Source organism: Phacochoerus africanus, chromosome 1, assembly GCF_016906955.1.
Source record: "Phacochoerus africanus isolate WHEZ1 chromosome 1, ROS_Pafr_v1, whole genome shotgun sequence".
In the NCBI taxonomy this organism is placed as follows: domain Eukaryota; kingdom Metazoa; phylum Chordata; class Mammalia; order Artiodactyla; family Suidae; genus Phacochoerus; species Phacochoerus africanus.
Genome location: NC_062544.1, coordinates 202,108,230 through 202,385,302, shown reverse-complemented (window position 1 = coordinate 202,385,302; position 277,073 = coordinate 202,108,230). Strand labels below are relative to the sequence as shown.

General features: G+C 44.1%; 5 protein-coding genes and 2 pseudogenes across 13 annotated transcripts; 4 read left to right on the top strand and 3 right to left on the bottom strand.

The window, feature by feature from the left end:
• Positions 1-19,403: 19,403 nt before the first annotated feature.
• LOC125110958 (5-hydroxytryptamine receptor 3C-like) lies at positions 19,404-27,749 on the bottom strand (annotated as a pseudogene).
• A 9,563-nt stretch (positions 27,750-37,312) lies between these two features.
• Positions 37,313-43,182, bottom strand: HTR3C (5-hydroxytryptamine receptor 3C). Its single transcript, XM_047755362.1, has 9 exons — positions 43,116-43,182; positions 41,698-41,864; positions 41,241-41,285; positions 40,666-40,775; positions 40,221-40,390; positions 38,924-39,084; positions 38,288-38,492; positions 37,873-38,091; positions 37,313-37,743 (listed from the first exon to the last, which is right to left on the bottom strand). Exons 1-9 carry the CDS (start codon positions 43,180-43,182, stop codon positions 37,514-37,516), a joined length of 1,374 nt encoding a protein of 457 aa, XP_047611318.1. The 3' UTR covers positions 37,313-37,513.
• A 13,303-nt stretch (positions 43,183-56,485) lies between these two features.
• LOC125112881 (5-hydroxytryptamine receptor 3D-like) lies at positions 56,486-62,388 on the bottom strand. The gene is given in 10 exon segments (XM_047755349.1): positions 56,486-57,000; positions 57,130-57,367; positions 57,539-57,748; positions 58,854-58,945; positions 58,948-59,014; positions 59,509-59,650; positions 59,652-59,687; positions 59,943-60,029; positions 60,504-60,570; positions 62,331-62,388. Coding segments are annotated over 10 exon segments (1,227 nt in total). The 3' UTR covers positions 56,486-56,770.
• A 12,032-nt stretch (positions 62,389-74,420) lies between these two features.
• Positions 74,421-162,731, top strand: ABCC5 (ATP binding cassette subfamily C member 5). Of its 9 annotated transcripts, none has more exons than XM_047787619.1 (30): positions 74,421-74,537; positions 77,899-78,082; positions 99,271-99,428; positions 99,884-100,039; positions 100,691-100,838; positions 105,647-105,880; positions 106,020-106,193; positions 107,368-107,515; positions 109,875-110,023; positions 110,695-110,802; positions 114,390-114,746; positions 119,521-119,592; positions 122,551-122,675; positions 122,794-122,866; positions 124,702-124,905; positions 125,774-125,917; positions 128,444-128,546; positions 132,056-132,240; positions 133,083-133,229; positions 133,525-133,654; positions 135,804-135,957; positions 136,049-136,177; positions 137,994-138,180; positions 141,235-141,324; positions 144,340-144,529; positions 148,895-149,054; positions 156,461-156,539; positions 158,208-158,321; positions 159,500-159,664; positions 161,285-162,731. In XM_047787619.1, exons 2-30 carry the CDS (start codon positions 77,954-77,956, stop codon positions 161,384-161,386), a joined length of 4,314 nt encoding a protein of 1,437 aa, XP_047643575.1. In that variant the 5' UTR covers positions 74,421-74,537; positions 77,899-77,953; the 3' UTR covers positions 161,387-162,731. The 9 variants fall into 9 exon arrangements, with proteins under 9 accessions (XP_047643575.1, XP_047643637.1, XP_047643566.1 ...); XM_047787610.1 differs by lacking the exon at positions 74,421-74,537 and adding an exon at positions 74,585-74,764; XM_047787636.1 differs by lacking the exon at positions 74,421-74,537 and adding an exon at positions 76,654-76,676.
• Positions 162,732-183,871: 21,140 nt separating this feature from the next.
• On the top strand, positions 183,872-195,494 carry LOC125110953 (cytochrome P450 2J5-like; annotated as a pseudogene).
• Positions 195,495-213,387: 17,893 nt separating this feature from the next.
• Positions 213,388-265,367, top strand: PARL (presenilin associated rhomboid like). The gene is made up of 10 exons (XM_047787601.1): positions 213,388-213,566; positions 224,043-224,238; positions 224,638-224,778; positions 228,082-228,130; positions 254,501-254,596; positions 255,172-255,321; positions 256,308-256,378; positions 260,016-260,117; positions 260,256-260,353; positions 265,043-265,367. The coding sequence occupies exons 1-10, from the start codon at positions 213,442-213,444 to the stop codon at positions 265,152-265,154; spliced, it is 1,140 nt and encodes a 379-aa protein (XP_047643557.1). The 5' UTR covers positions 213,388-213,441; the 3' UTR covers positions 265,155-265,367.
• A 3,266-nt stretch (positions 265,368-268,633) lies between these two features.
• Positions 268,634-275,866, top strand: MAP6D1 (MAP6 domain containing 1). Its single transcript, XM_047787588.1, has 3 exons — positions 268,634-269,043; positions 273,688-273,805; positions 274,359-275,866. Exons 1-3 carry the CDS (start codon positions 268,664-268,666, stop codon positions 274,437-274,439), a joined length of 579 nt encoding a protein of 192 aa, XP_047643544.1. The 5' UTR covers positions 268,634-268,663; the 3' UTR covers positions 274,440-275,866.
• The last annotated feature ends 1,207 nt before the right edge of the window (positions 275,867-277,073 follow it).

The following is a 277,073-nucleotide window of genomic DNA, read 5'->3' as shown; positions in this document are numbered from 1 at the left end:
CTCTTTTTTTTCTTTCTTTCTTTTCTTTCTTCAATCTTTCTTTCCTTTCTTTCTTCTTTTCTGTCTTTTTCTTTTCTTTCTTTCTTTCGCTTTGGGGGAGTCGGGGCGGGGGCGGCGGGGCGTGAGGCGGACACCTATGCCTGATTCCGCCGGCGGCGGACAAAGGCCGGCGGCCCGTCCGGCCGTGCTCAGGGATAAACACCATATATCCACGGCTATCCGGCCTGCCGGCCGGCCCGGCCCGGCGGCGGTAAGAGCCTCCTGGGGGATCCCGTTCTTCCTTTGCCCTTTCTCTGCTTCCTTTCTTTCTTTCTTTCTTCTTCTTTCTCTTTCTCCTTTCTTCCCTTTCTTCCTTTCTTCTTTCTTCTCTTTCTTCCTTTCTTCTTTCCTTTCTTTCCTTTCTTTCCTTCCTTCCTCCTCTTCCTTCCCCCCCTGCCCTTTTCTAGGGCCACTCCCGGGGCATGTGGGGGAGGTCCCAGACAGGGCTAATCAGAGCGGTAGCCACCAGCCTACGCCACAGCCACAGCAATGCGGGATCCTTAACACACTGAGCAAGGCCAGGGATCAAACCCACAACCTCATGGTTCCCAGTTGGATTCGTTAACCACTGAGCTGCGATGGGAATTCCTGTTTGGTGGTTTCCTATGATATTTTCTTCAGTTTCTTCTTTTTTATATTTTGTGTCTCTGCTCAATATTTATGTTTTGCAGTTACTTTGAGGCTTGTATAAAATGTCTCATAGGGAAAATAGTCCTTTTTCTGATCATAGTATCTTACCTTCATTTGTCTATACAGGTCTACCCCTTTCCTCTTCTTTTTTTTTTTTTTTTTTTTGGTCTTTTTAGCACCATACCTACAGCATATGAAAGGTTCCAGGCTAGGGGTCAAATTGAAGCTGTAGCTGCTGGCCTATGCCACAGGCACAGCAACTCAGTGTCCCAAGCCACATCTGCAACCTATACCATAGCTCACAGCAGCGCCAGATCCTTAACCCACCGAGAGAGGCCAGGTATCAAACCCATGTGTTCATGGATACTAGTTAGATTCATTACCACTGAGCCTCAATGGGAACGCCATTCCTCTTCCCTTTTTATGCTGCTGTTGTCTCCAGTTATCTCTTTTCTCTATGATGTTGTTAAGTTGTGTGTACCAAAATTGAAATAGCAGCTAGTTATGTATTTTAGAACACACTGCTCCCTTTTCTGGTTTTGCCCGTTTGAGCCTGTCGAACCTCGACACCAATCATTGCAACCACCCCCACCTCTCACAGCCATCCATAACGGTCACTCTAGACTCCATACCAGGGTAAAGCACCATTCGGATGATAGGTGGCACTTGTCTAATGATCTCACCTTGTACGCGACTCACAACCTCTTAATTGGAGTGGGCTTATAACAATGTCACACTCTATGGCCCGGAACTTGTTGGGATGCAGCTAATGAGACAGTTCATGAAGGTGGTACTTTCGCACTCAAATCCTGATTCAGCCACTTTTGATACGTCCTATGATCAGGTCTCTAAAGGTTCTGGGACATCTTTAATGTTGAGATCAGGCCACTCCCTCCTCGGAGAGTTTTGGCGGGTGAATGCGGAACGGTAAGGATACTTGTAAGTCTTTGCTTGTAAGCACCTTATTACCGTCCCCCCTCCCCCACCACCACGAGGCTGGAGAACGCTTCTGTCAGTGAGGGGGCGTCAAATTCTAGCAATGTGACTCAATTAAGAGCGGGTGACATTGTGTCACAGCTAATAAATGATGAACGCGAGTGCACAGACTGTGGATCCAGTGCTTTCCATAGTGTGGAAGGGCTCACTAAAAGGTAGCTCGGTCGGTAAGAACCGTCGCCCGGGGGCCCCTCCTCCGTCGGACTCGAACCGCAGGAGTTGCCGGTCCTAAGAAGAGTCAAAGCGTTGAAAGGTTCCGCAATTCAAAAACAGGATTCACGACTGGCCGCGGCCAGTGAGTCCAAGTTCAGGCGAGAGGGATCGCGAGCGCCATATGCCGCGGCCGTGGTGGGCGATATCCATTGGCCGTGTAATCAAAGAGAAGAAAAATAACATCAGTGCCGCGCGGGGATTCGGGCAGCCGCCAAAGTGCTATGGGGGGCGGGTTTGGGCATGCCGCACAGGGACTGGATTGCCGGCGGGTAATGGGATAGGCTGAGCGCAAGAAACGACCTTCTGCGGAATATTGTCGGGGGGGGGGGGGGGGGGGGAGGTTGGGTGGTTTTGGTGGTGGGGGGGGGGCTCAGGGAGGGCACCAGAAGCTGTGAGGGAAGGGGCGGGGGTCAGTGATGATGATATCCTGGTGACTTTGAAGTCGATGTCTGAAGAAATGTCATTCATGTGGGTATAGTGTTAACGTTGCTTCTATCAGTATGCGAATTATTCTCTGCGGTCATTGTGAGTAGTGGGCAGGCAAAGTTAGAGGCCCTTCTTTTTTTCCAGTAGGTGGTGTGATAGCACAAGTTTTTGGTTTCTCTTACCTGGGCTGCCTCTGGTTTTATTTGAGAGTCAGCATTTTCCACTCTGCCATCTCTCTAAGAGGTGTGGATCTGTGCCTTAGTTATAGTTTCTTGTGCCTCTGGAGTCATTGCTGCCTTGCTTCTGCCAGTGCCACTGTCATTGCCTCCTGTGGGCTCTTCCCTTGCTACTAGGACCCCCTGAGTCACAGGATCCACCTCTGTGGGGGAAGGTTTAGGGTGGGTAGGTGGGTGAGCCTGGATCACGTAGTTGCCTCTCCCTGTCTGGTGTTCTAAGGACATGGCCCTGCCACTGTGAGTCGGAGGGCAGGGGCAGGGATCATGGATACTTCTGGCTGGAGGGATGGGGTCCAAGGCTTCACTGCTTCTGCTACCCAGTTACCTGTGGTTTTTGGGGCAGCTAAAGTCATGTGTCACCTCTCCTTCTGCTAGCAGGTTTTCTGGGGCTGTGAGCTCAGCTGCCATGGCGGGGGACCAGGATTGCAGACAATAACTCTGCTCTTCCCCTAGTTCTTCCTCCTGTATGTGTCTCAGTCCACCTAGCCTTAGATGTACAGGTGTTTGGAATTCTCTGGTATCCAGATGTGTCGGTCAGAGGCACCTTTGTTGAACTGTCATTGTTTTACCGGCTGTAGATTGAAGGGGAGAAACAAGGGGAGCTTTTGACTCTATCATGTTACTGACATCACTCAATCAATTCTTTAATATGTATTCATTTTTATATCATTGTAAGAGGGTCATGATCTTGCTTTTTCTGGAAATTGTCTTTAAACAGTATAATCCCTAGAGCTTATTCACATTTCACCAGTTTTATACACATACACATTCATTTGTATGTGAACAAGCCAATTTCTGGAGGTTCCAGTGAGAGGCAAGGAGGAAATCCTGAGAGCTTTGGAAAGTCCAAAGGTTAACGGTGGCCATAGTGAAAATTGACACCCTCAGATTAATAGTTATCAAACAAAGCAAAATAGGTTAAGAGCTTTGGTGGGACTCATTCTGGGTTCAGAGTCTAATGCTTAGTTTTTCATGTTCAAGAATTACTCTTTCTGTATTCCTTGGCCATGACTTAGAGGTGTTAAAACAAAAGATTAAAAGTTAGACAAAATTGGATTCAAAATGGTTATGCCACCTAATTCTTATATGATCCTAGGGAAGGATCTTACTCTCTTTCTACCTAGATGTCTTTATTTGTAAACTAAGAATCATGCTAATATCTGTCTGGATGATCTGTCCATTGCTGTAAGTGGAATGTTAAAGTCCCCCGCTATTATTGTGTTTTTGTTGATTTCTTCTTTTAAGGTTGTTAGCAGTTGCCTTATATATTGTGGTGATCCTGTGTTGGGTGCATATCTTCTTGGATTGATCATTTGATCATTATGTAGTGTCCTTCCTTGTCTCTTAAAATACTCTTCATTTTAAGGTCTATTTTGTCTGATATGAGTATTGCTACTCCAGCTTTCTTTTGATCCCATTTGCATGGAATATTTTCTTCCATCCTCTCACTTTCAATCTGTATGCATCCCTAGAATTGAAGTGGGTCTCTTGAGGACAGCATATATATATGAGTCTTGTTTTTGTATCCCTTCAGCAAGTCTATTTCTTTTGGTTGGGGCATTTAGTCCATTAACATTTAAGGTAATTTGTGTGTGTGTGTGTGAGTGTGTGTGTGTGTGTGTGTGTTGTGGTCTTTTGCCTTTTCTAGGGCTGCTCCCATGGCTTATGGAAGTTCCCAGGCTAGGGGTCTAATTGGAGCTGTAGCCACCAGCCTACGCCAGAGCCACAGCAATGCAGCATCTGAACCACAGCTAACAGCAACGCCGGATCCTTAACCCACTGAGCAAGGCCAGGGATCGAACCACAACCTTATGGTTCCTAGTCAGATTCATAACCAGGAGCACATGGGGAACTCCCAAGGTAATTATAATGCATGTTCTTATTGCCATTTATTACTGTTTTGGTATTTGTTTTGCTCTTTTTCTCCCTTCTTCCTTTCTCCGTTCTCTCTTGTGATTGATGACATCTTTTTTTTTTTTTCTTTGCCTTTTGTACTCTTCTTATTCTTGGGCCACTCCACAGCATATGAGATTCGGGGCTAGGGGTCTAATCGGAGCCTTGGCCACTGGCCTACACCAGAGTCACAGCAACACGGGATCCCAGCCGCGTCTGTAATCTACACCACAGCTCACAGCAACGCTGGATCCCCAACCCACTGAGCAAGGCCAGGGATTGAACCTACAACCTCATGGTTCCTAGTTGGATTCGTTAACCACTGTGCCACGACCGGAACTCCTGATGACTATCTTTAGTGTTGTATTTGAGTTGATTTTTCTTATTTGTTTGTGTATATATATATATACAAGATTGTTTTAAGTTGTTGATCTCTTAATTGCAAGTACATCTCCAGGGTCCTGCATTTGTACCCTTCTCTTCTCACAATTTCTTTCTTTCTTTTTCTTTTTTTGTCTTTTTGCCATTTCTTGGGCCGCTCCCTCGGAATATGGAGGTTCCCAGGCTAGGGGTCTAATCGGAGCTGTAGCTGCCACCTACACCAGAGCCACAAGCGTGGATTCGAGCCGCATCTGCGACCTACACCAGCTCACACAATCGGGATCCCCAACCCACTGACAAGCAGGACCGAACCGCAACCTCATGGTTCCTAGTCGGATTCGTTAACCACTGCGCCACGACGGGAACTCCTCTTCTCACAATTTCTGATTTTGGTAGCATAATTGTGCATGGATGATTTTGTATCTTTACTGTATATATATGCCTTTACTGGTAAGCCTTGTCATTTGTGGTATTTTTGTTTCTGGTTGCGGCCTTTTCTTTTCTGCCCAGAGAAGTTCCTTTAGTATTTGTCATAAAGCTGGTTTATTGGTGTTGAATTCTGTTAGTTTTTGCTTGTCTGTAAAGCTTTTGATTTCTCCTTCAAATCTGAATGAGAGCCTTGCTGGGTAAAGTAACCTTGGTTGGAGGTTTTTTCCTTTTATCACGTTAAGTATATCATGCCACTCCCCTCTGGCCTGCAGAGTTTCTGCTGAAAAAAATCTGCCAATAACCTTATCAGGGTTCCCTTGTATGTTATTTGTTTCTTTCCCTAGCTGCTTTCAGTATTTTCTCTTTGTCTTTAATTTTGGTCAGTTTGATTAATATGTGTCTCAGGGTGTTCCTTCTTGGGTTTATTTTATATCATACTCATTGTGCTTCCTGGATTTGAGTGAGTGGTTCCTTTCCCATGTTAGGGAAGTTTTCAGCTATTATCTCTTCTAATATTTTTTCTGTCCCTTTCTCTCTCTCTTCTCCTTCTGGCACCCCTATAATCGATGTTGTGGTGTTTAACATTGTCTCAGTGTTCTCTTGAGCTGTTCATTTCTTTTCAGTCTTTTTTTCTCTTTTGTTCCACATCCATGATTTCCACTAGTCTGTCCTCCACCTTTCTTTCTGTTCGTTCTTCTGCCCCTGTATTCTGCTGTTGGTTGCTTCTATTAATTTTTTATTTCAGTTATTGTATTTTGCATCTCTTCTTGCTTAAGTTTTATATCTTGTATTTCTTTGCTCAGTGTTTCCTGTATATTATCAATCTTTGCCTCCAGTTTATTTCTAATGTCTTGCGTCATCTTCAGTATCAATAGTCTAAAGTCTTTTTCCTGGGAGTTCCCATTGTGGCTCAGTGGTTAACGATTCTGACTAGGAACCATGAGGTTGCAAGTTCGATCCCTGGCCTTTCTCAGTGGGTTAAGGATCTGGCATTGCTGTGAGCTGTGGTGTAGGTTGCAGACACGGCTCGGATCCTGTGTTGCTGTGGGAACAGCCCAAGAAATGGACAAAAAAGACAAAAAAAAAAAAGTATTTTTCCTGGAGGCTGATAATCTCCTAATAACTTAGCTGTTTTTCTGGGTTTTTTCTTTCTCCCTTATCGGAGTTTATGTTCTGTCTTTTCTTTTTATAGGTTTTTGGTGTGGTGACCTTTTTACAGACAATAAAGTTGTAGCCTCTCTTACTTCTGGTGTCTGCCCCCCTTGTGGCTAAATTTGGTACAAGGGGAGTTCCCGTCATGGCGCAGTGGTTAACGAATCCGACTAGGAACCATGAGGTTGGGGGTTCGGTCCCTGCCCTTGCTCAGTGGGTTAACGATCCGGCGTTGCCGTAGGCTTGGTGTAGGTTGCAGACGCGGCTCGGATCCCGCGTTGCTGTGGCTCTGGTGTAGGCCGGTGGGTTACAGCTCCAATTAGACCTCTAGCCTGGGACCTCCATATGCCGCAGGGGCGGCCCAAGAAATAGCAAAAAGACAAAAATAATAAATAATAATAATTTGGTACAAGGCTTTCGTTACTGGCTTCCTGATGGGAGGGACTGGTGCCTGCCCACTAGTAGGTGGGGCTGATTCCTGTCCCTCTGGTGGGTGCAGTTTTGTCTCTGGGCGAGATTAGAGGCACTATGTGCCTGGGGGGCTCCTAGCAGCGTGTTTACTGACAGTGCTGTGATCCCCCCTGGATTGTTGTTCGCCGGGGCTTCTCAGCACTGATGGGAGGGGCCAGATTTTCCCAAAATGGCATCCTCCAGAGAAACACACACAGTGTTAATATTCCCAAGAGCTTTGCCTCTAATGCCCTTCCCCCACAACAAACCACAGTCACCTCCTGTTTTCCCAGGATATCCTCCAAGAACTGCAGTCAGGTCTGACTCAGATCCTAGGGAGCCTGCTTTGCCCTCGGACCTAGTGCATGGCACCTTTCAAGAATGGGGTCTCTATTTCCCCCAGTCCCATGGGACTCCTGTGCACAAGCTTCACTGGCCTGTAATGCCAAATGCTCCGGGGGCTCTTTCTTTCAGTGCCAGATCCCCACACGTGGGAGTTTGATGTGGGGCTCAGAACTCTTGACTCCTGTAGGTGAATCTCTGTAATACGGTTACTTTCCAGTCTGTGGGGTTTCCCACCTGGGAGGTATGGGTTGCCTTATTTGTGTAATCGCCCCTCCTACCTCTTGATGTGGCCTCCTCTTTGTCTTCTGGAGTAGGATATCTTTTTGAAAGTTTCCAGTCCTTTTGGTTGAAGGTTGCTCAGCATTTGTTGTAATTTTGTAGTTTTTATGAGAGAACTTGAGCTCCATCCTTCTATTCTGCCATCTTAATCCTATCAACCAGCCCAGAATCATGCTAATATCTACTCATAGAATTGTTGTGAGGCCAAATGAGATAAATGACTAATGGGTTTGGCACATAGAATTACAGTTGACTTTTGAACAGTGCAGGAATTATGGGCACACACCCTCTGTGCAGTTGAAAATCTGCTTATAACTTATAGTCAGCCCTCCATATCTATGGTTCTTCTGTATCTGTGGTTCCACCTCTGTGGATTCAGTGAACCCTGATTTAACCAACCTTGGATCATGTAGTACTGCAGAATTTACTGTTGAAAAAAAAAAATTTGTGTATAAGTGGACCTGCTCGTTCAAATGCATTTTGTTCAGGGAGTTCCTGTTGTGGTGCAGCAGAAACGAATCCGACTAGGAACCATGAGGTTGTGGGTTCAATCCTGGTCTTGCTCAGTGGGTTAAGGATCCGGTGTTGCCATGAGCTGTGGTGTGGTCGAAGACTCGCTCGGATCTGGTGATGTGTGGCTGTGGTGAAGGCCCAGCCACAGCTCAATTAGACCCCTAGCTAGGAACCTTCATATACCATGGGTGTGGCCCTAAAAAAAAAAAAAAAGACAAATGCATTTTGTTCAAGGGTCAGCTGTACTCAGTGAATGATGGTTATTATTAAAACAACTTCTATATGTCCAAGCTAAGGAAAGACCTAAACTAACAACCGTTCATGAAAACTACAGAAGCCACCATGTCTCTATTTTACTTTACTGTCATACTCAGCAGAGCTCTTGCTAACAAGGACATATGAAATAATAGTTTATCACCCACCAACTTCAACAGTAGGTCAATGATGAAAATCACCAGTGCATATTAGTTGATAACCTGTTCTTTGTTTTCTCTGCAACTTTTATATTTCTTTTCATGTAACTTTAACTCTTAATAAAGGCAATTCACTGAGTCTATGAATGTACTTTTATTTGATATTTATAAGGCTGTTCATATAATTATTTTACAAATCAGAAAAAAATATACAATGTGTCCAAATCCAGTCAGGAAAATATGAGTAATGTAGGTTTCTGTGAGTAGTGCTCTTTGTGATGTATCCTCAGGTCACTAGTGATCTCGGAAAGGTCTGAGTAGGGTCTCCCCCTAGAGGGCGTGGGAGGACTCCTAAGGGCTGACAAATCCATGTCCTTTTCTGCAGGTCTTCCTTTCAGCTTCAGTTATATATCACCAAGGACCTGCTAATTATGGCTAAATGAGGCATTTTACAAATGTGCCTAAAATTTGCACATACTCTGGTATCCTCAGGATTCAAATTTGGCTACTACTAAGATCCTGAATTCTCTGGGAAAGTTAAAAACCTCCTGCCTGCAAGCAGATATGGGACTGTTGGTATTCTTTCTGTTTCTAGAGATTGTTTATCTAGTGCACTAGCAGCATTGACTTGAATGTGGCTGAGCTGCTGTTATTGCCTTTTATAATGAATGGTTAGTTTGTTTCATTACTGTGTCTTCATTGTCATGTGGATTGTTTGATTTCCCCCTTCAGGGTGTTGCAATGCATATTGGTGTCAAATTAGTTTTGCTTTAAAAAAAGTAGTTTTTGTGGTTCAGTGGATTAAGGATCCAGCATTATCACTGCTATGTTTTGGGTGGCTGCTGTGGAGTGTCTGTTATTCCTGGCCTTCGAACTTTCACATGCTACAGCATGGCCAAAAAAATGAAAGCAGATTTAAAAAGTAGTTTTGCTTTGTTGTTCATGAATCTATACCTTATTGTTGAAATAGATTGTATACAAATTCTCCCAAATCTGCTTAGTGACACTACCTTGGTGATATACTTTCTCAGAGAGTAATATTTTAATATAATATCAAGCTGAGTAGGGTAAAAATATTGCCTATTTTAAAATTTATAGGCATTGTTTTCTAATTAAAAAGGACGCCAACTCATTCTCTTATATAGTATATAGTAAGCAAATCCATTATAAACTATAGCAATGTTGGCTGCAACTTTTAATTTTGTTCCTTTTCAACTCTATATTGTTATTAGTGCTTTTTGGGGTTTTTTTTTTTTGGCTGCACCTGAAACTCCTGGGCCAGGAATCAAACCCAAGCTCAGCAGAGACAATGCCAATCCTTAACGCACTGAACCACCAGGGGACTCCCTCCCCAGTTCTTTTTTTTTTTCCTCGTTTGGCCGCCTTGTGGCATATGGAGTCTCAGGCCAGGGATCAGATCCAAGCACCTTTTGCGACCTATGCCGCAGTTGCAGCAGCAATGCTAGATCCTTAACCCACTGTGCAGGGCTGGGAATTGACACCTGTGTCCCATTGTTCCACAGATGCCACTGACCCCATTTGCCACAACAGGTACTCCACCAGTTTTTTTCTTTTTTTTTTGAGTGAGGCATTATGCATGGATGAGCAGAATAGATGCGTGTGATCAAAACCATATCAGGGGAGTTCCCTGGTGGTCTAGTGGTTAGGACTTGGTGCTTTCATAGCTGTGGTCCAGGTTCAATCCCTGTTCTTGGAACTGAGATCCCACATCAAGCTTCTGCATGTTTTGTCCAAAAAAAAAAAAAAAAAAGATACTGCTCTCAAATTCTTTGAGTGGATTACAAATGTTTACCCTCACAATCCTTAACATTTCACAATAGCAGCAAAATAACTAACTTGGGACTCTCCCTCCAGTTTCTCACCTTGTCGGCCAAAGATCCTGGCTACCTTGATCTGCTGCCATAAATGTAGAGCCTGTCTATATGCTTCGTCCTAACCTCTCCTCATGAATACATCAAGATGTATTCCAGACACACCTCATCATTATCTCATTATGTCCGCTGGCACAAATGTCATTTTCTCAGGGCAGCCTCCCTGGAACATTCTGTTAATTTATGTGTCATTCTCTGTCCTATTACCCTGCTTATTTTCATTAGAACATTTTATCGGTATGTGAATCATCTTAGTTACTTTAGAAAATCAATCTCCTCCTATCTGTCCAATCTTGCCACATCCCCAGCACTAAAATAAGTAAGCACTTAGTAAAGATTGGATGAATAATGAATGAGTGCTTTATTCATTCATTCATTCCTTGTTGCTCTTCTGGGGATCAGATGACTGGATGGTCCATAGAGGCAGAAGCTTTCTTTTGTGTGTGTGTGTGTGGTATGTGTGTGTGTGTGTGTGTTGTGTGTCTTTTCTAGGGCCGCACCCGTGGCATGTGGAGGTTCCCAGGCTAGGGGTCTAATCAGAGCTGTAGCCACCACCTATGCCGAGCCCCAGCTATGTGGGATCCGAGCCGTGTCTGCAATCTATACCACAGCTCTTGGCAATGCCGGATCCTTAACCACTGAGCAAGGCCAGGGATCGAACATTGTGGCTCAGTGGTTAACGATTCTGACTAGGAACCATGAGGTTGCAAGTTCGATCCCTGGCCTTTCTCAGTGGGTTAAGGATCCTGGCATTGCTGTGAGCTGTGGTGTAGGTTGCAGACACGGCTCGGATCCTGTGTTGCTGTGGGAACAGCCCAAGAAATGGCAAAAAGACAAAAAAAAAAAAAAGTCTTTTTCCTGGAGGCTGATAATCTCCTAATAACTTAGCTGTTTTTCTGGGGTTTTTTCTTTCTCCCTTATCTGAGTTATAGTTCTGTCTTTTCTTTTTATAGGTTTTTGGTGTGGTGACCTTTTTACAGACAATAAAGTTGTAGCCTCTCTTACTTCTGGTGTCTGCCCCCCTTGTGGCTAAATTTGGTACAAGGGGAGTTCCCGTCATGGCGCAGTGGTTAACGAATCCGACTAGGAACCATGAGGTTGGGGGTTCGGTCCCTGCCCTTGCTCAGTGGGTTAACGATCCGGCGTTGCCGTGAGCTGTGGTGTAGGTTGCAGACGCGGCTCGGATCCCTGCGTTGCTGTGGCTCTGGTGTAGGCCGGTGGCTTACAGCTCCAATTAGACCTCTAGCCTGGGAACCTCCATATGCCGCAGGGGCGGCCCAAGAAATAGCAAAAAGACAAAAATAAATAAATAAATAAATAAATTTGGTACAAGGGCTTTCTGTAGGCTTCCTGATGGGAGGGACTGGTGCCTGCCCACTAGTAGGTGGGGCTGATTCCTGTCCCTCTGGTGGGTGCAGTTTTGTCTCTGGGCGAGATTAGAGGCACTATGTGCCTGGGGGGTCCTTAGGCAGCCTGTTTACTGACAGTGGGGCTGTGATCCCCCCTGGATTGTTGTTCGGCCTGGGGCTTCTCAGCACTGATGGGAGGGGCCAGATTTTCCCAAAATGGCATCCTCCAGAGAAACACACAGTGTTGAATATTCCCAAGAGCTTTGCCTCTAATGCCCTTCCCCCACAACAAACCACAGTCACCTCCTGTTTTCCCAGGATATCCTCCAAGAACTGCAGTCAGGTCTGACTCAGATTCCTATGGAGCCTTTGCTTTGCCCTCGGACCTAGTGCATGTGCACCTTTCAAGAATGGGGTCTCTATTTCCCCCAGTCCCAGTGGAGCTCCTGTGCACAAGCTTCACTGGCCTGTAATGCCAAATGCTCCGGGGGCTCTTTCTTTCAGTGCCAGATCCCCACATGTGGGAGTTTGATGTGGGGCTCAGAACTCTTGACTCCTGTAGGTGAATCTCTGTAATACGGTTACTTTCCAGTCTGTGGGGTTTCCCACCTGGGAGGTATGGGGTTGCCTATATTGTGTAATCGCCCCTCCTACCTCTTGATGTGGCCTCCTCTTTGTCTTCTGGAGTAGGATATCTTTTTGAAAGTTTCCAGTCCTTTTGGTTGAAGGTTGCTCAGCATTTGGTTGTAATTTTGTAGTTTTTATGAGAGAACTTGAGCTCCAGTCCTTCTATTCTGCCATCTTAATCCTATCAACCTAGCCCAGAATCATGCTAATATCTACCTCATAGAATTGTTGTGAGGCTCAAATGAGATAAATGACTAATGGGTTTGGCACATAGAAAGTACAGTTGACTTTTGAACAGTGCAGGAATTATGGGCACACACCCTCTGTGCAGTTGAAAATCTGCTTATAATTTATAGTCAGCCCTCCATATCTATGGTTCTTCTGTATCTGTGGTTCCACCTCTGTGGATTCAGTGAACCCTGATTTAACCAACCTTGGATCATGTAGTACTGCAGAATTTACTGTTGAAAAAAAAAATTTGTGTATAAGTGGACCTGCTCGGTTCAAATGCATTTTGTTCAGGGAGTTCCTGTTGTGGTGCAGCAGAAACGAATCCGACTAGGAACCATGAGGTTGTGGGTTCAATTCCTGGTCTTGCTCAGTGGGTTAAGGATCCGGTGTTGCCATGAGCTGTGGTGTAGGTCGAAGACTCGGCTCGGATCTGGTGATGTTGTGGCTGTGGTGAAGGCCGGCAGCCACAGCTCCAATTAGACCCCTAGCCTAGGAACCTTCATATACCATGGGTGTGGCCCTAAAAAAAAAAAAAAAAAGACAAATGCATTTTGTTCAAGGGTCAGCTGTACTCAGTGAATGATGGTTATTATTATTAAAACAACTTCTATATGTCCAAGCTAAGGAAAGACCTAAACTAACAACCGTTCATGAAAACTACAGAAGCCACCATGTCTCTATTTTACTTCATACTCAAGCAGAGCTCTTGCTAACAAGGACAATGGAATAATAGTTTATCAACTCACCAACTTCAACAGTAGGTCAATGATGAAAATCACCAGTGCATATTAGTTGATAACCTGTTCTTTGTTTTCTCTGCAACTTTTATATTTCTTTTCATGTAACTTTAACTCTTAATAAAGGCAATTCACTGAGTCTATGAATGTACTTTTATTTGTAGATTTTATAAGGCTGTTCATATAATTATTTTACAAATCAGAAAAAAATATAACAATGTGTCCAAATGCCAGTCAGGAAAATATGAGTAATGTAGGTTTCTGTGAGTAGTGTGCTCTTTTGATGTATCCTCAGGTCACTAGTGATCTCGGAAAGGTCTGAGTAGGGTCTACCCTAGAGGGCGGTGGAGGACTCCTGAAGGGCTGACAAATCCATGTCCTTTTCTGCAGGTCTTCCTTTCAGCTTTATATATCGCCAAGGACCTGCTAATTATGGCTAAAATGAGGCATTTTACAAATGTGCCTAAAATTTGCACATTACTCTGGTATCCTCAGGATTCAAATTTGGCTTTCTACTAAGATCCTGAATTCTCTGGGAAAGTTAAAAACCTCCTGCCTGCAAGCAGATATGGGACTGTTGGTATTCTTTCTGTTTCTAGAGATTTTGTTATCTAGTGCACTAGCAGCATTGACTTGAAATGGCTGAGCTGCTGTTATTGCCTTTTAATAATGAATGGTTAGGTTTGTTTCATTACTGTGTCTTCAGTGTCATGTGGATTGTTTGATTTCCCCCTTCAGGGTGTTGCAATGCATATTGGTGTCAAATTAGTTTTGCTTTAAAAAAAGTAGTTTTGTGGTTCAGTGGATTAAGGATCCAGCATTATCACTGCTATGTTTTGGGTGGCTGCTGTGGAGTGTGTCTGATTCCTGGCCTTCGAACTTTCACATGCTACAGGCATGGCCAAAAAAATGAAAGCAGATTTAAAAAGTAGTTTTGCTTTGTTGTTCATGAATCTATACCTTATTGTTGAAATAGATGTATACAAATTCCTCCCAAATCTGCTTAGTGACACTACCTTGGTGATATACTTTCTCAGAGAGTATAAGTTATAATATAATATCAAGCTGAGTATGGTAAAAATATTGCCTATTTTAAAATTTATAGGCATTGTTTTCTAATTAAAAAGGCACATGCCAACTCATTCTCTTATATAGTATATAGTAAGCAAATCCATATATAACTATAGCAATGTTGGCTGCAACTTTTAATTTTGTTCCTTTTCAACTCTATATTGTTATTAGTGCTTTTTGGGGTTTTTTTTTTTGGCTGCACCTGAAACTCCTGGGCCAGGAATCAAATCCAAGCTGCAGCAGAGACAATGCCAGATCCTTAACGCACTGAACCACCAGGGGACTCCCTCACCAGTTCTTTTTTTTTTCCTCGTTTGGCCGCCTTGTGGCATATGGAGTTCTCAGGCCAGGGATCAGATCCAAGACACTTTTGCGACCTATGCCGCAGTTGCAGCAATGCTAGATCCTTAACCCACTGTGCAGGGCTGGGAATTGAACCTGTGTCCCAGTGTTCCACAGATGCCACTGACCCCATTGTGCCACAACAGGTACTCCACCAGTTTTTTCTTTTTTTTTTGAGTGAGGCATTATGCATGGATGAGCAGAATAGATGCTGTGATCAAAACCATATCAGGGGAGTTCCCTGGTGGTCTAGTGGTTAGGACTTGGTGCTTTCATAGCTGTGGTCCAGGTTCAATCCCTGTTCTTGGAACTGAGATCCCACATCAAGCTTCTGCATGTTTTGGCCAAAAAAAAAAAAAAAAGATACTGCTCTAAATTCTTTGAGTGGATTACAAATGTTTACCCTCACAATCCTTAAACATTTCACAATAGCAGCAAAATAACTAACTTGGGACTCTCCCTCCAGTTTCTCACCTTGTCGGCCAAAGATCCTGGCTACCTTGATCTGCTGCCATAAATGTAGAGCCTGTCTATAATGCTTCGTCCTAACCTCTCCTCATGAATACATCAAGATGGTATTCCAGGACACACCTCATCATTATCTCATTATGTCTCGACTGGCACAAATGTCATTTTCTCAGGGCAGCCTCCCTGGAACATTCTGTTAATTTATGTGTCATTCTCTGTCCTATTACCCTGCTTATTTTCATTAGAACAGTTATCGGTATGTGAATCATCTTAGTTACTTTAGAAAATCAATCTCCTCCTATCTGTCCAATTCATTGCCACATCCCCAGCACTTAAAATAAGTAAGCACTTAGTAAAGATTGGATGAATAATGAATGAGTGCTTTATTCATTCATTCATTCCTTGTTGCTCTTCTGGGGATCAGATGACTGGATGGTCCATAGAGGCAGAAGCTTTCTTTGTGTGTGTGTGTGTGTATGTGTGTGTGTGTGTGTGTGTGTGTGTGTCTTTTCTAGGGCCGCACCCGTGGCATGTGGAGGTTCCCAGGCTAGGGGTCTAATCAGAGCTGTAGCCACCAGCCTATGCCAGAGCCACAGCTATGTGGGATCCGAGCCGTGTCTGCAATCTATACCACAGCTCATGGCAATGCCGGATCCTTAACCGACTGAGCAAGGCCAGGGATCGAACCCACAAGCCTCATGGTCCCTAGTTGGATTCGTTAACCACTGAGCCATGACGGAAACTCCAGAAGCTTTCAATTAAGCTTTATGTTGCATGTACTAGGAGGTCCACCTGCCAGCTGACCAGTGGGAATTATCAGCTACCCCGGCCCTGTTGTTTCTTCCTTAATTGCAGAAAGTGAAGCAGGGCTGCTGTTCTTCATTGCATTCCCCAACCTCCTCCATCCCCATGGGAAATAGTGCAAGGCTTTGGGAACTCATCTTAGATGTAAAGTCTGAATCTCCATCTTTTATCAAGGAGCCCTGAGCTGGTCTTGCTGTGAGGGTTTCATATTATTAGAAACGGTGGAAACTGTGTGTGGGCTGAAGCTGTAGGTGATGTCAACATCAAGGAAGCAGATAGAGCTGACAGGTGAGGGGGAGCTGAGGTCCCTGGGCCCCCAGTGAGTCATTCGAAGGTGGAGGAGGGTCAGGGACAGATTTTGATGAAAGTTGAATACATGGATCTGAGAATCAGAGAGTCAGGGAGATGGCAGTGGGGAGCAGTAGAGTGAATAAGCAGGAAGTGGTGGGCAGAGAGAATTTTGTGGTGGGGTTATTTATTTATTTATTTATTTATTGTCTTTTTGCTATTTCTTTGGGCCGCTCCCGCGGCATATGGAGGTTCCCAGGCTAGGGGTCAAATCGGAACTGTAGCCACTGGCCTAAGCCAGGGCCACAGCAATGCGGGATCCGAGCCGCGTCTGCAACCTACACCACAGCTCACGGCAACGCCGGATCATTAACCCACTGAGCAAGGGCAGGGACCGAACCCCCAACCTCATGGTTCCTAGTCGGATTCGTTAACCACTGCGCCATGACAGGAACTCCCTATTTTGTGGTTTAATGCCTTTATTGAGATATAATTCACATACCATAAAATTTGCCCATTTGAAGCACACAGTTCAGTGGTTTTTAGTATATTTGCAGTTATGCAATTATCACCACAGTCTAATTTTAGAAGCTTAAAAAAAATCATCCTCTGAAGAAATCCTGTACCCATTAACAGCCATTCTTCATTCATCCCCCCCTTTCCCCACCATGTCTTAGGCAACCACTAATCTATTTTCTGCCTCTATGAATTGCGTATTCTGGGCATTTCGTATAAGTAGGATTATATAATATAATATATAGTCTTTTTTTTTTTTTTTTAAGGGCTGCATGTGTGGCATTTGGAGGTTCCCAGGCCAGGGGTTGAATTGGAGCTGCAGCTGCTGGCCTACACCACAGCCATAGCCACACAGGATCTGAGCCTTCTCTGTGACCTACATCACAGCTCACAGCAACGCTGTGGATCCTTAACCCACTAAGTGAGGCCAGGGATTGAACCACATCCACATGGATCCTAGTCAGCTTCGTTAACTGCTGAGCCATGAAGGGAACTCCCAATATGTGGTCTTTTGTGACAGGTTTTTCTCTTACTTAGCATGTTTTAAAGGTTCATCTATGTCATAACCTATATCAGTGCTTCATTTCTTTCTTTCTTTTTTTTTTTTTTCTGTCTTTTAGGGCCACACCTGTGGCATATGGAGGTTCCTGGGCTAGGGGTTGAATTGGAGCTACAGCTGCCGGCCTACGCCACAGCCACAATGCTCCATTTCTTTTTAATGGCCAAATAATAGTCCATTGTATGGATATATAACATTTATCCACTCACCAGTTGATAGATGTTTGGGTTGTTTCCACTTTTTAGCTATTGTGATAATGTTGCCACGAACATTTGAGCACAAGCTTTTGTGTGAACATATGTTTTCATTTCTGCTGGGTATATATCTAGGAATGGAATTGCTAGCTCATAGAATAATTCTATGTTCAGCACTTTGAGGCGCTGCCAATGCACAATTTTGCATTTATGGGGGACTACTTCTGGAAGATAGTTTTATAAGTTTGTTCTGGACACTTGAGCTGCCTGAGTACCACGAGAATGAGTGTGTTGGGATTCTGCCTGGATCCTACAATTAACTACTGCTGCACAAGCCCTTGGATCCCATGAGGCCCATTTGCTATGATTTTTGCCTAAAGGTATCCCCAGAAGTGTATTGTGACCAGTCAGTCCCCTCAGATTTCATGCCCCTCCATCTGTTCATACATTCTGTTCACTGCCTCCTCCACATGAAGCTCTCCACACCTCTAGCTCAGTAGTTTCAACTCGAGTTGCACATAGAATCTCATGGAGAGCTTTCAAACACACCAAAGCCAGGGTCCATGCCAAAGGTTCTGATTTAATTGGTCTGGGGGTGAAGCCAGGGTATTAGGATTATTTGAAAATCTCCTCAGATGATTCTCATATGCAGTCAGGATTGAGAATCATTGCTCCAGCTAGAAGAATCCTCTCTCCCCTGAACTCTCTTTAATGGCACTCAACAAAACTTTGAAAAACACGTTCTACATTTCATTGACATTCTTTAACATATGTATTTTATTTCTCCAGCTGTGCTACAAGCTCTTTGGGGACAGATGTTGTGTTCGATTCCCCATCTCCAGCAGGTTTACCCAAGAACCTTTGTTTATATCCTCATCTGGGCTCAGTAAACATTCATTAATCACATACCTGGAGCCTCTCCCTGAAAAAGGAACTGAAAATAGCAAGAATTGCAAGGCCTTAGGCAAATTACAACCTCTGAGCCTTTCGTGAATGACAGGGTTACAACAGTCTCCAGCTGGCATTATTGTGGAGTAATGCACAGGGACCAGCCCAACAGGAAGTTATCATGAGGCCTCCCTTATCCACCCTCCTAAACTTGCAGCCCCCTCCCCACATTTCCCATTCTGCCTTCCCTGATTGGCTTTTCTCCGTGGTGCTTAGCGCATAGTCTGTGTTTTACTTACCTTAGCCTTCTTTTCTGTCAGTCTCCACCCACTTCCAACATAAGCTCTTGTGGATGGAGATTTTGCCAGTTTGGTTCACTGTTGTTTCCTCAAAATTCAGAATAGTGCCTAGCATATTGGTGCTCAAGAAATATTTGTTCCAATAATAAATTAATATTTTAGCCTATTTTATTGTTTATATATTTGGCCTCACTCACAGCATATGGAAGTTCCCAGATCAGGGATCATATCCAAGCCCCAGCTGTGACCTATGTCACAATTGCGGCAATGCCGGATCCGTAACCTACTGTGCCTGGCTGGGGGTTGAACCCATGCCTCAGTAGTGACCAGACCACTTACAGAGACAACTCTGGGCCCTTAACCTGCTGTGCCCCAGCGGGAACTCCATATTTTAGCCTATTTTTAAAAAGAGGTTTAATCACTGTCCTCTAGTCCAGTAACATGAGTTACTTTTTTGGTAAATATTTGTAGTCTTTATTATAAAGCCTTCCTTTTCCAGTAAAAATGGTCTTTCTAACATAAACATGTATATTCTGAATTCATTTGTGTTTTGGAAATATAATGTCATTTCTGGGAGAATCGGTGGTGGTTCTGTTTAAGCCCAGGGAGGGGTGGAGCAGGAATCATGAGCATACTTGGGACTATTCTATGTGGATGGAAGCAAAGGAACAGGGTCTGGGATGGTCAGTCGAAGCCAAGGAAATCTGAACACTCAGTGTTCCTGCACCGTTAGAACTCTACTCCTAGGTGTTCCAGAGGATGATGACCGTGGTGACGGAGGTGCCAAGAAGAGCAGGTAGAGGCGGAAGTGCAGGGAGTCCATCATGTGGTTGCACTGCACCCATAGGTCCACTAGCTGGGCCTTTGTCAGTCCTGAATCCCTATTCAGCTCTTCTCTGGGTCCCAGCTCCTTTCCTCCCAACTCCCCTGGCTCCTTCTGTCCTGTGTAGAGGACAGATAATCAACTGTGAAGTGGGAAGGAGACAGGACTTGAGAAATGGGGGCCTGGGAGGTTGGGCCCAGTGCAGAGGGTGTGGGCAGTGCAGGCTTCCCTCACCAGGCAGGTGGGCGGGTACGAGGCACAGATCCAAGTCCCCCCCCCCTTTTTTGTCTTTTTTCTTTTTAGGGCCGCACCCACAGAATATGGAGGTTCCCAGGCTAGGGGTCTAATCGAAGCTGTAGCTGACGGCGTACACCACAGCCATAGCAATGCCAGATCCAAGCCGCGTCTGCGACTTGCACCACAGCTCACGGCAATGCCAGATCCTTAACCCACTGAGCAAGGCCAGGGATCGAACCCGCAACCTCATGGTTCCTAGTCGGATTTGTTTCCGCTGCTCCAAGATGGGAACTCCCCGAGTTTCCCCTTTGGGGCGCAACCGTAGGGCAGCATTTCCTTGGGCTGGTGCGGTGCAGAAGCAGGGAATGGAGCCAGCGGGGCAGGGGTGGGGGCTGGGTGGCGGCCAGGTGCAGCAGGTAGGTGATGAAGATGGTCTCCAGCAGGCTGACCACCATCAGTGACAGACACAGGGCGAAGTAGACACCTGGGTGGAAGGAGCACACCTGAGGGAGTCAGGTTCAGAGGACCCTCCAAGCCTCCCTTCTTCTGTCTCACACAGCGGGCCCTTTCCAAGATGACCGCTTTCTCCCTCTGTCTTAGCTGCCTCTGCAGATCTAGCCAGTTCAGCCCCCTGCCCTGCCTCCTCCCCCCTCTTCCAACAGTGGGGTGGGGGCCATACTGATGAGGGGGGTGCCACTGATGGGGAGTAGGTCGTTCATCATGAGCAGGAAGACGTTGTAGCCCAGGAGGAGTGTTATCTTGAATGGGGCACGGTTCTCGCTTTCTGCCGGCAGGTAGAAGCTGAGGGCATCGATGGCCACCAGAAAGCTACTGGGCACCAGAAGGTTTATGACATAGAGGGTGGGTCTGCGCCTGATGGCTACATGGGGGCTAGGAGTGAGCAGAGAACCAGGTGAATTTAGGAGGGAAGGGAGATCAGGGGATGCTTCTAGCCCCTTCCTTCCTTGATATCCTCACCGCAACAGGGGCTTTTTCTGGGGCTGGATGAGGAGCAGCTTTCATATGACTAATAAGACTCCCCCATACCCACAAAAGAAAACCTAGAACAGAGCTAACAGGTTCAGAGAGGGAGGCTGCTTTGGGGGACTTGGGAGAGCGGAAGGCTGTGAGGGTCATGGTGCCCAGGGGCTTTTTAGTCTTAGGGCAAGAAGTGAAAGGCTCTGGGGCTTAGAAGAGTCTGATGAGAAAGATATAGGAGATGGACAGCCATGCCAGACTCTCTGGCCTTACATAGAACATGATTTGGTCAAAAAGACTGGAGCCCACAGCCATCTTTGGGGTGGTCTTGCTGATGCCCAGGATCTCTCACTCCCCTTGTGTGCAGCTAATGTCACGGGAGCTGTCCATTATCTCTCACACTTCCTTGTCCGTGCCCAGCAAAATGTTTTCCAGCAGGGGATACAGACTCTCACTCAACACGTATCTGTTCAGCACCTACTCTGTGCAGGGCTCAGAGAGATGATTCGACAATTGCTTTAGATACCTTTTTCAGATTGCTCTGTGACATGACTTCCTTGCTACCTAATTGCCTCCTTTCAGTTCTGGGCTTTCTCAGGAAGGCTTGTCCCCTTTTAAGTTCAACTCCCCTCCCCCCCCCCCAATTAGCAAATACTCCACTGTCCCTTTTTATGCATTTAGCAAAATGATTTTGTTTCTTTGTGCTTTTTTGTCACTGGTTGCTCTCATCTTACCCGATGCCAGAACCCCACTGCAACTCATCTGTGTAGAGGAAAGAGCTAAAGGTGAGGGTACAGTTCTGCTGGTCGAAGGGGAAGTAGAAGATGTCCAGGCTACAGATACTGGTCACCCACATTGGTGTGTTATATACAACACAACTGTCATTAGTCACACATAAAGAGAGGCCATCTGGGGTCTGATCCACATCTGTGCTATGTGGCAGAGGGGGAGGGAGGCAAATACTCTGAGGGTCACATCACTTTAAGTGTTGCTCTTAAGGCAGGGCTTCCCAATGCTTCCACTCTGCCATCTTTTCTGCCTACTACTTTCTCATCTAGGGGAGAAGTTGATGCTGCAATTGTGCTCCTGAGTTTTCAGTGGCCCTGCTGCATGGGCTTGCCCTGCACTTCCCTGGCCTGCTCCTTGCAGAAGGGTCTTTCTCCAGCTTCTCCAGCCCTGATACCCATGATTTCATGATGATGATGTGTGGGAGCCACAGGTTCTCAGCTGTCATGGTTATTTATTGATGTCACCACATTCTTTTGGGTCTCAGCTGATGAATGGGTGACTCCATCTAGAGAACATTCCACAGAGAGATGGTTATGGCTGAAACCCAGAGCTAGTTTATGTCAGTATCTCCTGCCCTTCCAGTCCCTTAAAAAACATGTACATATGTCTGTATTTTTTCTAAATATATGTACTATGGGCATATGATAAACTTCTACCATTCCAGGAGTTCCCTGCTGGTACAGCAGGTTAGGGATCTGGTGTTGTCACTGCAGTGGCTTGGGTCTCGGCTATGGCACAGTTTCCATCCCTGGTCTGGGGACTATCACATGACATGGGTGCAGCCAAAAAAAAAAAAAAACAAAAAACTTCAACCATTCTAGAAAGGTGTACTATAAAAAGGAATTTCCTTCCTCCTCAATTTACTCCAACTCAGTTTGTATCCCTAACTCAGTCCCATTATTAGCATTTTCTTGTATATTAATCTAGGAAAAAATACATATTCCAGCATTCATTTTTATTTATGCGAATAGAATCATACTGTGCGTTGTTATGTATGTTGCTTTTTACTTTTTTAAACCACATTTCCTTTATTTTAATAAATGAATTTTATTACATTTATAGGTGTACAAGAATCACCATACCAAATTTTATAGCATTTCCATCCCAAACCCTCAGTGTATCCCTCCACCACCCCCCAACCTGTCTCATTTGGAAACCATAAGTTTTTCAAAGTCTGTGAGTCAGTATCTGTTCTGCAAAGGAGTTCATTGTGTCCTTTTTTCAGTTTCCACATGTAAGTGATAGCATTTGATGTTGGTGTCTCATTGAGTGACTTCACTTAGCAGATAATTTCTAGGTCCATCCATGTTGCAAATGCTGTTTCTTTCCTTTTAATGGCTGAGTAATATTCCATTGTGTATATGTACCACATCTTCTTGATCCACGCCTCTGTCGATGGACATTTAGGTTGTTTCCATGTCTTGGCTATTGTATAGAGTGCTGCAATGAACATTGGAGTACTTGTGTCTTTTCAAGTCATGTTTGTCTCTGGATAGGAATGGGATTGCTGGATCAAGTGGTAGTTCTATGTTTAGTTTTCTGAGGAATCTCCACACTGTTTTCCGCAGTGCTTGCACCAATTTGCATTCCCACCAACAGTGTAATAGGGTTCCTTTTTCTCCACACCTCTCCAGCATTTATTGTTTTTAGACTTTTTGATGATGGCCATTCTGGCTGGTGTAAGGTGGTACCTCCTAGTGGTTTTGATTTGCATTTCTCTAATGATGAGTGATGTTGAACATCTTTTCATGTGTTGTTTTTCACCATCTCTATGTCTTCTTTGGAGAATTGTCTGTTTAGATCTTATGCCCATTTTTTGATGGAGTTGTTTGTTTTTTTGGCATTGAGCTGCAGAAGATGTTTATAAATTTTGGAGATGAATCCCTTGTCTGTCACTTCATTTGCAAATATTTTCTCCCATTCTGTGGGTCGTTTTTTTGTTTTGTTTAGGGTTTCCTTTGCTGTGCAGAAACTTTTAAGTTTAATTAAGTCCCATTTGTTTATTTTGTTTTTACTGTCATTATTCTAAGAGGTGGATCTGAGAAAATGTTGCTGTGGTTTATGTTGGAGAGTGTTTGGCCTGTGTTTTCCTCTAAGAGTTTTGTAGTATCTGCTCTTATATCTAGGTCTTAAATCCATTTTGAGTTTATTTTTGTGTAAGGTGTTAGGAAGTGTTCTAATTTCATTCTTTTCCATGTGGCTGTCCAGTTTTCCCAGCACCACGTAATGAAGGGGCTGTCTTTTCTCCATTGTATATTCTTGCCTCCTTTGTCACGGATGAGTTGGCTGTAGGTGTGTGGGTTTAATTCTGGGCTTTCTACCTTGTTCTACTGATCTATATTTCTGCCTAAACCACATTTCCTTTTAAACTCTGATTCCTCTTCTCTTTTTGGTGCTAATGTTCCTCTTCTCTAGCTAACAAAGTCTTGTTGGCCTTTCACTTCCTGTTCAAGGGAAATCTTTTTTAGGGCTGTACCTGTGGCATGTGGAAGTTCCTGGGCTGGGGGCAAGGGAAATCTTAAGCTGGGTGCTGGGTATGTTTGGGTCTTGAAGCTTACTTAGGGGTTTCCAACTGTACTGCCTTCCTTCTTCCTGTTTTCCATCTGTCTTTCAGAATTGATGGGCAGCCCAGAAAGCTGTCACCAGCACTGGCCCTGTTCTGGTTGGGTTTGTGTATTCCCTTGGGCACTGTCCATTTCAACAAATGTGATTTTTGCAAACAAAGCCAGAAAAATCAGTCAAAGAGAGAGAATAAGAAAGCTGAGCTTACATACCAAATTTAACCACAGAAACGACATCAGCAGCTGAAGTTGTACATTGTGACCAAAAAAAAAAAAAAAAAAAAAATCCCCATCCAGGATCATTAATGCCATGAAATAAGGTCCTACTCTACCTACTGTCTTTCTTTCCTAAGTGGTCCCATGTGACAGTTCAGCCTCTCAATGATAAGTCCCCAAAGAAAGGTAGTTCAGAAAAAAATGCCAGTTGCATGGGAAATGTAAGGGGAAAAGCAGCATGGGGCCCACTGGCAATGTTTTTAAATAGAACATTCCCATAAGAGCAGGACAGAAGGACAAATGTTCCTTGCAGAAATGTCACTGCAACATTCCCTTCCATGTCTCTCTGCCCCATAGGGTAAACATCTAACTTGTACAAAGTCACTCAGGGGACTCATTGCTCACCACTGAACAGGGGCGATGTTGGATTGACAGGGTGAAGAGTTCTTGTTTCCTGTTAGCAGCCTATGGAAAGAATGTAGCAGTCAAAACTCACCACTTCTGAGATGGCAGACAGGGTGAAGGAGATGTTGACATGAGTGGGGATGCTGTAGTTGATGAGTGGACAGAAGGCCTTCTGGTTTAATATAGCCTGGAAGACAGCAGGGTCTACCCTATGCTGATCAAAGCCTGAGCAATTGATGGTGAAGTGTCTGCCCTTCCTGTAGAAAGCAGAGACCCTGTGAGATGGGAATAGGGATTTTTGGGCCCTAAGTTAGAGGAGAGTGAGGGCTGGGGCTGAGAGCCTCTCTGCAAAGAAAGAAAATGTGGACATGGAGTGGGCATATGAACCCCTGCTTTTTTTTTTTTTTTGCTTTTTAGGGCCATGCCCTCAGCATATGGAAGTTCCCAAGTTAGGGGTCAAATCAGAGCCATAGCTGCCGGCCTACACCACAGCCACAGCAACACTGGATCTAAGCTGCATCTGCGACTTATACCATAGCTCACAGCAATGCCGGAACCTTAACCTACTGAGTGAGGCTAGGGATGGAACCCACATCCTCATGGATACTCATCAGATTTGTTTCCACTGCACCACAACAGGAACTCCCTAAACACCTCCTTATGGGCCCAAACTCCCAAAGGCCAAGTCCTTCCTGCCAGGCTTGGGGAGGATGAGCTGGTCTGGTAGGCAAATGGTGGAAGGTGATGTGGTGAGCTGAGACATGGATTAACCCTTTCTTCCTGTGTTTTGCTTCCATATAAAGCCTACCCAAATCTCTATATGCAAACAGCCTCTCAGGGGAGGCCTGTTCCTTCCATAGTCATAACTCTAAAGTGTTGGCCTTTGTCTGACCATACTTTTTTCTCTCCAGCTCTTATGCTTCTTCCTCAGAGACACTGAACAAAATTCCCCTAAAATTTTGTTTCTCAACATTCCCCTCCCACATTCATGTTTTCTCATTTCCTGAAAGGAAAGGTTTGAAGAAAAGTAAACGTGAGTGTGATATAAAACACGGGGGGGGGGGGAACCTAAGGAATGTGGTATTCAATGTTAATTTATTGACTACTTACTATATTCTGTACTCTATGCCCTTCTTAAATCCAATGACTTCCTCTATTGGACCTGTGGGAGGCATTTTCATCATTACCATCTTGACAAGATCTCATTGATGATCCACCATGTAATTGGTGGAGATATACAATGAAAAAAAAAAAGCCCTTCTGCCTACTTCACCTGCACCCCAACCCCAGATGTCTCTGTGGTTATTATACCTATAATAACCTATAGTTATTCTAAGTCTACTAAGTTTGCTATAGTCTACTAAGTTCTTTTCCATGCCTCTTCTACTATCTCACCACACCAGTTAACTCATAAACATTTCCAAACTAGGGAGAAACATACCCCCTGGGGAAGCAAACATTGTCCCTGTCCTTCACATCCCTTCCTCTACAAGATCTTCCCAAGTGAGGGAGTTCCTACTGTGGCTCAGTGGGTTGAGAACCCAACTAGTGTCCATGAGGATTTGGCTTCAATCCCTGGCCTCACTCAGTGCGTTAAGCATCTGGCATTGCTGCAGCTTGAGGCTCAGATCCAGTGTTGCTGTGGCTGTGGTGTAGACCAGCAGCCGTGGCTCCAATTGGCCCCCTAGCTTGGGAACTTCCATATGCCTTGGGTACAGCCCTAAAAAAAAAAAAAAAAAAAAAAAGAAAGAAAAAGAAAAAAAAAAGACCTTTTCCAGTGAGGTGGGGAAAGGAGTTATGTTATTGTCAACAGGACCCAAGCTGCCTGTTCGTATTTACTAATCTTGGTAGAAAGGAAAATTTGAACATTACGCAAGGGTGGAGTCAGAGAAGTGGTAAGATGGAAGGACAGTTTGGTAGTTGTCTATGCAGGCAGATGAGACAGGGGCTGTGTGTACTGATAAGTGAAATGGGTTTTTCATCTGTTCTCAAAGGAACAAAACATAGATACTACAAAGAAGAGGAATGTTTAACCCAGCTATTTTAGATGCTTTCTAGGTCTGGGGAATGAGAGAGTTTCTAGAACTTTCCTAGAATAGCTTTTCCATCCCATCTTTCCCTGTTCTTGCCCCATCTTACCCCGAAGCAGAAGGCTGACTGTTAAGCAGAGAGGGAATCCCACTCCCCCACCCCCCCCACACCGAGGGCCATCCCCCTTCCATCCTCCTCTTCTGGATTCTTCTCTGGGTCTCACAAGGAGCCCCCAAACCAGAGAACTTAAAGGAGCCTGGACCACAACTTGGTTCCTGGTTTTGAATACTGCTCACGACAGGTGACCACACCCTGGTGAGAGGCTGTGGCCAGGGAGGTCACAGCAGAGTGTCCTGCTCTGTCCCTGTCTAAGGATGCCTTCTGGGCTTCAGGCCAGGAGGAAGTTGAGCCAAGACTAAGGGAGAAGTATCCTGTTTAGCAGCCTTGGCTAGATAAGTGGCTTTAAAAAAGTAAATCTTTCAGCAACTTTTTAGGGAAAATGGGGGACATAGGAGATGGGGCAGGTGAGGCCATTGATAAAGGTCTCGACTGGTCCTTCAGAACAAGCTGTGCCTCAGAGAAAGTGCATGGATCACCAGAAGAGGGATGGGTGTGCTGTCTTGTGGCCGGAACACTTGCTGATTTCACAAGGCAAGAACATGTAATGATATTGTTGCAGGCCTAGAAATATATCCTTTATCCAAGAGTGGACATTAGGGATTACTGTCAATACTGAGTTAAGAAGCTTGCTTGAGAAGTTAAGCTCCTTTTCTGTGACATAAACCTAACAGAACTCTGTTCCAGCAGCCAGCACCCCTGCACAGGCCTGCGCCATCCTTTGTTTGTGCTATTGGAGTAGCTTCTTCATGAGGTTTCCTCTATCTAGTTTCCCCCAACCTAATTCTTTATTTTGCCTTCCTCCTAAAACAGAACTCTCCCACTTACCCTTCCTTATCTAATGTCTCTACATCCCTGGTGCCACTAGGTAATGTGAGTAGAAAAATTATTTGATGAGCTTTTTGAAAACACCTGTCCTCTGAATTGCCCATGGTGTCTGTGTGTGTGTGTGTGTGTGTGTGTGTGTGTGTGTGTGTGTGTATGAAAATTCCCCAGATGGTTCTGATTCACATTTCATTGAAAACCTTTAGGATGGGCTGTATTGAGAAACCACAATTAGGATATTGAAATTGATACACTCAAGATACAAAACATTAACACCAGGATCTTTCATGTCATGCTTTTATAGTTACAACCACCTTCCTCCCCATTCCCCCACCACTTGGCAACCATTAATTTGTTCTCCATAATTTTTTTTTTTTTTTAGGGCTGCATCTGTGGCATGTGGAAATTCTCAGGCTAGAGTCGAATCAGAACTGCAGCAGCCAGCCCATGGCACAGCCACAGCAATGTGGGATCTGAGCCACATCTGTGACCTACACTGCAGCTCACAGCAATACTCGATCCTTTAACCCACTGAGCAAGGCCAGGGATTGAACCCTCAACCTTATGGATATTAGTCAGGTTCTTAACCTGAGGAGCCACAACGGGAACTCCCTGGTTCTCCATAATTTTGTTATTTCAAGAATGTTATATAGATTAAGTCATGCATATTTAACTTTGGGGATTGGCTTTTTTCTTTTCTCTTTCTTTCTTTCTTCTTTTTTTTTGTCTTTTTAAGGCCTAATCTGCGGCATGTGGAGTATCCTTGGCTAGGGGTCAAATCGGAGCTGTAGCCACTAGCCTATGCCACAGCCACAGCAATGTGGGATCTGAGCCACCTCTGTGACCTACACCACATCTCATAGCAATGCCGTATCCTTAACCTGCTGAGTGAGGCCAGGGATTGAATCTGCGTCCTCATGGATACACGTCAGATTTGTTTCTGCTGAGCCGTGACAGGAATTCCTGGGATTGGCTTTTTTCATGCAACAAAGTTCTCTGGAGATCCATGTTGCATGTATCAGTACCCATCCCCTTTTCATTGCTGAGTAATATTCCATGGTATGGATGTACCACAGTTTGTTTATCTATTACCTGTTGAAGGACTTCTGAGTTTTAAGGGAAAACACTTTTTTCCTCTATTTTACTTACAACACTTTGCACATGAAATATGTTTTTTTTTTCCCTCACACCAAGTAATTCTGACATTAACTATCCTAAGTTAGTGTAGACCCAGAGATAAAAGTCTCATTCCCACAAGACTGCCCCCTACTTCAGATACCTGTCATAAGCCCAGTCTCCCATAGTTCTGAACAACTAACTATAAATCAGGGGTTTCCACAATCCCATACTCAGGTTTGACAATTTGCCATAATGGCTCACTGAACTCATGGAAACATTTGTGTTTACTGGTTTATTATAAAGTATATAATAAAGGGTACAGATAACAGTCAGATGAAAAGATCTACAGGGCGAGGTCTGGAGGGGTCCTGAGTACAGGAGCTTCTGTTGATGTGAAATTGGGCTGTGCCACCCTCCTGGCGCATGGATGTGTTTGCCAGTCCAGATGCCCTCTGAACTCTATAATTCAGGGATTTCTTATGAAGGCTAATCAGATTCGTTAACCGCTGAGCTACGATGGCTCCAAAGGCGCAATTGATTTTTAGCTCAATCTCCAGTCCCTCTCCTCTCTGCAGAGGTTGGGGATTGGAGCTGAAAGTTCCAAGCTTCTAATCACGGCTTGGTCTTTCTAGTGACTGGTTTTTGTTCTGAAGCTGCCCGGGAGTCTACCAAGAGTCCCCTTATTAGAACAAAAGGTGCTCCTACCATCCAGAAAGTTCCAAGGGATTTAGGAGGTCTGTGTCAGGAACCAGAATCAAAGACCAAATATTAGAACAAAAGATGTTCTAATACCCTTATCACTCAGAAAATTACAAGGTTTTAGGAACCCTGTGTCAGGAACTGAGAGCAGAGACCAAATGTATTTTTATTCAGAGTTATTTACAGGTTTTGTTTATTATGCATAAAAGCTGCCGAATCCAGCTGCAGGGCAACGGGGAATCCTGGAAGAGGGACAGTGCGGCATAACAAAACGTTTACAAAGTGGGGGACCAGGAGGCACTCTGTTCCACAGAACAAAGGTGCCTAAGCTTAGCCCACATGACTTTTATTAAGGAAGGTAATGAGATTATTATTAGTGGGATTAAGGAAGGTGACAAGATTAGTGGGCAGGAACAGGCATAGGCAATAACGAGGTTACCTTCTTAGTGATATCAAAGGAGGTATCCTTAGGACATAGTGCAGCTGTTTATAGAATAACATGGTGAATGCATAAGTCCTTTATCTTGTCTTTGAAAGAGACTCTGTACTTTAGAACTCCGCGTCCATAGATATTTGCCTTCTGCAGAGTTCAGCTCTCCCGTGGTCTCCAACAAAAAGCTGCTAGAAACATTTGTGTTCTGGTTTTTGTGTGAATATGTCTTCTGAAATAAATATTGGATTGTATGGTATTTGCACTTACAGTTTTTAAAGAAACTGCAGTATTCTTTTCCAGAGTGGCAGTACCATTCCACATTATCAGTAGTTTTTCTGCCTTTTTAGAAGCTTCACATTTTGTTTTTTGTTTTTTGCTTTTTAGGGCCGCACCTGAAGCATATGCAAGTTCCTAGGCTAGGAGTCGAATTGTAACTTCAGGTGCTGGCCTACACCACAGCCACAGCAATGTGGGATCTGAGCTGTGTCTTCAAACTACTCCACAATTCATGGCAACACTGGATCCTTAACTCACTGAGCGAGGCCAGGGATCAAACCGGCGCCCTCATGGATACTAGTCAGGTTTGTTATTGCTGAGCCATGATGGGAACGCTGAAGTTTCATATTTTGGGTAAGCAAGGATTTCATAACATAGGACCCTAAATTAATAAATTCAGCAATGTAAAAATTTAAAACTTCTGTTCATTAAAGGACACTAAATATGAAAAAAAGTCAAGTCACAAACTAGGAAAATATGTTTGCAACACCTATAACTGACAAGATAATAACAAAAAAAGCCTATAAATGAATAATAACCCCCCAATTTATTAGATACATATGCTGAATATATGTACTGAATTGGCCTTTTACAGAAGAGGAAGTGCAATCAATAAACAATAAAAAGATACTCAATCTCGTTTGCAATTATGGAAAGCAAATTAACTTAAAACCATAAGATACAATTTCACATCCAACAGTTGGCAAACATTTAAGTCTGATACTAGAAGGCTTGGTGAGGTTGTAGAGTTACAGAAACCCCTAAGTACTGAGGTTGGGGGTAAAAACACTTTGGAAAGCAATTTTGCTATGCTTTCCTAAAATAGAAGATGTGCATATCATAAGAATCAGCAGTTATACTCCTAGGTATATACTCTAGCAGTTCAATATGTAGCTACTAGTCACATGTAGCTATTAAAATTTAAGTTAACTAAACTTTGAAATTCAGTTTCCCAGTCATAATAGTCACATTTCATGTTCTCAATAGCCACATGTGGTTAGTGGCTACAGTATTAGTGCAAATAATTATGTAATGGAATACTATGCAGCAAAGCGCTGAGTTAACCTCACTTTATCTATCAGTATGGTTAAATCTCAAAAGTATAATGTTGAATGAGAAAAACAAGTTGCAAAACATATATGGTACAATATTATGTAACATGTGCATATTCTAAAATACACACAAACAACAGGTTGTTTAAAATATACTTAGGCAATTAAAACTAAAACAAAAAGTGAGAGAATAATAAATTCAAAATTTAGCACAGTTATTACCTCGTTAGAGGAGAGGGAGATGGATATACTTGGGAAGGCCCTAGTGGAAGACTTCAAAACATTAGTAGCTATAGGTGGGGAATGCAGAAGGATTTTTTAACCTGTCACTTTACACCCTTATTTACTGTTTAAGTTTTTTTCCCCTATAGGCACATTTATAAAAATACATTTTTTTGTCTTTTTAGGGCTGCCCCCTTGGCATATGGAAGTTCCCAGGCTAGGGGTCAAATCAGAGCTGGAGCCGCCAGCCTACACCACTGCCATAGCAGCACCAGATCCAAGCCTCATCTGCAACATACACCACAGCTCATGGCAACGCTGGATCCTCAACCCACTGAGTGACACCAGGGATCGAATCTGCATCCTCATGGACACTAGTTGGGTTTGTTACCACTGAGCCACAAGGAGAATTCCTAAAATTGTTTTTATTGAGGTATAATTGGCATAAAATGAACCGTTTGAAGACTCCTCTTTGACAAGCTTTGACATATGTATGCACCTGTGAAACCATCATCACAACTAAGATAATGAACATACCCATTGGCCTCCAAATTTGCTTTGTATCCCTTTGTAACCCCGCCCTCCTACCTTCCTCAACCCATTCTGACCCCAGGTAACCATAAATCTGTTCCTACACATTACCTTCACATTTCCTAGAATTATGGCATTCTTTCTTCTTTACTTAAATGTTTACAAAGTAACATGTTTCTTTTGAAATATTGATCTCCCTCAAGTTTTGTTATGTACCAGTTTCTATTCCAAGGATTTAAAAAAATCAACTATTTTTTTTGGACCCATCATTTATTAGAAATGTACTTTTTAGGAATTCCTGTCATGGCTCAGTGGTTAACCAATACCACTAGTATCCATGAGGATGTGGGTTCAATCCTTGGCCTCGCTCAATGGGTTAAGGACCCAGTGTTGCCATGAGCTGTGGTGTAGGTCACAGATGCGGCTCGGATCTGGTGTTGCTGTGGCTGTGGCCTAGGCTGGTGTCTACAGCTCCAATTCGACCCCTAGCCTGGGAACCTCCATATGCTGTGGGTGTGGCCCTTAAAAAATAAAAAAGAATATTATTTTTTCACTAATGTGTTGTCATTTTGAGATGTGTTAAAATCTCCCATATAATGATAGAACTGTCACTTTCTCTTTGTAATTCTTTCCACTTTTGCTTTACATATATTTGAGGCTATTTTATTAGATGTATTCAAGTTTATAATGTTTATATCCTCCAAGTGATTAAATATTTTATCATTATGTAGAGATTCTATTTATTCTGAATAATTGTTTTTGTCTTAAAAACAATTTTGTCTAATGTTGGTAAAACCATTCCAGCTTACTTTTTTTTTTTTGGCCGTACCCATGGAATCCAAGTGTAAGAAGCCTGAGAAGAGTGAAAGGAAAGTATTTTGGGAACTCAAGATCCCTGAGACTAGGAATCTAAGCAGATCTTCCTCAGAAAGTGCGAGGAAATAGGCAAGAGTTGTGGTCTTAACTTTTTTCAGAGGCAGGAACTAGGCAAGCTGACAAAATTGCTGCTCTTTGGTGTCTAGTGAGTATTATGCTAGAACAGTGTGGAGCAGGTAGTAAGAATAAGAGAGACGGGCACGGAAAATATTGGCTTTGCATAACTTGGCAGAGTCACTGACTTTACCTTGAAAGGAATCTTAAAGAATGACTTATTTCATAATTGCATTTACTTCTGTCTGCTAAATTATTGTGCCTTTATAAACCCTTGTGCTCGCTTAGTAAGAGGCTCCAAACCTTTTCCTTAAGACAGATGGCCACACATGTTATAGAACATCCTCATGGTGTAATTATCAAGGGCTACTTATTTTGCATAGATTCCTGCAACTATGCTTTATATGCAGACTAATCAATATCAGGGGTATCACCTCTGAATTACTAAGGATGATAATATAAATTAATTGTCCTCAATATCAGATATGGATGGGAGGTTTTCAGAAGAATGAGTAAAAAGATAAAAGAGAAGAGTGAAAGATGTTGGTATAAGAGAAAATATGAGTAGTTACAGAGGAAGGAAAGAGAAAATGGTGTTGAAAGAGAAAACAGATGAGCTTGGTTTTCAGAAGCAGAAAAATGAGAGAAGAGAGGAGCTAAGTAGGAAACATGGTAGTGTGTGTAGATATACTGGATTTCCAGAAGGTGGAAAGAATCAAAGACATTGATAAGACAAAACACACAATAAGACAAAATACACAGATATATGGGGTGCCAAAAGAATAAGTAGGGGGAAATTTTTCTTAGAATCATTGAAAGAATAAGAAAAGAAGCCCTGAGTTTCAAAAAGTTTGTGAGGATACACCTGGATATTGCTAATGAAAGGAGAGAGAGGGAACTTAGAAATGGCAACCTAAGAAGTAGAAACATAAACATTTGAAGAAAGTATTATATCCAGGGCCAAGGAGTTCATAAATTTTCAATGTATACTATTTTTCTTTTTTGGCCATGCCTGAGTCATGCAGAAGTTCCCAGGCCAGTGATTGAACCCTTGCCCACAGCTGTAACCAGAGCCACAGCAGTGACAATGCAGGAACATTAACCCACTGAGCCGCCAGGTAACTCCTCCAATGTATACTCTTAACAGAAGTTTACAATAGAACATGAAGGGAAAGGAAATAAAGTTATCATAGGGGATATATATAAACATATATATATGTATATACACACATGTATACTCTGAAACGATCAGCACAATCAAGCTAATTAACATATCCATTATCTCATATAGTTACCACTTTCTTTTTTCTTTTTTGGAGTGAGAACACTTTTTTTTAGCCTAGCCCACAGCATGTGGAAGTTCTTGGGCTGGGGATGGAACGTTTGAAGCAGCAGCAACCCACACTTCTGCTGTGACAATGCCAGATCCTTAACTCACTGCGTCACAAGAACTCGTGTGTGTGTGTATGTGTGTGTGTGTGTGTGTGTGTGTGTTTAAATGGGAGAAGGACATTGTAAGTCAGATCTACCACCTGAAATTGTGAAATAGCCCTAACATTCCTGGTGACACATCTAGGCTAGAACTAGCTTACATTTTGCTTCATTGTTAGGTCATGTTTTAAACCACAAGGCTCACCTCAACCTTAACATATGAACAGGATGTTGTTTTGCAGAGGATATTGTCAGTTATAATGGCCTTGGCGTATAAAACCTCAAGTCACATACATATGAGGTGGAAAAAAAATCGCAAGGTGACATCTAGTGAAATACAAATGTGGAGATGGGAAAGGAAAAAGAAATGATAAAAAGTCAGTCTTAAGGAATTTAAAATTCCTCAAAGATGTGGTAAGCACTCCTCATTTTATGTTATTGGCAAAAGCCAAGGACCAGTTTCTGAAGGAGATGTAAGAGAATGTGCAAGCAGAAATGCCTTTGCCAGTGTACAAGGAATGTCTCTAAGAATGCAAAGATAGAGAGTTTCTGTGGTGGCTCAGAGGTAGCGATCGCAGCTAGTATCCATGAGGGATATAGGATCTGGTGTTGCCGAGAACTGTGGTGGCTAGGTCGCAGATAGAGCTCGGATCTGATGCTGCTGTGGCTGTGGCATAGGCTGGCAGCTGCAGCTCCAATTCAATCCCTAGCCAGGAAACTTCCATATGCTGCAGTCATGGCCCTAAAAAGCTAAAAAAAAAAAAAAAAAAAAAAAAAGCAAAGTTCCCTGGGGGCTCAGTGGGTTAAAGATCTGGTGTTGTATTGCCGTGGCATAGGTTCCATCCCCAACTCTGGTACTTTTTCATGCCTCACATGTGGCCAAAAAATAAAACAACAACAACAAAAAATGGGCTGCTAATTTTCCACATAAGTTATGGAAAAATAACATATAATATGCAAGACAAGTAAAGGGGCTACACCTAGAGGTAGTGAATACTCACTCTTGGCTGGCTGACTTTCATTCATACATTTAATCATTCAACAAGTCTATCAAGCACCTATGATGTGTCAGGCAAGGTACCATGTGGTGAGCTGTAGAAATGGATGAGATATCGTACCTGACCTGTAGGAAAGCACACTATCTAAGGGGAAGCAGAAATGCAAATAAATCCCTGAAATTTATTTATCTAGTTGAAATAGAGTCAGATATTGGTCTTTGGTATTCTTTCAGTTTCTCTCTCTCCTCCAGTCTTTGCTCCCAGCGAGCTGTTAGAATCCTCCTCAGGATGATATCTGCTGGTGATGGTGTGAAGTACTATTAATATGGAACTCTTTTAAAATAAAAAGTTGTGTTTTTTTTGTTTTTGTTTTTTGTTTTGTCTTTTTAGGGCCACACCTGTGGCATATGGAGGTTCCCAGGCTAGGGGTTGAGTCAGCGCTGCCTCTGTGACCTACACCACAGCTCACGGCAATTCCAGATCCTTAACCCACTGAGCAAGGCTAGGAGTTTAACACACGTCCTCATGGATAGTAGTTGGGTTTGTTACTACTGAGCCACAACGGGAACTCCAAGGGGGTTTTGATGGTAAAAATAATGCAGGCTCACTGAAAACACAGACAAGGATATAAAAGAAAATAGTGGAGTTCCCGTTGTGGCTCAGTGGTTAACGAATCCAACTAGGAACTATGAGGTTTCAGGTTTGATCCCTGGCCTTGCTCAGTGGGTTGAAGATCTGGCGTTGCCGTGAGCTGTGGTATAGGTCAAAGACATGGCTTGGATCTGGAATTGCTGTGGCTCTGGCGTAGGCTGGCGACTGTAGCTCCGATTAGACCCCTAGCCTGGGACCCTCCATGTGCCATTGGTGTGGCCCTAGAAAAGACAAAAAAGACCAAAAAAAAAAGGCAAAAAAAAAAGAAAATAGTAATCACTCATAATCCCATTATCCAGGACAAAGTTTGCTCTTTTTATTTGTTTATTTTTGGTGTCTAGCTCTCCTTATCTTTTCCTCTGCATTTCTGTTTAGCACTCTATTTTTTAAAACAGAAATTTTGTGTATATACTGTTTTGTAACTTGTTTTCTCTACTTTATATGTGGACCGGTCTCCATTGTTTTAACATAGATCTACATGTGGCTACAAAGCATTCCATTATGTGGCTGTATGACTATTTAACCTGAACCTTTTTTTTTCCCTTTTGGGGCCGCACCTGTAGCATATGGAGGTTCCCAGGCTAGGTATCGAATCAGAGCTGCAGCTGCCAGCCTACACCATAGCCACAGCAACGAAGGATCCAAGCCATATCTGCAACCTAGACCACAGCTCATTGCAACACTAGATCCTTAACCCACTGAGCGAAGTCAGGGATCGAACCTGCAAGCTCATGGTTCCTAGTTGGATTTGTTTCCACTACACCATGAAGGGAACTCCTAACCTGAACCTTTTAATTGAGGCCCTTAACTAGTCTTCCTGTGCCCCCTCCAAGCATGAATATTCAGAAAGCCTTCTCTGTTTGAATTTGTGAAATCAGAAATGCTATCAGAATGAAATAATGACACAATGTATTGCTTATTTCAAAGAGCAGTTTCAGGAATGAGAGAGAGGAGGAAGGAAAGTGAAATGGAAATGGTTGGTAAAAGGAACATTTTGCAAGTTGCAAATATTTTATAATAATTTCTTGCAAATGAGACTTGACCTTTTCATTCCTTTAAAACTCTTGAAAGTATCTCAGAGACTTAAAATCAAGTCAGTTTATACATGTTTTGGGTGAAGTATCAAAGCTTCTGCAAGAGGGCTCTTCACCCCACTGTTTGTGGAGCTACAATAAATGTCCTGAGGAAATAATGCTTCCTAGAAAGTCGTTTATTGAAACAAACAATCAAGGAGAGACTCCACTGACCCAGACCTTCTGTGGTAAGGGAGTCAGAAGTTAGATGTGACTAAGGGACACTGAGAGTGTGTGGGAATGAAGACTGTGGCATATGAGAAGTCAGAAGACTGTCTAGGGCAGTTCTAAACTTGCTCAGCAGGGCTCTGTTGGAGTCTGGGGAATATAGAAGGGACATGGTAGTCACTGGGGATGAGCGGCTAAGATTAGGAAAGGGCCTGGGTCTGGCTGGCCCTAAGACCATGAGGAACTTCAACCTGTGGCTTACAAGGAGTGGTGGATGTGGGCATCTCCCTAGGTGTTCCAGAGGACGATGACCGTGGTAATGGAGGTGGCCAAGAAGAGCAGGTAGAGGCGGAAGAGCAGGGAGTCCATCATGTGGCTGCACTGCACCCACAGGCTGACCAGGTGCTGCTTCTGAGCCTCATCTTCTGGCTGGGTGCTTGCTGACCCAGGGCACCCACTTAGTTCTGCCTCTCTGGGACCCGGCCCCTTCCCCACCAGCTCCACGGGCTCCTTTGTGCCTGCAGAGACAGAGACTCAGCTGTGGGCGGCCAAGGTCAGCTGGGGAGGTGTGGGGGCAGGGACGGAGGCGGGGGCAGGGAATTGGAGGGGACGGAGGAGGGAGTGTGGGCCGTGCAGGCTTCCCTCACCAGGCAAGTGGGCGGGACCGAGGCTCTGACCCGAGTTTCCCCTTTGGGGTGCAACCACGGGGCAGCATTTCCTTGGGCTGGTGCGGTGCAGAAGCAGGGAATGGAGCCAGCGGGGCAGGGGTGGGGGCTGGGTGGCGGCCAGGTGCAGCAGGTAGGTGATGAAGATGGTCTCCAGCAGGCTGACCACCATCAGTGACAGACACAGGGCAAGGTAGACACCTGAGGGCAAAGCAAATTATAAATAAATGAGGGCAGATTCCTCTCTACACTTGTTAAAGCCTCTTTCCCCCAAATCCAAACTTTCCTTGGGACCCATTCCCACCCTAAGGGGAGAGACAGGAGTTCTCATGCTACCCTCCTCCCACCATGTCCCCTGCTGCCTTTGCTTCCCCTGAGAGTGGGGTGGGGGCCATACTGATGAGGGGGGTGCCACTGGCAGGGAGTAGGTCTTTCATCATGAGCAGGAAGACGTTGTAGCCCAGGAGGAGTGTTATCTTGAATGGGGCACGGTTCTCGCTTTCTGCCGGCAGGTAGAAGCTGAGGGCATCGATGGCCACCAGAAAGCTACTGGGCACCAGAAGGTTTATGATGTAGAAGGTGGGCCTGCGCCTGATGGCCACCTGGTTGGGTGGAGAGAGTGTGGTGAGTAACCAGTGCCAGAGGGCTCGACTGTTTCTTTAGGCATCCAATCCCTGCCGACGTGCAGTTAGGCTGGCCATGGGTAGATCTCTTTGGGTAATAGATACGCCCAGTTTGGTTGTCTAATTTCCAACCTGCTGGGAGCACAACGACTGTAGACTTTTAGGGGCAAGTAGGGTCCTTTGGACCATCAGACAGGTGGCCTCCTCATTCTTACAACAGCCCAGCTGCTCCTCCTCTCTGCAGGGCAGAGCCTTGGGGATCCCTCTTCCGGGCAATTAGGGCAGAGGGTAGAGTGAAGAGCAGGTGCTTAAGCCCCTGGAACTATTTTTACATCCCTAAGGGCTTTAGATCTAGAGGAAAATCATAGAGCAACTGGACTCAGAAATCAAACAGGGGCCCCTGGACTTACATAGAACATGATCTGGTCATATAGGTTGCTGCCCATCTGCATCTTTGGGGTGGCCTTGTTGATATCCAGGAGCTCCCACTCCCCCTGGGTCTGAACGACGTTACGAGATGTGTTTGTAATCATCCCCAATTCCTTGTCCATGCCCAGGATCATGCTGTCCACTGCAAGGGGGGGCCGGGGCAACTCAGTGCAGAAGTGCCCTTCAGGCTCCTGCCCCCAAGATTTGATTCCTCCCCTGCTGAGTTGGTTTAACAGACTCTCCTCTCTGTCCTTTTAAGGCAGAGCATCCAGGTTTTCTCAGAAGCGGGTCACAGGACCAGCCATTCATATATGTGCAGGCTGCAGCATTGGTGTTTTCTGGTTGTTGTTGTTCTAAGTTGTTATGGGAAGATTGGCTATGACTCAAACATGAGTCAAGAACTTTTGGAGTCGTTCCTATATTTCTTCTCAATTCCCCAATTCTCTGATGTCGTTTTAGTGGAATCAGTCTTGAACAGCTCAGTGTTTTTATAATGACATGCATGCTCATTATAATGATTCATTTATCCAAGTCTGCCACAGGATGCCTGGTGGCATGCAGCTACCTCAATTACTGGGTTAAGGGTGTTAGCTATCAATTTTTAAAATTTTGTGCTAAAATTACAGAAATGTAGCAGCTCAGGCTCAGGTAGGCCTCCTTTGGTGCAAGGGCCATCTAAGATCTAAAGCACTGGTTTGTTGTGTTTTTTAAAAAAACATTATTGAGGAATATAAGCAGTAGTCCTTAACTCTGACTGCACAGTAACGTCACCTGGGGAGCTATAGAAAAATCACAGTGGAGTTCCTGTTGTGGCACAGTAGAAATGAATCTGACTAGGAAACCACAGGTTTCGGGTTTGATCCCAGGCCTCGCTCAATGGGTTAAGGATCCTGCATTGCCATGACTTGTGGTGTAGGTTGCAGATGTGGCTTGGATCCTTCGTTGCTGTGGCTGTGGTGTAGGTCAGCAGCTGTAACTCCTATTCAACCACGAGCCCGGGAACCTCCATATACCGAGGGTGCGGCCCTAAAAAGCAAAAATAAAATAAAATAAAATAAAAATAAATAATTAAAATTAAAAAAATTACAGTACCTAGTTCCACCTGGAATAAATAAATTGGAATTTGTGGTGTAATGCATAGTTATTGGCAGTTTTAAAAAGTTTCTGTGGGCAGCCAGAGTTGAGAAACACTCATATAAAACCTTCCTGAATAATACCTCCATCATTTAAATATCTTCCCTCGAATCTAAAATAGCTAGCAAAACATTTCTCACTCACCTGTATAGAGGAAGGAACTGAAGGTGAGTGTGCAGTTCTGTTGGTCAAAAGGGAAGTAGAAGATGTCCAGGTTACAGATGCTGGTCACCTTCATTGGCCTGTCGTACTGTATTCGACCTTCACTGCTGACATATGCGTTGAGACCTGGAGGTGCCCGATCCACATCCACGCTGCTCTCAAGAGACAGGGAGAGGTGGGTGCTGTGGGAGGCTTCACTGGCTTTTGACTCTCTTCCATCCCAGGTCTTCCCCTACTCTGCTCACCTTTTGGGCTCTTTCTCTAATGTCACTCTAACGTGTCTCTTCTGCTCATAGTGTTTTGTTGGAGTCAACTAATTGAGACTGTGCCCTAGTCTGAGTCTGTTGGTGTCCCCGTGCCCTGCACTGACCCTCAGCTGTTCTTTGCTCATGGGCTTCATGCTGGCTTTCCCCACCCAGATACTCACGATTCCATGACGAGGATGTCTGGGAGCCACAGGTTCTCAACCAATACACTGAGTTTATTGCTGCTGATGCACTCTTCTGGGTTCCAGCTGATGAAAGGATTGTCCCACATCTGCAGCCGGAATGGTGGGAAGCAGAGGTGAGTGATGGCAGAGCTTGTTCTCGTCAGCCCCTCCTGCCCTTCCCTTTCTTCTTAAAACTCTGATCCTTTTGCTCTTATTGGTGTTCCTAAGGGCTGTAGCCTATCTCCGCTACTTTATTAGCTGGGGTCATTGGCAAAGTACTCCTTAATGGCAGTTTTTTTCTAATCAGACAGACCTTAAATGTAGCCTAAAACCACTTGGACCCAGGGACACATCACTACATTGGCCTACAATCATTTGGCTGTTTTCTTCGGTCACCACTTCTACCTTCCTAAACTGCCCAGGGGGATTTATGTCCCTGGGACCAGTCCAGTTCTAGATGGACTTATTTGGTTCCATTTATACTTTGGGTAGAGGTCCGGAAAACCTTTAAGTCACTCCTTAAACTTAAACTTATAATTGGAAGTGGGAAGGGGAGAGTAGATCTGCCTTACCATGGTAACCCACAGAAGTGATGTCAGAAGCTGGAGTTGTGCATCCTGGAAAAGAAATTCCTGTCCAGTATTATTAGTGCAAAAAGACTTGGCCTACATCCACCACATATTCTTATAAATATTTTCTAATTTATTGGACTAGGCATAGCTCTAGATGTGAAATTTTTGCTACTGTATTCCCTTGTATTTAGGGGCAGTTCAGGTTTTAATTGACATTAGAATGAATGTCACTTCTTTCTGGAGCATTCAAGAATGATCAGGACTCAAGGATAAATCCTACCAGAAAAAATATCACTGTAGCATTCTTCTCTGTGACTCCTCATCCCATAGGAAAACCCTCTATTTGGCACAAAATCCATTCAGAGCACCTATTGTTCACCAGTATAATGTTGGATTAACAGGGTAGAGCATCCTTATTCCCCATTATAAACGATGGAAAGTGGGGACCAGGTCTCACCACTTCCAGGATGGCAGACAGAATGAAGGAGACGTTGACATGAGTGGGGACGCTGAAGTTGGTGACTGGACGGAAAGCCTTTCTGTCAAACACTGCTTGGAAGGCAGCAGGATCCACCCCATGCTGGTCAAAGCCTGAGCAGTTGATGGTGAAAGCGTCGCCTCTTCCTGTAGAGAGCAGAGACTGTGAGACAGGGCCTCTATTGCCAGGGCTAGAGCCTTCCTATAGAGAGAGAAAGTGGGGGCACACTGGGAGGAGCAGCTGAGCCCTCCTTCCTGGGCCAAGACTGCCCAAAACCAAAGCCCTTCCTGCCAGGGCTGGAGAGGATGGGCTGGTCTGGTAGGCAAATGGTGGAAGTCGGTGTGGTGAGCTGAGTCAGTACCCTATTCTCATTCACATCATCCATCTTCATGCAAAACCTGCCCAACTCTGTAAGCAAACTCATCCTTGGTGCAGTGGTGGCGACTTCAAGGGGGCCTATGGCATACCCGTCATAAGCCTCTTGGGTCCACTTAGTAGCACCACTCAGCACTGCCCTAGAACTTATAGTCAGGTCCCTTAGAAATCTGCTCTAATGATGTCATTTTCACTTCATTTTCAGGAACTTCTGTTTACCTAAGATAAGTGTTGATTTATCAGGAAGGTAAGAGAAGTAAACAGCTGTGCTTGCTAGATAGATATGGTCAACATGTAGTAATTATTCCGAGTGCCTGCTTAATTCGGTGTTATGTGTTTATTTCGCCCTTCCCTGATTTAGTGACCTCCAATACCTTGGGGTTTATTTCCAGCCCTGGGATCATTAGATGATATCAGTGCCAATGGCACAGTGATCCCTGTGTGGGTGCTTTCTCTTGGCCATGGCCAGGGAGCCATCTGGGTAGTACCTGGGCATTTGTCCCATTTGCCCCATTTCCATTTTTGTGTGATCACTTTCTCTGTCTGCTCCTCTATATCTCCATCTCTTTCCATAACATTTAAGGTCTGTACCCAGGCTGGGAACACATATCCCTCATGGAGGCAAAGTATCCACTTTCTTCTACCTCAGACTGATTCCCACCCTCTCTTGGTAATTTACTTACTCCTTCAGGGATTACCCTTTTCTTAAACACCATTTCAGGGGGAAAAAGAGGCAGGGAGGGTGGGATGAGGGTATGGTGGAAGGGGCACTGGAGGTCAATGAAAAGGTGGGATTGGGGGGGGGGGAACTGGGACAGCTGTGCAGGCAGGGAGAGAGGAGGGCTGTGTGTCCTGAGCAGTGGACTGTCTTTCTACCTGTCACCAAAAGGGGATCAAAACACTTCCACTATGGAAGAAATACTTAACATGTTAATTCTGAATGTCCTTCAAGTTGTAGAAGGACGTTCCTAGATATCCTTCAGAACATCACCCTGGTCTTCCCTGTTGTTGCCCCATCTTACCTTGAAGCAGAAGGCTGATAGTGAAGCAGAGGAGGAAACCCCCCCTAAAGGGCCACCCCCCTTCCATCCTTCTCTCTGGACTCTCCTCTGGGTCTCACCAGGAGCCCCCAAGCCCTGGAACTTAAAGGAGCCTGGACCACACCTTGGTTCCTGGTTTTGAATACCGCTCATGACAGGTGACCACACCCTGTGAGAGGCTGTGGCCAGAGAGGTCACAGCAGAGTGTCCTGCTCTGCCCCTGTCTAGGCCTGCCTTCCGGGCTCCAGGCTGGGAGGAAGTTGGGCCAAGACTAAGGGAAAAGCATCCTGTTTGACGGCTCTGTGCTGAAATCAATAGCAAAAATAACTCGCCTTAATGAGAGAATGTGGGCTGGGGAAATAAGAACCATTATTTTCCAAGGCCAGGGAATCTTCAGATGTGGGAAGATGATAATATTTAGTGATTTGGTTACGTATTCATTCAGGGTAATTGCAAATATCAGCTTACAAATCTTGATTCATTGCTTCATCATCTATTTATATTTTTCAGCAATCCCTAGCTAGACTTCCTCTTTGCAGTCTTTCTCCTTCCCTGATTCCCTCTCCCCCAAACCAATGTTCTCTCCGTATTTTTTACTCTATGCATTGATGACACGATAAAAGAAGTCACAAAATTAAGATAGCATATCTGTTTTTAATGTCTTTGTGTTGTCAGTAGTATTCTACACTGTCACAAGCTAGTAACCTCATCTCACATTAGTATTAATGGCCTATGTCAATGTTATGTCTTATGTCACATCTCTAATTAAAAAATGCAGTCAGACCAAATGAGTGAATTGGAGCATTGTTTTATATGAAGTTTCTTAGTTGCATTTCCAGAAAGACTTGAAAATTTTTTTCTTGAAGAAAGGGTGAAGAATCAGACCTGGAATACAAAAGAAACTTTGTTCAGAATGGAAGATCATGACAGTCCAAAATAGAAACTGCTAAGGAAGGCGGGAATGACCTAGGGGCCCAGAGTGGGAAAGTACAGGACAGAGGGCTGCAGTATCTTCTGTTTGACGTTTGAAATGTATGCAGTCCTTCAGCCCCACCAGTTCTGTAAGGCACTTCTTTCCTTCTTTGGAAACTTGACCAAAGAATGGGGCCATCATGCCATGTAGGACCAGAGACCAAAGAACTACTGTGTCTCTATCCATGTAGATCCACTCCTGGGGCACGGGACTTCTGGACTGGCTAAGAGTGAGGAGCTTGAGTTCCACAGGTAGGCTAGGCTCCCAGACCTTGGGTCTAGGAAAGGAGGGCTAACTCCCAGCCCTGCCGAAAGTGGTTGATGACAGTTGGTGTTTATCTTGTTCTTATCAAGGCTGGCTGAAAAATGGAACCTAAGTCCCCACTAGACTCAGAAATAGATTTAGCTGCCAGGAGATGGAGGTGATAGTGGCAGGGGAAATAAAGCAGAAGGCACAGGGTCCCCTCCTGCCTGGGGAGTCTGAGTCTCAACTCTGGGATCTGGAAATCTCAGGACTGTTGCTCCTGCTGCTCTTGCAGCAAGTGATAACTCACATGTGAGTACTGTATGCCAGGCATTGTGATGTGTCTTCCTCGCCTACCTCATTGTATGTAATCTTCCCAACAATCCTACAATGCAGATGTTGGGTAGAGAATGTGGAAAAAAGAAATGGAGGAATTCCCGTCATAGTGCAGTGGAAACGAATCCGACCTGGAATCATGAGGTTGTGGGTTGTGAGGTTGTGTGCCTCACTCAGTGCATCAAGGATCTGGCGCTGTGGTGCTGTGAGCTGTGGTGTAGGTTGCAGATGCGGCCCAGATCTGGTGTTGCTGTGGCTGTGGTGTAGGCCAGCAGCTGTAGCTCCAATTAGACCCCTAGCCTGGGAACCTCCACATGCTGAGGGTATGACCCTAAAAAGCAAAAAAAAAAAAAAAAAAAAGGAGCCAAGTAAATAGAGCATTTTATATTTTCTTTCTTTCTTTTCTTTTCTTTTTCTCTTTTTTCTTTTGAGGCCCACACCTGCAGCACATGGAGGTTCCCAGGCTAGGGGTTGAATGGGAGCTGTAGTTGCCAGCCACAGCCACAGCTACAGCCACAGCAATGTGAGATCCAAGCCGCATCTTCGACCTACACCACAGCTCACGGCAATGCGGGATCCTTAACCCACTGAGTGAGGCCAGGGATCGAACCTGCGTCCTCATGGATTCTAGTCAGATTCGTTTCCACTGGGCCATCATGGGAACTCCTTTTTTTTTTTTTTTTTTGGACCTATATTTTCTGACCGTATTTTGGAACACAGTACATTGGAGGAAAATGAAAATTTTGTCATTAGCTACAAGAATCACACACCCACAATCTATTGATCATGTTTTCTAAAAACACTTAAGATGATGAACTAGAGACCATTTTCAAATAATGCAATAAAAATGATAGTACTTAAAATAACCAGGGGTGCAGATTTTTCCAGTACCTATGGCTTACAACAAGCCACATAAATATTACACAGTTTTTCAGCATGGACAGTGGGTCTCTTTCACCTTCAGAATTCTTTATGTGCTCATGGTACTTTTCACATTGACCACAGTATTTTCACATTCTCAGACAAATAATTAAGCACTTGGAATCTTGTCTGGGAGGCCTACTAGTTTAGGCTAGCTCTCACTGCGAGTTCATCCCAGGATGGAGTTCCCTGTTACGCATGTGATTTGGATATCCCTCTTGGGTATGCCTGCCTCCTCCTTCTCTACTCTGCACAAAAGGGGAAGCTCACCATATTTAGACAGAGGCTCAGTAGCTGGATTATGATTTTCTAAAGCCATTAAGAATAGCTGTCCCCATGGAGTTCTGTCGTGGCTCAGTGGTTAACAAACCCGACTAGGACCCATGAGGGCACAGGTTTAATCCCTGGCCTCGCTCAGTGGATTAAGGATCCAGCATTGCCGTGAGCTGTGGTGTAGGTCGCAGACATGGCTCAGATCCCGAGTTGCTCTGGCTGTGGTGTAGGCCAGCAGCTACATCTCCATTTTGACCCCCAGCCTGGGAACCTCCATATGCTGTAGGTGCAGCCCTAAAAAGACAAAAAAAAAAAAAAAGAGGAAGAAGAGTTGTCCCCTACATTCTCTGGAATACTCTGGGGAGCCTCTAAGATTCCCATTTTGGCTCCAGATACATGTCTTTCCTAAGCCAAGCTGGGCTTTCATGGTAACTCAGGACTAGGAGATGTTTCAAAACTCTGAGCTGATTCAGGGGTCACTGTGGAAGAGTCAGGGACTTCCTCTACTTTCAGTTTTCTCTGGGCATCTTTAGACCCCCATCTTGGGTTCATATATCTTTAGTTTCTGTACTCTGGGGAGTCAGGACTAGGCAGTATGAACACTAGATTCCCTAAGCCTTCGGATACGAAGGCCAGAGGCACAGACACTGGGTTTAGTTGCCCAGGTGAGAAACAGTGTCCGAGGCTCAGAGGCAGGGATTGAGCGCCCAGGGCAGCCAGCACAGTCTGTATGGGTAGCCTTGAGAGTCTGCTCTCCTCCAAGATGAGGGCAGGTGTCACCTTCAACCCGTTTCTCAAGCCCTGTGCAAACACTAGATGGGTATTATCCTTGAGCACACAAGTTTTGGCTGGTGGCTCCCTAGGGTAGCTGAGAATCAGGGAATTTTGGAAGAGCCAGAGCCTGGGCATGGAGCAGTGGGGCCTTCAGAGGCTAAGGTTTGAGTCAGTGCAAAGACATGCCTGGGTTTTCGAGCTCTTCATGTTTGGGGACAGTTCTGGAATGGTTGGAAGGTACTGTCAGCTTAAGGCATTGATGTTTCTGGAAATCTTTGTGTTCCCCTTGGGGTTTCCTAAACTTTAGCTGCAGCTTAGCAGTGGGCATCCTCACCTGCAAAGTCAGCTTTGTCATCCTCTAGCTGCCTCTTGTTTTGGAGGATGGCCTCATGCAGCACAAGCCAGCCTTCCCAGGAGGGTAGAAAGCCAATGCAAAGGATTTCTCTGGAAACTGTATAGTACCATTAAAGCCCCAGGCTTCATACTGGTCACTTCCTTAGTGGTCTCACTCCTAGACTGGATTTTTCTAAATTATCCTCTGTTGTGTAGGCTGTGCAGTTTGAAATGCAGACCTGACTATATCCTTCTTATCCTTGAATTTTGTTTCCTTTTTTCTTTCTTTTTTGGCTGCTCCACAGGCTATGGAGTTCCCGGGCCAGGGATCAGATTGGAGCCACAGTTGCAAAAAAATTTTTCAGTGGCTCCCCTTGTCTACCACAGTTACGTTAAGATTGCTAGGACTGAGTTTTTCTTTTTGTCTTTTTTTTTTTTTTTTTTTTTTTTAAGGACTGCACTCATGGGGAGTTCCCATCGTGGCTCAGTGGTTAACGAATCTGATTAGGAACCATGAGGTTGCGGGTTCGATCCCTGGCCTTGCTCAGTGGGTTGAGGATCTGGCGTTGTCGTGAGCTGTGGTGTAGGTCGCCGACGAGGCTCAGATCCCGTGTTGCTGTGGCTCTGGTGCAGGCTGGCGGCTACAGCTCCGATTCAACCCCTAGCTGGGAATGTCCATGTGCCGCAGAAGCGGCCCTAGAAATGGAAAAAAAAAAAAAAAAAAAAAAGACTGCACTCATGGCATATGGAGGCTCCCAGTCTAGGGGTTGAATCAGAGCTGCAGCTGCCAGCCTACACCACCAACACAGCAACGCAAATCTGAGATGCATCTGTGACCTGCACCACAGCTCATGGCATTGCTGGATCCTTAACCTACTGAGTGAGGCCAGGGATCCTCATGGATACTAGTCAGGTTCTTAACCCACTGAGCCAGTATGAGAACTCCAAGAATTTGTATTTCCAACGAGTTTCTCAGGTGTTGCTGCAGCTAGTCATCCTGGACCACACTTAGAGAACCACTGGCCCGTATGGATGAATCTCACTCCTTAGCATGATGTAAAGGGCTCCCTGACTGAAGGCTTACCTATCTCTCCACCCTTTTTTGCCTTGGAGTTTATGTTATAAAAGAATTGTTCTTCAGAAATAGATTCAAAGACATAGAAAACAAAGTATGGTTACCAAAGGGGAAAGGGGGGAAAGGGATAAATTAGGTGTATGGGATTAGCAAATACACACTACTATATATAAAATAAATAACAAGGAAACCTACTGTGTAGCACAGTCTTTTAATAATAACCTATAATGTCTTTTAATAACCTATAAAGGAAAATAATTTGAAGAAGAATATATATACATCACTGTGCTGCACACCTGAAACTACTGACATTGTAAATCAACTATTTTTCAATAAAAAATAAAGAGTTGTTCTTATCTTTAATATATATCAGTATTACCTAATGGGCCTTACCCTTACAACTCTGGTCCTAAATCAGAATCTTAGCCCCAAATCAGAACTGCAGAACTGCAGAACTACTTAGGAATTTACTATTGTTGTTTTCGTTGTTTTTAGGGCCACACCTGCAGCACGTGGAATTTCCTGGGATAGGGGTGGAATCAGAGCTGCAGCCAGCCTACACCACAGCCACAGCCACTCCAGATCCGAGCCATGTCTGAAACCTACACCACAGTTTATGGCAACACCAGATCCTTTAACCCACTGAGCAAGGCCAGGGATTGAACCTGCATCCTCATGGATACTAGTTGCGTTCTTTAGCCAGTGGGAACTCCTAGGAATTTACATTTTAAACTAGACCCACAGCTGATTCTAACGAAAGGCTCTTGGACTACACAGGGAGAAACATTAGGTACTAAATAGCACCCTGACATTCAATATGTGATCCCAGCACTCGATATGTGGTTTTACTTCTCCACATTCCCTCCACCTAATACACCTTCTACCACTGATCTCTTGTCCTACTGATAAATTCTTAAAGATTCAGCTCAACTCAAAGTATCCCATTTTCTGTGATGTCTTCCTCAATCTCTCTACCTTTCTCTTTCTCCCTCCTTCCCTCCCTCTCCCCTCCGCACCACACACCTGAATGCTGTTGTGATCTTTAAACTGGAAATATCTCTTTGCATATGTGCATGTGTGCCCTCCCTCCTGCTCTGTAACCTCATGGAGAGCAGGAAGCATATTTTTTTTTGCTTCCCTCTTCCACCACCCCAGTGTGTGGCATATAGCAGCAAGTAGTCAATAAATGCTTTTTACATCGAAATGTAGTTGATTTACAATATTATATTAGTTTCAGGTGTACAACATCGTAATTCAATATTTTGATAGATTATACTCTATTTTAAATTATTGTAAAATATTGGCTATGTTCCCTGTGCTGTACAATATGTCCTCACAGCCTATTTATTTTGTATATAGTAGTTTGTAGCTCTTAATCCCCTGTCCCCATCTTACCTGCCCCTTCTCCCTTTCCTCTCCCCACTGGTAACCACTAGTTTTTTCTCCATATCTGTGAGTCTGTTTGTTTTGTTATAGTCATTCATTTGTTTTCTTTTTAAGATTTCACATGTAAATGATATCATACAGTATTTGTCTTTTTCTGACTTATTTTACTAAGTGTAATACCCCTAGGTCCCTCCATGTTATTGCAAATGACAAAATTTCATTCTTTTTTGTGGCTGAGTAGTTTTCCATTTTATATATATATATATATACAAAAACACACATATATATATACTTTTTATTATATAATATTATAGCAGTATTTTTTAAAGTCAGCAATATTATTTTTAATTCAGCTGTGGTACAGAACGTTTCATTATAGCAGGACAGAGATTCTGGTTAAATAAAATTAAAAACCATTATTTCCCCAAATATAAAGTTATTAATGTCTGAAAAGAAAATATAACATGATGAAGGCTTTAAGTCACACCATTATTCACCGGAGGATTCATGATTTACCAGTGACATAGTCCACCATTTTAGCAAAAGGATGAAAATTTTAAAACAGTTTATAAATCTAACATAGCAAGGACAGTCCATTTCTCCACGTTGCATATATATACTATATACATATAATATCTTCTTTATCTCTTATCTGTTGATGAATACTAGGTTTTCCCCATATCTTGGCTATTGTAAATAATGCTGATGTGAACATTAATATGCAGTTATCATTTTAAATTAGTGTTTTCATTTTCTTCAGCTATATACCCAGGGGTGGAATTGCTGGATCACGTGGTAGTTCTACTCTTAATTTTTTGAGGAATCTCCATAGTATCTTCCATAGTGACTGCACCAATTTACATTCCTACCAGCCGTGTGCTAGGGTTCCCTTTTCTCCATATCCTCACGAACATTGGTTATTTACAGACTTCTTGTGTGGTTTTAATCTGCATTTCTCTGACGATTAGTGAAAAGAGTTTAATATCCAAACTATATAGACAATTCATATGATTCAGTATCAAAAAAAAAAAAAAAAAAAAAAGAAAACCCAAACAAGCTGATTTAAAAATGGGCAGAAAATCTGAATAGACATTTTCCCAAAGAAAATATACAGATGGCCAAGAGGCATGAAAAGATGCTCAATAAAGTTTAGTTCAATATCTGGCCCATCAGTTCACTATGCATGGGGAGAGACACAGGCCCCTTTGGCAGATATAAGAAAGGTGATTAGGTGGGAGTCAAGAGGCCATATCAGAGACATTCCCTGCTATTCCCATGGTGTGGCTGAGGTGGCTTCCGCCCTGGGTGCAGTTTGGAGGAGCTGGGGGTTGGCAGAAGCACAGAAGCCTGTAGCTGGCAGACTCCAGAGGGCTGGATCCAGGACCTAGCCTTCTATTTCTTAATGCCCGCTAAGTTTCTAATAAAGGCTAGCTCCAAATGGCCTACCCAGAGCTCCCATTTGTTGTACTGTGTGTCCTTTACTTACAGTATTCATATCCTCCTAACTGCTTTGAGAGGCCAGAACTATCACTCCCATTTATGGATTCGAAAACTGAGGTGCAAAGTGGTCAAAAAATTTTACTCAGTGTCCACCCAGTTGGGAGTTGGTAGAATCCAGATTCAAACCCAGGTCAGTCTAGTTCCGTTGTTCTTTTTTTGTTCTTTTTATTACTCCACAACTGGGAAGTCTTGTGGACTACATTATTAGGCTCCTAATTTTCCACAAATGAAATTCCTTGGTCTAGATAACATTTGACCCAAAGGTAAACAGGACAGGAGCTGTAGTTTTGCAAGTCAGATACCAAGACCTTTTCGCCTTAGCTTATTCCAAGGGGGATCACGCTGCATGGCCCTCTGTGGCCCCTTTATTTGTGACCCTGAGGGGTCAGATTTGGGAATATAGCTGTAACCTGGCAAAAGCAGAATTATCTGGTGGGTGGAGGGGAAGTAAGGACCATTGTTTTGGAGCCCTGATAGATGCAATCACATACAGAGGCCATTGGCCAGGGTTAGGGATCCAGGAGCATGGAGGCAGCCAAAACATCTAACCTGCAGGTGAGTCACTACCTGAAGTCAGGTTGGCTGTGACGCCTGGAGCAGAAAGAGAGAGCATCCTAGGACTCCTCAGAGGCACCTGGGAAGAGGGCCCAGGACAACCGCCCACCTGTGGCTGCCACTTTGACAAGCCTGGATTCTTTTGAATAGTGACAACCCCATACTTATCACTTCACTTCTCTCCACTTCATTTTTCTCATCTGAAAAATGAGGGGGTTGTGCTAGAAAGTCTGTAATTCTTTATGTCTAGTGCCTCCCACCCAGAAGTCGATTTTGCCCTTTAGGTGCCAGGCTGCATGGTAAAAAGATGCTGTCTAGTGTGTCCCATTGGGCTTTCTAGTTTTTGCAAGCCTATAAGGGTTTTTTTAAATTCATATTTTAAAAATAATTTAATCTGTGTTGTTGGGTCTATGTCATAAATGAAGACATTTAAACTTGTAAGGTTAAGCCACTTGGATAAGGTTATCCAGCCAGCAAGTAATGGAGTCAAATTAGAACTCAGCTGCCAGGTCCCAGAGTCTCTATACCATATATACTATTTTTTTTCTCTACTATATAGAAGAACCAGTGCCAGCAAATGATCAAATAAGAATTTATCTAAGGGAGAATCACAAATTGGAGAGGAGGAAAAGGATAGACTTGCAGCCTGTGACTTCACACCCTAGAATGAGTCTGCAGGAAAAGGAGACAGAGGCAAAGGCGGTAACAGTGTAATACGTTTTAATGTCGGGTTAATATGGAACCCCAAAATCATGTCGAAAACATGGAGAAATAACTGCTTATAAAGGCTTGGAGAAAAAGAAAGTGAACAAAAATGTGTGCAAGAACCACTGGGTTCCCGTCATGGGCCAACTAGCATCCATGAGGAATTAGGTTCGATCCCTGGCCTTGCTTAGTGGGTTAAGGATCCAGTGTTGTCATGATCTGTGGTGTAGGTCGAAGATGTGGCTTGGATCCCACATTGCTGTGGCTGTGGTATAGGCTGGTGGCTACAGCTCCGATTAGACCCCTAGCCTGAGAACCTCCATATGCCGCGGCTGTGGCCCTAGAAAAGGCAAAAAAGACCAAAAAAAAAAAAAAAAAGTTCTGGATGATTATCCATTGTGTGTTAAGATCACATGTTCAGATTTTGACTTTGAAAATAAAATCACTATAATTACATCATGCCTTCTCTTGCTGAAAGGCAATAGAGCATCTTAATCCATATGTCAAAAAATATAAAGTGCAGGGAGTTCCGGCTTAGTGGTAATGAACCCGACTAGTATCCATGAGGACAAATGTGGGATCCCTGTCTTCGCTCAGTGGGTTAAGGATCTGGCATTGTCATAAGCTTTGGTATCAGTCACAGACATGGCTCAGATCCCACGTTGCTGTGGCTATGGTATAGTCCAACAGCTGCAGCTCTGATTTTACCCCTAGCCTGAGAACTTCCATATGCCTCAGGTGTGGCCCTAAAAAAAAAAAAAAAAAAAAGATAAAGTGCATATTTTCTATTTAAATAAAACATAAAGCTATGTAATGGAAAAAAATGTAAAGAGAATAAGCAGAGAAATATGTATCATGAAGATGGATGGAAAAAAACAGAATGATGCAGATGGATCTCATAATTTCAGAGCCTCTCAAAATCTGGCTAAGTGAGCTACTCAGCTACGTCAAGGATGAGTTCCCCCATGAAGTGACGGTCTCAGGAGAGGGCACAGGCATGGAACATCCAGAAGTATCTGGCAATAAAATATCAGCTGCAAAAAGCTAAATCCCTAGAGAATACAAAGGTAAGAGAATACAAATTGCCCAGTTCAGATCTGGGGAAATATATACTCCAAAAGCAGTGGAGGAAGTGCAGTTAGTGAACTTGGGGGTTATGACTTAGAATGAGGGCGGAGGGAGGGAGTGAGGGGTAGAAAAGACTGAGGGATGGAGTAGAAGGAAATGGACAAGAAAGTTTGTCTCAGGGACTCTTCCTGTATCAATTCTCCTACAGTGTTCACTGATGAAAACTTGCAGCGGCTTTTTGTCTCAACATGGGACTCATGGAGAACCTGTCTGGTTTCATCCCCCGTCTCAGGGGCCATGTGGCAGAGGCTCAGTGCCATGTCTAGAGTCAGCTGACTCATGTCTAGAGTCAGTTCAAACCTCAGCTTTGTCACCTAACTAACTGTGGAAACTTGGGAGACAGCTCAGTGGCTGTCACTGCACGTTTCTGTGCTTCATTTCCTCATTTATTTGAATATATAAAATGAGGATAGTAATACAAAACCATAGTTCTAGAACCTAAAGGGCTTTGAAAACCAAATGATTTTTTGTAAGTTATTCGGTGGCAAACCTGCCCTGAGTTGATGTGAGACTATTCGTAATTTCATTTTTGCTACCTGGTGTGAATATTCGTAGGTTTTTTCCGCAGAAATATTGTGTTTGAGTAGAGGGTGCTACTCCATACTCAGCTTGGGGTATTAGTAATATATAGTACATGCATGATTGTTATCTTAAAATTTTTTTATTTAAAAAAATTTTTAATTTTTTTGCTTTTTTTAGAGCCATACCCATGGCGTATGGAAGTTCCTGGGCAAGGGGTTGAATTGGAGCTACAGCTGCTGGCCTACACCACAGCCACAGCAAGGCCAGATCTGAGCCATGTCTGTAACCTACACCATAACTCATGGCAATGCTGGATCCTTAATCCACTAAGCAAGGCCAGGGATCAAACCTGCGTCCTCATGGATACTAGTTGGATTCATTTCCACTGAGCCAAAGGGGAACTCCTGTTACCTTTTTAAAATCTGAAAAATTCTGCATTTGGCTCCAAGGTATTTGTGGATCTCTAGATCCTACGTCATAGGGTTACTGTAAGGATTAAATGTGCGTATTTATATAAAGCACTTAGAAAAGTGCCTGCCATATATTAATAATCAATGTTGGTTGTTATTATTACTATACTGTGTTCTTTCTAAAGGCCCATTTTGTAGAAGCTGTGAGTTGAGGAACTGCCAAAATAATAACAGATGCCCTAAATAATAACGACACGCTAATTTAGATGACTATCAGGGCTCCTGTTTTAAGCCTAGATTGTGTATATACTAGATCTTGGACATGCCTGGAGGGCTGGTGATGCCGAGAGGAGTGCTTGACAAGCTTCTAGAAACTGAAGAGCCAAAGACTTTCCTGAAATGTAAAAAAAGAAAATTGGGAGTTCCTGTTGTGGCTCAGTGGGTTAAAAATCCGATATAGTGTCCATGAGGATGTAGGTTCAATCCCTGGCCTCACTCAGTGGGTTAAGGATCACATGTTGCTGTGGCTGTGACGTAGGCTGACAGCTGCAGCTCCAATTTGACCCCTGGCCTGGGAACTTCCACAGGCTGCGGCTGTAAAAAGAAAAAAAAAAAAAAAAAAAAAAGGCAGAGCAAAATAAAAGGAGAATTAAGGGACATAAGTTTCGTTGGAAGACTTGAGTGAAAGGAGCCATTCAGAGTAGAGCAGGGTATTTCTGCTTCGGTATGCCCAGATTCCTGTGGACTTCGGACTGCATGGAAAGAGCAAATGACATCTGGTCCTGGTGACTCAGCCCCGACCTGGGAACATGTGTACTGAGAGTTCAGCCCTCCAGAGGCTTGGGCTCTGAGGGGGCAGAAGCTCTGCAATGAATATCGGGGTAGGACCTCAGGCCCGCACCACCAGCAGCCATACTTCTAGTGGACATTGGTAGCCTTGCAACCCTTGGAGCATCTACAGTGACCAGAGGAAGCCAAAGACATTTGAGGAAGAGCAGTGGAGAAGAGGAACCCAGAAAAGAGAGTTTAGTAAACAATATTATGACTCTCTTTTTTTCCCACTACCCTGTTATGACCTGGGAAATTTAGGCTTCAGATAGAAAGTAGTAAAGTAAAGAAAGGAAAAGAAACGGTTGTGAAAAATGAAAGATTGTGGGAACTTCCCTGATGGTCTTGTGGTTAGGAATTGGCGCTTTCACTGCTGCGGCCCAGGTTCCATCCCTGGTCTGGGCACTGAGATCCCACAAAGATTGTGTTCAAGTTGTAATTGAGTTGATCTTGAGTCTGTGCTTTTCTGAACCTGTGTCCAGCAAATCATACCACAGGTCTCATGCGATACAGTGAGGCCTTCACCTCCCCCCAGGAAGCTATTGGAAATGATGGGCCAATAGATACAGACTTTCAAATGATGAGGCAGTTGATAAGGAGAGGAATTCTCCAGTTTACGTGGGGGCATTTGTATTACTCCCAAATAAAGCAGGTGCCATTTTCAAATGTGCTTTCCTTGGCCCAGGGTTCTTTTCTTAGTATGATTAAGGATGGATCATAATGTGAGAAAAAAGAATGTGTACATGTGTGTGTAACTGGGTCACCTTGCTGTGCAGTAGAAAAAAAAATAATGTATTGGAGAAATAAAAAAAACATTAAAAAAGATTTTATTACCTATATGGGAAAAGAATCTGAAAAAGGATAGATATATGGATATGTAATTGCTGTCATACACCTGAAATCAACACATTATAAATTAATTATACTCCAATATACATTTAAAAACATTTTTTAAAAGCTTAAAAAAATAAAAAAAGGATGGATCAACTCTAATTGCAGCACAGACAGCAGAATTTAGAATTATGTTAACACTTTAAGTACTTAATGATGAATGAGTCATATGTCAGGCTGAGACAAAATGCTTCACTCTTTAAACAAGAGATGCCTGTTTCTGGCATATTATTAATTGCTGAAGCTTAAATCCAGGATAATTTGTGATAATTTAGGTGAATCCCTATTTTATTGTAATTCCTTGTAATAGATTTTGCCCCCTTCTCTCTCCTCTCCCCACTTTCTCATATTGTTTAATAGATTTAAAAAACAAGAAAATCCTTCTTACTTTGGTAATGTAAAGTTTCTGCAAACTTTCTGCAAAGTTTCTCAACCTCAAGGTTTTTGGTACTATAATATAATGCAGGGATGAACCAATGCCTTCTGCAAAGGGGTTTATTGGAGGAGATTCAATCACGGAAGTATTCCAGGAACCTGAATCCTGAGGAGCCAGGCAGGCAGGACGGTTGGGAGGGCTGAGGGGAGTAGATGGCATGCAGGAGCAAGGACTTCACTCATGAGGGCACAGGAACCCATCAGGTCTTGTCTGAAACTGCACAGGAAGACCAGGTTGAAAGCAAGGCGTTGTCAAGTCTGTAAGACAGGATTTGGGTAGGTGTGAGGGCCTGGCTGTTTCCTGGAGAAAAGAGAAGCTCTTGCCTGGAGCTCTCAGGTGGGCATCTCCCTAGGTGTTCCAGAGGACGATGACCGTGGTAATGGAGGTGGCCAAGAAGAGCAGGTAGAGGCGGAAGAGCAGGGAGTCCATCATGTGGCTGCACTGCACCCACAGGCTGACCAGGTGCTGCTTCTGAGCCTCATCTTCTGGCTGGGTGCTTGCTGACCCAGGGCACCCACTTAGTTCTGCCTCTCTGGGACCCGGCCCCTTCCCCACCAGCTCCACGGGCTCCTTTGTGCCTGCAGAGACAGAGACTCAGCTGTGGGCGGCCAAGGTCAGCTGGGGAGGTGTGGGGGCAGGGACGGAGGCGGGGGCAGGGAATTGGAGGGGACGGAGGAGGGAGTGTGGGCCGTGCAGGCTTCCCTCACCAGGCAAGTGGGCGGGACCGAGGCTCTGACCCGAGTTTCCCCTTTGGGGTGCAACCACGGGGCAGCATTTCCTTGGGCTGGTGCGGTGCAGAAGCAGGGAATGGAGCCAGCGGGGCAGGGGTGGGGGCTGGGTGGTGGCCAGGTGCAGCAGGTAGGTGATGAAGATGGTCTCCAGCAGGCTGACCACCATCAGTGACAGACACAGGGCGAAGTAGACACCTGGGTGGAAGGAGCACACCTGAGGGAGTCAGGTTCAGAGGACCCTCCAAGCCTCCCTTCTTCTGTCTCACACAGCGAGCCCTTTCCAAGATGACCGCTTTCTCCCTCTGTCTTAGCTGCCTCTGCAGATCTAGCCAGTTCAGCCCCCTGCCCTGCCTCCTCCCCCCTCTTCCAACAGTGGGGTGGGGGCCATACTGATGAGGGGGGTGCCACTGATGGGGAGTAGGTCGTTCATCATGAGCAGGAAGACGTTGTAGCCCAGGAGGAGTGTTATCTTGAATGGGGCACGGTTCTCGCTTTCTGCCGGCAGGTAGAAGCTGAGGGCATCGATGGCCACCAGAAAGCTACTGGGCACCAGAAGGTTTATGACATAGAGGGTGGGTCTGCGTCTTATGGCCACCTTGTGGGGAGAGGAGGAGAAGTGAGAAGTAGGCTGGGAGGCTGCCAAGCCAGTTAAGAGCAAGAGTTGAGATTTGTCCCAGAGCACACATTCTGGAAGGAAACATTATCTCAGGGGCCTTTCACTGCCCTCCCTCTCCAGCAAAGCCATCCTAGTCACCACTCTGCCTTTGCAGGGTTGATTCTACTATGCTGCTTACGACTGAAATGGATCTCATTCCTTCTTGGTCGAAAGTGTCAACTTTCTCTACCTAAATATTTATTCCTACCGATGTGCTCTTAGCAGAATTGAGGAACCAGATTCCTGATATCATGTGTTATATTTCTGCTGCTTTCCTCATCAAGGTCTAATCTCTAGTGATTTTGCTGGTGGACATTCAAAACCAGTAGCAGGGAGGAAACAAGACAGAGCAGATATTTTGAGGTCACCAGGATTTGGAATCATAATATCCTTAAGACAGCGTTTTATAACTTTTCCACCACCTCATTTTAAATTTCATTTCTTTTTCTTTCTTCTTCTTCTTTTTTTTTTTTTTTAGGACCGCAACTGTGGCACATGGAAATTCCTGCTAGAGGTCAAATTGGAACTACAACTGCCGGCCTACGCCACAGCCACAGCAATGCCAGATCCGATCCACACTTGTGACCTACACCACAGATCACTGCAACACTAGATCCTTAACCCACTGAGCAGAGCCAGGGATCGAACCCACATTGTCATGGGTACTAGTCGGGTTTGTTACCACTGAGCCACAATAGGAACTCCCTCATTTTTAATTTAATTTTTTCCACCACCTCTTTTTAAAAATAAATATAAAAATTCCTGCCCCCCAGACAGTTCTGATAGACCTGGGGATGGAGGGTAGCGGGGAGTTTCATGCTTATTATAAATCACTGCTATGGGAGCTTTGTTTCCTCTTCAGAGAGGATCCACTATGTACTGAGAGCCAGGTACTGTTCTAGGTACTGCAGATTTATCAGTGAAAAAAGTGATGACAATCCCTGCCCCCATGGAGCTTATTTTCTAGTGAGAGAGCTTACATTCCAGTGGAGGACATATGCCACACATCTTAGGAAAACGTCCCAATCCGGGCCCCTGAGCTCACATAGAAGACGATTTGGTTGTACTCGTTGGTGCCAACAGTCATCATCTTCATCCTTTGATGGATACCCTGAAGTACCCACTCCCCTTTGCTCCAAACGACATTCTGCGATGTTTTTGAAATCTCCCGCACGTCCTTCTCCATGCCCAGGACCATGTTCTCCACTGCAAAGGAGATCCATACAACTCAGCCGCTCCCAGTGCTTCCAGCCCCTTTGCTCAGACTGCGGGATTCCTTACCACTCACCTTCTACCACCCCTTTCAGTGAGACTCCCATCCTGTTCCCAGCTTTCTGTCCTCCTCTCTCAAAACCCTGTCTCTGGAGTTCCCGTTGTGGCTCAGTGGTTAACAAATCCAACTAGGAACCATGAGGTCGCGGGTTTGATTCTTGGCCTTGCTCAGTGGGTTAAGGATCTGTGAGCTGTGGTGTAAGTTGCAGACATGGCTCGGATCCTGCATTGCTGTGGCTCTGGCGTAGGCTGGCAGCTACAGCTCTGATTAGACCCCTAGCCTGGGAACCTCCATATGCTGCAGGAGCAGCCTTAGAAAAGGCAAAAAGACAATAAATAAATAAATAAATAAATAAATAAATAAATAAATAAATAAATAAATAAATAAAAAAAAACAAACCCCTGTCTCTGCCTGCCAATGTATGAACTTCACTCACCTGTGTAGATGAAAGAGCCGAAGGTGAGCGTGCAGTTCTGTTCATCAAAGGGGAAGTAGAAGATGTCCAGTTTGCAGATGCTGACCATGCGCATTGGCTTACTGTATTTGATGTGGCCATCACTGTTGACATAAGCCATGAGACCTGGAGGTGTCTGATCCATGTCCATGCTGTATGTGAGGAGGACAGGGAGGTGGGTGTTGTGGGATCCCCATCAGACTTGGCCTTCTTTCTCTCTCAGGTCACCGCATTCCTATGCTCCAGCCCCACTCTTGTGACTCCCCTCTTCCACCTGTCACCACGTTCTAGGGGTTTCAGATGCTGCTTCTTTCTAAGTTGAGTCTTGGTGTGGCCCCTTCTGGTTACATCACGCCCTTGCCTGGAGATATGGCTTCCTTTTTGCTTTTTTCAGCGCTAATACTCACAACTCTTCGATGAAGATATCTGGGAGCCATAGGTTCTCAGTTGCTATGCTGAGCTTCTTGATGCCCCCACATTCCTCTGGGTTCCACCTGATGAATGGGTTGTACCAGACCTAGAGGAGACCGTGGTGTGGGACAAACAGCGGATGGGAACTAGTTGTAGGGTTCCTCTGTCTCCTGCACTTTACATCCCTTTTTTGCTCATGTCTTTACTTTCCCACTCCCTCTTTGGCGACAGCTGTCACAATGTCACTAACAAAGTTTTCCTCGCTTCCATTTCTCCCTCCATGCTCTCAAGGGAGACCTTGAGCTTGGACTTGGATTCCCTGGGATGGAGCGCCTTAAGTATGGGCTTCCATAATCTTCATTTATGCCACCTGCTCTTGAGCCCCATCTCTGCCCTCCTAAAGTGGCAGAATGATCGGGGGGGGGGGTATGTTTTCATTGTTGGTCTGACTCTGTTTGAACTTGTCTAATTTGTGGGTATCCTTAGGCTTATCCATTTTAATCTGCAAAGTTAGACCCTGGAGTGGAATAAGGGAGGTTCCAGAGCAAAGGGGAAACTGAGTCTGCCGTACCATATTTAGCCACAGGAATGATGTCATCAGTTGAAGCTGTGCATCCTGGAGAAACAATTTTTTAAGTGATTTTTATTTTTTTCATTATAATTGGTTTACAGTGTTCTGTCAGCTTTCTACCGTACAGCAAATAAGCAATGGAAAAACAATTTTTATCCAGGGTCATTTACTTTGAGAAGTCAGGTCCAATGCCACCACCCACCTCGTACTCATTTCCAAGGCTGTTCTGTGTAGCAATTATGATTTTTAATCATAAGCTCCTGAAAAATGTAGGTCAAATAATCCAGGGTACATGGGAAATGTAAGTGAAAGCACCAGTATGAGGGTCCATTGGGATTCAGTGTATTGTGGAGTAGTCACAAAAAAGGACAGCTTTTACCTGGAGTGATGTCACTGTAGCATTCCCTGACATGCCTCCCCACCCCATAGACTGAGCTCTTAATTTTACAAAATCCAGTTAGGGGACTCACTTCTCACCATTAGACCATTACAGAGTTGGATCAGGACTCACCACTTCCAGGATGGCAGACAAGGTGAAGGAGATGTTGACATGAGTGGGGATGCTGAAGTTGGTGACTGGACGGAAAGCCTTTCTGTCAAATACTGCTTGGAAGGCAGCAGGATCCACCCCATGCTGGTCAAAGCCTGAGCAATTGATGGGGAATGTGCCTCCTCTTCCTGTGGAGAGCAGAGACTGTGAGAAGAGTGCCAGGGCTGGGGCCTGGGGAGTATTTCTGCACAGAGATGGCAGGGGGCTTGGGAGAAGCATGTGGATTCCTCCTTCCTGGCCTGGGAGCTTGAGGTGCGGTGGTAGGCAAATGGTGGGAGTGGCTATTGTGAACTGAGTCCGGGCTCCATCCTCAATTCCATTGTCTTTCTCTGCATGCAAAGCTTGTCCAAATCTGTATGCAAACTCAGCTCTGACCACCACTTTTTAGTGTCCTGCTATATTCTTAATAATCTCACCACACGCTTCTGTCCTTGGGCCATTCGGGTGAATGTCAGTGACAGAGTTTGCAATCACAGTTTCTTCCTCACTCTATGAACAGGGCATAGATGATCATGAATTAATGACGAGAGAAATAATCATGCAGGTAGTGAAAAATACGTGGGAAAGAACTCAGTTTCTCAATTGAATGCTGTGTGTCTGCTATGTGCTGTGATTTTTCTCTTCTAAAATTCAGGGGTCATCACCACTGAGAAGATCTTAGAAAGAGTCCCTTGATACCCATCTTATATCCAACTCTTTTCTTACCATACTTTGTGGAGCAGAAACAGAAAATGTATGTGGTAACATCTTCTGTTAGAGTCTCTTTTTATTTGTCTCTGATGTTGTCCTAACCCTCATTGCTTACTCTCAGTAGTGAAGAAGAAAGTACTCTAGATTGGAAAAATTGTCCTGATAGTTTCCCTCTTTCATGGTAGATCTTCTCCTCCACCTCCTTCCCCTTAGCATCTTCCCTGCTGCGTTTCCTTTGCTTAAAAGAACTGAGAAAGATTTTTCTTCTCAACATCAGTTAATACTAAAAAACCATGAAGTAGGTTATATGCCTGGAGAGAGAATAACATGGGGAAAGAGAAGCGGCCCATAGCAGCAGGGAGGGTGGAGAAATAGCTAAAGAGAAGAGTCAACGAAGGGTTAGGAGTCTAGAAAGAGCTACAAAGCTGTCTGCATCATGAGTTTCCATTTTTACCGAAATGAATACCTAGTCATTGACTGTCTAGAAATCACAAAAATTAGCTTGGTTTCCCTGTTTCTCAGAAGTTATATGTATGCTGTGCTCCTGCTCTCATCCCATCTTACCTTGATGCAGCAGGTGGAGAATGAGGCAGAGGAAGAATCCTTCCCCATGGAGCCAGCCTCTTTCCATCTCCCTCTCCTTGGCTCTTCTCTGGGGACTTAGTGATGCTGTGGACCTTAAAAGACCACAGGCCACACCTCAAGCCCTGGCTTTGAATAATTCATGTGTCAGGTGGCATCAGCCATCTCTCTAGCAGGCGCCCCTGGTGACAACAGAATATCATGGAGGACTGCTCCATCCCATGTCCTAACTAGACCTGAATCTGATCTCCAAAAGTATTTGGACAAATCAGTTTTGAGAAGAGGAATAAAAAAATATCAAGTTACTGGAGCAGTGTTAATGGCCTCCTCATACTGTTTATATCCCTCTGGCATATAGCATGCCACAGAAAAGGCAGAAAATGACTGCCATTGCCTTTAGGTGGCACATGCACTTATTTTAACCCTACTGCTATCTTTCAAAAAAAAAAAATTGAAGGGGGCCTCCTTTTTTGTAACCAACTTCATATTCTGAAATTTTATTTATTTATTTATTTATTTATTTATTTATTTATTTTTAGGGCTATAGCCTCGGCATATGGAGGTTCCCAGGCTAGGGGCTGAATCAGACCTATAGCTGCTGTGATGTACCACAGCCACAGCAATGCAAGATCTGAGCCTTGTCTGTGACCTACACCACAGCTTATAGCAAAGCTAGATCCTTAACCCACTGAGCAAGGCCAGGGATTAAACCCAGAATCCTCTTGGATGCTAGTCAAATTCATTTACACTGAACCACAATGGGAACTACTATTTTTAATTTTTAAATTGAAGTATAGTTCATTTACAATGTTGTGTTAGTTTCTGGTGTCCAGCAAAGTGATTCAGTTTTATACATAAATATATTACTTTTTATTTTCTTTTCCATTATGGTTTATCACAGGATATTGAATATAGTTCCCTGTGCTATACAGAAGGACCTTGCTTATCCATTCTTTCTATAATAGGCTGCTAATCCCAAACTACTAATCCAGCCCTGCCCCACCCCCTTCCTCTTGGCAATCACAAGTCTGTTCTCCATGTCTGTGAGAGAGATAAGTTCTGTTTCTGTTTCATAGATAAATTCATTTGTGTCATATTTTAGATTCCAAATATAAGTGATATCATATGGTAGTTGTCTTTCTGATTTATTTTGCTTAGTATGATAATCTCTAGGTCCATCCATATCACTGCAAATGGCATTATTTCATTCTTTTTTATGGCTGAGTAATAGTCCATTGTGTATATGTACCACATCTTCTTTATACATTCATCTGTTGATGAACATTTAGGTTGTGTCCATGTCTTGGTTATTGTAAATAGTGCTGCTATGGGCATTGGAGTGCAAGTATCTTTTCAAATTATATGTTTTAGATTCTGAGGTTTTAAATATGACTTCTACACTAGCAAGTCTTAACCTCTGATTTTTTTGAGTGTGTCAGAAGCAATTTGGACCCAGGTCTATTGGATGGAGGGAATGGGGTGGAGGGGAAGTTGCAGGGCTTTCAGTAGAGCCTTACTTATGAGGTCATGAGTGATCAGCCTGCAGATCCTAGTGTTTTTGTTTGTTCGTTTGTCTTGTTTTTTGTTTTTGGCCCTGCTAGTGCTTTTAAGAAATTAGTTAGTTGTCAACACTTTTAAAACTGGGAGATTTCACATAAAAACTGTTTCTGGTTTCACTTGAAAAATTAGATCAAGTAATACTGGCCTCACATTTCTGCTTGACAACAATGCTTTCTCCCAAATCTAAGACGTAGGTAAGCCCTTTGGATGGATCATATTCTTTCTAGACCATCATAGTTTTTCTCATCAATTATTGCGTTATTCCTCCCAACTCCCCATATCACCTGCTTGACCTCTGTAGGTGTTTAACTTTGCTTTTGAATGTTAAGATTAATTTTCTCATTTGATTCTTAAAGAGCCTTAGGCAGTAATTTCAAAATGTCTAGGTGATTGTGGGTCTTGTCAGATTTAGAATGTGCGAATATTTGGTTCCTGGTAAAACCAGACATATGATGGGTAAGCGGCCAAAGTCATCAGCAGTTTAACCTGTTTTCTTCTAGAATGACTTTTATCAGGGAGGGCTCCGGGAAGTGTCATCAGTGGCTGTGAGACCCAAGGGAGAGATGTTGCTTCGATGAAGAAGCTTTTCAGATTGTTCTATGAGACAGTAAGAAAGGTCTAAGACCAAATCATTTTTTCTGCTAGAATCATGTCACCCTCTCTCAGCCCCAGTTTCCTCCTCTCCAAGATTGAGAGGATGAAACGTATCTTACAAGAGTTTTATGTGGTTAGAGATAATGTTTGTAGATTGCTTATCCCATCCTAAGCAACTAGTGAATTGAAGCAGCAATAACAGTAAGAAATGGCAGAAAGAGTAGTTGTTACTGTCGTCTCCAATGTCTCAGAATTGCTCAGGTTACTTCAGGCTGAATAGAATCTTCCGGACCTGGAGTTCCTGTCGTGGCTCAGTGGTTAACAAAGGACTAATGAGTGAACATGGACTAGCATCCATGAGGATGTGCGTTCGATCCCTGGCTTCCCTGGTCACAGACATGGCTCAGATCTCAAGTTGCTGTGATTGTGGCGTGGACCGGCGGCTACAGCTCTAACTTGACCCCTAGCCTGGGAACCTCCGTGTGCCTCCCGTGTGGCCCTAAAAAGACAAAAGACAAAAAGTAAAAAAAGAATCTTCCAGACTTAAAATATCTGGGTTGACTGAATCACCAGTTCGCATGAGCACAAGTGTTTTCTTTCAGCCTCACTCAGCTGCATACTGACAGAGACCATCCCTCCACCCCCTTCAGCATCATTCCTCACCTTTTGAGAAAGGCTTAGGATGGGATAAGCAACCTTCAAGAAGTCCCCCCCCCTGCCCTTTTTAAAGATGACTTTGAATTAGCATTTCCCAAAGCATTTTCTGTGGAATACCAGTTCTACAGGGTGTTAAATGCTTTTCTGAAAATTACTTTTTTTTTAAGCTCGAAAAAGTCTGAGAAATGCTGAATTAAACAAGGAGATATAGATTTTATTGCTGTAGAATTTCTCAGTATATTTAGCTAGATACACTGGAAATTAACTTTTCTCAGAATATTTTGCAGAACTAGTACTCTGTGGATATTTTTGGGAAACACTGCCTTAGGTAAATAGAGTAAATCTAGAAGGAAGAAAACTTAAAAAATTTGTCTTAGACTTGCAACAGATAGAACATAGAATGCAGGCAGCATGTATATAAATAAATCAAGAAACTTTAAAAATAAATGAGATAAGCCTTTTTTAGATAAGTATTTTATTTATTTTTAATTTTTAAAAATTTTTTGGGCTGCACCCACAGCATGCTGAAGTTCTTGGGTCAGGGATGGAACCTAAGCCACAGCAGTGACAATGCTGGACCCTTAACCCACTCGGCCACCAGGGAATTCCTAGATAAGTATTTTAAAACCTGAAGTTTCATTGGAACTGTAAGAACCTACAAATAAATAGAAGGTAAAGCAGATACCAATTTCCACCTGTTTCTGAAACCCTGAACAATATAAACTTAGACTGCCTCAAGGAGGAATTTTTTTTTCTTTCTTTTCCTCTAGATCAGTGGCTTATCAGCTGCAGGACACATGTCATCTACCTAGATCTAATTTTAGGATGAGAATTTTAAAACATACTTTAGTATTGTTACCTCAAAAATATACTCAGGCAGCAACATTTTAGTAGCTGAAGAGCGATGCTGATTTTTTTTCATTGGTGGTCTTGGAATCAATAACATATATAATTTGAGTTTTAAGAGTACATATTTTTTTCTTTATGGAATTCAATAAGTGTCTAATCGGAGCTGTAGCCACCGGCCTACGCCAGGGCCAGAGCAACTCGGGATCCGAGTCGAGTCTGCAACCTACACCACAGCTCATGGCAACGCTGGATCCTTAACCCACTGAGCGAGGCAAGGGATGGAACCTGCAACCTCATGGTTCCTAGTTAGATTCATTTCCACTGCGCCACGAAGGGAACTCCAATAAGTGGATTATTTTTAATGAAAAATAAACACAGCCTACATCAGTTTTTAATTTTCCTGAACTGACATTCATGCCAGAGAGGTTATCGCCAATGTAGAACAAAATCATTTCTCTCTTTTTCTAATCAAAAGCCCCTATTTATAAAGCAACACACATACCTGAGAAGCTTTGGGGACTGACTGGGAGTGACCACTCTTCCGCTAGACCTGGTCTAGTGAGAAAGCTCCATCTTGGCTGCACTATTGGTTCTGGCTTCTCCGGCTTAGTGGGACCCTGTCACTTCTGATTTGGGACCTGACAGGTGCCCAGTCCATACTTCACAATGTGGGAGAATTTCTCATGTACATTTTACCATTAGAGATATTACACACTGCATCCTTTTATTTGCTTCAGTAAGTCATCCTTCACTGTCTTTCTAGGAGAAGTAAAATCCCAAAGTCTGTCTATAAACTGTGATGCTTGTTATTTTAGCTGAGTAGATTTAGATGGTTGTTCTGGGTAAAGGAACATGGAAATTACAGTATTGTCAGAACCTCAGATTTGAGTAGGAGAGTGACAGGAAATGAAGTTGTGGTACTATGTGGGGCCAGATCACAGAAGTTCTTGCAAAACAAGCTAAAGTTTGGTTCAACTTTATAGCCCAGTGTTTCCCAAACTTGAATAAGGTTTAGACCTCTTTTAAGGGAAACAATTCTCCTAAACCTCTCTTGGTGACTTAAATTATTTATATTACAGAATTACTTGAATATGTATATTCATAAAAGCATATTTCAAGTCCTTATGCTTATAGTTCTTTTTTTTTTTTTTGGTCTTTTTGTCTTTTTAGGACTGCACCTGCAGCACATGGAAGTTCCCAGGCTAGGGGTTGGTCAAATCAGAGCTACAGCTGCTGACCTATGCCACAGCCACAGCAACGAAGAAGAGCCGAGTCTGTGACCTGCAGCTGTGACCCACAGCTCACAGCAATGCCGGATCCTTAACCCCCTGAGCGATGCCAGGGATTGAATTTACGTCATCTTGATTATTAGTCAGATTCGTTTCCCCTGAGCCACAACAGGAACTCCCTTATAATTCTTAGAACACTATAAAATTAAAATAAACCTACAAAATTTTATATTCTTTACATTCTGTCTTCTTCTAGATCGACACAACACTAATATAATGTGGTGGATAATATTGTTTTATTAAAATTAGATTATTGCTGACATTTTCCCCTCTTTATAATAAAGAACTAATTTTTGAAACACCTATTACTTTGCTGAGCCAGTCTGATAGAGCATCTCAGTATAATAGTTCTTAAAAGTTTTTTAAAAGCAATTCTTCATTTCATTCAAATTAAGTACCCCTACTGCTGATGAACTTGGAGGGTTATCATTACAAAAGTGGGGAGTGTGTAATACTTTCCTTCATAAAGTGAATATGTGATATGACTTATCATAACACACCTATACTACTGGGTTCTGTGTGAACACTTCTCCCCCACAGTTCTCTATGAAAAATACTGTGAAAACTTTGTCTCTATACCATGCTATGATGTCATTTAGCTTTCCTTTGGCGTTGTTTACACCTTAAATCCTCTCTTCTTTTCTAATTTGCCTGAGACCAATAAAGAGGCACATTATTCTATGGCACTGTGTTGTTTCCATGATGTCAAATAAAAGATTGTTTATTGGAGTTCCCATTGTGGCTGAGCGATAAACCCGATGAGTATCCACAAGGGCTAAGGTTCACTCCCTGGCCTTCATGGCATTGCCGAGAGCTGTGGTGTAGGTTGCAGATGTGGCTTGGATCTGGCATTGCTGTGACCATGGCACAGGCTGGTGGCTGTGGCTCCAATCTGACCCCGGGCCTAGGAACTTCCATATGCTTCAGGTGTGACCATAAAAAAAAAAAAAAAAAGATTCTGTTTATTAACTAACTTGAAAAAGTCCAGAGATCCCTTTGTGGCTCAGTGGTTAACAAACCCGAATAGTATCCATGAAGACTCTGGTTCAATCCCTGGCCTCGCTCAGTGGGTTAAGGATCCGGTGTTGCCATGAGCTGTGGTGTGGGTTGCAGATGCGGCTTGGATCCTGTGTTGCTGTGGCTGTGGCCGGCAGCTGTTGCTCCAATTCAGCCCCTAGCCTGGGAATCTTCATATACCTTGGGTGTGGCCCTAAAAAGACAAAAGACAAAAAAAAAGTCTTATTCCATGAAAATGACTTTCATTGTAAAATTAATCTGCAAAAGAGAAATTTTGTTTATATAACTGGCAGAAGGATTCACCATGGTGCCACAGCACATGTGGGATGATGACGTTATTAGCTCTTGGCACGTTGGGTGGAGGAGGGTGTCAGGGGGCTACTGCAGTAGAGCATTTCTTATGTCTTTGCATGACCACCATCCATCCAGTCCTGTGATCAGAAACTAAGGTGTTACCCATGACATCTTTTTTTCACATCTTAACACACTTAACTCACCAACAAGGTTTGTGGATGTTACCTCCTAAATTTCTCGAGTCTGCCCACTTCCCTCCATCTTTGCCACCACAGTTCTAGCCCGAGCCTCTATCCTGAATGACACCAGTCACTCCCAGCTAGGCTCTTCTTTTCCATTTTAGCTGCCTCTAATTCTTTCTCCAGTCTGCCAGCCTCAGGGAAGTTTTCAAAATGGAAATTTAATCTCTCAACCCTTAACCCATTCACCTTTTAAAACCTTGCAGTGGTTGCGTTTGGCTCTTCCTCTAAAAACCTATGACATGGTCTTTTCCTTCCCTTCCTGACTGACCCACCACCTGACCTTCGTTGTCCCCTCTGCTTGGAGTGCTCCTTCCTCTGCCTACTTCCACCATCTTTACCTCACTACCTCCTACTCTCTTTTGGATGTAACATTTACCATTCTTTCCTGGTATACATCACAGTTATAGTTTAAATGTGGATTAGAGTTTATCCAGGACTCAACCCTTGTCTATTTTAGCTCCAGGAGTTCACATTATGGCTCAGTGGTTAGCACACCCAGCTAGTAACCATGAAGTTTCGGGTTCGATCCCTGGCCTTGCTCAGTGTGTTAAGGATCTGGCGTTGCTGTGAGCTGTGGTGTAGGCAGGCAGCTACATCTCCGATTCAACCCTTAGCCTGGGACCCTCCATATGCTGAAGGTGCAGCCCTAAAAAGAAAAGAAAAACAAAATTTAGCTCCATTGTATCTCCATCAAATATTGAATAAATGAGTCTGTTTAGTACATTACACATATACCACACAAATAGATTTAAAAATGCATATAGTTCTGCATTGCAACTCATATTCTCTAGCCCTTCCCTAAAGGTTGGAGAATATCACCCCCAAAACACTTGAAAACACAAATAACAACAAAAGTAGACTTCAAGGAGGGGATGCTTTGGAATCAATACGATGTAAATAAGTTAATGCTTTGGCCCAGGTGGCTATCCTCAGACAGGCCAAGATGGTACCATAGTGTATTGAAGCCTTGAACCAGGGTCATATAGTGCACAGCCATTAAAAAACCCAAAAACCTATTATCAATATATGTGAAATATTTCAGGGGGAGTTTTGAAGATTTTTATTTTTTTGTCTTTTTTTGTTGTTGTTGTTGTTGCTATTTCTTGGGCCGCTCCCGCAGCATATGGAGGTTCCCAGGCTAGGGGTCGAATCGGAGCTGTAGCCACCGGCCTACGCCAGAGCCACAGCAACGCGGGATCCGAGCCGCGTCTGCGGCCTACACCACAGCTCACGGCAACGCCAGATCGTTAACCCACTGAGCAAGGTCAGGGACCGAACCCGCAACCTCATGGTTCCTAGTTGGATTCGTTAACCACTGCGCCACGACGGGAACTCCTGAAGATTTTTATTTTATATGAAGGTATCAGATATGCAGCGTTTGAGCACTACAATGTTTGAAGCATGGTTGGAATTACCAATATGCCTTGGAGCAGAGGCTTGAGATGTGCTGAGAAAGTTTATCTTATCTCACTGGATGGCCAGAGGTGCTTAAGGAATTCTCAGTAGATTTGTATTTATACATTTATACCCGTATCTATATCTATAAAGATCTGGTATGGAGTTCCTGTCGTGGAGCAGTGGAGACGAATCTGACTAGGAACCACGAGGTGGCAGGTCTGATCCCTGGCCTCGCTCAGTGGGTTAAGGATCTGGCATTGCCGTGAGCTGTGGTGTAGGGCGCAGACGTGGCTTGGATCTGCTGTTGCAGTGGTTGCGGTGTAGGCCAGCAGCTGTAGCTCCGTTTGGACCCCTAGCCTGGGAACCTCCCTATGCGGAGAGTGCGGCCCTAAAAAGCAAAAAAAAAAAAAAAAAAAACTTGAAGATTTTTCTGTTAAATCGAACATATCCCCATTGAGAGGAAAATGGTTTGTTACTATGATTCTAAAACTTTTTTTTTTTAATCATGGAATACTTAAAGGCTACCAAAAAGTACAGCTAATAATATTACAAGCACCTGTATACTTTGTTAAATTTTAACATTTATAAATCATTTCTTTCTTTTTTTTTTCTTTTGCTTTTTAGTGCCGCACCTGTGGCACATGGAGGTTCCCAGACTAGGGGTCAAATCAGAGCTGCTGCCGGCCTCCGCCAGAGCCACAGCAACGCCAGATCCAAGCCACGTCTGTGACTCATACCACAGCTCAGGGCAACGCTGGCTCCTTAACCCACTGATCAAGGCCAGGGATTGAACCTGCAACCTCATGGTTCCTAGTTGGATTCATTTCTGCTGCACCACAATGGGAACTCCTATAAATTGTTTCTTAATGAGATAAAATATTACAGAAAGTACATATGTGTATGTCCATTAACAACATATTTTTACATTTACAAATTAATACAAATTAATTTAATTAACTAATACAAATGAGGTTGTACAATTTTAAGTCAATTTTTTTTTTTAATGGCCACATGTGTGGCATATGGAAACTCCCTGGCCAGGGATTAAATCCAAGCAGGTGAAGCTAAGATTCCTAACCCACTGCACCACAGCGGGAAATCCCAACTTAAGTCTTCTTGTAATTTATTTTTGCTCAACACTGTTTTTGAGATTCATACATATTGACATAGTATAACCCTTGTTCTTTAACTGCTATATAGTATCCCATTATACAAATACCATAATCTTGTTATCTTGTTAATAAAATCTAGATTCTTCCCACTATTACAGACAATGCATAACAAACATATCTCATTGTGCACATGTGTGAGAGACCCTTTAGGGCAGCTTTTCTCAGCTAGTGGCATTAAGCCCTAACTCTCAAAGGTATTCATTGTGGATAAAGAATTAATTTTTCCTTTGGGCATCTGGAATGATACTAGCTATGTATTATCCTGGAGAGAACCGAGAAAATAGTCACTCAAATAATTTTGTATAGGGCTTAATTCACTTTCAGAAGCCTTGATTGAGAATGGCTACTATAGAGCATATATGTAGAAGTGGCTGGGTTCAACAATAAACGTATGTGGTAGAACATTAGCTCTCAGCAAAATCTGTTCTTTCCTTCTTCCACTGTAACAAAGCCACCTTGTAGATGGCTTGTAGCTGCCCAGTTGAGGACTGCATTTTCCAGCTTCCTTCTCAGATCTGATCATATGACTACGTTGTCACCGATAGAACGTGAGTGGAAATGATGCATTCTACTTTCTGGCTGCTGCCTTAAGGCCAAGTCACACATCCTCCACAGTCTTTTTTTCTTTCCTTCCACCTGTGTATCTGGTGATAGTGGTGAGTAGAACAAGTTTGGAAGCCATAAAGTGAACCTGACAGAGCCACTCTGGGTCTCCTGACTGCTGAGAGCAGAACTACACTGCTAATCCTGTATACTCACCTGAGACTTTTATGCAGGAGGGGAAATAAACTTCTTGACTTCAGGACACTGAATTTAAGGGTTTTGGAGGTGTCTAACAATACAGCCCATTTCCAACCTACTAAATTTGACCAGCCTTAGTGTGGTTCTATCAATTGCTACTCACTCTACCAGCAATGTAGGAAATATCCTATCTCTCTAGAGCCTTCACAACACTTAACATTGTCACATTTTTACTTTTTTTTTTCCCTACCAAGTGGGCATGAAATTGTATTTCATTGTTATTTTAATTTCCATTTCTCTGATTATTAGTGAGATTGGGTGTCTTTTCATATTAAGCGGCTGCTTGAGTTTCCTTTTCTGTGAACTGTCCACATCAGTTGTCAAAGTTCCTATTTGGTTATTTACCACTTTTATTGAGTTGTAGAAATTATTTGTATATTCTGCAGTAAAATATTTTTCAGTTATAGTTTCTAGTTTATCTTTATACTTTATGGCATCTTATATATATTTTAATATACTACAAATTTATCAAACTTTCCTTTGTTATTTCTGTATCTTTTTTTTTAGGGCCGCACCTGTGGCATATGGAGGTTCCCAGGCTAGGGGTCAAATTGGAGCTGCAATCCACCGGCCTACACCACAGCCACAGCAACATCAGATCCCAGCTGCATCTTCAACCTACACCCCAGCTCACAGCAACACCAGATCCTTAACCCACTGAGCGAGGCCAGGGATCGAACCTGCCTCCTAATGGATGCTAGTCAGGTTCTTTTCTGCAGAGCCACGGTGGGAACTCCTTTTATTTCTGTATCTTATTTAAGAAGTTCTCTACTCGCAAGTTCATAAAGATATTTCACATTTTCTTCTAAATGTTTGAAAGGTTTTTGTTTGTTTTGTCTTTTGTCTTTTTAGGGCTGCACCTGCAGCATATGGAGGTTCTCAGGCTAGGGGTCTAATCGGAGGTGTAGCCGTCAGCCTACGCCACGGCCACAGCAACCCGGGATCCGAGCTGAGTCTGCGACCTACACCACAGTTCATGGCAACGCCAGATCTTTAACCCACTGGGCAAGGCCAGGGATGGAATCCGCAACCTAATGGTTCCTAGTCGGATTTGTTAACCACTGAGCCGTGACGGGAACTCCTGAAAGTTTTCCCTTTCACAATTAGGCCTTTGATCTACATGAAATTGACTTTTCTGTGTGGTTTGAAATACTAATCCCTGAGTTTTAAAAATATGGATAACCAATTGTTCCAACACTATTTGTAGAATCTTCTTCCCTTCTTTTCTGATTTATAATGTTTTTTCTGTTACAGATGAAGTTTACATAAATGCATGAGTGTTTCTGGGTAGGCTCTTTATTCTATTGCATTGGTATCTTAATCCATCTTTGTGGAAGAATACGGTATTAATTACTTCAGCTTTATGGTATGTTGGTGTTTCATACTAGCTAGTTGTATAAAGGTGGACAAGTCACTTTACCTTTTTTTTTTTTTTTTAAATCTCCTAAATGGATAATCATAATAATACCTACACATAGGGTTGATTTGGAAATTAAACAACAACAAAGAACAGTAAGTGTGTAAAGCACCAAATCAGAATAGGCAGGCACTCAACACAGTGGTTATGCTATGATCATGCTGAAAGTACAGATGAAATACAAAGAAAAATAAAGCGATCTCTTTGGAAACCTGTTTCATTTACAAAAAGAAAGGGATGAATTGGCATGCCTTTCTAAGGCTCTTGCAGCTCCAAAAATTGTGATCCTGGCATTTATTTTCTAGAAACCAGACAGCACAACATTATGTGAGGGACAGTGGGATTAAAGAGAGAAAGGTGACAGCTCATAGTTGTGAGCAAGCACTGATATAACGTTAAGGGCCACACAGATAAGATCAAGATCCGGGGCTGGCCGGTGGCGAGGACATAGAGGCTACGACGACCTTCACAGTGTTTTCTGGTGCATAAGTGGCCACGCACTGCTGTGACCGCCGTGCCTACAAACACTGGGCTCCCCACCCACACAGGGCTACTGTCAACTCTCCCGGCCACCCACTGGAACACAGGGCCTCAGAGAAGATTCCAGATACGATAGCAGAAACTCTGGGAAGGATGGTGCAGAGCCTAGAGCGCGGTAGAGGGAGGAGCAGGCGGCACCTCCTTCGGGGCTTTTAGGGTGCTTCTGGGAAATATAGTCCTTTACCGCGAATCAAGCCTCGGGCTCCTAGAAGAGGGACTACAATTCCCTTCAGCCTTGGGAATTCTTTGTGCAGCACGCCTGCGCAGTCTGACGGCCAATGCCGCTATAAAGGCTTGTTTTGCTCCGGGGCTGATGCTCGGGAGCGTGGTCGAGTGGCCGGCGCGGCCGACCTGCAGCTGGGGCACAGGTATGTAGCGGCGACCATCACACCCCTTCCTTCTCCTCGGGTTGTCACCGGAACCATCCCCCGTGTTTCGTCCGGGGTTGGAGGGACAACGATCGGGGATGCGAGCAGTTCAGGGGAAGCCGGAGATCTAAGACAGGGGGCTTGGTTTCCCTGAAGTCTCCCACCGAGCCCCTCCTCATGACGCGACCCCTGAGGACTAGTGGTGAGGTCCTGGCGTCGGAAAGCAGGTAGGGTGGGATGAGTGGTCAGAGGTGTCTGCTATATTCCCGGATGATGCCACCAGGGGGTGCTGCGCCTTCGGCCGGTGGGTGTGGGTAGCTATCGCCTTTCCAGGCCGAACTGGCCTTGGGAACGCCCTACTGAACGAGGGCATCCCAGGAGAAGCTCATCTGAGAGAAGCCCCCTTCCCCTGACCCCCCCATGGTTAAGGTTGTAGGGATGCGGCTTAGGGCACTTCCGCTCAAACTGCACAGTGGAGGCTGAGCCTCCAGCGACCTTAAGTGGTCCTCGTTTTGGCGAATGGGTAGATGGAGGTTCGTGACAGAAGCGCGTAAAGCAAACCCTTGGCAGGGTCAGGAAAGGAATTCAGATCTCTTGACTGTCATCAGCGCCCTTTCCATTTGCACCTCACAAAGCTGCATGGTGCTCTGTATTTGTCACACAGGGGTCATTTGGTTTCTGCACAGACTTGGGGAGACTGGAGGCAGATGGGCACAAGGAAGGACTGGCGAAGTTTCAGGAGGTTTTGAAGGAGAAGATGGCTAGGTTATGCTGGGGTCTCCAGCGTGAGTAAGTGAAAGGTGCAGAAGGCGGAGCACAAGTGGATTAGAGGGGGGTGGTCAGTACATATCCTATAGCTTCAGGTCTTTTGTGTAGCTTCCGGGCCTGGAACCAGATTCCTGAAGTGCTGGAAAGGCTAAGGAATGCTGTAATAAAGGCAATTTGGAAACACCAGTCTTGCTACTTACCGTCCCTGTAATCTTGTGCACCCCCTCCCCCCATGCAGTTTCATCTGCATCATCTCACAGAAGAATGCCTACACTTTTATCACTGAAGGAGAGTATTGGTTAAAAAAAAAAAAAAAAAAAGCGACCAAGTGGCCTCCCCGCTGGTGATTTTGAGTCTGGGCACCTCTTTGGGGTTCTTCCACTTTGATTATTCTGCTAGTGCCATCATACAGCTCTGGCTCAAAAATAAATAAAAGCTCCTTCCCCTTTCCCTCTCTTAATAACAAGTTAGCATTTTAAAAAAGACTTAAGCACTTTTAATGGAGAACAGAAAAAAAGAGGGAAAATATAAATAGTATCCCCAAAAAGTCTAGTGCAGTGGTTCTTCCTTAATTGTTTTTCTCAGATTTGGGGCTTGTTTGTTTCCCAGACCTATTTAACTTCCTAGCTATTGGCTGGCCTCCATGTGGGGTGCCCTGTCTTATTATATTCCTGATACACAGAAGATAGAATCCTCCTTCTGCTCAAGGCCAAGAGATAGTAGCTTTGTCCCTGCACAATGCCTGCCTACTTTCATAGCTGTGCTTCTTTTTCCGGGAAATTAAAGAGGCAGGAGTGTTTGAGGGATTGGGAAACTGCTCCTCACACCCTTCCTACATGGAATAACTTGAAAAAAAGTGATAGAAAGAAACTAAGGGTATGTGAGTTCTTAGACAATTGAGATGATCTTTATGTTCTTCCAGACATGGCATTTGGTATTGTGAGTGAGTTAACTTTGGTTTCCTATCTTTCAAACTCCAGATCTCCTCTTGCTTTTTTTCCAAAGTAGAACTAATCTTTTCTGCTTCCAGATAATCAGTTAGGCTAATCTTTGGAGGGGGAAGGTTGGACTTCAGTGATCTCTGTAACAAGAAGGGTTACTCTGACCTGCATCCCCACACTGGGGACACTGGCAGATGCCAGGTCTGTTTATAGTTTAGACTTAATGAGGTCTCAGTGACGTGACTGCTGTGCTGTTGGTTGTAGGCTGGTGTTCTTTATGGTGCAATTTGTCATTGGACAAGGTGACTTTTTTCTTTGAAGATAAGTAACTTAGCAGTTTCAACTCAGGGGACTTGAGCCAGTCAAGCTTTCTTGGTGCTGGAAATACACCTCTGTGAAGGAGATTTAGTCCTTTTTATTTAGAGGATTTGTAAGTGTCCCCTCACCCACCCCTTTTTTTTCTGCTACCTTAAGAAATGAATTGTAGCCATCAGAATTTTGTCTGCAAAGTTGTACTTTTAAGTCTCGGTACAAGCTAGGAATTTATGGAACTCAAAAGGCAACACAGCTACACTTCTTTAATTTCTTTTATTTATTTATTTATTTATTTTGCCATTTCTTGGGCCGCTCCCGCGGCATATGGAGGTTCCCAGGCCAGGGGTTGAATTGGCGCTGCAGCCGCCGGCCTACACCAGAGCCACAGCAACGCAGGATCTGAGCCGCGTCTGCGACCTACACCACAGCTCATGGCAACGCCGGATCCTTAACCCACTGAGCAAGGCCAGGGATTGAACCCGCAACCTCGTGGTTCCTAGTCGGATTTCGTTAACCACTGCGCCACGACAGGAACTCCCACTTTAATTTCTAGTGAGGCTGATATGAAATGTGTTTTCCCAGCCTCTATCCGGAAAACTTCGAACCATCTTAAGAGTGGGGGGAAGTGTTTTAGAGAGGTATGTATGTGGTTTATTTTTTCAAGAGTAACCATGGTTGATACTGGATATTGATGAGAGTTAGCCAGGCTAGCAGGGGTTTAGAACAGAGTTTCAGGTAGATACTAGGTAAGACTTAGTGGGACAGTGTGGGGAATTTGTTTTTGTTATTGTTTTTTAGTAACAGCTTTGTTGAGATATACCATGAAGTTTACCCCTTTAAAGTGTATAACTTGGAGTTTGGTTAGTATTAACACAATTGTGCAGTCATCACCACTCTCTAATTTTAGAACACTTTCAGTACTCCAAGCGGAATTTGCTTTTAAAAAAGTTAAGGTATAGGAGTTCCCGTCGTGGCTTACCGCTAATGAACCCAACTAGCATCCATGAGGACTAGGGTTTGATTCCTGACCTCGCTCAGTGGGTTAAGGATACAGTGTAGCTGTGAGCTGTGGTGTAGGTTGCAGCCCTGGCTTGGATTCTGTGTTGCTGTGGCTGTGACTTAGGTTGGTGGCTACAGCTCCGATTCGACCCCTAGCCTGGGAACCTCCATATGCCGTGGGAGTGACCCTAGAAATGGCAATAAGACAAAAAAAAAATTCATTTTTATAGATGTAATGACAGAAAACGTTAATGTTCTTGTCCCTATTTCAAAGCATTTTCGCTTATGATTAAGCACCGTTTAGGAAATATATGTCCTTGATGAATTTTTCATTGCAGAAATTCTCAAGTGAAACCAAGAGTCTGTAAGCCCTGGCACCTCTTCCCAGAGAAGATGAAGGATATTGACATAGGAAAAGAATATATCATCCCCAGCCCTGGTTACAGAAACGTCCGGGAGAGAACCAGCAATTCGGGGCAACAGAGGGACCGAGAGGACTCCAAGTACAAGAGAACTCAACTGGTCAGTATAGCCTTGCCCGAGTCCTTCTTATCTGCTTGTGGAGATGATGTATAATTTAAAAGACATTTCTTCTTTTTACTGGCTTTAAGTCCCTGTTAAGAACTTATAGTTATTTATGAAAGAGGAGAGGCTGCCGCTCAGCCTCTCACCACTTCTCCCCCTTTGGGTTCTCCTCTGCTAAGGCTTTGCTTGAGGGAAGACAACTTATCGGGGGAGGGAGAAGGGGATGGGGGTGGAGGGGGAAGGGGGGGAGGGGAAGGGCTGGACAGGGAGCAGAGGGAATAAGAACCTTACCCTCCTGTACTTAAAATTGCTTTTTTTCCCCCTCTGGCTTGGTTGTCTGTGTTTGACATGTGACCCCTTTGGAGATTTTCACTCAGATTTCAGGGCATACTTGGAACAATTCTGGATTGCTATAGGAGGATCAGACAAAATTTTCAAGTAAACCCATGAGTGTAAAGGAGCCTTTAGCTAATAATAATCTAGTTCCCTCCAAGGGAATAATGAATAGGCATTTTAAATTGGAGGAAGTATCTTTCTTCTGGGGAAAAGATCATATCTTTTCTAGAATTACAGAAGTAACTAATAAGGAAAAATAGAGATTGCTGGGTAAGAAGCTGAAGTTCATGTTCATGTATCTGGTCTGTGAAATTAGGAGAAATACACGGCTCTGCAGCTGACACTGGAGTTTCATTAGCCTGACACTGTCTCTTTTTGCTCTGTGAAAGCTGCTGCCTTATTAATCCACTTTTTGTCACTAATGGGTTTTTTTGTGTCCCCACGGTGTTTTATACAATATTTTCTCCTTCAGGCTTAATTTTGGAGAAACATAGATTCAATGTAATCAGTGTCAAATCCTTAAAGTACCAGTTTTGCAACTTCTCTCTGTTCTTTGGTCCAGACCTTATGTTAATTAAACATTTACTGAATATCTTTTGAGTGCTAGACACTGTGAGTAGAGCCCTTAAACTGAAGAAAGTCACAAAGGTAACACTGGAGCAGGTCTTTGAAGAATGATTAGGTAGGTAGGGATGCTTCCAAGCTACTTAAGTCATCTGTGCCTTAGTGGTTCATGAAAAAAATAGTGTCAACTATAGAACCTAACTCATGGGATCCTTAAGGATTAAATGAGCTAATATATATAAAATGCTTAGAATGGTGCCTGACACAGAGCCTGTGCTCAAAAAAATATTAGCTCTTAGGAGTTCCCTGGTGGCACAGAGGGTTAAGGATCTGGCGTTGCACTGCTGTGGCTTGGGTGGCTTCTATGGCATGGGTTTGATCCCTGGCCTGGGAACTTCTGCATGCTGCAGGGGCAGTCAAAAAAAAATGTTAATGTAGGATATGTATGGAAAAGTTGTGCATGCCATGACAAAGAATCTTTTACTATGAACCTTGGGGAATTATTGGAAATTATTGAGGAAGGTTTTCTTTCTTTTTTTTTTTTTTTGTCTTTTTGCCATTTCTTGGGCCACTCTCATGGCATATGGAGGTTCTCAGGCTAGGGGTCTAATCAGAGCTGTAGCCGCCGGCCTGCGCCAGAGCCACAGCAACTCAGGATCCAAGCTGTGTCTGCGACCTACACCACAGCTCACGGCAACGCCAGACCCCTAACCCACTGAGCAAGGCCAGGGACCGAACCCACAACCTCATGGTTCCTATTCGGATTTGTTAACCACTGCGCCACGACGGGAACTCCTGTAATTTTATCATTTTAAGAAAGCTATGCAGGAGTTCCTATCATGGCTCAGTGGTTAATGAACCTGACTAGTATCCATGAGGATGCGGATTCAATCCCTGGCCACGCTCAGGGGGTTAAGGATCCCGGCATTGCCATTAGCTGTGGTGTAGGTCGCAGACATGGCTCGAATCTGGCATTGCTGTGGCTGTGGTTTGGCTGGCAGCTGCAGCTCCGATTCGACCCCTAGCTTGGGAACCTCTATATGCCGTGGGTGCAGCCCTAAAAAGACAAAAAGACAAAAAAAAAAATGCTACAAACACTGCACAAATGGAATCATATAGTATGTCACCTTTGACATTGGCTTTTTTCACTCAGCATAAATTCCTTGAGATCCACCTAATTTGTTGTATCAATAGTTCTTTCCTTTTAATTGTAATTTTCCATGTTATAGATAGACCACAGTTTATTTAACTGTTCATGTGTTGAAGGTCATTTGGGTAATTTCTAGTCTGTTGCTCTTACAAATAAAGCTGCTTGGAACATTTATCGGATTTTGTGTGAATAAACTTTCCATTTCTCTGGGTAAATTCCCAGGAATGTAATTGCTGCATCATATGGTAAGAGCATGTTTAGTTTCATCAGAAACTTCTATACTCTTTTCAGAATGGCTGTACAGTTTTGCATTCCTACCAGCAGTGTATGAGTGGTCTAGTTTCTCTACATTCTTGCCTATGCTTAGTGTTATCATTAACTTTATTTTAGCTATTGTGATAGCTATGTGTGATATCTCACGGTAGTTTTACTTTGCATTACCTAATGGCTAATGCAGTTGAGCTGAGATTTTTAAGGCTTGATTTTTATCTGAGGGAAGATTAGTTTTGAGGTAGCGTAGGAAAAAACCTGTATGAGAGAAGAGAGAAAATAGAGGGGAGCAATCTGGAGGCGTCTGTGTCAGTCCATGTGAGAGAGGCCAGGGGCCTGGGTCCAAGCATAGGAGTGAGGATGGATGGGAGAGGAGAGATTGAGGGGCATCTCTGGAAGGGGAAGGAAGCACTGGGGGGGCCTGGGATTGGTGGTAAGAATTTAAAACTATTGATGGCCATGTGGGAGGAGAAGAAGGAAGCAAGAATGAGTTTGTTTTTGAACCTGTGCAATTTGAAGTGCATCCAGATAAGATGATTGGTAGATAGTTAGAGCATAGGCAAGAAGTAGAGCATGGAAAAGTTTTGGGAGTCATTAGTGCATCCATGTACATAAGCCTCAGGAATGGGCAAGCTTGCCCACGGATGGCTTGTGAAGCAGAAAGAGGTAGAACCTGGAAAGGTAGTGTCTGGTCCTGTGAAATTTCTGAGGACAGGGACCCAGTTCAGTCGGTTAGAGTAGAACTGACATTAGGATATGCAGTGGCAGCAGCAAACTTCTTTCTTGAATGGAGAAGATCTGGAAAGAGATCTTTGTGCCTTTTGTCCCCTAAATTATTAAGTCGGGCACCAGAGAGCAGTCTTCCTTCATGTGACTGAACGTCATCTTGAAGAAACAGGAAGTCTAATGCCAACCATTTTTATAAAATCTCAGGAGTCCACATAAATTTCACTTTCATTATCCTTTGATGTTTCCTAAACTTTTAAATTTGAGTACTGTTTTCCTGTTTTTCACCATATCCTGTACCCTCTGAACTTTTTCTTTCTTTCTTTCTTTTTTTTTTTTGCTTTTTAGGGCTGCTCCTGCAGCATTTGGAGATTCCCAGGTTAGGGGTCTAATCAGAGCTACAGCTGCTGGCCTACCCAACAGCCATAGCAACTGAGCTGCATCTGTGACCTACACCACAGCTCACGGCAGCGACAGATCCTTAACCCACTGGGTGAGGCCAGGGATTGAACCCACAACCTCATGGTTCCTAGTCAGATTCATTTTTGCTGTGCCACGATGGGAACTCCTGAACTTTTTTTTTTACTTAAACTATTTCTTTTAATCTACTGTTTTTTTTCCTTTCTGCTTAGTCTTGACCTAAGCAATTGTAAGTTGATGCAACCTATTTTTTTTTTTTTTGGCTGCGCCCATGGTATGTGGAAGTTCCCAGGCCAGGGATTGAACCCGTGCCACAGCAGCAACCCAAGCCATTGCACTGACAATGCTGGACACTTAACCTGCTGAGCCACATGGGAACTCCTGCAACCTAATTTTTATACACATTAAAATGAATGCATAACTATCAAGTGTTTTTGAAAGTTCACGTACTGCCTAGAATCTTCTTGCAAATTACCTGTCAAAACCCCAAATTTCTTAGATATATTTATCTTGAACTTGTCTCATAACTTAACAGTTTGCTAATAGAGGGGATCAGCAAGATGACAAATTTCTGGTTTGGCGATGGTATAAAAATGGACAGTTTAGGAGTTTCCATCGTGGCATAGTGGTTAACAAATCCAACTAGGAACCATGAGGTTGCGGGTTCGATCCCTGGCCTTGCTCAGTGGGTTAATGATCCAGCATTGCTGTGGGCTGTGGTGTAGGTCGCAGTTGCAGCTCAGATTCTGCGTTGCTGTGGCTTGGGTGTAGGCCGGTGGCTGCAGCTCCGATTAGACCCCTAGCCTGGGAACTCCATGTGCCACAGGAGCAGCCCTAGAAAAGGCAAAAAGATTAAAAAAAATAATAATAATAAAGGACAGTATAAGTTTTTGGGAAGAAGAATGGCTATATAAGCATACAGTTTTTAAGAATATAAGTAGGTAATTGGGTAGAGATTACCGTTTTGTGTCTCATGATCATAACCATTGTTTCTATATTAGTTATTAGAGATGAAATCTGGGGCAGGACCTCCCAGGTGCCAGGTATGCCTGCTATCCATCAGAAGTAAAATATAGTATCTCCAGAGTAACCAAAGATAAGGACACACCTGTGGCTTTTAATTGGAAAGCAAGGCTTTATTCACCACCATTAGCCTTTGATCAGTCCAGTTAACATGGGCACATGAAACTGTCAAACACAATCAGAAGCAAAGCACCAAGGGATGAATTCTCATTTTAAACAGGATTGTGATTTTTTTTCTCTCAAGCTGTAAGCAAAGTTGCAGAATATGCAGTGCCCATTTCTTAATATTGTGTTCCAAATCTTTTGGAATATTCTTTGGGAAAATTGCTCTAATTATTCATGTCTTTGGATATTTGTAGCCCATCTGCTTTGCTAATTAAGGTAAAAATTATGCATTTTCACACCTACCCTTTGTGCAGGACTATTGCGTTCAAGCTTGTGGCCACACACGGTTTGATGACTTGCAGACATCCTTTTATCCTTAAGTGCTAATAGGGCTGCCTTCTGCTGCTGTTAGTTCTTTGAGCCTAAGTACTAATCTTGGCTGGCATTGAACTGGCATTATTTCAGCTAACATGAAGATTTATGTCCAGATCACCCCTTAACACTGTTCCTGTGTCTGAGGCATGACTCTCCAAGCACACTCCTTTTCTTATCATTGAATTTAGATAGGCACAGGTCGATCACAGAGCTCTGTGAGCTCTGGTTGGTTTGAGATGTGATGTTTATTCATTTTTTTAAATTCAACAAACATTTGAGCACTCTCCAAGATGCACGCACAGCCCTGAAGTATTCTGGTGCAGAGGAAGATGAATTGATGCTGGGCCTGTCGGCCCTCCAGTAGAAGCTTAAACTCATAGACATGGACATAGAGTACTGTAATTTAGGTGCTATGGGAATTAACAAGAATGAGTCAGGCTTCAGTCTCTTCAGACTTGAGACGGAGGTAGTGTTTGGCTGGAGACTTGAGGAATAGGTAGAGTTTGGAGAAATAATGTGCCTGGCAGAAGAAAGTGCTGTGGGGAGGACCAACTAGGTGCCCTTGGCTTTGAGCATCAAGTGCAAAGTCATAGATGGAGAGGGATAGGTCAGTGAGTTTCAGATGATGTGTGTTCTTGAATAAAGGCCAATGGGTTTGGATTTTAGTTGCTTTAAATTAAAATAGAAACAAAAGCAAGACAAAGCCGTTTGAGGCTTTTATAAGCTCTTTTTATTGTGGTGGTTGTTTGTTTTCTCACTGTGCTCAGGCCAAAGTCAAGAGTGACTTGTTTTTCCCTAGCCTGTCTAATCTAGCAAAGGAGGAAATATGGAAAATAAGCAGAAGTTCATGGGCTATTATTACTGCTTACTTTGTTTTCCCCTTCCCTCAAATACCACTGGTGGAATTTGCCTTCTTTTAAAAATTTATTTATTTATTTTTAATTAAAATGTAGTTGACTTACAGTGTTGTGAATTTGCTTTCTACCAAGTTAGAATAGTCTACCTCTAGGCAAGGTAACAAAGCAACTGTTCACAAAGTCCAGTGACCTTTATTTAGTGTCTCCTTTAGTCCCATGTTAGGCTGATGCTTTAACCTTGGTTGAAGTGTTCATAATTAGTGAGTTGAAATATCTGGGTGAACTAAAGTTAGATGCTAGAGATCAAGGATTTGGGTGTAATCTCTTACCAAGAAATAGGATTCTAAGATATATGATCATGAAAGAATTATGGTCTCATTACCAAAAAATGTGCAAATTATAGAAGATTATAGGAAAAAAAAAAATCACCCTTAACCCCCCTACCCAGAGACAACAATTGTTACCATAGTACATGACACTTTTAGAGAATTTGACTCTAAAATCTTTTTCTTTATGGACTAAGGGTATGTGAATTTGTCTATGCCTTTGTGTTTTCCAAGTAAAAATATTACCTGTGAATCTCCTTGCTGTTAGGAAGGCGAGCAGGGGGGAGGAGATTAGTGTTTGCAGTCTCTGCATTATTTTTCTCTTGATTGGTACTCAGTGACTCAGCACATTTTCTGGACAGTCAGTGATAGGTTGAGTAAGAACACCTGCCCTTTTTTTCTTTTCCCTGAAGGCATCCATAAAGCTTTATAAAGCTTAGCACGGTATGATAGGGTATCTGGCCTGGTGCCAGATGTTGGTCTCCAATAGCAGCCCAGAGCTCTCTGCTGGAGATGACAACAGCACTGCCATTGGTGCAGAGCCCAGGTGGCTTTCCTGCATGGTGACTGAATCCACAGCTCCGTGGGTCTCCTGAGGTTGGCCCGCTGCCTCGATCATGAGCTCTTTTACGCCATCTGCAGCAGGGCTGCTGCTGCTGCTTTCCTGAGAAATGCTGCTTAAGGGAAATAAATATAGCTTGTTGGCATGAGTTAAAGGAGCCTTCTATCAAAAGAACTAGCTTCCTGTTTTTAAAGCAGTTTTAAATACCCAAGCCTTTATTTTGTTAAGATGTATAACTTGGAAGTTACAAATGATTAACGAAAACTTTTTCAATGAACCTTGGGTTTTGCTTTGAGGTAGCCTTTTGCTAATGCTTTTTTGAATATCTCACCATTCTGTCTCTCCCTCTCTCGATCAGAAATAAAAAGGTCAATGCCAACAACAGGAAACAGGGCCTCCGGAAGTCTTTGCAGCCCTTGAACCTGTCAATATCAAAATTACAGACTAATGTGAAGTTAATTTGGTGCTCCGAAGTCCACTAATTAGTAGAATTAAGCTTGTTAAGTCTGTTCCTTCCCTCTTTTTAGGGAGTTAACCATTTAGATAATTAGATGTTATATTATGTCTTAATTACTTAAGATTATTTTCTGAGTTAGCTGTTCAAAGAATCAACTGAACTCTGTTATTAGATATCAGATGAAAACTTCTGTAAACTAAAGTGGATATTGTGTTAAGCCATCAGTTTCCTCAAATGTTGTAATTCTCACAGTGGGGAAAAAAGCCAGACTGCCCAAATCTTCACCTTTGCTCCTGCTTGTCACCACCATCAGCATTTCTTGCCTGCTCTGCAGTGCCAAGGTCACAGGATGGACCCACTAATGTCTTATACTAAGCATTTGATGTGGGCACACACATGGTACTGGGCACTGAAGGGAGTTTAATTTATAAATTACATTTTGGCTCTTTTTTTTTTTAAGCTAAAGCTTAAAAATCTTAAAGAGGTTTTGTCAAATGCAAAAGACCAATATCCTGCTGTCTACATCAGTGGTTCTCAGTCCAGCTCTGAATTACAATCTCTTGAAAAACATTAAAACAAACAAACAAACAAAAAAACCAAAACAGCTGTATTCCAGACCAAATAAAGCAGTCTCTGGGGGTAAGACTCAGGCATCAATGTTGTTTTAAAGCTGCCCTGGTGATCCTAATGTGTCACCAACTGCTGAGAACCTCTGCCCTGGATCTCATGGAATAAAGACCCTTCTAACCCCTCAACCAGTGGGGCTCCAAGTGTTCCCCATGTCTTTTTATCCTCCCTGTGATTTATTTTCAGCTTAATCCTTTGAAACCTTATCATTGTAATAGCAAAGTTAATCTCACGCCCCAAAGTAATAAGAACTTTGAAAAAGTCCATTGGTACTTAGCTTATAAAACAACTGAAAGCTCTCAAATTCCTCCTGATTCCAGGGTAATGCTAGATCATGAACTGTGAAAAAAAAAAATACCTGTTTTACCGTGATGGTTGTAGCCGTCGGTTCTATGTATTTTCACTTGCGAGTTGTATTAGTAGCTGATCCTCAGCATGAGGGTGATACAGCCTGGTTACAGATGAGTGAGCTGGGGTACTAGTTAATTCATAGCTGCTGAGCACTAGGGCTGAATTAGCAGGTTCCCCGACTTTAAGTAGTGAGCCCTTTCTCCTATATTCTGCTTCCTTCCCATAGAGGTTATGTTCTAGAATTTTGCTGTCCCTCTCTACTGAAGTGGCCACTCTTTGGAAGGTCTTTAGGGAAGAGCTTGAGACAGTCAGGATCAGGTTTATAACCCACTGGAATAAGTGCTGAGAACTGGAAGAGGAAATGCCCTTCCGAGTGTTCTTTAACTTGTTGGGGACAGGGAGGCTGGGAAAGCCTCAAGTCATCTCTTCAGGGCGGGTGTCAGCATTTTCATCTCTCTCTATTTTTTTTTTTTAATTTAAAAGAAAACTTAACTTTCTTTTTCATTTAATTTCGTGTCTCTTGAAACCTGTATGTGACTGTATAACAGTTACCCTTCAAGGTCTGTCTTTCTAGATGTTTGTCATAGAGGCAGCTGCAGAGCTGGGACACCTACAGAAAAGCTTTTACTTGGGCCAGAAGGGTTTATAAGAAGAGGCTCCTCATTGTGTGTTTGTGTTAAGATCTTGTGGGTTAGGGAGAGGAAAGGAAGAAGGTGCTGTAGGATCTGAGGCCTGGCCCCGGTCCTGCTTTCTTTGTGGGACGTACCGGACAGGAGTATTGCAGCCTCTGATCCCCTTGGAAGCGGAGAGGTGCCTGCATTGCTGGGCATTGCTGCCATCTCCATACCCTGAAACAGCCTGGTTGATTCCTCAGCCCCCAGGCTTAGGAAGCCTACCCTGCTGTTGGGAAAGTGTTGTTCCGCCTGGGGAATGATTTCTGGGCCCTGATATCTTGTCCCAGGGAAACCTCCATGCAGGGGGGAAAGCCTGTGGTTGCCCTGTCAGCAGGCATTCCGTTCTGGCAGCCTGTTAAGATGAGACGGGACAAACTGGATGAGTGGAAGCCATGCGGAGCGGCAGTGAACCAGTTATCACAGTCAAGCGGATGGTCTTAGCTGCAGGAGGAGGGAGGTCTCCTGTGCAAGCATCTCTGTTTGCTTATGGATGGGAAGTTCCTTGTTTCTCTCACCAGACAGGCATGTAAATGACTGTCTTGCCCTGACCTTTGTTTGAACCATGGCTGAAGCTAAGTTTTATTGGCCCTTTTTATTTCCCCACTCTCCCCACCCTATTCCATTTCTATAACTTTGGGAGGGGGAAATAAAAAAGCTTAGTGTCCCCTGGCCAGAGACCTCAGGAGGATACAATTGGCACCACTATTTCCTTGTTTAATGTTTTCTCAACTCCTGGATTGAGCCGCATTTCTTTTGCCTTTGGAACGAACCAACTGCTGTGGACGCCTCTCTGCGGCCATGTCATCTGGCCCTGGAGAGCCCTTCGGTCTGCAGTGCCCCTCAAGAGGGATACAGAAATGAGTGCCCTCATTCCCTCTCAGGGAGGCTTTAAAAAGTTACTTCTGGGTAGGCTGGCAGCTGCAGCTCTGATTCAACCCCTAGCCTGGGAACTTCCATAATATGCTGTGGGTGCAGCCATTAAAAAAAAAAAAATTAAAAAAAGGAAAAAAAGAAAGCTAAAATAGTAAATATTTGCATATTTCTCATAAAGGAATATAGCATTTTTAGATATCTACTACAATCCCAGTTTCCACACTTAAGGCACATGCCTGGGCAATTTACTTAATCTTCCCGTTTCCACATAGGTAGAATGGACGTAATGTGTTGCAGGACTAACTGAGATAGTACCTCTGAGCCCTTGGAGTGGTACACAACACTTAGTGCTTAGTAACTGTTAGCTCATTCGATGGTGTGCTGGAACCAACTCAGATGGGCTTGTGATTGCTTGGCTTTTAGGAATTTTGAAAGACCATCATTAGACACGGCCATTATTAAATACTCCTCATAGTGGGACTGTTTACACCGTAGAAATTGGCAAACACGACTAATCAAGGACTTTTATTCAGAGAGCAGTTGTTACACATTCACCAGCATACTACTGACTGTCACTATTGATACATGTATTACCTTGCCTCATTATAAGCAAATGGTAGTTTTCAAAGTCACAAGTACAGATTAGAACACTAATTACATATTTGAAAGATAATACTTGTATATATTGGGTTAAAATATATAATTGTAATTAATTTCATTTCTTTTTGCCTTTTTAATGTGGCTACTAGAAAAATCTGAATTACAATCGTGACTTGTATTTTATTTCTATTAGATAGCACTATGCTGGTATATTGATCTACTGTAGTTTATCCATTAATTTTGTATTAGACATTTAGCTCCCAGTAAACCTTTGGGTTTAAACTATTTTTTTCCTTTGGAGCATTTTCCTTCCTAAAGTAATATTGTGGAAACAAAGTGTATGTAAAGTGTTACATATGACCACTTTGCTCCCCTGAGTACCTGCCAGTGACATACTACAAATCAGATTCCCTGGTGGCCTGGCAGTTAAGGATTTGTCATTGTCACTGTTGTGGGGCAGGTTTGATCCCTGACCCTGGAACTTCTGCATGACATGATGCAGCAAAAAACAAACAAACAAACAAACAAAAAAAGGTGGGGGGGATCAGTGTTCAGATGATGTGTGTTTGTCTTACATTTCCTTTTTTCTTGGGTTGGATTTTATCTCCAATTTTTTTAAGGTGTTACATCTTAAAATTTAATTTTTATTTCTTGATTGGTAATATTGAATTTCGAGGCTGAGAGGAGATTTTGAACCAGTGTAGTAGATTATTCTGGGCTTTGACCTTTTATAAATACTAGAATGTAACCTGCATGAAGGCAGTGATTTTGAGATACAGGTCTGGCTTCTTCCTCCTATAACGGCAGCTCCTAGAGCATTGCCTGGCATGTGACGGTCCCCTCAATAAATACGTGTTGAATGAATGGATTAAAAAATATGTTTTTCAGTAAAATCTGGCTGTTCAAAATATATTAATATTATAATTTTATTGCCTGGTCACTTTCTTTAGTTGTATTCGCCTTCTCCCTTAATGCTAATTTCATTATGCAAAGAGTTTTCCTTTTTGTATTTAAACCATCCTTCTTGCCTTTGATAAGATTCTGGCTTTGGGGGAAAATGGATACTGTTCCCCTTCCAGGGGTGTGCTGAGTATGGTATTTAATTCTCTCCTATTTATTTTATTTCATCATTTTAATGGAACTTTTGGAATTAATCCCAGATGGATTAAAGTATGGCATAAAACCTGGATCTCAATTAATTCATCTCCATTCTGCTTTTTATTTGAACAACAATTTACTGTTTCTCTATCTCCTTATATTATTTACATGTTCGTATAGTACGCCCATGTAACTTGAACACAGGCCTTTTTTCTTGATTCACTTCCATTTTCAATTCACTCAGTCTTTGAATGTTGATAACTCACTTTACAGAATGTTAATGTGGTAGGGTACCTTGAACAGACATTTTTCTTTTTTTTTTCCTGGCGTGCTCTTCCAGGTAAGCTTTTCCAGGAAATCTAGAAAGAAAGAGAAGTTCGACATTTAACCACTCAGTTACAAGGATGAGACATAATGTAGTTACTGACAGGGTAGTATATAAAGATGCTTTTATTTTATTTTTAAGTCTCAGTCTATCATATATTCATCTTTTAGCATCTGCCCTTCTTTGGTTGAAAAACAACCTGGAAATTAATTAATTTTTGCAATTAAGTAAAATAGTTTATTTACATGTTAGTGTTCTAATCTGTACTTGTGACTTTGAAAACTACCATTTGCTTATAATGAGGTTAGTTAGGAGAGTCAGAGAGTCATAGTTGATTTTAATCTGAGACTCTGGGGAAGAGAAAGCTAGCTGGCTGTTTATAAAGGCACACCCGAGGTCATCTCGTTCAGTGATGATTTATTTCTTTGTTTTTTCTTTTGAAAGTCACATAGCATAGAGATTAAGAGCCACAACTCAGAAGCCTGAATTCAATCTCTGCTTTTCAAAGTTCTCTTCAAATCTCTGCTGCTACTTCACAGTTTCCTCAGCTGTAAAATGGGGGAAATAATAGTACCTGCCTATTAGCCTAGTCATGAGAATTATGAGTCTGTATCTGTAAAACATTTAAAACAATGCCCGGCACATACTATATGCTGCGTTACGTTTGTTATAAGTTCATTTGCCCAAGATTTCCCATCACCTTCAAGTGAGCACTTTGCCTTTACAGATGCATGCTAGTCATGAGATCTGGCTGTAAACAAGGAAGATTACCCTAACTTCTTCTATTTCTGGCTAATGTCTCAGAGTAGGTGGAATAGAGGTAGCCTCAGGTCAACAAAATAGAACTGAGGAGTTCCCGTCGTGGCGCAGTGGTTAACGAATCCGACTAGGAACCATGAGGTTGTGGGTTCGGTCCCTGCCCTTGCTCAGTGGGTTAACATCCGGCGTTGCCGTGAGCTGTGGTGTAGGTTGCAGATGCGGCTCGGATCCCGAGTTGCTGTGGCTCTGGCGTAGGCCGGTGGCTACAGCTCCGATTCAACTCCTAGCCTGGGACCCTCCATATGCCGCGGGAGCGGCCCAAGAAATAGCAACAACAACAACAACAACAAAAAGACAAAAGACAAAAAAAAAAAAATAGAACTGAAAGTACTAAAACAAATAGCAGTTCTCTTTTGCAGTAACGCCAGAGTGCATATACTATAATAAGACTAATTAAGCAAACTGGATACATATGGAAGTTCCTGGGCCAGGGATTGAATCCAAGCCGAGGCTGCGACCTACACCCCAGCTGCGGCGACACTGTGTGGGGATCCAACCAGCATCTCTGTAGGGACCCAAGCCACTGCAGTCGGGTCCTTAACCCACTGTACCACAGCAGGAACTCTGGAGCTACACTCTTTTAGGCTTGTAATCCCACGGATGCAATTTAGCCTAAATAATCCAGTAAGAGAAAAATCAATTCTAATCATTTATTATGCTATTAATAATAAGCAAAACAGAGAAACCAAGCAGAAGTGGATTAGTTAAGAAGATTTTTAATGCTATATATATCATGTAGCTTTAAATTATAATAATGCAGATTGTGGGACAACATGGAGATATTCTAGTTGACAATTGAATAATAGGTTGCTGAACTCTATACTGTGCTTGGGACCAGGGATGCAAACATATACAAGACAGCCTGCCCTCTGGGAGCCCAGAAGCATCTCACTGCAGTGGTCCAGTGCAGAGAAAACATAGGAGGGAGGAAATAAATTCCCTGCTCTTAAAAGACTCAGAGGAAGATAAAGGAAAGAGGAAATAGTTCAATTAGGCCGTAAGATTTATCAGATGGATAAATTGGTATGTAGTTAATACATGTTGACTGTTTGTTATATACTCAGTACTTTGCTAAGCACCTTTTGTTATCCCATTAGTTCCTCTCAGCACTTTGTGGTAGGTGCATGTACCATTGTAAAAATGAGAAAACTGAAGCTTAAAGTGAGTAGGTGACAGACAGCTGAAAGTTGGTGGCAGAATCAGCCTGTAAGCCCATGTCTGTGTTCTAAAATCCATGTTCAAAATCACTGTCCTTCACTGTGGCCTCCAACTATAGGAAAATTCTGCCTATGGAGTATTAACACTTTAAGACCAAAGAGAACATAGTGTTATTGCAGTAAGGGTTTTCTCTTGATTTTCTTTTTTTTTTTTTTTGTCTTTTTGCTATTTCTTGGGCCACTCCTGCGGCATATGGAGGTTCCCAGGCTAGGGGTCGAATCGGAGCTGTAGCCACCGGCCTACGCCAGAGCCACAGCAACACTGGATCCGAGCCGCGTCTGCAACCTACACCACAGCTCACGGCAACGCCGGATGTTAACCCACTAAGCAAGGGCAGGGACCGAACCCACAACCTCATGGTTCCTAGTCGGATTCGTTAACCACTGCGCCACGACGGGAACTCCGGATCTTAGTTTTTTCTTAATGCTACTATGCCATTCTTATGAAGAATACTAGTGGATGGCATATCAGATTTTCCTTGAATGATGCCGTAGTGTCAAAAGATATTTATAATACCATCCAAACTCTTGAACTTTCCGGGAAAGGAGCAACAACCTAGAATAGCCTAACCAGGTTTGTAAAGGAAGAATACAAATTGGAGCTATCACACTGTGCTATTTTAAGACTTACTATATGGCTACAATAATCATGTTAGTTTAGGTATCAGTGAAGAGATTGACAAATAGGTCAATGGAATAGAGTCCTAAAATTGATCAACTTCTTTTTATACAAATGCAAACGCAATTTAATGGAGAGATGATCCTTCAACAAATGATGTAACAGTTGGACATCTGTAGGCAAAAAACCGAGCCTTTGCCCAAATCTTATACCTAATACAAGGATTAATCAAGGTGGATCATAGATGTAAATTTAAAACTATAAAACTGAAAAAACATAGAGAATATTCATAACAGGGTTAGATCTAAGAGTTCTTAGACATGACACTAAATGCACAATCCTTAAAGGAAAAAAAAATTAAATTTGATCAAAATTTAAAACTTTTGCTCTGTGAATGACCCTATTAAGAAAGAAAATGCTTGAGTTCCCATCCTGGCACAGCGGAAATGAGTCCGACTGGGAGCCATGAGGTTTTGGGTTTGATCCCTGGCCTTGCTCAGTGGGTTAGCAATCCGGCCTTGCAGTGAGCTGTGGTGTAGTTCACAGACACGGCTTGAATCTGGTGTTGCTGTGGTTGTGGTGTAGGCCAGCAGCTAAAGCTCCGATTGGACCCCTAGCCTGGGAACCTCTGGAGGTCGTGGGAGCAGCCCTAAAAAAAAAAGAAAAGAAAATGCTTTCTTTTTAAATTTTTAAAAAAAGTTTCAATTAGAGTATAGTTGATTTACAGTGTTCCATCAGTTTCTGCTATACAGCAAAGTGACCTAGTCATACATACATACATGTATATACATATATATTCTTTTTCACATATTATTTTCTATCGTGTTTTATCACAAGTGATTGTATATAGTTCCCTGTGCTATACAGCAGAACCTCATTGCTTATCCATTCTAAATGTAATAGTTAACATCTACCAACCCCAAACTCTCAGTCCATTCCACTCCCTCCCCCTCCCCCCTGGCAACCATGGTCTGTTCTCTGTGTCTGTGAGTCTGTTTCTGTTCTGCGGATAGGTTCATTTGTGCCATATTTTAGATTCCACAAATGATATCATATGGTCTTGGTCTTTCTCAGAAAATACTTTCAAATCATTTGACAAAGGACTTGCATCCATAGTAGGTAAGGAACTCTCTAAATGCAACACTAAGAAAACCATCCACTTGAGAAATGGGCAAAAGACTTAAACAGACACTTCACCCAAAAGGATGGGTGGCAAGTAAGCACAGAAGATGTTAAACATCATTAACTGTTAGGGTAGTGCAAATTAAAATCATGATGAAACACTAAACCTCGCCTATTCAAGTGGCTAATAGAAAAAAAATAATGACAATACCAGGTAGCAGTGAGGATGTGGAGAAATTAAATCCAGATTGCTTCTGGGAACATGAAATGACACTGTGACAAGGTAATTTCAGTGGCGATTTATGTCTGAATCCTAAGTAAAGTCAAGCTGCTTTATAAACGTCTCCTGCTATCAAAAGTTAAAATAAGAAGTGAGATATCCCATTACCTTACGATTTGTAGTTGTTATATTTCCTGAGCTTAAATTACAGTTCTAGCAGTGTTTCAGAAACTCAGTGAAGTAAAAGGAAATTTCCATATTTCAAGATCCATTCATTTAATTTAATGTTTAAATTTTTTAAAAAATGAGGCATAGTTGATTTACAGTATTTGTTTCAGGTGTACAACAGAGTGATGCAAAATTTTTATAGATTATACTCCATTTATAGTTATTATTGAATATTGGCTATATTCCCTGTGCTGTACAATGTATCCCTATAGCTTATTTATTTTATACATAGTAGTTTGTACCTCTTAATCCCCTATCTGTATCTTGCCTGTCTCCCCATTTCCTCTCCCCACTAGAGAACTGATTTGTTCTCTAGATCTATGAGTTTCTTTCTTTTTGTTATACTCACTAGTTTTATTTTTTAGATACCACATGTAAGTGATAACATACAGTATTGTCTTTCTCTGGTAAATTTCACTAAGCATAATACCCTCCAGGTCCATCCATGTTGTTGCAAATGGCAAAATTTCATTCTTTTTTATGACTAAGTAGTATTCCATTGCGTATGCATATATATATGTGTGTGTGTGTATACCACATCTTCTTCATTCATTTATCTGTTGATGAACACTTAGGTTGCTTTGGTATTTGGCAATCATAAAGCTACTATGAACATTGAGGTGCATGTATCTTTTTGAATTTGAGTTTTTAATTTCTTTGGATATATACCCAGGAGTGGAATTTCTGGATCATATGGTAGTTTTGTTTTTAGTTTTTTGGGGAACCTCCATACTGTTTTCCAGTGGCTGTAGCAGTTTAGATTACCATCGACATTGTACAGGGGTTCTCTTTTCTCCACATCCTTGCATCGTATGTTATTTGTCATTTTGATGATAGTCATTCTGACAGGTGTGAGGTTATAACTCATTATGGTTTTCATTTGTGCTTCTCTGATAATTGGAAATGTTGAACATCTTTTCACGTGCCTGGTGGCATATGTCTTCTTAATTTTTTAATTTTTTATTTTTTTTGTCTTTTAGGGCCGCACCGGCAGCATATGGAGGTTCCCAGGCTAGGAGTTGAATTGGAGATGTAGCCACCGGCCTATGCCACGGCCATAGCAATTCGGGATCTGAGCCATGTCTGCGACCTACACCACAGCTCACGGCAATGCCAGATCCTTAGCCCACTGAGCAAGGCCAGGGATCAAACCTGCATCCTAATGGATGCTGGTCGGGGTTGTTAACCACTGAGCCACGACGGGAACTCTGGCATGTGTCTTCTTTAGAAAAATGTCTGTTTAGGGCTTCTGTGCATCTTTTAATCAGATTGCTTTATGATGTTGAGTTGTATGAGCTGTTTATATATTTTGGATATTAACCCCTAGTAAGTAAAGTCATATCACTTGCAAATATTTCTCCCATTCAGTAGGTTTTCTTTTTGTTTTGTCAGTGGTTTCCTTTGCTGTGCAAAAGCTTTTAAGTTTAATTAGGTCCCATTTGTTTATTTTTATTTTTGTTTCCTTTGCCTTAGGAAACAGATGCAAAAAAAATTACTGTGATTTACGTCAAGAGTGTTCTGCCTATGTTTTCTTTTGGGAATTTTATGGTTTCTGGTCTTTAATCCATTTTTGAGTTTATTTTTGTTTATTTATTTATTTATTTTGTCTTTTTTAGGGCCACACCCATGCATATGGAAGTTCCCAGCCTAGGTGTTGAATTAGAGCCATAGCTGCTGGCCTGTACCACAGCCACAGCAACACGGTATCTGAGCCGAGTCTGCCACCTATACCACAGCTTGAGGCAAGACCAGATCTTTAATCCACTGAGAAAGGCCAGGGATCCAACCTGCATCCTCATGGATACTAGTCAGATTCGTTACTGCTGAGCCACAATAGGAACTCCTTGAGTTTATTTTGTATGTGGTATGAGAAAATGTCCTAATTTTATTCTTTCATATGTATGTGCCCAACAGCACTTATTGTATATTCTTGTCTCCTTTGTGGTAAATTAATTGAAAAGATCCAGTCATTTTGTTTCATTTTATTTTATTTTATTTTTGTCTTTTTAGGGCTGTACCATGGCATATGGTGGTTCCCAGGCCAGGGGTCTAATCGGAGCTGTAGCTGCCGGCCTACACCATAGCCACAGCAATGCAGGATCCAAGCTGTGTCTGCGACCTACACCACAGCTCACAGCAACATCGGATCATGAACCCACTGAGGAAGGCCAGGGATTGAACCCAAAACCTCATGGTTCCTAGTCGGATTCATTTCCACTGCGCTACAACGGGATCTCCAGGTCCAGTCATTTTAGAAATAGATAGTGATGATGGTTGCACAACATTGTGAATATAAGTAACGCCTCTGAATGGTACACTTAAAAATGGTAAAAAGGATTTCATGTCGTGGTACAGCAGAAATGAATCCGACCAGAAATCATGAGATCGCCGGTTCGATCCCTGGCCACGCTCAGTGGGTTAAGGATCTGGCGTTGCTGTGAGCTGCAGTGTAGGTCGCAGATGCAGCTCGGATCTGGTGTTGCTGTGGCTGTGGCGTAGGCCAGCAGCTACAGCTCCAATTAGACCCCTAGCCCGGGAACTGCCATGTGCCGTGGGTACAACTCTCAAAAGACAGAAAGACAAAAAAAAAAGGTAAAAATAGCAGTTTTTATGTTGTGCATTTTGCTGCAATTTAAAAAAATCCATTTAATTGTGCCATTCAATAGCTTCCTCCTGACTATCTCAATTGGAAGTAACTACTCTACCATATAGTGACATGATAAAGGCAAATGTCAAGACAAAACTCTGATAGAATTCTGTGATGCCTTCTACGAGATGAGTACATGTAACTAAAATCATATACTCATGGATTGACTTTCAGTATTTGGCAGTACCTATCTGTGTGTGAAGAGAGTTTCAAAGATGAAATTATAAAATCTCATTACAAATCAGCCTTAACAGATGAAGATTTGCGATTGATTTTCATGAAAGAGAAAACTATTTTAAACCCCAATTAAGTGAAATGTTTCCCCATAAAAGAATTTCATGGGGAATTCTACTAATTCTCATTAGTAGGCTTGTATCACAAAAAAATTGTGCTCAATTATTATTACTATGTTTTGAATATTGGCAATAAACTTTTTGTAGAAACTTGTTTTCTTCTGTAACCTAAGTACCTACATAGTATCCTCTCTTTCGTCTTTTCACTTGCAAAGCCTGAAATATTTATTGTCTGAACTTTCACAGAAAATTTTGCCAACCCTTCCCTAGAGCATTGATGTTTGATTCTTTCTGATAAATGTGTTGAAAGTCTTCACAGTTTCTCTCTGTGCTCCACTTTGGCTGCACCCCACAAATTTTGATGTGTTATAATTTCTTATCATTTAGGTCAGAATATGTACACTAATTTCCACTTGATGTCTTCTTTAACCGTATTATTTAGAAGCACATTGCAATTTCTAGATATTGGGAGATTTTCATGTTACCTTTGTTACTGAATTCTCATTGAATTCCCAGGTGGCCAGAGTACATATTCCATGATGTCAGTCTTTTGAAATGTGTTGAGGTTTGTTTTATGGCCTAGCATAGTTCTTTTTGGCAGATGTCCAGTGTGTACTCAAGGTGGTATTATTTTGACTTTCTGTCATCTTCTGAAGCTTCAGACTTCAAATAAGCCTAGTCCTTTTCACCTTGTGTACTTACTCTGTATGTATGCTCAGTTTCTGCTTCCTCATAGTGGGTATGTTTGTGTTTTTGTGTATGTTTCTCCTTTCTCAACCCAGTGGTTTTTCTTTTCCTCCCCCGGTTATAGGCAGCTTAAAGGTTAAATAAATCTTAAATAAACAAAAAATAAAAAGTAAACTTTGTTGTGTACTTGAAATCTCAGTAGCTATAAGTGGATTTTTTGGAGCCGTAATCCCCAGCTGCTAAATAAATGTTTACCTTGTACCTAAGGACTTTATGTGAGTTCACTCTTTTCTTGTCATGTTGTGTTTTTATTTTCTTGAAATGGGTCTACCTCGCCTTTGACAAATGGGAAAGAAATGTGCTTCCTAGTTGCTGTGTACTTTCTTGATATTGAGCAGTACCTTATCTTATCTGAAGGTATATAACTAAGCTGTGGGCTAAAGCTATTATATTGAAGAGAGAGCCACCTCAGCATCCCGGCCACCCCCACGCACGAATCCTTAATCTTTGAGTTGCCTCCGTTCTGTGTGGGAAAGAGGTAGTGTGTCAGAAGAGTGAGGCACAGTGCGTTGTGGCACTTCACTTCTTGATTTGGGATTTCTTCTTTCTTCCTGGTTCACAGTGATTGCTGGAAATGTTTGTGAGAATATGAGAAAAGGATAAGGTCGCTATAATCCCACTTGAGGAAAAGAACGCTTCTGCAACAGTAACTGCAAAAGTAACTGAGTTAACTTTTAGAGTAAACGGGGGTGAATGTGTCCAGAGTTTTTGGCCCACCCACTTCTGCCACAGTTGGATTTTGAGTTACATCCTTTTTTGTTCCTATGATTAATTGGTGTTTGTAAGCTTTGTAGTAAATACGTGCAACTTTGTATTCCCTCTTCTGAGACCCTCTGCTTCGTGCTGCAGAGATCTGAGTACTGGAGCTCTTTAGCTGTGCAGCCCGGGTGAGAGCCCCTGTTGTACCCTCCCTGTTGCTGATGAGAGAGAGAGGAGCCCTGTGTCCATCCTGACTTTTTCTGCATGACAGCGCTGTTTAACTGGGGGTGATTGGGAAGTTTTTGTCATAGAAAATGGGCAGTAGAATTTGCAGTTAGTAGTGAGGTAATGGACTCTCAGTCCACGTTGGGAAATGAAAGATAAAGCCTTTTGGTGATAAAAAAAATATAAATTTTAAGATGTATAACACGACGAGTGACTCCTAATACAAACCGTGGACTTTAGTTAGTGATCACCTATCAGTTTTGGATTGTCAGTTGAGTCAAATGTTGCGCACTTATGCAAGTTGTTAATAATGGAGCAAACAGATCGGGGGAGGCGGGAGGTGAGGAGGTAGATGGGAACTCTCTGTGTTTCCTGCTCAAATTTTCTGAACCTGAAAGTGCTCCAGAAAATGAAGTCTACTAGTTGGGACATTTTGAGTATCTGGTTTAACGTTCCTTAGTGAGTTCATATCACACAAGGTAGCGCTGAACTGCCTGACCCTTGGGATTTCTTGGGTAAGATGAATCTGGTTTGCAGTTTGCTCTGGTAAGTCAGATGGATTTGCTCCTCTCTGTTTTTCTCATGTTCATCAACTGTGCTTTGGCCTTCTCTCCCTGTCTGTTGAAACAGCTGGATTGCCAGGATGCCTTGGAAACAGCAGCCCGAGCTGAGGGGCTTTCACTGGATGCCTCCATGCATTCCCAGCTCAGAATCTTGGATGAGGAACATCCCAAGGGAAAATACCATCATAGCTTAAGCGCTCTGAAGCCCATCCGGACCACTTCCAAGTAAGAGGCTCTGCTGGGTAATGGTTGCTCGGTGAAGCACCAAAAACATTTTTGGAAATTTGGCTAAGGAGTTCCTACTATGGCTCAGTGAATTAAGAACCCGACAGATATCCATGAAGACGTGGGTTCGATCTCTGGCTCAGTGGGTTAAGGATCCGGCATTGCCGCAAGCTTCGGCATAGGTCACAGATGCAGCGTGGATTCAGTGTTGCTGTGGTGTAGGCCAGCAGCCGCAGCTCCGATTCGACCCTTAGCCCTGGGAACTTCTGTATGCTGCAGGTGTGGCTGTAAAAAGAAAAAAAACTAAAAGGGGCTAAGATTAGACCATTTGGGGATGGAGTGTTTGGGGAGACCTGTGTTTAGCCAGGAGCTATGTGTGCTGGCAGTGCATCATAGGTGTTGTCCAGCCTCTCCCTGGGTGTTGACCATCCTGTGCCTTGGGTCTCTCTCCTCAGACACCAGCACCCAGTGGACAATGCTGGGCTCTTCTCGTGTATGACGTTTTCTTGGCTTTCTCCTCTGGCTCGCATAGCCCACAGGAAGGGGGAGCTCTTAATGGAGGATGTGTGGTCTCTGTCCAAGCATGAGTCTTCCGAGGTGAACTGCAGAAGGTAGGCGTCTCTGGTCCGTCCTGGTCTCCCACGTGCCGGAGGCATAGGGCCTGAGCTAGGCATGTGGGTCCGGCAGTGTGAACTCCAGAGCTCTGCGTCCTTTTAGGAGCAGAGCTGGCCTGCGGAGGGAGGGCAGCCTGGGGATGACTTTCTCTTTGCTCTTTTGCTTTCTCTCCTCTTTCACCTTTAATCCTGTTTTAACCACGGGCTTTCTCTCTCTCTCTCAGCCCGGCATCTCTTCCCGAGTCTGCAGGGGGATTATGTTGCTGCCTTGTGACAGAATACATTTTTGTGGTAGCCGATTATCATGATTAAAATCTAGTTTACCACGTTACATTTTACCACAGGATCCTTCAGAAAGGGTTGGGGACCCTTGAGAAAGGAAGTTCTTATCCACAGACAAATTCTATTCAGGGATAATTTTTCTGGGTGGAAGGAAGGACTTTCGTTCTCATCATTTTCTGAATCCTGAGAGGCTCCCTCTATGGGGTAAATATATAGTTACCCAGGAAGGGTCTTTTTTCCCCAAGAAGGTGCAGACTGGGTACATAATTTCCAAGGAGAGACTGGTGCGAGTGGCGGCAGGGGGGAGGCTGGGGTGTGCGTGTTCCCTGGGGAGACGTGTAACAGAGGACATGTGCCCTTGTCAAGACTAGAGAGGCTGTGGCAAGAGGAGCTGAATGAAGTCGGGCCAGACGCTGCTTCCCTCCGGAGGGTTGTGTGGACCTTCTGCCGTACCAGGCTCATCCTCTCCATCGTGTGCCTGATGATCACGCAGCTGGCTGGCTTCAGTGGACCAGTAAGTCCTAACCATCCTTTCTGACAGTCTCCAGGGACCCGGCCATGGCCAGCTCTAACCTTCTTGTTCTGTTGCAGGGGTTGCGCTCACCTTTGGGCTAGTTAGCGGCCTTAGAGATGCCTCCAGGTCTGTTGAAAGGGAACAGTTGTTGTTGGGGTGAATGGTGGTTTCTCAGAAGTGGAAGGACGAGGGGGCTATGTCGCCAGAGAAGAAGTGGAACGAGCCTGCCCTCCTGGGGTTGGGGGTGAAGCTGAACGAGGCCGGCTCTGCACAGGGCCGTGCTGTTCTGCTGCTTGTTGACATGTATTGATGGTCCTGGTTTGGGAAATGGGTCTCGTGGCACCAGGAGTGGGCGAGAGCAGTGTTTTGTGGCGTAGGCTGTTGAGTTGGTACTGGTGACACACTGAACGTCTGGGACCAGAGTTGTCACGTGTTTGATGGCTCTTCTGGCACATGAGTCCTCAAGAAACTGGAGGCGTGTTGAGGTTTCTAGAGTCTAACCTAAAATCCGTTTTAAGTTTCGGTTTATAGTGTAAACCTGTGTGGCAGGTGTTGGGTGGCAGCCCTGGTTTTCCTGGTGTTGCCAAAGCAGAATAGGGGACAAGAGCAACATTCACACTGGGTTCTGGACACCTTTTTCTTACACCTGCTGTGCTGCCTTACACTTGAGACTTTGATTAAATCTATTCTCTACATATTTGCCTTGAGGCATCGGAGCAGTAGTACTCTGTTTTCTGTGCATTTTCCCTCTGTGGGTAAGCTGGAGGTTCATGGTTTTGGTAAGTATGGGCGTAAGATGCATGGTAATTAGGTAAAACTAATTTGCAGTTTTTCTGTGGTGGTTTTTTTTTTTTCCAATTTGTTTGTTTGTCTGTCTTTGTTTTTAAGTGTTTGATGCCTTTTAAAAGTTTTGATCTCTTTTCTGAAGCAGAGAGCACTACTTGGGTTCCTTGTTAATTGACCAACTAACACACTTTTGTATAAGTTTTCGATGAGGGACTTTGTAACTGAGTATCATGTCACTGACCAAAATGGCCAAACGTTTTCGTAGGACCAGCTTCCCCCAAGAAGAGCTTCTGTCATTGTTTCACTACAGGGCTGGTGGCTGCTCTGATCTTGTGAAGAATTCTTTCAGCTGGGTAGCACAGTATACAGGCTTCTTGATTCCATTTGGCCAGTGCAAGAATTTCATTGGCTCCTCCCCCCCTCCCCCCCTCCCCCCCCCCAAATTCCATGTAGTGCTGGGATTTTCATTTTTGACCTGGGGAGGAAAGTTACTTACGCTTGTTCAGCTTGGGGACCTTACAGTCACTCCCTTGAGCATCCACATAGCCCTTCATCTCTTAAGGCACAGCGCACTGGAATACTAATCTCTAATAGACTTTTCTAGGTGCCAGGGAAAGCTGAGAGTCTTCCTTTAAGAGGAAAACAGTGCACGCTTTTCCTTCTTTCTACCCTCTTGGGGAAGGGCACCTTAAGGCCTGTGTTATTTCAGGAGTTTTCCCCCAAGAACATCAAGAAAGCAGTGGTCCCATCCGTGATGTCTCCGAAGAACAAAAAAAGATTTCAAACTGTAGGCAATGCAAACTTCTTGTTTTGGAGCTCCAATTCTAACAAACGTCTTTTTGATTGGAAATTGAAGAATCAGGCCACGTTTGAGATTGGTGCTAGCAATGGGCATAACTTCCATCTATGGATTTAAATCCTTTGGAGGAACATCCATTTTAGATTTTTGCAGATGTCCTCATGTGGCAGGGCTTTCCAAGTGGCTTGGTCTGTTCTTCCAGAAATCTGCGTAAGAACTGATTCCCCATATATCATATTTTTTTTAATCTCCCCAGGCCTCCCGAAACCTTGGTAGCCAAATGAAACACAATCAAGTGACTGTGTTTTGTTTCGTTTTTTTTTAACTGCTGGCCCTCTGAGGCTGGACATTTCTGCACCAGATAATCGAAGGTTTCAGTGATGCCAGTGGATGAGCACTCTGTGCTCGGAGTCCAAGGATCCCCATAGTGTTAATGGAATCTCTAAGGGTGTGGTCCTGACCTATGAGTGGCCAAATTGTTAACCCTGGAGAGATGATTTGTGGCCTTCTTGAAATAAAACAGTTTGAAAAGACCAGGCCTGACCTCTGATCTGTGTGTAAAGAATTAGCATCCGCCCTGTAGATCTGCAAGAGAAGGCTCCCTCCTGCAGTGCTATCTCTTGGTGAATGCTAACTCTGCTCACGGGCCTTTTGGGGAAAGGACAGTGAAAAGCCTCTAGAGAGGTAAGTTTCCCACCCTTCCAACCTCTCTCCAGCTGCAGCTTGCTTGGTGCTGTCAGAATCTGGATTTGGGGGGAGTGTCTCTGTAGTGGAACCAGTGACAGAAGCTGTTCTTTAGAATTTTCAGGATGGCTGTATTCTGCGGTCAGAATGAGAGAGTCAAGCTGGGCAGAATCTCTCGCCAAGAGTTCAGGTAAGGTAAAGTTTATTCACTGGGAATGCTTTCCACAGCCAGACAGCTATGCTGACAATCTCGAGTTTTTTCCCAGTTTGTTTAAATTTAAATGATGCATTTGTAACCTTTTAAAACTCAATTTGGGTTGGATTTTTCATGAAAACCTTTTTTTTTAAATCCCCCTGTATCCCATACAAAATGGCTTGAAATGTAATTGTTTTTTTAAAAACCCTGTGTGTTGGAAATTCTTTAATCTGCTGTTTCCTCTCCCCCCGCCCTGAAAATTTTGCACAGTGTAAAGCATTCGTTCTGTCTTTTACCTTCCCCCGCTCCTCCCCCCTGGGAGGTTCTAATGCTATTACCCGGTGCTGAAAAATGGCACAATAAAGGTTATGGGAAGGAAGGAACCCCAAACTACAACGTGCTGTCCTTTCACGCCTTCCTTTGGAGACTGCTCCGTCAGTGCCGAGGTGTGTGAGAAAAGGCTTTACTGCGCCACCATCTTTCTGAGTTGCTTCACGGGAGGAAAATGGGGTTTTGACCCTGCCATTCAGTGACTCAGTTCCACATTTTGGATTGCTTCCTGGAAAAGAAGCCAATCTTCTTGCTAGGAAACCAACAACCCGGCCGTATGCAGTGGTGACCCAAACAGTGGATATAAAACCTAAAAGTCTGAGGGAGGGGAGAGATTGGGATACAGTAGTTCCTGGAGTCTGAAGTCTCCTAGTTATTTGATCAGGTTATTTACTGAGATTTGACCTAAATCTGATTGGGGGAGCGGGATCTCTTAGGATCTAGTCAACATCTGGTATTAATTTCCTCTCAGGAAAAACAAGAAATACTGATTCACCCGGGGACCATCTGGGTTCTGGAATTCAGCGTTAGTTGCTTCAGGACAATTGCTTCTGGCCCCCATTTTTGTCTGTCACTCAAGTGCTGGTTTCCAGCTACAGTCCCCTTTGCTATAAAGGATCGAAGTAGATGGGTGGATGGGTTCCTCCTTAATTTTATTTTCTTCCTTCTGGGAGGGGGATTGGCTTGGCTTTCTTTTGTGGTGGTTTGTTTTGTTTCATTTTTGGCAAAATCAACGTTAGCTGCAAGGACTCAAAAAGACTCTGAAGGATGCCACCGGTTTTCCCTTGAGGCCTAGATTTTTGTCTTCCATCCGGAGCAGATGTCACTCCTGACAGCCTAGTGAACGAATAGCGCCAGTGATTTTAAGCAGAGCCACCTCTTTGGGGAGTGTTTCATTTTTTTTTTTTTAAATTCTCTTTCCTTAGCAGCAAGGTCTTTATTCCTGGAGAATTTCCTCTATTGCAGACTCACTGCAACCTCAGGAGCCCTAACCGATTAAGTGCTGTCAGCTTGATGCGCCACTCCGGACTCTGGAAACAGATACTGGTTCTATGCTGTATTTCCACTGTGTGTAGTTAAAACGACGGTCGAGGCCAGACGACCTGTTAGCTGGCTAGTCCTGTATAACTCGACTCTGTATGTTCCCATGTATGTTATCGCAATGCTCCTCCTGTTGTACAGTGTCTGTGAGATGCTCTTTGAAGATGGTACTTTTTTTTTTTTTTCGTTTTCAATAAAAGTACATTACCTCCCACTTCCTGGTATTTAATCCTGTTGCTGAATGTGCCTTGTGTGAGTGTGTGCTCCGGCGTTGCAGGACCTCAGAGCTGGAGGTGGCACTCGGTGGTTCTTGGGGGCTGGCTGCCTTCCCGCCCTGCAGGTGGTGGTAGACATGTGCCTGAGGTAACATGTTTTTGTTTTTGGGAGGGAGCGGGGCATGGGGGAGGGCCCGAGGGAGGGTCTCTGGATTGTGGATAGGCTGCTTTGTTTGCTCTCTTCTGTACTATTAAACTGCTGATGTTTATTTTCAGGAATGTTTTGCAAATGCACTTCTCACTCTTCCCCAGTCCAACTGTAGGTACACTGTTCCTTTTTATCAAATAAGCACGTTTGAAACGATCCAAAAAAAAAAAAAGGTCTTAATTTCATGTAAAGAAATGTATCATTGTGTGGAGATACTGGAATAAGGTCACCTAGATACTTTTTAATGACTGTGTGTTGAGAATGAATTTCAGCTCATGAACAGGTTTATGTTACATTAGAAAGAGTAATGGTGTTGGTGGTGTCCAGAAGGAAGCAAGTTTCCAATTAGACCTCCCTCTTGTAAAATACCCTGCGTAAATTGCCGCAGGCGGGCCGTCCGCAATATTTGGTCCTCCGAGAAGATCTTTCTCCACTTAGGCACTTGTCATTGTACAGTGGAGCGGCCTCCTCTTTCTAACTTAACATAAAACTGGCGTGGTGTGTGGGTGCTGTGGAGAGGCTGACGGCGGTGTGTGTTTCTCCCTATAGGCCTTCGTGGTGAAACACCTCCTGGAGTACACCCAGGACACAGAGTCTAACCTCCAGTACAGTTTGCTATTAGTCCTGGGCCTCCTGCTGACAGAAATCGTGCGTTCTTGGTCACTTGCACTGACTTGGGCGTTGAATTACCGAACCGGGGTCCGCTTGCGGGGGGCTATCCTGACCATGGCGTTTAAGAAGATCCTTAAGCTGAAGAACATTAAGGAGAAGTCCGTGGGTGAGGTGAGTGAGCCGTGTTTGCTTCGGGGCAGAGAGGAAGCTCCTGGCTTGATCTCTTTCCTCCCTTGGATCCTTTCTCTGTCCTTCATCTTCCTCCTGAGACCGTGGCCTGCATCCTTTCACTGCTCTTTGTGTCTCATAGCTCATCAACCTGTGCTCCAATGATGGGCAGAGGATGTTCGAGGCAGCCGCCGTTGGCAGCTTGTTGGCTGGAGGACCCGTTATTGCCATCCTGGGCATGGTTTATAATGTAATTATTCTGGGACCAACAGGCTTCCTGGGATCAGCTGTTTTTATCCTCTTTTATCCTGCAATGGTGAGTAAGCCTCCTTATCCTAGGTTGGCAGCTTCTCCTCAGATGAGTTCCCTCCATTAGATTGTGTATAATAAGCACCGCTGAGGTATCACATCTTTGGAAATTTCCTGTAAGCAGGCAGTTGGTTTGGAAATGTCTGGAAAGAACTAGACAGGGAGTTCCTGTCATGGTGCAGTGGAAATGAATCCATCTAGGAACCATGAAGTTGTGGGTTCGATCCCTGGCCTTGTGCAGTGGATTAAGGATCTGGTGTTGCCGTGAACTGCGGTGCAGGTCGCAGACGCAGCTCGGATCTGGCGTGCTGTGGCTGTGGTGTAGTCTGGCAGCTGCAGCTCCGATTAGACCCCTAACCTGGGAACCTCCATATGCCGCAGGTGTGGCCCTAAAAAGACCAAAAAAAAAAAAAAAAGCTAGACAGTGTTGAGTGCATACAGGCAGAATTTTGACTTCAGAGAAAAGTCAGATGAGACTTGAATAAAGGCAGTAGCTCTTCAATGAGATTAAAAAAGGAGTGTGGGAGTTCCCATTGTGGCTCAGAGGAAATGAAACTGACTAGTATCCATGAGGACATGGGTTTGATCTCTGGTCTTGCTCAGTGGGTTAAGGATCTGGCATTGCTGTGAGGTGTGGTTTAGGTCGGAGATGTGGTTGGGATCTGGCATGGCTGTGGCTGTGGCTGTGGCTGGCAACTGCAGCTCTGATTAGACCCCTAGCCTGGGAACGTCCATATGCACAGGTGAGGTCCTAAAAGGCAAAAAAAAAAAAAAAAAGGGCGGGGCGGTGGGAGGGTGGTGTGGGTGAAGGAGAAGGTCAGCAGGTCACATAGGAGTGTGCACGTCACTCCACCTCAAGTTGATGCTGACTGATAGGCTCTCCCCTCCCCTTGGTAGCATAGATAGCTGTGGTTTCTCTGAGGATAAGTGCTTATTTGTCTTTACTCTCTTACAAAGAGATAAGTATTAAATACTACTTGATGGTCATTTAATAGACCATTAATAGATCACCTAATAGACTTTAATAGATCATCTAATAGACTTTTATTAAAAAGAAGTACAACTACGAGATTCTCACTTTATTTATCGTAATCTTAAGGGGATTTATTTCCCACAAAGACTCAGAGAGCTCTTAAATCCAAATAAGCTCTGACTTGGCATGACATCCTTTTTCCTTTTAGATGTTTGTGTCACGGATCACTGCATATTTCAGGAGAAAATGTGTGACCATCACAGATGACCGTGTCCAAAAGATGAATGAAGTCCTTACCTACATTAAATTTATTAAAATGTATGCCTGGGTCAAAGCATTCTCTCAGAGTGTGCAAAGTAAGTTTAAAGACTTTGTATGTGTATATGGTAGAAAGACTTCCTGGGCTTCTTTGCTTCCTGAGCACATTAGCTACCGAAAATCCTCATGACACAGGATCGTAATGTCTTAGGTTCTTATACTATCTTATGAGCTTTATGTTGATAAGGATCTTGGAGACTGGCACCCACAACCTCATCGTACAAAGAGGAAATTGAGACCTAAGAAAATTGGGATTTTTTTTCCCCCAAGATAACTCAGCTGGGCATGAGTAATTCATTCATTTTCAGTGGTTCCCCCCCACCCCGTACTCTCATCCAGCTTGTAATTTTCTGGTCTGGCCATGACGACATCACAGAAAACAGTATCAGGTAGCTGCTGAGAGCCCTGCCCCTGCTCCCTCCACGGTGGGAGCACGTACACCACAGGAGGGTGGGTACAGGATCCTGAGGACAGTGCCAGGGGGAAGTCAAGACAGCTGGACTCTGGGCCCTGCCCTGCCATTTATGCACAGAGCTTTCTTAATTTTTTTTTTCCAAATAATTGATTTGTATCTAGTCACAGGGTTCTCAGTGCCTGGCCCTGTCCTGATCTGTAAATTCGTTGCAGACATAAGCATGTTGTGTGTACATGTCACAAAGCTTGGAGGAATAATTACCCCAGGCTGGGCATTTAAGAAGATGTCAACAAAAAGTTGAAATCTTGAGCCTTAAAAAAGGTGAAATTTCAAAGGAACACATTTAAAGGCACTTTAGAGTTCTAATAAGTAGATATAGTTCCATTTAAACTTAATTTAAATGTAAAAGATAGGGGCTGTAGAGTTCCCATTGTGGTTCAGCGGGTTAAAGACCTGACATTGTCTTCATGAGGATGTGGGTTTGAGTCCTAGCCTTGCTCAGTGGATTAAGATCCGGTGTTGCCTCAAGCTGTGACGTAGGTCACCCATGAGGCATAGGTCATAGATGTGGCTCAGATCTGGCATTGCTGTGGCTGTGGCGAAGGCCGGCAGCTGCATCTCCGATTAGACCCCTAGCCTGGGAACTTCCATATGCTGCAAGTAAGGCTGTAAAAAAGGAGAAAAAAAAAAATATATATATATCATCTGTGAGCTAACTTGAATACATCCCAGTTTAAAAATTTGTGCAATTTGGAGTTGAACAGAAATGCAGTTATTCAGATCAAAGAAGCTGTTTTATTTCCAATGCTTGGTTTGAGTAAACTTTCAGGAACATTGTGTCCACTTCATAAAATTTATCAATTATGAGTCGTCATCCAGAGGAAGGTGATCACTCAGACATGTCCAACAGTCTGTTAGGCTCCCTCATCTAGTAGTGGGTTTATTGATAATAGCATGGAGCAATTGGGTGCTGCTAACAGGACATCTGCCAAGCGTGCTGTTGGCAGGGTCACCGCTGATGGTCCCTTCTGGCTCTCAGATCCTAATTTTCTGTTTCATAATCTTCTTTCTGAGATTCCAGTCATCTTTCATCCCCTGGCTTTGGTCTCTTTACCTATGTATATTAGCTTGAAAAGAGCATTCTTGCTCATTATAGACTTGGGCAAGGCATATGATAAATGTTAAAGCAATGAGTTGAATTTTTTAAAAAGTATGACTTAAAAAAGAGCTGACTCTAAAGGCAGTTCCCAGTGTTTGAGGCAGTGGTGATACTTTTAAGGTCAGTGCATAGCCACATAGAAGAATTGGTTTTATGTTTAGAAATTTGTTTGAGAACACCTCACTGCTTTGTTGTTGTACTTTCTGTGTCATGGTCTTTAGTACTCCCTGATTGCTCTGTTAATAAGATTGTCAATTTTGCAAGTAGAAAAAAAGTCCTGCTTACAAAAATTATATTTCACTCATTTTCTTCCATTTATCCTTACTGTTTTTTGGATGAAAGGCTTTATCCTTGCACCAACACACAGTAGGCACCCAAGTAAGTCTTACTCCCTTTTTAATTCTCTACTAGTGTTGTATAGTCTTTCCTATAAGTACCTAAGCCAGAAATAAATAACCCAGGCAAGCAAACAAAACTGCTAGTGGCAGATACCATCAATGTATGTGTCCTTACATAAGAAATCTGCAAACAGAATCAAATGACGGCAGAAGATGATCTTTGTACTGATATGCAGTGACTGTTTTCTGTTCGATTCATTCCTGTGACTCGATTCATTTCAGACCTCAGGCTTGCATGCCAGCTTTTATGATCGTAGTTGATGGTCATATTGATCTAGTGTTTTTTTGCATCATAGCTGTTACAGGGTCATTTTAAAACCTATAGTGGCTGAAGATCTACCAGCTATTCTTTGGTGACAAAGGAGCAATACCCCAAGGTTCCTTTCAACTTGCTTTTTAGAAAGTGGCTTGCTTTTTATTCTTAGAAATCCGAGAGGAGGAACGTCGGATGTTGGAAAAGGCTGGGTACTTTCAGAGCATCACGGTCGGCGTGGCTCCCATTGTCATGGTGATTGCCAGCGTGGTGACCTTCTCTGTTCACATGACCCTTGGCTTTGATCTGACAGCAGCACAGGTCAGTGAACCCTTGGGGCTTGGGGACCGTTTAGAAGTGTCACATATAGAGAGAGCCGCTCTGTTACTGGATTTGGATTTTTTCATTTACACAGTTCATCCGAGAAGTAGAAGGGTGGGGATTTAGCCCTCGTGCACAAAGAGTGTGCAGGTTGTTTTTAGCCAACCCGACTTTGGGTTTAATTCTGAAAATACAGATCATCATTTGGTTCAGATTCACTGAGAACATTAATTGGCGTTCTTATAAAAACTCGACCTTTGGAGTTCCCATCATGGTTCAGCAGAAACAAATCTAATATCCATGAGGACACAGGTTCGATCCCTGGCCTTGCTCAGTGGGTTAAGGATCCGGCGTTGCCGTGAGCTATGGTGTAGGTCACAGACAAGGCTCAGGTCTGGCTTTGCTGAGGCTTTGGCCTAGGCCGGCGGCTACAGCTCCAATTGGACCCCTAGCCTGGGAACCTCCATATGCCGCGGGTGCAGCCATAAAGAGACAAAAAAATTAAAAAATAAAACAAATAACTGGACCTTTAGAAAGACACATCTGACTGGTACCAACACTTGGCAGTCAAGTTGCAGCCCTCTGTAAATCTGAAAGGCAGTTGATGATGTCATATTATTTTAGTTGCATACCCTCATCAGGCTCAGTGTCTTCTCTTTTCCTGTTTTCAGGCTTTCACAGTGGTGACTGTCTTCAATTCCATGACTTTTGCTTTGAAAGTTACACCGTTCTCAGTAAAGTCCCTCTCAGAAGCATCCGTTGCCGTCGACAGATTTAAGGTAAGTGGCTCCCTTCCTGCCTCTGTGTTAGGAGCCGTCTGTGGCCAAACCTACAGCTGCCTTTATTCCCACGGGCCACATGGGCTGGCCGCGCTTGGCTTTTTTCACCTTTAGCTTTTTGGCAAGTTGGTAAGAAAGGGGGCAGTGGAGGAGACTCAACTAAAGGACCTTTTCAAAGAAACAAGAATTTTTACCTTTCATAGACTGCCTAGTTCTGGGCTCCCAAAATTTCAGTTGCCCTTCAGAGCTAGTCCTTTCTCCTTGGACCTAACATGGTTATGTGTTAAAACTCACTGGGCCTTCCAGTTAAACCTAGGCTCCCTTAGAATAGAGTCGAGCTGTCAGGTGACTATTAGCTTTTTCTCACCTTCATTTATATCTACCTCTACCAAAATGCTGTCAGTCACAGGCTCTTTTTGATTTTTTTCCCTGCCCTTTGGTTGCCACTCATGATACAGGGAATGCAGTGACACAGGAATAGTCCTAAAACTAGTTCATTTTGAGAAGTGCAGTTAAGTACGTATCAGGGTTTTTTTCCCTGCAGATGGTTAGTTGATTATGCCTTGACTGTTCTTTGTGCCTTCAGAATAATACAAAGAGGTGATACAAGAGATATATTTGGGAGGGTAGAGAGAGGTAGATATTTGAAAGTGGCTAATATTAAAAAAAAAAAAAAAAAAAGGAACAGCACCTATGTGGCTGGACTCTGTTGACAAAGCCATTGTGCAGAGGAGCTCCGCTAATCCTTGGCTGGTGAGACCAAGGCAGGTGCCTTGAAGGCTCGAGGCTCAGGTGTGGGAGGGATTGATAGCATCACCTTAGATGTTCAGGAGAAAACAAACTGGGTTTTCCTCTTGAAGAGAATGGAGACTAGCTTCCCAAGATTTATATGTTACTTGTTCACAATTAACCAGGTGAATTTTGTTTGGTCAAGAAAGCTAGTCCTCAGAGTTCTCGTCGTGGCTCAGTGGCTAACGAATCCAACTAGGAACCATGAGGTTTCGGGTTCGATCCCTGGCCTTGCTCAGTGGGTTAAGGATCCGGTGTTGCCGTGAGCTTTGGTGTAGGTCACAGACACGGCTCGGGTCTGGTGTTGCTGTGGCTCTGGCGTAGGCCGGTGGCTACAGCTCCGATTGGTCCCCTAGCCTGGGAACCTCCATACATATGCCGCGGGTGTGACTCTAGAAAAGACAAAAAAAAAAAATGCTAGTCCTCAAGAATGTACCCCTAGCCCCTAGCCCTCCTCACCCCATCATGACTGCTAGAAGACAAGACTTAAAACCACGTGAGGAGAAATGGTCTAATTATAATCAGAGATTTATTTTGTAGAACCCACAATATATAGTTTTGAAGAAGACAGGTGTTTTGACTGTGAATTTGTCCCCCTATCTGTGTCTGTCCTTTTCAGTGAATGGCTTTGGTGGCATTTTGGTTGAAGGAATAGGAATTTATAGTACAGATTTGTTTCTCCCCTTGTTTCTCTAGAGTTCTGGTCACTTACTAGTGAGACCTTGTACTGGCAAATGGCTTTGCACATTATAGATCCTTCCTCTCTTCAGGAAGCTTCAGAGTTAATACTTGAAGCAAAATTGCCCACAGCTCTATCTTACGTCCCATGAGAATGAGTCACCTTCTAGCTAATTCCTGGCAGTCTCCTCCTCTCCCACCTCCACTTCTAGGAGGATGATAATTCTGATAAGATGGCCACCAGTATGTGCCAGGTTTAGCAAATAAAAACACAGGATACTGAGTTAATAATTACCTGGGACATACTTACATACAAAAAGATTACTCATTGTTTATCTAGAATCAGCACTTAACTAGGCATCTTATATTTTATCTGGTGAACCGATGTGTAGTTCCCTCTTCCACCCAATGAATACACCCTGAGTTGGTTGTTCCATGAATGAGAGTAGGGTTTGGATGGTCAGTGTCCTGTGGTCAAGTTGAGGTTTGTGGTTTAGGTCCCTCTAAGGCTCTATTGTCCTGGCAGGAGCAAATCCAAGTAGGTATAAGATCAAGTGTTGCGAGGCCCCTGTGTGGCTCAGCATGTTTGGGCAGAGTGGCCTGAAGCTGTGGTCCTTGAAACTGCGGTCCTCCTGGAGGAGTGTGGGGCTGCAGGGGCCTGTGGGAAGGGAAAGCTGGGATGAGCGGGCAAACTAGAGGCACTAGCATAGTTTCAATGGTCCACGAGGCCTAAAGGATGCTTTTAGTAACTCTTTAGGAGAGAGAAATGATAGGAATTCTGTTGGCATGTGGTTTCAGGCTGTGAGGGTGGGCAGACTCTTTGGCTCGTTGTTCTTAGCCATGTCTTTCAGGAAGGTTCTGAACACACAAAATCAATGGCTCTTTTCAGAAAACTAAACTTGAAAAAAAACCTAAATTTTTTAAAATGATTGCCCCAAAGGGAAGATTATCTAGGAAATTTAGAGACATGACACTTCTGGGAAGATGGGGGATTAGGAATGGATGGGAGATATGGCAGTTTAGGGATGAAAAGTGCAAGTTTAGGGACGTTTAGGAGTTAGGAGAAGGGTCTTGCTCTCAGGGAAAGGGATTATCTATTACATTCAACAGCACCTGCCAACTTGAGTGAGGGGTTCTCGGTAGCTAAGCAAAGAGGCTTGCATGAAAAGTCATCTTTTCTAATGTTTAAAAAGGATTGTTTTTTTTTAATCATATTGGGAATCCAATTGGCATAGCACCCTGTAGAGATGATCATTGGGTTCAGGGAAGTGTCAGAAGTGGGTTCAAAGTCGTGGGCACATGTAGGTCCTGGGCTAAGGTTTATTATGGTCAGTGTTTCCGATCTCATTGCAGAGACTCTTAGCTTTTGAAACATTGCATTTGTCCTCCCCTGACATAGCTCAGTGGGGTTCGGGGGAGGAGTGGGAGGAAAGAGCCCTGCTTTCTCCCCAAGGATGTGTCTGAGGGCGATTCCCTTCCCTTCCATGCTAGCCCTTTGAATTCTCACAAGTTCCAAGGCTGGACTTGGAAGACGTGAGAACGTGTTGGCGGGAAGATGTACTCTGCTGTTGATAAAACCTTAGATGTTCCTTTCTAACCGCAGTCAGCTAGGCCTGGTCGCAATTGCACGTATGCCATGTTGTGCGTGAGGGAAGGGCCCAGGCTTGGGGGTTCTGCAGGAGTGGTTCGGAAGGCACACGGAGTGACGAGGGTCTCTGCAGGAGAGCAGCGTGCCCTTGGGTTTTCCTGCTTGCCTTTTACTACCTGCTCCTCAGCAACTCATGAGTGAGAACAAGGGGCAGCATACTGGCCAATTAAATTAAATTTCCTCTGGTCCACATTAGACTGGTGCAGAAGGGAAGAGTAGTTTAGCATGTGACCTGTAGCATAGAGTGCTGGGCCAGTTGAGGAGCCCCCCATCCCTCCTGAGGGTGCCCCCACATGCCACACCCTCTCCGTGGGCCTGAGGCTGGGCTACACTAATGAGCTACCTTTTGCCCTTCAGCTTCCTTCCACTGTATAGCCTGATGTGTTTTGCTACGTGAGTGTACGCCCTAGGCTTGTCTCCCTGGTCTTGATCCAGTGTCTCATCTTTGCACCTCTCTCACAACTCCTATCAGAGTTTGTTTCTAATGGAAGAGGTTCACATGATAAAGAAAAAACCAGCCAGCCCTCACATCACGATAGAGATGAAAAATGCCACCTTGGCATGGGACTCCTCCCACGCCAGTATCCAGAACTCACCCAAGCTGACCCCTAAAACGAAAAAAGACAAGAGGGCTGCCAGGGGCAAGAAAGAGAAGGTGAGGCAGCTGCAGCGCACTGAGCATCAGGCGGTGCTGGCAGAGCAGAAGGGCCACCTCCTTCTGGACAGTGACGAGCGGCCTAGTCCTGAGGAGGAAGAAGGCAAGCACATCCACCTGGGGAACCTGCGCCTGCAGAGGACGCTGTACAACATCGACTTGGAAATCGAAGAGGTAACTGCCTCCTGGGTGTCGGTTCTGGCGGGAACAGGCAGCCGCCGTTCCTTTTCGCCAAGGCCTTTGTGGCTGGGCATAATTCTGAACCAAAGGGTAGATCTGGCCAGCCCCGCTTCTAGAAGGGACATTAACACTGGAAATGAGTAACAGCCGTTCTCATGAGATGCTCATATTACAAGCAAGGAAATGAAGCATTCAAGTGGATTTTCCATGGTTTTGCCCAGAATGGATTGGGTTATTCCAGTTGTATGTGAGGTGCACTGATTATGTCTAGTTATTATAACTCTGTGTGAGCTTCTCATTAGCACTGGGCTGTGCATAGCACAGAAGCTGGCATACAATGGGTGCTCTCCGTGAAGCTGTCATCGCCAGTTCTATAGTAACTATTTAAATTTTTTTTTGTCTTTTGTCTTTTTTTGTTGTTGTTGTTGTTGCTATTTCTTGGGCCACTCCCGAGGCATATGGAGGTTCCCAGGCTAGGGGTTGAATCGGAGCTGTAGCCACCGGCCTATACCAGAGCCACAGCAACGTGGGATCCGAGCCGCGTCTGCAACCTACACCACACAGCTCACGGCAACGCCGGATCGTTAACCCACTGAGCAAGGGCAGGGACTGAACCCGAAACCTCATGGTTCCTAGTCGGATTCATCAACCACTGCGCCACGACGGGAACTCCATTTTTTTTTTGTCTTTTGTCTTTTTGTTGTTGTTGTTGTTGTTGTTGTTGTAATTTTAATATAAGTAAAGGATCAGTAGGGTATATGATGTCATGGCCCAGGTAGCACAGGACTAGTGTCTCCAAGTTCCTTCTGGAGAGAGTGGCTGTCTGAGACACTCCAGTTTCAAGGTGTTTATAATACAGAACATGATGGGAGCCAGCACCATGTGGAGAGCTGTGTCATCCAGAGGGTCCCACATGTATATGTAGCCACACATTCAACAGCCTTTTCTGAGTGCCAGCTCTAGGCCAGGCACTGTTGTAGGGCTGGGAATGGAGCAGCAAAAAAGCCAAATAGACAAAAACCCCTGCCTTTCCAGAATTTATATTCTGTGGGCAAAGATCAACAGCAAATAAGTAAAAGGTATTGTATGTCATATGCTTCTCAGGACCGTGAAGAAAAGGGGGTAGAGTGCTTGCATACAGGTGTGGTTGCAATTTAAATAGGCTGCCCAAGGAAAGTCCTCACTAAAAAGTAGTAACAGGCGGAGTTCCTGTCGTGGCTCAGTGGTTAACGAATCCGACTAGGAACCACAAGGTTGTGGGTTTGATCCCTGGCCTTGCTCAGCGGGTTAAGGATCTGGCATTGCCGTGAGCTATGGTGTAGGTTGCAGACGTGGCTCCGATCCCATGTTGCTGTGGCCTTGGTGTAGGCTGGCAGCTACAGGCTCCGATTCGACCCCTAGCCTGGGAACCTGCATGTGCCGCGAGAGTGGCCCAAGAAATGCCAAAAAGACAAAAAAAAAAAAAAGTAATAACAGGCATAGTGCCTTTTTTTTTTTTTTTTTTAATGGCTGTACCTACAGCATATGGAAATTCCCGGGCCAGGGACTGAATCCGAGCCCTGGCTGCAACCTACACTAGAGCTATGGCAATGCCAGATCCTTTAACCCACTGCACTGGGCTGGGGATGCCTCTGCAGTGATCTGAGCCGCTGCAGTCAGGTTCTTAATGCACATGCGCTACAGCGATAACTCCCCATAGTACAGTTTTTACAAATGGAAGGCTTCTGGCAACCCTGTGTCAAGCAAACCTGTAGGTGTTTTTCTAACTGCATTTGCTTACTTCACGTCTCTGTCTAATTTTGGTAATTCTTGAAATATTTTAAATCCTCAAGCAGCAAAGACTACAGTTCACTGAAGATTCAGATGACAGTTAGCATTTTTAGCAATAAAGTGTTTTTAAATTAAGATGTGTACATTTTTTTGACATAATGTTATTGCACACTTCATAAACTATAGTGTTAACACAACTTTTATATGCATGGGGAAGCCGGGACATTCATGTGACTCACTCTATTGTGATATTTGCTTTACTGCGGTGGCCTGGAACCAGACATGTTGGAGTTGGCCTGTATTTGAGCAAAGCCTTGCAGTGAGCCATGTGGATGTTGGTAGGGGAAGAAGGGTGTTCAGGCAGAGGGAACAGAAGCACAAAGGCCCTGGGTGTGCAGCATGCCTCTCACAGGAGCAGACTGAGCTTGGGAGAGAGGAGTGGGTGCAGAGGGCAGAGAGCGTTGGGGTGCCAGAGCCTCCTGCCATGACTTTGGCTTTACTCTCAATGGAGAGTAGAACCCATTGGAGGGTCTGGAGGAGAAGAGTGATGCACTCTGACTTCTGTATGCAGAGAATCATTCTAACTTCTGGATTCAGAAGACTGTGTAGGGAAACAAAGAAGGAAATGAGGACAATCAGGGAAAAACATAAGGTTTTCTGGGTCAAGGATGGTGGTGATGGTGATGAGGTGGTAAGAAATATGCCTCTTCACGGTTGGAAGTGGGCTCGGGGTCCTAATGCTGTGTGAGGCATGTTTCACAGATCCAGAGCTGGACTAGAGGGAAAACAAAAAGCTCCCAGCTCTTGGAAGCTGTAGACAAGATGGGGACATGGTCCTCAATGAGTCCACCTGAAACCACTAGCCGGGTCATCAGCGGAAGGTGCTCAAGTCAGCTTTTTTTTTTTTTTTTTTGTCTTTTTGCCATTTCTTGGGCCGCTCCCACGGCATATGGAGGTTCCCAGGCTAGGGGTCAAATCGGAGCTGTAGCCACCGGCCTACGCCACAACCACAGCAACGCGGGATCCGAGCCGCGTCTGCAACCTACACCACAGCTCACGGCAACGCCGGATCGTTAACCCACTGAGCAAGGGGAGGGATCAAACCCGCAACCTCATGGTTCCTAGTCGGATTCGTTAACCACTGCGCCACAACGGGAACTCCTCAAATCAGCTTTTGACCTCAGTTAACCTTTACCAGCAGGCTTCTCATTTAATAATGATTATCTTGATTGAGATAACTCTATTACCTTGTGAAACAGCTGCATTAGAGGTTTATTCCTTGTAATCAGCTGAAATTTACTCTTCTCCTTTCTATTTGTTGATCCCCCTTCTGCCCTTTGCATGACAGACCTTTAGCTATTTGAAGAGATACCACGATTCCCCCCAGCTCCCCTCCTTAGGGACGGGGAGGGAAGTTAATATCTGCCTGATGTCTTCTGAGTCCCCAGGCACTTACTTCATTGTTGACATCTTTAGTTACCACTGAGTCATGGCACAGAGTTTTCTCGATTAACCTGCAGGACCTGAGCAGCCTCTGAGCCTGTGACTTGGTCCCCTCACCACTGGGCTGTAATCTTTCAACCTCCAGACCATGTCAAAAACTTTGTCCAGCTTTTTTCTTCTCTTTTTTTTTCTTTTTTGTCTTTTTAGGGCTGTACCTGCAGCATATGGAGGTTTCCAGGCTAGGGGTTGAATCAGAGCTATAGCCAATGGCCTACACCACAGCCACAGCAACGCCAGATCTGAACCATGTCTGTAACCTACACCACAGATCAGGGCAACAAAGGAGCCTTAACCCACTGAACAAGGCCAAGGATCAAACCTGCATCCTCATGGATCCTAGTCAGATTCGTTTCTGCTGAGCCATGGTGGGAACTCCTGTCCAGCATATTTTTGCTAAGCATCAGACACTGTGCTTGGTCTTACTAGGACAACTCTTTCCCTCGAGTTGCTCAAGGCCCAGTTAGAGAGACTGTTCATTTAAGTAATGAGACTAAGTTCCCCCCATTGTCAAGTGCTGGTGGAGCTGGGATTCAAATCAAGACCCATCTGCCTCCAGAAGCCATGCTCTCTCCACACCCCTTCCCTCCATCCCTTCCTTGCTGTGAGACTTGAGGCCCTAGAGGGTTGCTGAACAAGTGGCCTTGTTAAAATCGTCTGTCTGTTCTTGAAAACTTTTAACACTGCCCATGGAGAACTCATTATTTTGCATGAGGCTATTCAGTACACGACAGACTTGGTTTTCAGTTTCCCACTTGCATGTGGGATTGATAGTAAAAATACGCCCTCAGATTCTTGGAAATGTTTTGTAGAAAAATGGAAAGAACAGTGCACATAGTTTTTATTGAAAGTGATTTATAGACTCTGGAGGAAAAAAACCCACATAAAGTGAAAATAAAATAATTTTCAAGAGTCCTATCCTCTCTTCCAAAAACAACAATAAAAATAAGCAAATTATCAGAGTTCCCGTTGTGGTGCAGTGGAAACGAATCAGATGGAACCATGAGGTTTCGGGTTCAATCCCTGGCCTTCCTCAGTGGGTTAAGAACTTGGCATTGCTGTGGCTGTAGTGTAGGCCGGCAGCTATAGCTCCGATTGGACCCCTCGCCTGGGAGCCTCCATATGCCATGGGTGTGGCCCTAAAAAGGAAAAAATAATAATAATAAAAATAAATAAATTCTCAAAAAGCTTAGGTTACCAACGAAGTAGGAAAGGGGCTGGGACTTTTTAAAAGTGATACGGGATACCTTAATGTGCATGGCATTTAATTTTTCCAAAAGGCTTGCACATCTGTTGCCCTAGTGCATCCCCATGGAAACCTTATGATGTGGGTGAATGACAAGGCATAGAAGTGGTATGTGACTCTCTGGGTCATCAGGACAACAGTTCCCATAGTGAAGGACTGTCATTAACTTTTTTTCTCAAAGAAATCAGATGTCCCAGAGCTGAGTGGTCAGTAGTCCTTTAATGACCTTTCTCTCTCATATGCTTTGTCCAGGGTAAGCTGGTTGGAATCTGTGGCAGTGTGGGAAGTGGAAAAACTTCTCTCATTTCATCTGTTTTAGGCCAGGTAAGATATCGTTACTATCTATGGCACTTTCTGCTTCTTGCTGTGGATTCTGCTTCGCAAGCGTCTCAGGAAAAATGAACTTAGTTCCTGAAGACAGTCAGGAAAGGTAGAAACAGAATGACCCTTGGTCTGTATCACGCCCTCCCACCCCTTGCCCCCCACGTTCCTACTCCTTAATGACAGCCTTGTAACTGGAAGGGGGCTCGGTGGACACCTGGTGAATGACCGACAGATCCCCACCTGGAGTCACTTGTTTCTTATGTCTTCTTTTGCTCGGTGCCATAGGTATGTCAGGGGGGTGTTGGGAAATGTCCCTAGGAAAGGGATGGACACACTGTAGACGGCCTGCAGATGGAAGATGTGGAGCTGACCAGCCTCACCAGCCTCCCTGTCACAGAGAGAGAGTGCCTTTGGATTTGATCTAGAAGCAAAGACCCACTCCGTTTTCAACCTACCCATTGAGACGACTGTGCCCTCAGGGAATCCATGGTCTAGTACGGGAGCGAGGCCTTTTAGACACATAAGCACAGCACAAGACAGTGAGTGAATAGCGCTCAGAGGACCCAGCAGAGAGCTGTCAGCATTTTGAGTGGGGTTTGTCCAGCTAAGACAAATTCTTTTACTATGTTTTAGAACCAAATAATCAGAAAAATAAAGCACATCCTCCCCAAACCTCCAGGTAACTGGATTTAAACTTGGATTAAACCAGCTTTATTTATTTATTTAATTTATTGGCTTTTTAGGGCCATACTTGCGGCATAGGGAGGTTCCCAGGCTAGGGGTTGAATCGGTGCTGCAGCTGCCGGCCTACACCACAGTTCACGGCAACGCTGGATTCTTAACCCACTGAGTGAGGCCAGGGATCGAACCCGCAACCTCATGGTTCCTAGTCGGATTCATTTCTGCTGTGCCATGACGGGAACTCCTAAACCAGCTTGATTTATATGGTTGAAACGATGATAAACTTCAGATTATTCCTCCTGATGGATGAGGTCTCTGATTCGTTTATCTAGTTACTAAACAAGTGGGAGAAGGGGTTGGGGAAGATTGTTTTGTACCCTTCTGTCTGTGGAATACTTTGTCTTGTCCAGCGTCGCTGTCACAGTTGGTGGAGTTGTAGCTCTCCTACAGAGAGAGCACAATGGTGTCCAGCCTGGTCTGAGGAAAGCTGCACTCACAACATCTGGAAGGGTGGCTCCACACCCCACCCCGTTGTTTTTTTTTTTTTTTTTGTCTTTTTGCCTTTCCTTGAGCAGCTCCTGTGGCATATGCAGGTTCCCAGGCTAGGGTTCCCATTGGAGTTGTAGCCACCGGCCTATACCAGAGCCACAGTAATGCGGGATCCAAGCCGCATCTGCCACCCACACCACAGCAATGCCAGATCCTTAACCCACTGAGCAAGGCCAGGGATTGAACCCACAACCTCATGGTTCCTAGTCAGATTCGTTAACCACTGCGCCATGATGGGAACTCCCCCACCCCCTTCTTTATGAGACTGTACTATGCTTGGGCTCAGCCACCGGTCTTCATAAAAAAGCCAAAGTCGGAGTTCCCTTCGTGGCGCAGTGGTTAACGAATCCGACTAGGAACCATGAGGTTGCGGGTTCGGTCCCTGCCCTTGCTCAGTGGGTTAACGATCCGGCGTTGCCGTGAGCTGTGGTGTAGGTTGCAGACGCGGCTCGGATCCCGCATTGCTGTGGCTCTGGCGTAGGCAGGTGGCTATAGCTCCGATTCAACCCCTAGCCTGGGAACCTCCATATGCCATGGGAGCGGCCCAAGAAATAGCAACAACAACAACAACAACAACAACAAAAAGACAAAAGACAAAAAAAAAAAAAGCCAAAGTCCTCCTCCTAGGTAATTTCTGATCATCAGCTTTAAGGGCCAGTGATGAGAGACACAGGCAGAGTAAAGAGGAAGGAGGGTTGGCGGGCAATCATTCATGGAAAATTGAGTGGGTCTTTGCTTCAGGATCCAATCCTGACAGCCCTCTCTCTGACAGCGAGGCTAGGAACACCTGTCCCCTCTTCTTCAGAGTTTAACTCTCTGCTGGCAATCCACAGTGTGGGGTGTTTGTGTTGTAGCAGACAGAAGAGCCGGGTTTCCACAGTAGGCCTTTAGTGGGTTTCTGAACACTTTTGAGGGCAAATCAGAGGGCTTACACTTTGTGGGCAGTTGGTACCACTGTGTTAGGGTCTGTGTGTACGCAGTGCATTACATGTTTGAGAGGATAAGCTTGTCTGTGCAGCTTGATTAATGAAATTCTTTCAGAGCTATAGCATTCCTAGCCCAAGACAAATGTCTACTCCTAGTCCCCAAAGGAACCCTGAAGAAAGATAAAGTGGGTGTGTTGATTCATGTCAATCACTGCAGCTGAACACCATTCAAAACACGTGGCTCATCGTGTAGTCTGTGCATGTTGGAGGGCGGGTCTGTTATCATTCTGTAGATAGGCTATAATACTAGTAGATGTCTAACTGGAATCCGCCCCCCCCCCCAACCCCGGTCCTTATTTTACAGAAGCAGCTGATCTAGCAACAGCCTGGATTCATTCTGTAGATGAGTTGGCCTGCCCTCATCTTGAGGCAGGGACTAGCTCTAAGTCCTCACAGCATCCTCCTCAGGGGAATTCTACAAGGGCCTTCTGCTTGTGCTTCCTTTAATTACAGCCTGCAGCTAGGAAGAAAGGATAGTAAAGAGCTTATGTGTTGCTGGATGAAGTATTTGTTCATTCAGGCCATAGGCTATGCTGGGCCCCCATCCCACATAAGCACCACAAACTTGATTTCTTACTGCTGTAGCTCTCTGTAGAACAAAGGTGAGGTCCGGATTTGGGTTCAAAAAACATCCAAGGAAATTGCCGAGACTTTCAACTCGGTTCTGGAATGTGGGGGGTTCTGTTGGCTTAGAGCAATGGTTTTACGTTGTGATGCCATCAGATGGTGTCTCTCTCCCTAGATGACACTTCTAGAGGGCAGCATTGCAGTCAATGGAACCTTCGCCTATGTGGCCCAGCAGGCCTGGATCCTCAATGCCACTCTGAGAGACAACATCCTCTTTGGGAAGGAATTTGATGAAGAAAGGCAAGGAATGTTTGGTTTCTGTCATGCTTTCCATCCTGCCCGTGAGACACGAGGTGGCCTAGGTCACCAGGCTCTCCTCCAGCCAGGTCCCTGATGTGCGGTCTCTTTCTGTCCTCAGATACAACTCTGTGCTGAACAGCTGCTGCCTGAGGCCTGACCTGGCCATTCTTCCCAACAGTGACCTGACGGAGGTACGAGCCTTGTGCCCCTGCTGGGCACAGGGGTTTAGCAGAGGGGATTCTGGAAGATGGGTGGCAGGGCTGTGCCAGGGCTGCACCAGGGCTGCCTCCTTGGAGTGAGAGGAGAACCTACATGGGGAGTTTTGCCTTTGTTTTTTTTTTTCCCTTTTGTCTTTTTAGGGCCACACCTGTGGCATATGGAGGTTCCCAGGTTAGGGGTCGAATTGGAGCTGTAGCTGCCAGCCTATGCCACAGCAACGCCAGATCCTTAACCCACTGAGCGAGGCCAGGGATCAAACCCGTGTCCTCATGGATGCCAGTCAGGTTTGTTAACCACTGAGCCATGATGGGAACTCCTTCACTGGGACTTTAAGCTAGGGACGCATTTGTTCCTCAGGGCAGGGGTAGCAACATGACCTGTTTTAAGCACATAAACATTTTAGGTGTCATGTGGATTTTAAGTGAAGTCCCGTTGTTGGTTTGGAGTTGATGTTTTCTTCACTGTTCATTTTTAAAATCATAAATCAAGTATGTGCCTGTGGAGCTTCTTCCCTGAACTTTATTCCGCCAAGCTTCTTACTTGCATGTGGACTCTGGGGAGCGCTATCCCTTTAGAAAGGAGGAAGCCTTTGCACAGACCGCCTGTCTGTGGGTCTCTGCGCTAGAACAGTTCCCAGGGGCTTGTCCTTGGAACTGGCTCTTGCCCTTCAGTGTTGACACTCGCCTCCCATGACCTGCCCCGGGGTCTCCGGGCCTGGTTCTTTTTATTCAGCTGACTTCAGCTAAGCCCTCAAACCAGATTTGGTGAATGGTTTAATTAGTTTACTGGTTCTCAGATCCTGGTCCCCTGATTAGCAGCAGAGCAGCAAGTCGCTGCGCTGCAGATTCTTATCCCCACGGAGACCAACTGAATCGGAGACGCTAGGGGTGGGGCCGTTCGATCTGTTTTAACAAGCCCTGCAGGTAATTCTCATACATGGTTTTATTTGAAACCCTCTGAATTAATTGGATTTTTTTAAGGACAAGATTGTTTAAAAATGCAAAGCCAGCTGCCATTTGACAATTGATTTTTTTTTTCATTTGTTCATTCAGTAACATTTATTAAGTGCTCATTATGTGCTGGCTACAGGTGCAGAAACTGCTGGAGGAACAGGGAATGTAAAAGAATAGGACAATAATCGGTGACCTCAAAAAGCTGACTTACAATTGAGACATCCTGACAAATAGGCACATAATAAGCTGATGAAAGAGTCCCCTTCCTTTTGGGTGTTGGTGGAGAAGAGGATGAGGGAGGCCTCACGGAGGAGAGGACACCAGGGCTGAGCAGACAGAGTACAGGAGAAGGCACGACAGTGGTCGTGTATGTTTATAATAGACTCACAATTGAAAATGGCTTAGAACCCAGGTTTTGGATGGGGGACTGACGACAGAGGCTGAGGGCTGCTGATAAGCCAGGTGGCAAAGGGCCTGCTTTGTATGCCATCTTTGCGGCTTTAGATTCTGTCCTCTAGGACCCTAAGCAAGGGTGGGACATGGTCAGCTGTGTGTTTTGGAAAGATCGTTCTGTCTGTGGAGAATGGATAGTAGTGGGGTGTCAAGAGGGCATGGCAAGGCCAGACACAGGATTGATTCATAACCCAGGTGGTCTTAGGAGAGAGGAAGGCGTCTGGGCTGATGCCCCCAGGTCTGGTGTGGGCCCAGGAGGACACAGAAGCCCTTCATCCAGGTGGCGAAGTCAAGAGAAGGGGCTGGTTTGGGTGGAAGAGAGAAGAGGTGACTGGGTCAGTGGCTGAGCATGGTTCTGGACTTGAGCTAGAGGCTTCCCTCTGCTGTCTGGACTCCTGTAGATTGGCGAGCGAGGAGCCAACCTGAGTGGCGGGCAGCGCCAAAGGATCAGCCTCGCCCGGGCCTTGTATAGTGACCGAGACATCTACATCCTGGATGATCCCCTCAGTGCCTTAGATGCCCACGTGGGCAACCACATCTTCAACAGTGCCATCCAGAAGCACCTCAAGTCTAAGACGGTTCTGTTCATCACCCACCAGTTACAGGTATGGCACGTCCTTCCCCAGGCTGCCCACCTCGACTTGGGAAGTCAGAAACAGGGAGGTGGGCTCAGTCCAGATACCTCTGGGGCTCTTTGAGGTCCCTGGGGTCAGGAGTGTTCACTTCCCCAACAAATAGCCCCCTGTCTCATTGTACTAATAAGGCTTGTGGTACCAGATGGCCGTCTGGATCAGATCCTTGGAGCATGTTAGCTTCTGCATATAAATCAGTGAGTAAAAGGGCTGAGAGCAATAGGCTGAAAGTGGAGTTTGGTTATGAGAGAGTTTGGAAAGCGTTGTGTTAACATCTATATGCAAGTGGGAACTGTTTAGGGAAAACAATCTCTTCTCCCTCTGTCATTCCACCACAAGCAGCCGCTTCAGAGAGCAGCTCAAGGATATTTCCATCTGCCTTGCATATGTTGTCAAGTGGGGGGGCCCACCCCCTCTGCTGCCGCAGAAAGTCTGTAATCATGTGTCCTTCTGAGTGCAGTGAAGGGATGTGACATTTAAGGCAAGGCTTGTGTGGCTTCATCAGTAGATTTATGGCAAAACCTGGAGGAACTGCTTTTTGAACTACATCCCAAGGCATGATAAACTAAAGCAGGGCCTCTCAGTTGTGGCACTGGGGTTTGGGGGCCAGAGAGCTCTCTGTTGTGGGGGCTTGTCTTATGCGCCCCTGGCCTCCATCCACCAAATGGCAGTAGTACCCTCCCCTCAATTCTAAGAACCCAGAATGCCTCCAGATATCGCCACATGTCCCCTGGAGGGGCTTGACTACCTCCAGATGAGAACCGCTGAACCAAGGTTGAGGTGTTCGCTTGTATTTGCACGAATGTCAGCCACACGGTATTGTATCTGTCTTTGTCTCCAGTACCTGGCTGACTGTGATGAAGTGATCTTCATGAAAGAGGGCTGTATTACAGAAAGAGGCACCCATGAGGAACTGATGAATCTAAATGGTGATTACGCTACCATTTTTAATAACCTGTTGCTGGGAGAGACACCCCCAGTTGAGGTAAGATTTGCTTGGCATGCGTGCATGTGCGGTTGTGTGCATGTGTGTATGTGTGTGTGTCTTTCTAGCAAGAGAGCCATGACCATACTGAGTGATGGAGAATCTTAGCTGAACTCAGTATCTGTGTCTTGTTGGGCGGGACCCCGTTTTCTGGTGACCAGACTGCTGTGCATTAGTCCACATACTGGTTCTGCTCTAGGAGAGTAAGATGGTGTGGCTGGTGAGCCGAGGTCTTCTGTCCCTGAGAATTTATCATAAGGTAAGGCCAGGGAGAAGCATGTGGGCTCAGCGTACGCTGCTGTTCAGTCATAACTTACTTTCATAAACCCCCTCAGATCTTGGCTGAAGCATTAGGAAGCTCCTTTCTTAATAATCAAATGGATTCTTTGGCAGGGAAGAAACATTGGATACTGCAGTCATTTGAAAATTATCCATGGTTTCTTGGCTGCTGACTTGGTGCTCATTAACTAACCCCAACTGTATCCCAGTTACTAGATGAGGTATCAGATGTCATCATATTTAGTCATCTTAACAGAGCTCTGTGGCAAAAATACAGTTATCCCCCACTTTTACAGCTGGGGAGGCAGAAGCTCGGGAGAATTAAACAGCTTGCCAACAAGGTCGCTTCGATTCCAAGGGGCTCCTTTTGCTGTGCTGCCCTGCCTCCTGCGGCAACACGAAAAGATGCCACCTCCTCTGGACGCTGGGTTAGGCAAAGAGCAGGGCGTTGGAGCTAGCCAGGGACTTGTTTCTCCTTCTTGTCAACCTGCTCTCGTATTGGACTTTTTATCCTCCAATCACCTTGGGTCCTAGGAGTTCACTCAGGCTGGGCTAAAAGCTGCTTCTTTGCCACTTGGTCATTTTGAGAAGGATGAAAATGGAACGTTATGGGGACCTTTTCTGGGAGTCAGTGTTTGGGTATCGTTCTGTTTGATTTCAGGTTCAGTTATAGCTCACTGTTCATGATGTGTTTGGGGCCCTTTGATTTAACTCAAGGCCTTCCAAGTGCCATCAGTAACTTCTACAGAGGCACCTGATCCAGGTGTGGATTTTATGATCTCTCCCTGTGACTCTCACGGTACTTTGGGCTCTTGAGATTATTTCCTTCTCACTGTAGTCATGGAAAGGGAAATGAGGGGGAGAGAGGCTAAAATGTGAGAAGTCTAAGGACCAAAGGAATATTGAGAGCCAGAGTGTTGCATGGAGGAGCGTGCTTTCGGTATATGACTTTACTTTCCTGAGCCTCAGTTTTCTCAGCTTAAAAACAGAGGTGGCACCTGCCTCTTACAGTTGGTGCATCGATTAAATGAAATAATGTGTTACATCCTTACCTTAGGCAGTGGTCAACAAACAGTAATTTTCTCTTTAGACCGTGCATGTACTCATGGACTGCAATAAATATAAAATTTAGAGTCCTATCTTGTGTCCCGGATGTGGCTCTTAATTTTATATTCTTTTCTGATTTTTTTTTTCACTGTCAATTTCACAAGTCTAGTTGAAGAGCACACTGGGGTCATGAGGCTAACTGTGATATAGAATTAAATGTAGTAAACTGTAGGGAGAGAATTTCCTGTGCAGAGATATAAGAGGAACTTGGAAGGGAGAGCATTAAGTAGTTTCTATTATCTCAGAGTCAATTTGATGAATGCTTTGTGAGTCTCCGTGTGTCATATTACAGGCAGTTCTGGGTGCAGGGCATTGTGTAGGTTATAACCATGCGTGAGACATCCTCTCGGTCTTTGAGGGACTCAGGCTTCTTATGCTCTTATGGGAACTGTAACAACACCTGATCATGCATATAGCAATGTGCTGTAGAAGTACATACAAGGGCCTGGGAGAACAGGGGCGTGTGAGCTCTATTTTAGAGGTGTGTTAAGTTGCACCAGGAAGAATCTAAGCTTTTAATCCATCTGAATGAAAGAACTATGACTGAATTGGGAGTGGAGGGGGCATTCCAATCAAAGAGCCAGTGTGGGTAAAAGTACGGAAGTGGGAAATGGCTGCGTAATGTGAGGAATGGCCAGCATGGAGAGTAGAAGCCCCAGGCAGGGGAAAGGAACTTGCAGGGCTAGGCCAGGGCCAGAATGTGGAAGTGTTGCAAAATCAAGCTGAGAAGTTGGAGTTTATCCTGTGGGCAGTGGGAAATGATCAGATCTGTGATTGGAGTTAGTGATGTGGGGATCAGAGATGGAAAGAATGGAAGTGACCCCGGGACAAATGCCTTGGACAGGTTGGAGTGGATGAGAACAGTGCACAGGCTACTGTGTTTGGAGTTTAGGTCTGTATGACGCTGGGGAGAGACGCGTCGGTGATACAACAGGGTAGGAACTCAGATCTCAAAGATTGAAGGTGGGGGAGGAGGGAGTCACAGATATGGGTATAAGGTGGCCCTTTTAAGAAGTTGGATGTGTCTCTTTTCAATAAGAGCAGCAGCTCGATGGATGATTCTCTAATGTGTCCTTTGGACTATTGTCTGAATGGTCATATCATGACTTGTGACACTTCTTTCTTTCTTTTAAATATTAGATTAATTCAAAAAAGGAGACCAGTGGTTCACAGAAAAAAACACAAGACAAGGGTCCTAAAACAGGATCAGTAAAGAAGGAGAAAACAGTGAAGCCAGAAGAAGGTAATGACCTTTTTTGAGATGTTAGACTTGCCATTAAAGTTTATTTAATATTTATTTATTTTGCTTTTTTTTAGGGCTGCAGCCATGGCACATGGAGGTTCCCAGGTTAGGGGTTGAATCAGAGCTACAGCCACTGGCCTATGCCACAGCCACAGCAACGCCAGATCCAAGCCGTATCTGCGACTTACACCATAGCTCACGGCAACACCAGATCCTTAACCCATTGAGCGAGGCCAGGGATTGAACCCATAACCTCATGGTTCCTAGTTGGCTTTGTTTCCGCTGTACCACGGTGGGAACTTCCATTCATTTTTTTATGTTTTAGTTTTTCCATTGAGCCATTTTACTTGCAGGTATGTATTACATCTTTAGAAAAAGAATCCCACGGTTTTCCTTCCTGTGTGTTTTTAAACCTGCTTCTTCATGATCCATGATATCAGCTGAGGTTGTCAGTACAATGAAACCAAAATGACAGGATGAGAGCTGGCATTTTTCTACATTTTCTACATTTTCCCCCCTCAGATCTGGGGCTGATCACGCTATACTTGTTTAACCTGCCCATATAGTTCATAACAATTTCCCCAGCTCTGTGATCCTCAGTTGGATTTGCCAATATAGGAATTCCTGTCGTGGCGCAGTGGTTAAGGAGTCCAACTAGGAACCATGAGGTTGCGGGTTGGATCCCTGGCCTTGCTCAGTGGGTTGAGGATCCAGTGTTGCCGTGAGCTGTAGTGAAGGCTGCAGACGCAGCTTGGATCTGGCGTTGCTGTGGCTCTGGCGTAGGTTGGTGACTACAGCTCTGATTCGACCCCTAGGCTGGGAACCTCCACATGTTGCGGGAAGTGGCCCTAGAAAAGGCAAAAAGCCAAAAAAAAAAAAATTGCCAATATAACCCTGCGTCACCAACATAGTTAGAAACCAGATGGTGACTTTGGAGCGTGGCCTGATAAGAACCTGACGTGCGCCTTTCTTTCTGGCATTGATGGTGCTCTTGAGAATGTCAGCCAGGACATTCGAGAGCACCATTATGGCGGCACAGAAAGTGGTGGAAAGTGTGTCACTAAAGTTTATCAGAAATTATACCACATGGTCATTCATGCTATTGGATATCATTTTATGTGGCAGAGTGCCTGGCCATGTATTTCTAGAACAGTAAAATTCTTACATGATTATCAGGAGACCATCATCTCCCTTCTGTTTGAGGCAGGAGGCATCTTCTGTTTGCTCAAACAGACCAAGGCAATAAGAATGACCTTCAATCCAACCCTCTTGCTCTGCAGGGTGGTGTGAGGTGTAGGTAAGTCATAGCTGAGTCATCAAGAGTAAGGAGGAATTGAATCGTGGGTAGAGGTAAACCTTTCTTTCCTGTGATTCACCTCTGCTCTTTAAAAGTCATGCCACCCAAAGCAGAGAGAGGCATTCCAGGTCTAAGAAAGTCTGCATCCTCAGTACCTCCTCTGTTACAATGATACCCTCCTTGGCTTGTTCCAAGCAGACTGCAGCATGGCTGTGGTGAATAGTTACAGCCAGTGTTTTTTCCTACCTGACTTTCCTATCCAGAGTCATTGGTCCTGTTTTTAAAACTCTTTATCTTATCAATTGAAACAAGTCTAGGGAGTTAGAAAAGCTATTCACAGTACCTTAGGCATTTTTCTTTTGTGAATTTGAAGTCACATATCAGTTTGCGAATAATAAAAAGTAAAAGTAAAAATGTAGTCCTCTTTTAAAGTTGTCCTTCTGTCCTTCTGTTGTGTCACCACCTGATGTTTTGAAGCCAGGACCTTTCCCGGGTTTGCCACTGCTGTTTCCTTATTCTTAAACTGCAACAGATATTTGGTGTTAGGAGTTGACCATCCCAATTTACCACTCCCTGCTTCTTTTCTTTCTTTTAATAAACCACAGTTGAGAGTTTGGATTCAGTTGTGATTGGAGATCACCTTACTCTCAACACGGGCAAAACACACATAGCACAGAAGGCTGAGACATCTGCCACTGGCAGCATAAAAAAATACAATGTTGGGAGTTCCTGTTGTGGCTCAGCAGTAACGAGCCCGACTAATATCCATGAGGACTCGGGTTTAATCTCTGGCTGGCCTCGCTCAGTGGGTTAAGGATCCTACATGAGCTGTGATGTAGGTCACAGACAGGGCTTGGATCTGGCGATGCTATGGTTATGGAGTAGGCTGGCACCTGCAGCTCTTATTCAACCCTAGCCTGGGAACTTACTATTGCCAGGGGTGCGGTCCTAAAAGGATAAATAAATAAATAAATAAATAAATAAAAATACAATGTCTTTAGGGGACATTTGTCCTTATTTACATAGCCGCTAACTGGAGACTCACATGCCAAAGTGCTCAAGGCATGTGTGGCTTGTTCCCGGATAATTACACATCCTGTAATGAAGAGGCAGGGGCTTCCTATGGGGCTGTTTCTCTGCATTCTCTCATTACTGTCAATCACCTGACCACCCCAGGTAGCCCCTAGGAAGCTCTTTGAATCTTTTCTCTCCTCCTCCAGCCAGTCACCCCATCCTACTGAGCTGACCACCTGAAACTCCATCCCCATCGCCACAATCCTGGTTCTGGCCTCTATCAGCCCCTACGTGGCATGTTACAGCTGCCTCCTTTTAAGTCCTGCACGCAAACAACTGGGGAATCTAGTTAGAAATAGGAGACCAACCAACTCTCTTGCCTGAGGCCTTTTCAGTGGCCTCCCAATTTCAAAGCAGCATTTTCTAATCTTTTTCCTGAGAGGGCACACATAGAAAATGCCATTATTTGTACGAGACCTTGGGATGCCTAGAAGAAGCTGCTGACCACCAGAGCTGGCTGGTCTGGCCCATCACAGGCCCACTAACACAGTAAGGCCAGTCAAATCTCTGCACACACATTCTCTTGAGAAGTTCTTCTTTGAGGGATAGAGTTCAAATGCCTTTATCCTCTGACCACAGCCTGCTTAATCTTAATCAGCCTTATCTCCATTACTCCTTAGGCCATAGAATGTTCCTGCAATGCTGAACTGGTTGTCTCTATACACTGATTTGCTGTTTCTCCACCTGGCTGTCTCTGGCTTACCTTACAAGCTGAAACCTCCCTGCTAAGGCCCTCCCAGCCCCCCACCCCCGTAGGTTAGGTGCACCTCCTGGAATGTTCCCATGCTGCCCTGAAAATGGCTCTGGCATTGGAGCTGGCACGTTTTATTGTAACTGTGTGTTTATATCTCTGCTGGTCCTACTAGACTATGGAAGGGTCCTCAGCCAGATCTCAGGGCAAAGACCTGGTCTTCATTCTCTTTACTGCTCTGGGGCCACAGCCTGGGCCCGGTTCATAGTAGGTGCTTCGTACATGTTAACTGGATAAGTGAATGCTGCTGATGAAGGGGAAATAATTCTAATCTAGAACTTTGTGAAAGCATAGGCTCTCTTTGATTCTGCTCTTCTACAGATGACTTAGTTTTTTGGAAAAGCACCTTTTCCTTTCTGAGTTCGTGTTTCTTTTTTCCTTACCTAGGGCAGCTCGTGCAAATGGAAGAAAAGGGGCAGGGTTCTGTGCCCTGGTCAGTATATGGTGTCTACATCCAGGCTGCTGGGGGCCCCTTGGCATTTCTGGTCATTCTGTCCCTTTTCATGCTGAACGTGGGCAGCACTGCCTTCAGCAACTGGTGGTTGAGCTACTGGATCAAGCAAGGAAGTGGGGTAAGGGTCCTCATCAATGGAAAGAGTATATGTCTAAAAATAATGACCATCCCTCCACATTCCCTGGCTATTCTTAGGGAAACTGCTCTAGTTTTCAGTTGGAAGAAATAATGGCCAAGGATTACCCAGGGCCAAAGAGATGAGTCCCTCAGTAGGTAGTTGTTCCCTGACCAACTTACGGAGCAGTAGAGCTTCTCAGTAGCATTAGTAGGTTGTCTGCTCTCATCTATTAGAAAAGAAGGCGGGGGGTTCCCATCGTGGCGTAGCAGAAAAGAATCCAGCTAGGAACCATGAGCTTGTGGGTTCGATCCCTGGCCTTACTTAGTGGGTTAAGGATCCGGCATTGCCGTGAGCTGTGGTTTAGATCCCAGACGTGGCTCGGATCCTGCGTTGCTGTGGCTGTGGCATAGGCTGGCAGCTGTAGCTCCAGTTGGACCCCTAGCCTGGAAACCTCCATATGCCGCTGTGGATGTGGCCCTAAAAAGCAAAAAAAAAAAAAAAAGAAAGAAAAGGAGGACTGTATAGCATAGGGAACTGTGTCCAGTTTCTTGGGATAGAATGTGATGGGGGATGATATGAGGAAAAGAATGTATACATATGTATGACTGGGCTACTTTGCTGTAGAGCAGCAATTGCTGCAATATTGTAAATCAACTATAGCTTACTTTTAAAAAAATTACAGAAAGGAGAGAGGGAGTGGACAAAGCCTAGCTGGGTTTTTGCCTCATTGGGGTCCCAGAGTCATTATCCTACACCCTGTCTTAAGCCGAGAATGGCCCTGATGTGAGGGGTCCTTGGCAGTGCCTCGCAGTCTTGCGTCACAGAGCCTTGCCTCCAAACAGAACACCACAGTGACTCAAGAAAACAGGACGTCTGTGAGCAACAGCATGAAGGACAATCCTTTCATGGAGTACTATGCCAGCATCTATGCCCTCTCCATGGCAGTCATGCTGATCCTGAAAGCCGTTCGTGGAGTGGTCTTTGTCAAGGTGTGCACCAGGGCCTGTGCTCCTCCTCTCCCCAGTGGCCATGTGGTCAGGCTTCCCCCTGATAGTCTCGGGTTTATTTGGAATCCTGGAGCTCCTCTGAAGCAGGATGGTCCTCGCTGAAATGACCTCCATCCCATTAGCCTCAGGTTTACCTATTAGCCACCTCCTTCCTGCACGGCCACTTGGCCTTCTCCAGCTTTGCGCATGGATGTCCCATGGAGGTGTGAGCCGTGGGGTGGGAACTGAGCCTGCCTGAGTCGCTGGGTCCCTGATGGCTTTGTGCTCTGCTTCTCAGGGCACATTGCGAGCCTCCTCCCGGCTCCACGATGAGCTTTTCCGAAGGATCCTTCGAAGCCCTATGAAGTTTTTTGACACGACCCCCACGGGGAGGATTCTCAACAGGTTTTCCAAAGACATGGATGAAGGTATTTCTCACAGCTTCTCACTGCCTCTCTCTGTTGTGGTCTGGGGCACAAGCCGGAGCTCACTGTGCCCTCCCGCCTTCCAGGTGACTCGCCAGATGGGTAGATTTGTCCAGCCTTAGATTCTGGGAGCCCAGTGGCTACTGACGTTTGCATTTCTTGATTATATTTGGTTTTGGCATTTTCTCCTCATTGCAACTTCTCTTTAGCCCAAGTGCCTATCTGATTTTTCACCTTTCATCTGAGTTCTTTGATCTTATTTAACCTGAAAACCAGTTCAGAGGATTGAATCACCATAAAGGCTTTGGTCAGGGGCATCTGAGAGGCCAAAACACATACTGACTTGTGGGTAGTACATAGGTTCTTGGACACCTACAGCCTCTCACAGGCTTGCTGGGTGCTTCATGGGCTGCGCCAACACCAGAACTTAAATACGCTTGACTCTCGAACAACAGGTGGCTTGAATCTGTAGATGAGGAAGCACGTACATGGAGGGCTGACTGTAAGTTATATGCAGATTTTCAACTGCACGGAGGGTTTGTGCCCCAACTCCCACGTTATCAAAAAGTTAACTCTACTCCCATAGGCTTAATGATAGTTATGCTGCCTGACACTTATTGAGGGCTTACTTTGTGACAAGCAGGGTGCAGAATGTCCCACATGCATTATCCTAATCCTCACAGCAGCCCTATGAGGTGGGTATCCTTTCACCCATTGAATACATGGGAAAGCTGATGTCTAGAAAAGTTCATTAACTTACCCAAGATTGCATCTAGTGAATAACAAGCTGGGAGTTCAGCCCACATCTTTCTGACTCCAGAGCTCATGTTTTTAACTGCTGTACTATGTTGCCTCCATAGAAGGAGTTTGTTTGAAATGTTGATAGGCCAGTATAAAGCCACAGCCAGAGGTAATAGATCAAATCCATCACTGATACATGGAACAGTGCATGACGTGAACCTGTTTCTGTTAAACTCACATGCATACGCACACACAAATGGAACAGAGACTAAAAAAACCAAAAACAAAAACCAACAAAAAACCCCCAAAAAACCCCCAGTGGTATCAACATGTCTGTGATTTGCATGAAAATAGGTAGGGGGAAGAAATGTCCAAAAAAGGATGAAGGAAATGTTGATAACTACCAGAGGTTTTCTACTCTTTTAACCTCTGTGTATATTTACAATTTTCCATGATGAAAAATTCCTTAAATGTCGTATTGGTAAGAATGAAGGCTATATATTTAAGTTTTTGCATACTTATTTTTCCAAATATTTTACAATGAGCATATGCTACTCTGTAAAGAGGAAGGAATGTTTAAAGTGGTTGGGCAGGAGTTCTCGTTGTGGCGCAGTGGTTAACGAATCCAACTAGAAACCATGAGGTTATGGGTTCGGTCCCTGCCCTTGCTCAGTGGGTTAACGATCCGGCGTTGCCGTGAGCTGTGGTGTAGGTTGCAGACGCGGCTCGGATCCTGCGTTGCTGTGGCTCTGGCGTAGGCCTGTGGCTACAGCTCCGATTCGACCCCTAGCCTGGGAACCTCCATATGCCGTGGAGCGGCCCAAGAAATAGCAAAAAGACAAAAAATAAAAATAAAAATAATAAATAAATAAATAAATAAATAAAGTGGATGGGGAGCATAGTGAACCAGCAAAGAGGGCACGGAGGAGAAAGATCACTTAAATGTTCTTGGGACAAGAAAAATTAAAGCTACCAAGTTTCCAGATTTTTCTTTGATCCGACTGTTTAAAAGATAAAAATCACAAATTTCAGATAGGAAATTTAGGGATCCTCATTTAAAAAGGAAAACACAGGAGTGCCCGTCGTGGCGCAGTGGTTAACAAATCCGACTAGGAATCATGAGGTTGCAGGTTCGATCCCTGGCCTTGCTCAGTGGGTTAAGGACCCAGCGTTGCTGTGAGCTGTGGTGTAGGTCACAGATGCGGCTTGGATCTGGCATCACTGTGGCTCTGGTGTAGGCCAGCGGCTATAGCTCCGATTCAACCCCTAGCCTGGAACCCCCATATGCCACGGCCCTAGAAAAGGCAAAAAGACCAAAAAAAAAAAAGGGAAAACACAACAACTTTTGGGCTCCATTTTCCCTGTTTGTGGATTCCAGCATCTGACACGTGTTCCTTTACGATCTCCCCAGTCGATGTGCGCCTGCCGTTCCAGGCTGAGATGTTCATCCAGAATGTCATCCTGGTGTTCTTCTGTGTTGGAATGATCGCAGGAGTTTTCCCGTGGTTCCTTGTGGCGGTGGGGCCCCTTGGCATCCTCTTTTCACTTTTGCACATGGTCTCCAGGTAAACAGGACGTCTTTGTGTCTGTCAGGGCAAAGGATGAAGCCAGAGTTCCTGGTCTACCCCTCTGACACGGAACTCATTCTCTCTCTAGGGTCCTGATCCGAGAGCTGAAGCGTCTGGACAACATCACACAGTCACCTTTCCTCTCCCACATCACATCCAGCATACAGGGCCTGGCCACCATCCATGCCTACAACAAAGGGCAGGAATTTCTGCACAGGTTGGTGTCAATGGAAGCCAGAGGGCTCAATGGGGTGGCTCGATCTCAGCATTTATTAAGAATTTAAGAAGCCTTTGAAGGTGAGAATTAGGGATTATAAAGCTCATTACTGGGAGTATTAGTGATTTAATGATCTCTGATTAATTCTCAGTTGCTTGGTGGAACTCCCTTCTGAGCAAATGGGAAGACAAAACACAGATTTGGAGTCTGTTGGCTTTTGGTTCTGAAGGGCTATATTTGATGGAGTTTTTGCTTTAAAATTTTTTTGGAATAGTAAAAGATACTCATTGACCTTAGACTGACATTTTATTCAGCTGTTGAATAGTATTTATATGAGAAATTATGTACATATGTAGTCATTGTGGAGATTTTTGTTAACAAGAGATTGAGCTAGGCTAAATGTCCTTAAGTAGAGGACTGGTTAAATAAGTTGTGTTTTCCCCATATAGTGGAATATTACATGGCCCTTAAAAAGAATGAGAACACTCTCTAGGTACTGATATGGGATGATCTCCAAGGTATATTAGTGAAAGGGCAAGGTGCAGATGTATGGGTATGCTCCCTTTTAAGGCTGTGTCTGTATCTGTGACATTATTAAGCAATTCATGTTAAAAAGGAACTCTAGAATAGAAAGTTTAGGTTAAACAACTTAGATAAATGCATCATACCTTTAAATGAAAAAAGTAAAATATACTGGCTATGTACATATTTATGAACATACAGACATAAATGTGAGTGCTTTGAAAAATAGTCTGGGAGGAAGTGCAGCAGAATATTAACCCTGGTTTTAACCGAGTAGTGAGAATACTGGAATTTTATATTTCTCTCTTCTTTATTGCATTTTAAAAATATTCTCTAAAGTGCACATATCTCATTGTGAGGAAGAAAGTGATTTTTTTTTTTTTTAAAGCAAAGACATCTGCCCACTAAGACCTCCTCTGGAGTTCTGTTTGTGTGTGGCACCAAACCTTCAGATGAGGATCCTGGTGACAGTGGTGCCTCACTCCTGCAGTGACAAAGCTTGTCTAGATCTTTTTGCTCTGGTTTAACTGACTTTTCCTCATTCTTTGCCCCATGGCCTTGGGAAACAAGTGTGTCAGCAGACAATTTCCACTTTCTCATATTTAGTCCAAGATTCTCTCTTTTCCTGGTCTTGTGCCATTTCTGTAGTTTGCCTTTGTAACCTCTCTTTCTTTGAGGAAATGACCCCTGACCTAAAACATTTTGCTAAAGCGTCAACAGCCTCTTTTTTTTTTTTTTTTTGTCTTTTTGCCTTTTCTAGGGTCGCTCCCTCGGCATATGAGGGTTCCCAGGCTAGGGGTCTAATTGGAGCTGTAGCTGCCAGCCTTCTTCAGAGCCACAGCAACTCGGGATCTGAGCTGCATCTGCGACCTTACACCACAGCTCACGGTAACACCAGATCCTTAACCCACTGAGCGAGGCCAGGGATCGAGCCCACAACCTCATGGTTCCTAGTTGGATTCATTAACCACTGAGCCACGACGGGAACTCCTGAACAGCCTCTTTATTTGGTCTCCTCCCCTCTTGATTTCCCTGTGCTGTGAAGTAGATACTTTTCTCTAACATCTTTAACAATTTCTTTGAAAGGGTAAAACCAGACAACTCCCATGACCTTCTATGTGTGAAGCCTGGAATACTCTGCACTCCTTTAAGTGTCCCTGTTATTCTCCGAATTACAGAGGGTAGTGCTTCAGTGTTAGCCCTCCATCCATAATTCACCACAGCCCTGTCATCCTCCACAACCAGGGTTGTGAGGCACTGTATTTGCCTATTAGGTGTTCTTTATTCCTCACAGGTACCAGGAGCTCCTGGATACCAACCAGAGTCCTTTCTTCTTGTTCACGTGTGCCATGCGGTGGCTGGCAGTGCGGCTGGACCTGATCAGCATCGCCCTGATCACCACCACCGGGCTGATGATTGTTCTCATGCACGGGAAGATTCCCCCAGCCTACGCGGGGCTTGCCATCTCCTACGCAGTCCAGGTGAGTCCCTGGGATTGGGGCACCCTCTTTGCTTGTACACTGGCCTACGAGAGGCCTGCCAGGGGGTCTACCCTAAGCCATTGTTTCATCTCTGACTCCTAGAGCTTCTCCCCATTTGCTTTGGCGGTAACCCTCTGGGCTTGGCTGGGATGGGAGGATGGGAGAGAGGCAGAAATGGTACACAGCCAGCCCTCCATGTCCACAGGTTCCACATCCTTAGATTCAACAACTGCAGATCAAATACATTTCCTAGGGGTGGCGGGGGCGGAGAGTGAGGAATTCCAGAAAGTTCCAAAAAGCAAAACTGAATTTACTGCAGGCGGGCAACTATTTATAACACATTGTATTTATAACTATTTATATAGTATTTACATTGTATTAGGAATTATAAGTAATCTAGAGATGATTTAAAGTAGTCAGGAGAATGTTCGTAGGTTATGTGCAAATACTGTGCCATTTAAATAAGGGACTCGAGCGTCATGGATTTTTTTGTATTGGTGGGTGTCCCGGAACCAATCCCCTGTGGATATCAAGGGTTGACTGTATAGGAATAAAGGAGTTTAACTTTGTTGCATGTGTTTATGAAATAGGTGCTATTTTTTTTTTTTTTTTTGGCTGAGCCCAAGGCAAGTGAATGTTCCTAGGCCAGGAATCGAACCCATGCCAGAGCAGTGATACTATCAGATCCTTAACCCTAGGCCAGCAGGGAACTCCCAGGTGTATCTTTAAAGATCGTTAGTTTATTTTGTTTTGTATTTTAATTAATTAATTAATTAATTAAGTCTTTTAGGGCTGCACCCATAGCATATGGAAGTTCGCAGACTATGGCCTACACCGCAGCCACAGCAATGCTGGATCTGAGCTGCAGCTGCAACCTACACTGCAGCTTTCGGCAATCCAGATCCTAAATCCACTGAGTGAGGTCAGTGTTCGAACCTGCATCCTCACAGTTATCCATGATGCTCTAGTCCCTTATAAAATGGCATAGTGGAGTTCCCGTCGTGGCGCAGTGGTTAACGAATCTGACTAGGAACCATGAGGTTGCGGGTTCAATCTCTGGCCTTGCTCAGTGGGTTAAGGATCCGGCATTGCCGTGAGCTGTGGTGTAGGTGGCAGATGCGGCTTGGATCCTGTGTTGCTGTGGCTGTGGCCTAGGCCAGCGACAACAGCTCCAATTGGACCCCTAGCCTGGGAAACTCCATATGCCACAGGAGCAGCCCTAGAAAAGGCAAAAAGACCAAATAAATAAATAAATGGCATAGTATTTGCATATAATCTAGGAACATACTTTGTCATCTCTAGTTAGGTTCTTAACCTGCTGAGCCACAACAGGAACTCCTTATTTTAGTTTAATTTTTTTCTCGAACATGATTTCGAAAATTCTTATTTGTAGATTTCTGTGTTCACGACCCTTTCATCTGTAGCCTCTTCTAGTCTACTAAGAAATACATATCCTCAATGTGCTTCTTCTGTACATTTTATTTTCAGGCCCCCATTTCTTCCAATACTGTTACATTATGTAAACCCTTCTGGTTTACATAACCAGAACCTTCAAACAGGGATGCTTGAAGGTGTTCAAATAGCTCAAAGAATAATTGGGAACTTCAGCACTGGCTAGATATTTGAAGATGTTAGAGAATGATTACTAACTTTTTAAGATGTGACAATGGTTGTTTTTAGGGAGTCTTTATATTTTAGATATAAGCTGAAATATTTTTGAATGCAGTGATAGGCTATATGGGATTTGATTCCAGATAATATGAAAGGATGTGGTATAGATGCAATAATATTGGCTGTAAGTTGATAACTTTTTAAGATGGCTGTGTGATGCATGAGAGTTCATTATGCTGTCCGCTCTACACTTGTATATGTTTGACATCTTTCTGCATTGGAAAGATGAAAAGAAATAAGTAGCCAAAGAAAGTCCAAGAAGAGATATGTATCTTCATAGATACCCAAAGATATTTTGTCCATGGTACATACATCTTGCTTGATTATTGGAGCTGGACAAAATCTGTCTTATATACACTGTCAGAATCCTCCGTCTGAGGCACACAGGAGTTCTCCGTTCAGTGCGGGCCCAGCCTCATTTCTCTTATTTGACCTTCCAAGAAGCATTCTCACTAGATGCTCATGGTTGATATAGTCTCTATCGCTGTGACTGCTGCATCAGGTGTAGGTACAGGTATGAAGCCCAGAAGTTACTTGGCTACAGTTGAATTACTGGGAAGGTAAAGACGGATGAATAACCTTTGCATACAGGAAAGTTAGTGCCAGCAAAACCACAATGCCAATGTTGATGTTAAAAGAAGTAAATTGAGTAATAATTCAGTCTGTTGTCATCAGAGAGCCCACAGAGATAACTGAAGGAAGAAACCTAACTGTGCAACAGAAGTGTCATGAACACAGAAACAATGCTATACATTTGAAACCCACCAGAGGAACGTTTGGAGCAGATAATAAAAGACCCTGAAAAGTTGTAGCCCCCCCAAAAACAAAAAAACAAACAAACAAAAAACCCACAATGCCACCTGAATTCATTGAGAATTGCCATTGACTGGGGGCTATTAGACATTGTCTTAAATCTTTAGATAATGACACAGTCCCTAGAACCAGCTGCTGCATGTCCCCCGTTGGTTCTTATCACTGAGTTGAGGTCCCTTAGCTGAAGGAGGTTTTCTAGACTTGGCCTGGTGTGTGTTAATAAATTCTCTCTTGGGAGTTCCCGTCGTGGCGCAGTGGTTAACGAATCCAACTAGGAACCATGAGGTTGCAGGTTCGGTCCCTGCCCTTGCTCAGTGGGTTAACGATCCGGCGTTGCCGTGAGCTGTGGTGTAGGTTGCAGACGCGGCTCGGATCCCGCGTTGCTGTGGCTCTGGTGTAGGCCGGTGGCTACAGCTCCGATTCAACCCCTAGCCTGGGAACCTCCATGTGCCGCGGGAGCGGCCCAAGAAATAGCAACAACAACAACAACAAAAGACAAAAGACAAAATAAATAAATAAATAAATAAATAAAAATAAATTCTCTCTTGGGTTTTTATTTCCCATTATCAGTTAACAGGGCTGTTCCAGTTTACCGTCCGGCTGGCATCCGAGACAGAAGCTCGCTTCACCTCAGTGGAGAGGATCAACCACTACATCAAGGTCAGGCTGCTACAGGCCTTTTATTGCGATCTGACTCCTTGGAGCAGTTTTACCCATGTACTGCCTCCAGTGGATGTGCAGGGAGGATGCTTGTTTTCTCTGCTTTGTCTTGTCCCACAGGAGAGGCAGCAGTCTCTCCAGCACAATGGAATGGAGAAGAGAATATCATAAGATTTCCTAAATAGATTTGTGAATTGTGTTTGAGAACTTACCTTCCTCAGCTCATTTCCAAGATGTTCTATATCTCATTAGTTCAGTTAAGCTAATGTAATATTTTTCCTTACACTATTGAAAACTATGTCTTGTTTTTAAATCTTTTATTTATTTATTTTTTTAGGGCTTGCACCCACGGCACATGGAGGTTCCCAGCCTAAGGGTCTAATTGGAGCTACAGCTGCTGGCCTACACCATAGCCACAGCAACAACGGATCCTTAACCCACTGAGCAAGGCCAGGGATGGAACCTGCAATCTCATGGTTCCTAGTGGGATTCGTTTCCGCTGTGCCACGACAGGAAGCCCCTGTTTAAAATCTTAAGAACAAATCTGCATTCATTCTTAACTAGGGATGGCCATCAGAAGCTTTAGGCAAAGCTTAAAGCAAAGACTAACACAGGCCTCATCTCTGGAGATTCTGATCAAGAGGTCTGGGACAGGACCCAGGCTTCTGAACTTTCAGATGCTCCATAGCTAATTTTAAACTGTATTCACAGTTCAAAAACCAGTTAATTTAGTTGCTACTGAGATCATCTAGCTCTTCCCACTTTACCCCAGTAACCCTGCAGTCCTGCCACGGGGCAACGTCTTGCTGGTGTCCTAGTTGGAACTCTGAAAGCAATTTTCTATAGAGAGAAGCAGAGTCCTGAGGAGTTAGGATTCTTGCATTTGGTTAACCTATTTTGTGAACTGCTCAGAGACTATCAGTATTTATATCATCATTTACATGGAAAGAATACATCCCGAGTTCCAACTAGAACATTGAATTACAAACATAGTTTTAAAAAACTCCCCTTTCACTGAGAGCTAGTACATTGTGTAAATTGCATTTTCCAGCAGAGACATGCCTCCCTCATTTGTTTTGGCAATGAACCTCATCAGTCATAGGATATTTCTTAAGCTTATAAATGATTATTATCAGAAAGAATGACAGATAGCTTTCTAATTAATCTGCTAATAGCTATTCTTCATGTTTATACACGAGCCTCTGGGCCTAGTGCTATGGTCTGTAGACAGTTTACATGTGTATGTAAGGGCGTGTAGTCTTTCACTTAGTATCACTGTTGGTGTGAGTCTTGCTGGAGAGGTCAGGGTGTGGTCAGCAATGGTACAGAGTGTACATTGTACAAACCAGTCACATTTCCAAGGGCTGGCTTCCCACTGTCAGTCCCCAACCTGGATGCCCATCCCAACATGGAGGTTTTTTGTTTTTTTTATCCTTTTAGGGTCATACCCACGGCATATGGTGGTTCCCAGGCTAGGGGTCAAATCAGAGCTGTAGCCACCAGCCTACGCCACAGCCACAGCAACATCAGATCTGAGCCAGGTCTGTGACCTACACCACAGCTCACGGCAACGCCGGATCTTTAACCCACTGAGCGAGGTTGGGGATCACACCCAAATCCTCATGGATACTAGTTGGGTTCATTTCCACTGAGCCACAATGGGAACTCCCCAACATGGAGTTTTTTGACTTCAGTTTCTACCCCTCATGCCAGAGCACTGCAGACTTTGGCCCTTTACTTCCCTATGAGGCTGCAAGCTCCATGACTAGTCACCAGAGTTTTAAAACATTGTGAGATGTGACTATTTATAACAAAAATTACCCAATGGTTACATGAAACAAAGCAATTTATTTTATTTATTTATTTTGTCTTTTAAAGGCTCTACTTTAAAAACCCAAACTGAGGCATATGGAGGTTTCCAGGCTAGGGGTCAAATCAGAGCTTGTAGCCACCAGCCTACACCACAGCTACAGCAATGCCAGATCTAAGCTGAAGCTGTGACCTACACCACAGCTCATGGCAACACCAGATCCTTAACCCACTGAGCGAGGCCAGGGATCATCAAACCTGCATTCTCATGAATGCTAGTCAAATTCGTTTCCACTGAGCCATGTCGGATACTCCTTAAACACAGCATTTTAAGGCTGGAATGGATTTCCACTATCATCTAATGCAGTCCCCACAACTTGCAGATGAGAAACTAAGACCTGGAGTGAAGACGAATCCTATCCAGGTCACGTAGCTGTTCGTATTGAAGTTGGGACTAGAGTTGCTCAGGCTGCCTGATTAAATGTTCAATACATGTTGGTTTCCCTCCTTTGGGCTTAGGCCAGTGATTTTCAAATGATGGTATTCCATTTCAAGTGGAGTATTTTCAAAGAATTGTAATAAAAACTGCTATGGTTGAAGAGAAGTGGAAAGCCCTAGCTCCACCTTGGCCTCCAAAGGAGTGTTATGGAAGAATTCCTTAAGACAGAGGCAGTTTGAAAACCCCTGCCCTCCCTGAGCTGCTGCCTAGGAGCTGTTGTAAACTGTGAAGTGCAGTTTGCACTCTGACTGTCTAGCTTAGAGGCCATAAGCATTCACTGCCAGAGGACTCTTTCAAAACAAGGGGGCAGGGCTGCAGCTGCCTCCACATGTTTGGTACAGATGTGCTGTTTTTTGTTTTTGTTTTTGTCTTTTTTCCTTTTCTAGGGCCGCTCCCGCAGCATATGGAGGTTCCCAGGCTAGGGGTCGAATTGGAGCTGTAACCGCCGGCCTACGCCAGAGCCACAGCAACACGGGATCCGAGCCTCATCTGTGACCTACACCACAGCTCACAGCAAAGCTGGATCGTTAACCCACTGAGCAAGGGCAGGGACTGAACCCGCAACCTCATGGTTCCTAGTCAGATTCGTTAACCACTGAGCCACAATGGGAACTCCCAGATGTGCTGGTTGTACTTCCCTGTGACAAAGTCTTACAGCTCCCCCAGAATCCGTAGTCAGTCTGAACTGGCCATTTCTCTCTCCCCAGACTCTCTCTTTGGAAGCACCTGCCAGAATTAAGAACAAGGCTCCCTCCCCTGACTGGCCCCAGGAAGGAGAGGTGACCTTTGAGAATGCAGAGATGAGGTACCAAGAAAATCTCCCCCTGGTTCTGAAGAAAGTGTCCTTCACCATCAAACCCAAGGAGAAGATTGGCATCGTGGGACGGACGGGATCGGGTAAGGATCTCTTCTCTGGAGGTCAGTTGAACCTACCAGAGTCAAGTTTGGCCCATGATTTGCTGTTTACTATCACTCTAATCCCTTCAAACCAGATTCTGGTTAGATGAGCAATTCGTGTCTCAGGTCTCTGAAACCACTTGTTGAGGCTTATTGTCAACCCTGCTTTCATAACCTTTCATGATTTTTCTAAGCATAAAACCATACATTCTCGATGCGGAACACTTGGAATATAGAGCAAAAGTACAAGGGAGAAACACCCATAACCCCACCACCCAGCGATTTCTCGCATTTTGGTGACTATATTGTTAGGCTTTTTCTGTCAACCAATGGGTTCATAAAAATCAGGTCATTTTATACACACTGCTTCATGGTCTGCTTTTAAAACTACCAGATGTTTTTCAAGTCAATTGATATTCTATGACATGATTTCTCTGCAGCCTGATATAAAATTCCGTTTTATGGATGCTCTGTCATTTATATGAACTCAGCTCCAATTATAGGACATGGAGGTTGTTGTCAGAGTCTCACTATTACAAATAGCACTGCAGTGAACATCCTATTTCTGTGATGTCAAAATATACAAAAAAGTTAAGGTCTTTGTGATGTATCGCCAGTTTAGCCTTATGCTTATCAGAAACCAACACAGATCTAAAAAAAGGAACCTATGTTTCTTTGAAGATGGAAATTACTTTCTTGATCTGACAGAGATTAGACCGTTGTTTTAGTTCATTTCATTCTTATTCTTAGAAGTATGTTACTATATGCCCCTTAGATATTTGGAGTCAAGACTTGACTCATGTGTTTCTTTCCTTCCTAAATAACATTTCAAACATTGTCTTGTCTTCTTTCACTAATTTGTTTACCTTTGTGTAAAAGGTCTCTTGAGTCACTTCTCATTAGCTTTCTGGGCTCCGTGCTTCCTTGGCACCAAAACTCTTTTAGCTTCTTTTCTTGCTCCTAAAAAAGAAAAAAAAAAAAAGGCTTTTTCTGGCCAATTTGCTTTAAAGAACCTGCTAAGAAGAAAAGAAAAAGCCATTTCCTGCTTCCTCTTTGGACGAATTACTTCATGTCACCACAAGATACTGCCTCTAGGGTTTTACACTGGAAAGAGAATGCCCAGCCGAGGATGGCGACTGTCCCCAGGCTCTTACTTTGCTCTCTCCCTGATTCCGCTCTGCTGCATTGGCTCCCAGGGGTGCACTACTCTCCTGAAAGCCCTGACTGGCCTCCCTTCCTGTGATTTCCCTTTAACATGGGTAAGACAGATGAAAATTTTCTCCAAGATTTTATTGACCCATAAGCAGTTATAGAAGAGGCATAAATAGAAAAATAAAATAATTATAAATAGCCCAACTCACAAAGTCTAAACTCTAATCCTAAGAAGCGTCTTCCGAGACTTATGGAACCCTGACTCTGCCATGGTTGTAGCCACTGTGAGGACATCATTGCCCTTTTTTATTTTATTTTATTTTATTTTTTGTTTTTTTTTTTTGGTCTTTTGTAGAGCCGTACCTGTGGCATATGGAGGTTCCCAGGCTAGGGGTCTAATCGGAGCTGTAGCCACTGGCCTTTGCCAGAGCCACAGCAACGCAGGATCCAAGCTCTGTCTGCGACCTACACCACATCTCATGGCAACACCAGATCCTTAACCCACTGAGCAAGGCCAGGGATCGAACCCACAACCTCCTGGTTCCTAGTTGGATCTGTTAACCACCGAACCACGACAGGAACTCCCATTGCCCTTTTTTACACCACATTCCATCAGTACACAGATAGTCTAGCTTCAGATCTTTTATTGAAGAGGAACAACTTAATCCCTTTATTTGGGCACCATTCTTTCCTTAGCTTAGACCTTGAACCACAGGTCCAGAGTCTCTACTTCCTTCTTTGTACCTGAATGAGGGACCACTAACCAAACCCCCCAATCCTGAAGAAACCAGTTCACTTCTAGGAGGAGAGGACCCATCAAGACTGTCCTGCTATGTGGACTCAGGGTTCCCAACTTGTTTCCGGTAGATGGACCCTCGGAGTTCCCATAGGTTGCTTGACAGGGGTTACATCTCAATGACAAGGATGTGGCTACAGTTGCCAGGGTGAGGCAGGGTATTTATAACCTCATTCACTGCTGAATGGACACAGTCACAAGGCCTTCATGGGAGGGTTTCCAGAACATCGAGGCAGAGGAGGGAAGGAGGGTCAAGAACCAGGAAAACTCCTGTGAAATTGGATTGTGATGATCATTATACAACTACAGATGTGATAAATTCATTTAGTAATTTAAAATAAATAGGAGTTCCCGTTGTGGCGCGGTAGTTAATGAATCCGACTAGGAGCCATGAGGTTGCGGGTTCGGTCCCTGCCCTTGCTTAATGGGTTAACATCCGTCGTTGCCGTGAGCTGTGATGTAGGTTGCAGACGCAGCTCGGATCCTGCGTTACTGTGGCTCTGGCGTAGGCCTGTGGCTACAGCTCCGATTGGACCCCTAGCCTGGGAACCTCCATATGCCATGGGAGCGGCCCAAGAAATAGCAAAAAGACAAAATAAATAAAAAATAATAAATAAATAAATAAATAAGAACCAGAAAAACAGGTATAACAGCTAACAACTTGCTGTTCTACGTCTCAACTATGGGTCTGAATTGGAGTTCCCTTCATGGCGCAGTAGTAGTGGCGCAACAAACCCAACTGGTATCCATGAGAATGTGGGTTCAATCCCTGGCCTCGATCCGTGGGTTAATCCAGTGTTGGCATGAGCTGTGGTGTAGATCACAGACACGGCTCAGATCTGGCATTGCTGTGGCTACAGTGTAGGCCGGCAGCTGCAGCTCTGATTCAACTCCGAGCCTGGGAACTTCCATATGCCACAGAGGTGGCCCTAAAAAGCAAAATAATAATAATAATAATAAAATAAAATAAAAAAATAAACTATGGATCTGATTGAAGAAAGAAAGACAAGACTATGTCAAACCTTCTTTTTGGTAAAGCACTGAGCTTTTTAAATGTTTATATTTTTTTGACACAGTAGTTTCAATTCTGAAAATCCGTTGCAGGGAAATCGTGTGAGGTAGGAGCAGTTTGAGCACTGAACTGTATGCCGTAGTGTGGTTCTAGTAACTTTAGGGAACTGGTTAAATAAGGAAGAGTACCTCCATGTATAGAATTTATTGCAGCCACTGAAACTTTATCTTGAAAAAAGTAATAATATGATTGAGTACTTGCTATGTAATATTAAGTGGAAAAAGCAGTTATTGTATCTCTGGGAGTTCCCGTCGTGGCCCAGTGGTTAATGAATCCGACTAGGAACCATGAGGTTGCGGGTTCGATCCCTGGCCTCACTCAGGCGTTGCTGTGGCTGTGGTGTAGGCCGGTGGTTGCAGCTCCGATTCAACCCCTAGCCTGGGAACCTCCATATGCCTCGGGTGTGGCCCTAGAAAAAGTGAAAAAAGACCAAAAAAAAAATATATATATATATCTCTGGTATGGTCTAAACTCTGAGGAAAAAACTAGAAGGAAATGTATCCCCCCAAAAATGGTAGTGAGATTATGGGAGATTGATGTTATCTGCTTGAATGACTTTTGTAATTTTTAAAATGAAGAGTCAATTAAGAAAAGCTATTCTGTTTATCACTATGATAGGGAACTCATTATTTTATTTCCCCAAACCTGCTTTTTAGTTAATTAATTTATTTTTTGGCCACAACCACAGCACGCAGAAGTTCCCAAGCCAAGGATAGAAGCCCCACCACAGCAGGGACAATACTGGATCCTGAACCCACTAGGCAGCCGGGGAACTCCCAAAACTGCTTTTCTACCACAGTTTCCTATCACGGTAGAGAATCTTCAGCCACTCATTCCCTCAAGCCCAAACCTCCCTCCCTTGTGTGTTTACCTAAGAACTTCTTCCATTTTCTAGCGCTGCCACGCTGATGGGAACCTTATCTTGTTTCTCTCAGCGAGGATAAGGGGACAGCAGAGAGAAAAGACAACTTGTCCTCTGATTTGCCTCTAGCTCCTTGCTCTCTGGTCTCCTCACTTTGACTGAGAAGCATTAAACTGTGGAACCTGTTCCTAAGGTGAAAAGGAGGCAGTTTTCCGTTTCACTCCTGGGAGGCTGTCACGTCCCTCCTACTCCTCGGGCTGGAGCTATGTGATGTAAATGTGTATGCTTGGCAGCTCAGGAAGGTCCATGGCTTTTCTTTTTGTGTGTCTGGCTATCATTTTAGACATTATCTGAGTTAATCCATCAAAATAATGATTGAACAGAAATGGAAAAATAGGTGATTTTGCCCTGAGAATAAACCAGTTTTGTCTTCACAGAGGTTGCTAACTGAACAGCTTGTCTGCCTGTCTTCTGACTCATCAGGAAAGTCCTCTCTGGGGATGGCCCTCTTCCGCCTGGTGGAGTTATCTGGAGGCTGCATCAAGATCGACGGCGTGAGAATCAGTGACATTGGCCTGGCTGACCTCCGGAGCAAACTCTCCATCATTCCCCAAGAGCCAGTGCTGTTCAGTGGCACCGTCAGGTGAGGACCTTGGCACCCACGTGCTTCGGGCTGCATTTGCAGGCCAGGCGGGCCTCTTAGATCCTCCATCAGGGACTGAGCTCTGGAGGCTTCTGGTCTTCTGTTCTCCCATGACACTGTGTGCTCCCTGTTGCAGAAGGGGCAGCTCCGCTGTGCGAGCCGCCTCACTGACTACACTGGGCCCAGAGGCCCTGCAGCGTGGTGGTAAGAAAATGGGCACTAAAACCTGTTGTTTTAGTTCATACAGATTTTATACAAGCACAGGGGTTGGCAAATGGTGAGCACTTAGTCAATGATAGTGCTTTCATCAGCCTCAGCACCGTCATCCTCCATCTTTCTTACTCCACACTGTCATCTCTTCTGGGTGCATTCAGAGTCCCCTTCTGACGATGGTCTATAGGCATGATTACTGCTCACGTTTTTTCATTTCTCAGCATCTTCCCCCACTTTTGGTACTTACTCTGGAATAATGCTTCTCTCTGCAATCTGCCAGCTGGCTAAAGATAAAATTTCCCTTCTTGACCCATTAAGACAGTAACTGAGAAGGAAATGCATTTAATCCCATGATCTTTTCCTGTGCTTTGTCCTACCTTTAACCTTAAGCTTTTGCATCCTAAAAACAATCAGTGTCCATAATTAGTGCCCATTTATATTTGTGTTGCCCCTCTTTCTAAATAAAAACAGCTTTAACTATTTAGTTGACCTAGATAGGACTTTTTTTTTTTTTTTAATCACTCTAAAAGTAATGTTGCCATTTCCCCTTTAGTTTTTAGCAATTTCAAAAAAAAAATTGGTACTACTTTAAATTTCAGATAACCACAGTGTTCAGACTAGTCTTCAAAACTGCCCCCACCCCCTTCTTCAGAAATGGCATTTGAACTCACTTACTCAAGGAGGTTCGGTAGATAAGCTGAATTCTTACCTTCACTGATGTAGGGTCAGCACCCTTGGGGTTGTTTACTTTGGCATTTCTCTAAAATGCTAATGAATTAGGACAGCACATACTGGACCTGTTGTTGATAATAAGTCATCCCCTTTGGGTACTGAGATAACAAGGTCAAATAAGCAACCTCAGGAGAGAATTAGAATTTATTGAAGACTCAGGTCTAAAATTAGGAAATTGAGAGGCGTTGCCAAATCTCTTCCTTCCCATAAATCTCTCTATTTTTAGATGCCACAGGAACACCTTTGGGAATAAAAATGGCCTTGTAATTTTTGGCTCAGGACAAAAGAACCATATTGTTCTTAATTTTTAAAATCATCATTTGGAAGAGAACTGGGAAGTAAGGCATGTTAAGCTTCAGACTTTCCTTGAATATACCACCACCAAGAAGCCACAGTGTTCATTTCAAAACTTTACACCACTTCATTTGGGTCTGTGACTCGGGCATCTGGAGTTAATGGTTAAGGATTGATCTGCTGGCTGCTGTTTGTGGAACATCGTGGAAGCACTGCCTTGGTGGGAGTTGGGGCCATTTATCATCAACTCCAGAGACATGTTACCACTTGATGGACAGACTCAGTGGTCCATGTGCTGCTGCCTTGAGTTTTTGGTGCTTGAGCTCTGACTGCTATTTGGTTTGGTCAGCTGTGCAAACCTAGGAAATCCTAAGTTTCATTTTCTGCCACCTGTATTTTTGACTTTTTAAGTCAGTAGTAGACCCTGAGGACAGATTAAACCCCAGACCTTCTCTCTTTCCTTCATCCTCTCAGGTTTTTCATAGACCCCAAAGCATATCCAGCTCTTGGTGTTCTTTTGCTTTTCTTAGAAAATTAGAGGGCCGGAGTTCCCATCGTGGCTCAGCGGAAATGAATCTGACTAGCATCCATGGGAACACAGGTTCGATCCCTGGCCTCACTCAGTGGGTTAAGGATCTGGCATTGCTGTGAGCTGTGGTGTAGGTTGCAGACATGGCTCGGTTCCCGTGTTGCTGTGGCTCTCGTGTAGGCCAGCTTCTGCAGCTCCGATTCAGCCCCTAGCCTGGGAACCTCCATATGCTGTGGGTGTGGCCCTAAAAAGATTTTTAAAAAAGAAAAAAAATTGGAAGGCCAATAATGCATTTACCGAGGTGAGAGCAGGCTAGATCAGTGGCTTCCTCGGCTCCCCCTAGAGACTTCAATGGAAACTGTTTCTCTGCTGCCCTGAACCAGCTTTGGGGCTCGGTGCGCCTTCTCCAAGGAGAAACCAACATGCAGTCAGGACATACTAGGAACTCTAAGAGAGAAATTGAGGTAAATCCCAAATCAAACAAAACTCAGAAAATTTCACAAGATAAAATCTCTGAATTGTTCTTCATACACATATAATCCAAATTATAGAGCAGATTGCTTGGGGACACTCCCCTCCCTAGATACCAGAATCTCAGTCCATTCCAGTAGCTGCATCCAGCTCTCCCTCACGCAGCTGTCTGGGTTTGAGGCATGGGGCCTGTGTTTCTCTGACCAGTCCCCTTCCTCTGCCTTTGGCCCTCATGGTTGGCTCCAAGAAGAAAGGTCTCTTCTCACCCCCCCCCAAACACTTTCGCTGGCCTTCCCTCTTGTGTGGTCCTGGCAGTATTTTTCTTTCCCCAGAGGGCCAGCGCTTCCTGGTCTCCGGAAGCCTGTCTCTTGCCTCTGCCCTAACCAGCCCCTCCTTGAGTCTTTTCATCTTTGTGGACTGTCTGCAGCCTGGCGTTGCCAGTGGTTAATTGGCTGCTCAGTGAGACTAGTCCTCAGCTGTCACTCTAGTGTGTCTCTGAGTCTCAGTTTCCCTGGGGGGGAGGAGCACCTCTTACCACCTGGAGCAGCTCTGCCTGAAGTGTTGTTCTCATCTCTTCCTGGTCAGGTGCCCTCTCTCCTTTTCTATCTGCCCATTACATTTAAAAAACAAAAAACAGGGAGTTCCCATCGTGGCGCAGTGGTTGACGAATCCGACTAGGAACCATGAGGTTGCGGGTTCGATCCCTGCCCTTGCTCAGTGGGTTAACTATCCGGCGTTGCCGTGAGCTGTGGTGTAGGTCGCAGACACGGCTCGGATCCCACGTTGCTGTGGCTCTGGTGTAGGCCAATGGCTATAGCTCCGATTCGACCCCTAGCCTGGGAACCTCCATATGCCGTGGAGCGGCCCAAAGAAATAGCAAAAAGACAAAAAAAAAAAAAAAAAACCCAAAAACCAAAGAACAAAAAACTTGTGAGGAACATCTCAAGCTCTCAACTCAAAATCACAGCAAAAACAACTGAGCCCACAGCTGACCTGTTCTGCTTTGGTTCACTGTGCTCTCAAACACCTTCAGGCAGAAGCACCTAACATGGCGTTCTCATCATGGCTCAGTGGTTAACGAATCCAACTAGGAACCAAGAGGTTGCAGGTTCGATCCTTGCCCTTGCTCAATGAGTTAAGGATCCGGCGTTGCCGAGAGCTGTGGTGTAGGTCGCAGACGCTGCTCGGATCTGGCATTGCTGTGGCTGTGGTGTAGGCTGGCGGCTACAGCTCCGATTAGACCCCTAGCCTGGGAACCTCCATGTGCTGCAGGTGCGGCCCTCAAAAAGACAAAAAAATAATAAAATAAAAAAACACTTCCTAGACTAAGTCTAGAGGAACTATCTACACATTTATGACATGGAAAACCAACATCAGGGACCCCTCAGTCTCTTGTAAAGGACTCAACTCAGTAGAGGTGGGAGGAATCTGACCAAGTGGTAAAATCTAAACCTAGAATTACACAGTCCTTCCAGGAAGAGGCAGAGAAGGGAAAGATGTACGTAGGAGGTGATGGGCTAAACCAGAAATCCAGAAAGTGGGGTATCGAGCCAGATGGCAGTTTATCAAGTTATCTGTGCTGGGAATTCCAGCCTTAGGGAATATGGATTTTCCACAGGCAAATAGATCAAAGCAGAGGAGACAAGGCAGTGTTCACAGAGACCCAGGAGGGCATATATTCATAGTCAGGGAGCTCAGGGATAGAACCAGAGCAAGGTGGGGGCCCAAACCTTGGGAGCCTTGGAGGCTGTCAAAGTGGGAAGTCAGGCACGTGGAAGATATTGGAACTGAATGACCATAGCTGGATGATGAGGGGGATTTGAGCTCAAGAGGAGTGTCCACTGACTCTAAGGGGGACCCATAGTTAGAGCAGGATGCACGGTCAGAGCAGCCTAGCACCAAACCACATGCGGACTGACTTCGGATCCTACCCGAGGTCAGTGGTGATTTCTTGTGGTGGGTAGAGGCTGTTCTCCAGCCTGCAGTCCTGTGGCTCAGCCAAATAGAGACCAAGGTAGAGGGTTGGAAGCAGGAGACCAGACAAAGCAGGACAGGACCCCCGTTTGGAACCAATGATGATTTCCCATGGGGTGGGGCGCCCTTTCTTTCTGAGTTAGTTAAGGACTTCCAAAAGCCTCTTGTAAAGAGCTCCGAGGGAATTGTTTTAAGAAAAAGAGAGGGCCTGTTGTGGCTCAGTAGGTTAAGAACCTGACTAAGTATCCATGAGGACGAGGATTTGATCCCTAGCCTAGCTCAGTGGAGTAAGGATCCAGAGTTGCTCTGGCTGTGGTGTGGGCCAGCAGGTGCAACTCTGATTCTACCACTAGCCCAGGAACTTCCATGTGCCGCAGGTGCTGCCCTAAGAAGAAAAATGAGAGGGGAGTTACCTGGTGGTCTAGTGGTTAGGACTTGTCACTTTCATCACAGTGGCCCGGGTGCAATCCCTGGTCTGGGAACTGAGATCCCACATCAAGCCTCTGCACGCCGCAGCCAAAAAAAAAAAGAGAGAGAGAGAGAGAGAGAATGAGAACCCTGAAAGTTATGGTTCAAAAGCGAGACTCCTGCTGTGACCCCCAAGTTGAGGAACTCTCTGTGAAGTATAAGGAGGTCCTTATTAGAACGCACAAAAGGAGTGAATGTTTTATTGTGAAAACCTGCATTACCGTCTGGATAAATGTCACTCGGAGGATTGTCTTGCTAATCTTGCCCCATGAGAATTCCCACCAGTCTGTATTAAATGGGGCAAAAGCATAAGATTAACCTTTGATCCTTCAAACTTGGGATGTCGTACACAGGGGTCAGTCTGTCCCCAGTCTGTTGGTGTTTCAGTGTGGAAGGTTCCCCTAAAGGCAGCAGGAGGGTGAGCCACAAACACAGATCTCATCAGCCCTGAGGAATGTGCAGGCAGACTCCGGAGTATTAGAGAGACAGGGAAGATCAGGTGTTTTCAGAGTCTCTTGGTTTTGACTTTTTGGTTAGAAACAGCTGGGCTTCTCCTTGGATCTAGCCTGTGCTCTGCCACTGCAGCTTTAGATCATCATTTGTTACCTGCAAGGGCTCTTCCTGGATGGCGAGCTGCAGAGATCAGCCTTCCCCATCCAGACCTTTCACAGCTAGGACTTTGCATCAGAACTATTCTGGATCCTAGTATTTAGGATCCTGGGGTCATTGTGTCCATTTGGAAAATGCACTGAATATATGAGTCAGCATCACCAAGCATTGCAACCATGCATCTAAGGTGACTGCATGTCCCCTGTCAGTTTAACAGCTACCAGCTACCGAGTGACTGCCGTGTTCCAGGCGCATCTCTACCTACCAAGTCGTGTGACTGCATCCCCATTTTACAAATGAGGAAACTGAGGCCTAACTTGCTCAAGGTCATGTGGATGGTAGGAGGCGGAGCAGGAATCTGAGCCCAGTCAGCCTGGGTCCGATGTGCACACACTCTTCCTCCACTGCACTGCTCTCTGCCTCTGTGACACTTAGGTTGTGACATACTAATGTCTCTTACCAGGAACTCAAATAAGGATGGGAGGAGTAAGTTCTTTTATTCTTACAAAAATACTGGACAGTGCGAATAGGCTACAATGGTGAATAAGATCCAGATAAGGATCCTAAGTGAACAGAGTTATGAGTGCCATGATAAGGGTGAGACCCCAGATAAGGGTCTGGACCCTAATCCAGACTTGAAGGGCCAGGAGATACTTCTTGAAGACAGCATGTGAGTTGGGAGATGAAGGACAGGAAGGAATCATGGCCAAGGAGTAAGAACAGTGATGATAATAACAGAACAGTGGTGAAAGTCCCATACACAGTGCCAGGCCTGCAGCAGGTGCTGCCATAAGTATTTGCACACGTGAGATGTCATCCCATGGGGACCTTTTGAGGAGGCGCCCTACAACCCCTGTCTTACACTTGAGGGAATGAAGCCTGAAGCCTAGAGTTGTTAGGCTAACTTAGGCAGGGTTGCGCAGTTGTCACTGATAGAACCTGTCTGTGTAGGCATCAGGCAGGCTGGCTGCGAAGTCCTTGCTTTTTATGGGTGCCTCTCAAGTAGAAGGGTGCAGAGAGGTCGCATGTTCCAAGTGCAGGGGGGTGCACCTGTGCGAAGGGGCGCAAGAGAGCGGAGCTGGTTAGAGAGCTTCCCCGGGAGTTCAGAGATGGCCCCAAGGACCCAAGCGAGGTGTGTGCCAGCCTGCGCTTCCTCCTCTCAGAATTCTGTGCTAACGACCTTGCATTGTTCTGCCCCTGATTAGTCATCTCAGATGTGGAGACAGGTGTGGATCAGACCTAAGGTTCTCCCGAAGATTTTTCTGTTTCCCATATGCCAAGCATAATTTATGAGCAAAGCCCAAATTATACCTCATATCTTTCAGCTTTCGAAATGTGATATTTAGATCAAGATACCCTGACATAATGCAGTGGCTCAATTTCCACTCAGTAGCTATTTCACCACCACCTGTTCACCCTCATCCTCCCTGACAAAGAGCTTTTTCTCCAGTCTTTAATACTTCCAGAAACGTCTGGTCCTATTCTTTTGGTGTTAATCTCGATGTCCTTAACTTGGGTAGATACCATTGGTACAGCAAGCAAGAATAATCGCAAACTGGTTTGGGAGGAGGACCAGTCAAACCCTTCTTCTTTGTTCTTTGTGCTCTCCTTTCTCCTCTGCCTCTGCTGGATTGGCTCCTTTCCCAGTCAGCTAGCTGTCAAGTCCCCTGCTAAGGGCGTTTTTCTAAGCGTAAATGTAAAGAGAGATGTATTTTAACATGTATGTGCACAGAAGAAAATTGAGAAGGGTATGTGCCAAAAGGCTCACAGGGTTTGCTTCTGAGGGTGTGATTAGAGGTGATTGAACATATATCGGTTTGGGGGTTTTGTTTCGAAGCCTCTAGTTCCTAATTTTTCTGTAACTAACTTGTTATCGTTCACATAATAAAAATAGCAACATTCTGTGAAGAAGAGAGGGAGGCACAGTCGGTTCTCGGGCACATTCCTGCCCCAGGCAGGCAGCAGCACGCCCTGCCGTCTCACCCTTCACCGGCGGCTGGTTGGAGAGTGAGCCACACGTGACTGGAAGGGATTGGAACCCCCATTTGAACCTTTACCACAGACAACCTTTGCAGTATGGTTGGATCCCTAAGAAGTTTATGTTGTTTCTCACTAGATCAAATTTGGATCCCTTCAACCAGTACGCTGAAGACCAGATCTGGGATGCCCTAGAAAGGACACACATGAAAGAATGTGTAAGTAAAGAACTGAGCGGGGAGCTTTGCTGGATTTGCAAGGGTGGTCACTCCACAGCCCGCTCTGGCTGGCCCTGTCCAGCTCAGCCTTTCCCTCCACCTCCAGGATGTCTGTGGAGGAGCACTTTAGAGCAGGGCTTCCCAGGCATGTCAGAAAGGGCACCAAGGTTGATCTCTCCCAGCTCTGACCCATGCCCATGGTCCTATTTCCCTTTTTACTATCCGTTGATGGAGATGACATTAATGATGACCACTCAGAATTCGGTAATGCTTTTAAACCAAGTGTTGTTTTGTTAATCATAGCAGTACAACATGCTTTTGAAGGATCTGTATATGTGCAAAAGAAATGTGGTTTTTTTTGTCTTTTGTCTTTTCAGGCCCACACCTGTGGCATATGGAAGTTCCCAGGCTAGGGGTCGAATCGGAGCTACAGGTGCCAGCCTACACCACAGCTCATGGCAACGCCAGATCCTTATCCCACTGAGCAAGGCCAGGGATCAAACCCACAACCTCATGGTTCCTAGTCGGATTCGTTTCCACTGCGCCATGACAGGAACTCCCAGAAATGTCATTTATTGAGTCCATAGAGAGCATGGAGTGTGTGTGTGGATCCATCAACCTCTTCTTAGGGTAACCCAGCAGGCTCCCACCAGGGGCCACAGTCTGTAGATACCCCTGGCCTGGAGTAGGGCCTCTTGTGCTCCTGGCTTCCTTCACGCCCAGGATTTTTTGCCCTAATTCAGCTAGGTCAGCTCTGCCTTGATCACTTTTTATTGTGCTTCCTCAGACAATTTCATTCGAAGAATAGGTTCTGTAGCTTACAGAAAGAAAGCTGTAGGAGTTCCTGTTGTGGCGCAGCAGTTAACCAACCCGACTAGGATGCATGAGGTTGCGGGTTTGATCCCTGGCCTCACTCAGTGGGCCAAGGATCCAGCATTGCCATGAGCTGTGGTGTAGGTCGCAGATGTGGCTTGGATCTGGCGTTGCTGAGGCTGTGGTGTAGGCCAGCAGCTACAGCTCCGATTGAACCCCTAGCCTGGCAACCTCCATGAGCTGTGGGTGCGGCCCTAAAAAAGCAAAAATAAAGTAAAATAAAGAGAAAAAAGAAAGAAAGCTGTAGGCCCATGTGGCTGACTTAGGCCTGTGGCTTTGGACTTCTGAGAGTAATTTGGGAAGTTCCCTGGTGATATAGCAGTTAAGGATCTGGCATTGTTACTGCTGTGGCCTGGGTCACTACTATGGGACAGGTTAGATCCTGGGCCCAAGAACTTCTGTGTGCTGCAGGCATGGTCAAAAAAGCAGAAAGAGTAGTATTCTTCATGCCATCTCTCATTGCATGGCCATATTTTCAGAACCAAAAATGACAGGATTTAGGGACATAAAAATATTAGAATGTCCAGGACATTTTGATGCTCTGAGACTAATAGAATAATTTAGCTAAAATATGAAATGGCCCAGAAAATGTGGTCCCACCACACATGATCATCACCCTTGTACCTGCTTTCTAAGTGAGCCAGGTCCTTGGCTACTAATTCTTTCATCTCTTTCAGAATAACTTATTTTTGCCACTGGAGTTGGGATAAAATTTAGTTTCTTCTTTTTTCTTCTTTTTTGCAAAATTTCCTTTTTTTTTCTAACCTTTCTAATCTCGACTTCCTTTCTCCGTAGATTGCTCAGCTACCTCTGAAACTTGAATCCGAAGTGATGGAGAATGGGGATAACTTCTCCGTGGGGGAGCGGCAGCTCTTGTGCATAGCTAGAGCCCTGCTCCGTCACTGTAAGGTAAGGCAGGTTGGTGGCTGGCAGGCAAGGGGGACATGGGGAGGCTGCGGAGAAGCACAGGAAGATGGAAGAACAGCCTTTCCCTGGGGCGTGAGGTCCAAAGGCATTCCTGGGTCCAAACCCAGTGGCACTTCTCAAGAGCTTGCCCAGGAGTTCCCATCATGGCTTAGCAGTTAACAAACCTGACTAGCATCCATGAGGACTCGGGTTCCATCCCTGGTCTTGCTTAGTGGGTTCAGGATCTGCTTTTGCCGTGAGCTGTGGTGTAGGTCACAGACACGGCTCGGATCTGGTGCTGCTGTGGCTGTGGTGTAGGCCGGTGGCTGCAGCTCTGATTGGATCCCTAGCCTGGGAACCTCCATAGGCCTTGGGTCCGGCCCTAAAAAGGCCAAAAAAAAAAAAAAAAAAAAAAAAGCTTGCCCAGAGGTGTTTCTAAATTAACACTGACATGATTTAGGTATATGGGTGTTTGTTCTTATGCTTAATTTCCCTGAGCTTTCCATTTCCAAGGACAACTTTGGTTTCTGGCCAGTGAGTAGATGTAGTACTGGAAACCATGGACTTAAAAGATTTTAAAACTGTACAACATATCCAGGTCATCAAATCCAGTCCTCTCATTTTATAAACCAGAAAGGAGAGGTCCAGAAGGATTCCTGTATATGTTCAGAGTCAGTGCAAGTAGGGGTGCATATTTTTTAGATCAATATTTCACATATATCCTTATCAAAGCACACGTGGGTTTGAAATTATATCAATTCTAAGCAAAACAGTATTTTTACTTTTTTTTTTGCCTTTTCTAGGGCTACACCTGTGACATATGGAGGTTCCCAGGCTAGGGGTCTAATTGGAGCTGCAGCCACTGGCCTACGCCAGAGCCACAGCAACACAGGATCCGAGCAGAGCCTGCGACCTACACCACAGCTCACGGCAACACCGGATCCTTAACGCACTGAGCGAGGCCAGGGATCAAACCCGCAACTTCATGATTACTAGTTGGATTCGTTAACCCCTGAGCCACGACGGGAACTCCCAAAACAGTATTTTTACGTATGTGTGTAGCTAATTAGAACAAAACAGTATATGATGTAAAATTCAAATCCTAAAACTACATTTTAGTAAAACCTAGATTAACCAGAATGCCCAAGAAATTGGTTTCTTTCTCTTCTCTCCCCCCACAGATTCTGATCCTAGATGAAGCCACAGCTGCCATGGACACGGAGACAGACTTACTGATCCAAGAGACCATCCGAGAAGCGTTTGCCGACTGCACCATGCTGACGATTGCCCATCGCCTCCATACAGTCCTAGGCTCTGATAGGATTATGGTGCTGGCCCAGGGGCAGGTACTGAGTCCTCAGAGGACCTTGGCTTGACAGGTGGCCTTATCTGGGAGGAGAGCTGGCCCCAGGCAGGATTAGCTGGTAGCTCTTGTCTTGTGGTTCTGAGCATTCAGATAAGCAGCATGGTGACTCTAGTCTGGTTCCTTTGGGGCGGCACTCCCCTCCCCCATCAAGAGACGGGGTTCTCTGTTATTGGGTTCTCCTTTTGCTTTACCACCTGTTCTTTTGTTGCTTATAAACAGGAACACTTCAACTTAGCTCAGAGGGTACTTACACATTCATGCCCACGAAAAGGAATTCCCCAGAGCTGTTGAGTCCAGCCACTACATGTTTGCTTTATGCAGTCATGTGATGGTGCCAGACGTCTTGCTGTTCCCAGCTTTCCCACTGTCTGGCGCCCCCAGCCTTCTTGGTTTCCTGCTATTTCCTTACAGGTGCCGTTGGCTATAACCAGTCTTGCATCCACTAAGCTTTTTCACCGCTGTGTCTTTTCTCACACAGCTCCGTCTACTTAAAATGCCCTTTCCTTTTATTCCCTCTGCCGTATCAATCTGCTTATAACCTGCCTCTCTCTCGAGAAAGCTGTGTCTCCCTTTCCCCTTAAGGGGACAGATGTCTGCTCCAGCACCTGCCGTCATACCCTTGCACTAGTTCTAAGGACCTCGGTCCTTCGGCCTGTCTCTATTGGACAGGACAGCCTTTCCTAGAAGCACCCAGGAGATGTCTCCTTCCCTCTCCTTGGCCAAAGTCATGTCCTGTGCCTCCGTCCTGCAGCAAGGGAGGCTCGAGGGTGAATCTGTGGCCTCTCTCATGGGAGGCAGGTTCTGCCCACATAGCATTCAATTTCCTCCTGCAATATGATTTCCAGTGGCTGCCTGGAAGCCCATCACAGCAATGGATCATTGATTCCTTCTACTCACTTCCCCCCTCTTTTTTTTTTTCCTGCCAGCCAGGCACCCTGAGTGGTTCCTTTTCCATCTATGGGTTTAGATCAGCTTGTGCAAAATGACAGCTGCCTATGGAGTTCCCGTCATGGTTCAGTGGTTAACGAATCCGACTAGGAACCACGAGGTTGTGGGTTCAGTCCCTGGCCTCACTCAGTGGGTTAAGGATCCGGCGTTGCCGTGAGCTGTGGTATAGGTTGCAGACACGGCTTGGATCCTGCATTGCTGTGGCTCTGGTGTAGGCTGGTGGCTACAGCTCCGATTCGACCCCTAGCCTGGGAACCTCTATATGCCACGGGAGCAGCCCTAGAAAAGGCAAAAAGACCAAAAAAAAAAAAAAAATGACAGCTGCCTAGTATGGCTTTGACTTGAGCTGCAATTTTTTCCCCCTGTAGCTTATAGAACCTTATCAATTAATCCCTTCATACCCAAGACTGAAACAATTGAGATTTATGTGAAGGAAATCTGGAGGTCTTTCTCTGTAACCTTTCTCTTAACCAAACCCTGCTTAGTTGGCAGGGGGTGGGGCTGGGGGGAGGACCAAATTTCGGCATGACAGGACCAGTTGAATTGCCTCCCTGACTCCATCCTCAGGGGGCTCTGGGCCTCACCCCCCTCCCTGAGCAATGGACCCTCCAAATCACTGAGTCACAGCTGATGGCATCTCCTTCCTTTACAGGTGGTGGAGTTCGACACCCCATCAGTCCTTCTGTCCAATGACAGCTCCCGGTTCTATGCCATGTTTGCTGCTGCCGAGAACAAGATCGCTGTCAAGGGCTAACCCTCCCGCTGCCACCCAAGTCTGTTGTCTTTGGAGCATTGCCATTCTCTGCCTGGGGCGGGCCCCTCATCTGTCCTCCTGCCGAAACCTTACCTTTCCCGATTTTCTCTTTCGCATAGCAGTTCACACACACAGTTCACACAGATTGGCTTGTGTGTTTCACTTTTAGGGAGAGTCCTGTTTTGATTATTGTATTTATTCCATATTCATGTAAACAAAAATTTAGTTTTTGTTCTTAATTGCACTCTAAAAGGTTCAGGGAACCGTTATTATATATGTATCAGAGGCCTATAATGAAGCTTTATACGTGTAGCTATTCTATATATAATTCTGTACATAGCCTATATTTCCAGTGAAAATGTAAGCCGTTTATTTTATATTAAAATAAGCACTGTGCTCAGAACAGTGCAGATTCCTTTCTATCATTTTTGTACAGTCTGCTGCACTAGAGATCTGGTTTTGCTATTAGACTGTAGGAAGGGTAGCATATTGTTCTTCCCCAGCTGGTTGTTTCACGGTGCCGGGTTTTCTGGGTGTCCAAAAGGAAGACGAGTGGCAACAGCGGGGGGGTAGGGGGGACCCCCCAGCGGCCCCCCTGCTGCCTCCCAACAGCCACTCCATGTGGAGTGGAGCGGAGGCCGTGCAGAGCGCCGTGAATTCTCAGGGCTCCTGCTTTCTGTCCTGTTGTCACTTCACTGTTTCTGTCGGGAGAGCCGTGGGACAAAGTCCCCGACCCCTCTCTTCCCGCGAGGGGGAAGGGTCCTTCATGCCTTCCTCTTTTTTTTGCCCTTGTTTCTCAACAAGCATCAAGTCTGTTCACAGAGTGTCCCACTGCCTCAGGGTCCTAACGAGGACCACTGCACAGAGGCCTCCGGCTCCTAGACCCGTCGGCTCCAAGCCCTGGAGCCAACCGCTGCTTTTCTCGGTGGTACGTCTTTGTTTGCCTGGTCCCACGCCCGCACAGTTCAGTGACAGGGTTCAGGATTTTGTGGGTCTGTTTTCCTTTCTCCCTGCAGTTGCCACCCAGTCTCTTCCTCTCTCCAGAGTCTGCGACTTGAAGCAGCTCTTGCTAATCAGTGTCTGACACTGGTGTAGAAGTTTTTTGTACTGTAAAGAGACCTACCTCAGGTTGCTGATTGCCGTGTGGTTTGGTGTGTTCTCGCAAACCCCGTTTGTGCTGTGGGGCCAGTAGCTCAGGTGGGCGTGGTCGCTGCTGTCATCTGTCAAATGGTCAGCGTTGCATGTCGTGACCAACTAGACATTCTGTCGCCTTAGCATGTTTGCTGAACACTTGTGGAAGCAAAAATCTGAAAAAGTGAATAAAATTATTTTGGATTTTCTAAAACTCTTGGTGTATAAAATCATTCTCTGGGAGTTCCCATCATGGCGCAGCGGAAACGAATCCGACTAGGAACCATGAGGTTGCGGGTTCGATCCCTGGCCTCACTCAGTGGGTTAAGGATCTGGCATTGCCGTGAGCTGTGGTGTAGGTCGCAGACGCGGCTTGGATCTGGTGTGTCTGTGGCTGTGGTGTAGGCGGGCAGCTGTAGCTCTGATTCAACCCCTAGCCTGGGAACCTCCATATGCCATGGGTGCAGCCATAAAAAGCCAAAAAAAAAAAAAAAAAAATTCCCTGGAAAGGGAGCAAGCTGTCCTTGAATGATTTGGGGGAGCCTCGGGTCTGAATATCCAAGTGATAGATGGGAAGGGACCGTAGTGGAGCTGGTTGGTTGCAAGGGGTGTGGATCCAGTGTGCCTGGAATCACCTGTAATGGGCCTAGTGCCTATAGCCTGTGTTCCTGTGCATGGTCGCCAAATAAACCCCCTGCGCTGCAAAGAGGGTAGGGAGTGGGAAGGGTTGTGGGGAGGTGAGTGGTTATGAGTGTGTGTATATTTTAAATGAACAGTTGACAGTTCTCAGCAATCCAAACAATATAACTGCCCTTTCAGCCAATTCATTCAGATTAACTCAATGAGAATTAAGTGCCCATTCAAAAGGATACTCATTCTAAAGTTCCTCAATAGATCATGTCGAATGCAGCCAAGAAAGCTTTTAAACTATTTGGTACTGGTTCTGCTGAATCATCAGAAATCCTGTCTTGAACTCAGTCCTTTTTGTAAACTAGTGTCTTGAAAAATCAGGAGCTTGGCTGTTAAGTTAAAAATACAGTTTCTCAGGGGGTTCCTTGGTGGCCTAGCAGGTTAAGAATCCATCATTGTCACTGCAGTGGCTGGGGTCACTGCTGTGGCACAGATTTGATCCTTGGCCTAGGAATTTCCACATGCCTCAGGTGCAGCTAAAAAAAACCCCCAAAACACTTAGTTCCTCACCTGTCACATTTCAAGCGCATGGTAGCTACTCCTGGCCTCTGGCTACTGTACTGGATGAGGGCAAATATACAACGTTCCATCATTGCAGAAAGTCCTGTTGGGCAGCACCAATGTCAGCACCCACTTTTGTGGATGCACCAGATTTATCTTCTAAGAAGGGTGACAAGGTCAGCAGGAGGAGCCCAGTGTGGTTGTCATGGTCACGCTCTCTGTGGCTCAGGACCTCACTTCCCCTCCTTTAGTTCTGTTCTCTCTTAGCTCTTAGGTCTCCACCTGTAGCCAAAACTTGGCCTCTGTACACCAGTTAAGTTTGGGTGAAGCAGAAAGAACAGCTTTATTGCTTTGCCAGACGAAGGAGGCTACAGCAGGCTAACATCTCAAAACTGTGCCCCCTGCTTTGAGAGGGGCTAGCAAGGAGTCTTACAGGTTTAGTTTGAAAGACAGCGGGTCTGGCGATGGTCTCTGGTTGTCTGCGGGGTTATTGCTCCTTGACCTTCTCTCTGGAAAGATTGCTTACAGGGAAGGGGTGTTAGGGAGGGTTCCACTTACAAAAAAAGCACTAGGTGCGATATAACTAACTAGAAAGTAACCATTAGTAAAAGAAAGCAATTAAGCAAGGAAAAGAGATCATTTATGAGAAGCTGGACACTAGGTGCCATAGAACTCTAACTAGAAAATCAACATTAGTAGTAAGTTCGGGGCCCAAGGCAGGACATAACATAAGGGAGACTGATTTAACTAGTTTTGGTTTTTAGCTATAACAAAATTTCCCAATTGTTAACTCTTGAGTCAGCCTTTTGAGACTGAGGGGAGGCCTGGGAGGCTGAAGGAAAAGCCTTTTCCTTCGAAGCACAAGGACTTGAGATCTGGTCCATGATTTCACTCCCATTGCCGTAATCTGCTTGGTCCCCTTAAAAGGAGGCATTTCCCTCCTTCTGCCTTCTCCCTTTGCTCTCCTTGCGTGGATTCTTTCCCCCACCAGCACCGTGACAAACTTTCAACTGAAGTTCCTGGGCCAGGGATTGAACCTGTGCCACAGCTGTGACCTGAGCTGATCTCAAAGAGACAGCAGTGAGTGATGACTTGAAGTGAGACCTTAATTCTCTACTCAGGAATTGAACCTGGGCAGCCTGGTTGAAAATCAGCAATCCTAGTCATTAGACTAGCTAGAGGCTGAAAGCAAAATTGCCCTGATTCTTACCCCCTGTTGAGAACAAGAATGTTTCAAGGAGGCACAGACTGTGAAAACAGGTATAAAGTTTATTGTTAGAAACACAGTACATTGGAGTTCCTGTTGTGGCGCGGCAGAAATGAATCTGACTAGAAACCATGGGGTTGCAGGTTCGATCCCTGGCCTTGCTCAGGGGGTTAAGGATCTGGCATTGCTGTGAGCTGTGGTGTAGGCCGGCAGCTGTAGCTCCAATTGGACCCCCTAGCCTGGGAACTTACACAGGCCATGGATACAGCCCTAAAAAGAAAAAAAGAAACACAGTACCACATGTGGGAGAGCAAGCAGAGAATACTCTATTTATCTAAGGCAGAAGTAAAGCAGTAATACACACCCCAAAGAGGAGTGCAGGTGTGGGCATCCCCCTGAATGAGGAGCCTGCCAGAGAGGTGGTTTAAATTACTTACCTGGGGCAGTTCTTCCAGGTCTTTGTTTTCCTTTGGCCAATTATCTTGTTTTATCTTTCACACCTGACCAGACCCAGGGCCCTCCCAGATCTGCATGTGTATCTTTTGGTCAAGATGGCTTCCAAAGCAAACATGGCAGGAAGATTATCAAAACTCATTATGGTCTGGTATCCCTTCCCTTTCCCACCCAGAGGGGTCTGTCTGCATATGTGTAGTTGGGGTCTCCCTGACCCCAAGGATAGAAAGTATGTGACCTTTTGGTCTTTTGCCCTAGCAGCGCTTAGCTCCTCTTTTCATCCTGTCCTTACCATTGTTTAAGAAGTTCACAGAAGGAGTTCCCATCATAGCGCAGTGGTTAACGAATCTTAAGAACCATGAGGTTTCGGGTTCAATCCCTGGCCTTTCTCAGTGGGTTAAGGATCGGGCGTTGCCATGAGCTGTGGTGTGGGTCGAAGATGCGACTCAGATCCTCGTTGCTGTGGCTGTGGTTTAGGCCAGTGGCTACAGCTCCGATTAGACCCCTAGCCTGGGAACCTCCATATGCCGAGGGAGAGGCCCTAGAAAAGGCAAAAAGACAAAAAAAGAAAAAAAAAAGTTCGCAGAAGACAAGGACCAATGGTTTGCTTGTGCCTGTTATTTCTATCTTGAAGTATAGATGGGTGGCTGGTTATAAGTGTTTACCCCGGAGCCCACCTATCTCCTGCCTCAGAAAGTGTAAAAAGAGGCTGGTTATATATGTTTATCATAGAATCCATCTATCTCCTGCCTCAGAGCCACAGCAGTGACAATGCCATATCCTTAACCACTAGGCAACCAGGGAACTCCCTGGCCTTTCTCCTTAATACCCATGTCCAGCTGCCTGCTGAGCATCTCTGCTGCCATCTCCCAGGACCTCAAACAGCCTCTTGAAAAATCCACGCGCCTTGTCTTCTCTCGTAGTCCCTCTGTCTTTTAGGTCAGAAGCCTTGAGTTACTTTGACTCTCCTACCCCTTCCCAATAAATTCAGTCACTTCCAGGTCCTATGAGTCATCACCACCAACTCTTTTCCTCTCCTGCCTTAATTAAGACTCACCTCCATCCCTTCTTTTTCTTTTTCTTTTTTTAGTGCCCTACCCACAGCATATAAAGTTCCCAGGCTAGAGGTTGAATCAGAGCTACAACTGCCAGCCACAGCCACTCAGGACCTGAGCCTTACCTGCGACCTACACCACAGCTCACGGCAATGCCAGATCCCTGACCCACTGAGAGAGGCCAGGGATTGAACCCACAACCTCATGGATACTAGTCGGATTCGCTTATACTGCTCCACAATGGGAACTCCCCTCCCTTCTTTTTTTGTATTGTAGTTACAGACTTACAGCTAGTCTCTCTCTACCTCAGTGTCCTTCTCCAAACCACTGTATATGCTACTGCCAGAATGCAAACCAAAAATGCAAGTTGATCAAATACTTAACCCTTCAAAAATCTTCAGGGGACAGTTGTATATGGAGAGACCAGTATTCCTTAGTTTGGCAGTAAAGGTATCTATTATCAGACTCCAACCGTCCTTTTCTACTCAGTAATTCCTAAAAACAAGCCAATATTTTCACACTTTTAAGTCTTTGCTATTTTCTCAGCTTAAAATCCCTTGATCTTCTCTTGAACAAAGCCATGTTCTTTCTTTCTTTATCTTTTTTTTCTTTCTTTCTCTCTCTCTCTCTCAGGAACTCCATCTTTTTCTTCTTAAATTCAGTTCAAATACTATCTCTTTGGCAAAACCTTTCTCTTAAAATCGAGTTCCTCTGGGTTCCTACAACACTTTGCTCACAAGTCTTTTTAAAGTTTTATTTCCTTTCACTTTGCATATTATAGTTCATTATTTCCTTATGTTTCATCCCATGAACTTAAACTTGCAGGCAGTAGATCATCTTACTTTTGTATACCTTATAATTCCTGGCTTATGCATTGTGTTTATGTAAAAGGTACTTAATGACACTACTCAGCTGACTCTTGAATCGTGCCTTATCCATGCATGCTCAATAAATATTGGTTAATAGAATTCAGTGTTGCAGACTTTGTGGTCATGGCAAAAAAGAATTTGATTTCTTCGAAGGCAAAAGAGTGGCATTGAGGAAAAGAAGTCTTTATGTGAAACGACTTTGGGAAAGCCAGAAAATAAGAATGCCTAGGATTTGAGGTGTGGCTTAGTGAAATGACAGGTCCTTTCTTACTTCTTCCCTGATTGATCACCTAGAAATAGGACCGAGCATTGAAAGGAAATGAGCCCTGGAGGGCAGAGGAGATGGAAAGGCTCAGCAGCTAAAACCTTAACTTACACTGATGGTTGCCTGCATGGTCATGTGCCATATTCTTTATTTTTATTTTTTAATTAATTAATTTATTTTTTTTTGTCTTTTTGCCTTTTCTAGGGCTGGTCCTGTGGCATATGGAGGTTCCTAGGCTAGGGGTCTAATCGGAGCTGTAGCCACCAGCCTATGCCACAGCCACAGCAACGCAGGATCCAAGCCGTGTCTTTGACTTACACCACAGCCTGTGGCAATGCCAGATCCTTAACCCACTGAGGAAGGCCAGAAAGCAAACCTGCAACCTCATGTTTCCTAGTCGGATTCGTTAACCACTGCGCCATGACGGGAACTCCATTTGCCATATTTTTTAAATAACTTTTATTTCCTGCTTATAAAAGTAATGCATGCTTTTTGTACAAAATTTGGAAAATGTGGATAGATGCGGTGAAGAAGCCAAAAATTGTCTGAACCCGATTGTGGCAGTGCATTTTACAAACATGGCCACAGCAGCGTCCCCCATCTCACTTGCTTTATTACAGCGTGACCCTGCAACTCTCCCATCCAGAGGTGGAGTCTCTTTCTCCACCCCCTTGACTCTGAGTTGGCTCTGTGACTATTTTAACCAACTGAACTGGCTGGTACTGTGTCAGTTCTGCACAAAGCCGCTTTGTGGCCCAGCAGCTCATACTTCCTGCCTCTTGGAAGCCAGCCACCATGTCCCCAGTGCAACTATCCTGAGATCAGCATATTGTGAGATTTATGAAGCACATGGAGAGTTCCTGAAGGATGAGATAGCATACAGAGATAGAATGAGGCCAGGGAGTACTGAGGCATTAGATATGTGAGTGCAAAGCCATTTTGGAGTTCCCGTCATGGCTCAGCGGTAACAAACCTGATTAGTATCCATGAGGATGTGAGTTCAATCCCTGGCCTTGCTCAGTGGGTTAAGGATCCAGTGTTGCTGTGAGCTGTGGTGTACGTCACAGATGTGGCTAGGATCTTGCATTGCTATGGCTGTGGCTGGCAGCTGTAGTTCTGATTTGACCCCCTGCCTGGGAATTTCCTATGCCATGGGTGTGACCCTAAAAAAAAAAAAAAGAAAAGAAAAGCCATTTTGAAATGAAACCTCCAGCCCCAGACATCCCAGCTTATGCCACATAGATCAGAAATGCCCAGCTGAGTTCTTCTCAAATCCCTGAGTAAAATAAATTTTTTTAAAAGCCACTACTTCTTGGAGTAGTTTCACAACATTGCTGAAGCAAACTAGCTAGTGTTATGTTGCTGTATGCTTCATATGTTTTTCTATTTTTTTAGTTTTCAAAAATATCATGCGTGCATTTTTATTGGAAATGCAAAGAGCACTTAAACATAGAAAATGTAGAGAGTAGAAATGCATCTTGGAGTTCTCTGGTGGTGCAGTGGGTTAAGGATTGGGCGTTGTCACTGCTGTGTCTCTGGCCACTGCTGTGGCATGGATTTGATCCCTGGTCCAGGAACTTCTGCATACCGAGAATGCAGCAAAAAAAAAAAGCATCTTAATCACCCTACAAAGAAGGCAACCACTGTTAATAATTTGAGCTATATTTTTCCAGGATTTTTTTCTAAACACATAACAGCATTATTCATTTAAAATATACTTAATTAAAAAACAAAATTAGGATAACTACATATACAATTTGTATAATCTCAGCTAATATACTGGGAACATTTTCTCAGGTCAAATATTCTTCAGAAACATGATTTTAATAGTTTTATAGCATTTTTTTGTAGAGATTTATTTGTTTCTGTCAAAAAAAAAAAATTTGAGCATCTAGTATAAGCCAAGCACTATTCTAGAAACTGACAGTAGAGTAGTGAATAAAACAGAAAACATCCCTGCTCTCATGGAGTTTACATCCTATTGGGAGAATAGGCAATCAGTGAGATATAAGGACTATTAGATAATGATGAGGAACGGGGGAAAAAATGAAGCAGGGAAGGGTACCAGAGGATAAATTTCAGCAAGTCTGGCCAGTCTTACTGAGAAGATGCCTTTGATGCACTATCTATATAAACAATCCAATTTCAATGGATATTAGGTTGTTTCAGTTTTCATGTTTCCATGTTGTCTTTAAATTTGATTTTTTTAATGGTCACGCCCCTGGCATATGGAAGTTCCCAGGCCAGGGACTGAATCTGAGCTACAGCTGTGACCTACACCACAGCTGCAGCAATGCCGCATCCTTTAACCCACTACGCTGGGCCAGGGATCAAACCTGCACCTCCCCCAGCGAACCAAGCTGCTGCAGTCAGATTCTTAACCCACTGCACCAGAGCGGGAATGCCTAAATTTGATTTTTTTTTTTTTTTGTCTTTTTGTCTTGTTGTTGTTGTTGTTGTTGTTGTTGTTGCTATTTCTTGGGCCGCTCCCGCGGCATATGGAGGTTCCCAGGCTAGGGGTTGAATCGGAGCTGTAGCCACTGGCCTACACCAGAGCCACAGCAACGCGGGATCCGAGCCGCGTTTGCAACCTACACCACATCTCACGGCAACGCCAGATCGTTAACCCACTGAGCAAGGGCAGGGACCAAACCCGCAACCTCATGGTTCCTAGTCGGATTCGTTAACCACTGCGCCATGACGGGAACTCCCCTAAATTTGATTTTTAAAGGCAATTTCCACATCACCATTTCGTGTTCTCTCAGCTCCTAATTCCCTGGGTCCAAGTAAGTAGTTAGAGTGTGGTCACTGCTGTCACATGCCAAGTTTTCAGCAGCTTAACACAATAACCCTACTCCTGTCACAGAGCAGTATGGTGCTGGGAGGGGTGGGGTGAGGGTTCTGCTCATGCAGTCACTTTTTTTTTTGTCTTTTATCTTTTGTCATTTTTGTCTTTTGTCATTTTGTCTTTTGTCATTTAAGGGCCGTACTTGCGGCATATGGAGGTTCCCAGGCTCGGGGTCTAATCAGAGCTGTAGCCGCTGGTCTACACCTCAGCCACAGCAATGCCAGATCCAAGCCTTGTCTGCGACCTACACCATAGCTCACAGCAATGCCGGATCCTTAACCCACTGAGCGAGGCCAGGGATCAAACCTGCAAACTCACATGGTTCCTAGTCGATTCGTTTCTGCTGTGCCAGGACGGGAACTCCCATGCAGTCACTTATGAACCCAGGCTTCCTCCCTCTGGTCACCATGCCAACCTCTATGCTTGAGAGCCTCTGTGCAGGGCCAGTAGACCAGGGAAGTCTACTTACTTCCCTACTTACATGCATTGAAATGCCAAATAGGAAGTTTTCATCGGCTGGCCCTAAAGATGGTATGTATTGCTTCCAACCCTAATTCTCTTCTCTCTCCCATCATATTGATCCAACTGTCTCTTCCCTCCCAGCTTCCCAAAACCTGGACTCTTTTCCAAATATGTATTGAGCATCCATTAAGTGCTAGGTACTCTGCTGGACTCTGGAAACCAAAAACAGGCCCACGGAGCTTTCAGCTGAAAAAGAAGACTAAAATAGGGAGTTGACATCGTGGCAGAGCGGAAACGAATCCAACTAGGAACCATGAGGTTGTGGGTTCGATCCCTGGCCTTGCTCAGTGGGTTAAGGATCCGGTGTTGCTGTGAGCTGTGGTGTAGGTTGCAGACGTGGCTCACATCTGGCATTGCTGTGGCTGTGGTGTAGGCTGGCAGCTACAGCTCCAGTTAGACCCCTAGCCTGGGAACCTCCAGCATGCTGAGAACAGTCAGGATCTCTCATCACCAAGGAGGTGCCTGGACCAGTTTTGGCCTAGATTGTATAGGCACTCTTTCCTCCTGTCGGGGCCCTTTTCTACCTTGGGGTCACATTTTCTCTTCTTGAATGTGCTAAGATCTAAAAGTCGAATATAAGGATGTGGGTCCAGGGCTGGTGCCCAAAAAGCCTCTGGGTCTTGGGCCTCCCTGAGACCAGACACAGGAGTCTCTTGGCATCAGGCTGGCCAGAGTAGCCCACCAAGCTGCCTCACAGAGGCATGGCCAAAACCTTGAAGCAATCAGTGGAAGGGTTTTGCCTAGTCCAGCCTTGGTGTATATTTCCTTTGGGAGCCCAGCAGCTGGTCAAGGTTGTAAGGACTCAGTCCCGGCCACATGTTGTGTGATAAAACTGCCGATATTTGTGGTTAGATCAGTAAAGCCATGTTTGACTAAGCAGTGATACACCCCTTCCTAGATGTGACAGGGTTCTGCTCATAAATCACCCCATTCTAGGCAAGCCAGTGTGGACTCATAGAGAGACCATGCCTCTGGTCTCAGTACTGTGTCCTTGGCCAGTACCAGAGTCACTCTCAGAAATGGCCTAGGAGAAAAGCTACTGCTGCATCTTCCAGAAAATCTCCACTGACAACTCTGTCTACTGGGTAAGAGTCCACACAGTAAATCCCTTTCAGAATTTGGCAATGGGGAAATTCTCCGCTTCTCAGCGGGGATTCTGGAACACTTTGTCTCCCCTCTTAAAGTCAGGCTGACAGGAAGCTCAGGCACTGTGAGTACATCTATCTCCGCTTATTTCTCATGTCCTTCCTAAAATTTTGGATCTTTCCTTTCGACTGTTTAAAATATATGTAACGGGGAGTTCCCTTTGTGGGGTAGCAGAAATGAACCTGACTGGCATCCATGAGGCTGTGGGTTCGATCCCTGGCCTCGCTCAGTGGGTTAAGGATCCAGCATTGCTGTGAGCCGTGGTGTAGGTCACAGACGCAGCTCGGATCCTGTGTTGCTGTGGCTGTGGTGTAGGCTGGTGGCTACCGCTCTGATTCAATCCCTAACCTGGGAACCTCCATATGCTGCAAGTGCAGCCCTAAAAACAAAATATTTGTCAAAATACAATATCTTATTTATTTATCTCTAGGGCCACATCCACGGCATATGGAAGTTCCCAGGCTAGGGGTCTAATAAGAGCCACAGCTGCTGGCCTGCACCACAGCCACAGTAACGCAGAATCCTTAACCCACTGAGCAGGGCCAGGGATTGAACCCACATCCTCATGGATACTAGTCAGGTTCGGTAATGCTGAGCCGCAATAGAAATCCAAATATATTTACTGTTTTTGATAAAAAGCTGCCATAAGTCTTGCTCAGAGAGGAGGAATAGACTGAGTATAATGTGTGTGAATAATTCAACTACCCCTGGAGCTCAGTGAAGGTGTGGGTGTGCCCGTGCGCTAGTGTGTGGGGAGGGTGTGGCTGTCCTTTGCCACACTCTTCAGACACCAAGCCTCCTCCCGAGCCCTGGGGCACAGCAATGGTGTGGGAGTGTCTTTGACAGCCCCATCCTCCTCTTCAAATTAAGATTGAAAGAAACCAACTCCCTGTGGGAACTGGAACACTCAGCAGGATTCTCGTTGCTGGTTTCATTACAGTGAGATGTCACAGCATCCTTTCTCCACCTGCAAAGCCTGGAGACTTATAGAGTCGGGGGCTGTAGGGTGTTCATGGGGAGCAGTCACACTGGGATACTGTGGGACTTCGCTGGTGGCCTACCAGTTAAGCATCCTGTGTTGTCTCTGCTTTGGTGTGGGTTTGATCCCCGGCCTGGCAACTTCTGCATGCTGCAGGTGTGGCCAAAAACCCAATCAACCAAACACCCCAAACTGGGATACTATGGAAAATGAAAGAGGCACAGTGAATTATAAAATGTGCGAAGCAGGGCATGTCTTTTAGGGCTAGCCCTCACCCCGGTTGCCTGGATATGGTCTCCAAGCCGGACCCTCCTTCAGTTATGGATTCATGGGTTTCCCAACCTTCTCCAGAAATGGCTCTGCTTCCTCAGGGATTTCACCTACTTGTCCAGAGGCCACTTGTTTGTTCCCACTCACTCCCAAGAGATTCTGGGCGCATTGCGCAAATTCAACACACACATAAGAAGTACAAGTCCTGGAGTTCCTGTCGTGGCACAGTGGTTGACGAATCCGACTAGGAACCATGAGGTTTCGGGTTTGATCCCTGGCCTTGCTCAGTGGGTTGACGATCGGGCGTTGCCGTGAGCTGTGGTGTAGGTTGCAAATGCGGCTTGGATCCCGTGTTGCTGTGGCCGTGGCATAGGCTGGCGGCTATAGCTCTGATTAGATCCCTAGCCTGGGAACCTCCATATGCCGCAGGAGCAGCCCTAGAAAAGGCAAAAAAAAAAAAAAGTACAAGTCCTGGAGTTCCCATTGTGGTTCAGTGGAAACAAACCCGACTAGAATCCATGAGGACATGGGTTTAATCCCTGGCCTCGCTCATTGGGTTAAGGATCTGATTAAGCACCGTGTGAGCTGTGGTGTAGGTTGCAGCCATTACTTGGATCCAGTGGCTGTGGCTGTGGTATAGGCCGGCAGCTGCAGCTCCAATTTACCCCTAGCCTGGGAACATCCATATGCCACAAGTGTAGCCCTAAAGAAACAAAAAAAAAAACAGAAGTTCAAGTCCCTCCCTCTGTTCATGTGTATAGAGATAAGTTTGGGGATCCCTCCTGCCTCATCTCTCATCATTTCTTCCATTGCTAGTAGTCCCTGTACCTCCTAATTTTTGTCTCTTCCCCTTCAGTGTGAAGTGGGGGGTGGGGCTGCCGAGAGCCCACGACTTGCTGGAGCTGGTGTGGGTGCAACAGCCTGTGGACACTGAGCATGGATTAGGCCTGGGTTTGGGTCGAGGGCGAGGTGGGAAAAGGCAGCCTTTAGCTGGGCTCCATCACCTCACCGGGGGCAGTCTGCTGTGGAGGAGAGCTCCTGTATGGGGCACAGGCCCCTTGGCTGGGGCTGTGATATGAATCCTTACCGACTGTTTCTTCAAGGGCCATGGGAGGGGGTCCCCCTGGATGGAAGGGAGGAGTGGAAAGAGCATCTCAGCTCTGAAGAAGGGGTTCCTGGGTGCAGTATCAGGCAGGAGGCAAAGGTAGACCTGGGACTAGCCTGGCCCTGAGCCTCTACAGCTGCCTCTGAACCTCTGCAAACATGACTGGCTCAGGGTTTCTCGCTTTAGTTTTTTTTTGTGGCCTTTGGTAAACTTCCTTTTGAGGATATTGGCTTGTCCCAGCTGGGAGGCAGCTGTGGAAAGAGAAAACTGAACTTGGAGACAGAAGACCTGGGTTAGAATTGTAGTCCTGCCACTTTCTTGGGCAAATAAGCTCACCCTTGCTTTCTTCATCTGTAAAACAGAAGCAGTAATGTTACCCCAAATCTGGGTTTGCTTCTTGGTGGGTATCAAGTCTAAAGACAAAGAGTGGGAAAAGGAAGGATTTATTATTACTTGTGTCTTGGAGTTCCCGTCTTTGTGCAGTAGTTAACGTATACGACTAGGAACCATAAGGTTGCGGGTTCGGTCCCTGGCCTTCCTCAGTGGGTTAAGGATCCAGCGTTGCCGTGAGCTGTGGTGTAGGTCACAGATGCAGCTCGGATCCCGAGTTGCTGTGGCTCTGGAGTAGGCCGGCAGCTGCAGCTCCAATTAGATCCCTAGCCTGGGAATCTCCATATGCCGCAGAAGCGGCCCTAGAAAAGGCAAAAAGACAAAAATAAAATAAAGTAAAATAAAATAAAATATTATTACTTGTGGCTAGTAAGGAGAAGACCAGGGGTTTTCCCCAAAACAGTATCTCCCAGAATAGCAAAATTAGGGAGTATTTAAGCTAAGGGTATATGCAGATTCATGAAGGCCGATCTACGGATTCCAAGCTTTAGTTGATTGAAGTCAGGAGGGTCAGAAAAGGTCAACATCATTATCCCTTAGGTCCCAGTGGATCTGGTGGTTGAGCACTTCAGGCTTATCTTTATCCCTGAACTAGAACTGGGAGACTTTACAACTGACATATTATCTTCGCGCTTTTTACTTATCTTGCCTGATAACTCACTTGTTTCTGCATTCTTTGTTTACTTGAGATCATTAATTACTGAGACCTGTTTATGGGCAAGCATTGTGGTCAGGCTTAGATCACAAGATGGCTTAGGTCAAAGTGGCTTCTCTTGTGTCAAGAAAGCCATGCTGGGAGTTAACAGTGGTTAACGAATCTGACTAAGAACCATGAGGTTGCGGGTTCGATCCCTGGCCTCGCTCAGGGGGTTAAGGATCTGGCATTGCCGTGAGCTGTGGTGTAGGTTGCAGATGTGGCTCGGATCCCGCGTTGCTATAGCTGTGGTATAGGCTGGTGGCTACAGCTCTGATTCGACCCCTAGCCTGGGAATCTCCATATTCCGCGGGAGTGGCCCAAGAAATGGCAAAAAGACAAAAAAAAAAAAAAAAAGGAAAGAAAGAAAAAGAAAAAGAAAAAGAAAGCCATGCTGGTTTTCTTTCTCTGGAGTCCCCTACCTTATCTGCTTACAGTAACATCCTTCACAGCATTGTAGAAATGATTGGTTTAGAAATGTGATGGGCAAATACTTCACTCAAGGAAGATGCTCAGTGTGGAAAGTAACATAATGTCTTTTCTTTTCTTTTTTTTGTCTTTTTGCTATTTCTTTGGGCCGCTCCCACGGCATATGGAGGTTCCCAGGCTAGGGGTCCAATCGGAGCTGTAGCCACCGGCCTATACCAGAGCCACAGCAACGCGGGATCCGAGCCGCGTCTGCAACCTACACCACAGCTCACGGCAACGCTGGATCGCTAACCCACTGAGCAAGGGCAGGGACCAAACCCGCCACCTCATGGTTCCTAGTCGGATTCGTTAACCACGAATCCGTGCCACGACGGGAACTCCGATAACGTCTTTTCTATCAAAGGAAATCTTGGTTACTCCATTTTGCTGAAATGCCTTCCTGCGACACCCCCCCCCCCCACCCCGCCCCTGTCTTTCCCTCTTCTCCCAGTAACAATTTGTTTCAAATTAGCCAACCGGGAAGAATATGTGCTCTAACCTGACCAATGGGAAGGGGACAGGTGCATCACCTGCGTTAGGGATAAATAGCGGAGGGTACTTTGTTTGGCGCACGCCCTTTTTGTAGTACCTGCGCCCTTCTGCAGAAGTAAAGAGCCTTGTTGAGATCTCCCCGTGTTCATGTGTCTCATTTTTCGACACTGAAGATCTGAGCCATGTCTCCAACATCAGCCAAGATGTCTTTAGATGATTTGAGTTGTTCCTAGAGGAACAGGAGATGGGGTCTGAATTTTGACCCCTTTTGGCCTAGAATTCTAAAAAGGAAACAAAGAGGTGTTCCCATCATGGCTCAGTGGTAACAAACCCAACTAGTATCCCTGAGGATGCAGGTTTGATCTCTGGCCTCGCTCAGTAGGTTAAGGATTGGGCATTGCCATGAGCTGTGGTGTAGGTCTCAGAGGTGACCTGGATCTGGTGTGGCTGTGACTGTGGTGTAGGCGGGCAGCTGTAGCTCCGATTTGACCCCTAGCCTGGGAACTTCCATATGCTGCACTTGCAGCCTTAAAAAAATAATAATAATAAAGAGGAAACAGGGAGCCCCATGGCTTGGGTGCCAATGGTGGTTGGAATCATAAGGAGACCAGATATGAGGGTGAGGATGGGCTACTTCGGGGTCACACATACTCTGCATGGGGACTTCCTTCTAAGTGGGACCTTTGTGGCCCACCTCCACCATCTTACTGGGGAGCCCACACCTCATAATCCAACACTGAAGGCCTTGGCAAAGCTATGAGGAAGGGGCTAATGCCCTGGGCCTCCATTCCAGGTCCTGGACCTGCCATCCCTGGAATCCGATGGCAGTCTGGCCCTGTGTGCTGGGTATGTCTGTTCCAGGAGCCGCATCCCACCTCAGGAGGGGAGGAAGTTTGACAAAGTTGAACACACAGGAATGTTAACCAGGCAAGTCTCCCACTAGAGTAATACCTTTCTGTGTCTTAAAGTAAAGGCTTCAAATGCTGTATCTGACTTTGAGGAGGCTCTAAGAAACATTCCTGGCCAAGATACTCAGATGATAACTGGACCTGAATGGAATGTGGTCCGTTGGCCACAAGATAGATGACAGATTCATCCTTCTATCCTACCACCATCTCCAAAACCACTATCACAGCCACTGCCCAACCAGCTTCATCTATATGCAAAAGCCTCTATCACCAGCACCACCCAGCCCAGCCACCCCCAAACACCGTTCTCATACACCCAAACCGCCAATACCATCCGAAAGAACTCAAAGGCTGGAATGATATACTGGGTTACATATGAGATATTCCAAGGTCTGCACACTCTAGTGGAGAGAGAAGGCAGTAAAACAGAAGTCTAGACTGTGTGGAAAGACCGCCATGAAGGAGCTCTCATTCAGGGGTCACTGCTGTGCTCACACAGAAGAACGTGGGACTGGCCTTGGGGCCCACCAGGTCCTTGTGTCAGTGAGTCCGGATCACTCAGAGGCAACTTGGGACTTCAAGCCATCAGGTGACACTGTCAGAAAAACCAAAAGTAAAGGAGACGTGTCACCTGCCCTTAGGACTTTTTCGTATTGTGGAAAGGATGGAGTGGACACCCACATAGGTAACAGAGCCAAAGAGTCAAGCCAGAACAAGTCAAGAACCACATGGCAGATGGTTGAGGTGTTTGGAGGTAGTGGGTAGAGACTGGTGGGGTTGGCTAGGGAAGCATTTAGAGAAGTGCAGTCTCTTATGAGACAATTCGAGGAAGAAGGAACATGGCTTACGGGAGAGGGGAAGGCAACTTGTAAAAAGCAGAAGGCAGCAAGCAGGTTTGTGGAAATTGCAGCAATAATAGCATTTGTACCAACGGATGTGTTACCCACAAACACTTTCATTTCCCATTGTCTCAGCTCATCCTCCCAACATCCCTGTGAGAGGAGCATCCTTGTTATCACATCCACGTGAAGTAGGCCTTGAAGATAGACGGAACTTCTAGAGAAGGAGACGTGGGGAAGGCCCTCCGTGCAGAGGGAACTGCATGAACGAAGGCATAGACCTGAGGAGACACTGCCTGTGTTGATGGAGGGGTTGGTGCTGGGTTTCCACAAGTAGAGGGAAGTCTGGGAACCACTGTATTGAAGATTGCTGAAAAGAATGGACGACTCGCCCTCTCCCCACCCACACACAAAGCTTTGTTGGGAAACACACAGCTTTATTGGTATTTACATAGAAAGCAATTCACCCGTGTACAATTCAATGATTTTTTGTATATTCATGGATTGCGCATCCACCACCAAAATCAATTTTAGAACATTTCATTGCCCCTAAAAGATACCCTGTTACACATCACCCCCTAATTCACCCCCCGCCCCCCGATTCTCTTTAGTCCTAGGCAACCATTAAGGTATTTTCTGTCTCCATAGATATGCCTTTTTCTTTTTCTTTTTACAGCCTCGCCTGCAGCATGTGGAAGTTCCCAGGCTAGAAGTCTAATCAGAGCTGTAGCTGCCAGCCTACGCCACAGCCACAACAACCCTGGATCTAAGACACATCTGCGACTTGGCAATGCTGGATCCTTAACCCACTGAGTGAGGCCAGGGACCAAACCCACATCCTCATGGATATTAGTTGCATTCTTAACGCGCTGAGCCACAATGGAAACTCTTAGATTTGCCTGTTCTGTACATTTCATATAAATGGAATCATGCAATATATCCCTTGTGTCTGGCTTCTTTCAATTTACATAAAGTTTTCAGTATTCATCCATGTTATAGCATGTATCAGTACTTTTTGTTGCCAAATAATATTCTACCGTATGGTTATACCGAATTTTATTTACCCACTCATCCATAGGTGGACATTTGGATTGGTTCCACCTTTTGACCTTTATGGATGATGCTGCTGTGAACACTTGCGTACACATTTTGGTGTGAATATCTGTTTTCTTTTCTCTTGAGTATATACCTAGGACTGGAAGTGCTGGATCATATGGTGACTTTATGATTAACTATTTGAGGAACCACTAGATTGTTTCCAAAGCAATTGCACTGTTTTACATTTTCTACCTGATTTCTTGTCCTTCAGCTTCTCAATGGATTTGACCAAAGGGAGGTAACATTACATTCCAAACATCAGAGGATGGAGCAGGGAGTTCTCTGGTGGCTCAGAGAGTTAAGAATCTGGCATTGTTACTGGGTGGCTTGGGTTTCTGCTGTGGCCTGGGTTTGATCCCTGTCCCAGGAACTTCTGCATGCCTTGAGCAGAGCAAAAAAGAAAAAAAAGAGAGAGAGAAGGAGAGAATGGAGCAGAGGGAGGAGAGGGTATTTATTTCCTGCAGGAGTGCCATAAACCAGCTGCATTCCACTACTGAGGGCCAGGGCTCTTGTCAATGGCCCACCAAGAGCTGCTATTTGGTGTCCATTAAACTAGGAGCTCCCGGCTCTATTGATGTCTCTGTGCCTTTTCAAAAAAAAAAAAATGTGGGAGTTCCCGTCATGGCGCAGTGGTTAACGAATCCGACTAGGAACCATGAGGTTGCGGGTTCGGTCCCTGCCCTTGCTCAGTGGGTTAACGATCCAGCGTTGCCGTGAGCTGTGGTGTAGGTTGCAGACGTGGCTCGGATCCCGCGTTGCTGTGGCTCTGGCGTAGGCCTGCGGCTACAGCTCCAATTGGACCCCTAGCCTGGGAACCTCCATATGCCGTGGGAGCGGCCCAAAGAAATAGCAAAAAGACCAAAAAGAAAAAAAAAAATTTGGGAAATACAGCACAAATGAACTTTTCCACAGAAAAGAAAATCATGGACATGGAGAACAAACTTGTAGTTGCCAAGGGGGAGGGGCTGGGAGTAGGATGGATTGGGAATTTGGGGTTAATAGATGCAAACTATTGTCTTTGGAATGCATAAGCAATAAGATCCTGCTGTGTAGCCCTGGGAACTATATTTAGTCACTTATGATGGAGCATGATAATGTGAGAAAAAAGAATGCATACATGAATGTATAACTGGGTCACCTTGCTGTACAGTAGAAAATTGACAGAACATGGTAAACCAGCTATAATGGAAAAATAAAAATCAGGAGTTCCCGTCTTGGTGCAGTGGAAATGAATCTGACTAGGAACCATGAGGTTGCGGGTTTGATCCCTGGCCTTTCTCAGTGGGGTAAGGACCCGGCGTTGCTGTGAGCTGCAGTGTAGGTCACAGACATGGCTTGGATCTGACGTTACTGTGGCTGTGGTGTAGGCCAGCAGCAACATCTACGATTAGACCCCTAGCCTGGGAACCTCCATATGCCGCAGGTGTGGACCTAGAAAATTCAAAAAATAAAATAAAAAATAAAAATAAAAATCATTGTTAAAAAAATGTGGGGAAATATGCACAACACAAAGCTTACCATTTTAAAGTGTACAGTTCAGCGCCATTGAGTGCATTTACATTGTTGGGCAGCCATCACACCACCCATCTCCAGAACTTTTTCATCTTCCTCAACTGAATCTCTGTGCCCATTAGACAATGTCCCTGCCCTCTTTAAGCCTCAAGTGGGCAGGGGTCCCCACCGCCCTGCATTGTGCCTTGTGGTTCCCCTAAACCCTGTCCACACACCTTTGTAGATCTCTTTATTAAACTATCTCCAATTTACTCAACTTGAGTGTTCCTCCTGCCACAGCTGGTACAACTCTATGAGATGGTGGCTAGAATTTTCCTCTCCATTGTACAAATGAGAAAACCAAGGCAGGGGGAGGCTGAATAACTTGCCCCAAATCCTCAACTAACAAGGAGAGAACGAGGATTTAGACCCAGTAGCCTGGCTGCAGGACAGCTGAGATAAAAGCAAAGGCTACAGGAGTTCCCATTGTGGCTCAGCAGTTAACGAATCCGACTAGGAACCATGAGGTTGCGGGTTTGATCCCTGGCCTCGCTCAGTGGGTTAAGGATCTGGTGTTGCCGTGAGCTGTGGTGTAGCTCGCAGACATGGCTCGGATCTGGCATTGCTGTGGCTGTGGCGTAGGGTGGCAGCTAGCTCCGATTCAACCCCTAGCCTGGGAACCTACATATGCTGCGGGTGTGGCCCTAGAAAAAGACAAAAAAAAAAAAAAAAAGGAAAGCAAAGGCTACAGGACTGGACAACTGACAAGCACAGGGACCCTGGGCAGGTGAAAAGTCCGAGCTGATCAGAGGCTGGAGGTGGGATGGAGGTGACTGAGGGGCTGGTGAGGGCTCGGGAAAGGCTGCTTTGTGTCTGGGCAGAAAGGATCAAGAAAGACGAGCCCAGTTTTCATCATGCTAAACTGGAATAGCAGATCCCAAGAGGAGATGATGCCACTGCCAGGAGCTGCGCCGTCCCTCCCTGAGCTGACCCAGGCAGTGGCTGAGACTCCCAGGCAGAGGCTGAGAAGACCCCGACCAGGGCTGAACTCCATGGGCCAGAGGTGAGGCTGCTGTGGAGTGAATGTGTCCCAACCTGTCCCAGGCCGGAGCCCTGTGGCCCTTCTGAGTCGCAGGCCCAGGGTGTGCCTGGTGTGACCAAATGGATTTACTCCATTGTGAAGACTCCTGGGATTGCTTCCCTCCATGACACTGCCTGAGAGCACTGGCATAAAAGAGGAGGACAGGCGGGAGAGAGGAGAGTGGCCAGGGAGGGCTGGAGAGAAGGCTGGACCACACTGGAGGTAAAGACCCGAGATGTTCTCCCAGCTCAGCTGGCTTTACTGGCCATCTCCTTTCTACTCCTGAAACTTGGCACCATCTACTGGGAAAGGAGCCACCTTCCTCTAGGTCCCTTCCCCTTCCCCATCCTCAGAAACCTGTGGCAACTAAGCTTTCAACTGCACCCGGAGCCGCTGCTCCAGGTAGGGAGCCCATCCTGAAGAGAAGACCCTCCCAAGGGGGAGGGCAGACAAACACTCCTCCCAGTCCAGGGACATTGAAAGCAGAGAACTGGGCTCAGACATGGGGGTGAATCCTGCTCCTGTCACTTGCTCCCTGTATGGCCTCGAGCCTCAGTTTCCTCCTCTGTTGGAAGCAGATTTGCTGGGGGATTGCAAACACTGACTGGAAAGACTTTGCAGAGAGCTCACCCAAGAGGGTCCTGAGGCAAAGGTCCCCTGCCAGTGTAACATGATGGAGAAAACTATTTAAACAAGAATTTGCTCCAGGAGAGCACTGTATGTGGCTGGAAAGAAATTCTTTCTTTTTTTAAGGGCTGCACCTGCGGTATATGGAAGTTCCCAGGCCAGGGATTGAATCTGAGCCACAGCTGTGGCAACACTGATCCTTTTACCCACTGTGCCAGGCCAGGATTGAACCCATGCCTCTGCAGCTACCTGAGCCACTGCAATTGGATTCTCGACCCACAGCACTACAGCAGGAACTCCGGAAAGAAACCTTTAGAAAAGCCACTTGGGATGGGCAGTGGGGAGAATGGGACCCCCGAGGGTATACTCAAATAACACGACTGCATGCAGCCTTCTTCTAGGGTGGGTGGATCCTACCAATGGGAGGACTCCTGTTGCACTCAGGGTGGGGGTTGAAATCCAGGCCAGAACTGAATTATTGCTGAGAACTGGAGGGCAGGAGACAATTTCCTTCCACATGTCTGCACTCAGCTCTCATCAATGGTTACTAAGTGTTTTTAAAAATTCTGGTTGAGGGGGTTCCTGTCGTGGCTCAGTGGTTAACGAATCCGACTAGGAACCATGAGGTTGCGGGTTCAATATCCCTGGCCTTGCTGAGTGGGTTAAGGATCCGGCGTTGCTGTGAACTATGGTGCAGGTAGCAGACGCGGCTCAGATCCCACGTTGCTGTGGCTCTGGCGTAGGCTGGCGGCTACAGCTCCGATTGGACCCCTAGCCTGGGAACCTCTATATGTCATGGGTGCAGCCCTAGAAAAGGCAAAAAAAAAAAAAGAAGAAAAAAATACTACAAATTCTGGTAGAAGATACTAGATGACCATGATCTCAGACTTGCATTGAGAGTCCAAAGATTTGGGTTGGAGGCCCTGGGCTTCTGCTACTCTTTTTGGCCTCCATTTTCATAAAATAGAGGTAACGATACCTACTCCATGCTTATACTGAGGGTGGGCTAAAGTAACACATGTAGAGGCCACACTGGACACTAATCCCTGCAGAAAGTGTAGTTATAATTTAATATCCTCTGTAAAATGGGTAGAACATACCCACCTCTCAGGACCCCTAGGGTCCAAACCAGAGGCCGTGTGAGTGCTGGGCCCTGACAAGTGCACACAGAGCCGGCGATCCGTGCTGGCACCAGTGCTAGCTGTGGGTATCAGGGGTTTGGCTCGTCTGAGAAGGGGTGGCAGGTGCCCAGAGAATGCACCTGCCCTGAGTACTGGGTGCTAGAAGGCAGGGGATCTGTGCCAGGAGGAAGGGGCCGGGGAGGGGGGCAAACTGAGCTTTCTCTGCAGCCGTGGAATGGTCTCTCTGCAGCTGGCCCACACTCACGGTAACATGCTCACCATGTGGGTGGGCTCAATGCCGGTGGTGGTGCTGAACGGCTTCTGGGTGGTGAAGGAGGCCCTGGTCTCCAACTCCTAGCAGTTCTCAGGCCGGCCCCTCACCCCACTCTTCAGGGATCTGTTCCAAGAAAGAGGTAAGGCTGCCCTCCCTGCTGGGGACGCCGTGACTTGATGGTGACTGTGCTCAGGGGTCCAGTTGGGTGACCCAGAATTGTTAACAGGGAGGAAGCCACTAGGACTCAGGTCTCTTCCAGCACAGATGTGCCAGCGGAGGGAGGGGGATGGGAAGGGGGTCACGTCTCAGCTCTGCTGCCTGGTACCCAGGGAGGAGGCCTCAAGCTCTGCCCCTCAAAGTACTCCTCTACTCAGGCTCTGCCCCTCAACGGAAGCTACTGGATGGCGACACTGACTGCTGTCACCTCCCAGGGATGCGGGGAAGGTTCAGTGAGCCGTAAGCCCAAGAGCACCACGTACAGCACCTGGCTCAGCAAATGCCCTTCCTCTTTCCTCCTTCCCAGGTTCCCTCCTCCCTTCCCTTCTGAACCTTCTCCTCCATTTTTTGGGGGGGACTCTTAAAGGCAAAATCAGGTTAGCAGCCTGGAAGGAGGGCATCGCTGAGCCCACTTTGACGGCACCAGGCTCGTGGACCCCACAACCCCCAAGAGCCCCTCATGGGCCAGTCAGGGCAGAGCCTCAGCCTGAGCTGGGGGGCATCCCAGGATCTGTGGGTGAGAGCCAAATGGGTCTTGGCCTGGGAGGCTGGGAGAGGCTGCTCACTGTCCCCCCAACCCGGGCCCAGGGATCATCTGCAGCAATGGGCACAGGTGGCGGCAGCAGAGATGTTTCTGCTTGGTGACACTTTGCGGACTGGGCCTAGGCAAGCTGGCGCTGGAGCTGCAGCTGCAGGAAGAGGCAGCAGATCTGGCTGAGGCCTTCCAGCAGGAGCAGGGTAAGGAGCTGCTGAGGCAGATCTACCCTATTCCCCCCACAACACACACACATATTCCTGCAGAGGGACTGAGCCTTGGGGGAGGTGTCTATGCAAAGAGCTGGCCCCTTCGTGGGCTCAGTAGGGGATCTGAGCTCATTGATAAATCGAGGAATTTCTATAAAGTGCGTGGACAGAGGCACAGGAACATCCAGTCCACCAGGAAGCCCGAAGCCCTTTTCTGCAGTTGGGGAAATGTCTTCCCCAGCATCTCAGGGCTTTCACACCACTGACCCTTTGCACATGCTATCCCCGCTCTGGAACATCCTAATCCACACCCCTTCCCTCCCTTGTGAGAAAACACTGCTCCTTTCAGACCCAGCTGGCATCACCTGGTCCCTACCCTTTGTTCCCAGCCGGGTCATACCTGCCCCCGATTCTAGCGTGTTTAAGTGGTGTCTGCCTCCCATGCCTCTCTCTGCAAACCCAGCACCTGTCACTGAGCCTGGCTCATAGAAGGAGCCCAGTAAGCATTTGCTGAGTGAATGAATGAGACAGTGAGCGACTGCACACAGACTGGATGAGTGCTCAGGGCAGTGCTCTTTTTGCATCCTTGCTCCAAGTCCTGCCCTCTGCCCTCAGGTAGACCCTTCAACCCTCAGGTGCCCATCATCAGGTCCATGGCCAGAGTCACTGGGGCCCTCGTGTTTGGCCACAGCTTCCTCCAGGAACTGACTCAAGCCATTGACTTTGGCCTGGCCATTGGCAGCACCATTTGGCGCTCTTGGGGAGGCAGGCTTGTGGGCCAGTAGACAGCTGGGGGCCCAGGGCAGGCAGGGACCTCAAACAGAGAGGATGGGAAGCAGGCAGGAGGAAGGCCACAGGGCTTGATTTTGGGTTCCTTAGGCAGCCTCTGCTCAGCAAAATAACGATTCGCAGCATCAGACTTCCTTTATTGTGGTGGAGCATGGAAGTGTGGCCAGGGAGTAAGAGGTTATATTCTCATAAGCACAGCTCTATCTGGGACCTGGATGCAATCTCTGCTACCACTGCTCCCATTTCTGTCCAGATGACTTTGGGAGTGTAGACAGGCTCCAGATGACAAGCGGTCCTGGGATGCCTGGGTCAGAGGTCCTGGGTCAGAGGTCCCAGCACGCTTTGGCGCCCCTACCTCTGTTCTCAGCTGCCCTGACTCAGAGCCAGCACCTGAGCAGCCCCCTGGTGGGCCTCTTTCCCCACAGCTGTACGACCTTTTCCCCCGGGCCTTCCGCCGCCTCCCAGGCCCCCATCAGGAGATGTTTAGGCACTAGGAGGCTGTGCGGGGCTATATCTGCCAGGAGATCAGCAGACATAAACTCAGGACATCTGAGGCCCCCAAGTACTTCATCAGCTGCTACCTGGCCCAGATCAACGAGGTGGGCCTGAAACGGCTGCAGAGGGAGGAAGGGATGGTGGGGGGTGTGGGTGGGGGTGCTGTCTTGCCAGCTGCTCTTTGTTTCAAGGGCTTGGCCTCCATTCCTCATCCTGGCCTCAATCTATGAGCTTTCAGAGCATGCTGAGACAGCAGCCATTTGGGGCTTTTCATCTCTGTCTTCTCCCAGGCCAGTACCGGCTCCTGCAGATGTGGGTAGGGTGGGAAGCAGGGCACCTGACTGATGTCAGGGCCAGCACCCCAGCGCAGTCCCACCTGCCCCCAAAATTACTACAGTACTGGGACCCACGCCCTCCGGAGGGTCTGATCCCAGAGGAGTTTTGGGCCCCCAAGTCTAGGGACGGGCCAGGCCTCCCCCAGGGAGACAGCAGGGCTCTGTTAGGGGAGAGCTTCAGACACAGAGCTGCTTCCCCCACCACCCATCACCCACCTGCCAGGCCACGGACGACCCTATCTCCACGTTCAATGAGGAAAACCTGATCCAGGTGGTGAGCGACCTGTTTCTGGGAGGCACTGACACCATGGCCACCACCCTATGCTGGGCCCTCATCTACATGGTCCAGCACGGAGCCATCCAGGGTAAGGGGGCTGTGGTTACACCTTGCTGATTGCCCTCTGCCCATTATCCCTGCTGTGGGCTTCTGGGCTGAGGGCATCTGCCCCCACCACTGTCTTTGATCTGTGGCCCCAGAGTGGGTCCTGCTGTCACCGCTGTGGTACAGGAAACATTCGTGGCTTTGAATCAGACAGGGAGGCTTCTATTCCCACCATGCTACTTACTGAGTGACCCTGGGTAAGTAATTCAACCAGTTAGAATCAGTGTGAAATGGGAGACAGTATTTCATTCATTCAGTAAAGATTCAGCACCTACTAAGTGCCAGGCCCTGTGTTAATGTTCAATTAAGATCACAACCTAAAAGAAAAAAGGTGGCTAGGGTTCTCTCAGGGACAAACTGGCTATGCCCTAAGTTCAAATCCTGGTTCCACTAGTTTCGTGACCTTGGGCAAAAGCACCTGTCCATTTGCAGCCTCAGTTTTCCTGTCAGTAAAATGGAGACAATTCTTCCCCTATAGGACACCTGGCACATAGTGGGTGATCAAATCTGGGTCCGTCCCCTTTCTTCAAGTCCTCCCGCCCCCGCCCCCGCCCCCTGAGAGGAGAAAATCCTGCAAAATCTTGTTCACAAGCTCTACCTCAGAGAGGGCCTGTCACTGTGGGACCAGGGGTGGCTGAATGGAGTGGGGTGACTGAGGAGCTGTGAGGCTCAGCGGCTGTCTCTGGGTGGGGTTGGAGATGGTGGGTCGCGGTGGGGAGGCTGGGCTGCTGCGCCCTCCTTGGATCTACATGGAACTGCCCATAGAGAGGGTGCAGCGGGAGCTGGACATGGTGTTGGGCACCTCCCAGGCCGTCTGCTACGAAGACCAAGAGCGACTGCCCTACACCCGTGCCTTGGCAGTGTCGTGACCGTAGGTGCCCATGCGCCAGTGCGTGACCTCCACCTGTGTGCGTGGGCACCATGTGCCCAAGGTAGGTGGCCCCAGTGTGACCCCTGCAGAAAGCCCCCTTGCCCTGCACAGCCACCTGCTACAGCTTCTGCCTGTCTGCTCTCAATTATACATCCATCCATCCATCTTTATCTATGGAACTCTGGAGGGAGGGTTATGATTGTGAAAGAATTTTATTCATTTAGGGACATTTTAAAATGTTCTCTATTGTTCAGAAGTAACCCCCGAAGACATTTAATGTACCTCTTTCTAATCTCTTCGTCCACATATATTTTACATAGCTGTGATTATGCTGAATATATAACTCTGAATCCTTCATTTAACTTATTCTAATTCTTCCTCATTACTGGTTCTCAAACTTCTGGATACATCAGAATCACCTGCAGGGCTTGCTTAAGCAGACATTGCTGGGCTCCATTCCCAGAGTATTGTGGGAGTGAGGCTGAGAATTTGCTGTTCTAACAAGTTCCCAGGTGGTGCTGGGACCACATTTTGAAAATCACTGTTCTACATCACTTTTTTTTTGTCTTTTTACCTTTTCTAGGGCCACACCCGTGGCATATGGAGGTTCCCAGGCTAGGGGTCCAGTCGGAGCTACAGCTGCCGGCCTACGCCAGAGCCAGAGCAATGCAGGATCCAAGCCATGTCTGCAACCTACACCACAGCTCATGGCAACGCCGGATCCTTAACCCACTGAGCAAGGCCAGGGATTGAACCCGCAACTTCATGGTTCCTAGTCGGATTCATTAACCACTGAGCCACGATGGGAACTCCTACATCACTCTTAATGGCTGCATAATGTGCCACCAAACTGATATTTTGTAGTTCTTAACCCTTACTGATGAATATTTAGGCTCTTTGCAATTTATGTGCCTTAAGCTTTGTCTGCATTTTGTATCATATCCTTAGAACTGATTTCTAGTAGGATGCATCTTGCTCCTTTCATTTTATACCAAGGTTAACAGAACAAATACCAAATGAGGAGATATAGCAGAATAAAGTTAAATGCAACTATTTAGGTCAAGAATAGCAACTGTATAGGAGTTCCCATTGAGGCACAGTAGAAATGAATCTGACTAGTAACCATGAGTTTGCAGGTTCAATCCCTGGCCTCGCTTAGTGGGTTAAGGATCCGGCATTGCCATGAGCTGTGGCTTAGGTCAAAGACAAAGCTTGGATCCTGTGTGGCTGTGGCTATGGCATAGGCTGGTGGCTGTAGCTCCGATTTGACCCCTAGCCTGGGAACCTCCATATGCCGCAGGTGTGGCCCTAAAAAAATAAAAAAGAATAGCTACTGTATATATATATCAAAAAACTTAAGTCTGAGCTTCCCTGGAATCAAGGCAAAAAAGGAAATCCCAATTAGTTGACTCTCCTTATATAATAAAAGGAAGCATGCTCCTGTAACAGGAAAGCTTTGGTTTATCACCCTCCAAAAAGTTATTATGAAGATCATCATTCATAACACACCCCTCCTTTTTTAGGGCCACACCTGTGGCATATGGACGTTCCCTGGGCGGGCTAATGTCAAATCAGAGCTGCACCTGCCAGCCTATGCCACAGCCACGGCAACACAGGATCCAAGCTGTATCTGTGACCTATACTGCAGCTTGGGGCAACACCAGATCCTTAACCTAATGAACGAGGTCAGAGATTGAACCCAAATCCTTATGGATACTAGTTGTGTTCTTAACCCACTGAGCCACAATACGAACTCTCATACTGGGACGATGTATTGGGTGGTGCCTTAAGTAGGAGTTTTTTTAAAGATACAGAAATATTCTTCCAAATGGTAGCTGCTTCTTATCTCAACTCCTTTTAAGAGATTACAAGTTTAGGAGTTCCTGTTGTGGCTCAGCAGGTTAAGAACCTGTCACAGTGTCCATGAGGATGCGGGTTCAATCTCTGGCCTCGCTCAGTGGGTTAAGGAACTGGTGTTGCTGAAAGCTGTGGTGTAGGTCACAGATGTGACTCAGATCCAGTGTTGCTGTGGCTGTGGAGTAGGCAGCTGCACCTTTGATTCGACTCCTAGCCTGGGGACTTCCATATGCTGCAGGTGTGGCCATAAAAAGAAGAAAAAGAGAAATTAAAGTTTTAATATGGGAGTTCCCATTGTGGCACAGCAGAAATGAACCTGAATAGGAACCATGAGGTTTCAGGTCAATCCCTGGCCTCACTCAGTGGGTTAAGGATCTAGCGTTGCTGTGAGCTATGGTGTAGGTCGCAGACTTGGCTCGGATCCCGCATTGCTGTGGCTGTGGCGTAGGCCAGCAGCTGTAGCTCCGTTTGGACCCCTAGCCTGGGAACCTCCATATGCTGCGAGTGTGGCCCTAAAAAGCAAAACAAAAAGTTTAATATGAAGTTGAATTCATATCTGCAGGGAGTCAAAGAACAAAACAGAGTTGACTTTTGTCGCTCTCTGGTGATTCAGCTTGAGACAGGTTTCCATGTAGGTTTCTAATACAAACTGGATGATAGCAGTAATTCCTGCTCCCTGCCAAGCCTTTCTGTGTGCTAAGGGCTGTGTATCCCTTAGGACAGCATTTGGTCCTTACAATGACTGCCAGCAGATCCTAGATAAAAGATGTTTATTGAATGAGTCTCTCTCTCTTACTATGTAAAAAATCACCCCCAAACTTAGCCACTTACAACAACAGCCTTTCCGTGGGTCAGGGATCTAGGTGCAGTTTAGCTGGATGCCTCTGATTCAAGGTCTCTCATGAGGTTATGATCAAGTTATTGGCTGCAGCCTCATCTGAAGGCTCCATGAGGGAGGTACCTCTGTTAGTGGACTTTCATTGATGTTTTCAGGATTCAGTTGCTCCTGGGCTGTTAGCTGGAGGCTGCCCTCAGTTCCTCGACACTTGCACCTCTCCAGGTGGCAGCTCAAAACACGGCAGCTGTCCTCCATTAGAGAGCGAGTGAGAGGGCACCCAAGACAGAGACTACAGGCTTTTGGTACCTAACCTCGGGTGTGATAGTCCATCACTTTTGCCATATTCTACTTGCTAGAAGGGAGTCACGATTTAGCCTACCCCCAAGGGGATGGGGACTGAACGCCAGGCATCAAGGATCATTTTGGGAGCAGGGAGTCATTTTAAAGGAAATGTAGCACAGATGTGTGGCTGGCAAGGTTTCCATTTTAATGAAGATGAAACAGAGTCGCTCATCTTGGTGCCTTGTGCGTGGAGGTGGTGGCCAGAACCCAAGCGTTCCTCAGAAAGGGGCTTTGGCTCAGCACTGATGTTTCAGCCTGTCCTTGGTGGAAGCATCAGTGGTACAAGGTGGTACACCAGGAAAATGATGGAGAAAGAAGGAATGGAGACATAGTTTTCTCCATCATGAGAACCTTTGTTCAACTCTTACAGCCCTGGTTCAGGGCAGACTTGACTGCAAGAGCCCTGCAGGATGTGATTCTTAAATTCTTATCAGTTTAAAATCATTTTTTCTCATTTTTTCTTCAGAATAACTCTGTCTTTTAGATGTTTTTGCTATTGTTTTTCTTTCTCCTTCCTTCCTTTCTTTCTTTCTTTCTTTCTTTCTTTCTTTCTTTCTTTCTTTCTCTCTTTCTCTCTTTCTCTCTTTCTCTCTCTCTCTCTCTCTCTCTCTTTCTTTCTTTCTTTCTTTCTTTCTTTCTTTCTTTCTTTCTTTCTTTCTTTCTTTCTTTCTTTCTTTCTTTCACAGATAGGAAACTTTCAGTTTAGAGAGCTCAGGTAAATGTCCCAAACTCACAATTAGTAAATAACTGGGTTTCAGATCATGTCCTTCTGATTCCAAAGTTTTTGCTCTTTTCTGCCATACTCCCTGCCATTTGTATCGCTCCGGATATGCCTCTCTAGGAAAGTAAATGAACCAGCGTGTGGAGTGGGGATGTTTTGCATTGTCTGTTGGTCTGCCAGATGGGCTGACACTGAACTGTCCTCCGCAGTATTTGGCCTTCAAGCTCTTAGGTTAGACATATGTCTCCTTGAATGTGAGAACAAGACCATGTCATCAACTCACTTTGCTGTTAGCCTGGTAGGAGGCTCAGGTCCTGGTTATTTAAAAGTTATGCCAAATTAGGTCAAGTTTAAAAGGAGGGAATTCGGATTAGCTCTGTTTTATACCATTTGGGGTTAGATGTTTCCTTATTAATAGCACATTCCTGCCTATTTGATTCAAGGCGTTGTTCTGTCATAAGTCCTCCAGGAAACCATTAATAGCCTGGAATCAATACTGAGCTTTTCCAACTTGGGTGAGAGATGTCTCCTGAAAATAGAATCAAAGCTTGACAGTAGATCATTAAATGTTACAGAGATTCCTAAATTGTTCTCAACCATTGCATTGGTGGAGCGACAGTGATAACAGCAGTGGTCCCAAGTATAGAGGTGGCATATCAAGCCTGTCTCTCCTCAGACATTCTATTTGATTGTAAATCCCAAACTGCCATTTACTGGGAAGAAGCTGGGACAGAGTCCCCAGGAGGTACCGAGAAGGCAGATGGCTCTTAATTTGGAGGAAAAGGAGGGTTGTCCTTTTTTGTGTACTGGGTGGGCTATGGTCTGAGTCTGTTCTACAGAGTAAGATTACTCAGTCACTTTGCAAGGAATCCAGAACATCACCCAGAACAGGATATAAATAATTATGGAGGGAAAAGAGTGTCCTGCTAGGAGCCTCTGCATCTGCAGGTGATTATTAAGAACTGTTGTGGTAGTTCCTCTGTGGCTCAGCGGTTTAAAGACTGGCATTGCCTATGGGGCTGGATGACTAGGGTCAGGCGCTCCCTTAAACCTTCGGGAGAACAACTAAAAGAAAGTGCCTTCTGGGAGTTCCCATCATGGCACAGCAGAAACGAATCTGACTAGGATCCATGAGGAAGCAAGTTCGATCCCTGGCCTCACTCAGTGGGTTAAGGACCTGGCGTTGCTGTGAGCTGTGGTGTATGTCGCAGATGTGGCTTGGATTTGGCGTTGCTGTGGCTGTGGCACAGCCCAGTAGCTATAGCTCCAATTTAACCCTTAACCTGGGAACTTCCATATGCTGTACGGCCCTAACCCCCCCCCCAAAAAAAATGCTTTCTGAAAATAGTTATAATGTCTGAATTTCTACATTCTTTACTAGCTTCAGTTTGGTGTGCATCCTTCAAACTCTACTGAGTTTTTTGTTTTTATTTAATTAATTAATTAATTAATTTATTTATTTATTTATTTATTTTTGGGTCTTTTTAGGGCCACACCTGCAGCATATGGAAGTTCCCAGGCTAGGGGTCAAATCAGAGCTATAGCTGCCAGCCTGCGCAGCAGCCACAGCAATGCAGGATCCGAGCTGCGTCTGTGATCTACACCACAGCTCACAGCAACACCAGATCCTTAACCCACTGAGTGAGGCCAGGGATCAAACCTGAGTCCTCATGGATACTAGTCAGATCTGTTTTCACTGCGTCACAGTGGGAACTCCGAGTTTTTTGTTTTTAATTTCAAGGTGTCTTTGTCAAGACCAAGAATCCTGTGGCCAATACTCTAGCCCCCACAGGGCTGACCATTGAATTCTCTGGTGTTTGGTTAATAAGCCATGGGATAGGGAGCCTTCCTCAGAACCCCTGGAGCTACAGGAGCCAAGTGCTGGGTCCTCAGCCAACCCCATCATGGCTCTGCTTTGGCCTCCCTGTCAGCCCCGGGCCCGTGGGGTAAGGAGCGGAAGTCACCGACGGGAGCCTTTGGCTCCTTTCTTCTCCCATCGATCAGGCTGATTCCTTTTCCAGTCACTCCTTTGAGGTAGAGAGAGGCTAGGGTTAGGATTAGGGTTAGAGGGCACCCTCCCCTCTCCCTATTCTGAAGAGTAAAGCTTTCTGTCTCTTCTCCTTCTCTCTGCCTCATTACTTAGTCTTTCTCTTTGTCTGTCTTTCCATTTATCCTCTGTTTCTTTGTCTCTCTATCTCTCTCTCTCTCTCTCTCTCTCACACACACACACACGCACACACCACTAGTGTTTGTTGCCTTGGTCCCCTCCAGTCAGGCCCAACAGCCATGGGCCTCTTCTTTGGAGGCAGCAGCTATGCCTCTAGCCGGGGTCATAGTCTTTAAAATGGAGATGGTGCTCCTTAGCCCGGCAGCTTTGCTGATGTGAGGGCCTGTCGGCTGAGTCTCCCCAAGTCCTCCCAGGTGACTCTCCCCTGCACAACTGATGATCTCTGAGCTCACATCAGCCCAGCATCAGGGCCTGCTGAGCTCCCTGAGCCACACCAGCTCCCCTTGCAGGGCACCATCATCTTGCTCAACCTGGTCTCTGTGCTCTATGACCCCCAGTGTTGGGAGACCCCCCGACAGTTCAACCCTGGCCACTTCCTGGACAAGAATGGAAACTTTCTGGTCAATGAGACCTCCCGCCATTCTCTGCAGGTACTGGGCACAGCACTGGGTGGCAGATGTGATGGGACAGGTGCAAGGACAGCTGCCGATTTCTGACCTTTCCTTCTGCTTCCAGGGCATCGGGTATGCCTAGGGGACCAGTTGGCTCAGATGGAGCTCTTCCTGATGTTTGCCACCCTCTCAGGACCTTTCGGTTCCAATTGCCAGAAGGAAGCCCAGGGCTCAGGCTAGAGTACATCTTTGGGGGTACTCGGCAGCCCCAGCCCCAGAAGATCTTTGCTGTGCCCCATCTGAACTGCTACAACTCAGGTCCTAGAGAGGAGGGTCTCTAGCCAGCTGGGGCGTCTGGAGACCTGTCCCCCACAACATCCTTCCTGAGTTTCTCTCGGCACCCGCACAGTTATGGGGAATAAGGGTTCACCAGCTCAGCTGCCTGTGGTTCCCCCTAACACAAGCTCTGACGAGTGGCACTGGAGATTAGACTTAAGAATTCTACAAAGTGGCTCAATTTTCATAGCGTAGTTCTTAAGTTAGTCATGCTTTGGCAGGGAAAGATTTTACAAGGTTCATTTAGAGGTTTGGCCTTGAATCATTTCACAAGATTAATTTGGGGAGTCAAGCCTCACAAGGTATCAGCTGAGTAAGTTCAGAGGCAGAGGCATTTAAGAAAAACCTTAAACACAGTAATGCATCCAAAAACTATGGATGCCCGTGCTCCATGGCCTGGAAACTGGGCAGCTTATTTTCTGTTCTCTCCTGCCCTCTCCTGACCAAAAGGATGAAGTACAGGTCCCTACAGGCGCAGGACAGGGAAGGATCTCCGTGTGTCAGGCAAAGCCAGCAACCTAGGATGCCTCAAGTTTTAAAACACTGTGTCTCCAAACAAGACCTGTTTATTAAAAAAGAATAACTTGTATTAAGGAGATGCAAATTAAAATCAAAACGAGATGCCACTACATACCTATCAGAATTGCTGAAAGCAAAGCTCTGAGCATTCCAGTTCCTGGATGGGAATGTAAAATGGTACAACCACATTGGAAAACAGTGTGACAGTTCCTGGTACAATTAAATATTATACCATATAATCCAGATTTCTCACTCCTAGGTATTTAACCAAAAGAAATGAGAATACATGTTCCTAACAAAATATACTGTGTGATTCCATTTCTATGATATTCTTGAAAAGGCAGAGCTTGTTGGATAGAAAACATTAAGTGGGTGACAAGGGAGTAGCGTTATGGGTTGACGGTAAAGGGACGCCAGGGAATTTTCTAGGGTGATGGAAATGTTCTTTATCTTGATTGTGGTGATGGTTACACAACTATGTGTCGAAAATCGTTGAACTGTGTGATGTTACTGTGTATAAATCCTGTCTTAATAAATCTGATTTCTAAGAAAGAAATGTCTTACCTTTCTTTCTCCTCTCTGTTACTTAAAAGATGAGACCCCATTCTTAAAAGGAGCACACAGACTTTCACGTGCACTGGGTCCCAGGGCAGAGCAGTTTCCATAGGAATCTGGGTCAAACCTGAATGCAGGACATCCTGGGAAAACAGGGGTGAATGTGGCTTGTTGTGAGAGAAGGACATTGAAGGAAAAGCTCTTGAGAATATTCAGCAGCTGCCTTTCTCTGGAGGTGGCCATTTTGGGAGAATCTGGCCCCACCCATTAGTCAGCACTGAGAAGCCCCAGAGCAAACAATCCAGGTGGGATCACATCCTCGCCCCTCAGTAAACAGGCTACCTAAATACCCCTCAGGCACACAGAGGCCTCTAATTCCATCCAGAGACTAAGCCCCACCCACCAGAGGGATTAGAATCAGCTCCACCTACCAGGGGGCAGGCATCAGCCCCTCCCATCAGGAAGCCTACAGCAAGCCCCCATACTGAATTCAGCCACAAGGGGGTCAGACACCAGAAGTAAGAGAGGCTACAATTCTAGTATCTGTAAAAAGATCACCACACTAAAAACCTATAAAAATGAAAAGACAGAGAACTATAACTCAGATGAGAGAGAAAGGAAAAACCCCAGAAAATCAGCTAAGCGATGAGGAGATTCTTAGCCTCCAGGAAAAAGACTTTAGATTGTTGATGCTGAAGATGATGCAAGACATTGGAAATAAACTGGAGGCAAAGATGGATGACTTACAGGAAACACTGAGCAAAGAGATACAAGATATAAAACTTAAACAAGAAGAGATGCAAAATACAATAACTGAAATAAAAAACTCACTAGAAGCAGCTATCAGCAGAATACAGGAGGCAAAAGAACGAATAAGCGAGGTGGAGGACAGATTAGTGGAAATTATGGATGCAGAACAGAAAAGAGAAAAAAAATTGAAAACAAATGAAGAGAGTCTCAGAGAACTCTGGGACAACATTAAATGCACCAACATCCATATTATAGGGGTGCCAGAAGGAGATGAGAGAGAGAGAAGGGGACAGAAAAAATATTCCAAGAGATAATAGCCGAAAACTTCCCTAACATGGGTAAGGAATCACTCACTCAAATCCAGGAAGCACAATAAGTACCATATAAAACAAACCCAAGGAGGAATTCACTGAGACACATATTAATCAAACTCACCAAAATTAAAGACAAAGAGAAAATCTTGAAAGCAGCTAGGGAAAAGAAACAAGTAACATACAAGGGAACCCCAATAAGGTTATCAGCAGATTTTTCAGCAGAAACTCTGCAGGCCAGAGGGAGTGGCATGATATACCTAACGTGATGAAAGGAAAAAACCTCCAGCCAAGATAACCCAGCAAGGCTCTCATTCAGATTTGAAGGAGAAATCAAAACCTTCACAGATAAGCAAAAGCTGAGAGAATTCAGCAACACTAAACCAGCCTTACGACAAATACAAAAGGAACTTCTCCAGGCAGAAAAGAAAAGACAGCAACAGGAAACAAAAATTACACAAATGACAAGGCTCACCAGTAAAGGTATATATACAGTAAAGATACAAAATCATCCATGCACGATTATACTACCAAAATCAGAAATCACGAGAAGAGGTGGGTACAAATGCAGGACACTGGAGATGAACTTGCAATTAAGAGAACAACAACTTAAAACAATCTCATATACATATAGACTCATATCAAAACTTCAGAATAACTGCAAACCAAAAATCTATAATTGATACACAAACAGGAATCTCTGGAAAAGAAATATATCTCATAGTAAATAAGTGCATAATCCACCATGAAGGGGGTCATTTGACATCATTCTTGGAATGCTGAAGTCTTCTTAGATCTGATTCTGATTTCCTCTCCATCAAAGAATTTATGATAATTATAATTAAATAATGCAACTGTACAATTAAATAATACAGTTCTACAATTGTATTATTAATAACCATTTCTCTCCATGGTACAATGTAAGGTCTATAATGTCTTGTTTATCACATCACCTAGAATGGTGTAATGCCTATATTGAAGAATCAATAAGATGTAACAAATTATGAGGACGTATTTATAGTTACACTGTTTTTTAACCAATTTATGCATTTTTTATTTTACTTATTTTCAGAGGGTGTATTATTTTTGTTATTCTTACCAGTTAAGTTATTCTTTTTATTATGCTATATAAAACATTTAATGGTATATAAGGCTTTGTTCTTTATAAATTTTAGTTGCATAATATAACAATTTTAATATAATGCTAATTGTTAAAGAAAAATTGACATGTAGTAGATAATACTAACTAGTAAGGATGAAAGCCATACAAAATGGGATAAAGTATAGAATAAATTTCCTATTTGTCTCAGAATATTTTCCATTCCACTTCTCCAGAGGGAGTCACTTAATCTCTTTCTTAAGATCCATGATATAATAATCTGTGTGAATGGAATCGTGTTTAAATGTATGTATTTTATTATGTAAAAAAAGTAAAAATTTCAAAAAAAAAATACGTCATTTGATATATAACCCTTTGTCCCAAACACATGTATAATTGTGCTTTGACCTTTAATGAGTGGAACAGTCCTCAGTTTTCTGACAGAATGTCTCCCAGGTTAGACTCCTCAGGTTGGTTTGAATAAAATTTTCTGTTCCTTTCCTAGACTATTAATTTTTTCATTCATAACTTCTACCCTGGCTGGGAAAATTTCAGCCAGAAATAAGGAAACTTGATGTATTAATTAGCCTTTGGCCTTTTTGCAAGCAAATGTATACGTTCTACTAGGCTTTTTTTCCTCTTCTTTTTAAATTTATTTTTGGCTGCACCCATGGTATGTGGAAGTTCCCAGGCCAGGGATGAACTGGTACTACTTCAGTGACAACACCTGATCCTTAAGCTGCTGTGCCACAGGGAAATTCCAATGGATTTTTTTCATTTTTTAAATGAAATATGGTTGATTTACAATGTTGTGACAATTTCTGCTGTACAACAAAGTGATTCAGTTATACATATACACACATCCATTCTTTTTCAGACTCTTTTTTTTTTTGTCTTTTTAGGACTGCATCTGTGGCATGTGAAGGTTCCCAGGCTAGGGGGTCTAATTGGAGCTGTAGCTGCCAGCCTACACCACAGCCGCATCAGTGCTAGATTCGAGCCACGTCTGCAACCTACACTGAAGCTCATGGCAACGCCGGATCCTTAACCCACTGAGCAAGGCCAAGGACTGAACCTGCAACCTCATGGTTCCTACTCCGATTCGTTTCTGCTGTGCCACAACAGGAACTCCCCTCTTTTTCAGATTCTTTTCCCATATATATTATCAATATATTGGGTAGAGTTCCCTGTGCTATACAGCAGATGCCCATTGGCCAATCAACCCATATCCATATATTGGCCAATGAATCCATATACCTCATTGTGCATATGCCAATCCCAAAACCTCAGTCCATCCTTCTCCCTACCCTCTTTGGTAACCATAAGTTTGTTTTCAAAGTCTTTCTTTCTCTTTCTTCCTTCCTTCCTTCCTTCCTTCCTTCCTTCCTTCCTTCCTTTTTCAGGGCCAGTTCAGCATATGGAAATCCCCGGGGTCTAATCAGAGCTATAGCTGCCAGCCTACACCACAGTCAAAGCAATGTGGGATTGGAGCTGCGTCTGTGACCTACACCACAGCTCAGGGCAACGCCGAATCCTTAAACCGCTGAGCAGGATCAGGGATTGAACCTGCATCTTCATGGATTCCAGTTGTGTTTGTTAACCTCTGAGCCACGAAGGGAACTTCTTGTTTTCCAAGTCTTTGAGTCTATTTCTGTTCTACAGTTAAGCTTGTTTGTATCCTTTTTTAGATTCCACATATAGGTGATATCATATGACGTTTGCCTTTTGCTGTCTGACTTCACTTAGTACAATAATCTCTAGGTCCATCCATGTTGCTGCGAATGGTATTATATCATTCTTTTTTTAATGGCTGAGTAATAGTCCATTGTATATTTGTACCAGATCTTTAACCACTCCTCTGTCAATGGACATTTATGTAGCTTCCATGTCTTGGCTACTGTAAGTAGTGCTGCAATGAACATTGAGTTACATGTATCTTTTTGAATTATGGTTTTATCTGGCAAGATTACTGGATCATATGGTAGTTCTATTTTTAATTTTTGAGGCACCTCCATACTGTTTTCCATAGTGTTTGTACAAATTTATATTCCAACCAACAGTGTAAGAGGGTTCAACTTTCTCCATACCCTCTCCACCGCTTACTGTTTGTAGACTTTTTTTTTCTTTTTAGGGCTGTACCCACGGCATATGGAGGTTCCCAGGCTAGGGGTCCAATCGGAGATGTAGCCATTGGCCTTTGCCAGAGCCACAGCAATGCAGGATCCAAGCTCTGTCTGTGACCTACACCACAGCTCATGGCAATGCCGGATCCTTAACCCACTGAGCAAGGCCAGGAATTGAACCCACAACCTCATCGTTCCTAGTCGGATTCATTTCCACTGCACCATGATGGGAACTCCTGTTCATAGACTTTTTGATACTAGAATTCTGACTTGTGTAAGGTGGCACCTTATAGTAGTTTTGATTTGCATATTTCTAATAATTAGAGACGTTAAGCAAATTTTCATGTGTTTTTTTTTTTTTTGCCATCTGTATGTCTTTGGAGAAATGTCTATTTAGATCTTCTGCCCATTTTTTGATGGGGTTGTTTGTTTTTTGGGTATTGAGCTGAAGGAGGTGTTTATAAATTTTGGAGATTAATCCCTTGTCAGTTGAATGACTTGCAAATATTTTCTCCCATTCTGTGAGTTGTCTTTTCATTTTATTTATGGTTTCTTTTATTATGCAAAAACTTTAAGTTTAATTAGATCCCATTTGTTTATATTTGTTTTTATTTTCATTTCTGTAGGAGGTGGATCTGAAAAGATATTGCTATGGTTTATGTCAGAGAATGTTCTGCCTGTTTTCCTCCAAGAGTTTTATTGTATTGGTCATGTATTTAGGTCTTTAATACATTTTGAGTTCATTTTTGTGTATGGAGTTAGTGAGTGTTATGATTTCATTGTTTTACATGTATCTGTCAATTTTCCCAGCACTACTTATTGAAGAGACTTTCTTTTTTCCATTATATATTCTTGCCTCCTTTGTTGTAGATTAATTGACTATAGGTGTGTGGTTTTTTCCCTGGAATTTCTATCCCCTTCCATTGATCTATATTTCTGTTTTTGTGCCAGTACCATACTGTTTTGATAACTGTAGCTTTGTAGTATAGTCTAAAGTTAGAGAGCCTGATTCCTCTGGCTCTGTTTTTCTTTCTTAGGATTGCCTTGGCTATTCAGGGTTTTTTTGGGTTTCCATATAAATTTAAAATTTTTTTGTTCTAGTACTGTGAAAAATGCCATTGGTAATTTGATAGAAAAGCAATAGATTTATGTGGATTAATTTTATACCCTGTAACTTTACTAAATTCATTGATGAGCTCTAACAGTTTTCTGGCAGCATCTTTGGGATTTTCTCGGTATAGTATCATGTCATCTGCAAACAGTGATAGTTTTACTTCTTCCTTTCCAATTTGGATTCCTTTTATTTCTTTTTCTTCTCTAATTGCCATGGCTAAGACTTACAAAACTATATTGAATAAGTGGAAAGAGAGGACATCTTTGTCTTGTTCCTGATTTTAGTGGGAATTCTTTCAGATTTCCATCATTGAGAATGATGTTAGCTGTGGCTTTGTCATATATGGCCTTTATTATGTTGAGATAAGTTGCCTGAATGCCCACTGGAGGTTTTTTATCAGAAGTGGTGTTGGATTTTTCAAAACCTCTTTCTGCATCTATTGAGATTATAATTTCATTCTTATTCTTTGTTGTTATTGTTGTTGTTCTTGTTGTTGTTTGTTTGTTTGTTTTTTGTCTTTTTAGGGCCACACCTGAGGCATATGGAGGTTCCCAGGCTAGGGATAGAATTGGAAATGCAGCCGCTGGCCTACACCACAGCCACGGCAACACCAGATCTGAGCAGCATCTGCAAACTATACCAAGCTCATGGCAACACCAGATCCTTAATCTACTGAGCAAGGCCAGGGATCAGACCCACATCCTCATGGATACTAGTCAGGTTGGTTAACCACTGAGCCATGATGGGAACTTCTCTTCAACTTGTTAATGTGTTATATCACACTGAATGATTTTTGGGAATTGAAAAATCCATGTATCCCTGGATAAGTCCTACTTGATTATGGTATATGATCCTAATAATATATTGTTGGATTCTATATGCTAGTATTTTGTTGAGAAGTTTTGCACCTATGTTCATCAGTGACATTGGCCTGTAATTTTCTTTCTTTCTTCTTTCTTTCTTTCTTTTTTTTGGTATCTTTGTCTGGTTTTGATATTATTAGGATGATGATGGCCTCATAGAGTGAGTTTGGGAGTGTTCCTTCTTCTGCAGTTTTTTGGAAAAGTTTCAGGATAGGTGTTAACTCGTCTCTAAATGTTTGCTAGAATTCACCTGTGATGCCATCTGGTCCTGGACTTCTGTTTTTTGGAAGTTTTTAAATCAGTTTCAATTTCAGCACTTGTGATTGGTTCATTAATCTTTTCTGTTTCTTCCTGGTTCAGTCTTAGAAGATTGTACCTTTCTAAGAATTTGTCCATTTCTCCCAGATTGTCCATTTATTGGCATATAGTTGCTTGTCTCTTATGATCCTTCGTATTTCTGTAATGTCCATTGCAACTTTTTCATTTCTAATTTTATTGATTTGAATACTCTCTCTTTTTTTCTTGATGAGTCTGGCTAAGGGTTTATCAATTTGTTGTTCTTTTCAAAGAACCAGCTTTTAGTTTCATTGATCTTTTCATTGTTTTCTTCTTTTCTATTTCATTTATTTCAGCTCTGATCTTTATGATTTCTTTCCTTCTACAAACTTTGGGGTTTGTTTGTTCTTCTTTCTCTAGTTGCTTTAGGTGTAAGATTATGTTGTTTATTTGAGATTTTTCTTGTTTCCTGAGGTAGGCTTGTATTGCTGTAAACTCCCCCCTTATTACTTTTTCTTTGGCCACACTCATGGTGTATGGAAGTTCCCAGGCCAGATATTGAAACTGAGCTGGAGCTGCAACCTATGCCACAGCTGCAACAACACTGGATCGGTAACCCACCGTGCCAGACTGGGGATCAAACCAGTGCCTCCACAGAGACAACCCATATCATTAACCCACAGCACCCCAGTGAGAACTTCTTAAACTCCCCTCTTAGAACTGCTTTTGCTGCATCCCATAGGTTTTGGATCATTGTGTCTGTGTTGTCATTTGTCTTTAGATATTGTTTAATTTCCTTTTTGATTTCTTCTGTGATCCATTTGTCGTTTAGTAGCATATTGTTTAGTCAGCACGTGTTTGTGTTTTTTTGAAGTTTTTTTCTTGTGGTTGATTTCTACTCTCATAGAATTGTGGTCTGTAAAGGTGCTTGATATGATTTCAATTTTCTTAAATTTCCTGAGGCTTGATTTGTTGTCCAAGATTTGATCTATCCTGGAGAATGTTGCATGTGCGCTTGAGAAGAATGTGCATTCTGCTGCTTTCAGGTGGAATGTTCTATAATTATCTATTAAGTCCAACTAGTTAATGCATCATTGAAGGCCTGTGTTTCCTTGTTGATTTTCTGTCTAGATGATCTGTCCATTGCTGTAAGTGGGGTGTTAGAGTCCCTCACTATTATTGTGTTATTGTTGATTTCTCCTTTCATGGCTGTTTAGTTGCCTCATATATTGAGGTGTCCTATGTTGGGTGCATATATATTTACAATTGTTATGTCTTCTTTTTGGATTGATCCTTTTATCATTGTGTAATGTCCTTCTTTGTCTCTTGTAACAGTCTTTATTTTAAACTCTATTTTGTCTGATATGAGTATTGCTACTCCAGCTTTCTTTCTTCCCTTTTTTTGGCTGCCCTGCAGCATATGGAGTTTCTGGGCCAGGTATCAGGTCCATTGTGAGCTATGCAATAGCTGAGCCAATGCCAGATCCTTAATCCACTGTGCCAGGCTGGGGAATCAAACCTGCATCCCAGTGTTCTAGAGATGCCATGAATCCTGTTGCACCACAGCTGGAATTCCATACTCCAGCTTTTTAAAAATTTCTGTTTGCATGGAATATCTTCTTTCATCCTCTCACTTTAAGCTTGTATGTGTCCCAAGGACTGAAATGGGTCTTTTGTAGACAGCATATGTATGGGTCTTTGTTTGTTTGTTTAATATCACTCAATGAATTTATTACATTTATAGTTGTACAATGATCATCAAACCCAATTTTATAGCATTTCTATCCCAAACCCCCAGCATATCACCCCACCCCCCAACCTCTCTCCTTTGGAAACCATAAATTTTTCAAAGTCTGTGAGTCAATATCTGTTCTGCAAAGAAGCTCATTGTGTCTTTTTTCAGATTCCACATGTCAGTGAAAGCATTTGATGTTGGTATCTCATTGTCTGACTGACTTCACTTAGCATGATAATTTCTAGGTCCATCCATGTGGCTAAAAATGTTAATATTTTGTTCCTTTTAATGGCTGAGTAATATTCCATTGTGTACATGTACCACCTCTTCTTGATCCACTCCTCTGTCAATGGACATTTAGATTGTTTCCATTTTAGCTGTTGCAAATAGAGCTGCGATCAACATTGAAGTACACGTGTCTTTTTGTTGTTGTTGTTGTTGTCTTTTTGCCTTTTCTAGGGCCGCTCCCACGGCAAATGGAGGTTCCCAGGATAGGGGCTGAATCAGAGCTGTAGCCACTGGCTACGCCACAGCCACAGCAACGCCAGATCCGAACCGAGTCTGTGACCTATACCACAGCTCATGGCCACGCCAGATCCTTGACCCACTGAGCAAGGCCAGGGATTGAACCCGCAACCTCATGATTCCTAGTCGGATTCGTTAACCACTGAGCCACAACAGGAGTTCCACATGTGTCTTTTCAAGTCATGGTTTTCTCTGGATAGATGCCCAGGAATGGGATTGCTGGATCAAATGGTAGTTCTATGTTTAGTTTTCTGAGGAATCTCCATACTGTTCTCCACAGTGGTTGCACCAATTTATATTCCCATCAACAGTGTAATAGGGTTCCTTTTTCTCCACACCCTCTCCAGCACTTATTGTTTTCAGACTTTTTGATGATGGCCATTCTGGCTGGTGTAAGGTGGTACCTACTAGTGGTTTTGATTTGCATTTCTCTAATGATGAGTGATGTTGAACATCTTTTCATGTGTTTTTTTTTGCCATCTCTATGTCTTCTTTGGAGAATTGTATGTTTAGATCTTCTGTCCATTTTTTGATGGGGTTGTTTGTTTTTTTTTTTTTGGTATTGAGCTGTAGGAGGTGTTTATAAATTCTGGAGATTAATTCCTTGTCAGTTGAATCACTTGCAAATATTTTCTCCCATTCTGTGGGTTGTCTTTTCGTTTTGTTTAGGGTTTCCTTTGCTGTGCAGAAACTTTTAAGTTTAGTTAAGTCCCATTTGTTTATTTTTGTTTTTATTGTCACTACTCTAAGAGGTGGACCTGAGAAGATGTTGCTGTTGTTTATGTCAGAGAGTGTTTGGCCTATGTTTTCCTCTAAGAGTTTTATAGTATCTGGTCTTATATCTAAGTCTTAAATCCATTTTGAGTTTATTTTTGTGTATGTTGTTAGGAAGTATTCTAATTTCATTCTTTTCCATGTGGCTGTCCAGTTTTCCCCGCACCACTTATTGAACAGGCTGTCTTTTCTCCATTGTATATTCTTGGCCCCTTTGTCATAGATGAGTTGATTGTAGGTGCATGGGTTCAATTCTGAGCTTTCTATCCTGTTCCACTGATCTATATATCTGTCTTTGTGCCAGCACCATACTGTTTTGTTGACTGTCGCTTTGTAGTATAGTCTTAGGTCAGGGAGCCTGATTTCTCCATCTCCATTTTCATATTTCAGGATATCTTTGGCTATTCTGGGTCTTTTGTGCTCCAAACAAATGGGTTTTGTTTTTGTATCCATTCAGCCAGTCTATGTCTTTTGGTTGGAGAATTTAATCCATTTACATTTAAGGTAATTATTGATATATATGTTCTTATTGCTGTTTTGATAATTATTTTGTATTTATTTTTGTTGGTCTTTTTTATCCCTGCTTCTTTTGTTCTCTTCTCTTGTGGTTTGATGCCTATCTTTAGTGTTGTGTTTGGATTGTTTTTTCTTATTTGTGTGTGTAACTATTGCAGATTTTTGGTTTGCAGTTACCATGAGGTTTTTGATATAGGAATATATATGTATAGGATTGGATTTATTTGTTTTTGCTTTTTAGGGCCGCACTCACAGCATATGGAGTTTTCCAGGCTAGGGGTCGAATCAGAGCTGTAGCCACCAGCCTATGCTCCAGAGCCACAACAACGCCAGATCTGAGCTGCATCTGCAACCTACACCATAGCTCATAGCAATGCTGGATCCTTAACCCACTGAGTGAGGCCAGGGATTGAACCTGCAACCTCATGGTTCCTAGTCAGATTTGTTACTGCTGAGCCATGACGGGAACTCCAATATATATGCAAGATTGTTTTAAGTTGCTAGTATCTTAATTGGAAATTCATTTCCAGTATCCTACATTTATACCCTCCTCCTCAAGATTGCTTGTTTTGAAATCATATTTCTGTATAGATGATTTCCTACCTTTACTATACATTTGCCTTTACTGGTGAGCCTTCTCATTTGTGATTTTTTCATTTCTAGTTGTGGCCTTTTCTTTTCCACCTAGAGAAGTTCCTTTAGCATTTGTTGTAAAGCAGGTTTTATGGTATTGAATTCTCTTAGCTTTTGCTTGTCTGTAAACTTTTGATTTCTCCTTCAAATCTGAATGAGAGACTTGCTGGATAGAGTATTTTTGGTTGTAGTTTTTTCCCCATTCATCACTTTAAGTATATCATGCCACTGCCTTCTGAGCTGCAGAGTTTCTATTAAAAAATTAGCTGATAACCTTATGGGGGTTCCCCTCATATGCTATTTGTTGCTTTTTTTCTGGCAACTTTCAATATTTTCTCTTTATCTTCAATTTTATTCAGTTTGATTAATATGTGTCTCAGGGTGTTCCTCCTTGGGTTTATTCTATATGTTAGTTTTTTGTGCTTCCTGGATTTTAGTGAGTGATTCCTTTCCCATGTTAAGAAAGTTTTCAGCTATTATCTCTTCAAATATTTTCTCTGCCCTTTCTCTCTCTTCTTCTGGCACCCCTATAATGAGAATGTTGGTGCATTTAAAGTTGTCCCTGAGTTCTCTTAGACTGTCTTCATTTCTTTTCATTCTTTTGTCTTTATTCTGTTCCACATCAGCGATTTCTACCAGTCTGTTTTCCACCTTTTTCACTCTTTCTTCTGCCTTTTGCAGTCCACTCTTGGTTCCTTCTGGTGAATTTTTGATTTTTGTTACTGTGTTTTTCATTTCTTCTTATTTCATCTTTATTCTTTATTTCTTCATTCATCACTTCCTATAACTTCTTGATCTTTGCCTCTGGTTTTTTCCCCCCAAGATATTTGATCATCTTTACTATCATTATTCTAAAGTCTTTTTCATGGAGATTACTTATCTCCAGTTCACTTAGCTATTTTTCTGAGGTTTTGTCTTGTTCCTTTATCTGGCTCCTATTTCTCTGCCTTTTCATTTTGTATAGCTTTTTGGATGGCCTCCTTTTTGCAGGCTATTGGGTTGCAGCATCGTTTGCTTCTGATGTCTGCTCCTCTATGGGTGAAGTTGATATAGGGGACAGACTTCTTGATGGGAGGTTGGGCCTGACCACTGGTAGGTGGAGTTGAGTTTTGTTCCTCTTGTGGGTGGAGCTTTGTTTCTGGGTGTGATTAGAGGTGGCCGTGTGCCTGGAAAGACTTTATGTAGCCTGTTTGCTGATGGTTGGGGCTGTGTTTCCACCCTGTTTGTTTTTTGGCCTGGGGCAAGTTTTTTCAAAATGGCAGCCTCCAGAGGAGTGCATGCCAATGATCATTCCCTGAAACTTTTGCCTCCAATGTCCTGTCCCCACAGTGAGCCAAAGCTGACCCCTGCTTTCCCAGGAGACCCTCTGAGACCTGCAGGTAGGTCTGACCCAGATTCTTATGGAGTCCCTGCTTTGCCCTGGGACCCAGTGCATATGGAATCCTGTGTTTTACTCACCAAGAGTAGAGTATCTGCCCCGACCCCAGTCCCATGGATCTCCTGTGCTGGTCTTAAATGCCAAATGCTCTGGTAGCTCCTCCTCCCAAGACCAGAACCCCAGATTTGGGAAACTGATGTGGGGCTTGGAACTCTCATTCCTGTGGCAGAGCCTCTGTGACAGTTATTTTCCAGTTTATTGGTTGCCCACCCAGCAGGTATGGGATTGCTTATATCTCAAAAGTGCCCCTCCCGCATTCTCAGCGTGGCTTCTTCTTTGTCTTTGTGTATAGAAGATCTTTTTTGGTAGCTTCCAGTCTACTTTGTTGATGGCTGTTCAGCAGTTAGTTGTAATTTTGGTGTTTCCATGAAAGGAGATGAGCTTGAGTCCTTCTACTCTGCTATCTTGTTCTAAGATCCCTCTTCTTTTTTTTTTAAATTGAAGTATAGTTGATGTACAGTATTTCAGGTGTACAGCAAAGTCATTCAGTCATATAGTAATACACACACACACACATTTTCAGGTTCTTTTCTGTTATAGGTTATCACAATGATAACAATGTATTGAAAATAGTTCCCTGTGCTATACAGTAGATCCTTGTTGTTTATTTTATATATAGTAGTGTGTATCCGCTAATCCCAAATTCTTAATTTATCCATCCCTCCCCCTCTCCCTTTTGGTAACCATAAGCTTGTTTTCTATGTCTGTGAGTCTGTTTCTGTTGCATCATTTTTAAAGATTCCACAATAAGTGATATAATATGATATTTGTCTTTTTCTGTCTGACTTTCTTCACTTAGTATGATACTCTTTTGGTCCATCCATGATGCTGCAAATGGCAACATTTCATTCTTTTTTATGCCTGAGTAACATTCTCTTCCACACTTTTTGAGATAATTAAGCTTCTCACAGGCACCTCATTTTCTGTGTGGAACCATACCCAAGGCCCCAGGGGTCCAGACTGGGACCCACTGGGCAGGTGGGTTTCCAGAAAGCAGCAGAAAGCCCAAGATTCTCTTGCCTGGAAGATTCCCATCCAGGGCAGCTGTTTGTGACCCAGATAGGCTCTAGGGTGGAGAAAACAAAGTGGGCCCTAATTTAATTGCTTCTTGCCTCACTTGCCTAACCCTTCAGTTCTCTTCCTGATAAGAAATGCCCCTATGATATAATAAGAAAAGCATTTGTTCTCTATCCTTTGTTCATGGCACAAAGTTCCTCAAACCCTTGGAATTTCTCAAGCGATAGGAGGGTCTATAGCTTGTTGGTCAGAAGCACAGATGACAGCCTGAACTTGTGATTGACATCTGAAGTGGGGAATGGGAGCAGTCTTGTGGGAGTTAACCCTTAACCTCTGGAATCTCTAGGCAAATCATGTCAGAACTGAGTTAATTGCTTCATGGTGCTGAAAACACACATTGGATCCACTATCTCAAGCTTGCAGCATCCTCCACCCCCTACCCCACCCCATCTAGCCTCTTGTCTTCAATCCTGTCTGGCCCCTTCCATGTTCTTCCCTTCAAAGGCCAACTCCTCCAGGAAGCTTTCCCTCATGTGTGTTTCAACCTTGTTTGAAATCTCAGTTTTGGTATCAATAGAACTCTTGTGTGCCTCCTATTCCCCCTCATGATAAGAGGAGTTCTCCCTTAGGACTTTTGTGAGCGCCAATGCTCAGCACAGAGCTTGGCATACGATATGTGCTCAGGTGATATTGATGGAGAGCTCTTTCTCCCATACTCCACACATAAGCACTTTGCATCTTCATGTATGGCCCTAAAGTTAAAATGATGATGAGAGGAGCCCTTCCCCTGTGGATGGGCTGCCACCTTAGTTTCTAATTATTATCACACTGTGGTAGCTACCTTGTGTTGAGTTTCAACAATATGCACCTGGGCACCTGACACATACAAAGTCATTTAATCATCAAAAATGACAAGGTAGGAGTTCCTGTCATGGTTCAGTGCTTAACGAACACAACTAGTATCCGTGAGGACACGGGTTTGATCCCTGGCCTTGCTCAGTGGGTTAAGGATCCAGCATTGCTGTGACTGTGGTGTAGGTCACAGATGCGGCTTGGATCCTGAGTTGCTGTGGCTGTGGGTAGGCCAGCAGCTAGAGCTCTGATTTGACCCCTAACCTGGGAACTTCCATATGCCATAGGTGTGGCCCTAAAAAGACAAAAAAAAAAAAAAAGTCAAGGTAGAAATCTTTACCCTAATTTATAGAAATAAAAGTCAAAGTGTCAGAATATCAATAAGCATCAGTGGTCTCATCTGCAAGTGCAGATAATAATGCTAACTCATTTGGTTGATATTACAGTTTAATATGATCATACATGCAAAATACCCAATACAATACCTAGTACATACTAAGTGTGCACAAATGGCAAATAATAATAAATACTCCTTAGCCTGGATTATAGTCAGCACACCTTCACAGACCTTTCCCACTCATCTTGACCCCTGGGAGACCCTAATATTAATATGTTGAAACCCTAATCCCCAAAATGATGGTATTTGGAGATGGGGACTTTGGGAGATAATTAGGTGTAGATGAGGTCATGAGGGTGAGGCCCCTGTGATAGGATTAGTGCTTTTATAAGAAGAGACACCAGAGAGCTTGTTGCCTCTGCCATGTGAAGACAAAGCAGTAAGTCAATCATCTGCAACCAGGAAGATAGCTTTTACCAGAACTTGACCATGCTGGTGCCTTGATCTCAGACTTCTAGCCTCCAGAGCTGTGAGAAATAAATTTCTGTTGTTTAAGCCACCCAGTGTCTGGTACTTTCTGATGGCAGCCCAAGTAGACTAAGATGCAAGGCTATAAGCAAATATGCCTTTTGTTTTGGAAGAAAATGCCTTTGCATCAAGGTATTTTGCTTGCTTACCACTTAATGTTAAACAAAAATTCAACTGAGTGAATTTGAAGATCTCAATTAGATCTTTATTTAATGATTCATGAATTGGGCAGAATCTCATCTTAAAAGTCAGAAAGGCGCTCTCAGGACCTATAAGAAATAGAAGGTTTTTATAGGCAGCAGGGGGAAGAAAAAGGAAGTTTCTAGCAAAAGAGTGGGTTATTTCAGGCAAGGTCACCTTCATTTGGGGAAAGGTGTGAATCTATCAGATTATTTGAGTAGTCCTGACCAGGTAATTCCAGATTGACTGATTAAAGGTCACATTCCTAGGAGAGGCTGAAACTAATTTAATTAGGTATTAAGTCATGTTTTGCTGATGTGGGGCTTAGCACAGGTGACTCCATTTGGCCCTGTTGTTTCTTTTTCTTTTTCCTTTTTAAAAAAAAATACTATGAAAATGGTAGATACTCCAAGCTCAGTGCTCTTCAGTTGAAATTCAAATCCTTTGCATGTTCAGCATCCATCTGGCTCATGTGATTGCCACCACAGGACTTGGAGAAAAAGGGAAACCCCTGCAAGTGATGCATATGATGCTTGTGCTCTGGGTAATAAAGTCTTTTATTTCTGACCCAGGAGTCTCCTATTTTCTGCCAGCATTCAAACATATTGGCTTGCAAATACAGTAAAATCAAATCCCAGAATTGACATCTATGACGAAGGCGAAGTTAATTTATTTTGGTTTCTCAAAAAAGTCATGCCCTGGAAAAACATCACAAATGCTAGAATATTTAGGCCCTTCTCTTCTCCTGGTAACCTCTATCAGTTTCTCTGGGGCGCCTTCTCCCCTTCCTTCCATTCCTTATCCTTTGACTGCACTGTTTCCCCCCTCCTCCAAATCTCCAAAGAGCTTTCTGCTTCTCTGACCAAAGCACTTCTTTCAAAGTATTGTACTTGCCTATTTATTTACTTGGTCCTTTCTCCCCTAGGAGAGTAGGATCTCTGTGAGGTCAGAGATTGTGTCTTCTAAAATACATCCCAGATCTAGTACATTGCCTGGCATCTGTTGGTGCTTATTAAGTATTTATGGAATGAATGCCATGTTATTATAGTGATATGCATAAGCAGTATAAAAACAGAGTTAACTCAGACTGAAGGCCTAAAAGGATGGCCTTAAAGGAAAGCAAAATATGTCTCACCCCAAATATGACTCTTTGACATAAAAGTTATTTTGAGCTGAAGGCAATTAAGAAGCAGTAAATGCAGAAAAGGCTCCCCCTTTCCCTTAAAGGCAGGAAATAAATGTCCCCTTTTATGGAGACAGATTCTTACCATTCCAAAGACTAGAGACCAGCGTGAAAGAAAAAATAAATAAAAATGAAGTAAGTATGGCTAAGAGAGCTCTCTAAAATGGAGCCAGGAGGTCACTTTTGCATGTCTCAACCTGTATGGAATCTTATTGTCTTAAAGCCAGAATCCAGATCATCTGCTCAATGTTTCAGAAACTCAAGATAATTATCCAACTCTCACCCTAAAATACTTCATGGCAGCCTATTTACTTATTGGAACTTTATCCTAAAATAACTGGTGAGAACCTATCCTTTAAGAACAAATACTTCCTTTCTTGCTTCAGGGTCGATCATAATTCTTGCACAACCACATGTATTTTGCCTTTTTAAGCTCCTGACTCTCTCTTCCTTGAACACTTTTTCAATTTTTCAGTCTTTCAAATTGCAATTCTTAAGACCCCCAAATAAAACACTTGGCTTTTTTTTGTAGTCTTGATACCGATTATCATTAATAATCACTAATATTATTGTTTGACAAGAAACACCAGTGTAATCTGCAAACAAACCTTGTTAACCTAACTCTTACCTTCCCACTTAAGGAAGATAAGGACTACCTAGCTCTAGTTGGACTTCCCCTAACCCAAGACCCATTATCTTGCCAATTCTACACAAATTTTAAATATTTTCAGCTCTAGTCACTTCTTCTGGTCTTAATTCTCTTGTGAAGACTCCCAAGTACATGCAAAATGTCTACAAAATTTTCATGCTCTTCTCCTATTAGCCTTTGCCAGTTTAATTTTCAGGCCCAGCCAGGGATCCTAAGAGAATGGAGGGAAATTTTTCCTCTCTTACAGCCTCCTAAAAAACCTGATGATTGAGGTTGGTTTGAAGGATTGGTTAGGCAGAGAGAGAATGGAAAAGTGTTTCAGGCAGTGAGGATGGTATATGAACTCTCAAGAAGTAGGAGCTGGAAAAGCAATGCCTTTCAGAAACTGCGGATGACTTAGCATGGCTGCAGCTACAGTCAGAAGGAGGAGTGGAAGGAAATAAAGCTGACTTGACAGGGAGGCAAAGACTGATCATGAAGTCTAAATTTTATCTACAATTCAGATTTTCAAGTCAGGTTTGGATCCTCTTCAGTGTATCATAACAGGAAATAGTGAGATGCACAAAAAAGAGTAGTAATTTCAAAAAACTTCTGTTACCATTTTGGTTCCTCCTCTCACTTCCCTCTGGGCCTCAGAAACACGGTAAAGACAGTGATGATATTTTTTCTGGAGTGCTTTAAGTGGATTAAATGCAATAATTTAGGTAAAGTTCCTGGTACATGGCGTCACTCAATAAATACCAGTTTTCCCTTCTCTTTTTCCTTGGGGCCTTTTGTGCAAGCGGGGTGGAGGGCAGTCCCATCTCCCACAGCCCTCCCAGGCACAGACCGGTGTTACTGGAAGAACCAGCCGGCGGGTCCCAGTCCCTCGGGTTGGTCTGGCTTGGGCTCAGCCGCGCGAGGGCGCTCTAGGATGCTCCTCCGCGCTCTATGGTTTTTCCTCCGCCCCGGAAGTGGTTCCAGGCAAGGGTTGGTAAGGTCGGGCCATGGTGGGGCAGAGGTTGGGAAGATGGCGTGGCGTGGCTGGGCGTGTAGAGGCTGGGATTGCAGACAGGCATGGGCTCCACCGGCAGGCAGACGCAGCTGCGAGGAGCTCACCGCGGGCCTGGCCCCGCCGCAGCTACTCGGGCGCAGGTAATGACCGCCGCTCGTGGCTTCTCGACTCTGGTGACCCTGGCTTTGGAGGTGTATCTTTAGGGGCGGAGGCCGTGTGGGCCTCTCGTGCCACTCCCCGCTCACCCTCTGTGCACATCCGTCCCTTCTCTCTCCGTCCCTCCTTCCTCTCTCGCCGCCGTCCAGTCCTCGCTTCTAGCCGCGCCATCCTGCCCCGGATTCACAGTGACCAGCCCCGGCCCAGCTTTCAGTGAGCCCGCGCTGGCCCCTCTTCCGTCGGGAGGGACAGTAATCGGCGAGGGCTGATCGCGCGCCACGCCTCATAATCCCGCCAGCGAGGGAAGTAGTTTAACACACCTACTCGAATGGCAGGGCCAAGATTTTATTTTCCGTCGGTTTTTACATAAACCTTAGTTTTACTGCAAATTACCTTCTTTAGCGTTTAGAAAGCCTTATAAGGGAAGACAGAATCGCAGGAGGGCATCACTTTGACGCTTGCGGAGTTGTAGGAGAGGCTTTTCTGTTCAAGAATTGAGATAGTGGAATAGTTGGTTTCCAGATGATTTGAAAACAAAACTACTCGACTGTTCCCGAGTGGAGGCTGTTTGAAGGGTATGTTCTGTCTGTAATTGGCTGCTTTTGCCTTAGAATAATTCAACTCTAAATTGAGAGAAGAGAGAAATCCCCAACTAAGATTCTGATGTGTATGGGTTCTGAAATTATTTACTGTTCTTTATTCCAGAGTTTCAGCTTTCCTAATTTCTACCTCAGATAAGTGCCCTGAATCCACCCGATTGATGGTAGATGGTAGCAAGAAACACGAATGTTAGATAATTGAGGCTCCAGAGTGGTAGAGCCATTGCTTAAAGTCACCTGGAGTGTTTGTAGGCTATATTTCCCAGACCCTAGCCAAGTCCTGTCAACTCAGAAGTCTTAAACTTCTGAGGAGAGGAAAAAGAAGGTCGGGTGGAGGTGGTGATTGATTTCAGCAGTCCTGATTTCATTCTTTACTCCAGATCCCAATTGAAATTGTAGAGTTTGGGAGGCAAGAAAAGTGAATATAGCTCTTGGGAAGCAACAGGTGTTGTATATTAATAATATGTGTTAGGAAGGGAAAGGAAAAGAAAAACTTGCCTACTGAGGAGCGTCTAGGAGTTCCCACTGTGGTGCAGTGGGTTAAGGATCTGGCGTTGCTGCAGCTGTGGCTGGGATTTGACCCCTGGCCTGGGAACTTGCATATGCCATGGGTAAAGGAAAAATAGGAGCCTCCAGTAAAAATTGGAGAGCATTTGGGAAAAACATACAATTGACGTTGATGATTAACATCACAATTTTTAAAAGTTGTCATTTATAGGAGTTCCCGTTGTGGCTCAGTGGTTAAGAAATCTGACTAGGAACCGTGAGGTTGCAGGTTGAATCGGAATTGGAGCTATAGCTGCTGGCCTACACCACAGCAACGCCAGATCCTAGCCGTGTTTGCAGTCAACACCACAGCTCACGGCAACACCCCATTCTTAACCCACTGAGCAAGGCCAAGGATCGAACCTACTTCTTCGTGGATACTAGTCAGATTCATTTCTCCTGGGCCATGCCAGGAACTTCTGAATTTCCTTGTATATAACTATTAGGTATGCTTTCACTTCTAGAAGTTCTAAAATTAGATCACAGAGGAATGAAGTCAGGGATATGGTTAAAAAGCAGAGGTTTGGGCTCAATCTCAAACATTGCAGTTGAAGACATTTATCATGCTTTTTCTGGTTGGTTTTACATTTTAAGAAGTGTAAAACTGTTGGAGTTCCCATCTTGGCACAGCGGAAAGGAATCCGACTAGGAACCATGAGGTTTCGGGTTCAATTCCTCGCCTCACTCAGTGGGTTAAGGATCTGGCATTGCCCTGAGCTGTGGTCTAGGTTGTAGATGTGGCTTGGATCTGGCGTGGCTGTGGCCAACAGCTGCAGCTCTGATTAGACCCCTAGACTGGGAACCTCCATATGCTGTGGGTGTGGCCCTAAAAAGCAAAAAAAAAAAAAAAAAAGAAGTGTAAAACTAAAAAAGCTTCCTAAATGTGTGATGAAGCTCATATTATAGCTAAAAGCATCCTGTCCCCAGCTCTAATTGATTGAGTCAGTAAGGGGAATTTTTTTGGTTTATGTGGTTAAAAAGTCCAGGGATGAGGCTTGGCTTCTGGTGAGGCAGGATCCAGTGTTCCAGATGGTCACCAAGACTCCATTCTCCTCCATGGCTTGGCTCTACTTCCTAAATGTTGGCTCTGTTTTCTCAGGATGCTATCTCCATGGTGTTGTAAGATGGCTCTCAGCAGCACTTGGGGCTGTATACCTTTAGATTCAAATCCAGGAGGAAAAATTCTCTTCCCCAGTATTACAAACAAAATCTTGAACTTGATGTTAACTGGAGTGGATTGCTCTAACTTGGGCTACATGTCCATCTTTGAATCCCTTAAAGTTGCCAGGGAATGGGATGTGTAGGTTTGCTTAAGCCAGTTAGGAGCTTGATGTGCCTTCCCAAACCAAATAGCTGGAAATTTCAGGGTCCTCTTAGGAGAGGGAAAGAGGGTGTGGATGCTGGCAATGAGTCTTAATCCACCGTCAGTCCTAGTGAAACATTCAGGTTGGAATTCTTTGGTTTCAAACCCTATTTTTAAAATTCCTATCATGTTACCTAGATAACTATTGTAATTTAAATAGAAATGTTGTTGGAAGAATGGGACATTAGGTTCTAGCTCCTGCTGTTCAAAAAGTGGTTTATGAACCAGCAGTTTGGGACGGAGTTTACCAAACCTATTTTGTAAAAGGCTAGATAGAAAAGGGCCATATTGGAGTTCCCTTGTGGCATAGTGAGGTAAGAACCTGGTGTTATCACTGGAACATCTCAGGTTGCTGCTGTGGTGCAGATTCATTTTCTGGGCCGGGAACTTCCACATGCCCTGGGTGCAACCAAAAAAAAAAAAAAAAAAAGAAAGAAAGAAAATAGGGCCACATAAGTTTTCTGTCAGATATTCTCTTTCTTTTAAACAACTCCCTAGAAATGCAAAAGCAATGTTAAGCTGGAGTGCCAGATTCACTCTGCAGGCTATAGTTTGTCAGTCTGTAATTTAGGAGCTTACTTAGAAATGCAGAATCTCAGACTTACTCACCCCAGACCTACTGAATTAGAATCTTAGTTTAAATAAGATCCACAGGTGATTTGTATATAAAGTTTTTACCACATCTGTGGTAAATCTCAACCCTCTGGCACATGAGAATCACCGGGGGAGCCCTTAAAACTACTGATGCCTTGGTCCCACCCCCGGAAATTCTAATTTAGTCTGTATGATGTGGAGCCGTGGTATAGTATTTTTAAGAGCTCACCAGGTAATTCTAGTGAGTAGTAGAGGAAAGGAAAAGCTGTTTTCCCTCTGCCAGTCTTAGGTTCTTTGGCTGGGGCCCTGTCAGATTAACAAGAGGAAAACAAACAAGTTTATGAAAATGCTCATTGCGCATACATATGGGAATAGTGATGAATAACCCAAAGGGGTGGTTAGAACTTGGGCTGACAAAAGAATAACGACATTTTTTTTTTTGTCTTTTTGCTATTTCTTGGGCCGCTCCTGCGGTATATGGAGGTTCCCAGGCTAGGGGTCGAATCGGAGCTGTAGCTGCCGGCCTACGCCAGAGCCACAGCAGCCAGAGCCACAGCAACGCGGGATCCGAGCCTCGTCTGCAACCTACACCACAGCTCACGGCAACGCTGGATCGTTAACCCACTGAGCAAGGGCAGGGACCGAACCTCCAACCTCATGGTTCCTAGTCAGATTTGTTAACCACTGCGCACAACGGGAACTCCAAGAATAACAACATTTTAGAGAAATGACAAAACAAAGGAAAAGGACTTTGAGTTTCTAGGGCAGCACATTGTAGGAAGGTAATATAAGAGGGAACCTAATGGAAGACAAGGGCTAGTTGGTAAAGTTTGTTCTCTAGCTTCCTCTGGTGCTTTCTCTGGGCTCATTGGGCCTTAGAGCTGTCTTGTGGTTAACTACTGTCCTTCCTGGTAGAAAGGGGAGAGTGGGTTCACCTTTACAAATGTACATCCTGCTTTTAGGCATATAAGGGCAGCGCAGGGAGTTTTTCTTGTATCTGCTGCTTCTCTGTTGCCAGAATAATCCCTATGCCAAAGTGGCGTATTTGAGGGTGGCATATCCTGTGACTCTATAGGGGCCAGCATTGAGAATTACTATTCCAGACTAAGCTTTCAGGGTCATAACTTCCTCTGCCACGATTAATGTGATAGATTAAAAAATACTACCGTGATAATTTGCAACTTCTCATCCATAATTGGAATCTGTTTCCCTGTTTCTTCAAGCTGGGTTGGGCTTGTGACTTGCTTTTATACAGCTTTGCACAATGCTTTTTCCCCAGTGGCATGTGGAAGAAGTAATGTGCGAGGTTCAGAGTCTGGGCCTGGAGAGGCCTTGCAGCTTTAGCCTTTTCTCCCACTGCCATGGTAGAAGCCCCTGTTAGACTAGTCTAGAGATTATGGAGACCATTTAGAGAGATGGCCAGTTGACAGCCCATACTGAGGCTCCAGATAGGGCAGTGAGGCCATCTTAGACTCTCCAGCTCCAGTTCAGTAACCAAATGACTGGCTGCATGAGTGACCCCTGGTAGGACCAGTGGAAGAACTGCCCAGCCGAGTGCAGCTAACTTACAGAATCATGAGAAATAATAAATTAGGATATTAGGACAACTAAGTTTGGGGCAGTCTGTTATGCAATAACAGCTGGGCAAGAGCAAATGAGACAGCTGGGCAAGCAGCTGCCAGATCAGGATCTGCTGACCAAAGTAAGAACTATGCTGCCTGCAGCATTATTTTCACTAGCAGAATTATCTTGTGTGTTCCCTTCTCACTAAACTCAGTTCTGACTTTAGGTGTGCCCGTATATCTGATTAGCAGGCTGTGATCACATTTGGAACCCTAACCAAAAGGATACCTGTGAAATAGTTTATAGCTTTCCATTCTCTGCAGCATGTGAATGTACCTTAGGTAAAAGGAATAGGTGTTCAGTGACCCTAGACATAGTACTTAGTTCTGTCCCCAAAGTTCTGTATGTCCAGCTGTAATTCCCAATGTATTTGCCCTTGACATGTGTGTTCTACATCTGAACTTAACCCTGGGGCCAACTTGTGTAACATGTTCTTGGTGTCCTCAGCGCCACACTTCTGTTGAGATTCTCAGTGTAACTATTATTCTAGGCAGAGGGTCTGGCTTTGCTTCAAATTCAGATTCCCAACTTGGTGTATTTGTATTCCTTTTCAATTATTGTGCTTCACGATTATAACTGAATTGACAAAGCTGTAGAAAGTAGTCTTTCATTAGAACCAACTGAGTACATAGCCTATAGTGTTAAGCTGTTGGAGATGTTCAGGAATCTCATTCTTCATATTTCTTGGTCTAAAAAAAAAAAAAGCCGGAAACCAACAATACTGGGTTGTAACAATTTGTAACCATTTACCTTGGAAACATTTAAAGGAAAAATGTATTTCCATTACTTTATGTCACACCTTTGGCTTTTGGCAGGAAGTGGTGTTACCTGTTACTTTACTTACTAGCCCTGATTCTAAATTACTTTGGAATATATAATGTAAATCGAATTCAGTTGCAGAAGAATAACATCTGCTATTTTAAAGGTATCATCAGGAATACCTTTGGCTATAAGTTTATTGTTGCTTAAATAAATGAGAGTATTTATCTAGCATAAAATGACTGGAGATAGGTATCTATTGTCTTTGCTCAGTGGCTCAAAAAATGTCAGTTAGTACCCAAATACCTTGGCCTTTATCTTGGTATAAGATGCCTGCTACAATGGTAGGCATTACAACCTTTTCCAAGGCAAAAAGAAGTGGGAGGGAGTTCCTGTCGTGGCACAGAGGAAATAAATCCGACTAGGAACCATGGGGTGCGGGTTTGATCCCTGGCCTTGCTCAGTGGGTTAAGGATCTGGTGTTGCTGTGGCTGTGGTGTGGGCCTGTGGCTACAGCTCCAGTTAGACCCCTAGCCTGAGAACCTCCATATGCCCAGGTGTGGCCCTAAAAAGACAAAGGACAACAAAGCAAAACACTGAAATCTCCATTTTTATTGGATAAGCAAAACCTTTTCCAGAGGTTTCTAAACAATTCTTTTTTTTTTTTTTTTGGTCTTTTTGCCTTTTCTAGGGCCGCTCCTGAGGCATATGGAGGTTCCCAGGCTAGGGGTCTAATTGGAGCTGTTGCTGCCGGCCTACACCATAGCCACAGCAATGTGGGATCTGAGCCTCATCTGCAACCTATACCACAGCTCACGGCAACGCCAGATCCTTAACCAACTGAGCAAGGCCAGGGATCGAACCCACAACCTCATGGTTCTTAGTCGAATTTGTTAACCACTGAGCCACAACGGGAACTCCCTAAACAATTCTTAAGTCTCATTTTATCAGAACTCTGTAGTATGGCTACCCCTAGCCATAGGAGAAACTGGAAAAGTGAAGATATTTACCTTTCCTAGCCTCTGCAGAAAAAGAGGCAAGACAACAAGAAATTGAAATAGATTTGGAATTGGCTATTCAGCAATATTTGCTGAAGGATATTCATAAGACTGGGAATAGGCTCTGAAGGAGTTCACAGATAATCAGAGCAACATTGGCATTGTTTGAATAAATACATTGCTTTCCAAAATAGATTTCGTTGAAAGGAGTAACCTTTATTTGTAAGTATAAATTCTGAATTAGTAAGTTAGTTTTAGGACTTATTACTTTATCATTATCACTCATCCTCACTTAACTAACCTCGCCGAGGATACAACCAACTGTGGTGGGGAGGGCCAACTATATTACACCCTTTTATTAAAAAAAAAATTTATTATAGTGGTTTACAATGTTCTGTCAATTTCTGTACAACAAAGTGACCCAGTTATACATAAGCATATACATTCTTTTTCTCACGTTATCCTCCATCATGTTCCATCGCAAGTGATGGGATATAGTTCCCTGTACTATAGAGCAGGATCTCATTGCTTATCCACTCCAAATGCAGTAGTTTGCATCTGCTAACCCCAAAGTCCCGGTCTATCCCATTCCCTCCCCCTCAGCAACCACAAGTCTGTTCTCCATGTCCATGAGTTGGTTTCTTTTCTGTAGATAGGTTCATTACTGCTAAACCACCATTTTATGTAAGAGATTTGAGCACCCTGAATTTGGTACCCGCAGGGGATCCTAGAACCAATCTCCCATGGGTACTGAAGGACAACTGTATTCTATCGTATGAATATACCACAGTTTATCCTTGCCCCTGTTGATGGAAATTTAAGTTCCAATTTTTAACTGTTAGAATTGAGCTGCTATGATTGCAAACATTTTAAACTGCCCAGGATGGAATTTCTCATCTCTCATCTTCTAATTTCCTGTTACTATTTGGTGCCTTTGATTTTCCTTATCTTAGTGAATAATACCACTTTCCTTTCATTTATTTCATAGATAATGTTGATTTGTGTCATATTCCAGATTCCACATATGAGTGATATCCTATGGTATTTGATTTACTTCACTTAGTATGATAATTTTTAGGTTCATCCATCTTATTGCAAATGGCATGATTTCATTCTTTTTATGTCTGAGTGATATTCCATTGTGTGTATGTTTACACCATATGTTTATGTTCTTTATCCATTCATCTGTCGATGGATATTTAAGTTGTTTCCATGTCTTGCTATTGTAAATGGTGCTACTATGAACATGGAGGGGGGCGTGTATCTTTTCAAATTAGGCTTTTGTCTTGGTATGTATCCAGGAGTGGCATTGCTGGATCCTACGGTAACTCTGTTTTTAATTTAGGTTTGTTTTTTTTTTCCTGGTCTTTTTAGGGTGGAACCTGAGGCATATGACGTTCCCAGGCTAGGCATCAAGTTGGAGCTGTAGCTGCCGGCCTACGCCACAGTCGTAGCAACATGGGATCTGAGCCATGTCTGTGACCTACGCCACAGCTCACGGAAACGCCAGATCCATAACCCACGGAGTACGGCCAGGAATCGAACCTCATGGATAGTAGTTGGGGTCATTACTGCTGAGCCACAATGGGAACTCCCTTTTTTTGGGAGGAGGGCACTCCTGTAGCATGCACAAGTTCCTGGGCCAGAGAGTGAACCCTCACCATAGCAGTGACAACACTGGATCCTTAACCATTGCACCATCAGGAAATTCCTATTTTTAGTTTTTTGAGGAACCTTCATACAGTTTTCCATAGGTGCTGCACTGATTTTTCTTCCCACCACAGTCTAACAGGGTTCCCTTTTCTCTATACTCTCTAGCATTTATTATTGGTAGACTTTTTAATGATAGCCATTCTGACTATTGTGAGTACCTTGTTGTAGTTTTGATTTGTATTTCTCTAATAATTGCCAGTGATGAGCATCTTTTCATGTGCCTGTTGGCCGTCTGTATGTCTTCTTTGGAGAAATGTTTATTTAGGTCTTCTGTACCTTTTTTTTGTTGTTGTTATTGTATGAACTGTTTGTTGGTTGCATCATTTACAAATATTTTCTCCCAGTCCACAAGTTTTCTTTTGGTTTTGTTTGTTTCCTTTGCTCTGCAAAAGTTTATAAGTTTGATTAGGTTCCATTTGCATATTTTTGCTTTTATTTCTATTGGCTTGGGAGACCTAAGGAAACATTGGTATGATTTATGTCAGAGAATGTTTTGCCCGTGTTCTTGTCTAGGAGTTTTATGGTGTCTTCTCTTAAATTTAAGTCTTTAAAGCCATTTTGAATTTGTTTTGTGTATGGTGTGAGTATGTGTTCTGACTTCATTGATTTACATGTGGCTGTCCAACTTTCCCAACAACACTTGATGAAGAGACTATCTTTTCCCCATTGTATATTCTTGCCTCCTTTGTTGAAGATTTATGGTCCATAGGTGTATGGGTTTATTTCGGAGCTCTCTGTTCCATTGATCGGTGTGTCTGTTTTTGTGCTAGTACCACACTGTTTTGATTACTGTAGTTTTGTGGTGTTGTCTGAGATGATTTATAGATTTTTTTTTGTCTTTTTTTTTTTTGCCTTTTTCTAGGGCCGCTCCCGTGGCATATGGAGGTTCCCAGGCTAGGGGTCTAATTGGAGCTGGAGCTACTGGCCTACGCCAGAGTCACAGCACTGCAGGATCCAAGCCGCGTCTGCGACCTATACCACAGCTCACAGCAATGCTGGATCCTTAACTCACTGAGCAAGGCCAGGGATTGAACCTGCAACCTCATGGTTTCTAGTCAGATTTGTTAACCACTGCGCCATGATGGTAACTCTGATTTATAGATTTTTAATCTTAGTGATTAAGAGAACTGTGGTCCCACTGAAAGAATAAGGAAGTCAGAAAATTAAGCTATGTGTAGAAAGGGATGAATTCCCTTTGGAATATAATGATTTTAAAGTAATGGGGAGTATATCCTAGTGGAAATATTCAATGTATAGTTGGAAATGCAAGACAAGAAAATCCTGAGACTGGGACTAGAGACATGTATTTGAATCAGTTACTTGCTTAGAAGTCATCCAGGCTATAGAAATTCTTTTATTCAGCCAAAGTGTTTCAGGGGCCGGGTTATAAAGATGAGAAGACCTGTCTGATTGCTTTCAGGGAGTTCTATGAGTCTAGAAGTATCATATGTTTAGAGTACAATAAAACAAACAGGAAGGGGCCTCTATGTGGTCCGCCTGGGGGAAGTTACTATTTTACAAGAGAAAAAGACAATGCTTCACAAATTTATATGGATTCAGTTTGAATGAGAGTGTGCAAAGGAACCATTATTGGAGCCTTTAAGTATATCTGTTTCTAAGGGATAGGAGAAAGGAGGAAGCTATCTGGAAAGTGAATTTGAAGATCAGGGAGTGAGTGCATCCTTACAGGTGTTGATAGGTGTGATCAGTAGTGTCAGATGTTTCAAGGTCAGGCTATAAGAACTCAAAAGGCAAAACCCTTTATAGAACATCTGGTGGGTGTCTCCCACACTGGTAGTGAAGTAAATATGGGGCTTGGTGGGGGAAAAATCCACCAGTTTGGAATGGTCGGTTGATAAAAGGAAATCATTATTTGATTTAAAGGTTCTGGAATTTGACCAAATTTCAAATAAGATAACAAAGCTATTCTGTGCTAATTCAAACCACACCTTGTAGTCATCCAGCTTTTTATAGGATTGCAAACTGAAGGATGGATACAAACTATTTTATTGATTGATACACAGTAACAGCCCAAACAAATTCCCTCTATAAAGTTGCTGTAGTTTATATGTCTCCCCTGTTCCAGAAAGACACAGTTCATTGTTTTGACTGAATCCTACTTAGGAGTAGGAATCTTGGTGGCTTTGGGGCTACAAAGTGAGAATAAACCAAAATGGTGATAATGCAGGTCAAGTGGGGAAGCTCATAGAGGTTGATGTTTGCAGGACGTAGCTCTGTTTCTAATCTCTTTTTTTCCCCCTATAGGTTTAACTTTTTTATTCAGCAAAAATGTGGATTCAGAAAAGCACCCAGAAAGGTTGAACCTCGAAGATCAGACACAGGAAGAAGTAGTGAAGCATATAAGAGAAGTGCTTTGATTCCTCCTGTAGAAGAAACAGCCTTTTATCCTTCTCCCTATCCTATAAGAACTCTTGTAAAGCCTTTGTTTTTTACTGTTGGGGTAAGAGCTCATGTCACTAGGAGTACCTACTTGCTGCAGGTGTCGTGTTAAAGTATTATCTGTCCCTATTTCAACTCCCTTAAAGTAAAAACAAGGTGGGGTGGGGGTGTCAAAAGGTATGGGGTCATGATCATAAGAGAACGTGAATTTAATAGTTGCTGTTAAGAGTTTGATTCACTTATGTAAGCCCTGGAGAAGAAACTCATGGGCCTCTTACTTGGTGTTACATTGCTAGTGATACTGAGTTGACTTTTGAATTTTATGGGAAGTTCTAACTGTAAACAGGCCCCAGGGTACTGTGAAGTTCGTAAAATGGGAAACAATTAAATGTTCTTTTCACCTAATAGGTTTCAGTGTGCCAGATCTATTTCTTTTAAATTTATTTTGTAATGTATATAGTTTACAGGTTGTGCATTTGGATCGGCTGCTATTTGGCAATATGAATCACTGAAATCCAGGGTCCAGAGTTATTTTGATGGTATAAAAGCTGATTGGTTGGATAGCATAAGACCACAAAAGGAAGGAGACTTCAGAAAGGAGGTAAAGATAAACATGGTGTTTTTTCTGTTTATTATAGGTGATCAGTTTTTGAAGTCTAGTTACTAAGTGTTTTTAGTTAATGGTGGTGTTAGGTCAGTAGATATAAGGTCATTGCACTTAATATTCTTTAGAGTCATTTCATTGCAGGGTTAATGTTTTGTATGTCTGACGGTATTGTACTTAACAGTGTTCCAAGAAGTTTGTCCCTCTATCCACATGTATCAAGAATCACTACATGCAGTTGTTAAAAAATTAATGTTTTGGAGCCTCTTCCAGTCCTACTAGGGACCACTGTTTTACTTGCATTATCTGGATGGTTTATTTTAGAGTACATATTAGAATCACAGGGAATTTTATGCTTCAGGGATGGAGATACTATGTGGATTTTAAAAAGCTTTTCAGTGATACAATATTTATATACCTCTAGTAAATACCTACTGTTAGTATTTCTAACTATGCTCAGGGATGAAGATGTAAGGAAAAGGTACAGATATAGAGCTTTTGGAACTTTTCATTACTTCATATGCAAGTTATTAGCTTTTCTTCCTGCTGATTTTCTTAAAATGTTGCCTTTGAGGTAAAGCCTATATTTTGTTCATTCCGCTTGACAGTACTTATTGAGCAGACCATTGGCTAATTTGTAGATTCAGGTCCATTTGTTTTTGAGGCACCTCCATATATTTTATGACACACTAACTGCCCTTCAATTTTCTACTTCCTAGGATCTTCTTAACCCGAGAGGGTAGCCTTGGGTTTTCTTTTTCTGCATTTTCTTTCTTTTTTGGGCGGGGAGGGGGGCACACTTGCAGCACATGGAGTTTCCCAGGCTAGGGATTGAATTGGAGCTGCAGCTGTTGGCCTTTGCCACAGCCACACCAGATCCGAGTCATGTCTGTGACTTACACTGCAGCTCATGCAACGGAAGAGCCTTAACCCATTGAGCGAGGCCAGGGATTGAACCTGCATCCTCATGGATACTAGTTGGGTTTGTTACCACTGAGCCACAATGACAACTCTGAGTTTTCTTTTCCTAACGATAGTTGAAGGTTCCTCTAGTAGGGAGAAGGATTCATTCCTCCTTCTTTCCCCATAGACACAAGAAGCATGAGTCCTACCTGTTTTAGAGAGGCTTTATGTCAGAAGAACAGTGGATGTACTATTTGCAGGTAAAAACTACAATAACCTAGCAGTGATTTTTGTTCAGTACAGTGGTTGAGAAGATAGTAACATTGACCTGCTCCACAATCTTAGATTCTTTAGAAAGCTACAGTTTTCTAGAGTTGCTGCTGTGGTGCAGTGGGTTAGAACCTGACTGCAGCGGTTCTAGTTGCTGTGGGGGTGTGAGTTTGATTTCTAGCCCGGCACAGTGGATTAAAAGATGTGGTGGTGCTGCAGTTGTGGCTTGCATTCAACCTGAGAACTCCTGTATGCTGCAGGTATGGCCATAAGAAAGAAGGAAAGCTGCAGGTTTCTGCATTACAGAGGTTTTTTTTGGCTGTGACTGTGGCATGTGGAAGTTCCTGGGTCAGGGATTGAAGCTAAGCCACAAAAAGTGACAATGCTGAGTCCTTAACTGCAGGGCCACAAGGGAACTCCCTGTGTTAGAAAGTTTTGATACCCAAATTGTTCCTTAGATTGGTGAAAATAACAAGCAATACATATAGTCTTCATCCAAAGATGGATCTGTTTAAAATAGTTAAATGATAGGATATAAAATATAATCCATGTTAATTAAAGGAAATTGAAATAACACATAAATATAACAGTGGAAGTGAAAGTCCTGGGAACCCCTGCCACACTATTAAGAAGCTGTGAGTAAGGTCTGAGAGCTCATGCACAATTTAATTATACAGTTGATTCTTGAACAATGCAGGGATTGGGGTGCCCACTGTCCACACAGTAGCAAACCTGCATCTAACATAGTTGGCCTTCTATAACATTGGTCCCACATCAGGTTCAGCCAACTGCAGATGGTGTAGTATACTATGGTACACATTTATTGAAAAAAATCTGTGTGTAGGTGGATCAGTGCAGTTTAAACCCCTGTTGTTAAAGTATCAACTGAGTTACAAAAATGGAACCATGGTTGTATATGGATTAATAAACATATCGATCTGTAACCTTTTTTTAAACTTGGGATTTCTTTCTGTATTCGTGTACAAAGTTTGCTTCAGTTTTATATTTAGAACATAGGTTTGTTTCAGTTTTTGCCTGTGGAATATGGAAGTTCCTGGCCAGGGATCAAACCTGCACCACAGCAGCAGTGACTCTCAAGCCAAAGCAGTGACACCACCAGATCTTTAACCATGAGGACACCAAGGAATGCTCTAGAACATGGGATTTTAAAAATCTAATCATGGAAAATTTCAAAAGTAAAGTAAAAAGAGTAAAGAGAATAGTATAATGCACACCTTTCATCATCAGTACATAGCCAGCTTTGTTTTATCTCATCCCCCTTCTTTCCCTTCCCTCTCTACCACTTGATTGTTGTAAAGCAAATTCTAGGCCTCTTTCATCTATAAAAATTTTTGAGGTATGTCTCTGAAAGATTAGGCAATTAGGATTCTTTTTTTCTTTCTTCTTCTTCTTCTTTTTTTTTTTTTTTGGTACCACACTTGTGGCATATAAAAGTTCCCAGGCAGGGGTCAAATTGGAGCTACAGCTGCTGGCCTACACCATGGCCACAGCAGCTTGGGATCTGGGCCTTGTCTGTGACCTATACCACAGTTCATGGCAACGCCAGATCCTTAACCCACTGAGTGAGGCCAGGGATCGAACCCAAATCCTCATGGATACTAGTTGGATTTGTTTCTGCTGAGCTACAAGGGAACTCTGGATTCTGTCTTTTTCTAAACCTCAATCTGATACATCTTTTTTTTTTTTTTTTCAAGTAATTTTAGTAGAAAATATTCTTGGTTAGAATTTTAAAATGAGATTGGGCCTCGTTGCATAATTATTTGATACCTATCTATACCTGGTAGTGTGCTTAGTGCTTTGTTAATGGTATTCCTCATAATGGTATTGCTTGATATCTGTTACTGTCTCCATTTTATGTATCAAGAAACCGAAGTTTAGAAGTAATTTGTCTGAGGTAACAGAGCTAATCCGTGGCTCTCTAGAGAATGCAAGCTGTCTGACTCTAAAACACTTGTGCTTTCCACTCAACCACATATTATGTCTGTGGTTCCCTAGAGGTTTTTACAGATGAGAACTCTTGCACAAGGCATTTTCTTTCTTATTTTTCATTTATGTAGCCTGAAAGTATTTACCATATAGTGATATGCAATTTTACTTCTGTTTTAGATTAACAAGTGGTGGAATAACCTAAGTGATGGCCAGCGGACTGTGACAGGTTTGTGTTAGCTTACACGTTTTAGCCATTCAAGGGAAGAGAAATCAAACCAAAAGGTACAGTATGTCACAGTCAGTGGCCTTTGTACCATGCTCATCAGTGGTTTAGAAGACAGATTCTGTACCTTCAAGCTAATGTCATAGTTTGAAAGTAGTGTGGCATAAAGGTATACATGATGCTCCGGGTCAGTTATTTTCTAATTGTGGTTTAGTATGATTCTGATCAAATGATCTTTGTTTTAAAATTCTAGCTTGTGAAATAGGTTCTAAGTAATTATTACTTTCCCAGTAAAGTAACTAAAGGGGATATTGATTAGGTACCTTCTTAATGCAGCATGCTTTATACATATTCTTGCCCTGCCTCACAGGGTTGCTTACAGGGTAGTTATCTCCCTTTTTACAGATAAGGAAACTGGCTTTCAGAGAAGGAACTTTTCGAAGGTCACCCTGCTAGTAAGTAGTAGAGCTGAGTTTCAAAACCTAGGTCTATTTCATCCTAAAGCCAATTTTCTCTTTTCTATACCATTCTGTTTATAAAATCCTCTTTAAATGGAAGCATAATATGTATATCATCATGATAATTCTGTTTTTGTTTTTTGCAAATTTTTATGGACTGTAGATCTGGCTCTTGAAGGTAACACTTGTACAACATTTCGTGGACTTGGTTATTTGAGAAATTTGGGGAAATGGATTTGTAAGTTCTTTAACAATTGTGCAGATAGGGGAAAACATCTTTCTGGAGAACTAGTAAAATAGTGTTTTTCTTCAGATATGGTTAGAGTTAATGGTGCTCTTAATTTTTGATATCTATTTAAGTGGTGAAAAGGTGCTTATCTATCTTCATTCAGACTATTTCCTGTGTTTGGAAGGTTTAGTTTTTCTGTCTCCTTGGTAGATCCTGATCGTCTTCAAGCTTATGGTTTAGACATTGCTTCCTGCACTACTTTCTTTTTTTCTAAACTCATTGCACTTTTAATCACTTACAACACAACCTGCCTTATATAATTACATGTGAATCCTCTTTGAGGACAATGATGAGATTTTTTCATTTTGCTGTACCTCCTAGCACATAATCTGGCACATAGTAAAGACATTCAGTTAAAATCTGAGTGAATGAATATTGATGAAATCTTGAATCAAAAGATTGAGATTTTTCAAAGTATGTTGCCATACTGTAGAATTGATTAGTCAGTGAGGTCTTATTAATAAATACGATAACTTCAAAAATAGCTTGGTAGTAACACATGTTTCCATTGGAATTGGGATTTTTTTTGGTTACTTGTTTTCTGAAAATTAACAGCATTTCCTTAGGGTAGCAAAGTTTTGATTTCTTTTGAAAGTGTCTTACAATTAGTTGATTTAACTTAGTGTTCTTTGAAAATGGTAAAAATTTTTGTCTTTTAACATATGAGGAAAATTGGGATCAGAATTTCAAACCTCTTTCATGCCAATACAGTTTATTCAGAGAAGTTGGTATTTAGAAATAATTAAAAATGAGTTCTTTCCCTTAGATGATGTTGTGATCTAACTAGTGGTTTGAGTATAAAGTACTTCGGACCACATAAATGTGAATGGTCATTCTAAAGATCTTAAATACTTAAGTACTTATTGTCAGGTTATCTCAATGACTTTTAAAGGTTAAGGAAATCTTTTTTGGTCTGTTCGGTGTCATCTCAGACTCTTCTTTTAGGAAATAGTTATTCTGGTAGCAGTGACTCTAGCTTCACAATACTTGTTAGGGGTATCAGCTATACACTAAGATTTCCATGATTAATAAGATTGTGCTTTAGTTATGTCTTGTCTTTTTTCAGAGGTACTAATTCATTCAACTGACCTTGCTTAGCTCTTCCAATTACTTTTTTTCTTTTCTTTTCTTTTTTTTTGTGTGTGTCTTTTTAGGGCTGCACTTGAGGCACATGGAGGTTCCCAGGTCAGGGGTTGAATCGGAGCTGTTGCTGCCGGCCTTCGCCGCAGCCACAGCAACGCCAGATCCAAGCCGTGTCTGTGACCTATACCACAGCTCACAGCAACGCCGGATCCTTAACCCACTGAGCAAGGCCAGGGATCGAACCCAAAACCTCATGGTTCCTAGTTGGATTTGTATCCATTGTGCCATGACGGGAACTTCGCAAAGCATTTATTTATATGTATTAAACACAAATGGTAGCATGTAATACATACTGCTCTACAGCTCTGTTTTTTTTTTTTTTTTCACTTAGTATTTTATTTATTTTTATTGATTTTCTTTTGCTTTTTAGGGCCATACCCAAGGCATATGGAAGTTCCCAGGCTACAGCTCAAATCGGAGCTATAGCTGCCAGCCTACACCACAGCCAAAGCCACATGGGATCTGAGCCATGTCTGCAACCTACACTACAGCTCATGGACGTGACGGATCCCTGACCCACTTAGGCTAGGGATTGAACCTGCATCCTCATGGATCCTAGTCGGGTTCGTTACTGCTGAGGCATGACGGAACTCCCATACTTAGTATTTTAAAGGACATTCTGTATCAATACAAGTAGGTCTGTTGCATGCTTTTTTTTTTTTTTCTTTTTACTACTGTTCCTATGGCATATGGAAGTTCCAAGGCTAGGGGGTGAATTGGAGCTGTAGCTGAGGAGTACTCCACAGCCACAGCAGCACCAGGTCTGAGCTGCATCTGTGACCTTTGCTGCCGCTTGCGGCAATGTCAGATCCTTAACCCACTGAACGAGGCCAGGATTCAAACCCACGTTCTCACAGGGACTGTGTTAAGTTCTTAACCCACTAAGCCACAATTGGAACTCCATACTGTATGCTTTTAAAAAAAACTTTATTGGGAATTCCTGTTGTGGCCCAGCAGAAACAAATCCGACTAGTATCCATGAGGATACGGGTTCAATCCCTGGCCTCACCTCAGTGGGTTAAGGAATCAGTGTTGCTGCGAGCTGTGGCTGGAATCTGGCATGGCTGTGGGTGTGGCCAGCAGCTGTAGCTCCGACTCCACCTCTAGCCTGGGAGCTTCCGTATACTGCAAGTGTGGCCCTAAAAAGAAAAAAAAAATTGAAGCATAATATACACAAAAGAATATGCCCGTGTCAGATGTACAACTGATTTTCACAAACTGAGCACATCCACGTAACTAGCACCCAGATCAGGAAAAGGAAATTACCATCACCTCAGGCTCATTCTTTTTAATGGCATTGCAGTAATCCATGTACATGAATACTATTGTAACAAGTCTTACATTAATGGATATTTAGGTTGTCTTTGGGCTTGCTTCCATAGGAGGATGGAAGATGGATGATTTCTCTGGATTTGCTCTTGTGACTCCAGGGAGTTGTGGGGCCAGTCTTGAACTTGTTTTGTGGATACTTCCCAGGAGGAGAAATAGAGCACTATGTAAAGCCAACAGAATGATCCCTTTCCTGTAGCCCTTGTTCGAAGGGAACCTGACGTAGGGACCACTTGAGCTCAGTTCCCTGGCTATTATGGATGTATATGCTTACCATTGTCTGGACTGGCCAGGTTTAGCTTCCTTCATTTAGAGGAGCTGTGGAGGGATGAACTGGCTCCCCTCAGAAACAGATGGGGATGCTGATATTAGATAGTGGACTCCAAATGGGATAGTCTTTTTTCTTTTCTTTTCTCTTTTCTCTTCTCTTTTCTTTTCTTTCTTTTTTTAAGAAAAAGAAAAAAGAAGTTGTGCCCCCTTGCTTGGCCAAGGAGGAAAATAGACTGAAGTCATTGAAACCCGAGGAGTGCTTCGCAAATCAGTGTATCTTTTTTTTCTTGCTTTTTAGGTCCATACCTGTGACATATGGAAGTTCCCAGGCTAAGGGTCAAATTGGAGCTGCAGCTGTTGGCCACAGCCATGGCAACGCAGGATCTGAGCCACGTCTGTGACCTACACCGCAGCTCACGGTAGTGCCTGATCCTTAACCCCCTGAATGAGGCCAGGAATCAAACCTGAATCCTCATGGATACTAGTTGGATTTGTTATGGTTTAGCCACAACAGGAATTCCCCAGTGTATCTGTTTTAAGAAAAAAAAAAATCAAGATATACTTCACATATTCAGAAATTCATTTAAAAGTACAGTTGATGGAGTTCCCTGGTGGCACAGTGTGTTAAGGATCCAGCATTGTCACTGCTGTGGCTCTGGTTACTGCTGTGGTTGGGGTTCAGTCCCTGGCCCAGGAACTCCTTCCTTGTGCTGTTGGGCATGGCCAAAACCAAAAACAAACCAAAAAACAAAACAGATGGCCTTTAAGCGTGCTGACCCTCCACACAGTTGAAAACCTGCGTATAGCTTTATAGTCAGAATTCTCTCCACTGTTTTGCATCCGTGGATTCAACCAACCATGGCTTCCATAGTACCCTAATATTTATTACTGAAAAAAAATCTGTGTATAATAGACCTGTTCAGTTCAAATGCATGTTGTTCAAGGGTCAACTGTATATAACTCAGTGTTCTTTAGTATATTCACAAGATTGTGCTGCTGTTGTCACCTAATCCCGGAACAGTTTCGTTCTTCCAAAAAGAAGCCCCATTGCCATTAGCAGTTTCCCTTCCTCCCCTCAGGCCTAGACAGCCACTCTCTTCCTCTGTGGACTTGCCTGTTCTGAACATTTTTAGCATTTCATAAAAATGGAATCGCATAATATGAGGCTTTTTGTGGTTGCTTCTTTCAGAGTAATGTTTTCCAGGTTCACCCATAGTGGCATCTGTCAGTATGTATTTCTTTTTATGGCTAAATAATATTCCATTATGTGGATATATCACATTTTGTTTATTTATCTGTTGGTGGACATTTGTTTCCACTTTTTGGCTTAATATTATGATAATGCAGCTATGAACTTCATTTGTTTTTGTGTGAACATATGTTTTCATTTCTCTTGCTAATATACCTATAAATGGAATTATTGGGTTATATGGTACTCTGACTTTTAAAGTTTTATTGACATAGTTGATTTACAGTGTTGTGATTTCTTGGTTGTTAATACACATACCTATTTTTCAGATTCTTTCTCCATATAGGTTATCACAGAATATGGGGTAGAGTTCCTTAGTGCTATACAGCAGGTCCCTATTGACCATCCATTCCATATACAACAGTGTGCATAACCCCTAGTTCATTCACACCCACCGCCTACCCCTTTTGGTAACCATAAGTTTTGTTTTCAAAGTCTGTGAGTATGTTTCTGTTTTGTAAATAAGTTCGTTTGTATCTTTTTTTTTTTTTAGATTCTACATATTAAGTGGTATCATATGATGCTTGTCTTTGACTTCACATAGTGTGATAATCTCTAGGTCCATTCATGTTGCTGCAAATGGCCTTATTTCATTCTTTTTTGTGGCTGAGTGATATTCCATACTATAATACTATATAATTACCACATCTTTATCTATTTCTTCATCAATAGATTAGGTTGCTTCCATGTCTTGGCCATTGTAACTAGTGCTGCAGTGAACTTTGTGGTGCATGTATCTTTTTGAATTACGGTTTTCTCTGAATATATACCCAAAAGTGGGATTGCTGGATCATATGGTAGTTCCATTTTTAGCTTTTTGAGGAACCTCCATACCGTTTTCCATAGTGGTTGTGCCAGTGTGCATTCCCACCAACAGTGTAGGAGGGTTCCCTTTTCTCCACACCCTCTCCAGCATTTGTTGTTTGTTGACTTTTTGATGATGACCATTCTGACTGGTGTGAGGTGTACATTGTGTACATTATAGCTTTGGTTTGCATTTCTCTACTAATTAGCAATGTTGAACACTTTTCATGTATTTTTTGGCCATCCATATCCCTTCTTTGGACTGTTAGATTTTTGTTTGTTTTTGATGTTGAGCAGCATGAATTGTTTGTATATTTTGGCGTTTAGACCTTTGTTGGTCGCTTCATTTGCAAGTATTTTCTCCAATTCTGTGGGCTGTCTGTTTGTTTTTGGTTTCCTTTGCTGTGCAAAAGTTTTTAAGTTCAGTTAGGTCCCATTTGTTTATTTATTTCCATTACTCTAGGAGCTAGATCCAAAAAGATACTGCTGTGGTTTATGTCAAAGAGTATTCTGTCTTTTCCTCTGAGAGTTTTATGGTAGGTCTTATATTTAGCTTAGAGCTGGGTCTTTAGTCCATTTTGAATTTGTTTTGTGTATGGTGTTAGTGTTCTAATTTCATTCATTTGCATGTAGCTGTCCAGTTTTCCCAGTATACTTACTGAAACAACTTTCTTTTCTCCATTATATATTCTTGCTTCCTTTGTTGTAAATTAGTTGACCATAGGTGTGTGGGTTTTTTTCCCTGGGCTTGCTTTCTTGTTTCATTGATTTATATTTCTGTTTTTGTGCCAGTACCATACTGTTTTGATGATTGTAGTTTTGTAGTATAGTAGTCTGAATTCAGGGAGCTTGATTCCTCCAGCTTCAATTTTCCTAAGATTGCTTTGGCTATTCAGGGTCTTTGTATTCCATATAAATTATAAAATTTTTTTATTCTAGTTCTGTGAAAAATGCCATCAGTAATTTGATAGGGATTGCATTGATGGCTTTGGGTAGTATAGTCATTTTGACAATATTGATTCTTCCAGTCCAAGAGAATGGTATATCTTTCCACCTGTTTGTGTCATCTTTGGTTTCTTTCATCAATATCTTATAGTTTTCAGAGTACAGGTCTCTTAGGTCTCTTGTCTCTTTAGGTAGATTTATTTCTGAATTTTTTTTTTTTTCTTTTTGATGTGGTGGTGAATGGGATTGTTTCCCTGCTTTCTCTTTCTGATCTTTCACTGTTAGTATATAGAAATGCAATTGACCTCTGTTTAGTTTTGTAACCTGCAGCTTTACCAAATTGATGAGCTCTAACAGTTTTCTTGTAGTGTCTTTAGGATTTTCTAGGTATAACATGTCATCTGCAAACAGTGATAGTTTTGCTTCTTTCTTTCCAATTTAGATTCCTTTTATTTCTTTTTCTTCTCTGATTGCTGTGGCTAGGACTTATAAAACTATGTTGAATAGAAGTGGCAAGAGTGGACATCCTTGGAGTTCTCATCGTGGCACAGTGGTTAACGAATCCGACTAGGAACCGTGAGGTTGTGGGTTCGATCCCTGGCCTTGCTCAGTGGGTTAAGGATCTGGCATTGCTGCGAGCTGTGGTGTAGGTTGCAGATGCGGCTCGGATCCCGAGTTGCTGTGGCTCTGGTGTAGGCCGGTGGCTACAGCTCCGATTCGACCCCTAGCCTGGGAACCTCCATATGCCGCAGGAGCGGCCCAAGAAATGACAACAAGGAAAAAAAAAAAAAAGTGGACATCCTTGTCTTGTTCCTGATCTTAGTAGGAATTGCTTCAGCCTTTCACCATTGAGAATGATGTTAGCTGTGGCTTTGTCATATATGGCTTTTATCATGTTGAGGTAGGTTCCTTCTATTCCCCACTTTCTGGAGGTTTTTTTTTTTTTAATCCTTAATGGGCGTTGGATTTTATCAGAAACTTTTTCCACATCTACTGAGAGAATCATAATGGTTTTTATTCTTCAGTTTGTTAATGTGGTATATCACACTGATTTGTGGATATTGAAAAATCTTTGCATCCCTGGGATAAATCCCACTTGATCATGTTGTACGATCCTTTTAATGTATTGCTGGATTTGCTTTGCTAATATTTCGTTGAAGATTTTTGCATCTGTGTTCATCAGTGATTCTGGCCTGTAATTTTCTCTTTTTTTTTTTAGTGGTATCTTTGTCTGGTTTTGGTATCAGGGTGATGGTGGCCTCATAGAATGAGTTTGGGAGTGTTCCTTCCTCTGCCATTTTTTGGAATAGTTTCAGAATGATAGGTGTTAATTCTTTTCTAAATTTTTTGATAGACTTCACCTGTGAAGCCATCTTGTTGTCGACTTTTGTTTGTTGGAAGTTTGTTTGTTTGTTTGTTTGTTTTTGGCTTTTTGGCTTTTTGCTATTTTTTTGGGCCACTTCCACGGCATATGGAGGTTCCCAGGCTAGGGGTCTAATTGGAGCTGAAGCTGCTGGCCTACGCCAGAGCCACAGCAACGCAGGATCCGAGCCGCGTCTGCAACCTACACCACAGCTCACGGCAATGCCAGATGTTAACCCACTGAGCAAGGGCAGGGACCAAACCCGCAACCTCACGGTTCCTAGTTGGATTCGTTAACCACTGCGCCACAACGGGAACTCCCTGTTGGAAGTTTTTAAACCACAGTTTCAAATTTAGTGCTTGTGATTGGTCCGTTCATCTTTAGTATTTCTTTTTGGTTTAGTCTTGGAAGATTGTTCTTTTCTAAGAATTTGTCCATTTCTTTTAGGTTGTCCATTTTATTGGCATATAGTTGCTTGTTGTAGTCTCTGATGTTCCTTTGTATTTCTGTGATGTCCATTGTAACTTCTCCTTTTTCATTTCTAATTTTACTGATTTGAATCCTCTTTCTTTATCTTGATGAATCTGGCTAAGGGCTTATCAATTTTGTTGCTCTTTTCAAAGACCCAGCTTTTAGTTTCACTGATCATTTCTATGGTTTTTTAAATTTCTATTTCATTTATTTCTGCTCTGATCTTACTATTTCTTTCCTCCTGGTAACTTTGGGTTTTGTCTGTTCTTTCTCTAATTGCTTTAGGTGTAAAGTTAGATCATGTAAACTGAAGTTTGGCACTTGCCATCAGCCTCTACATGGATTAAATCATGAGCCCCTGCAGCTGCTGACCTGCAGCACCCCCTGAGCAGAGCTCAGTGTGAAAATCAGGAGTGAGATACTCTGTGGAAAACTGGGAGAACAGGTCTGCAGATAGATATTTTTAGGAGATTTTATGTGCCAATTCTTGGATCTCCTCATATCTAGAAAAACACTAAAATACTTCATGTGATGTCTGCTGCTTGTGGCTGGTAGTAACTTTCAGGAGATCAGCAACAAACTTTTATAAAATGCGTATATGGCTGCATGCATCTACCCCTCACCTTTATCATATCCTGAATTCCCACCTTTCCTCTTTGGGCGGAAACTTTCAGGTTATGTACTTTTTTTTTTAGGTCGACGATTGTTTTTTTGAGATTTTTATTGTTTCCTGAGGTAGACTTGTGTTGCTATAACCTCCCTCTTAGAACTGCTTTTGCTTCATCCCATAGGTTTGGATTGTTGTGTCTTTGTTGTCATTTGCTTCTAGTATTAAATTTCCTCTTTGATTTCTTCAGTGATCAATTAGTTGTTTAGTAGCATGTGGTTTACTCTCCATGTGTTTGTGTATTTTGCCATTTTTTTTCTTGTTGATTTCTAGTCTTACAAGCATTGCAGTTGGAAAAGATGCTTGATACGGTTTCAGTTTTCTTAAATCTACCAAGGCTTGATTTGTGGCCCAGAATGTAATCTGTCTAAGATAATGTTCCATGTACCCTCGAGAAGAGTGTGTATTCTGCTGCTTTTGGAAGGAATGTTCAAAAAATATCTATTAAGCCCATCTGGTCTAATGCATCATTTAAGGCCTGTGTTTCCTTGTTGATTTTCTCTCTGGATGGTCTGTCCATTGTTCTAAGTGGCTCACTATTATTGTGTTGTCAGTTTCTCCTTTTAAAGCTGTCAGCAGTTGCTTTATGTATTAAGGTGCTCCTATGTTGGATCATATATATTTACTATTGTTATATATATATTTACTATTGTTATATCTTCTTCTTGGATTGATCCTTTAATCCTTATGTAACTTATAACATTCTTTATTTTAAGAATAAATGTCCTTTTTTTGCTTTTTTTGTGGCTGCACTTGCAGCATATGGAGGTTCCCAGGCTAGGGGTCGAATCGGAGCTACAGCTGCCGGCCTACGCCACAGCAACACCAGATCTGAGCCGAGTCTGTGACCTACACCACAGCTCATGGCAACACCGGATCCTTAACCCACCGGGCAAGGCCAGGGATCAAACCCACAACCTCATGGTTCCTAGCTGGATTTGTTTCTACTGTGCCATGACAGGAACTCCAAGAATAAATGTCTTTAAGAATATTTTAAATGTCATTCTTTATTTTAAGAATAAATACTTTAATGTCTCTTTAAAAAAAATGTTATATAAGTTTGTTTTGTCTGATATGAGTATTGCAACTCTAGCCTTCTTTTGATTTCCGTTTACATGGAATATTTTCTTCCATCCTCTCACTTTCAGTTTATGTGTGTCTAGAACTGAAGTGGGTCTCTAGAAGATAGCTTATATATGGGTCTTGTTTGTGTATCCATTTAGCCAGTCTATATCTTTTGGTTTGGACATTTAGTCCATTTACATTTAAGATAATTATTGACATGTATGTTCTTATTGCCATTTGGTTAATTGTCTTGGATTTGTTGTCACTGGTCTTTTTTCCTCCCTTCTCTTGTTCTCTTCTCTTGTGGTTTGATGACTGTCTTTAGTGTTGTGTTTGGCTTTTTCTTATTTGTGTATCTATTGTAGATTCTTGGTTTGCAATTAACTGCAAAGTTTTGATATAAGAAGATAACACATACACACACACAAATTGTTTTAGGTTGTTGGTGTCTTAATTGTAAATGCATCTTCAGTATCCTGCATTTGTACCCTCCTTTTCTCATGATTTCTGGTTTTGGCAGCATATTGGTGTGTGAATGATTTCCTACCTTTACTATATGTATGGCTTTACTAGTGAGCCTTGTCATTTGTAATTTTTTTTTGTTACTAGTTTTAGCCTTTTCTTTTCCACCTAGAGAGGTTCCTTTAGTATTTGTTGTAAAGCTGGTTTAATGGTGCTGAATTCTCTTAGCTTTTACTATAAAGCTTTTGATTTCTCCTTCAAATCTGAATGAGAGCCTTGGCTGGAGATTTTTTCCATTCATCACTTTAAATATATTGTGCCACTCCCTTCTGGCCTCCAGAGTTTTTGCTGAAAAATCATCTGATAACCGTATTGGGGTTCACTTATGTGTTACTTGTTTCTTTTCCCTAGCTGCTTTGAATATTTTCTCTTGGTCTTTAATTTTGGTCAGTTTGATTAATATGTGTCTCTGGGTGCTCCTTCTTGGGTTAATTTTATATAGTACTCATTGTGCTTCCTGAATTTGAGTGAGTGATTCCTTTCCCATGTTAGGTTAAGTTTTCGGCTGTTACCGCTTCAATATTTTTTCTGGCCCTTTCTCCCTCTCTTCTCCTTCTGGCACCCCTTTGATGCAGATGTTGGTGCATTTAAAGTTGTCACAGAGTTCTCTTAGGCTGTCTTCATTTCTTTTCAGTCTTTTTTTTTCTTTTCTGTTCCATGTCAGTGATTTCTACCAGTCTGTCTTCCACCTCGCTTATTTGTGCTTCTGCCTCCTGTATTTCACTCTTGGTTCCTTCCAGTGAATTTTTTATTTCAGTTGTTGAATTTTGCGTCTCTACTTGCTTAGTCTTTAAATCCTCTATTTCTTTGTTCAGTGTTTCTTGTAATTTATCAGTGTTTGCCTCCAGCTTATTTCCAGGATCTTGAATCATCTTTACTATCATTAGACTAAAGTCATTTTCATGGAGGTTGCTAATCTCCCAATCACTTAGCTGTTTTTCTTGTTTTTTTGTTTTTGTTTTTTTCCTTTATCTGGGTCATAATTCTCTGCCTTTTCATTTTATATAGATTTTTCGTGTGGTCTCCCTATTGTAGGCAATGGGGTTGTAGCCTCTCTTGCTTCTGATATCTGCCCCTCTTGCAGCTGAAGTTGGTTTGGGGACTTGCTGCACACTTCCTGATGGAAGGGACTGGTGCCTGACCACTGGTGGGTGGAGCTGATTCCTGTCCCTTTGGTGGGTGGGGCTTTGTCTCTGGGCATGATTAGATGCAGCTGTGTGCCTAGGATGTCTTAGGCAGCCTGTTTTCTGATGGGTGGGGCTTGTGTTTCCCACCCTCTTTGTTGTTTGGCCTGGGGCTTCTCAGCCCTGTTGGGTGGGGCCATATTTTTCCAAAATGGTCACCTCTGGGGAGTTCACACTAGTGATTATTCCTGAGCCCTTTGCCTTCAATATCCTTCCCCCACAATGAGCCGCAGTCACCCCCTGTTTTCCCAGGATATCCTCCCAGATCTGTAAGTAGGTCTAACCCAGATCCTTTTGGAGTCTCTGCTTTTCCCTCGGACTCAGTGCACCTTAAAGCCTGTGTGTTCCCTTCAAGAATGGAGTCTCCTTTCCCCCTAGTCCTGTGGAACTCGAGTGTATAAGCCCCACTGGCTTTAAGTGCCAAATGCTGTGGGGGCTCCTCCCAATGCCAGACCCCTAGGAGTGGGAACCCCTTGGGCTTGGAACTCTCACTCCTGTGGGTGAGCCTTTCCAGTCTGTAGGTTGCCCACCTGGCAGGTATGGGATTGTTTATATCACACAAGCACTCCTCCTGCCATCTTGATGAGTAGGATCTAAATCTGGGTGTTCTTTCCCTGGTTGCTTTAGGTGTAAAGTTAGGTTATTTGAGATTTTCTTGTTTCCTGAGGTAGGCTTTTATTGCCTTAAAACCCCATTTTAGAACTGCTTTTGTTGCATCCCATAGGTTTTGGATTTTATCTTCATTGTCATTTGAATCTAGGTATATCTTTATTTCCTCTTTGATTTCTTTGGTGATCCATTGGTTGCTTAGTAGCATATTGTTCTACACATCTTTGCGTTTTTTTGCAGTTTTTTTTTTTTCCCTTGTGGTTGATTTCTTCTCATAGCATGTGGTCAGTAAAGGTGCTTGATGTGATTTCAATTTTCTTAAATTTCCTGAGGCTATATTTGTTGCCCAAGATGTGATCTATCCTGGAGAATGTTTCATATGCACTTGAGAAGAATGTGTATTCTCTACTTTTGGATGGAATATTTTATAAATGTCAATTCCATTGGTGTAATGTGTTATTTTAAGACCTGTATTTCCTTATTGGTTTTCTGTCTAGATGATTTTCTGCCTAGATGATTTTCTGTTCATTGCTGTAAGCGAGGTGTTAAAAGTCCTCACTATTATTGTGTTATTGTTGATTTCTCCTTTTATGCCTGTTAGCATTTGCCTTATATATATATTGAGGTACTCCTGTGTTGGGTGCATATATGTTTAGAATTGTTATTTCTTGTTCTTGAATTGATTCCTTCATCATTATGTAGTATCCTTCTTTGTCTCTTGTAACGTTCTTTACTTTAAAGTCTATTTTGTCTGATATGAGTATTGCTACTCTAGCTTTCTTTTGATTTTTATTTACCTTTTTCCATCCTCTTACTTTCTGAATGTGTTCCTAGATCTGAAGTGGGTCTCTTGTAGACAGCATATATATGGGACTTGTTTTTGTATCCATTCAGCCAGTCTGTGTCTTTTGGTTGGAGCATTTAGTACATTTACGTTTAAGGTAATTTCTGATACGTATGTTCTTACTGACGTTAATTATTTTGAATTTGTGTTTGATGGTCTTTTTTATTTCTCTATTGTTCTCTGTGGTTTGATGACTCTCTTTAGTGTTGTGTTTGGGTTGCTTTTTCTTATTTGTGTGTGTATCTATTTTAGATTTTTTGGGTGCAGCTACCATGAGTTTTGATGCAGCAGTCTATATATATACAAGATTGTTTTAGGCTGCTGGTCTCTTAATTGCAAATGCCATTTCAATACCCTGCAGCATACTCACCTCTGATTGCTGGTTTTGATATCAAATTTGTGTGTGGACTATTTCCTACTTTTCTTTCCTGTGTGTTTGCCTTTAACTGGTGAGCCTTCTCATTTGTAATTTTTGTGTTTATAGTTGTGGCCTTTGTTTCCTAGGGAAGTTCCTTTAGCTTTTGTTGTAAAGGTGGTTTGATGGTACTGCATTCTCTTGGTTTTACTTACCTATAAAGCTTTTGATTTCTCCTTCGAATCTGAACGAGAGCCTTGCTGGGTAGAGTGTTCTTGGTTGGAGGTTTTTGCCTTTCATTACTTGAATTTATTGTGATACTCCTTTCTGGCCTGCAAGAGTTTTTGCTGAAAAATGAGCAGATAACCTTATTGGGGTTCCCTTTTATGTTACTTGTTTCTTTTCCGTAGATGCTTTCAGTATTTTCTCTGTCTTTAATTTTGGTCAATTTGATTTAATATGTGCTTGAGGTGTTCCTACTTGGGACTCATCATGCTTCCTAGACTTGAATTAATGTTCCTTTCCCATGTTAGGGAAGTTTTTAGCTGTATCTCTTCATATATTTTCTAAGGGCCTTTCTCTCTTCCTCTTGAGACCCCTATAATGCAAATTTGGTGCATTTTATTTTGTTCCAGAGTTCTTTTAGACTCTCATTTCTCTTCATTCCTTTTTTTTTTTTTTTGTCTGTGAGTAATTTCCACCAGTCTGTCTTCCATTTCATGTATTCGTTTCTCTGGCTCATTTATACTTTATTGATTCCTTCTAGTGTATTTTTCATTTGTTATTGCATTGTTCATCTTTATTTTTAAAATCTTCTATTTCTTTGTTAAGCATTTCTTGTAATTTCTCAATCTTTGCCTCCAGTTTTTTCTTGAGATCTTGGATCATCTTTGCAATCATTTGTCTTAACGTCTTTTTCATGTATGTTGCCTAGCTCCACTTCTCTTAGTTATTCTTTTGGTGTTTTGACTTGTTCCTTTGTCTGGAGTGTATTTTTCCACTGTTTCCTTTTAACTGGCTTTTTGTGTTTGTGGATTCCTTTCTGTAGGTTCTCATGTCTGCAATATCCCTTCTTGGTTCTCATGTCTGCCCCCTGGTGGGCGAAGCTGGTCAAGGGACTTAGGCTGGCTTCCTGATGGGAGAGACTGGTGCCTGCCCAGTTTTTGGTGGAGCTGAGTTTCATTGGTTTCATTGCTGTGGTGGGTGGGGCAGTTTGAGGGGTGGGACTAGAGGCAGCCTGTCGAAGGGTAGGTTTGTGTTCCCACCCTGTTGGTTGTTTGGCTTAGGGCTTCTTGGCACTGATGGCTACAACGTGTTGGGTGGAGCCAGATTTTTCCAAAATGGCAGTCTCCAGGGGGAGCTCACACCAATAATTATTCCCTGGGTTTTCTGCCTCCAGTGTCTTACCCCCCAGTGCACTGCACCTGGCCCCTGCCTCCCCAGGAGACCCTCCAAGATCCACAGGTATGTTTGACCTGGATTCTCATAGAGTCCCTGCTTTGTCCTTGGACCCAGTACACATGAAACCTTGTGTATGCTCTTTAGGAGTGGATTCTGTTTCCCTCAGTCTTGTGGAGCTCTTGCACTCAATCCCTGCAGGCCTCAAATGCCAAATACTCTGGGGCTCTTCTTCCCAATGCCAAACCGCCTAGGCTGGAGGACCCGACATGAGGTTTGGAATGCTCACTCATGTGGAAGAGCCTCTGCACTATTGCTATTTTTCAGTTTGTGGGTTGCCCACACAGTGGGTACGGGTTTGCTTATATCATGAAAGTGCTCCTCCTACTGTCTTGTGATTTCTTTGTCTTTGGGTGTAGGATTTCTTTTTTGGCAGTTTCCTGTATATTTTATCAGTGGTTGTTCAGCAGTTTTGATTTGGGTGTATTCATGAGAGGAGGTGAGCTGAAGTCTTTCTACTCTGCCATCTTGTAAATCTCCCTTTTAAACTTTCTTAAAATTGTAAAACACACATAAAATGTACCATTTTAACCATTTTTAAGTGTACAGTCCACTAGAGTTAAGTATATTTACATTGTTATGAAACACCTCTATAATTCTTCTCATTTTGTAAAAGTGAAACTCTGTATCCATTATACAATTTCCCTTTTCTCCTCCTCTAGTCCCTGGTAACTATCATACCCTTTTCCCCCTATAAATTTTACTACTTTAGAAACCTCATATATGTGGGAGTATTTAGTACTTGTCTTTGTTGACTCGCTTATTTCACAAAGCATAATGTCCTCAAGGGTCAACCACACTATAAAATGTAACAGGATTGCCTGCCTTTTTTTACCCCCTTCCTTTTTTTTTTTTTGTCTTTTTTAGAGCTGTACCCACAGCATATGAAGGTTCCCAAGTGAGGGGTCCAGTTGGAGCTGTAGCTGCCAGCCTGTGCCACAGACACAGCAATGTGGGATCCGAGCTGCATCCATGACCTACATCACAGTTCACAGCAATGCTGCATCCTTAACCCACTGAGCGAGGCCAGGGATCAAACCTGCGTCCTCATGGATGCTGGTCAGGGTCATTAAGCACTGATCCATGACGGGAACTCCTTCCCTTTTTTAATGCTGAATAATTTATTCCATTGTGTGTATATACCATGTTTTTTTCCCTACATTCTTTGATGGCCATGTGGGTTGCTTTCACCTCTTGGCTGTTGTGAATTGTACTGCTAGGAACATGGGCTTGCAGATTTCTTTGTGTCCTTCCTTTCAATTCTGTTGGATATCTACCCAGAAGAGGGATTCCTGAGCTGTGTCATAGTTCTATTTGTAATTTTTTCCTTTTTTGGCTGCTCCTGCAGCATATGGAAATTGCGGGGCCAGGGATTGAACCCATAACACAGCAGTGACCCAAGCTGCTACAATGACAACACCAGATTCTTAATCACAAGAGAACTCCAGTTCAGTGGCATTAAGCACAGTCACAGTGTTGTGTAGCCATTATCACTATCCATTTCCAGAACTTTTCATCATCCCACACAAAAACTGTTAAAACCCATCAAACAATAACTTCCTTTCTCCCCTACCCCTTAGCCTTTGGTAACTACCAATATACTTTGTTTCTGTGAGTTGCCTCTATGCCATGTAAGTAGAATTATAAAATATATTTTTGTGTCTGGCTTCTGTTTAGCATACTGTTTTCCAGGTTCATCCATATTTTAGCATGCATCAGATTTTTTTTTTTTAAAGTCTTTTTAGGGCCACACCTGTGGCATATGGAAGTTCCCAGGCTAGGAGTTGAATTGGAGCCTTAGCTGCTGGTGTCTGAGCAGCATCTGTGACCAACACCACAGCTCATGGCAACGTGAATTTCTTTTTTTCTTTTTATTCTTTTTTTTCTTTTTATGGCTGAATAACATTTCATTGTATGTACTATATTTTTCTAGTCACCTGGTGATGGACATTTGGTCTGTTTCTACCTTTTGGTTATCATGAATTTGGTTTGTTTCTCCCTTTTGGTTATCATGAATAAGTGCTAAGAACATTTACTTTTTTTTTTGTCTTTTTTTTGCTATTTCTTTGGGCCACTCCCATGGCGTATGGAGGTTCCCAGGCCAGGGGTCGAATCGGAGCTGTAGCCACCGGCCTATGCCAGAGACAGCAACGTGGGATCCGAGCCGCGTCTGCAACCTACACCACAGCTCACGGCAACGCCGGATCGTTAACCCACTGAGCAAGGGCAGGGACCGAACCCCCAACCTCACGGTTCCTAGTCTCGGATTCGTTAACCACTGCGCCACTACGGGAACTCCAGAACATTTATGTTTTGAGTCTCTGCTTTCACTTCTTTGTAGTATATATTCATGGAATTGATGGATCATATAATTTAGTGTTTAACATTTTAGTAAACCATTGAACTGTTTTTCCCAGTAGCTATACCATTTTGCATTCCCATAAGCAATGTACAAGAGCTACAGTTTCTCCATATCCTGGCCAATACTTATTATTCCCCCCCCCCCCCCATTTCTGAAGTAATGGCCATCTCACTGTGCGGCAAGTGGTATCCTATGGTTTTGACTGTGTTTCCCTAAAGACTGATAACTCTGAGCATCTTTTCATGTGCAGTTGTCTTTTAGGGAAATGTTTAAGTCCTTTGTCTCCCCCCCCCCCTTTTTTTTTTTGCTGCATCTACAGCATGTGGAAGTTCCAGGGTCAGGGATTGAACCCAAGCTGGAGCAGTGACAAATCTGGATCCTCAACCCGCTGAACCACCAGAGAACTCCCATATTCATTGTTTTGCTGGTGGATGGCTAGTTGTTACAGCACCATTTGTTAAAGACTGTTCTTTTCCCATTGAATTGTCTTGGGACCCCATTAAAAACAAAAACAATTGACCACAGATGTATGGATCTTCTTCCTGGATTCTCAACTATTCTATTGATCTGTATGTGTATCCTTATGACATACAGTTTTGATTAGCTTTGTGTTTTAAGTTTTCAAACTGGGAATTGTGAGTCTTCTTTCTTTGTTAACGTGGAGTGTTATACTGATTATTATATGTTGAGCCAGGTTTGCATTCCCGAATAAATTTGATTCCGTTATGGTGTATAATATCCTTTCTTATATGCTGCTGCATGTGATTTGGTAGTATTTTCTTGAGACTTTCCATCTGTGTTCATAATGGATATTAGTAGTTGTTTTGTAATGTCTTTGTTTTATTAAAGTACAGTTTATTTACAGTGCTGTTTTAATTTTTGCTGTACAGCACAGTGACTTGGTTATACATATATATATATATATATATATATTCCTTTTCATATTCTTGTCCGTTATGGTTTATTACAGGATATTGAACATAGTTTCCTGTGCTATACAGTAGGACCTTTTTGTTACTTTGTCTGGTTTGATGTCAGGGTAATACTGGCTGTATAGAATGAGTTGAGAAATGTTCCTTCCTCTCCTTTTTTGGGAAGACTTTGGAAAGAATTGATGTTGAGTCTCCTTTATGTTCATCAGTTGTAGTAAGTCAAATAATGTTTCCCCAAATTCATGTCCACAGAAAGTCAGTGTTATTTGAACTAAGATAACCCAGAAACTCAGTATTATCTTAATTAAAAATGAGGAATTCTCAGGTAGCTCAGTGGGTTAAGGATCTGGTTTTATCATTGCTGTGGCCTGGGTTCAATCCCTGGCCCAGGAACTTCTTGCCATGGGCGTGGCCAAAACAAAACCAAACAAAACTTCAAACCCTAAGGGTTTAAAAAAAAAAAGAAATAGTTAGATCATACTGGATTAAGGTAGGCCCAAACTCCAATGATTTGTGTCCTTATAACAAGAGAAAAGGACAAAAAGACAAATGCAGAAATAAAGACCGAGTAAGGAGATAGAGGTGGAGATTGGAGTGATGCTGCTACGAGCCAAACAGTACTAAGAGCCACTAGAAACTAAGAAGAGGGAAGGAAGGAGTCTTCCCTAGAGCCTTCATAAGGAAGCATGGCCGTCAGCAATTTGATTTCAAATTTCTAGCCTGCAGAACTATAAGAGAATACATTTCTGTTGTTTTAACCAACATGTTTGTGGTAATTTATTACAGTAGCTCTCGAGAAGTAGTATACCATTAAAACCATCTGGTCTTGACCTTTTCTTTATGGGAAGTTTTTTGTTTTGTTTGTTTGTTTTGTCTTTTTGCCATTTCTTGGGTTGCTCCTGCAGCATGTGGAGGTTCCCAGGCCTAGGGGTTGAATCGGAACTGTAGCCGCCGCCGGCCTATGCCAGAGACACAGCAACGCGGGATCCAAGCCGTGTCTGCCACCTACACCACAGCTCACGGCAACCCGCTGAGCAAGGCCAGGGATCGAACCTACAACCTCATAGTTTTTAGTCGGATTGGTTAACCACTGAGCCACGACGGGAACTCCGGAAGTTTTTTTTTTTATTATTAATTCAATGTCTTTCCTACGTATAGGCCTATTCAGATTTTCTGTTTCTTCTTGAGTCAGTTTCAGAGGTTTGTGTCTTCCTAGGAATTTATCAGTTTCACCTAAGTTATTCTCATTTGTTGGTATACAGTTGTTCAAGTTTTCTACTTTCCTGCTGATCATCTAATTATTTTGTCCACTTATAAATGAGATATGGAAGTCTCCAACTATTACCAAGTGATCTCTTTCTCCCGTAAATTCTGTCTATTTTTGCTTTAAATATTTTGTTTCTATTTTTGCTAACAATACATGTTTGTTATATCTTCTGGATGGATATCAGTATTTTTCTTTTTGGAGTTCCCATTGTGGTTCAGTGGTAATGAACCTAACGAGTATCCATGAGGATGCGGGTTCGATCCCTGGCCTTGCTCAGTGGGATCTGGTGTTGCCATGAGCTGTGGTGTAGGTCGTAGATGTGGCTCGGATCTGGTGTTTCTGTGGTGTAGGCCAGCAGCTGCAGCTCCAATCAACTCCTGTCCTGGGAACTTCCATATGCCGCAGGTGTGGCCCTAGAAAACAAAAAACAATTGTTCTTTTTGAACCTTTTGTCATTATAGTGTCATTCTTTGTCTCTAGGAACAAATACTGTCATAAAGTCTATTTTGTCTTATTTTTATGGCATTCTAGATCCTAGGAACATGTTGGAGGTTTTATAAGTCCCACGGACACTTCAGTCCATATCTTCCTTTAAGATTTTTTTTTAGTCTGTGGGTATCCATCACCTCAGGCAGGTGCAAACATAAAACACTCGCCTGTAGTAGTTTTTGACCAGTGCTTCCTGGGGAAAGGAGTTTTGCACGTGAGCTTCCAGGTAGGTCAAATACAAACCTCTTTACAAGTGAGGTCTTCCAAGGAACTGTTACCAGACAGGTTAGATGATGATAGTTCTTTGGGAACAAGACTTTGAAAGAGATTCAGATCCATTCTGCTGTCTCTGGTGGTTAACAGGGTGCACTGGGAAAGTGCATTGTTTTCATAGCTAACTTACATCTAGCAAGTGGGGGGATGGGACTAGGGTAAGTTAAAATGCCTTAAAGTTCACTGTTCTTAACAAGATTAATCCTTTTTTTTAAAATGCTGGGTTGCTGCAAGCCTTGTCTAGTTTCCGATATTCTGAAAAAGTTGATTCTGACTGTTCTCACCAATTTCTCATTGCTTTTATGAAGGAGAGAATTTTTAGAAGTTCTCAGTACTCCATTATTCTCACTGATAGAATCCAGTGCATCACTTTGTTAAAGGTAGGCACTGAAGCAGCAGCAACCTTCCCAAATCAATAGTGTCAGGTTTGTCCAGCATATGAGTGAGGAGCAAGCAAGTAGCACTCCTAATGGAGATAAAAGAGAGACCCTAAGCAGTTCTACTTCTCCAAGGAGAAGGAGGGGTAGGGAACCATTTTCTTTGAGTACCTGTATAATAGGTTTTATTTACTATCTTATTCTCATTACAACCTTTATGATGTGTAGGAAATACTGTCATCACTTTATAAACTGGAGTGAAGGGGATGAAAGGCCACAAAGCTACTGAGTGGCATACCTAGGATTCAGACCTTAAAAAGCCATTCCTGGAGTTCCTTTCGTGGCTCAGTGGTTAACGAATGTGACTAGGAACCATGAGGTTGTGGGTTCGATCCCTGGCCTTGCTCAGTGGGTTAAGGGTCCGGTGTTGTGGTGAGCTGTGGTGTAGGTCACAAACGTGGCTCGGATCCTGTGTTGCTGTGGTTCTGGTGTAGGTCGGTGGCTACAGCTCTGATTAGACGCCTAGCCTGGGAACCTCCATATGCCGCAGGAGTGGCCCTAGAAAAGGCAAAAAGACAAAAAATTAAAAATTAAAAAGCCATTCCTTTTCTACCATATTTTTCATTTATTGAGTTTTCACTTTGTGACCACTACATTTAATTATGCTTTCTCATTTAATAATCACTCCACTTTTCAAGGTAGACTTTATTACTCCCATTTTACAGAAGAGAAAACTGAGGATGAGAGGTTAGCTCTCTTGCTTAGGTTATAGTACAAATAGGACAGAGTCAGTTCTGCTGGGCTCCTTCACCCATACCTTTAGACAGGGCAGGGCTTTCTCAGTAGGCTTGGGATTGTTGCACCTCCTCTCCTGCTCACTTGCTTCTGAGGACTAACCTATGCTTTTTCCAGATAAGGAGCCCTTTTTCTGGTGTTTGAGCCCTTTGTCTGGTGTTTGAAGTCCTAGATTGACCAGGGGTGAAAGAAATCCCCTTGCCTTCCCATTTGGTATCTAGTAGAAAGAGCACTAGATTAGGAATTCTGGCTTAGCCACTGAATTTGGCTCTCTGAAAACTTGTACCTTACTTAGGGCCTTAGTTGTCTCCTCTATAAACGGCCTTCGAAATGGGATATGCAAGAAAATATCTGCATTTTACTTACTTTTTGTTAGTGTTTTATAATGAATTATAGAGGTTCATGCACATAATTCAGGTGTGTATGTTGTATGTTTGGTTGTTTATTGATGGGATGCCTGATCATAGACCACTGATCTATGAAGTGAGGGGATTTGACTAGAGTGTGTTTCAGTGCCAATATTCTGTCATAATTTACCAGTAGGGTGGGCTGCATTTAGCTGGGAAACTTGGCAATATTGACTCTTTGGCTACTGTTCATCTTGATGTTTTTGGTTATCTTTCCCTTCAGATCTTTTCCCAGTTGTAATCTCTTCAGCCAAAGATGCTCTTCTGCTTCTACAGTGCTCTGGTGCTTGCAGTTGGCAGAAGTGTTGCTGTATGTCATTGGTTTTAGGAGGTTGCCAGCAGAATTGGCAGATGAGGCAGAGTAGTTGTTGATATTTTTCAGCAGGCAGGATTCGGGCCCCATCTTGTTCTCTTTGTGATGAAACAAACTGCAAAGCTCTGATTGATCATATTCATCACAGTGGAAATCTGGGGCCAAACTATTCTCAAGTCTTCTTTACCATAAGATATCAATACTGTGTACAACAGTCTAGACCTAAGAGTTCTCTGTGTTAGTAAAGATGTTTAACTCTCCCCAAAGAAATGAAAGAACCTCAGGCAACACTAATCACTGCTCACTCCTTGAGGAGAAACCCCTGAGGTCTGTTCCTCCAGCTGAGGAGTCTCCGCCCTTCTGCCCGCCTACCAGCCCAGGGTTCCAGGTTTCTCATTGGGAGGTACACACGCTTGCCTTGCTCATAGCCCCTTTCCCCCACTTTTTCATAAATACTATCTGTCCCTCACACCATCTTGGAAAGATTTGTAGTTGTTTACCAAAGATTGTATAATAGTTGTCACAGTCCTCATTACCAGTTCATCTGACATACCACCAGTTGTAAGATGCATCTTGACTTCAGATACTAAAATGGGAAAAATGTCTTAGAATCTATGAAAAATGGTAGTTCCCTAAGTCTCAAGCAGGAGAACAAAAACTAGAGACACTAGGAACGCTAACAGCTGAGAGCCTCGCAGAGTGAGCAAATATGGGAGTCAAAGGTAACTCCAAGATGCAGCAGCTGCAGGAGCTGTACAGTTTGAATATCTTCTAAAATAAATCCTTTTATCCGGTGTTATCACTGCTGTGGCCTGGGCCACTGTAGTGGCAGAGGTTCTATTCCTGGCCCAAGAACTTCCACATGCTGTGGGTCCAGCCAAAAAAAAAAATCATAATAAAAAATAAAGTAGTTCCTACTGTAGCACAACAGGATTGGTGGTGTCTTGGGAGCACTGGAATGCAGGTTTGATCCCCAGTCCTGCACAGTGGGTTACAGATCTGGCGTTGCCCCAGCTGCAGCCCAGGTTGTGGCTCAAATCTAGTTACTGGCCCTTGGGAACTCCATGTGCCACAGGTTGGCCAAAAAATAAAAAATAAAATAAATCCTTTTATCAGAATGATGCTAGAAATCAGTTCTTATCATTGAAGTTAAAAGGGCTAATTGCCTAAAGACATTGGTAGAATGAACAGATGTTTAAATTTCTTCAATTCAGGAGTTCGGGTCATGGTACAGCAGAAATGAATCCTACTAGGAACAGTGAGGTTGTGGGTTCGATCCCTGGCCTCACTCAGTGGGTTAAAGATCTGGCGTTGCCATGAGCTTTCGGTGTAGGTTGAAGATGAGGCTCAGATCTGGTGTTGTTGTGGTGTAAGCCAGTGGCTGCAGTTCCGATTAGACCCCTTTCCTGGGAACCTCCATGTGCTGCGAGTGTGGCCCTGAAAGAAGGAAGAAAAAAAAAAAAAAAGACAACCCCCCCCCCCCCCAATTTCTTCAATTCAAATAGATGAGTGCCTACTATGTATAAGAAGTTGTGATACATAAAACTAATGGATTTTTTTTTTTTTTTTGCTTTTTAGGGCCACCCCCACATCATATGGCAGTTCCCAGGCTAGGGGTCGAATTGGAGCTGTAGCTGCCGGCCTACACCACAGCCATAGCAACACCAGATCCGAGCCACGTCTGCAACCTGTACCACAGCTCATAGCAACGCCGGTCCTTAACCCACTGAGTGAGGCCAGGGATTGAACGTGTGTCCTCATGGATGCTAGTCAGATTGGTTTCTGCTGAGCCATGATGAGAACTCCATGGATTTTTTTTTTTTTTTCACTTTTATATCAATTACATGTTGAAGTAATAAAATCTTGGATCTACTGGGTTAAACAAAACATATTACTGAAATTAACTTTACATGTTTCACTTTGTCAGTGTTGCTACCAGAACATTTAAAATGATGTTTGTGGCTCACACTTGTGGCTCGCATTACATATATATATGTATATATGTATATATATATATATTTTTTTTTACTTATTACTCAAATGAATTTATCACTACTCAAATGAATTTATCACATCTTTAGTTGTATAATGATCTTTTTTTTTTTTTTTTTGCCATGTCTTGGGCCGCTCCTGTTCCATATGGAGGTTCCCAGGCTAGGGGTTGAATCGGAGCTGCAGCCGCCAGCCTACACCAGAGCCACAGCAACGCGGGATCTGAGCCGCGTCTGCAACCTACACCACAGCTCACGGCAACACCGGATCATTAACCCACTGAGCAAGGCCAGGGATCGAACCCGAAACCTCATGGTTCCTAGTTGGATTCGTTAACCACTGAGCTATGACGGGAACTCCAGTATAATGATCTTAACAATCCAATTTCACAGGATTTCCATCTCATAACCTAAGCACATCCCCCCAAACTGTCTCCTCCGGAGACCATAAGTTTTTCAATGTCTGTGAGTCAGCATCTGTTCTGCAAAGAAGTTCAGTCTGTCCTTTTTTCAAATTCCACATGTCAGTGAAAGCATTTGATGTTGGTGACTCATTGTATGGCTGACTTCACTTAGAATAATTTCTAGGTCCATCCATGGTGCTAAAAATGCTGGTATTTCGTTCCTTTTAATGGCTGAGTGATGTTCCATTGTGTATACGTGCCACATCTTCTTGATCCACTCCTCTGTCGATGGACATTTAGGTTGTTTCCATGTCTTAGCTATTGCAAATAGTGCTGCAGTGAACATCGGAGTACATGTGTCTTTGTGAGTCGTGGTTTTCTTTGGATAGATGCCCAGGAGTGGGATTGCTGGATTGAATGATAGTTCTATTTTTAGTTTTCTGAGGCATCTCCATACTATTTTCCACAGTGGTTGCACCAATTTACAATCCTACCAACAGTGTAGTGGGTTCCTTTTTCTCCACACCCTCTCCAACACTTATGTTTGTAGACTTTTTGATGGTGGCCATTTTGGCTGGTGTAAGGTGGTACTTCATAGTGGTTCTGATTTGCATTTCTCTAATAATGAGTGATGTTGAGCAGCTTTTCATGTGTTTTTTGGCCATCTGTATGTCTTCCTTGGAGAACTGTCTATTTAGATCTTCTGCCCATTTTTTGATTGGGTTTTGGTTTTTTGGTATGGAGCTGCAGAAGGTGTTTATAAACTTTGGAGATTAATTCCTTGTCAGTTGAATCACTTGCAAATATTTTCTCCCATTCTGTGGGTTGTCTTTTCGTTTTGTTTAGGGTTTCCTTTGCTGTGCAGAAACTTTTAAGTTTAATTAAGTCCCATTTGTTTATTTTTGTTTTTATTGTCACTACTCTGAGAGGTGGATCTGAGATGTTGCTGTCATTTATGTCAGAGAGTGGCCTATGTTTTCCTCTAGGAGTTTGATAGTGTCTGGTCTTCTATCTAGGTCTTTAATTCATTTGGAGTGGATTTTTTTAAAGTTTGTAATTTCTAAGAATAATTAAAACTAGTAACATTTTATCATTAAATAAATATATTCAATTTAGTGATAGTTCTAGCAACATCAGTTCTTACAGAAAAATGAAATCATCAAACTCCCACTTATAAACATTTTTCAAAAGCAGTTGCAGAATTCTTTTAGATTACTCCTGAATTCTTATCTGTTGAGTGTTTTTCTCAGACATAGTGATCTTCATCTACACAGATCATCCATAGGTGTTTCCATAAGCTGTGCAGAAGTTAAAGAAGCATACCATTCCTTGAGGAAAAATAAGCAATGTTATGTAGCTTTTCTACTCTTGGCCAAAGAACCTAATTCTGTACATTACTTCTGTCTTTGGCGTGGCCATTTTCAAACAGTTATTATGTGTCTGATTATTTATTGAGAAGAATAAAGTGTTCTGAAGAAGTGAAATGTGGATTTGAGTGAAGGAAGTTAGCTGATAGAGCTTTTACACTTTTCCATGAATATTGTGACTTTACCACCCTGTGACAGTTTTGATATTCAAAACCCTTGATTTCACTTATTTTTCTTAGCTTACTTCCCTCTCTACCCCTAAAGTATGTAATACTCTTAAATAATTATGGTAAAAAATCTTATTTAGGTGGACTTTTGATCAGACTTTCTTTACTTTTATTTTTAACTTCTCATAAATACTTATTTTGTAGGTATCATAGCTGCAAATGTTTTTGTATTTTGTTTGTGGAGAGTACCTTCTCTACAGCGGACAATGATCAGATATTTCACATCCAATCCAGCCTCAAGTAAGTCTAACTTGTGTGGTTTTATTTTCATGTAGTGGTAATAATGAAATAAATATGCTTTATGTTGATTGAAATGCTGTAGAAAAGATGTTGCCTATCAGTAAGTGAAACCAGGAGGTCAGGCTGTGAGATCTTGGAGGATAGGAGCCTCATTCTCTTACTGCTGTGTCCAGGCACCTACTTGCACCTAGTAGATATCTAAATATTTTTTTAATGACTTAAGATCCATGAACACTACAAGTTTACTCTTTGAAGAGACAATTATATACAACTTTATTTCTGTAACTGAAATAATTTACTGATTATTTTTTCTAACTAGCTTTTACCATAAGGCCAAGTTGCTTTCATCGAATTGAGAATTTTTATTGGTTGCTTACTAAGTAGAAAAGAGATTTAAGATAGCTTTTTACCACTTTGAAAAATGCTGTCATAAACCATCTTATCCAAGCTTTTAACTGGCTCTGGTTTGTTTCCCATGTTTTCTTTATTTCATAATAATAATGAAAAAAAGTCTAAAACTGGATAATTTTTACTGCCTGTGTAAAAATTACATGATGTTTTTCTTTGTCTTGTAGAGGTCCTTTGCGCTCCAATGTTGCTGTCAACGTTCAGTCATTTTTCCTTGTTTCACATGGCAGCTAATATGTATGTTTTGTGGAGCTTCTCCTCCAGCATAGTGAACATTCTGGGTCAAGAGCAGTTCATGGCAGTGTACTTATCTGCAGGTAATAAGCTTTCATCTTGGGCCCTTTCGGAGCAGAAGTGCTCTTAACTGGAGAAGGGACAAAGGGAATGCTTGTAGCCATATTCTACATAGAGTTAAGTGCTCAGTACATATTTGTCCAATTGTATGGAGAAAAGGATAGCATAGACTGGTGTAGAATTTAAGCATGCCATTTTTCTCTCACTAGACCTTGGTTTTTTTACCTCAGGTTTTTGTTTGTTTGTTTGTTTGTTTGTTTTTGCCACACTTGCGGCTTGTGGAAGTTCCTGGACCAGGGATTGAACCCGTGTCACAGCAGCAACCTGAGCCACTGTAGTGACAATCCCAGATCCTTAACCTGCTGCACGGCAAGGGAAATCCAGGCCCACCATTTTTATAGATAAGTGGTTCCCAGACTTCTGGCTGTGTCAGTCACCTGGATGTTTGTTAAATAACCTTAAGTTCATTTCCCACATGTGGTCAGAAAGCTTTAGATTAGAGCTCTCCAATAAGAGTGTCAAGAATGAGTTCATTCTCTTTGTTGCAAGCATATATTAGCATGGAACTATTCTAGTCATTCTGGAGGTAGCACTTCCTTATTTCAACTAGGTAATGATAGTGCAAGAATCACAATTTCCCAGATGCTGCTAAATTGTCAACAGGTGGCTTAAACTTATTTATCTCTGTTTGCAAAACGTACTTAATTAAAACCATGAAGTGCAAAAATTCACTCCTAATATCCCTTCATTTAAAAATAGTATAGAACAGAGTTCCCGTCGTGGCTCAGTGGTTAACAAATCCGACTAGGAACCATGAGGTTGAGGGTTCGGTCAGACATTTTTTTCCCCCCTATAAAGTGTCTAAGCGATAGGCAGGGTAAGTATTTGCCTGCAACTTATAATGACCCAGGTAGAAACTCAACGTTGTTGGTCTCTGCGGGGTGGAGGTCAGAACTGGAAGCCATTTTTATATCTCGCTAATATTACTGAATTGTGATTTATTTCTCAGGTGTTATTTCCAATTTTGTCAGTTATGTGTGTAAAGTTGCCACAGGAAGATATGGACCATCACTTGGTGCAGTAAGTATTTCTAATTAAAATTTTAAATTTCATTTTGAAATAATTTTAGACTTAGAAAATTGCAGAATTAAGTACAGAGTTCCTACTGTTAATTAAAGAACCACAGGAGTTCTGGTCGTGGCGCGGTGGTTAACGAATCCGACTGGGAACCATGGGGTTATGGGTTTGGTCCCTGGCCTTGCTCAGTGGGTTGGGGATTCAGCATTGCCGTGAGCTGTGGTGTGGGTCATGGACGTGGCTCGGATCCCATATTGCTGTGGCTCTGGTATGGGCAGGCAGCTGCAGCTCCAATTAGACCCCTAGCCTGGGAACCTCCATATGCCACAGGAGTGGCCCTAGAAAAGCCAAAAAGAGGAAAAAAAAATGTAGAACCACAATACAGTTATCAAAGCCAGAAAAATTAACATTAAAACAATTCTGTTATCTAATCTATATCTAATGTAGAATTTATACATTTGTAAAGCCTTATCATTTCAGGCTATAGCTTTTAGCCATTGGTCGTTTATGTATACCTAACTGGCACAGAGTACCTATCATGAGGAGTAGTCAGAATAGTGGGTATCCAGTTCCCATAAACCAGAGAGCCTAATCTACCATTGGAAAATTCTGAGTAGTTACAGGTTTGAACTTAATACTGCATCCTCCTCCTTAGTATTTGAGTGCTATGCAGATTCGTCTGCCAGATGCTGTACTTATTAGTAGGGACATATTAAAGGTGATAGGTGGGGTATTGGAGAGAGCTATCAATTTTAAAGTGGGGGTTAGGAGTCAGAATTCTATATTCTCTATTTAAGATGAACTGTCTGCTGTTGTCTGTTGCCCAAACTGGCTGCTGTGTGAGTCTGTAATAGTAACACATGGGGTTCTTCAAAAATCCTGACTTCCCCTTCACAGGGGGTTTGCTGTCTTGTGCACATCTGGCCTCTATAATTTGTTCACCCTTGCCCTGGTTACCTACTCCATGTCCTAAATGAATCACAGCAACTTTCAAGGGTACCAGAACCACCTCAGAAGATGGGACTCCCCACAGAACTTGCTGGGTCGTGGTTCCTCTAGAGTGCAACATGTTTGTTATACAGGCCCAATTTATATGTATTCTGAAAGATCTCTTCTGACTAGAACTTTCAGCATCTGCTCCCAAGTTGATCAGCATATACTGTTTTAAGCAGAGTAAATATCAATATCACTGAGATTTGAAAATTAGAGAAAAGCCTTTCAGACTTTATAGCAGGTGTGCTGCAACTTGAGTATCCTAGATTTTTAAATAAAACCCAAAAAAGTCAACTCAACAAAACCCAGAAGAAATCAAGTCGAAGCCTTATTTTCTGAGAGAGAAAAGTAATAAAATTACACTTTTTCCTAAAATGAAACAAATTTAATTTGGTTAGCTGGTGTGAAAGAAGGGGATTAAAGTCCTGTTATGTCCCTCTAAATTGCTTATCCATAGATGATTCTTTATCCAAAGTGCTCATTATAGAAATTTCAGTATTGAAGTTCTCATTAACTGTGCATTTCTATGTAAAGCTAGTTTCTCTGTGACTGTAACTTATTGTACTTACTTACGTTACTTTAGGTGGTTCCATTAGCTTTCTAAAATTTTTTTTTCTTTTTTTTTTTTTTTTCTTTTCTAGGGCCGCTCCTGCGGCATAGGGAGGCTCCCAGGCTAGGGGTCCAATGGGAGCTGCAGCCGCTGACCTACACCAGAGCCCCAGCAACTCGGGATCTGAGCTGTGTCTGCAATGTACACCACAGCTTACGGCAACGCTAGATCCTTAACCCACTGAGCAGGGCCAGGTACTGAACCCGTAACCTCATGGTTTCTAGTCAGATTCATTAACCACTGCGCCATGACGGGAACTCCATAGCCTTCTAAAATTTTCTAAAAGTGACTTTTTATCTTCACAAATTTAAATATATTTATGTGTATGAATAAATTGCAGCTTGCTCTTTTTGGACAAATGTTTGCTCTATCCCATATAGAGAGTCTTTATTTTTACCTTCTCTAGTCAGGTGCTTTTAAAAATATAATGGAAGTAAACTCTTCGTTCCAACTTTTCAAAGATCAAAGAGACATGACAATTAAATGCAGTACATGGGGGGAAAGTAGCCACAAAGTGGAAAAACTGACAAAACTGGAATATGTTCAATAGAGTAAAAGAGAAAATATCACACACACAGATACATATACAAATTTAAAAAACTGACCATACCAAGTGTTGGTGAGGATATGGAGAAACTGGAAATCTCACATATTGCTGGTAGGAAAATAAAATACTCTAACCATTTTGGAAAACAGTTTGGCAGTTGCTGTACTTGCCCATCATAGCTGACCATATTTTGTTTTTACTTATGTCTCTCATGCCACTCTATAAGCTCCATTATGGCAGGACTGCCAATTTTGTTCCTCTCTGGGTCCCCAGCATCTAGTATAGTGCCCAATAGGACTCAAGTATTTCACTGATAATTGTGAGATTTAGTGTGAACCAGAGGTTATGAGCCTGTTTCTCAAGCATCCTATCATTAAGAGGAATAGGGAACATGTCCAGTGTTAAGAAAGTTTAATTTTCATCATTTATCCAGGAGATATTTCATAGCCATTGTTAATTTAAATTATGAAGCTTACATAGCAACCTGGAAAAACAAACATAGAAGAAAAAACTATGCAGCAATTTTAATTTCAGTTATTATAATAAGAAATGGTTGTACTGATCATAAGTTGGGAAGTTTATTTTCGAATGCAGTGTTATTGGAGGAATTGCTTCTCAAGCAGGTGGATGCATGTGTGTCTCTGGGAGGATGCCATGAGGGGAGGGTCCATACAGAGCCTTGGGATAAATTTGCATGCTTTCCTGGAACAGAACATTTGTCAAAGGTTTTAAGAAAGATGTTTAGTTTTATTGTGAAGCAGGAGGCAAATTTCACACGATTTATGATAAAGCATTAAACTTGGAAGAAATTTCATGTATGTGGGCTCCTTTGGGCAAATTTATACTCTGTGGCTGAAGGAGCTTTGTTAAAGTGTGACAGGTGCTTTTTTTTTTTTTTTTTTTTCCTGTCTCTTTTTGTCTTTTTAGGGCTGCACCCACAGCATATGGAAGTTCCCAGGCCAGGGGTCTAATTGGAGCTATAGCTGCCAGCCTATGCCAGGGCCACAGCAACGCCAGATCCGAGCCGTGTCTGCGACCTACACCACAGTTCGTGGCAACACCGGATCCTTAACCCACTGAGTGAGGCCAGGCATCGTACCCGCAACCTCATGGTTCCTAGTCGGATTGTTTCCGCTGCTCCACGACGGGAAATCCGAGAAGTACTTTTTTAGTCATTATGAGAAGTGATGGATGTGATATGTGGAACACTGTCCCTGAAGTTCATTAAGTGCTGATGTGCAAGTTGTTATTTCTTACTGCCTGTAGTTCTCTAGTTTAATCTTTGCCGGATGGTTACTGTGATGTACTTGGAGCCCTTTTGCCTAATATTTTTATTCATTAGTAACTGAAAACTTTTAAGCTTCGTGCTCACCTAGATGTTTGTGGTTTAAAAGCTTTCTCGGATAAAAGTATTTCTATTTTAGACATTGTGGTCACTAAACAGTCGCACATTGAGAGTTTCCCCTTTTCACCAACGTCTTACTTTGCAGTCGGGCGCAATCATGACCGTCCTGGCAGCTGTCTGCACCAAGATCCCAGAGGGGAGGCTCGCCATTATCTTCCTTCCAATGTTCACGTTCACCGCAGGGAATGTGAGTATTTTTATGAAGCAAAGTGCTGGGACAGTGGTGATATTTTTACATTGACTGAATTTTTGCCCTTAAATTAGAAATATCAATGTTGGAGGAATCAAAGTTGTACCATTTCTGTTCTCCTTTGCTGGCTTTCAGGCCCTAAAAGCCATTATTGCCATGGATACAGCAGGAATGATCCTGGGATGGAAATTTTTTGATCATGCAGCACATCTTGGGGGAGCTCTCTTTGGAATGTAAGTTCGAGTGTGATTGATTGTTACACTGCTTTCTCGGGTCCTCTCCCTCCCCCGCCCCAAGGAAGGCAGTTGGGCAGGTAGTTCTGTGATGGATGCAGAGGCACGTGGGACTGGGAGGTTGAGGAAAGCCCAACATGCTTGGCTTTGGCCTTGCACAGCTTCAACATGTGAGGTGGGCTGTGAGACTACTGGCCCTGCCCCTGCTGGGTCATTCATAGGGAGAGACCATCTGTGCTTTTTACCATACCCTTAGCCTCAAGTCAACCCCAACTCCTGACCCGTCACAATTCCTAGTTCTCCTTGGAGACTGTTCCCCAGCCCCCTAGTCTGTGCTCTATTCCTTTCCCCACTCTCAAGCCACCTCTCCCCTCCCCACTTCCCACCTTGCTCCCCCATCCCACTACCACTGTCCTCATCTCAGTGCTGGGTAGACACCCTGAGTGGGTGGAGCTGGTCCTCTGCCTGGGTGAGTGTGCAGGTGCTCCTGTGTGACTGGAGTAGAGGCCAGACATCATAAACTAGAGCTGACTTCTTACTATGCATCTGTTATGCAGCAGGCACTGAGCTAGTCACCTTGCATTGTGTCATTATTATTATTACCTCTTTTTTATTGATGGGAAACTGAGGCTCAGAAGCAATCTTCCCAGGTCTAACAGCTCTTAAGTAGCAGAGGAGAGATTTAAACCCAGATCCAGGAGTTCCTGTTGTGGCTCAGCAGAAACGAATCTGACTAGTATCCTTGAGGACGTGGGTTCGATCCCTGGCCTCCCTCAGTGGGTTAAGGGTCCGGTGTTGGCTGTGAGCTGTGATGTAGGTTGCAGACAGGGCTTGGAGCCCAAGTTGCTGTGGCTGTGGCGTAGGCCAGCAGCTGCAGCTCCAATTCGACCCCTAGCCTGGGAACCTCCATATGCCTTGGGTGCGGCCCTAAAAAGACAAAAAACAAAACAAAAAACAAAAACCCAGATCCAGAGCCCTTCCTGCTCTCATCACACCGTAGTGATTACAATTGTGTTGTGGTTACAAGTTCTCTCATTTGTGCCTCAGGCAATGGACTCTTGCCGAAAACAGAGTGACACAGTCGCAGAACTTCCCTAGGACTCCTGGAGTCCATCTGACCGTGGAGTCCCTTCAGCAGAGTTGTTGTCTGTTTCATAAGCTGGATCCCTAATGGCTTCTCTTTTCTTGCATAAATGTTGCCTTTTGGCCTTCCTTGGTTTTTACTTTATTTCATGACAATGGGAAATCTTAGTGTTTTAATTGAAAAAAAAAAAAAAGTAGAAAAATCTATTCTAAGTGGAGCAGTCTTGCCCAGTAGGCGGTAGAACTAAATGCCATTATGCCATTTATAATTTTCAGTGATGATTAAAGAATAGCACATGTGAGTGCTAGCTTTAACAGCAGCACATTATAAATAGTAGAAACTCACCTGATATTACAGTACATACAGAACATAGACTGATGAAAAGGGGTTCAGTTTTATGAACTCTGAATTTACCTGGCTCCTTTCACATATACTTAAATAATCTTTTCCCCAGCAGTTTTTTATTCTTCCTAACTATAATTAGATGACCTTTTTTTTTGTTCTGAAAATTGGATCAAATGCATTGTAAAGTCCAGGATCTGAAAGACAGAGGAATCCTTTCTTTTTGCTGTTTCCAATTTCACCTGCTTTCATTGACTAGATCTCAGTCATAGCCAGAATTCATCTTTTCTAACATCTTTAATCTAGATTTAGAAATCTTAGAGTTCCTGTTGTGGCTCAGCAAGTTAAGGACCCGACATTGTCTCTGTGAGGATGCTGGTTTGATCCCTGGCCTGGCTTACTGGTGTTGCAGTGAGCTGTGGCATAGGTTGATGTGGCTTGGATACAGTATTGCTATGGCTGTGGTGTGGCATAGGCTGCAGCAGTAGCTGCAGCTGCAATTCGACCAGTGGCCCAGGAACTCCATGCGCCATGGTGCAGCCGTAAAAAGAAAAAGAAAATAGATTTAGAAATCTTTACTAATGCTAAAGATTCTGTTAGTAACCTCCTGCATGTTTCTTTGTCTTTGTCCCTGACCATGTTTTATGGTCTTCACCTTGAGTTGCTGCAATAATGATAGCTTCGTATACTGAATATTTGCTGTGTGCCTAAGCTAAGGACTAATTTAAATACTCTTAAAATCCTGTGTGATATTCCAGCTTACAGCAAGGAAACTGCTTGAAGCAGGACTTTTGTCCAAAGTTACAACAGCCTGTCATAGCAGAGCTGGAGTTTCAGACTGAGCATTAGACTGTGAGGCTGCTACCAAAACCAAAAAACGATCCTCAGAAATTAGTCTTTTTTAGGGTTGCACCCGAGGCATATGGAGGTTCCCAGGCTAGGGGTCAAATTGGAGCTGTAGCTGCTGGTCTACACCAGAGCCACAGCAATGCCAGCTCTGAGCCGCATCTGCAACCTACACAACAGCTCACAGCAATGCTGGATCCTTAACCCTCTGAGTGAGGCCAGGGATTGAACCTGTGTCCTCATGGATACTAGTTAGATTTGTTTCTGCTGAGCCATGAAGGGAACTCCAGAAATTAGTCATTTTGAAATATTTTCCTAATTTTAATTTAACCAAATGACCATCTGAACTTACATAAGTATAATCAAAATAGTGTACCTGTAAGATTAAAATCGACTCTTTCCTTGAAATAAGTAGGTTAAAAAGATTTGAGAGGAGGAGTTCCTGTTGTGGCTCAGCAGTAACGAACCCGACTAGTAACCATGAGGATGTGGGTTCGATCCCCGGCCCAAATTAGGGATCCAGCGTTGCTGTGAGCTATGTGGTGTAGTGTAGGCTGGCAGTTACAGCTCCAATTTGACCCCTAGTCTGGGAACTTCCATGTACTGTGAGTGTGGCCCTAAAAAAAGAAGAAAAAAAGATTTGAGAGGATACTTTTAATGGAGAGTTCCCAAGAAGTGTTTGCTTCATTTAAGAGTTTTATAGTTGCCTTTGAGTCTTAGGGTGGTCCTTTTTCTCATGTTTTAAGTTCACCAGAGAACTTCACTCTAAGCCCAAAAGAATTTTGTTACATGCCTATTAATTTGCGTATTTCTAAAGTGCCTTTTTTCTTTCCATAAATTTACTGATTATTTTTCAAAATTTGAATGGTGACTATTTTTCATGATTAAAATTTAACTATATTGAGTATTAAGATTCACATATAATTCAGGCCCTTTGTAATAAAAAATACATGCTCAGAACATTTTTAAAATGTTAAAAAATAAAATTTCTATTCTGTTATCAATTAAGTTGAATGGAACATTTTTTTTTCAGGCAGGTGTCTGAGATGGAAAGAGCAACAGAATCTGGCTTCTCCCTCAAGGAACATGAAATCTGTTTGGGGAAACCAGGGCAAAGATAAAAATTTCAGTAACTTTTTTTTTTTTTTTTTTTGGGCCGCACCATGCATGTGAAGTTCCTGGGCCAGGGATCGAATCCAAGCCAGAGCTGTGCCCTATGCCACAGCTGCGGCAACACCAGATCCTTAACTTGCTGTACCACAGTGGGAACTCCAACAAAAACTTTTAGTAATAGCTATTCCAAGTCATTCCCCCATCCAGGGACGCTTTCCCCATGTTCTGCCACCCTGGGAAGGGAGGTGCCCTTGAGTCCCTGTGTGGCCTCTGCTGCGCTTGGGTAGAGTGCCTGGTGTGCAGGCCCCTAGGCTTGTGGGCTTCTCAAATCCATCACTCCCTATCTGTTCCTCAGCTTAAGTGGGTGCTCCTTGGTGCTGAAGTATCACCTAGGGGTTAGAGCACAGGTTACAGAGTCAGATTTGGGTTCTAGTCTCAGTTCTGGTGATTCCCAGATGTGCAGCCTGAGCAAGTTACTGAATCTCCCCATGTCTGAGCTTCCTTAGCTCTTTGCTCCAGGCTGCTTTCAGAGATTGTTTAACAGGAGAATGTGGATGAGAGCTATATTTTAAAAGGTGGGCAGAATTTGGATCAGCAGACTCCCTTTTGTGTAGCCAGGTGGAAGATAACAAGAGGCATTTAAATTAGTATAGCCATCATTAGGTGTAAATTCTAATTCCTTACTTAATAAAGAGAGTCCAGGCTTAGAATCACTCTGATCTGCGGGTGAGTCCTTGCCCACTCAGCAGCTGTTAGCACCTTGGATGAACGACTTTCTCTCAGGCTTTGTTTCCTCATGTTTGTAAATAGGAAAAAGAAAAGTGATATGACTTGCAGGGTCCCATCCTACTTCCATCATTTTTTGTTTTAGTTTTGTTTTGTTTTTAGTTTTTTTTTGCGGCATATGGATGTTCCCAGGCTAGGGGTCGAATTGGAACTTCAGCTGTTGGACTACACCACAGCCACAGCAACACCGGATATTTAACCCATCGAGCGAGGCCAGGGATTGAACCTGCATCCTCATGCATACTAATCAGATTCATTTCTGCTGCGCCACAACAGGAACTCCCTTTACTTCAATCTTTAACATAGTATTAATCTATGTATTAACTTTAATCTATGTATTAAAGGTAAGCCATTGATCTACATTAAATAAACTAATCAGTTATTTTTTAAATAAGCTGGATAATAACAGTGGCATTCAGTTTTTTAAAATGTTGACCTGATACCCGTCATCATGGTACTTGACACTTGTGTCATACTGTTTGAATATTGGCCCTGGTTTGTTTGTTTTTTTTCCCCAGATGGTATATTACTTACGGTCATGAACTCATTTGGAAGAACAGGGAACCTCTAGTGAAAATTTGGCATGAAATGAGGACTAACGGCCCCAGGAAAGGAGGTGGCTCTAAGTAAAACTAGGGTTGGACAACACCAGTGCCTCTGGTCCTTGCTGGCTGAAGCCCCAGGAACACATCGGCCCTGGAGTGTCCACATCTTTGCTCCTGCCTGGAAGACACTCAGTATTTAGCTCCTGAGTATTTTAAACTATGTCCCCAGTACATGTCTCATTAAAAAGTGAATTATGACAAAGTTGTGAAATAAAGGTTTATATCTCTAGTTTGTAAACAGAGGGTGTGTGTACTCTTTTGAAGAGCATGAATGCTGCCCTGGGGTCTTGCTGTTTGTCGTACGTGTAATGTAGTTTGAGTCCTGAACCTGACAAGCATTCACATGGAAAGGTCTGATGGGAACTCAGAGGTGCTTGTTTTTTAACGATGGCCTTCTAACATCTCTGCTAAATATTTACTCTTACTTACCCAGCCCTCTCCTTGCTTGGTTGACAGGTAAAAGTTAAGAGCAACTTCTCTCTGGCATGGTCTGAAACAACAGCGGCATTATTTTCTAAAATTTCCCAAGAAAGGTAACATTTTGTGGCAGTGAGTGGCATATACAAAAAGCTATTTTTAGGTTTTGCTTTCTAGGTTAAAGTTGTAGCTAAATTAAGAATTAGTAGGAAGTATCTTGGATAAACTCAGCCTTGAATCTGAGCCTAATTTCATCTTATGTTGGGAAATGTACCTTCTTTGAAGTGGCGCATCTTCCTGACGTAGCAGATAGTGGTCATCGTCATATAGCTTCACTGTAGTGAAACTCACTTGTCCTCATGATTGAGAGTTACTTTTGGGAAATGCAGTTTGAGAATTTCAACGTTTTTCTTGAAAGGATTTATAGGAGAGTTTTAAAATCTTCTGGCACTCTCAAAAGGTCACATCAAATTTTGCACCTTGTACAGGAGGGCTGAGCTTGCGTTGCGGTGGGCACAGCATGGCTCCCTCCTCCCAGGGAGAGGGAGCGGTGCCCACCGCACGTGGTATTGAGAGCTGAATGGCACCACATACCCAGCACATAGGAATTGTCCAGAAATTGGTGGTTCTTATTTTTTCCACCAAGCTGGACTCTTCTCTACTGCAAAGTTCCAGTCATTCTCCCAGGCAGAGGATTCTATTCTGATGTCACTCTGAGGGGAGAAAAATTTTTTAACCCAGCCCTCATTTTGCCAGTAAAGAGCCAGGGCAGTGGTGTGTGGGCGGTGCCCAAGGTCACACTGCTCTGCTTTGTGTTTCTGAATGTGTAGTGATGCTAACAACCCTGTGACCTACGGATGAGGCAAGTGGTGTTTTTCAAAAATGGGATGTGAGGCTGTTATCATATGGACATTCCGTATGGAGGCCAAAATGAAATTCATGTCCTCTGTGGGTAGACCAGGAAAACAGGCAATGAAGACACGTTTCCTCTCCCTGCTTTGTGATGGTTTGGGAAGGAGCGGTTAGAAAGTCACCGTTTTCCCTGTGACAGGCCTTCGGAGGTCAGCACACAGCTCTGGAAGCACAAGCCTAACTGTCCACAGCTTTGGAAACTGTCCCTGTTGTCCTGTTTGCCTGCTGGGGTATCTTAATTTCTCATCTTGGCTTCTCTGCTGACACATGACCACCCCAAGGCTGTGGTCTGCCTGGCTCGTGTGCCCCTCAGCCTGTGCTGCCCCCACTGTCCTCTGAAGTGTGGGGTCCCAGGAGCGCAGCCTTAGCTGTCTCATCTCTCTTCTGCTTCCCGGGGCTTCAGTTATCTCATTTGAGCTCTGGACCCACGGAATGTCTCCATGCTCTCAGTACGTGTCTACGTGCTGGGACCCCACTGCACAGGTACATCAAATACCACTTCTGGCTCAGGTCGGAAACCTGGAGCCATTCTAGATTCCCTCTCCTCTTATTTCTGTGCCTTAAGTCCAATCCCTTGTCTCTAACCTGGACTGTTAAGACTGCTCTCCAATTGCTCTCCAAAATGTCCTTGTACTTTTCATAGGGCCACAGAGCACTCAAAACACTTTAGTCGTTTCCTTTTGTCATCTGTGAAGAACTTAAACTCCCTAGTGTGGCTACCAAGCCCTCCATGGTCCTGCCTCTGACGCCTCTGACTGAACCCTTGGCCCCTGGACTCTGCATTCTCACCCGACCCAGCCGCCCTCCCTTGTGACAGGCAGCAAGTCCAACCCCCGGTCCTCCTTCCACTGTTGGAAAGTTCTGTCACACTGGTTTCCGTTTCTGCTGCCCACTGCACTGCAAACCTGAAGGCACCAGCATTACTCTAGGCACACAGTAACTGCTCTCTGTTTAATTAATGGAGAAATCAAAACAAGAAGAGCTGTTCTTTTTTTTCTGCATGATGGAGTGTTTTAGTCACTGATCTCTAGAGTGGCTGACCTGGGGCCTTGGCGCCCAGGGTTGCACAAAGGCAGCTTACCTAAGTAGGTGTTCAGTCTCCCAGTGTCCTCAGTACACACGCCTGGCTGAGGCAGCTGAACTGCTGCCACTTTGGGGCATTTGTCATATCACTTTGCTGTGCCTTCAAGCTAAGACAGGCAATAGTTTGGGAGAGGAATCTGTATTCTCTCTGGCAGTGGCTGTACTGCAGTTTTCTGAGGTGCAGTCTGGACACCGTCCAAATGTAGGCTTGAGATGGAGTTCTAGGTGGTTAATGCTGTTTCACTAGTGTTGTTAGTAATTGGTCCGCGGTGCATACTGAAGGCTTATGTCAAACATTCAGGAAGCCTTTTAAGAGTGGCCAGGGAGTTGTTTGATACCCTGTCATGCCTTAAACAGACAGATCTTTAGCCTGGAAGATTCCCTGTACTTAGCTCTAGGGAACTTTTTTAACAGCAGCCAAAAATTCGTAGCAGCTTTATAAAGCTAAATCAAGACTTTGTGGCCCATGCCTTAAAATTAGGGATTTTAGACCTCAGGAAATGCCAATGGAAGCTGAATTGGCCTTCACAAATTTGGCATTATAAGGGCTGATTCACACACGCGTTCTCTGGGAAGCGCAGGTCTTCCCTGTGGATCCTCTCATCTCTGCCTCTACCCCTGCTTGCGAGCCCTGTGGTGCAGCCGCGCACAAATCTGGCTGCTACCCCGTCGGCAAGACCACACAGACCCTGGGGAGGCGTGCTGCGGCCTGGGTGCTGGCCCAGGGCAATCAACTAGTAATTGTCGCCAGGCAGCCCTCGGCCTCTGCGAAGCTGGGTCCAATTTATAAAATAACATTTAAGGAATTTTGGATTAAATTACGAAACATTTTTCAAATTGGACACTTGTAAATGCCTCCGGGCGGTTTTAGCCCTACCCCCCACAAACCCACTATATGGCTTTGGCACCCCTCCAGCCGCGCTCTCTTCCCTTGCCAGGGCTGCTGCATCCCAGCACACGCGGCCCTGGCCTCTTGGCGCTGTCCCCAGCCCTCCAGCTCCCTCGGTGGCCACCCCTAGGCCAGGGGGCGGAGCTGCGGCGGCGCAGGGAGGGCTGCGGGGGCGGGGCCGCGGGCGGGCAGCGCGGCCGGAGCGCCGGGAGTCGAGCGGCGGCCGGGCCGGCATGGCGTGGCCCTGCATCAGCCGCCTCTGCTGCCTGGCGCGGCGCTGGAACCAGCTGGACCGCTCCGACGTGGCCGTGCCATTGACCCTGCACAGCTATTCGGACCTCGAGAGCGAGGAGCCGGGCCCGGGCAGTGCCACTTCGCGCAAGTGCCCGTCCCCTGTGGGCGGCCGGGACCCCAGCCGGGACGTGCCGCTTACTCAGTACCAGCGGGACTTTGGCGTGTGGACAGCGCCCGCGGGGCCGAGAGATACAGCACAGGCTCGCAGGCCCGGGGCGGGCAGCCGCAGGGTCAAGCCCCCAGCGCCCCCTTGCCGGGGGGTGTATGTGCTCCCCATCGGAGATGCGGACGGAGCTGCAGCGGCGACCACGTCGTACAGGTGAGGGCCAGGGGAGCACACGGTATCTGGGCCCCATGTCGGAGGGGTCTGAGCCCCGGGAGCCAGGAGCACCAGGGTGGTTAGGAGGGAGGAGGAGCCTGGAGCCCCCATCCCACACACAACTTAAGAGCTGCAGGCGGCCTCTGAGGTAATCCGCTTTGGTCCCTGGCACTGCCAGCGTCTCCTGTGCTCCCTGACCAGACTCACCTCGGTGGGGAGCTCACTGCCTCACTCGCTGCCTTCTCGGGCAGTCCTGTCAGAAATGCTTGCCCTCAACTGAGTTAAACCTGCTTCCCCTTAACTTCCACCAGGGGGGCCCAGCCATAGGAGAGGGGCGCGCAGTCCAGCTGCCGGAGCCAGTGTCTTCTGTTTGTGGTGAGGACCAAATGCACGGCTTCCTAGTGGGTGCTCCCCTGGGGATCCCACTGAGTGACTGAGGGCAGGCCTATGTGTCCTCAGCTCTGGCCTGGACAACTGAGGGGTTTTGCCCTTCTTATTACAACAGTGATGTGTACTCACTGTAGAAAAATTTGAAATCACAGAAATTATTTTGTGTAGTGTAGAAAATGGGTTTAGGTATACCCTTCATCCTACCCCAAACTGTTGTTTCTAATCCTTAACATGGATTGAAGTGCATATCTGTTTATAATTCTTCGATGGTTATATTTGTACTGTACACTTTCTTCATGTCTTGTGTATATAGGTCTGTTACTAGATGTTCTTCTACAACATGAATTTTAATGAATAGGCAGTATGTCCAAATACTAACCTACTCTCATGTCATTGAATGTTTAGAAAATGTTTCTAATTTGGGCCTATTACAAACACTGTTCTTTTGATCTAGTTACTTCATTTCCAGAAATTTTCCCTACAGGTAACCCTGAACATAGGGTGGGAGCTAAGGAATATAAGGTATGTGTTAACACTGTACAGCAGAAAATGGAAACAGTTCCACTATCCTTTAATTATAGCGCTGCCATAGGATGGGCTCTGGGAAACCCAGAATGTCCTGATAGTAGATCTTCCATAGGTACCTGTCAAAAAAAGATGCAGAACCATATGTCTGCTACTATTTGTGTTTTTAAAGGGGCTGAAATATACATAGCTGCTGAAATAAGTGTAAGATGCCTCTGCATGGATGCGTGAAAAAATGGTAATCTCAAGGGAGAGGAAGAAGGGGAAGGAGTTGTGGATGCTCCCTGGGGTGGAAGAAGACTGAAGGACTTTTCCCTTTGCTCTTTTGAGCCACTGCTTCAAAAATATGTTTATTACCTTTAACAAAATTTTTTTAGAGAAAAATAATTTCTATGATAAGCATTCTTTGCTTATACCAGTCTTTGCTTATACCATAATTTCTTTAGTATAAATTCCTACCTGTGGAATTAAAGACCAAAAGGTATGAACTTTTCCCTATAATTTTGTCACTTTTAAAAAGCAACTGTAAAAAAAAAAAAAAAAAAAGGCAAATGTATTGAGGTAAAATTTCCATCCATTATAAGTATACACCTGGGCATCACTACCATAATCAAGACAGGTGGAACATTCCATCTCCCAGAGGTGCCTTCATGGACATGCAGGTTTTAAGGAATTCAGTGGGAGTGACTGTTGCAGGGTGAGGCTTGTGTTCAGGGATGTGTGCTCAAACTGAGCTGCAGAAACGCAGGCAAGGACATTGGGTGGAACAAACACTGAGCCACAGTGCCAGGCCCTAGGCAGGCAGTGGACAGTGCTAACTGATGCATGACTGGACCCTGAACCAGCTGCAGTGGCCTGAGTGGTGATGGGTCTCAAAGGCCAGAAGTCCTGAGTGTGCAGCGCCCTCAAATGTGCAGACCCAGGGCAGAGCTGGCAGGGTGAAGGCTTCAGCTTAAGGAAGGGAAGCGCTTTCTAATAACTAGGATTGAGTGTGATGGGTGAGCCTTGCCTGGTGCTGAGCTGCTCACTGGGAGTGTCCAGTGAAGGCTGAGCTTTTAGAAGCAGTCCCTCACCTTTGATGAGCAGATGGCAGATTGAAATGTCTTGCTGGTCCTTCCAGCTCAAGTGATACTAAAGGTACTAGTTAATACTCTTTGGTTAGCATGAGCCAGGCACCGGGCTTAGGGGTTCCCATGTATTGTCTCCCGAAGATGCACACTAACCCTCTGGGATCAGTTCAGTTCTTGCTGTTCCCACTCTACAGATGAGCAACCTGAGTGGCTGGTGTGAGCTCACGCAGAGCAGAGTGGAATCTGAGTGTGTCTTACCTAGAGGCTAAACTGATGCCCCCAACAGGTTATCATCCCCTAAGATGCTGCCGCCTCTGGATCAGGCAGTTCCTTGATCAGGGGTGAGCAGATACCAACAAGCGTTGGGACACACTGAGCTCTTAGCTCTCACTCCTGGTGTCTAAGCTTGGTGGATCTCTTGTCCCTCTGACCCTTTCCTCATTTGTAAAGCAGAAATAGTAAGAGCTGGGCTGCCTGGCAGAGACACAGGTCACTGCTGAGCTTGGCTCCCCCAGCACCATGCCAGCTGACTTCTGGGACCCTCTACCTCCTGGCTCTACTACTGACATGAGCGACTCCATCCGGCTTGCCTTCTTGAAAGATGCTCACAGGGAACCTAAGAGATCATAGTACTGTGGCTACTTTTCTTCACCCCAGCAGTTCCTTCCTTGCCAGGGCCCTGGTCTCCAGGTGAGAACTGACCTGCCTCACTCGCTCAGCCAGATGGGCAGCGGGGTCCTGCCCACTGCCAGCCTGGGACTCTCCTCCTGACCAGTTCCTTCTAGAGTCTCCCCCTCCAGAACTCTAGCTTCTCCCACTTCTGGACGATCTCCTTCCTCAGTCATCTTCCTCCCTCCTTCCTGGGTGAGTCAGTTAAAGGGCTAAGAGTCAAAGTGCCAGACTTAACTCCCTCTTTTCCAACTGTCCAACTTGAAAGCTCAGGGAAGTTAAGCGATTTGCTTGAAGCCGTTTTGGGCTGACAACCCAGGCCCAGGATCCTCAGTCTGTGATACCCTGGGTGGTCCTCTGCCTATCGGTGAGAGGGACTGTGGCCCTCAGAGTCCAGCTGAGGCTCCCATGAGGTGGATGATAGTGGAATCTGCTTGGTGGGGGGAGGCACAGTGAACTTGGCTAGTCCGGTATTTTTATTATCTCATGTAGAGCCATGAGTCTGCCTGCTTCCTCTTCTGGGCAGTTACCAGGCCCTGTCTGCAGTGTCCCTTCTCCATCCCCACTGTAGTATCTCCCCTGCTCCCGCCTCTAGTACCAGCCCTGCCCCAGGAGCAGCCACAGGCACTGCTCTAGCTCCTGGCTCTGGTTGCCTCCTGCTCTGGGACCCCCTGCAACCACCCTGAGGTAGCAGGCTTGGGCTGCCTGGCCCAAGGCACAGCTCAGTTTGGGAACAGAAGGGCACACCCAGGGGAGGACCTGCTTCCCAGAGGAAACAGAGCAGCAGATGGCTTGGGCAGCTGGTCTTGAAACCTTGCAGCTTTGGAAGCAAAAATTATCTGATAGGGCCCTGGCCCAGTTCACTTCCTGGCACCCAAGTGCTGACCACAAAAAAACACAGCTGCTCTCTGCACACGTGGCCTGCCCAGTGGTGCCCAGCTGTGCTGCTGCCAGGGAGAAAAGGCAGCTTTGTTGACCTCAGGGCCTGGAATCCTGCCAGGACTGTGGATGGGAGATAGGCCAGACCCAGCCCACATGTGGGTGCTGCCCCCGGCCAGCTGGACACTTTCCCCCACAACATCACCATGACAAGGGTTCCTGTGGGCACGGGAGCTCTCTGCCATTTAATAGTGTAGTTGATAGAATTAAAATAGGTCTTCTTTTGTTTGTTTAAAGGAATTGAAGAGTTAAAGAACATGGAATGCTGAGCACAAGGAGCTAGGCTGTGCCAGCCTTGTCCCCTCCCTCCAGGGAGCTTCTACCCCAAGCCAGAGGCAGACCACCATCCCTCCCTGCACTGCACGAGCACACAGCAACAGGCAAAAGCCAGGCCATCTTTAGTTTCTTGAGAGAGTCACCATGATTTATTCCCTTTTGCAGCAGATAATTAAAAAATTACTAAAAATTAAACATAACCCTGAGCCTCATTTTCCTCCTAAGTGGTAACTATGGAGGACTGTGCTGTGCACTGTCCAGGCCAGCACCTCCTCAGGATCTAAGGTCCGCCAGTGACATGGGCTGGAGGTGAGCGACTTCGCTGGTTCTGGGCTTCCAGGACCCTTTGAAGTGGCCTGGAGATGAGTGAGGGAGCCCTGGAGGGCACGGCTGGAAAGTGCTCCCTTCAAGGCCCCGTGCAGGCCAGGTGCCTGCCGGGACAGGAGGATCCCAACTGCTGCTGGAGCTTCCCATGCATCCTGTGCCTGTTGGCAACAGGGGAGAAAGTTTCTGCTCCTATGCCCTGTGGGGTTGGGGTGAGCAGACCTCCCAGTGGAGCTCTCAGAAGCAGAGGGCTAGTCCAGAGTCTGTGCTTCTTCTGCTGGTTCTGCCTTTTTAAGGAGAGAAAGAAACATTTGCAGCCAAAGCAGCATCTAAGCAGTGGACGGGCGTTGGCCAGGAACACTGAAGCCCGTGGCAAAGGCAACAGCTTCTGAGGGGCTAGGGGAGAGGATGGCCGACTCTGTGCAAGGCTGTAATGTGTCCTCTGTTCCAGACAGGAATTCCAGGCCTGGACTGGAGTGAAACCGTCCAAATCCACAAAGGCGAAACCCACCACAGTCATCACAACCCACAGCTCCAGATGGGACGGCAGCCCTGGGGCTGGCTTCCAGGTCAGTCCAAAGCTGATGCTGTGGGATGAGGGGCTGAGTGCCTGGCTGCAGGGCTGAGGACAGAGGTCTTTTTCCAGGTTAGGGACAAGGAGTCAGATTTGGATGGTGTAGGATGGCATTATACAGGGACAGTGGTGTCAGAGAGCCAATCATCCCTCTCAAACAGAAAACCAAGGTGCTTCTTGTTGCCGCTTGTGTGTCCCCCTAGCGCTGGCGTCTCTGGGGAGCAGGGGGTCTCTTCCCCTCCTAAATCCCACTCTTACCGTTGACCACTGACAAGCCCTCCCAGTGCTTGGCATTCGTGAGAGGAAGCAATGGATGGGAGGTGGGGCTGCTCAGCTTCCTGACTCAACCCAAAGGAGGCTTCAGAAGCAGACTCCAGGGTCCACGCGGCTGCGAATGCACATGCACGTTTCCCCTGAAGACCCTTTGGTTCAGCAACTTTCGAGGATGGCAGAGTGGGGATGTTTTCCCTGGATTCATGGGGAGGGGGAAAGTCGAGGAAAAGGCCATATTTCCACTGATTTGTGGCAACATTTCATGTCTGTCTCAGGTCCCTGAGGTGAGAAAGAAGTTCGCCCCTAATCCCTCAGCCATCTTCCAGGCCCCTGCACCCCGGATCCTCAACGTGTGACTGTCCATCGAGAGGAGTGAGCCCCGGGCAACAGAACCCGTGCCCCAGGGGCTGGGTGAGGTCTTGGTCCGGATGGACCCTGTGCAGAGGCACCGCTCCTCGCGGGCAGAACAGAGGCCCAGGAGGACCACCACGCCACCCTCTTCTTCCTCAAGAAGTGTGCAGAAGGCTTCGGATCTTTAACTGCCTCGTTTGGCCGCCCTTCGGTTTTTAAATCTGAAGAACTTGATCAACTCTACCAAGAACTGGTCCCTGGGGGCTGAGGAATATGGACATAATAGGTCCTTGGAAGATCCAGTAATGTCCCCTTTGTCCTCCCAGGCTGCATGATAATTTTATAACCTATGGTAACCCAAGGCAATAGCCTTGGATAGTCCTGCAAAAGGCTCACTCGTTCAGGCTGTACGAGAAATCTTAGGTTATCCCCTGCGTGGGACTCATGATGATGCCAACGAGTAACCACGGAGAAATTCCCAAAGAAACAAAGTATCAATCATACCGTTTCAACTTTAAAGACAATTTCTTTATGGCCAAGATGACCCTGATTTTAACCAAACATTTCTTGGGATGAGTGAAGTACCAAACCAATGACATTTACCATGTGGTAGGGTTTTGAACCTCACAAGCTCCAGTGCTGTCCCCTTAACATATTAATGACTAGATGGGAACTACTATACACACTGGCTAAAAACAGAGCTTTGGGGGGGAAAGGGTGGCATTAACCTCATTCCCTAAAAGACCTTTAAAAAGTCACCTCATTACAGGGAGCTCACTACCTGTTGAGGAGGCAGCTCATTTTGTTTTTGGAAGGCCCTCCCCTGACTTTCTCGATAAATTCCAGCTAATGGAGCCACCTGGAACCAGCTTGGTCCCCTCTTTGCACAGCAGCCCTTGAAACATCTGAAGGAGTCTGTGTTCCTTTTACAGCTGAGAGGCACCAGCTTGGGACAGTATTGCTAAGGAAACTCAAGGATTTCCCCTCGGATCTTTATTCCCCTCCAGCCCACAAGGGGCTTAGCTAGGTGAGCATTTACTTTCGCCACAGGAGGTGGCGTTCAGGTTTTAGAAGCAGCTCAAGAGTGGGAGGTGGGGCGTGTTTCCAGCTCAGGCTGCAAGGGGGCCGTCCCCTCAGAGGTGCTAGCTCCTGGCTCCAGCAGGCACAGCCCTTCCCCTTGTTCCAACAGAGGAAATGCTCTGAGAGAATAATTTTAAAGAGAAAAGCAAAACCATATGCTTACACAAAGGCTTCTATTATTTCAGACTTCATTGGTTTGCATGTTAGATGTTTCTAAGAGAAAAGAGACTGCCTGCTGGGCATTCTGTGAGAAGCAAACAGATTAACTGTACAATCTCAGATTTTACTAAAATGCAAATGTACTGTTTCAACTTCTTGTTAACTTATTTCTTTAAATTACTTACAAACATGAGCACCTTCTCATGTCTTCCTTTATCCTCCTCTCGGTCACAGGACTGTGATGTGCCTTGGCTACTGCTGCTGTCCCTTGGAGGCTTGTAGGTTCTGAGGCTTCTCACCCTGGGCTGCAGTCGCAATGGTGCCGTATGTAGTATTTTATGGAACCCACCAACCTCCTCTTTCACTTACTCCCCCCCCCAAACCCTGCCAGGAGCCTGGGGTAAAAGGACTATCTGTGAAGCTAGGCTTGGGCTCAGATCTTGGCTTTTCCACTCACTTAGCTGCCAGCAGTTTAGGCTTCTGTTTCCTTATCTGCAACATGAGGATAATACACCCCCGCCATACCCTGCTAAGAGAATTCGTGTTTCTGTGCTTGGTGCTCAGTACAGTAAACGGCCAACAAAGCCCAGCTGCCGTCCTTATTCTCTCCTATCCAAGTGCCTCTTCCTGGGAGCCAGCTTTACCCTCATCTGCAGATCTGGTCCATCTGAGGTGCCTGCCCATGTCACACAGTAGAACCGGCCTTTCCCTAGAGCCTGCCTGGGGAGCCCTTTCATTGAGCTGGGAAAAGCAGGCTGCCCCCTCCCATCAGCATCAGCTCTGCAGCAGCGGGGGTAGTACCCACTGCCTGAGACAGGCCTGACCTCCGGGAGGCATCCCGCAGCCCAAGAACAGCTTTTCACGAACACACCAAACGCAACAGCCTTCCTTCCTACTCTTCGTTATTAGATCTGGATTCCAAAGAACCTTCCTCCCACTCACTCTGGGTCTTAACATAAGGCTTTAAGATACAATGTTAGTGGCGCTGCCTTAAGAAGCAACTGACACAGTAACAGCCTCAACCACGTGGTTCCAACTCACATAGGTCATATATATAATACAAAGACAGAAACGCACCGGATTATTAAATGGTGGTTATCTTTGAGAAGGGGAGCTACAGGTAACTTAAAATGTTTTACACCTTCCAATTATTTGCTAAGGTTTCTACAAATCATTTTTGTATTTACTCAAAAATTTAAAAGCAGTTTAATCTGTTAGCTAGTTTCAGCCAAAATAAAGAGTTCAGTATTACTTATTCCACAACCAGAGCCAGTACAACAGTGGCAGCCTGATCAGCGTGAGGAGGCCCAAGCAGAGGGCAGCCCCCACCGCCTCACGTCCTTTCATCAGCATTTAAAGTCCCGCCTTTCTCTGCACCAGGGTGCTTCAGACTTAGAAAA

Excerpts from the sequence above, each read along its gene's own strand:
- ABCC5 (XM_047787610.1), top strand. The coding sequence starts at position 74,715 with ATGACGCGACCCCTGAGGACTAGTGGTGAGGTCCTGGCGTCGGAAAGC. Across the intron at positions 132,241-133,082 it reads GGATCAAGCAAGGAAGTGGG|AACACCACAGTGACTCAAGA; the intron begins GTAAGGGTCCTC and ends GCCTCCAAACAG. Across the intron at positions 144,530-148,894 it reads CGTGGGACGGACGGGATCGG|GAAAGTCCTCTCTGGGGATG; the intron begins GTAAGGATCTCT and ends CTGACTCATCAG.
- MAP6D1 (XM_047787588.1), top strand. The coding sequence starts at position 268,664 with ATGGCGTGGCCCTGCATCAGCCGCCTCTGCTGCCTGGCGCGGCGCTGG. Across the intron at positions 269,044-273,687 it reads GCGGCGACCACGTCGTACAG|ACAGGAATTCCAGGCCTGGA; the intron begins GTGAGGGCCAGG and ends CCTCTGTTCCAG. Across the intron at positions 273,806-274,358 it reads GCCCTGGGGCTGGCTTCCAG|GTCCCTGAGGTGAGAAAGAA; the intron begins GTCAGTCCAAAG and ends TGTCTGTCTCAG.
- PARL (XM_047787601.1), top strand. The coding sequence starts at position 213,442 with ATGGCGTGGCGTGGCTGGGCGTGTAGAGGCTGGGATTGCAGACAGGCA. Across the intron at positions 256,379-260,015 it reads ATGGACCATCACTTGGTGCA|TCGGGCGCAATCATGACCGT; the intron begins GTAAGTATTTCT and ends CTTACTTTGCAG. Across the intron at positions 260,354-265,042 it reads GGGGGAGCTCTCTTTGGAAT|ATGGTATATTACTTACGGTC; the intron begins GTAAGTTCGAGT and ends TTTTTTCCCCAG.
- HTR3C (XM_047755362.1), bottom strand. The coding sequence starts at position 43,182 with ATGGAAGGGGGGTGGCCCTTTAGGGGGGGTTTCCTCCTCTGCTTCACT. Across the intron at positions 40,391-40,665 it reads GACATCCTCGTCATGGAATC|CGTGGATGTGGATCGGGCAC; the intron begins GTGAGTATCTGG and ends TCTTGAGAGCAG. Across the intron at positions 38,092-38,287 it reads CAGTGGCACCCCCCTCATCA|GTGTCTACCTTGCCCTGTGT; the intron begins GTATGGCCCCCA and ends CTTTGCCCTCAG.